Here is a 288,358-nt window from a genome sequence, read left to right as displayed (position 1 = left end):
ATTTGACCAAGATTATACAAGGCCCTACAGAACCTTTTTCAGATTTTGTAGCAAGGATGGTGGACGCCGCTGGAAAGATTTTTGGGGATCCTGATAGAGCCATGCCCCTTGTTAAGCAATTGGTCTTTGAGCAATGCACCAAGGAATGTAAAGCAGCAATCGCTCCTTATAAGAACAAAGGCATAGAAGCATGGATGAAGGTGTGTAGAGAGATTGGAGGACCTTTAACTAATGCAGGTCTTGCAGCTGCTGTCCTTCAGATTGCAAAAGGGGGCGGTCCTGCCGCCGGAACGTGCTTCCATTGTGGTCAACCCGGTCGTGTCAGACGTGAATGTCCCAAAAAAGACAATTTTACTGGACCTCCTCACGGTGGCCCTTCCAATGGCTTTCGTCTACCGGGGTTGTGTCCAAGATGCAAAAAGGGGAAGCATTGGGCAAAAGAGTGTAGATCAGTGAGGGACATTCATGGACAACCTATTTCAGCTGGGCCAAAAAACGGCCGATGGGGCCCTCGACCCCAGGGCCCACAAATATATGGGGCAGTGGAGAATGTTACACCCGAACCCGAGACATGGCCATCTCTACGCCATCCCATGAAACGCGGAGAGCCACTACAGGTGCCGCGGGATTGGACCTCTGTTCCACCTCCAGACTTGTATTAACACCTAAGATGGGAGTCCAATTGGTGGAAACTGAGTTCAAAGGGCCTTTACCACCTGGCACTGTAGGTTTGCTAATTGGACGTGCATCCTCTATTTTACAAGGTCTTCGTGTTTTCCCCGGAGTCATAAGTCCTGATACTGTAGGGATAGTAAAGGTTATGGTGGAAGCTCCAGGGGGCATTGTGTCCATCTCCCCAGGAGATCGGATTGCTCAATTACTAATTTTGCCTAGTTTGCATAATCACTTCCCTGCTGACTCAAGGTCATGGACAGGGAATGAGATTGGTGCCACCGGAGGGAATTGTGCTTGTTTGTCACTAGATATGAGCAATCGCCCTACTTTGGAATTAAGCATAGAAGGTAAATCTATTGTGGGATTACTTGATACAGGAGCAGACCGTAGCATTATAGCGCTTAGGGACTGGCCTAAGGGATGGCCAGTGCAGACTTCTGATCAATCTCTGAGAGGACTTGGATATGCCCAAGCTCCTCAGATTAGCTGTAGACATCTATTCTGGAAGGACGTAGAAGGACATAATGGTACCTTTCAGCCTTATGTGCTTGATTTACCTATCTCTCTATGGGGTCGTGATCTGATGAAAGACATGGGGTTCACTCTTAGTAATGATTATTCCCCGGTGTCTCAACAAATTATGCAAAGTATGGGGTATAGGCCAGGTTTGGGACTAGGAAAACATTTACAGGGACGTAAGCATCCTGTACAAGGTCATGAAAAGCTTGACAGATTTGGTCTGGGTTTTTCCTAGGGGCCGCTGGGGCTCAAATACCCATAGCATGGCTCACCGAGGAGCCTGTTTGGGTGCCTCGGTAGCCTCTTCCCTCGGTTGGATTGGCAGCAGCCCATGCTCTAGTTAAAGAACAACTTGACTTGGGTCACATCCAACCTTCTACTTCTCCATGGAATACTCCCATATTTGTCATTAAGAAAAAATCAGGGAAGTGGCGCCTACTGCATGATCTACGAGCAGTTAATGCTCAAATGCAACTTATGGGGCCCATTCAAAGAGGGCTGCCTCTGCTCTCCTCTGTTCCTCAAGGCTGGCACATTATTGTTATTGACATTAAAGACTGTTTCTTTTCTATTCCTTTGCATCCTAAAGACTCGCAGCGTTTTGCCTTTACCCTTCCATCGTGTAACCACGAGGAACCAGATCAAAGGTTTGAGTGGGTAGTGTTGCCGCAGGGAATGGCTAATAGTCCCACGTTATGTCAGATGTATGTGGGGAAGACACTCGCACCTCTCAGACAAAAGTATTCCTCCATCAAGATCATTCATTATATGGATGATGTATTATTGGCTGCTAAATTAGAGCAGACAATTCATGAGGCCTATAAAGACCTAGTGAAGTTGTTAGCTCAATATGGACTGCATATTGCACCTGAAAAGGTTCAAACAGGGGATTCTATTAAGTATTTGGGAGCAACAATTGGGTATGGCAAATTACGACCACAAAAAATCACCATACGAACTCAGGATCTCCAAACTCTAAATGATTATCAAAAACTGCTGGGAGATATTAATTGGATACGAGGATATTTACATATTTCTAATGTTATGCTACAGCCTTTGTATGCTACTCTTAGGGGTGATCCAGATCTTACTTCCCCTCGTAGCCTCACTAAAGAGGCTAGAGCGGCCCTTATGACAGTAGAAGAAGCTATACAACATGCTACTTTATGCAGGCTCCAAAGTGATAAACCTTTCCAATTATGTGTGCTTGCCACTATGCGGCAGCCTACTGTTGAGCGTGCTCATCGCACCTTAAAGGAAACTTTACAAAAACAAAAGGGGGGAATAGGAGCTGAATATACTCCTAAAGAACGCCTGTCCTTAGCTCTCTTTACCATTAATTTTTTGAATTTGGATATTCACGGTCGCTCTGCGGCCGATAGACATGTGTCCCCTCAGCCCTCTGTGAGTGGCTATGTTAAGTGGAAAGATGTTCTTACGGGCCAATGGAACGGCCCCGACCCCGTGCTGACATGGGCACGAGGATCTGTATGTGTTTTTCCCCAGGATCGCACGGAACCATTGTGGGTCCCTGAACGCCTGACAAGAAGAGTCTTGACGCCAGCTACTCAGCAACAAGAAATACCACAGCAATCCCGTGATGAGGATCTTCATTCTGCTGAGCGCTCTGGCTCTGGTGCTGGTGCCGATGACATGGACGACACCAATGCAGTGGTGGGCAGCGGCACGGGCTTGGCCAATGCCGATGCCGGTTCATGATTTAATGATTCCAGGAATGCCTCCCGTATCATTGGCGAATATTTGGCCGGAAATTGGTCCAGATAAAGCTATGATCATACAAGCTCTTGCAGCTTTAGAAAATGGCATCTCACCTCAAGTCTGGCTTGCGCAGATTAAACAGTAAATCTTTGACATGGTCGTTGCACCCCAAGTTTTATGAACATTGCACTGGGATCGACATGTCTTTCTTTGTTATTCTCTTAGTGTTGGAAAGCCCTTGCACTCTGCCGGCTTTACTGCCATTGCACGCAGATGGGTTTCCACACTAGTGCTTTTCTATCGCCTTAAGACCCGTGCCTTTCTTTTAGGGTGTTGCCAACTTGTTTGTCGTCGTATTTCTATACAGCCACAGTTCAGCCTCAGCCATCCCCCTTCGTCCACCATCATCACGATACAGGATGCGAGGCAAGGCACTGCACTTGAGTGATCCTTGAAGTGGACCTCAAGGAGAGCATGTCCTATTGCATGCGGGTTAGACGCGTCCACGCCCCGTCCCACGAAAAAAGGCGTCGGCTGATATGGCCTCAGATCTGGGGAAGGGCCCTCCTTGGGGCTGAGCCATACTATGCAGCCACTTCTGCACAGTGGGATAGGACCTCTACTCTCGCCTGTATTGTTTTTGGAAAACAAAAGGGGGAACTGTGGTGAGCCGTTTCTGCGGACTGTGGTCGCCATTACAAGATGGCGCTGGCTCCGCTGTGGTCTGTAACAAACAACTCCTTATTTGGGAGAGTTGGCGCATGGTTTTTTAACACCCTATGAGAAAGCTCCACGTGGCAGCTTCGCATTGGGGCTTGAGATGCTTTATTAAGGCTGGGAGAGGCATCCGAGAGGAAGAAGAAGAAATATCAAGGACCTGAATAAACGGCTGAAAGAAGATTCCTGTTGTTGCGTCTTCCTTGCGGGCAAGGGGGTCGCGACAGTAACCCAAGATGGAAGTGGTATGTTTTTTTCCCAACCTTTCACCCTCAGTCTGTGCATGTCTTTTCCTGTGAGATGAGTATCTTGAAGGCAGCATACTGTTGGGTCTTTTGTTAAAAATTCAATCTACCAGTCTGTGTCTTTCAATTGATGAATTTAGTCCATTAACATTCAAGCTTATTATTGAGACATGATTTGTGTTCCCGATCATTTTTGTTTATTTTTGGTATTTAACTTGACTTGGTTTCTCCTTTGATTGGTTTTTCCTTTTGTGTAATAAATCCCTTTGCTGATTGTCATTGTTGTTTTCATTTCCTCTTCATGGAATATTTTGCTTAAGATGTTTTCTAGTGCAGGCTTTCTAGTTGTAAGTTGTTTTAACTTTTATTTATCATGGAAGGTTTTTATTTTGTCATCAAATCTAAAGCTTAATTTTTCTTCATATAAGATTCTTGGATGGCATCTATTTTCTTTCAGAGCTTGGTATATGTTATTCCAGGATCTTCTAGCTTTTAGGGTCTGGGTTGAAAAATCTGCAGAGATCCCGATTAGTTTTCCCCATATGTATTCAGATTCCTTTCTATTGTGGCTTTTAGAATTCTCTACTTATAATGTGACTTGGTGTGAATCTGTTGTGATTTTGTACATTTGGTGTCCTATAAGCCTGTTGTATTTGATTCTCTAATTTATTCTTAATTTTTGGAAAATTTTCTGAGATTATTTCATTGAATAGAATGTTCATTCCTTTGGTTTGTAACTCTATGCCTTCCTCTACCCCAATACTTCTTAAATTTGGTCTTTTCATGTTATCTCATAATTCTTGAATGTTCTGCTCATGATTTCTTACCATGTTCACAGTGTGGCCAACTGTGTTGTCAAGATTATATATTTTTTCTTTGTTGTCTGAACTTCTGTCTTCCAAGTGATTTAATCTGTTGGTGATGCTTTCTATTGAGTTTTTTTTTTTTTAGTTTTATTTGCTTTCTGTTGATTTTAGATTTTGCTGTTATATTCCATCTCTGGCCAATTTTCAGTTACTTTTTGGAACTTGCACAAAGTATATCCAGTTTCCTGAGACTATTAGTTGAAAAGACTACTCTGCCACAATGAATTGTTTTGGAACTCTTGTTCAAAACCACTGGATAACCCATTCATCTGTTTGTTGAAGGGCACTGAGGTGGGTTTCATAGTTCAGCTATTGTGAATTGAGCTGCTATAAACATTGATGTGCATGAGTCACTATAGTACGCTGATTTTAAATCCTTTGGGTATATGCTGAGGAGTGGGATGATTGGGTCAAATGGTGGTTCCATTCCAAGTTTTCTAAGGAATCTCCATGCTGTTTTCCATATGGTTGCACCAATCTGCAGTCCCACCAGCAATGTATGAGTATACCTTTTCCCTGACATTCTCACCAACATTTATTGTTGTTTGTATTATTGATAATTGCCATTTGAATGGAGTAATATGGAATCTCATTATAGTTTTAGTTTGCATTTCTCTAATTACTAGAGATGTTGAACATTTTTTATATGTTTATTGACCATTTATATTTCTTTTTTTTATTGGTTGTTCAAAACATTACAAAGCTCTTGACATATCATATTTCATACATTAGATTCAAGTGGGTTATGAACTCCCATTTTTACCCCAAACACAGATTGCGGAATCACATCGGTTACACATCCACATTTTTACATAATGCCATATTAGTGACTGTTGTATTCTGCTACCTTTCCTATCCTCAACTATCCCCCCTCCCCTCCCCTCCCATCTTCTCTCTCTACCCCATCTACTGTAATTCATTTTTCTCCTTGTTTATTTTCCCATTCCCCTCACAACCTCTTATATGTAATTTTGTATAACAATGAGGGTCTCCTTCCATTTCCATGCAATATCCCTTTTCTCTCCCTTTCCCTCCCACCTCATGTCTCTGTTTAATGTTTTTTTTTCTTGTACTTTACTTTTTATTTTTTTAAATTTTTTTATTGGTTGTTCACAACATTACAAATCTCTTGACATATCATATTTCATACATTAGAATCAAGTGGGTTATGAACTCCCATTTTTACCCCAAATACAGATTGCAGAATCACATCTGTTTAATGTTAATCTTTTCTCCTGCTTTTCCTCCCTGCTCTGTTCTTAGTTGTTCTCATTATATAAAAGAAGACATTTAGCATTTGTTTTTTAGGGATTGGCTAGCTTCACTTAGCATAATCTGCTCTAGCGCCATCCATTTCCCTGCAAATTCCATGATTTTGCCATTTTTTAGTGCTGCGTAATACTCCATGGTGTATAAATGCCACATTTTTTTATCCATTCATCTATTGAAGGGCATCTGGGTTGGTTCCACAGTCTAGTTATTGTGAATTGTGCTGCTATGAACATCGATGTGGCAGTATCCCTGTAGTACGCTCTTTTAAGGTCTTCAGGGAATAGTCCGAGAAGGGCAATAGCAGGGTCAAATGGTGGTTCCATTCCCAGCTTTCCCAGGAATCTCCAAACTGCTTTCCAAATTGGTAGCACCAATTTGCAGTCCCACCAGCAATGTACAAGAGTACCCTTTTCCCAACATCCTCACCAGCACTTGTTGTTGTTTGACTTCAGAATGGCTGCCAATCTTTCTGGAGTGAGATGGTATTTTAGGGTGGTTTTGATTTGCATTTCTCTGACTGCTAGAGATGGTGAGCATTTTTTCATGTACTTGTTGATTGATTGTATGTCCTCCTCTGAGAAGTGTCTGTTCAGGTCCTTGGCCCATTTGTTGATTGGGTTATTTGTTAACTTGTTGTCTAATTTTTTGAGTTCTTTGTATACTCTGGATATTAGGGCTCTATCTGAAGTGTGAGGAGTAAAAATTTGTTCCCAGGATGTAGGCTCCCTATTTACCTCTCTTATTGTTTCTCTTGCTGAGAAAAAACTTTTTAGTTTAAGTAAGTCCCATTTGTTAATTCTTGTTATTAACTCTTATGCTATGGGTGTCCTATTAAGGAATTTGGAGCCTGACCCCACAATATGTACATCAGAGACAACTTTTTCTTCTATCAGACACAGAGTCTCTGATTTGATATCAAGCTCCTTGATCCATTTTGAGTTAACTTTTGTGCATGGCGAGAGGAGGGGATTCAGTTTCATTTTGTTGCATATGGCTTTCCAGTTTTCCCAACACCATTTGTTGAAGATGCTATCCTTCCTCCATTGCATGCTTTTAGCCCCTTTATCAAATATAAGATAGTTGTAACTTTGTGGATTAGTCTCTGTGTCCTCTATTCTGTACCATTGGTCCACCCACCTGTTTTAGTACCAGTACCATGCTGTTTTTGTCACTATTGCTCTGTAATATAGTTTGAAATCTGGTATCGCTATACCGCCTGATTCACACTTCCTGCTTAGAATTGCTTTTGCTATTCTGGGTCTTTTATTTTTCCATATGAATTTCATGATTGCTTTATCTATTTCTACAAGAAATGCCATTGGGATTTTGATTGGCATTGCATTAAACCTATAGAGAACTTTTGGTAATGTCGCCATTTTGATAATGTTAGTTCTGCCTATCCATGAACAGGGTATATTTTTCCATCTTTTAAGATCTTCTTCTACTTCTCTCTTTAGGGTTCTGTAGTTTTCATTGTATAAATCTTTCACCTCTTTTGTTAGGTTGATTCCCAAGTATTTTTTTTTTTTTGAGGATATTGTGAATGGAGTGTTTTTCCTCATTTCCGTTTCAGAAGTTTTGTCGCTGATATACAGAAATGCCTTTGATTTATGTGTGTTGATTTTATATCCTGCCACTTTGCTGAATTCATTTATTAGTTCTAGTAGTTTCTTTGTAGATCCTTTTGGGTCTGCTAGGTATAGAATCATGTCATCTGCAAATAGTGATAATTTAAGTTCTTCTTTTCCAATTTTTATGCCTTTAATTTCTTTCGTCTGTCTAATTGCTCTGGCCAGTGTTTCGAGAACTATATTGAATAGAAGTGGTGATAGAGGGCATCCCTGTCTTGTTCCGGATTTTAGAGGGAATGCCTTTAACTTTTGTCCATTCAGAATGATGCTAGCCTGAGGCTTAGCATAGATAGCTTTTACAATGTCAAGGTAAGTTCCTGTTATCCCTAGTTTTTCTAATGTTTTGAACATAAAGGGATGCTGTACTTTGTCGAATGCTTTCTCTGCATCTATCGAGATGATCATATGGTTCTTATCTTTAAGTCTATTGATGTGGTGAATAACATTTATTGATTTCCGTATATTGAACCATCCTTGCATCCCAGGGATGAATCCTACTTGATCATGATGCACAATTTTTTTGATGTGTTTTTGTATTCGATTCACCAGAATTTTATTGAGGATTTTTGCATCTAGGTTCATTAGAGATATTGGTCTGTAGTTTCTTTCTTTGAGGTGTCTTTGTCTGGTTTCGGAATCAGGGTGATGTTGGCCTCATAGAATGAATTTGGAAGAGCTCCCTCTTTTTCTATTTCCTGAAATAACTTGAAAAGTATTGGTATTAATTCTTCTTTAAAGGTTTTGTAAAACTCCGCTGTATACCCATCCGGTCCTGGGCTTTTCTTGGTTGGTAGTCTTTTGATGGCTTCTTCAATTTCATCCATTGATATTGGTCTGTTCAAATTGTGTGTATCCTCCTGACTCAGTCTGGGCAAATCATATGACTTAAGAAATTTAACGATGTCTTCACTATCTTCTATTTTATTGGAATATAGGTTTTCAAAGTAATTTCTAATTGTCTTCTGTATTTCTGTAGCATCTGTTGTGATATTGCCTTTTTCATCCCGTATGTTAGTAATTTGAGTTCTCTCTCTTCTTCTCTTCGTTAGCATGGCTAAGGGTCTGTCGATCTTATTTATTTTTTCGAAGAACCAACTTTTAGTTTTGTTAATTTTTTCAATAGTTTCTTTTGTTTCAATTTCATTGATTTCCGCTCTGATTTTAATTATTTCTTGCCTTCTGCTACATTTGCTGTTGTTTTGCTCTTCCTTTTCTAGGGCTTTGAGATGAAGTGTGAGCTCATTTATTTGTTGGTTTTTTCTTTTTTTTTTTTTTTGAGGAATGACCACCAGGTGATGAATTTCCCTCTTAAAACTGGTTTCATTGTGTCCCATAGATTCTGATATGTTGTGTCTGTATTTTCATTTATCTCTAAGAATTTTTTGATTTCCTCCTTTATGTCTTCTGTAACCCATTGATCATTCAGTAACATATTGTTCATTTTCCATGTGATGTAGGATTTTTCCTTCCTTCTTTTATCATTGATTTCCAGTTTCATTCCATTATGATCAGATAAAATACAAGGTATTATCTCCACCCCTTTATATTTACTGAGGGTTGCCCTATGGCATAATATATGGTCTATTTTTGAGAAGGATCCATGTGCTGCTGAGAAAAAAAGTATATCCACTTGATGATGATTGATATATTCTATATATGTCAGTTAAGTCTAGGTTATTGATTGTGATATTGAGTTCTATAATTTCTTTATTCAACTTTTGTTTGGAGGATCTGTCCAATGGTGAGAGAGGTGTGTTGAAGTCACCCATAATTATTGTGTTGTGGTCTATTTGATTCTTGAACTTGAGGAGAATTTGTTTTATGAACGTCGCAGCACCATTATTTGGTGCATAAATATTGATAATTGTTATGTCTTGTTGGTGAATGGTTCCTTTTAACAGTATATAATGTCCTTCCTTATCCTTTTTGATTAACTTAGTCTTGAAGTCGATTTTATTCAATATGAGGATGGCCACCCCTGTTTGCTTAGGAGGACTGTGTGCATGGTGTATTTTTTCCCAACCTTTCACCTTCAGCCTATGTATGTCTTTTCCAATCAGATGTGTCTCCTGGAGGCAGCATATTGTTGGATTTGTTTTTTTTTTAATCCATGTTACCAGCCTATGTCGCTTTATTGGAGAGTTTAAGCCATTAATGTTTAGAGTTACTATTGATATATGGTTTGTACTTCCAGCCATGTTTGATTATTTATCTTTTTTTAAAATTTAGTTTGTTTCTCCGTGATTAGCTTTCCCCCCGCCCTCTGTCTTTACTGAGGCACTTCCCACTGATGGTTTTGTTTATTGTATTTCATTTCTTCCTCGTGTAGTGTTTTGCTCAAGATGCTTTGCAATGCTGGTTTTCTGGCTGCAAATTCTTTTAACTTTTATCATGAAAGATTTTTATTTTGTTGTTGTACCTGAAGCTTAATTTTGCTGGATACAGAATTCTAGGTTGGCATCCATTTTCTGTGTTTGAAATACGTTGTTCCAGGATCTTCTCGCTTTCAGTGTCTGTGATGAAAAATCCATTGTTAGCCTTATTGGTTTACCCCTGAATGTAATCTGCCTCCTTTGTCTTGTAACTTTTAATATTTTCTCTTTGTTCTGTATATTGGCTATCTTCATAACAATGTGTCTTGGCATTGGTCTACTGTGATTTTGTATGCTCGGTGTCCTGTATGCATCTACAATTTGTATATCCGTTTCCTTTTTTATTTCTGGAAAGTTTTCTGTAATTATTTCATTCAGCAGGTAACTCATTCCCTTGGTTTGAATCTCTATACCTTCCTCTATCCCAATGACTCTTAAATTTGTTTTTTTTATGTTATCCCATATCTCTTGGGTGTTTTTCTCGTGATTTTTTACCAGCCTTTCTGAGTTGGCTAGACTCTTTTCAAGATGATATATTTTGTCTTCATTATCTGACGTTCTGGCTTCTACTTGCTCCACTCTGTTAGTGATACTCTCATTTGAGTTTTTAATTTGGTTTATAGTTTCCTTCATTTCTAGAATTATTGTTTGATTTTTTAATAATCTCTATCTCCTGATAAAGATGCTTAACTTCTTCTTTTATCTGTTTATGTAATTCATTTTGAATGTGTTCTTTCACTGTTTGAATTTGCAGTCTCATATCCTCTTTAAGGTTCCATTCCATCTGTCTAAGGTGTTCCTTGAGTTCTTTATTTGACCATTTTTCTGATGACTCTAGGTCCTCCTGAATATTTAGGCTGTCCTGCATTGTTTGTACTCCTTTTCTTCCGTGCTTTTTCATGCTGCTGATGTTACTTCTTGTTCTGTTTGACTGCTGAGTTACTGTTTACTCCTATAAATTTATTTGATGCTTGGGAGGAAAGGTATTAGAAGGGAAGGGAAGAAGTCACTAAAGAGAATGAGAGTAAGCAGGTAGAATTCAAGGAAAGGGGAATAAGAAAATTGAAAAGAAATGAAAAGACAAAAGAAAAAATAGAAAATTAAAAAAGAAAAAATTTTAAAAAATAATTAAAAAATTAAAATTAAAATTAAAAAAATAAAAAAATTTAAAAAACAACAACAAAACAAATGAAAATGAAAAAAAAATTTAAAAATTAATAAATGCAGTCTTAGAGTTTGATTAACTTCTCTTCCAGTAGGTGGAGCTGTGCCCACCAGGCCAAGTTTCTCCTGTCAATACTTGGGAACCAATCACTGTGCAGCAGCTCCTCCTCCCAGACTGGGCGGGTCTCCAATCCTGAGTGCCTAGGGCCTTCTCTTGTGTCTAGTCACTTCCCCACTTTTCCTCAAGCCAGGCCCCGCTCACAGGTGCCGCTCACCACAATACTGGCTACACGCCAGGTCTGCTGATCCCGGGAGCCCTGTTTTCATGAACGACTGGGCACACTCTCCCTGTTTGCCATTCCCTTAGACCCTAAGTTTGTAGAGCTTGGGGCTGAGAACCCTCAGCGAATTTTGCTTGCCCTCCGGTAGCCACGCCCCCAGTAGCTGGTGCAAGAGACCTCACTTGTCAGCACTGGTGGGAGCGGCAGCCAGGAGTTCCGTGCCGCGGGTCCCGCGCCACTCCTGATTCCCTCGGTCTGGCTATTGCACTTACGGGAGAGCTGGGAGGGGCCCTTAAGGTTTCCCCGCTGTGTGGAGAGGGAAGGCTAGGGGGTTACACACCTGTCGCCACTGGTTTCAATGAAGTTATCTCCTCCGCCACATTCTGGTGACGTCAGTTCTCTGCCATGGTTGTATCCCATGCAAATGGCGACAGTTTGTTTCCCTTTGCCTGGTGACCAATGCAACGGGTGGGTCCTGACTGGCTCTCCCAAGCCCCGTTTCAATCCTGTGGCCACTGCCTATGAAGGCTCGGTTGGCATTAACCTCGGCAGGTTCAGAAGGGCCGACCAGTTGTTTCAGCGGGATCGTTAGTGCTGAGTCACAGCAGTTTGTCTGCAAGAAGCAAGCGAATGGGAGCTTGAATTCAGCCGATCCGGGCTCGGTGTGTGCTCTGAGAGGCCCAGACTGTTCGCCCCAGATCCACGTCAGCTCAGCATTGCCTAGTGATCCTGAGCAAATAGTATTTAGACGGTTTATGACTCCCTATGCCTGTGCAGCTGAAGAGGTCAGAGACTTGATCTCTCCGCGCCCACTGCCATGTTGGAGATTTTTCTATCGAGTTTTTAATTTGGTTTATTGTTTCTTTCATTTCAAGGATTTCTTTTTTTTTCAGAACCTCTAACTCCTTATTAAAGTATTCATTTGCTTCCTGTATTTGCTTATTAGCTCTTTATTAAAATGATCTTTTGCTGCCTATATTTGCTCTCTCATATCATTCTTTATTTCTCAGAACATTTTAATTACGTACATCTTGAACTCCTTCTCTGTAATTTCTTCTGCTGTGATGCTATGGACTCTATAATAAAGTAGCATCTTCGTTTGCTTGGGGTGCTTTCTTCTCTAGTTTTCTTCATGTTGTTCATGTTCTCTTTCCTTCTAGCACTGTGGATCTGAGGTGTTACAGTTTTTACCCTATAGGCTTATAGTGTCCCTGCAGGGTTCCAATACCTCTCTTTTAAGGGGGAGATCAATATTAACAGATCTCAATATGGACAATATACGGCCTTAAACCAATAGTTCCTATTAAGACATTGATGATTTTGTCACAATATACAGAAATGGTGAGGTCAATTATTATCTACAATATAATCAGCAGGTTTGCAAAAGGGTCTACAGTTTCTGATGGTGGACAAAGAGAACCAGGGGTGGGATGTAGGATGAGATGTTAAGGAGGTAGAAGGTGACCATATAGAGTTATTATATCTTAGGAAGTGTGAAAGAGGGATCTAAAGAAGTTGGCTAGTAGCAGGAGAGAAGAGAAAGTGATTTTGGGGAGACAAGTAAATGGGAATAAAATAAAGAGAGTAAAACAAACCAACAAACATAAAAATTAAGAAAAACAAAAAATGTAAAAATAGAAGATAAAAGAATATACAACACAACTGTAATATACTATCCAGACATCCCAGTCCTCAGTAGCCTAATCCAGGAAAAGTACTTGGTTTCACAAATGTTGGGGGTGTGAGGGCAAGAGAAGAGAGACATAGAGAAAAGAGGGGGAAAAATCTCTAAGGAAGATACTTGGATTGTTTCTGTTGGAGATCAGTATCTTTTCTGCTTTTCTTCTCATCCAATGGGTGGGGTTGTCTATTGTTGTCTGGTATCTCCACCCTCAGGACGGTGAAGGTTATTAGGGTGGGAGGGTTGGTCTTGGGGTAGAGCTCCTGGAAGCGGGATCTAGCACTTACTGGTCCCCGATGGGAGACTGCACCCCAAGGATCTCCTTTGGGACCTGCTCCTGTGACGCTCCTTATATAGCCTCTAGACCTCACAATTCCTGGGCTCTAATTTAGTCTCTAAACTGTATCTCACTCACCCCCTCCCTTTCTACCTCCCAATCAGGAATCTCTCTCTCCAGAAGTCTTATGGGTCGTGCTCTGGGGGCTGTGCGTCTGTTGCAGAGAGCTGTTTTGTATTGGGCAGTTCAGGAAAAGGCTCTGCAAGCTGTGGACTGGCCGAGTAGCCACAAGCACTGTGCTAGGTTAGAGGCTGCAGGGGAGAGGGGGGAGTTGGGGACTATAAGTACCTTGATATTGCTTCTAGGCCCCAGCTGGTGTCCCAAGCTGGGAGTTGCTCCAACTAAAGATGGAGACAAAGGTGTCCCAAAATGGAGGCGGCTGCTTTCAGAGAGCGGGGGTCGGGTTGGGCCGGGTGGTGGTATCAGGCTGTGTGTTCAGAGCTGCAGCTCTGTGGTGTGCAATGTTGTGGCTGGTGGCTGTCTCCAGACCCTGTCTTGTGTCCCAGGTGCAGGCTACTGTATGTAGAGGACTATGGCAGCAGTTGCAGTGTCCCAAGATGGAGATGATCAGGGGAGCCCCACGTTGGCAGATTAGGGTCCACATGGGAGTGGCAGCTGAAGGTCCTGCGTAGGCCAGCAGCTGAGAGTTCTGCACTGACGCTGAGGCCGTGATTCCTGCGCAGGAGCAGCTGTCGGGGCCCTCTAGTACTCGCAGAGAGACAGTATTCCTGCTGCTTGAATCCCAGGTCATGGTGTGACATGGAATGCAGCCTCCCCCTAGCCCACCATCTTGGATCCATAATCCCTAAATTTTTATCCTTTCGTTAAGTTTGTCCTTGTGACTAAGCTCTGGCCAACATATAAACAGAAGTGGCAGACACTTTCTGGAAAATACCCCTATATGGAGGAGGTGTGTCCGTTTCCCACCCATCCTCCTTCCTGTTGGCTGGAATGGGGACCTGCTCAGCAGCCACCATGAAGCATAAAATGACACAGGCAGGGAAGCCATGAGGCACCAGCACACCCAGCTGATACGAGAGAACTGAAGCGACCCATTTAGCTCTTTAGTTTTGGATCTTGCATCCTCACAGGCAAGTGTGATTCTGAAGACTTGGTTCCCATCCTTCTGGCATCCTGACCTAGGCATCTTTGTGGCTCAGACACCTGCATGTGCTGCATACCTGTATTCAACTTAGTACTACTTCCACCCTCTTGAAGAAGAGAATTCAAGAACCACGTTTCCCAGAGTCCCCTCAGATGGTTCTGGATCTGAGTTTGCTCATGTCAAGCATTCATGTGAGATTTGGCAGGTAGAAGAGGAGAGGCCCTTATTCTCCGGAGACAGTAATAGGCAATAGCATTGACAGCCTCTGGCTGCTGTGCCAAAAAGCAGAAGTTAGCAGACTATAGATCAACTGGCCCACTACTTGGGTTTGCAAATAAAGGGTTTTTTGGTAATATTTTGATTGGTTCTTTATAGTTATACATAACATTAGGATTCATTTTGACAAAATTATAAAAGCATGGAATATAATTTGCTGTAATTCAATCCCCAGTACTCCTCCCTTTCTTCAGCTCCTGCCTTCACCCATTCCCTTCCCTCTACTCTACTGATCTTTCTGCCATTTACTTATAGCTTTTTAAATTAGTGTCTTGTGGATGTACATGATGGCGTTCACTGTGGTATATTCATATATGTACATAGGAAAATTAGGTCAGGTTCATTCCACAGTTTCTCCTTTATCCCATCCCTCCTCCCTCCCCTTCAATCCCCTTCATCTACTCCACTGATATTTCTTCTATTTTTTTACATCCTCTCTCCTTATTTTTGATTGATTGACTTCTGCATATCAGAGAAAACATTCAATCTTTGACTTTGTGGGAATGGCTTATTTCACTTAGCATGACAGTCTCCAGTTCTATTCACTTATCAGCAAATGTCATAATGTCATTCCAGTTTATGGCTGAGTAATATTCTATTGTGTATATAGACTGCATTTTTTTAATCTATCCATCTGTCAAAGGGTTGGTTTCATAGCTTGGTTATTGTGACTTGTGTTGCTATAAAAATTGCTATGCCTTCATCCCTGTAGTATGCTGCTTTTAAATATTTTGGATATATACTGAGGCATGGAATACCTGGATCATGGTGGTTACCTTACTAGTGTTCTGAGGAATCTCCATACTGCCTTCCATAGTGGTTGCACCAATTTGCAATCCCACCAGCAATGTATGAGTATACCTTTTCCCCCACATCCTCACCAACATTTATTTTTTGTGTGTGTTTTTGATAATTGCTATTCTAATTGGAGTGAGATGAAATCTCAATGTTGTTTTAATTTGCATTTCCCTGATTGCTAGAGATGTTGAAAAAATCACACCAAAATCAATAGATGACAGAAAATAATTAAAATCAGAGCCAAAATCAATGAAATTAAGAATAAAAAATACAAAAGATTAATAAAAAAAAGAGTTGGTTTTTGTAAAGGATAAGTAAAGTTTATAAACCCTTAATCAAATTAACCCAAAGAAAGAGAGAAAAGAACTCAAATTAACAAAGTTTGGATTAAAAAAGGAAATATCACTACAGACACTTCTGAAATCTAAAGGATCATCAGAAACTATTTTGAAAATCATTCTAAAAAGTCAAAAAATCTTGATGATATTGACAACTTCTTAAAGACATAGGACCTACCCAAATTGAACCATAGAATATAGAAAGGATATAGAAAACTTAAACAGATCAATATCAAGTAATAAAACTGAAGCACCCTTCAAAAGTCTTCCAACAAAGAAAAGTCCAGCACCAGATGGATTCTCAGCCAAGTTCTACTAGTCCTTTAAAGAAGAACTAACATCAATCCTCCTCAAATTATTCCATAAAATAGAAAAGGAGGGAGCCCTTCCAAACTCATTCTATGAAGCTAGCATCATCCTGATATCAAAACCAGAAAAAGACACATCAAGGAAAGAAAACCTCAGACCAATATCCTTGATGAACACAGATGCAAAAATTCTTAATAAAATAGTGGCAAAGCACATTCAAAAACAGATTAAAACAGTAGTGCACCCTGATCAAGTCCTTTCATCCCAGGGATGCAGGTTGGTTCAACACATGGAAAAAATAAATGGAATTCATCACATAAATAGATTTAAGGACAAGAATCACATGATTATCTCAATAAATATAGAAAAAGCATTTGACAAAGTACAGCATCCATTCATGCTTAAACAGTAGAAAAACTAGGAATACAAGAAACTTACCTCAACATGATGAAGGCTAGCTATGACAAACCCAAGACCAACATTATGCTGAATGGAGAAAAACTGAAAGCATTTTCTCTAAAAACAGGAATACGATAAGGATGCCCACTTTCACCACTCCCTTTTAACATGGTCTGAAACTCTAGCCAGAGCAATCAGGCAAGAGTAGGAAATTAGAGGGTTATGAATAGGAAATGCAAATAAAGTTTTATTGGAACACCATCATGTTCACATATTGCCTATGGAAGCTTTTATGCTACAAAAAAAAAAAAAGCATGTAAAACTGGGGCCAAGAAAGTTGGGCTTGCTGAAGAGATTGCAACCCTAAAGAGATGCTTAGTACTTTGTACAGGCACAGTAGGAAAGGTAGCTTGAGAGCATCTCAGTAATTTGTAGACTGTACTCATGGCAGGCTCAAGAATATAAAAGTGAAAATTCCTTTGAGAAACATCTTGGAGGACTCCCTGCTTGCACAGGGGTGCCTAGAAAGTTGCTTCACCTTGCTCAGCCATGAAGTCACCCAGAAGCTGCCACAGCCTTTGTTTCCAAAGGCCCAGATCTTGCATGAGCTGGCAGCAGACCTTGGCATCCTCCACATGGTGCTGGTTCTGTGGGAATGCAGAATGCGGGAGTAGAAGGGTCATGGAGGCTTCCACTGAGATTTGAAAGGACGGCCTGGGAGGCTAGCAAAGGGTAACAGGGTTGGAATCTCTGTGGGCAGCCACTGAGAGGGTGATGTGTGAAGCTGTGAAGGTGAAGCCAAAGCTGGAATGGAGACCACAGGAATTAAGAGATGTCAGGAACATAGACTGTCTGCCACAAAGAGCTGCTGCTGCAGACAAAGCCAGGCTAAAAGAGAGCCTATGTATGCTGCAGCCCACGTGGCCAAAGGGGCCAGGCTGCCCAAGCACTGTGGAGAGACCATCTTGCCACCATGTGCCCTTGATGCTCTATACAGAGTTACAGAACGTATTTGCCTGGCTGGATTTTGGGTATTGTTTTGGTCCCATCCCCTCTTTCTTTCTTTTTTTTTAAGGTGTTTTTTTTTCTTAAGTTGTTGATGGACCTTTATTTCATTTATTTACTTATATGTGGTGCTGAGAATCGAACCCAGGGCCTCATGCATGCTAGGGAAGTGCTCTACCACTGAGCCACAATCCAGCCCCCAGCCCCCTTTCTATATCCCTGTTCATTCCCAAGGGATGCTTGCTCTATGCCCCTGCATATTGGATATATGTAACTTGCTTTTGATCTTTACAGGGGCTCAACAGCCAAGAGTTTTCTTTGAGTCTCAGGTGAGACTTTGGGCTTGGACTTTTGAGCAATATGAAACTGTTAAGACTATGGGACTCTTGGAGATGAACTGAATGCATTTTACCTTCTCAGATGAACATGAGCTTTGGAGAGCTAGGGTGGAATGTTATGATTTGGGTAGGAAATGTTCCTCAGAAGCTCCTGTTTTGATGCAGGAATGTTCAGAGGTGATGTGATTGGGTTGTGATAGTTGTAACTTAGTCAGTTCATCCTAGTTTGAATAGACTGGGTGGTAACTGTAGGCAGATGGGACATGGTTGGAAAACATGGGTCACTAAGGACACTAGCTCTGAAAGGTTCGTCTTCCTATGCCCCTTCTTCTTCTCCTCTCCCTGTTTCCTGGTTGTCATGAATGGAGCAGAAATCCTCTGCCAGGCCCTTCCACCATGATGTACTGCCTCCCCTTGGATCCAGAGCCCTGGACATGGCTGACCATGGACTAAACCTCTGGAACCATGAGCCAAAATGAACCTTTCCTCCTCTAAGTCATTGTTGTCAGGTATTTGTTCACAGTGACAAAAAGTTGACTAACGCACTGATAAACCCATTGTTAAATTCAAAATATAGGGCTGGGGATGTGGCTCAAGCGGTAGCGCGCTCGCCTGGCATGCGTGCGGCCCGGGTTCGATCCTCAGCACCACATACTAACAAAGATGTTGTGTCTACCGAGAACTAAAAAATAAATATTAAAAATTCTCTCTCTCTCTCTCTCTCCTCTCTCACTCTCTCTTTAAAAAAAATATATAATAAGCCAAGTATGCATTTGATACCCCTGACATTACAGTTTAACCTATCCTAACTTAAACATGCTCAAAACATGTTAGTCTGCCCTTGGGAAAGGTCCTCTAACACCAAACCTATCAAAATATCGACTATCTCAGGAACCTTACTGTATTCCCCAAAGTGCTAGGAACAAAGTACATTGTAGAGTAACTGTTGTCCACCCTGGGGGATCTTCTGGCTGATGGGAGCTGTAGCTTGATGCCACTGCCCAGTATTGCAGGAGAAGATTACATTGAGTGCCCAGAGGAAGACCCAAACTCAAAATTTAAAGTTTCTACTGAATGTGCATTACTTTTGCGGCATTATAAAGTAAAATAAATCGTAAGTCAAATCATAATAAGTTGGGAATCATCTGTAATATATTTTCATAAAAATAACTGTGTTTTCCAAAACAAATTAGCAAAAAGAATGGCATTATTCTACATTTGTTGAAACCTCTTTGATGTTGGGCTTAATAAAAGATAGCGCATCCTCCTATCTACTTTTGAAGTCAATCTATTGTGATGTGTTGTTTTGGTTGAAGTATATTCAGAAAATCTGCTTTCACGCAGATAAGTAACTGGAGAAGGAGTTGTTTTGTTTGGTTTCACAGTATTGGGAGTTGAACCAAGAGCCTTGTTCATACTAATAATTTATTCTGCTCCTGAAACAAACCCCGCCACCCCCCACCAGCCTTGGAAGAAGTATTTTAGTAGCTTTTAAAGATGATTGTGGATATTCTTTTATGTGCACCAAAGCTCAACAAGCAGTAGTTTCTTAAAGGTTAGTTGCAATGTGGAATCTGAAACCATAGCAATGAACTTTTCAAACCCTATTACATTAAAATCTGTTTGTCAACCTTGCACTTTAAGTGGATCTTTGCCTATTCTTGATTTTGAAACATCATGCATTGATCATTTGGAAAATATTGGTTCACTGAGTTAAGTAGACCTTCCAAATGTTGACACATCTCATTACATAATCTAAAAAAATAACATTCCTGACCATCACAATGTATCGGGAAGCTGTCAATCTTAAGGAGGCAAAATACAAGTTTTCCCAAATTATAATTTGTACTATTTTATAATTGGCAACAATTGTTGCTGGTTGTTTTCCTTGAAGTGGTAGGCTCGCTTCATTTATTTTCATAAAGTCTGCCAAATACCCAACCCTGAAAACCGTACTTTGTCTTTCAAGTAAAAATGGAGTTCTATGAAAAAAGCATCTGGTTTAGTTCAGAATTCAAAAAATTAGTAAGAAGTTGTCCTTTCCCCCGAATGAGTAATCAACAGACCCTTGTATGCAGGACACCTGCTGGATACCTTTCTGCCATTTTTCACAATAGATAAGAATATTAGAAAGGCATTTATGCAAGGGTCAATATTTTTTAAAAATTCTTACTGCTTCATCCAGGACATTTTTTGTTGTTGTTGTACTGGGACTGAACCCAGGGGCTTAACCACTGAGCTAGATCCCCAGCTCTTTTTTATATATTATTTAGAGACAGGGTCCTGCTGAGTTGCTTAGGGCCTTCCTAAGTGGCTGAGGCTGGCTTTGAACTCAAGATCCTTCTGCCTCAGCCTCCTGAGCTGCTGGAATTACAGGTGTGCTCAACCATGCCCGGCCTCATTCAGGACATTCTTAAGTAAAAATGATGAACTACATGTGTGTGGTGCTGAAAAACACGATCAAAAGCTACTAGGACGTCTAGAGTCATGGCCCCCTCTCGTGCTCGGTCACCAGCAGTTGTTCCCACCTTTGTTTTTGCACTATGGGTGTAAATTTCAACATGGAAGAAAGGGAAGTTGCATCTTAGGATTATTATCAAAATAGCTCTGATTTTTTGTACCCCCTGAAAGCTCTTAGGAACCTTCAGTGTTCTTTGGACCATGCTGTGAAAAAACACTAATCTACCTAAACACTTTATAAGTAAGCATCATTATGTGATTTCAGGGCCCTCATTTTCATTTGAATTAAGAGTCCTGTTTTCACCAAGTATACTATTTTATTTTTAAGGGCCAGTGAGACTAGCACAGAAGGAGACATCACATAGAAACGATGAGTTCATACCAAGCAACATCACCTACTAAACGAACAAAGGTTTTTGTAGTAGCCTGGATAACGGAGAAGGTGATGGGATTTAGGTTATCCTGCAACACAAGATGATCATATCCTGAGCCCAAAGGAATCCACCTCATTGCAGTCATTGGTGATCTAATTTCAGCAAAATAACATCATCTAGAGTGAATTAACCCCCCACCATTAAAACAAGACCTTCTGAGCACTTGCTCTAGGCTTCCTGAATCAGGTTTCTTAGTCCAGCTGGAGGAGAAGCATCATTCCTGATCCTGAATGAGCTTCTGGTGCTAGTCCCTTTAATCCTATCAGGTGGTTCTTTCCTGGCTTGTGTAGCTTCCTCACATGCAGGTGCAGGTCAGTGCTCTGCTGAATACAGGAAGAGACCCTCTCTGTGTCTTTGGAGCTCTTTCTCTGCATGGCTCTCTCTTCTCCAGCATTGTGCCCTGTGAGCTGCCTAGATCCCTTCTCCTAGATCAGTTCCTTCTCAATTCGAGGAGTCTGCTGGGAGCTGTCTGGATCCCTTCTCCTGAACTGTGGGCTGGAATCTCTCACAAGGCAGCAGGCTGGAACAGTCCTGGGACTCCTCACATTTGTCTGTGATGTCTTAGCAATCACTGTCATTTGTTTCTTGATGTCTGATTGTCTTCAAAACATATGAGCCTCCACCACTTAATCTCTAAGCTCATCTGTTTTGTGGTACCTTTCCAAAGGCAGCCAACACCAAGCAAATCACACTAGCACATTTCTGTCTCCCAATTTCTTTCCCTAGAGTCTCTTCCAGGGAATCACAAGTGACAGCTTCCCAAATGTTTCTCCATTTCACTTATGGCCATCTTCTCAGCCTCTGCTATCAATTTCCTCACTGCCACCCTAAGAGGACTCCACATCTTTTAATTTTCTGGTTTATTTGTTTCAACAGAAAGTACAGATTTCCATGTCAGTCAGGATGGGTGACGTCCAGCTGTGAAAACAACAATCCCCACGCCAACAAGAATTACTGTCTGGCCCACATTACCTGTCCACCGTGGACTAGAGGGAAGGGGACTCCCTCAGTCCTCAGACCACCTGAAGCTCCATCTCAACACCTGCTTTCATAGTTGCAGGCAGGAGGGGACACAGCCAACTGTGTAACTGGCTCATAAAGCTTCTTCTCAGAAGGGTCATTTGTTACCTCTGCTCACATTTTATAAATCCAGAGCAAGTCATATGGCTTCACTTAACTCCCAAAGAGCATTGGTGTGCAGTGCTGCCACACGCCAAGACGGAGGGAAGTGAAGTATTGTTGACCAACCCTAATGTCTACCCAAATGTCATCTCTACTTCCTTGCTGATAATCAGCAATCAATATGGGACTTGTTGAGTGTGGCTAGGCACATATTTAACAAGAGAAACCTTGTCCCGAACTTCTCCAGGGGTGTCAGATTTTATGGTAGAACAAAGGAAATTTTAACTGCCAAAGCAATGTGAATCCAAAAAGCATCAGTTTGGTCTGGTGGAGATGACTGGAAGGCTTCCAGCAGGGGAAGGTGCCCTGTGGCCAGAAGTGCCCACAAAGCACAGTCAGCCACACACACTCCAATGCCAGCTCCCAATTGCTGGCTCTGTGACCTTGAACAAGTCATGTCCCCTCTCTGGTCTGCAGCTTTCTCCCTTGAAAAGATGAATGATGTGAATGGAATTTTCCAGAATAGTGCTTGGCTGTTCCCTTCCCCCTGGCTGGGAAGTGTCTCTGCTCTGGACCAATGCCTGGGGCTGATTCACAGTCACTATCAGCGCCATTCTCAGCCTGGGCCAGATCAACAACTTGTTTATCTTTGTGTCTGAGCCCATTCCTGACATTGCAGAGACACAGATTAAGAGCTTGAGGGGCCAGTGGACCCCTAGCCCATCTTTCTACCCTTTCCTGCCCTTCCTCCCTTCACCCCAGGGGCTTGTGGGAATGACTAAAATTGTGACTCTAAGGCCAGGGAGGCCAACTTCCCAGGGGCAGAATCCAGGATTCCCATGGAGACCCTCCTGCTCCCTTCCAAGGGGCCTCCCTTGTAGTGACTCTTGAATCAATCGCCTCCCTCTGAGCTCAAGGCTTCCCCTCCCCCCTAGAGGCGACTGCAGACATCTCCCATCCATTCTTCCCGTCCCAGTGCCTCCCTCCACTCCTCCCCTTTCCTGCTCGTGACTGCCAAGCTAAGCTTCTCAGGGGGGCTGTGCCCTTCCCAGTCCCCACCAGTAGCCCTCCATGGCTGCCAAGGTGTCAGGATGAGGTCTCACCACGACTCTAGATCCTTGTCTCCCCACCCTCCTTTTAACTGGAATACCCTCCCCTCCCTTTCTCTGATCAGGTCCCACCTTCAGACCAGCCCTGACCTGAAGGATTCCCATAAAGACTCCCCTGCTCCCTTCCAAAGGGCCTCCCTTGCAGTGACTCTCAAATCTTGGAGAAGCTCTGAGGCCAGAGAAGCCTCGTGTAGTGGTTGAGAATAGAGGTGCTGACATCCCATGGCAGAATCCATACCCTGGCTCTGCCTTTCCTGAGCAAGTGGTTTAATCCCTTGGTGACTCATTTTCCCCACCCATGAAAGGGGGATGCTGATGATGTCCTCCTCAGAAGGTGACTGAGAGGAGTAACTGAGAAACAAGATATAACATTATATATTGTGTGTGTGAAAAGTGAGTCATCATTTAAGCCATCGACTGGCCCATCTACCATGCTCCATGGAGCAGGCATTTTTTTGCCAGGCCCTGGGCTAGCTGCTGGGACACAGGATGCCTAGAACTCCATCCATGTCCTCAAGGAGACCTCCTTCAGCCATGGAAACAGGGAAGCCAAAGTTTGGATGGTATGTGACATGATCATAAAGAACTGAGTCCATGAAGTGGGAACAGAGAACTGGGAGGGGTCCTGCTGCCTGGGGAGAACCCCAGAGCTGGGTCACCCAGGCCGAGTTCCCCAGGTGGACAAGAGGGAGGACATCACATGCCAACTCCTTCCCAAACCCTGTGAGGACAGGGAGAGCATCTTAGACTTCTCTGTGCTCCCTCTAGTGCCTGGCACGGGGCCCTGCACACTGCAGGAGTTAGTGATATTCATCACAGTTGATAATGTGCGGAGACGTTGATCAACCTCTGGTTTTATGACTTTTCTGTGCCTCATTTTCTGCATCTATAAGATGGTGGCAATAATGGCTTCTTCTCATGGTGCTATGACAAGTTCAGGAGTCATTATGCTGGCACAATCGAGTGCTTAGCAAATATATGCATGAATCCTCACGTATATGTCCCTTCCTCAGTTGTCACTCACCAGCTCAGTAAAGGAAACTTAGGGACTTGGAATCTGTCCAAGCCCTGATGGAATCAATTCTCACTGCCCCCCTTGGGCTCCTGGGTCTGTGTATCTTTCCTGCTGAGAACAAGGACCATGTAGAGGTTCGCGATTTAATAAATACATGCATCCTGAAGGAGGCTGCCCGTTCTTCAGTGTCTCTCCAAGCTGCTACCTTCTCTGCCCTTCAGGAGGACATTCCCCAGCCCAGCATCCCCTTCGTGCAGAAATGCAAGGTGTGACCAATGGGCCCTCAATCATAGACCGCTCCTACACCTCCTTTGTGGTGTTGAGGTCCCCTGGTCACATGCCATGTTGGTTGGAAATCCATGTGTGTGAAGCAAACATTCTCTCAGCTCCTAGACAGTGGTGCAGGTTGGGGCTCTTTAGGAAAGAAAGGTTAAACCCACACCCAGAATAGGTGTCAAGCCCTGTGAGCACAAACCATAGGATCTTCCAGGATAAGAGGGTCCTGATGCAGTCACCTGACCACCAGGTAGACAATTGGTCTTCTCCAGGGAGTGTGCCAAATCAGTGGTTTGGTGTTGGTCTCTACTGCTGACTAGTGGACATTGATTGGCAGCAGAAGCTAGATGAGCCTTGGTGAGTGAAAGTCCATGTTGTTGGGGTTCCAGGTTTTGGCCACCATGGCCACTCCATGAATGGGCCTATCATGCTAATTCTGGGGTGGCTAATGACAGGGACAGCTAATGTTGACTGGCTGAATCATTTTGTCCACTTGGTCATTTTGTGCCTCTTCCATGGTTTCCTGGTGGGGTTAACATTTCATATAAAAATCTTCATGCTACGTGCCCACTCCCATATGCCTATCCATATGCCACTGCCACATACTTCCTTATCTGTGACCGTCCAAGCCCTGACCAGATGGCCTGGCCATTGGCTTCTTCCCAACACTCTATATATACTCTCACTCCAGGCTGCTTTTCCTACTTCACAGAGGGGACCAGGTTCACTGAACACAGCTCCATCCATGGAAAAGCTTCTCCTCTTCCATTCATTGTCTTTCGGGGTCACCTTGAAGGTAACCCTAGGGCACCCATTATCTCTTTTCATACATTATCTCTTTTCACACATTAAACCAACCCATCCTTAACTGGAGACTATCATTCTAAGTGAAATAAGCCAATCCCCCAAAGCCAAAGCCGAATGTTCTCTCTGATATGCTAACACATGGGGCAGGGGAGGGAAGAATAGAAGTTCCTTGGGTGAGACAAAGGGGAGTGAAGGGGAGGGAGGGGGATGGGGATGGGAAAGACACTGGAATGAATCGGACATAACTTTCCTTTGTTCATACATGAATACTTCGACCAGTGAGCTCCACATCATGTACAACCACAAGAGTGGGGAGTTATACTCCATGTATTATGATATGTCAAAATACATTCTACTGTCATGTACCACTAAAAAGACCAAATTAAAAATTAAAAAAAAATACCAATACATCCTTGCTCAAGCTTTTTTCTCCCTTTTTAGCTAGTCATACAAACACACATACACACACACACACACACGATCATAGAAGTCACCTGGGGGAAAGGCTTTGGCCCAATGCTGGAAGGTGACAAAGGTATCTGGACCACCCACTCCTGCAGCTTGTTCATGCCTGGGGTCCTGCTCAAGCGTGGTGTGAATGTACCTTTCCACCTGACAACCGACCGCTCCAGGTCTGACTTTATGGTTTGGGGGTGGAAGAGACTCTGGACCCTAATGAGCAGTCCCAGATAAATGGTCACTTGATGTCCAATAATCAAGTGTACCACCTTGACCAGGACTCAGTAACAGGCCAGTCAGGAGCTGTTTCACTAAAGGATAAGTATGCTCTGCTGTGCTTGACCTTCCTCCAGAATGCCAGAGGTCTGCACACTGGTTCTCTAACAGGAGCCTGCCAAACTCCCCCTGCTTCACCTTTACCACCCCTGACACCTCCACACATAGGACCTGCTGGGTCATATGGCCCAAGAGGAAGGGCTCATCCTACCACACCTGGACCTGCTGCAGGGCCTCTCTTCTCTGGACCTCCCCCCATATGGGCTGGAGCAATATTCCTTGATGTGAAATGTATTGCCTTGGGGATCAGAAGTATATCAGGATGCAAGACATGTCTTTTATTTTGGAGAGATCATCTCTGCACACGTCCTGACCACCAAACCCCTCCAACTTTACTGAAGTGGCAGGCCCCTGAGCTTTGTAGGGTTTGTCCCCACCCTTGGGAGTGCAAGTGTCTCACCAATCTCTCCAGGACTCACGACAGAGAGCAGGACAGTCCCTACCATCCTGAAGCAGAATCCTAAGTGAAGAGTTGAACCTTTCTCATTGGAATGTGAACTGTTTCTGATCCTTCTGGGTGGAATGGAGAAGACCTATTCATCTATTAGTGGCTGCAGTTGTGAGCTGGAGGTCTTATTATTCTCTGACCATAACAGCACATTGGCTTCAGAGACTCCATCAGCTCTGGATCTGGATCTGCAAGGCTGGGTCCCACAGCCCCATGGGAAGCCTGCGCAGCAGGGCTTGCTGGAGAGAAGACTGGGGGTTATGGCAGCCTCCCCTCCTTGGAAGTCCCTGCCTCTGGGCCTTCATGGTTTTTTGCCCCTAGCTTTTCAACATGGATGTTTAGTTCATTTTATTTTCACTGCTTATTCTTACTGATGTGGAAAGACGTTTGGTAGTATATGTATTAGGACTCAGGTTTGTTTGACTTCAAAATTTGTGGTTGCTCCAACCCTAGTTGACAGAGTTGGTCAATTCAATTTGCATTTGAGTTGAGCGTTGTCTGACAGCTCCCGTGTAGCCGTGGCTGAGTTCCAATTTTAAAGCTCTTGAAATAGAGAAAAGGTTTTCTCATTGACTTTCCCCACCATCCTGGAAGTTCTGAGGCCATGACTGGATGCTCCCAGCCAGACTTAGCACAACCCTCCCCTTGGGGCCCTGTGGAGCAGAGGTGGTAACACTAGGGGATCTGAGCAATGGCCAAGGAGCACTGCAAGAGTCAGAGGCTTCTTCTTCCCTAGGTCACTGCAGAAAGAAAAATGCAATTGTCCAATTCAATGAGGGCAAAGAGCTTGGTAAGAGAGGCATGCCTGAGAGGCCCTGGGTGTCCCCTGCGGGGGGGGGCTGATGGATTCCTCCAGAGCTCAGGCCAAGTGTCCTCAGGCCCCCAGCCCCCAGCCCTGAGGGTGTGGTTGGAAGAAAGTGGCAGAGAGCCTGCCAAGTCCAGAAAGGCTGTCAAACCCAATACCACCCAGGGACTTGGCATTTCCTCTATAAAGGTCTCATTTCCTGAATGCCAGTTCCCTTGAACCCCCAAATGCCGCCCGGCTCTGCTTCCCTCTTTTACTAACTCATGTCATTCATGTTTTGAACAAAATACCAACAGTGGATTGCACTTGCCACCCCTAGTTCCTTGAGTAGGAAAGAGTCAGTGCTCTTTTTTTGAACATAAAACTGCTCCCTTGTTAATTGTCTATTATATTCCAGTCCTCTTCCCCCCCTCCCCGCCCCCTCATATGCTGCCAGGAGGTTGACCAGGCAAGGAATTGCAGTGTCTATTTTGCAAATGAAGAAATGTATCTCAGAGACATTGAGGGATTTGCTCCAAGATTTCCCAGGAGTTGGTTTAAGATTCTAGCATCCACTGTGATATGTTGTTTCCTCGCCTCTCCAAAGCCATGCGCTGACTTGAAGTGTGCATGGAATGAGTTTATGTAAATTGATTCCTGACTTAGCTACCCCAAGGTTTCTAGGGATCTGCGGGGGAGTCCTGTCCTAGTGGGAACCACCAGCCACCTCTGGCCCGGGTCATCTGGCTGCGCTGGGTTGTTTTTCCCCCACTGGGTTTTGGTAGCTGTGGGGCCTGAGCTGTCTGGATGGCCCCAGGGCCTGCTGCTGGCCTGTCTTCATGCCCAGGGCCTGTCATTGTCTCCTCCTAACTTTCGCTGTCAGATGAGGAGAAAGCTCTGGGCTGGGCCTTGGGTCTCTCCAATGTAGTCCCAGCTTCTCCAAAAGGCTGCTTGTGTGTGGCCATGGACAAGCCACTCGGCCTCTCACAGTCTCAGCAAGCCCCTCACTTCCTGCTTCCTGGGTAGCAAAAACTACACCTGACTGGGCGCAGTGGTGACACCTGAAATCCCAGCAGCTTAAGAGGTTGAGGCAGGAGGAACACAAGATCAAAGCCAGCCTCAGCAAAAAGGTGAGGTGCTAAGCTACTCAGTGAGACCCTGTCTCTAAATAAAATACAAAATAGGGCTGGGGATGTGGCTCAGTGGTCAAGTGCCCCTGAGTTCAGTCCCTGGTACCCCAGAAACAAAACAAAAAAACTACACTTAGTGGGTTTTCCAGACCTGGGTAAAGGCAGAGGAGACTAAAGGTAGAGAAGAGAGATGCTGGGTCCCGGGTGTGCTTTGAGCTCCAGGTTCTCCATGAAGAAAGCTGCTTGTCTGGACAGAGTGGAGCTGCCTGTATTCTAAGGCGAAAATGCAGAGCAGCTCAGAGGAGCCTCCGAAAGTAAGGAGGAACCCACGTGTGAGGCTGCTGCTAGTTGATTTAGGGTCTTTCTCAGTTTTGTCTCTAGCTTGCCATGGAGTCTCGGTGAGTCACTCATCTTGGGCCTCTGAACCCCTGTCTGAGAGCCAGGGGCGAGTGAGTGATAGGAGAGGCTCTGGAGTCAGAAAGACAGCACTGAATTTCAGCCCCACCCTTGGCCAATCAAGCAAGTTACATGACCTCTCCGAAGCTCAGTTTCATAATCTATAAAATCGTTACACCATAACTTTTTACAAAAAATTAACAAAACGACCCAGGTGCCAACTAAGGCTCCACAGGTACACATTAACAAGGTTCTGAGGTCGTTACCACCTCAGAAAGTCCTCTGAGAAGAGCTAAGCGTACCACCCAGAATGGCCAGCAGATGGGGGTGTCTCAGAACAAATCTCTCAGCCACTCGGGGAAGTTTTTCTCCAAGAGCCAGTGGGTCCCTTCAGAGTCCCAGCACATCTGGGATGAAAGGGGCTCTAGAGAGTCCCCACTCTCATTTTTCAGAGGAGAGTCCTAAGGATTGAAAAGAGTGTACCGCAGCCGTGAGAACCAGGGCTCAAACCCAGAGGGGGACCCTCAACTCTCGCCATGTTCCCAGCTCCTTCCCACCTAAGGGCTGCCTGCCCTCCAGATGGGCGTGGGCTCTTTGGCGAGCTGGGCCTGCTCCAAGAGGTGGGAAACCAGCTTCCCCTGGCACACCCCGGCATGCTCAGTGTGTCTGGGTGGAGGGGCAGTGTCCTGATTCTCTGGGGAAAGGAGGCCCAGGCTGCCCACCCCTGGGTGATCTGAGGGAAGGTCCTCACTTAGCCTTCCCAACACTTACTTTCTGAGGAAAGTGGAGAGGGGTTCAGTGGGGAGAACCTAAGGTGTGACCCAAAAGAGAGGCAGCTCCTAGACCACGGGAACTGCTTCTGTGCATGTGTGTCCCCCTCCAAGCCTGACTAGCCCAGGCCCCAACTCTCAGGGACAGAAAATTAAGAAATGATCTCCCAAGGGTTCTCCCTACAGGCTCCAGGCCCGGCCTTGACCTTCACTCATCTGCAGCTTATTTTAAATGTTCATGATGGCAGATTAATATTGATGATGGTGGCCTCTTAAAACCTTGGTGATAACATCTAAAATATAGATTGGGGGCCCTTCATGAAGGTGAGAACTTCTTCCCCCACAACACAGATCAAGACCCAGATGCCACATGGTGGGTGATTGCAGGACAATGTCATGGTGGGGAACCTGGGGCTGTCTCTGCCCTTGAAGTTCTGGAACCACAGAACATCAGGCCCAGGAAGGGCCTTCTCATCAGCCTGCTCAGGCTCTCCTCTCACAGATGCAGATACTGAGGACCAGGGAGGGGAAGTCACTTGATGAAATCGCTCAGTGAGAAACAGGTCCAGGCCAAGGAACCAGGTCTTCTGACTGCCAGGCTGCTGCCCTCCCTGTACCAATGGAAAAGGGAAAATACCCAGGAAAGATTTACACCAAAACATCTCTTTGATCCTCTCTGCTCACTGAGCCACCTCTACCCTCCTTTGTTCTAATGCTTAACCTATGACCCCTGACCATGACAATCACACAAGACTCCTTTCATCTGTTGCCCTTGGCATTTGGACTCAGAGGACATCTGGTTTTATCTAAATGTTGGCACAATCTACAAAGGGCACAGAGCGCCCAAGGGGCAGAAATGGCCATAGGAGGGATTGGGTGGGGCAGGGCCCATTGCTGGGCAACCAGCTCCCTCTGTTGCCTCAGTGACAGCCCCATCAGAGGTGGCCATGGGCAGCTCTGCATGTGCCTGTGAAGTCTCCTGTCTCTTTAGCACCAGCTGACTGGAGCCACCTCCTCCACTGCAGACCGCCTCCTGCACACATGTGAGGCCCCCCAGATGTGACCACTAAGGCCCTTTCCTGCCTCGCTTCCTTATTCTCCATCACAGAGTTGCACGCTTCAGCTGCCCAGTGGCCAGCCTCTCGGGTCACAACAGCCTTGAGCCTGCCTCCAGACCTCCACTCAAGCAATTCCCTCCACCCAGTGGATTGCTGGCATCACTGGTTCCTTGGGACAAAGAGAAAGGAAGAGGGGGTGCACCAAGGATGCTTGGCGGTTGCAGAAGCTGCCCCCCCAGAGCGAGGCTTTCTGCTGCCTGCCTTTTGGGTGACTGAAGAAGCCTGAGAGATAGACATCCATTCACTCAACAAGCATTCAGCTGGCACTGCTTATGCCCACTCTGCCATGCCCCAGGGACACAAGGCACAGGGCTCAGTCTCTGCTGCTGGGACTAGCAGGGGAGTCGACAAGTAAACAGACAGGTATACACAGGTGGGTGTGTCCAATGAAGAAGAGAGCTCAGATAGCCGGGAAGCACCAAGAGGCATCCACCTCATCCATACCTGGGGGAGGGAGCCGTCTGCATTAGTAATACCCCCAAGAGGCCAGGTCCTAGTCCCCAGAACCATGAGTTGCACATTAAGTGACAGAAGGAACACTGCAGACATGATTAAGGATCTTGAGAAGGGGAGCGTATCCTGGCTTATCTGGGTGGTCTTCAATGTAATCACAAGATTTTGGAAGAGGGAAGAATGAGGTCAGAGAGGTGGGAGTAGTAGGGAAGGGTCACAAAGCAAGACACACAGATGGCCGACACCTTGGTTTTTGCCCCACAAGATTCATTTTGGACTTCAGAACTGTGAGAGAACAAAGTTGTGCACATCACCATATTTGTGGTAATCTGTTAGAGGAGACACAGGAAAGGAATAGGAATTGGAAGACCTCGGGGAGGAGCTGATCTCTGGCAGTTTTAGAGAATAAGGAGTGACTCCAGCAAAGGACAGAGGAGTCCTCTTGGGCCAAGGCCAGAAGCAGGACTACTCCTGGCACTTTTGTTCCCAGACGTTGTACAGTGAAGATATTTTTTCCAGGAAAGGGGAAGGTCACATTGTCAGGTGAGGAAGGAGAGAGCCAGATCACACAGGGCCCTACCAGCCAGGGTGAGGAGTTTGAGTGTGTCCCTGGGAGCAGTGGGGGAGGGGAGTTCAAGGTCATAAGCAAAAGGTGGCTGAACCACATTGGAGTCTTAGAAAGGTCAACTTGGGAAGGAAGAAGGGATTGCAGAAGCCAAACATGGATGAGAGTGACAGGCACAGCAGTGACAGGCTGCTGAAGAGGCAGGGGCGAGCTCAGCAGGAGGAGTGGGCTGCACAGGTACTACAGGAAAGTGGGCAGGCCCAGGAGAGTCCAGTGATACGCGTTAGGTGGTGCCATTGGCCATTTTTAGGGAGCTGGAACGGGAGACTGGAGGAGGCCCAGGGACTATCTCAGAGGCAACTGAGAAGGGCCACCCTGGAGTTCCTGCCTCAGGACTTAGTGCAGGTGGGAGAAGCACTCAGCCAGATGCCAGCTGAGTTCTGCCAGAGGACTTTACCCTCAAGAGGCCGGAAGGAATTTGCCTGAAAGAGGGAATCCCGCCCAGAGAACCTGTGCAACCAGCCTCAACCCACCCCCCAGTCCTCCCCAGCCGCTCACCAGCCCAGGCGCCTTCCCCTCACAGACCTAGAGAGAGGAAGCCGCCAGGAATGTGCCCCTTCTGAGAGCCCACGATTGCCCTTGCTAAGGCTGGGGCATTTGCCTAAGTCCTGGGGAAACCCCTTCAACTTCTTTTATTCCAAATTTCCTTTTGAAACACGGGCAGAATCCACCCTGGACTTGGGGCTGGGAAAGCTGTTGACCTGTTGACTTTCCACATCTCGAGTGTTGCCCGCTGCAGGGTGTGTGTGGGGGGGAGGATCTGGGGGTAACTGTGGAACCTGGTCTTGGTCGGGGTCTATGAAGCCTCCATTAGCAAATGACAAGGAAACGGATGGGGAAAGGGTGTTCAGCGTTATGAGAAATCAGAGAAATGACAGTTACCTATAAAACATCCTCACAGTCAATGATGGTGCGTGTTTGGGAAGATATTGTGGTGTGTGATGGTCAAATGTGTCCAGAGTGTACTCTGCAGCCAAAAAAGTGCTCAGTCCTGTTACTGGTAATATCTGTTTTAGAGACATGTCCTAAGGAGATAAGCCGAGATGTGAAATAAAGAATTTATGCACAAAAATATATATTGTGGTAGTGTTTGTTATTGAAAAAAAAATGGAGACAACCTGACTGTCCCCAAACTGGGCAATAGCTGTGGAATTTAGGGCCCCTTAAAAGAAGGAGTATTGGGACGGGGCTGTGGCTCAGTGGTAGAGCGCTTGCCTAGCATGCATGAGACACTGGATTCGATCCCTGGCACCAAATAAAAATAAACAAATAAAATAAAGGTATTGTGTCCATCTATAACTAAAAAAATATTTAAGAGAAGAAGAAGGAGTATTATAAGGGCTTTAAAAATGTCTACCAAAACAATTTTTTTAAAGGTGGCAAAACTCCCATCATATAAAATATCATGCAAAATTGTCTACACGGTATAAACTCAACTCTGCCAAGAAAATTGCAAAGAAATTTAAAGGCAATATGTCACAATGAATCCTCAATTGACTATAAACTTGATGTTTCAGGATTTTTTTTTTGTCTGATTTTGGTTTTGTTTTCGTTTTTGCCTCTCTACTATGTTTCACATTTTGTACCATAAGCAGATAGAGCAGGAAAAGAGTTTAACCAAACAAAAAGTCTTTTGTAATCAGGAGTTGCTCCATTCATAAGCCCCGGGGTTTTAAAAAACAGTTGAGAATCTGGTCTCACCCCCAACCCCTGAGGCCCAAAGTAGGGAAGGAGGGGAGTGACAGTGAGCACTGTAGAGGGGGTGACCCAGGTGAGGTCACCTAGGGCTCCTGGCCCTGATGGGAGGTTAGTTCTGGGAGGGAGAGAGCAGTACCCTCCTCATCTCATTCTCCTCACCCCTGAGGCAGGACCCACCCCTCTGGCCAACCCACACTTCACTGCACCCTGGCTCTGACTTCTCTACTCCATGGAAGAGTTGCTGTTCTCGCTCTGTAAGTGAGGACTCTGAGGCTCAGAGAGACTGGTAAGCAGATAGGTAAGTGACTCCAAGTCCCATAACTAAGAAGCCAGGGTTCATCTCCAGATAGTCCGACTCTAGGCTGCAGAAGAGGCCACCAAGGTCGGATAAGATCACCCTCAGCAGTCAGTAAAAGGCGGGGCTGGGACTTGAAGCCAGGCCTGTGACTCCGTAACACATGACAACCCAAGGGTGCAGCTCACCAAAAGGAGTGGGTTGCACAGCGGGAGTCCTTTGCAAGGTGGGAAGGGTACCTGGGAAGGTCAGTGCCTCTATCCCTGCCATTCCTCTTTCTTCGGGTCTCTGAAGACCCTGAGAGGGTCTGGAGGCCCTGAAACACTGTGTGGAGAGCAGCAGAGTGAGTGTGCTGACCCAGAGTAAGGAGCTGGAGGCTGTGTAATGGGGTGCACTTTTCCCCTAGGGGTGGCCCCTGCTAGTCGCTGCACCTGCAGGCAGTCCCCACTCGGCTCCTGCCCCTTGGCTTCTCATCCACAGCATAGACAGGTCACTCTGGGTTAGCCATCCAGTTCCCAAGCCTCAGCCCACTCTCTGTGACCCAGGGTCCTGTGGCCATCCCTGTGCCCTCCCCAGGTGGTCAGAACAGTATGAGAGAGCTTTGCAAAAGGAAGTTGCTTAGAGAATAGACCAGCAACTCAGCCTGCAGGTATTGCCACACAGCCTCACCTTGACCTCATTTTATTACACCTATGCAGGGTGAACTCTGGACCCTCAGTTTCTTCTCCTGTGCTGTGGGGGACAGGGCAGGTGCTGTAATCAAATCTCCTGCCCAGGAGGCTAGAAAAAGTGAGTGTAGATGGAGGCAGCCCCACAGGTCTGCTCTCCACAGAGCTGGAGAAGCTTCCAATCCAGATCTCTTAAAAATGAGCAGAGGAACCCAGAGAATAAGCCAGTGTCCAGAAGCACTTTTTTTTTGAGGTGCTGGGTATATGAACCCAGGGCCTTGTGCATCCGAGGCAAGCACTCTACCAACTGAGCTATATCCCCAGCCCCTGAACCACTTTTGGCAGGCAGGAACACTCTAAGAAGAATCAGTTTCACCTGTCGGCTTCTCATCTGCTCTCCAAGGAATTGAGATAATGCACCTTTTGCTACCAGATCCTCGTCAATTTTATTCAGCAAATATTTACTGAGCATGTGCTTCTTGCCAGACACGGTTCCCTGTGCTTTGTTTGGTCTAGAGCATTTGCATAAAAATAAATAATAAACAAACGATTTCCACCACCGCCCCCCCCCCCCGTCCCCCCACAGGAAGAGCAGCGGCTTCTGGAGGAGTTTAGGGCTCTCTTGGCCCTTCAAGATTTAAAAACCTGGAGTCCGCTCACGTCTGAGTGGTTCGGAGCACTTAAGCCGATTCCCAGCCCCACTCCTAGTCCTCCGAAGCCAGATCCCAGCGGGGATGAGAGAGGAGGGGAGGGCAGAGTGATAGTGCCAGCCAGGGCCCACGGGAAGAGCCGAAGAGACAGGTGGGGAGCAGAAAAGACAACCCTGATGATCGTAGGATGGCGCAAGGCCTTTTCTGTGTCATCCTTGCCCTCTCTGTTTCCCAGTTCGTGCTATGATCTCTGCGTGACCAGAGGGAGCAGTCGGCTAAGACCCGTCCACGTTCTTCACCAACCTCATGTTATATGCATATATAAATGTACCACAAGGAATGTATCTTTATGTATGTGTAGAAATAGAAATCAAAAAATATATAAAAGAGTGAAAGGAAGGTCAGCAGAGCAGAGGAAGAAGAACATATGTAGGAGTAGAGGGAAAGTATCAGGGGGACAGAGGTTGAAATCAAATTCCATGCATTTATAATTTTGTTGAAATGAACCCAACTACTTTGTGTAACTGTAATGCTCTAAAAAGAAAGATGTAATTACAAGGATGTTTACCAAAACATAACAAAAGAAAATTGGATATAATTTAAATATGCATCATTGAGATATTTTAATAAGTAATGGTATATTCATACTACAAAATACTATGCTGCAATTAAAATTAAATAGATATATTTATATTTGTATGATAAAAAAAAAACTGAAGGCTGAAGATGCTGAAGGCTGTCCCGGAACTGGGCTCCCGGCCGCCGATATGCAAGTCCTTTCCTGAAGACTGCAGCCAGCCCCGTGCGGCCGCGATGCCTCAAGCTCTGTCCTCCATAAACAGCCTATCACCCTCTCTCTGGTTGGGGCGATCAGGGGCCCCAGCCAGCTTTCTAGGACCTGGAGAGCGGGGTGCTGCCATAAGCAGCCCTTGTCATAGGTTCACAGAAGGGAAGCCTGCTGACAACCTGGGGCACCCCGGGAACTCGGTTCCTGGCCCCCACTGGTTCCTGGCCCCCACCGTGTTGTGGGATCTGACTTTTCCATAGCACTTTGGAGCACTCCTCCTCACCAGCCCCCAGGGTTGGGGTCTAAAAAGGGAATGTGGGACGGACCACACTTACCCCCAAGGGGAAGGTACAGGAGCTCTGGTGGTTTTTAGGAAGATCATGTCTCCCTTATCCCCAAGCACAACTCCTCCCCTCAGTGTTTATCAGGTCCCGTGAAAGGGAGTTTGAAGGGGGATTTTCCAGAATCAGTCAGACATTAGAAGGCCCAGGGAGATAAGGTGGGGGTGGAGAAGGCCTGGGCTGGGAGGAGTGGGGAAGCTCCTGCATATGCCACACTGGGCTGTCCCCCTCCTCCCAGGGCCTCTTAGGCACCATGATGCCCATCTGCCATTTTGGAGTGCTTGGACAGTGCCTGCAGCTCTGCTCTCTCAGGTCCAGATGGTCACCCCATGCCTACCTCCCCACTCTCCCCTCTGCCCTCACCCACAACTTCACTCAGAGAAAAGGCCTGGACGAAATCCCAATGGTTTCCTGCCCCCAGCCTCTTTTCTTTCCAGCTAACTGGCACCCAATGGGACAGGTACCCATGGTTGGCATGGAGACCTGGCCTGCCAAACCTCCTCAGCCTTCTTGGGCGGGAAGTGGGGGGTAGGGGGACAGACAGATATCAAGATACAGAGAGCAGGAGAACATGCAAAGAAACCCACGTACATGGGCACAAATGCACACATGGAAAGCACAGGAGAGGGTGAGCAGAGTGTACCAGGCTTGCTGTGACCATGATTTATTATTGTGTACAGGACTGAGAGAATGTAAACAAGTATGCAAGTGTGTGCAGGGCCACACGTCTGAATAGAGCATGTTTCATTGGGTCTGAGTATATACTTGTCTATACTGCTAGTTTGGTGTATAGTAGTGCATGGAAAAGTGTATTTAGTAAAGATGTGCCTGGGAGGGTGCCTAGGAGGGTGTGCACATACATACAAATGTGAATGGGGTGTGTGAGCACCCTGTTCCCCCACAGGCTTTAGCCCCTCCCTACCCCAAAGGCAGTACCACTGGGTACTGGAGCCCAGAGACCCAGGACAAAGTCTAGATGATTTTGCCTCCTGCTGCTTCTTCCCATGCCTTCATGTCTGGTAGCAGGACAGTCTGGAAAAACCAGCTGGCTGGGCTGGGGATGTGGCTCAAGCGGTAGCGCGCTCGCCTGGCATGCGTGCGGCCCGGGTTCGATCCTCAGCACCACATACCAACAAAGATGTTGTGTCCGCCGAGAACTAAGAAAAAATAAATAAATGTTAAAATTCTCTCTCTCTGTGTCCCCCTCTCTCTATCTCTCTCTTTTAAAGAAAAAAAAAAAAAAACAGCTGGCTGATTCCCAGGACTGCCTAAGGTGCTAAGCCCTGGGTAGACCCAGGGTGGGAGTGGGGAGTCTTGGGAAACCCAAGAAAGAGCGGAGTACTTGGTTCAAAAGCCTGGCTGAGCCCCCTCTGCTTCCTGGTAAGACTGAGCTGCCCTTCCCCATTCCTCTTCTCCTGAGCCTACAGTTCCTTGTGCAAAGATTATATTTCCCTCTGAACCAGGAGGCCCTCCAGAGTAGGTCCCCCTTAAATCAGAAATTCTGAGAGTATAGGGCCTTTGTCTACCTCTTTATTGGAATAGGATTTCCAGATAAAATATAGAAGCCCAGTTAAAATTGAATTTGATATTTTAAAAAATTAGTATAAAAGATTCCTAAATATTATATAGAAAATGGTAATACTAAAAAAAAATTGCTCATTGTTCTCTGAAATGCAAATACAACAGGGGACCTAATGTTTTTATCTGATAAATCTGGTAACTCTATAGTGGAAGCCCCTCAAGACAAAAATAGGTTAAAAGTGAACTAATGAATAATGATATTCTATGCAAATAGTAACAATAATAGAGCTAAGATGGCTCTACCAATATGAGAAACAGACTTTATTACAAGAGATAAGAACATAATACATTCATAAGAGGTCCAATTCTTCCAGTAAATAGATCATTTATAAACATATATGTACCTAACAACAGAATCCCAAAATATATAAAGCAAATACTGACAGAGTTGAAAGAATAAGACAGTTCTATAATAATAGTTGGAGATTTCAATGCTCCCACTTTCAATAATGCATGAAACAACTAGATGGAAAAATCAGTGAGGAAATAGAGGACTTGAACATTATAAACCTAGTAGACCTGTAAACTCATGTTCAAATTTAATCCCCATTATGCAATATTGATTAAGAGGGTAGAAATTTAATTTGACTGTAGGATTTGAGTTGGGACCTTTGGAAGATAATTAAGGTTGAATGAGGCCATAAGGTTGTGGGTATAGTCCAATGGCTATGGTTTTATAGGAAGAGACCTGAGCTGGCACTCAGTCCTTCTTACCACGTGGTAATGACTTGTGTTACCTCAGGACTCTGCAGAAGAATCTCAGAAGATGCAGCCACCTCATTCTGAACTTCCCAGCCTTCAGAACTATGAGCCTGATAAACTCCTTTTCCTTTTAAATTACTCAGTCTGTGGTATTTAGGTATAGCAATAAGAAGTGGACTAAGATAAGACCTCATAGACAGAACATTCTGAAAGGGTCCGGCGAAACGTCGGAGGAAGAGACCACAAGAGACCAGCTTCATGCAACATGCATAAGGGGATTTTTATTGAAGAGGATCCTAATTCAGCGCACTGAGGCTCTAGGCTCACTCAGGAAGGGAAAACAGCCCAGAGCCCAGAGCAGAGGTCAAGCAGAGCTTAAGTACACTTTTTGGAGAGGGCGGGGGGCTTTGCATACATCAGAACAAATCATCATGAGGTGCGGGAAAATTGAACAACAACTCTGAAACATGATTAGTACATTCATTGGCAGGAACAGACTGGGCAGGGGTGATTGGTCACTCCTAAGCGGGGTACACATTCAAACTGATTGGTTTTAGGGCCTAAATAACTACGTGACAAACTACACAGAGTCCCAGGTCATTATACAACCAGGGAGTCAGTGGAAATTTTTACTGGGCAGTTCGGGTATTGTCCTAACAGCTACAGGGATTATAGGTTTTGGGGGTAGCAGAGGAATTTTAACTATACCTGGTCTTTACTTTTTAACCCAGGCCTTGCAGTTTAGAAACTTTACAATGCCCAGTCTTTTACACTTTAACTCAGGCTTTACAGTTTAGAAACAGCTTAGAAATTTTACCCTTACAATTCCACCCTACTACTGCACATTCTCCTCAATGGAACATTCTCCAAGATAGGCCACATGTTGGGCCACAAAACAAGTCTCAATGGATTTCAAAAACTTAAATCATTCAAAGTATCTTCTCTGACTATGGTGGAATAAAACCAGGAACCAATAGCAGGAAGAAAACAGGAAAATTCACAAATATGTGGAAATTAAACAAACCCTCCTAACCATTGTGTCAAGAAATCACCAGGGAAATTGAAAAAATTATAAAATACTTTGAATCAATAAAAACAAAACCACAACATACTAATACTTCTAAGACTCAGTGAAAACAGTGCTTACAGGGGAATTTATAGCTGTAAATGACAATATTAAATAGAAAGAAAGTTCTCACCTCACAGGAGGAGAATAAAAAGAGCAAACTAAATGTAAGGCAACTCAAGGGAGGGAAATAATAAAGATTAAAGTAGAGATAAACAAAGTAGAGAATATAAAAACAATAAAGCTAATGAACCCAAAAGTTGGTTCTTTGAAAAGATTGACATACCTTAGCTGATAACTCATAGTTACTGGGTTTGCTCCAATATCAAATATTGAAAACAATGCTTATTAAATAATAATTAATGAAAAGTGTTAATTTGCAGTATCCCTATTTTTCAATGATAAATATACGATTATTTAGCATATCGATCAGGCAATGTTCATAAGAGCCACCTACAGTTTCCTTTTCTCTTGATGTCTTTGGATTTGGTGTTGGGATAAAGCTGGCTTTGCAGTATGTATTAGGAAGTTCTCTCCTCTTTCTTGGAAGGATTGGTATTGATTCCTCTTTAATTAGTGGAGTTCACCAGGGAAACCATCTTATCCTGCGCTTTTCTTTGGGGGGATGATATTATTAGTAATAGTAGTAGTGTAAGGGTCTGGCGAACGTCGGAGGAAGAGACCACCAAGAGACCAACTCATGCAACCGCAGAAGGGGGTTTATTGAGAATCCAGCATGCTGGGGCTCCGCGCTCACTCAAGAAGGGAGAGCAGCCCAGAGCCCCGAGCAGGGGTTGAGCAGTGCTTAAGTACACTTTTTTAGGGAGGGCAGGGACTTTGTATACATCAGAGCAAATCATCATGAGGCGTGGGAAAATCAAACAACAATTCCCAAACATGATTAGTCCATTCATTGGCGGGAACAGGTCGGGCGGGAGTGATAGATCAGTCCTAAGAAGGGGGGTACATTCAAACTGATTGGTTTGGGCCTGAATGCCTATGTGCCAAACTGCACAGGGTCCAGGTTATTTAACAACTAAATGGTCAGTACCGGGCATTGTCTTAACTGCCTCAGGAATTTCAGGTTCTGTGTGCAGTTCAGAAACTTTACAATACCTAGTCCTTTACATTTTAACTCAGGCTTTGCAGCTTAGAAACTTTACCCTTTCAGCAGTAGTAGTAGCAGTAGTAGTAGTAGCAGTAGTAGTAGTAGTAGTAGTAGTAGTAGTATTTATTGAATCCCTTGACTTCTGATGGGTCTTTTGGATTTTCTATTTCTTCCTGAGTCAGTTTTGGTAGCTCATGTCTTTCTAGGAATCTGTCCATTTCTGTTAGCTTATCTAGTTTTTCCATATATACTTGTTCACATTCTCTTTTAATCTTTATTTCTGTAAGGTTGGCAATAATGTCCCCAATTTCATTTCCAATTTCAGTAATTTGACTCTAATCTCTTTTTATTGGTCAACATAGCCCAACACTCTTAGACTCAGCTGTTGTATACCATTTTTAGCGAGTAATTTCATAGCAGTGAAATCTTTCAAGTTTTCTTCTGGCATAGTTTTTTTTGTCTCAGTAGATTCAAAATTATCAGTGATGACAGTTGTTGTAAGGGATGAAGAAAGAAGGCGTGAGGTGCTGGGGTGCCTTCTAAAGCAGCAGGTCAGGGCACATCATTTTCATCTCTCAGCCACTTTCTCTGATTCTTTGAAGAAGAAAAATGTCAGAAGCATTTTCCAAGTAGAGTAAATTTTTTTTTCTTGTTAAAAAAAAGGAATTGGTAAATTTTGACTAAGGAAACAGTTGAAAAACAATATCACCAATCCTGCAGAAACAAAGATAGAGACGGTATTGGAATTTCTGAAATTTACTGAGAAAGGAAACCCCCAGAATCTCTGTCAAACTGCCCTTAAGGTTCAGATTTTCCTATTTGTTTGTGTATCTGTTGCTTCATAGGGAAGGAACTTTACAATGTTGAAGCATTCTTTAATCAGCTGTGAGAAAAGAGAGATGGACAGACAGGACTTTACTACCTGTTGAACGTGAATTTGAGATCTGTTTTGATATTGTCATTCGGAGATTTGCAGAAGTTGTACTATTATTTACTGCTGTGACTGACTAACACGTAGAGAAATTTCCCCTTTCAAAAGCACATTAATTAAAAGTATTAATTCTCTACTATTTTCTATTTTGTAATCTTTACATTTCAATTTCGTATTGACATGTATATAGAATTCAACAAAACATTTTTTTTTCTGTCTGCATTTCTTTTCCAGCCATTTGTACTATTTCTTTCACTGCAAGATTTTAAAGTGAGTTTGTAGCGCAGAGGAAAAAATAGTCCCTGATCCTGTTGTCAGATGTACCAGAAAGGCCACTGACTCCCAAGGGTATTTGTCTACGGTCCCCACACCTGTCTTTCTCCCTTCTGGAGCCTTCCAGCCAAGCATAAGCCAAGCATAAGGTATAACCTCCATGGGGCATCCCAGTCTTTGATGATGGCTCCCCTGCCCGGGGCTTGGCTGCCCCTCTCCTCTATGGGTCCCAGGCAGCAGGAAGGCCACTGGGGCAAAGAAGGGAGGGAGTCTTGTGGTGTTAATTAGGGCTGAGGAATTCCCGCAGCCCCTTCTGCACCTCTGAAGGAAGGCAGCTCAGAACCAAGCTGGCTCTGCACTTGGCAGGCTGAAGCCAAGCAGTTCCCTTCTCCACAACTGAGTCCTATGCCTGAATGAGGAGAAGTGGCAGGAGACAGAGGGTGTCATGATAACTAAGAAGTCCACACTTTGTCCAGGCTGGGACCCTTCCTTAGTACATTGGTGCATCTTACTCATTGACCTTCATAACACGGTAGGTTCTATTAGCACCCATTTCACAGCTGAGATGGAGCCACTGTGTCTCGAGTCCTCATTACAAGTCCTCTGTACAAGGCCATGGGCAGATTTTTTCCCTGTGGGATGGCTGCTATCATGGTCCACATTTGACAGAGAAGGAAATAGGGGTCCAGAGAGGCTAAATAATTCAACCAAGGTCACACAGCCAGGGCTTAGACAGCAGATGTAGATTCAGGTTGGCTGATTCTAAAGTGCATCTCCTCCCTCTAGCTTTCCTTCTTCCTGGTGATGCTGGGCATTGAACCGACAGCTTCACCTGATAAGCAAGCACTCTACCACTGAGCTACATCCCTGCTCCAAGTCTTCCTGTTCACCATGCAAAACATCCTCTCTGAAAGCACCCCCTACCACTCACAACTTAAAATCCATCCTCTGTCCTGTGGGCACCAAGGAGGAGGGCCTGCAGGGGTGCTGCCACCACCTTTTCTGCAGTCCCAACACCAGCGAACTCCTGGGAGCACAGATGCTTTGCTCCCCTGGCCTGGGCCTCCCCCATCTGTGGTGTTCCGGTCCCACAGGCCTCCTGTGCTATGGAGGGGCAGTGGGGCTCCCTGCTCCTGACTTTCCTTCCCTGGCCTGGAATGGGAGACAAAATCGGCATCCTGGGTGGGGCAGGAGCCTGTACTGCCAGGCAGCCTTACATGAACTTGGCATGAGATGGAGACCCAAGTGCAGCCTTTCTCAGCTAGCAACTTGGTAGGGTCCACAGGGAAATGTCACGACAGCAGCACGTGTAGTGTGAGGTCACATAGGGGCTCAGATGTGAGGAGGCTGCACAGGGGCTCAGATGTGCTGATCCACGCATTCCCTCTTGGGTCTGAAGTACTCCCTTGCTTGAGTTCTGTGTCAGTTTTCTCATCTGTAAAATGCCACGATATCCCCCATCTGGGGGAATTAATGCAAGAACTAAAAGAAACAGAGCATGCCACATGCTTTAGAATCACCTGGCTCATAGTCAGTCTGTAGAAATGTTGGCCGTGGTTATCATTTGTTATTATGAAATTGAAGCCAGAATTAGGCAGTCAGTATAGATAGGTAAATCGAGTCAGGTCTGATCAAGGAGGCCAGACTGTCCCCTGAGGGATTGAAATGTTACTTCCTTCAGAGCCCTTCCTCCACCCTTATCTAGAACCTGCCCCTGCTCCAGCCTGTTGCCAGGGTAACCTGTCCCAGGAATTGCCCCTCCTACAGGGAGCATAAGGTTGTTAATGAATGTGTCTTGGGCTGCTCCGTCCTCCCTTCCCCCCTTCAGCCCACCTGTTTCCCACCTTTTGGCCAGCCACCAGCATTCCAGGGCCTGGCCACAGTAGGCAGGAAGGAGAGAGATAAGGGGAAGAGGGCAGGAGAGCAAAGGAAGCCTGGGACATAAACAGGGCAGAACACCTCACTTCTTGGGATACCAGGATACCAGCCATGGTCCCCTTCTCCATCCCGGGAGAAGTCTATGTTACCCCTTTAAAAATAAGCCCTGCTTTATGTCTTGCCTTGGCGTGCTTCTCTAATGTCATACTTCAACATGTGGGGAGCAGGACTCGTCACCAAAACTGGCCGTACCAAAACCAGTCCCCAGGGTTTGGGCGAGGGGGGCACCCCCTGGGGTGCCTTCTATGGTCAGCCTGGGAGGCATGGGGGTGAGGTGGAAGGTTAAGAACAGGCCACTGAGTCTTCTAGAACCTTGTTGGACACTGACCAGCTGTTGTGACCCAAGTTACTTCTCCTCCTCTCCTTTCCCTCCATCCTCCCCTGCTTCAGTTCTCATCTGCAAAGTCAGAGTCTTTTCAAGGATGAAGTGAGATACTGCGCAGAGAGTGCTTAACACAGAACTTAGACGTTAACGGTGCCTGTCATTATCACAGTCACTTTTACCACCACTTACCCTCTGAGAGCTTGCTGTGGGAATGGGGAACGAGTGCTTTCATCTTACTTTGTAGCTAAGGACACTGGGATTGGAAAAAGTCAAAGGGATCAGCCTGGGCTCCCACTGCAGACTCTGGCACAGCTTGGATGGAAAACGAAGAGCCCCAGGCGCTTTCGTGGATAAACTGACTTGCCATCCACAAACCATTCCTTTAACCCAGCTTAAGACCTGGGTGCTTTGGTCCCCATTTTTTCAAAAGACTTCGTTTTTAGAGAAGTTTTAAGTTCACGGTAAAACTGAACAGAAAGCACAGTAATTGCCCATTTGCTCCCAGCACAGGTATCCCCTCCCGACTATGGACCTCCAGCACCAGAGTGGTACACTGTTGCTATCCACCAACCACAGACACATCACTACCGCCAGCATACATCCTTCACTTTAGGGCTCTCTCTCGGCATCGTACATTCTGTGTGTTCTGACACGTGTAGGATAACACGACCTCTCATAGCTTGTGGAATAGTTTCACTATCCTGAAAGTCCTCTGGGCTCCTGCTCTTCATCCTGCCCCCTCCCCAGCCCCTGGTGATCACTGATCTTTTCACTGTCTCCAGTTTTACTTTTTCCAGAATGCCATACAGTTGGAATGGTATGGTCTGGAACCTTTTCAGATTGGCTGCTTTCACTTAGTAATGTGCATTTCATGTCCTGTCATGTCTTTTCATGGCTTGATAGCTCATTTCTCTCCAGCACTGAGTGGCAGTCCATTGTCTAGTGCAGTTTATTTATCCACTCCCAGAAGGACATCTTACTTGCTTCCAAGTCGTAGCAATTCTGAATAAAGCTGTTATAAACATCCGTGTGCAGATTTTTGTGTGGACATACGATTTCGACTCATTTGGGTAAATCCCAAGGAGTGCAACTGCTGGATCATATGGTAAAATATGCTTCGTTTTATAAGAAACCGCCAAACTGTCTTCCCGAGTGACTGTACCACTTTGCGTTCCTGCCAGCAATGGATGAGAGTTCCTGGTGCTTCACATCCTCGCTGGCATTTGATTTTTGTCAGTGTCTTAGAGTTTTGCCCCATTGCGCGGATGAGGAGACTGAGATGCAGAGAGGAAGAGGCCTTGCCCAAGGGGTCACACATACCTGCTTCCCACACATATGGCCCTTTCTGTGTCCCCACTGCTGTGTGTTCTTTGGCTGAGGAGTCGTTTTGCAGGGGGTCTGTGACCTTCCTAGCAGGCTTTGCAGAAGGTCTTCCTCAGAGAGAGGAGACTACTCATCCAGGCCAGAGGCCTTCCAGAGGTAAGTCTGGATCACGGTGCCAATTTACAGGCTTGGTTGTTCCTCTGGCCCTCTGCGGTGGTCATGGGAAGGGCTGAGCTTGGATCTGGACATGGCTTGTATTCTAGCTCTGCCACTTACTGCTGTGTGGCTGCACACCAGTCCCTGGGCCCCTCCACACCTCAGTCAGCACAGCTCCACAGTTGCTGGGAGGGTTGAGGATGCTTAGGCAATGAGCCTGCACATAGGCACAGCTGTCTACAGCTCTATACTCACCAGAGACACTGACCTGTGGTTTTCTTTCTTGTGATGTCTTCATTTGGGTTTGTTATAAGAGTAATTTTGGCCTTGTAGAATGAGTTTGGGGCTTGCTGTATCCCCCAAAGTCTGTATGTTGGAACCTTAATTTCCCGGTGTGGTCTGTGGCCTGTTGGGGGATGTTTGAGTCACATTAACCCCTTGTGGATGGGTCAATGCTGCCACTCCCACTGGACTGGATAAGTCACCACAAGAGGGAGTTGTCATACAGGTGAGTTTGTCTTACTCTGCTTCTCTGGCTTCCTCTCTAGCCATAGGATCCCCCCGACTCCCTGTGGTGCTGGGGATTGAATCCAGGGCCTTGTGCATGCAAGGCAAGCACCTCACCAACTGAGCTATGTCCTCAGCCCCTATTATCCCTTCTGCTTTCTGACATGAGTTGAAGCAATACGAAGCTCTCCCTGAAGGCACATGCTGGTGCCATGCTCTTGGACCTTCCATCCTCCAGAACTGTGAGCTAAATAAAACTCTCTTCTTTATAAAGTACCCAGTCAGGTATTCTGTTACAGTATCAGAAAATAGCCCAAGACAGGGCCGTGGCGGCTCTTGTTCATGGAGCTGTAAGACATCGAGGGCAACTCCTGTGAGGTGAGGTGTGAGCTGGCGGGTGAACATTAAGATGAGCTGAGGGGCTAAGATGTTGGCAAGAAGCCAGGCACTGCAGGTGGGCTGGTCAGAGGGCCAGCCTTGGAACCCCAAATAGGAAAAGTGGAAAACTATACTCTTAAGCTTCCTTTTGTTCTTCCTGGGGTTCATTGAAGCCTTGGAAACTGGGTCAGTCTCCAGTCGGAAGACTCCTACAGTGCAGCACAAAGAACTCAGGCTGGAGCCAGGCAGACTCAGAATGGAATCCAGTCCCTGTCACTGTCTCCTGGTATGACCTTGGGCTTCAACTCTCTAAGCCTCAATTTCCTCATCTGTGAAATGGAAATAAAACCTCTTCTAGGACTGGCATGCACTGGTGTGTAGATGATTAGGACAATGGACCTAAAGCTCCCAGTACAGAGTGGCCAGGACCTGGCCACCTTTTTAAGTCTTGCTCTTGGTTCTCCATTTCTAAGGATGGCAGAAAACCGTCAGTATTTTGTCCTCTTGGAATTTGGGCAAGTTCAAACTTTTCCTCTAATGGTTTGTTAAAAAATTAACAATAGATGGATTAAAAGGCAAAAAGATACACAAATGTATTACCAGGCACCTGTGCACGGGAGCTATGCCAAATATGAAACTCAAAGGCTGGCGGAGGGTTGAGGCTTAAGTATCTCCCCCACCCCCGGGGTGAGGGAAGTGGGAGGCTACTGGCATTTTTAAAGGAGGAAGAAATCATTTGTAGGGGAAATAAGTGAGCCCAGAGAACAGAAAATGGCCTGGGACAAAATTTCTCTGGGCTCTAATTTTCAGTCTCCTGTGGTGTGAGTTTAATCTTCCCTGATTAATGACATTTCAGTAAGAAAAATGAAGCAATTATGTTCCTCTTTGGCAGATCCAGTCCTAAGATAGGTAAGGAAACTCAGAGAAAGCCCCTTCCTATCCTTTGGGAGAGAAAGGAGGATCAGGAAACTGGGGTGGTGGTAGAGGTAAGGTCAGAGTGACCTTGAAGTTGCTGCTTTAGTTCAAAGCACTCCGCTGTCAAGTGCCATACTCTGGTGTATTGTTTTTGCTCTTTAAAGCATCATCCAGGAACATTTAAACAGTTTCTTTATAAAATCCTAATGAATTGTCCTGCAGCATCCTAGACCCTTCCTTTGCCACCCTGCCCTAGCCACAGGGGCCTGCTGGTGAGTACCAATGCAACTAGGGTTGACTACAACACAGTGTAGACCAGACCTGGCTGCCCTTTTTGATTTGTCCTTGGCAAAGTTACTTTTGCATCACCTCCCTTTGCCAGCATTCTAAATTCTAAAGGAAAGCTGCAGCTCAGTAATTGAGATGTTAACTGCTAAATCATCTTTCTTGAGACTTACAAGACCCAGAACATCTGGCAGCCTTCGGATAATATCAGAATATGAAACATCCCTCCTTCCTCTTTAGTTCTGTGCACCAACTAACACAGAGATTGGAGTTGCTATGAGCAACTTACTTGCAGAAAAGTTTTGCAGAAAAGTGATACAACTATCTAAAGAATTATAGGAATTAGCTCCTGGAGGCCAAGGTCAAATGCAATGTTCAAACCAAGGCTTAAAAAAAAAAAAAAAGAGGAGAAACACACCCTGGAAGACAGAGACCCCATCCAGGGGCCCTTTCTACCTAGTGCCTCTGCACCTCGATTCCCTCGTTAGAAAAGCTCTTTCACATCTCAGTTCCCTAAGATTGTATTTTTTAGGGGAATGATAACTCCGCATCTTCTCAGTGTACTAGCCCTTGAATAACTCTGGTTTCCTTTCCATCAACTCTTGCCTCTGAAGTTTTATTGGCTTTCAAGTAGTGAACAGACAGAGTTGGGTCTGGTCACAGTAGTAAGGTGTAGTGAGCAAAAAATGGCTCCCCCTCCTTTCTCAGGGTCTTTGGCTGGGCTATGAATTAAATTGACCTAAGACAGATTAACAGGAGCAAAACCATATGTAATTATGTTTGTATGCAGGGGAATCCCACATAAGACTCAAAGATGGATTGGATAATTGGCACTTACATAGCCTCCTGGGCTACAGAAAGGAATAGGGGCTCTGGGATTCTGGGGGTGTTGGAGACGAGACAGGTGATACAGGGAGAGGCAGGAAATGCTTGGTGGATATAGGTTGTCTTATTGTGCAGATAGTCTTTCAGGTGATGAAAGCTGTTTGGAGCAGTTTCCTCTTCCTCATATACTTTACTAATGTAGACTTCCTTCTTGGATGTAAATTTCTTTTACAAAATGACAGTTTTTCAGAGCTGCTCCTGTGTCTGCAGTTTCTCAGAATAGCCAGCTCAAAATACGTCAAGGAAGTATATTTTGGGGTGGCATATTCTGGTCTCCTACAGTCATATTTTGGGGCAGAGTATCCTGAGCCCCAACAAGGGAACTGCAGATTCATATTGTTTCATTAAAAATAGGTTCCTGAGACCCATGGCACATGAATAACAGCATTGCTAGGCATGGTGGTGCATAGCTGTGAGCCCAGCAATTTGGGAGGCTGAGGTAGGAGGATTGGAAGTTCAAGGTCAGCCTCAGCAGTTACTGAAACCCTGTCTCAAAATAAAAAAGGGAAGAAATACAGCTCAGGTAGAGCATCCCTGTGTTCAATCCCCAGTACTGCAAATATAAATAATAATAATAATAATAATAATAATAATAATAATAATAATAATAATCTCATTATCTTTTTCTCATAGTGGAAGATAAGAAATTAACCTGGGATGGCATATTTGACAATGAAGAACACCAAGATATAGTTTCTTGAATTGAACAGGAAAAGATGGCTCTTGGACCCTGCAAAGAATCTTCACATGCACTGACTACCCAATAAACAAAAATGCTAGTACCTCTTCTCTCCCCTTATTATACACTTTCATCTATAAATCACCATACCTTATTATGGACCAAGGATTTTACATTACGTTCTAGAATCCAATTGTTCATATAAAAGTGGGTCCCACACTAAAGGCCCTACACACTTAGCTAAGGGTAGGAGTAGTAACAGGGGAGGTAAGCTTTGTCCTTGTGAGCCAGAGTATGGAATCTCCTGGAGCAGGAAGAGACCTTGGCAACTGACTGATCCAAAGCCTGCCCTTGGCAAATGAGGATGGAAATTTAGCAATGAGAATGCCTTGAGGTCTTCAGTGCTGAGATGGTGGGGAGGGCTGGGAGCTCAATGGAGGGAGAGACAGTGTGGCTGGGGTGGTATAAGGGGGTCCTACCTAATAAAACTGCTCTTGCTGAACTCTGGAAGATAGCAAACCTGTGGGAACTGGCACAGAGGCACAGAAGTGAGCAGAATCTGGGGGCCATTGCTGGAGACTGGTCTGGTGGAGCAGGCGCCTGGGAAGGGGCTGCTGGGCTGTAAGTGGGTCTCCAAGCTCTCCCTCCCAGCCTCTCCAAATGGAGAGGCATCTCTCCTATGAGGCCATCAGGACCCTTGCCATTCCCATCACTGGGGGCATCTTCAGGTCCAGCCTCAGAGGGACAAGTGAGGTACCTGAAGCCCCCAAATCTGCATGCATGAACCATCAAAGCTCCCATCCCTCACCTTGCCTCTGTGCCCAAATGTGCTTGTGACCCCCATATCTTTAATGGAAAATCTGACAAACCTCCGGTTCAGATGTTGAAGTCCAGGTTAAAATTCAACTCTGCTACCTGGGAGATGGATGGTGAGAACAACTGCTTCCCATCTGTTTTGCATGTTTAGCTCCCAGGGTGCTCACCACACCGAATGATGCAAATTCATGGTTTTCAGACTGAACAGCTGTCAGGATCCTCTGGAGGGCCCCACCTGGGGGGAGCGGAGTTCCTGCTTCAATAGACCTGGTGTGGAGCCCGGGAATTTGCATTTCTGGTTTTTTGTTGTTGTTTGTTTGTTTTTGTTTTTCATTTTTTTTTTACTGGGGATTGAACCCAGGGTTACTTAACCACTGAGCCACATCCCCAGCCATTTTTTATAGTTTATTGAGAGACAGCATCTCTCTGAGTTGCTTAGGGCCTTGCTACTGAGGCTGTCTTTGAACTTGAGATCCTTCTGCCTCAGCCTCCTGAGCCACTGGGATCACTGGTGTGCACCATCACACCTGGTGGGAATTTGCATTTTTAATGAGCTTCTGGATGAAGGTGATGCTGGCTTGGAGAACTGTCTCAATGTTGCCCAAAGGACCTTGAGGCTGGAAATCTAACCAATGGACTAATGGACAGCGCTTCTCTGGCCCTCTGCTGGTGGTTGGTGGCGTGGCAGGCTTTTCTCTGCTGGTGGAGGCAATGTTACATGGAATGACCCCAGCTGCTGGGTGGGAGACCCCAAATCTATTTCCTTAGCAAGTTGGTTAATGAGAAGTGCGGCACACCTCTTCAGACACTGGGACGGCTGTAAAAAGCTGTCCCTCTATAAAAAGAAAATGACATCTCTTTACAATAGTAGACAACAATGCAGGCCAGGACTTCTCTATGACATCCCCTTTCTGCCAAGCAGAAATTTCTCATAAGAAGAAGGGACTGGGGCTCTGACACCCGCACCAGACAGAGATGCATATGTGCCTGGGAGACTAGGTCTGCATCTTCAGGCAGCCTTTGCAGGGCACCTTCTCTCCCTGCTGCAGAGGAGAGTTAAGCCTTTAGGCTGCATGAGGTGTTGAGTGTTTACTTTCCTTCATGTGATGCCCCCATTCAAGATAGTCAGTTTTTACATCACTGTCTTCTGTTGATTTGTCTGTTGCCTGTTTATTTCAAAGGCTCAATTGTTGAACCTGTGGAAGGGAAGGGGAAGCTCCCTGTTCCCTCAGTTCTAAGCCGATGGCTTCTGTGACTCTACACGCAGTGACAGGGATTGCTAGGCCACAGGGATTTCGAGTCCCAGGCTCATAGGTGCTAGAACTCAGTTCTCCCAATTCCCTCCCCTTGCTCTTGAGGAGCCCTAATCCACAGCACAGGGAAGTTTGGGGTTTGCAGGTAGCGGAGCACAGGGGACATAAGATGTGATGGAAACGGAATCCTGGACCCAGACAGGCGGGCTGCCTTCAGAGTCAGGGAGACCTGAGCAGGTGCCTGGGTGGCAGCCACACAGGGAAGGTGCCATAAGACCTGGGCCCTGGCCCACTTTGGCACATGTAGCTGGGAGCAGTGTTCTCTCGGAGCCTTTGTTTCCTCCTCTGAGAAACCAGCTCATTCAGCTCTGATTAGAAGATTATGAGTCTGAACAGAGAACAGAAAATTGAATGATGGGGGCACATGGCTGGAGAGTGTGGTCCCAGCAGCGTGGAAGGACTGCATATGCTACTTTCACTCTGCTGGATCTAGTGACAACTCTCTAGGGCGTGCAGCTGCCGGCTCCACTGTGCAGAAGAGGAGTGAAGTCTCAGGAAGTTCAGGCACAAGGAGGCTCAATGAGTGCCCCATCACCCACGTGACAGTGGAGAGGAATGACTGAGCCTAGGTGCATGGCTCCAGAGCAGGCTGCTAACCACGTAAGAGTGGAGGAGGCTCTGGGAGCAGCCAGCCCCTGGGCTGCATGAGTGACGGCTGAGAGGAGCCCTCCAGGGCCCCCATCTGCTCCCTATAGCTCCATGTGCCTGTTTGCCATCAGGACCCAGGGACAGCTTGGGAGAGCAGACCTCTGGGAGGAACTGGCTCAGAGCTTCCCTCCATGAGCCCAGTACTGTGATTCCTCCCTCCCTAGTCCATTTTCAACATTGTGGGTGCATATACATCCGGGCACGCATGCACACACACGCACATGCACACACACACACGAGCACACAAACGAGCACACATATGCACATGCACACACACACACATGCACATACACACGTACACACACTGTTCAACAAGCTCACAGAATGGTCAAGGAGAAGACCTTGCTCAAGTGAGGGTGTCCCACAGTCAATGCTGCAGCCCCAGAGGCCCCACATGTGCCTGCTACCAGGGCCCATCACTCATCATCCCTCAGATATGGGGTGAAGGAAAGATGATACCCCAGGGAGGGCCCCCGCTTGTCTCAGTGCTCCCCATGCCAAAGTCAGCATTGTGCATGTGGTATAGAGACAATGGAGAAAGACAAAGACAGACCACAGACAAGACAAAGAGGAGAGACAGACACAGCCACAGAGACAGGGAGATGGAGGAAGAAACACACGGAGAGGGCAGGAGTGCAAATAAGCTGGTATGTTGGAGGGGGAAGAGAGGAACCCTGATACCCTGACGTGAAGGTGGAGAGAGGACAGCCCGGTACCCAGCCTGACAGCAGTGGCTGTGGGTGGGAGGGGTACAGCAGGAAAGCTCGGCAGGGTGGGGGGGTCAGTGAGCCACAGTGAGGAAGACACAGACATGGAGATCTGAAGTCAGAAAGGCGACAGCCCCAGAGAAACAGGGGTGGGTGGGAGCAGAGACGTGTGCTGGGGGAGAGAGGCCGGAAGACAGGGAAGGACAGGGACCAGAAGCTGACAGGGCAGGCACCCGCGTGTGCCTCATTCCCAAGAGGAAGAGCCATTCACCCTCAAGCAGCACCTTCCCCAGGAGGATGTCAAGCACACAACAGGAAATACAGCCCTGCACAGGTGCAGAGGGAAGGAGGCCCGGGGAGCTGCGGTGAGGAGCGCAGAGGCCGGGCAACCAAACCCCTGGCCCTGTCCAGGAAGGCGCCGGAGGAGATGACGTGGAGGGAAGAATGAAGGGCTGGCGAGGCATGGGGGAGAAGGGCAAGGGGAGACGGGGAACCTAGACACAAGGGGTGGCGCCTCTTCGTGTGGACAGTGGGGAGCCCTAGGCGGGTTTCCTGTGGGCAGATCTGTGTGTTCTAAGCAGGAGCGCAGGAGTGGCCGGGAGGGGAGTGAGAGGTCAGCACAAGGTAGGAGGCAGGAGGCCCAAGCAAGAGAAAAGCCTGCGTGGTAACAGTGGAGATGGACAGGAGGGGAAGGATTCGAGGACTCCAGGGACTGAGACCTGCGGGGCTTGGAAGACCCTGAGGGTGGCCAGCATGTGCACCTGCATCTTGAGCGGCATGCACCAGGCAGCCAGCCAGGGCTAGAGAAGCACCGCCCCCTATGGTTCTATGGCTTTTGGAATCTCCCTCGGTCCCTGCAGCAAAGCAGTGCCCACCCATAATCTGGGATGGGTGCTCACATCTGTGGGTCTTTCCTAAGGGATTGTGAGCTTCTTGCAGACAAGGACCAAGCCCTCCTCACTCTGTACAGTGGCACCTAGTAGGAGGCCTGGGCAAATGAATACACAAGGCAGGGCAGAGGCTCTTGTGGAGAAGCCCTGGTGCCTGGCTGTGCAGAGCTGGGACCTGGACCAGAGGGTCATTCATTAAGGAAGATACTAAAGGTATCCCATGGCAGCCTTGTTGGATCGGTTGGGCAGTTATCCAGGATTTCCTCTGTGTCAATCTAGTAGCCGGGGGAGGGGGCACATATGGTCACAGCCCATAAAAAGAGAAAAGAACAAATACGTTTCATCAGGGTATATAATATAGTGTCAATCAGACGACTGTGGAGGTAGCATCAGGAGAGCTACATAAAGAAGGTAACGTTTGTGTTGGGCTTTGAAGGATGAATAGGAGTTTGCAGAGCTAACAAGGGGTAAAAGACTGGAGGCTGAGGAAAAAGCATGGTAAAGCATTGAGGCATGACAGCATCTAGAAGAGATCAAAGCTGGCATTGCAGGGGCTTATTTACTCCACAATATGTAACAAATGCCCTCAGCCTAGTCTACTTCTGATTCCTCCTGCAGCCCAGTGGATGATCTGAGACCTGACAGCTGACAGCATCGACCTCAAGTAAGAGCTGGGAACTCCTCCCTTCCTTCCCCAGGGCAGTCTCTGAAGCTGAGGGGCCAGCACTGCCCACCTTACAGCACAGCCCTGCAGTATGAGGGAGTGCTCTCAAGGACAGCTCTCAAACAAAGGGCGAGAGGAGCACAGAGGAACACGCTGCTCTCCATGACCCACTCCTGCCAGGCTATTCTGCACCTGTCCTGGAGGTCTCGGAGGGAACTGAGCCCTCTACCCTGGGGCCCCCCGACAAGTGACCATGAGAACACAGCTTCATGCTGGCTTTCCCTTTTTTCCAATCTCACGGCCCACCCCACCCCACCCCTTTTCAACTCCTTGGATCACCTTCCAGTTAAATCCCCTGTATCCATCTCCTTTCTCAGACTCTGTTTTGGGTGACCCAGCTGTGATGGGCTGTATGCTGGACGCCCATGGAAGGAAGCGCCATGGAAATGGCACACATTTGTGTTTCCACTTTGGGCTGAACCCTTGACCTGACACGAGGGGACCAGAGTTCTTTGGGAAGGCCCTTCCTCATCCAGACCTCCATGCTCACTGGGGAAATGTGACAGAAGGGGCAAACCGGCAGCACATAAGAGATCAGAAACATTTCTTCTCGGAGCGTGTCACGTGGAATGGGGGCAGCAGATTGATGTTCCTAATTACATTTGGCTCAAGCTGATATTAAGTATCTGTCTCATTCCCAGAGCCCACAGCAACAGCGGATGGTGGGGATGGTGCCAAGAGGCATTCTGGGTAGCCAAGGATGACAAACTGGAATTTGAAATATCCATGAGATAAAAGTGGACAAGCCACAGCCGTGGGTGCAGAGTGACTGGTGTTCTTGAGTTGCCCTTTAATGGTTTCCAATGGGGTCCTGGGGTTGAAGTGTCCTGTCCTGAGGCCGATCTATCCAAGATTATCCCAATCTAGACACGGAACCTGACCACTTCCAAATGCCGCACAGCTGACGGATGGGAAATGCTTTTGTGGACCTAATTTACATTTCTTCTGCTGGTTGAAGGTTAATTTTGTTCTTGGTGGCATTCAATATTTGCTCAGTACTTAATGCATGCCCAGGGGTACACTATAAGAGAAGGCGGGCCCTTGTGTCCAGAGGCTAGGGGCTCTCTTTGGATACTGACAGGAAGCTCCTGGAAACTAGACCAGACCCTCAGAACTAAATGGAGCAGCACAGAGGTGTGGGGGCTAGAGTTGTCAGGTGAGGTGGCAAGGAGGTGGGACTATCTGAGGTGAGGGCATCTGGTTGGTGCAGAGAATAAAGAGGGCATTCCAGGCAGGGGGTAACTGTGGTCAAAGGCATGAGATTCAACATGGAAATAGCCCAGGAAGGGTCTGGCCCAGAGAAGATGTCTAAGGCCTATGGCCACAGCTGCTACAGAGATTTAATAAGTCCCTGAGACTTGGCTGAGGACTAGCAGTTGCCCACCTACCTCCCCAGACACCTGGGAAGCTCAAATAAGGCAGTGGGTGTACAAGGGCCCTAGCATTCAGAGGCTCAAAGCACAACCCTGGGATGGATTTAGGAAGAGTTTGATTCAAGTCCTGGGTCTGTCTCTGTATGAGGGTGACCAAGTCTCTCCCCTCTGCAAATCTGTTTACTGGTCAGCCAAAAGGGGATGGCCACTCTCTCCTCACTTTTTTGCATTTGGAGCTACCCAAGCAAATGTAAAAGAAATCAGCGGATCTACAAAGCTCTTTGCAGATGACATCACTCTATTATCTTCTATTACCATTGCTCTAGTATGGACTTGGTCTCGGTGAAGGCAGGCCCCTCCCAGCACCCTCCTCACTGCACGTGCTCACATAATGTGGCCATCGAGGTCCCTGTGAACTGCTGGGTAGAATAGCGAGGGGCAGCCCTTTGGCTTGCCAGGGGGAGGGGAGATAGAGGCAAGGCTGACGTCCCCTGCCTCACGCAGCCCACTCCTTCCCTCCTCACTGCCAGCGGGCTCACTATCTGCCCAAACTGATTCTGCCCAGGTACTCAGGAGGGAGACTTCTTCCTCAAGACTTGGCAAGGTCACCCTCCGGTTGGTGACTGCCCGTCAAATCCCTGCAGCAGCTCCAGGGTACTGGTGGCTGGGTCAGGATTCCCTCTCTACAGACTCACCTGTGGGTGCCCCAAGCAGCGCGGCCCTCCAGAGTACTGCAGACTCCCCTGGGCAGGGCCCGTCCAGTCCCTAAAATTCAGCTTTTATTACCAGGGTTCCTTAGGGAACTTGCGACGAAGTTGAGAGAGGGCGCCAGGAGAGACGGCTTGGGCTGGCACGGTCATGTGCGCCTTTACGAGTCACTTCCCACTCTGGTCCTTTGTAAAATTGACCACGATGGCCTTGGATCGAGCTAACTGCTGCAGGAATTAGATTCAAAGATTTGCTTACACGGTCCGTCTGGCGACTGTGTGCGACAGTGGGCGCGGGGGTCTGCACGCTGCAGGGTGCTGGCAGGGTCGGGGCGGGCGGCCGCCACGCCCCTCACCCGCCGCGCCTAGCTCCCGGCCCCGGGGCAGACTTTTCGGACCTGCAGGGGGCGAGCCCGACTGTCTTCGCGGCCCGCGCGCGGCGCCTTGGCCGTCCAGCTTGTGACTTCACCAGCGTCCCCGAGCCAACCGGGCACCCGAGAGCCGGGTCGCCGCCCACTCCCCTAGCTGGCAGGTGCCAGGAGCCGCCCTCGCCAGCCGCGCTGTGTCGCGGGCCCTAAGGGGTTAAGCCGCGGGCCTGGGCGCCTGCCCCGAGATCCACAGTGCCCGGCGGCGGGCGACCGAGCCGGGAAGCGCGGGGCCGGCGGCAGCGGGCTGCGCTTCCTCCGCCTCTCCCTCCGCCTCCTCCTTTGTAGCGAGTTCCCGGCCCCTCTTCCTCCCCGCCCCCAACCCGGGCCCTCTCCCTCGCCGCCTTTCTTCCTGCCTCGCCTTCCTGCGGCGAAGGAGGCTCATCTATTATAAATGCACAGTCGGGGCTGACATCAGCGACGAGCGGCAGCTGAGCGCGGACGAGCGGTCCCTGCACGCTGCCAGCCCGGAGCTCGGGCCCCAGCTCGGCGGACCGCCGGCGGGGTGCGGGGAGCGCGCTGAGAGCTGCCTGGCAGCGCGGGACCCTTCCCGCCGCCGCCCCCGCACGCCGCGCCCGCGCCCGCACTGCCGCCGACTTTCTGCATGACTGTCACAAAGGTAAGTGCAGATCGCTTGCCGCGCCCGGGACCCGCAGGCGCTGCAGCCCCCAAGCAAGGGCTGCGCTGGGCGCGGGTGTGGGCGTGGGGAGTGGGCGGCGGGGCCGGGAAGGTGCGGCGCGCGCCTCACTTGCTCCCCCAGTAGTCGCTGGAGTCGCTCAGCCCGAGGACTGCGGAGGTAGGGGGAGGATGCCGCTTTGGCAGCCCTTGTGATTTGGACAACATCCCTCAGCTCCCGGCCCAGCCCCGAGACTGCATTTTTAACCCTTGTTTAGGATGCTGCATTTTTAACCCCTGGAGAGCCTTGTGGAGCTGCCGGCTCCCTGATGTCCCTCAGTAGAGCCCGCCGGCAGGAGCGTCGCTGGCAGAGACTGGGGTGAAAAGTGGTGTAGGAATGGTCTTGCCACCCTGAGTGGCCCGTGGAGAGGAAGCCCCACCCCACCTGCCGGCCTCTGCCCCCATCCCAGGAGGCCTGCCCCACTGCAAGGCCATCCTCTGACCAAGGCGCTGCCCTGTCCCCCCAGTAACTGCCAGTGGCGGGGAAGCTCAGGCTGTGGGCAGCTGGACGATACAGGGAGGGAGTGTGTCAGGGAAGGGGAAAGTGGATACCCTGGCAGCCCCCATGTTTGAAGAGGATTCTCAGGACTTGCATGGGACCTAGGTTTATTGGAGAACTTTGGGGGCTTCCTGGTGTAGGGAGGATAAAGCAGTTGGGGCAGTGAAAAGTGCCCAGGGTTAAGCCATCAGGGGAGACCCCAGCTCAGCTCTACCCCAGATCCTTTGGGTGACCTTGGGGGGGGGGGTTCTACTTTGGGCCTCAGTTTCCTCTTGTGTAATGTGAGAATCATGAGTCCTGGGGGTGTGACAGGCAGTTGGAGACAGAGAGATCAGGGTGTGAACCCACACTTTCCAAAAGGTTCTGTCAGGGTACAGAGCTCACAGTTTGGCTTTGGTCTTGGTCTTGGCCTTGGGTTTAGTGATCCATGCACCAAGGCCAGACTCCATCTTTTTCGGCTGTTTAGCTGGCCTTCGCCACTGGGGAGTCCAAGAGTAAAGCCAGGCAGGCAGTCTGCTTGTGACCGGAGCAGTGGGGCCAGATTGCAGGCCAGGGGTACAGGCAATGGGGAGGGGCAGTTCTGCTCCTTCTTATAAGCTAGAGGCTACCCAGGCTCTCATGAAATCTATCATGGGACAGTATGCTTGCTCAGGGTGCTTGGGCTCAACTCCAGACTTTGCCATTGTCCCTGGTTCTGAGACTTGGGAGCATTGTAGGAAGATACACTTGAAGGCCAAGGGGCTACTTCAGCTCCGGCTGCTTCTGGTGGCACTGTTGTAACCCACAGGGGATAGGATGCTTAGTTTTTTGAAATGATACAAATGTTGTTCAGCTGGACTAGATTATTGTCATCAAGATTATTAATGCCAAAGATGCTAGAGGGCGAGGGCAGAAGAGTAAAGAATGGGCCTGGATAGAGAAATAACAGATGTGAGCATTGTAATAACAATACAGAGGGTTGGTTTGGCACTTCTTGTGTCTCTTTATGTACTTGAATTCACACAGCCTTCCTTCCCAGAAGGCTTGCAACAGAGGCGTGCTCAGCTCCCTTTAGCTGAGGAAGAAGGTGAAGCTCAGAGAGGTGAAGTGACTTGCCTAAGTCACCCAGCAAGTAGGGTTTGCTCTCAGGTCTGTCTCAATCTATAGCCAGTGATCTTCCCATTGCTCTGCACTGTTGAGCACCCGGGGATTGGGGGACTTTCACAGTGGAGGGGCACTGCTTGGAGGCCTGAACCCTAGGCAGGAATGGGACAGGAGTCCATGAAGGTGGCTCGGTTGCCTGATAAGCCACTGGCAGACCGGGCTTCTTTGCCTCCAGGGATTATTCACTAACCACCCTGTGCCCAGCCCCCAGCAAGCCTTCCCAGTCTCTCACCTCTGCTCCAACCAGTGTGGCCTGAGATTAAGCCTGCTCAGAGGATTAATGAAAATCCCCACCACCGATTAACCCTGTCTTCTCCCCCAGTGCCGAGCCTTCACAGACCAGCAGTGCTCCTGTGGGGCACGGAGAGGGGGAGAGGGCAGGAGCCACACAGGTGAGGACCTGGGGACCTCCTGCTGCCTGCCAGCCCTGCTGGAAGGACTACTCCCCCTTGGGTTAGGAGAGTTCACCAGCCCCTCAAGCTAGAAGGCCTGGCCTCTAGTCCTGAATCTGCCACCTACAGGCTGTGCAATCGTGGATCAGTCACTTCTGCCCTTGGCCATCTGTAGATGCAGGAACGGGTTCTGGTGACCTCTAGGCCCCTGGGCTGAGCTTTGGAATGGCTTCAGCTCTGGTGAAGTCATCTCCCATGGAAATCAGGGTTTGTTGTTGTCTGGGGTGATCTGATCCCCTGGCAGGTATGGAGGAGAACCCTAAAAGGAGTGTGGAGGTGGTAGGTAGGCGGTGCAGGGTCCCCCTGCCCCTTTGTGTCAGACCGCAGTGCAGATTGCAGCAGCGAAGAGCTCTGAGAGGCCTGGAAAGCAGAGAAGACGAAAACAGGAGAAGTGGCTAGATCTTCAGCAGCACCTCTCTCTTCTAAGCACACTTAGTGCCCTTCCTTGTGAAAGACACGGAAAACCTGGAGGGACGCTGTCCTGGAGGGATTTCTGCCTTGACTAGCGTTAGGAATGCAGCCATGCTGGTCTCTGGACTGTGGCCTTCTACCCTGATGACATTTTCCTGGTCATGATGTTTGAAACTCTTTTTTTGGTCTGGATTTTAGTCAGCTTCCTTCATTTCCTTATGGAAGGAGAAGAAGAATGGAAGCAAAAAGAAGGAAGAGCAGAGGGAAGAAGCAGATGTAGTTTCCCAGGCCACAAACCTCCACCACAGGAGGTCAAGGGTACACCCCCTCCCTGTTTTGGTCCATGGTGCTTCCGGGGGGTGGGGGGGAGGGGGGGGCAAGTCAGGGATGAGGAATGAAGGATGCTTCCGGTGACTAGCAGCTCCTGGTGATTTTGCTCGTGCCTGCATTTTTTACAATTTTTTTATCTCTTCCATCTCAGTCACATGCCAATTGAGCCATGCTTCCCAACTTTGAAATATGTTTCTAAACTACTGTCCACTGGAATAGCAGAGACCGGCGTGCACTAGGATTTTTGTGTGTAAAGTGCAGGTTACCAGGCTGTAGGACCAACCTGCGAGCTGGGATGCAGGACTTTGTACCCTTGTTTGCTGCTCAGAGTTCCTTTGGAGTGGTTTCCTGGCTGTTGACTGTGATGTAACCAGGGGTGGGGCTTCTAGGTAAGGAAGGTGGCTTACAGCAAACAGGTGCCCCTCTTCTCAGGTTGTGCCATGATAGGTTAGATGCTAGCGAGCTAAGTGCTAGTCCAGGAGCAAAGTGTCCTGAAGGAACAGGAGAAGGCATGTGGGCATGGAGAAGACCTCAGATGCCAGCCTCCTCCTCCCCACCAAGCAGTCGATTCCAGCTGCCCCCAGCCCCGCTGTCCTGCAGGCTCAGCATGCTGTTGGGATCCTGGCTCCTGCTGAAAGTGAATGGGTCAAGGATGGTGTTGTCCTGTCCAGCCTGAGTTTAGCAAAGACCACATGGCCCCAGGGCACCTGTAGAATCACTCACAGGGGAATAGAATGTTGGAGAAGTCAAACTGTCCAGCCCTTTCCCCGGGAAATGAGGGAACTGAGATCCTGGGAGTGGACGTCACTCATTGCGTATAGTCACCCAGCAGGTTTGAGGCTGAAGGGGCCAGAACTGGATCCTGGACCCCCAGTTGGTGCTCTGTCTGCCTGACTGCCCCATGAAGGGGACCCGAGCAGGAAGCCTGAGCAGGCACAGGTGTTTGAGGTCTATTCCAGTTACCCCTGGGTGTCCCCTCTGCCGGGCTGCTGATCGGGACTTCTTCCCTGGAGAAGCATCAGGGAGTAGGCAAGGGGACAGAGGTGCCCTTGCTACACCCAGCATCAGGAGGGTGAAGGGGGATCGCAAGGCCCCTGCCTCCAATTCCCTGACCCACATTCTACTCTACGTGGAGATGCCTGGACTCCCAGTTCCACTTCCCAGTCTTCGTTCCTGTCTGGCTCTTAACTGGGAAAAGGGGAAGAGCTAGCGGGTCGCAGAGCCTTGGATCAATGGCACAGAGGTACCAGCTCCCAGACTCAGCTCCCAGACTGGGGCTGGGAGGGTCTCTGCCACCCCTGCTCATGGCTCCCCATGCCTCCTCCTTCTTCTCAGTTCTTCTCTCAAGGATCTGGGATTCTGGTGCTGGAAATGCGTGGCTGGCAGTGATTCCTTGGTTCAGCCAGCCCTCTTGGAACACCTGCGTGGGGCCAGGTCCTGTGTTGGGCATTAGGGACAAGAACTCAAGCCACAGATTCTGCCATCTGGGGCCTTAAAGGAGAAGGAGATGATGGGGAGGTGCCAGAGCCCTGAGCCAGGAGTCTCAAGGTCTAGGGATTCCAAGCCAGCCATGGCCTGCCTCGCCCAGGTGCTGTCCTGCTGGGTCAATGCAGGCTCCTTCTGCCTTCCTGTCTGTCCCTCTCCACCATGAGACCCACTGTCCTGAAAAGCTGTCACTTTGTTCCTGATGGTGCCCAGAGGTCCTGTGTCTCCCTTGCCCTGAGACATTGTCCCCGGGCACCTATGACAGCTCTCAGAGGCATCTGGGAGGATTGTGCAGACTTGAACTTGGCTGGTTGGGACCACGCTGGCGGGACCAATGGTTGGCAGCCTTAGTCCTGGCGGCTCCATGTGGAGTGAGTTTTTCCACTGCTGGGGGCTGGCTAGCTGGAGCAGACGCCGCCCCAGCCAGCACCGGGCAGTGTCTCAGCTCCTGGCCTAGGAGCAGTGCAGAGTTGGGTTTGGATATGCCTGGCCACAGGACTTGTCTGGTGTCCAGGAGAGGAGAGAATATGCAGATCCCTGTGTGCCCAGCCTGCCTCCTTCCCTCTGTGAGCAGCTCCTTGAGTTCCCTGTCCCTGCCCCTGGACCCCATGGCTCAGGCCCAGGCCCCTGAGCAGCCTGCAGCTTGGGAAGCTTGGAGCAGCTGTCAGAGGCAGGCCCTGCCAGGGAAGGACAGATGCAAATCCAGTGGCTTCCACATGAAAAGAGGCTGTTCAGAATGAGCCTTTCCTTTGTGGGCCTGGAGTGTGGGACCAGCTGCTAAGGAGGCAGGAGGGGGCAGAGGAGTGGGGAGCGGGGGAGTGGCTGCCACCCGGCCCTACCTCCCCCTCCCCCTTCCCCTCCCCCTCTCCCTCGCCCCTGCAGAGGCCCCTGGAAGGACTTTGTAATTGCTTTCTGGCTGGCACCCCCTTCCAATTAATTAAGGAAGCCCTGGGAGGCTCTCAGGTTTGCCCAGGCCCTCCATTTACAGAGTACCCACCCGGGTGCACCAAATCTTTCAGTGCGAGGGGGACCGTCCCCTCTCTGCTGATGAATAAACAGAGCCTCCACTGGGGGAGAGATGACTGCACCCTAGTTGCAGAGCTGACGTGGGTCAAAGGTGGGATGTACCCCGGATCTTCTGACCTGGAGCCAGAACTGTTTCAATCCCCTCATCCAGGTCCCCCTCCCAGGAAGACGGATTCTCAGGCCCACAGTAGTGACAGTTAGGTGCACTCTGCTTCTCCCACCCCGAGGTGTCCGGGTGTCTGCATCTCTGCCAGCGAGCCTGTGCTGGTCATAGGTTGGTGGCCTATAGGGGTGACAACCGTGGATGTCTTGCTCAGACTTGCCTGTCCCCTTGCTGGAGCGGGGAACCACAGAAGCGACCAGAGGAATGGTACTGGGCAGGGTGGGGAGTGTCCTGCATAGGGGGTGTGACGTTGAGCTGTCAGGCAGGGCAGCCAGCCCCCACCCTGCCCCCACAAACAAGGTGTCACAGAGGCAGGCCACCTTCCCCATTTCCGTAAAGCCGGCTTTGTGGAGAGAATGCAGGTCTTGGACCCAGGCCTGTGGTCCTTACCAGAAGCAGCCTGGTCTCTCCAGTGATCCCCTGATGATGAAAGGGTGCCATGGCTAAGATTGCAGGCTTTGGAGTCAGACAGATGGCGCGTTATCATTTACTTGCTCTGTGTTCCTGGGCAAGTTGCCTAACCTCTCTGAACATCTATTTCCCCATCTATTAGTTGGAGATTGGTAATGGGAGCACTTAAAAGGATTATCATTAAGACTACGGAGCTGATCCACAGGAGGCATTCACCAGAGGCCTGCAGGCAGGGCTAGCTGTTAATAGAGCGGGAAGGCAGGTCTAATGGGTGTCAGGGGGCTACAAATGAATAGTTCAGAGAGGCCTGGGTCCAGACCAGCCTCCAATGATGGAGGGGGACGGGGAGGGGCCGACGTAGTCAGGGGCACTCAGAGTGGCTTTTAAGCTGAGTCATGAAGGAGGAGGAGGAGGTGGCAGGTGAAAGAAGGGGCACCAAGGAGGGTAACAGGTAGGCCATGGGGTGCACAGATGTCTGGAGTCAAAAATCAACTTACCGCAATGACCTCCTGCATGCCAGGCAGTGAAGGGTGTGTGTCACATGTGTGAGCTCACGTGACCCTCAGGCAGCATCACGGCTTCGGTTACCATTATTATCTCCACTTTACCAATGAGGAAACAGGCACAGAGAGGCCAAGTAACCTGCACAAGCTCACCCAGTAAGGCAGAATGGAGGCTGGCCCACAAGTGGGCCTCCTCTCTCCAGCACCCTTTCCATCCCCGCCCCTGATGCTCGGTGGCTGAAGCCTGGGCTGCTTCTTCAAAACCAGGCAAGGGGGCTGTGGATGTGCCAGACACCATTGCCCGGCTCTCTGCCTCTCCCAGCCTCCTGGACTGAACAGGGAGGCCCCGGGGCCTTCCTGGCTCTTGGGCAGCAGGGAGAGGTTGTTAATTTTTCCAAAAGGAAAACTGCTCTGGCAGGAAAATTTCCACCTTATATTTTTAGTGGCTTCAGTCACGACCATTTTTTTTCTTTGAATCTTTCTTCTTAGCTCAACTAGGCCTTGGCCTTTACAGTGAAACTATAGGAATAGTCGTGTGTTTGTGTGCCTGTGTGTGATATTAAAAGGCCACTGGTCTGCAGTTTACCTTCCGCCCTAGAGAGCTCAGAGGAGGCGGCTGTTTTAGGCAGGATTCACGCCAGGGGCTTGAATGGCCAGAGTCAGTGCTAACTCCAGAGGTCCCTGGGGTCCAGGCCTGCGCATCTGTCCATAGCACTTCACACTGTGGAAATGTGAGAACGGCTCCAATCTTCATTTAGATGAGCTCGTTAAATACAAATGTCTCACTGGGCAGTTCCCAGACCTTTACCAGGCGCTGGGGGCCTGGCAGACGATATTGATCACCCTGGAGGGCTCGTCGGGATGTAGCCCAGTGCTTTCCTAGCACATGTGGGGCCCCCGTACCCCAGCATCAATCCCAGTACCAAAGAAAAGAAAAGTAATAGTAACAAAAGTAGAAGCAGCTAATGATTTCAGGGCACTCAGGTTATGTCATGCATATAAAAAGTGTTTTATGGGCTGGGGACATAACTCAAGTGGTAGAGAGCTTGCGTAGATAATGTGGGGTCTTGGATTCAACCTCCAATACTTAAAAACAGTGTTTCCTATTATTAATTTATTGAATCTTCATGAGAACCCGTGAGGTCGATGCTATTATCAGTCCCCTTTCCACAGTGGCAGAAACAGGCCAGGAAAAGGGAGGGAGGTGACTAACTTACCAGTCACGCAGCTGGTCAGAGGCTAGACCTGCCTCCCAGGCTCTGTGTCTTGCTGCTCCGTCATGGTCAGGGCAGGGGACTTAGAGGCAGAAGTCGGAGGTCCTACCCTTGTCTTCACTCTTTCCTGTGTGACCTTGAGTTAGTTACTGAACATCTCTGAGTCCGTTTTCTTGTAGGGCTCAATCTTACTAGGCGCTATAGTGTGTCAGTAATATGGAAAATAAGGCACTTATAGATGTCGTGGAAGGGGAGAGTTTATTGTCATGTCCAATTTGTGCCTTGCTCTTCCCCTTCCCCCTGCCCGTGCTTCCTGGCCTTCAGATTTAGGCGGTTCCCTCCTGTAGCTAGCCCACTTCTCCCCTGCTGTAGTCCTGACTTTAATTGAATTGATTCATATTCTGTGGGTGGAAAAGTTCGTCTCTTCCAACAGCCTCTTCTGCGTTTACTCTGTCAAGCCAGCTCGCTACAGATGAGAGTTGCTGTTCTTCTCTTCCTGTTCTGTCTCTTTTGGCTGTTTTAATATGTTTGAGACAGATAATCTGACTCTAAAAATTTGGTGTCCTGCTTTTATTTGAAAAGTAGCCCAATAAAGCAGTGAAACGTGGATGGGTCCCAGCTCACCGTGGAGGGCGGGAAGATGGGTCCCAGGGCACGTGCTGAGGTCTGCAGCCCAGTGGTCACTTGACCTTGACCTTTGTTGCAGGTCTATCTCGAGGCCCCAGGGCTCAGACATGCTTTTCTTCTGGGTTTAGGGAAAGGAATATCCTCTAGTAGCCTAAGGCATGAGCAGCACTTACACACCTTGCATTTGATTTTTTAACTAATAGCTTTATGTTCCGGAAGCTCATGGAATTTCCAGAACAGAAAGGAAGGTGATAGTAGATGAAAACAAAGGGATTTAATTCCTGCATTTTTTTTTCCAAGCTCAGGAAGAAAATGCCATCTTGCCACCCGGCTGACCTCCTGGTGAAAGATCAGTTTGCAGGAATGTACGGGGAAATTTGGGATTCTGAAAATTCTGGAATTGTGGGGAAGGGGATTTCTGCCTACCTGAGGGACCATCCCATAACTTTTCATTATCACAAATCTCTCTTCGGAAGGCCCTGGGGTAGTGGTCATGTCCAGGCGCAAACTCACATTGCTGTGGCTTGAGGCTGGTCAGGGTCTGACTCGTTCTGCTCAGCGGGCCCTTCCACGATCTGGTCCGTGTGAGTTTTTCAGTCCTGGGAGCTCCTGGAAGGCCCAGTGTCCAGTGTCCCCAGCCAGCAGGTAGCAGCCTCGCTTGTTATGTTGTTGGCTGATTAATTCCTGAGTGTGATCCATGGCCCCCGAGCTGTGAGCTTGCTGAGGTCAGGGCTTGTGTCTGATTCCTTCTCGGTGCCTCTCATAGTGCCCACCACGGGGCCTGTTAGAGACCTCGAGGACCAGACATACAAGATTCACCAGGATTTGGGGCAAACCTAACATCCTGGCCAGATGCTTGAGCTAAATCCTTAATTTAATCGATCCATGGACTGCTTGAGCCAGAGGATCTCTAAAGATGTATCGTGGACTCCAGCATCCTGCAGAGGAGACCATGGAAGCCCAGAAACTTTGCTAGGGAGGGACAGTGAGCTGTGGTTCAGTGGGGACCAGGGCTCCCCTCTCCCATGTGAACGGTGGGCTTGGGTTGAGTGGTTTGAGCTCAGTGGGTTTTTTTAGGCCTGATGTTGGCAGGCCCAGGACTGATTGGAAAGTGGAGAGTGGAGGAAAGTTCCAGAAAGGAGACTTGGAAAACTTAACCTAGATAGGAGAAGGCTCTGAGTGATCAACTGTGCCCTGCCTGAAGTCTGGTGCTGGCAGAGGCAGAGAGAGGAGGAGTAACTCCTGAGTTCTTCCCATTCAGTCACCAGGCTGTGATTACTGACTGAGGTCTGGCAGCCACCAGTCTATGTGCCAGGATGCCACCGTGGCCTCTGCAGTGACCCGTGCCCCAGCCCTCCCTCCTGGATGCCAGCCTACTGGCACACGGGACTGCCTCTTTTGTTTCTGAAACCCTGTGAAGGACGGCTGGGTTGGGAGCCTGGGTTGCTGAGAGCTTTCCCGGGCCGGCCCTCACCGTGTGCTTCAGAAGCCACTTGGCCAAGTCTTCCCTGGAACTCTGGCCTGGAGGGAGGAAGAGAGCTGTGGTGGGAAAGAGGGGCAGTCAGGAGCCATAAACGAAGCCGCCCCTGGAGGGGCCTCGAAGAACCGGGACGGAGAAGGAGCGGGGAGCTGCAGGCTGTGCACACCCCACTTTACAAAAAGCAGGAGGCTCAGCACCATGGTTATCTCACATGATGGCCCCCCAACTCTGCTGTCGTACCCACTTTTCAGGTGGGAAAGCTGAGCCGCAAGGAGGATGGGATGGGAAGAGGGGAGACCTGACCCTGGTTTGTCTGGCTGGACAGCTGCCTGGACATGCAGAAGCTGAGTGATCCACGGGCCAGGGGTGGTGGTGGCAGATGGTCTGTGTGGTTGCTTTTTTTCTAGAATGTCCTCCCAGTCTGCCAGTCTGGAGCCCACTGGAGAATTCAGTTCCCGTGTGCCTTTTGCATGTTGTTACCATATAACCCCCTGGAGGGGGTAATGCCTGAGGAGGCTGTCACTGGCTGGGTTGGGCCTGCGTGAGCGAGGGCCCCGAGCGGCAGTGTGGCTGGTGGGCCGTTCTAGGTGAGAGCAGAGCTGGGAGCTGCTGGGCTGGAGGGAGTGGGGAGGTGGGGGACACAGGGCCAGAGAGCCGGGCAGGGGCCTGGGAACCTGAGGATCCAAGCCAGGGCACTTGAGCCGCATCCTGTGGTCGTGCTGGGGGGCCTGAGAGGAGTTCTAAGCAAATATCATGGTCCTCTCTGCACTTGGGAAGCACACCCTGGCTCACATTGCCCTCGAGGCCGGGAGGTGATGGACACTCACAGGGCTGCGTGTAGTGAGGTGGGGGAGGGTCTCCAGGCCCCCTTCCATGTCCATGTTTACAAAAAGCATCTCCCTGTGTCCAGGCACTGAATGCTGCACAAGCCCCTCTCCCAGAAGGAGACGGCCCTGGCCAGACCCATTCCCTGGTACCAGCCGTTCCCAGCTGCCTGGGTTGCTGGGATGGTGGATCCAGGGGGTGAGCTGGGGTGGCGGGGAGGGGTGGTGGGCAGAGTGCCAGGAGGCTCCTTCTAGGGATGCTCCTTAGAGCCCGTAACAAGAGCTCTCGAGTGTGATTCCAGAAACTCCTAAATCCAGCCTTCACATTCCCTGTCTCTGTGATCTCAGGTTGGCCCCTTTCCCCTCTGGATGGAATCCGGTCTCCCCAACTGTCTTAGGGTAACATCACCTGGTCAGAGGCTGGGTGCAGAGCTGATCTGACACCCTGTGGTGGCCCAGCCTCTTCCCCCACCGCGTCCCACACCTGCAGCCCGTGGCTCTGAGCAGTGACCTCCGACCCTGGTGTATCCAGATTGCTGAGGCCCGTGAAGAGTTCCTGAAGCTTGCAGGTGGTAGGCTCAGGCTCCAGTCCTGCGCCAGCCTGTCCTGTGACTGAAGGGGGCTTTGTGGCCTCTCTCAGGCTCCCTGTGCGCTCCGGTGCCTTTGGCCTAAGTACCGGCCGCAGACACCCAGGAGGATCTTCTCAGGCTGCGTCTCTGTGCTGCCTCTGCCTCCTTCAGTGGAGGAGACCTTCTTGATGAAATTCTATCCCGTTCTGTTCTGTGGGGCGGGGTGTAGGACAAAGCAACTCGGGAGTGGCTTCATTAACGGTCATGTGTGTAGAAACTTATCAGGCTGACTGTGTAGGGTGAGGCACTGTCAGCACATAGTATGTGTTTTTACACCTTGATTAAAAACATAAATGGGACAGAGCGCCTTCCCAGCTTTCATGTATCCATTCCCTCTATAAATATTTGTTTGTGCTCCAGGCTGCTCAGGTGTATGCAGGACAAGGTGATATAGGTTTGGATACCGTCATGGGAACTCAGAAGTATAGAACCTTCAGTGGCTCCCCATTGCCCATGGTAATTTGCTGCATGCAGATACCCAGTGAGGTTTAAATGCCTGTCTCCAGGGCGGGATCATGTGCAGGAGACCTGCGTGGAGCTTGGTTCTACTATCACTGTTTTGAAGTTCCTTGTGGTTTTTGAAAAAGGGCTCCTGAAAATTATATAGGTGGTCCCTCTTGTCTCCTTTGGTCCATACAATAGAGGGAGAATCTCTGGAGGTGGGGCCAACACATCTGTATTCCTTTCTTTCTCAGTACTGGGGATTGAACTCAGGGGTGCTTTACCACTGAGCTACACCCCCAGCCCTTTTCATTTATTTTTGAGACAGGGTCTCATTAAGTTGCTGAGGCTGAGGCTGGCCTTGAACTTGTGGTCGTCCTGAGGAGCATCTGTATTTCTCAAAGCTCCCTTCTTGGAACAGCCAGGTCCAGAGGTGGCCCTAATCCTTGAACAGCTGCTGAAACAGAACCTAGAGCCTGGCTCTCTAGACATTGGAGCGATAAGGCCTGGTGCTTAGGTGGCAAGGGGCAGAGAGCCAGGAGGGACCTCAGGGAGAAGGAGGATCCTGCACCACGGGGCAGTGAAAGAAGTCTTCCTGGAGGAGGTGGTGCAAGAGCCATTCTGAGAAGGACGAGAGAGGAGAAGGGAAGAAGAGCCTTTTGAAAAGGGAGGGACTCGTGTGGAGGGAGGAACCTCAGTAGAGAGCCATGTGGCTGAGAAGGTGGGGTGGGGCTAGATTGGGAAGCACAGGAAATGACCGTCTGCGAATTGGAATCCTGACAGCCAAGGGGAGTTGTTTGAATGTTCTGGATCCAAGAACATGTACAGATACATGTACATGTAACTGTTTGAACAAATAAACAAGAGGGTAGTTTGGGGCGTCTCGGAGGTCTGCTCTCCATGTTGCTGTGGTTTGCAGCGAGACCTGTCCTGGAGGCTCTGCGCCTCTCCCGGTAGGCAGTGCCTGTCTGTGCAGGAGCCCAGTGTCCCCAGAGTGTGGTCTTGGGCAGCAGCGACTGAAGTGTCCCCAGGAATAGCAGACCTGGAGCAGACCATTTCCTCCCACTTCTAGGAACTCAGGCCGTGGGCGGGTTGGTAGGTGGGGGTGCTTCTGGCAGGAACCGAGCACGGCTCTCCAGGTCCCCCAGGGCAGCACGCCATCCCTGCTGTCGTGTTCCTGCACGGTCTGGTGGACACTGCTGTGGGGCCGGGTGGAGGTGTCTTGGGATAGAGGAGCCCCATTTCTGAATCACCAGCAACAGATCAAAAGCAAATCTGTTTGTTTGTGTCTCCTGAAATATTCATGCAGGAAGATGAGAAAGTCGCTCTGTTTATTGAACTCATCCTCCAGGGAAGACGCCAGAGGGAACAGGCCACTTCCCGTGCCTCAGAGCCAGTGGGGGGGGGGGGATTTCTCTGGGTTTGAAGTGTACTTTGCAGGAGGAAGGGGGTGGGATTTCTGGAGAGGTCAGAATGTCCTTTCACCCTCCTGCTCCAGTCCTGGGAAAACTTGATGCTTTCCTGAAATCTCAGCCTGGCTTCTATCCTGAGCTCTGCCTCTGACATGCTGTGTGACCTTGGGCACGTTGCTTAGCCTCTCAGGGTCTTTATTGCTAACTCTGAAAGTACAAAGTCATCAACCCAGTTCTGTCTGCCCCTTCATAGTATTAGGAGAGCCAGGTGAGCTAAGTGCCCCTGATGGCACTTGGGTCCAGACCAAGGGAGTCCGTCCTCCACCCAGGCCCTACCCTGCCTCAGGGGTTGGGCAGAGGGGCCCCTTCCCTCCTTCCTCCTTTAGCTAAGCCTTGGTGTCCCATGTCCCTGAGAATGCTGGCAGGATTTCCTCCCAGGAAGGGAACATGGTGTCCGGTTTCGTCCCCTGGGAGTCTCAGCCATGCAGTGCTTCCTCCTGACGGTGGGACGGCCTTGTCTTCAGATGTGAAGCTGTGGCTCCGCTCCCTGAGCCCTGGCCAGGCTGCAGATCACCTGCTGTCCCCACATAAGGCACTGGGATCCCACCCAGCCACCAGGGCTTCTCCCAGGGCCAGAGTTCTGTTCTCAGCTCCACGACGGGCCTGCTGTTCCGTTTCCCAGGGTGGGACTTGCACGTGGTCAGGTTAATAACAGTTGGTTTCATTAGAACAATCGGAACCTCCATGCACACTACCACCCATTAAGCACCTGCTCGTGCCAGGCACGGCTCTGAGTCAGGGATCCCAAGAGGCGGCGACTTCCCTAGCCTTTGAGGGGGTTATTCTGCCTGGGAGCTGGTGACTGGGTGGGGGGACTGCCTGTGCTCCATGGGGAACATGGGGAGGTCGACAGGCTCCTGGGAGGGGCTGAGGTTGTTGGACTTTGGATGGTACGATGGCCTTGGGGACAGGCTGGGGCTGAGGGAGCGGTTTGTGTGCAGGTGAGGGCCACAGTGCTTCTGGGGGGAACCTGAACCAGGAGGTTGGAGCGGTCAGGGCCCAGGCTGCAGAGGAGCTGGGTGGGCCGTGGTTGTGGTGGGTGCTGCTCGGGACAGTGGGTCACATCAGCAAAGAGCTGTGGGTGGGAGAGATGGGACCAAGGTGTTAGAGTCTGCACCCTGTGGTGATGATTCTAGGTGATGGGACAAAACAGAGCAAGTCCCTCCCCCAGCAGGCCCGGGAGGGTGGGGAGACAGCACTGAGCACAAATACGGTGACATCAGGTGGGGGCAGATGCCATTATGAAAAATGCATCTGGTGGGGGGCAGAGGGCAGGCGGATGGGCAGTTGTGATCGGGGGTGAGGGGACATGCGGCTGGCGTGGACCGAGGGGAGGAGTGGAGCCACGTGGAATCTGGGAAGAGCTTTTTGGCTGAGGGAGCAGCACTGAGAGCCTGGGAGGAGCCTGCCTGCCAGGAGGCCCTCATTAGGGGCCGTGTGCCGAGAGGGTCCGAAAGGAGGCTGAAGAGGAAGCTGGGTCCTGCCTCCCAGGAGGCTGGCACATACCAGCTGCTCACTGCTGTTTGTTGAGTGACTGAATGACTGCTCCAGGAGCTGTGGGAAGGAGTGCTAGGAGGAGGATGACTGGAGTCCTGGAGCCCAGCAGCCATGTTGAGCTGATGAGGGTCTGGGCCAGGCTGTGTGCAGGGGGAGAAGATACAGGAGTGAGAGGACAGGGATACCACAAAACAGCTAGGATTTCCCTGGAGCTCTTGGGAGAAGAACTGGGTCCATCAATCTTTGGGACTGGTTGGCTGGGCATTACCACAGAGGGACACCTCTCCTCTCCCATTGGTCATCAGAGCCAACCCAGCCACCTGGCCTGGGCCCAAGGAGCAAATCCAGATCCTCACAGGCTGCCTGCCCTCTTGAGGATGCTCCAAACTGGGCCGTGTCTCGATGCAGGGCCAGCGGGGTTCGGGGAAGTCCTCGGGGGCCGCCTTCCCCTGCCAGCCTCACCTCATTAGTATTTTGAGCAGAAGCATATTTATTTTTTTCCTGCAGGGAATTGGTGCCCTGCTCGTTTCAAATTGAGTAAAACCAAAGAGCAATTAAGAGGCACAGACTTCTCGGTCAAGGAGAAATGACACAGAGCCGTGGCTGTGCCTCCTGCCTGGCCGCTGGGCACGGCTTTTCCAGTCTGGCCTGGTTCTGGGGAGTGGAGGGGGAGACGCTAAGGGGTTTCAACCCACCAGTAACAAAGCACCGATGCTAAGGCTACACTCACCAGCGCTTCCCACGCCCAGGGACCATGCCCAGAGCCCCACGCACACCTGCTGCCACCCTTCCTGTGGCCCCAGAAGCACGAGGAGTTCGTATTCATTTTGAGAACGAGGAAACCGAGGTTCAGAGAGGCTAGGTAACAGGCCCCAGGTCACACAACTAGTGGACCAAGAGTGCACCGCGTCTGTCACGTCCCTGATTTTCTCCAGAGCCTGTGCCCTTAAGTACCTGACAATTTGCTTCTAGAAAGCGTTGCTTTTAGCCAATCACATCCCATTTTTGTTTCCCTCCCCTCAGAAAGAAAGAGAGGGAGCGGGAGAGGAAAGGCCTGACAAACAAACTCTGTTGCTATGGAACTCAGAGGTGTCGCCAGAGTCGCTGTGGTGAACCAGGACGGAGGGAGGGCACCGGCAAAGGTCCAGGCTGTGGCTGCCTCCCTGCTGTCCGCCCGGGCCTGCACCGTTGGACCCCTGGCCCTTGGCAGGCCTGCAGGCAGTTCCAGGGTCCTGTGATGGCCCGAGCTGGCCAGGTGGAAGCAGGGAGGGCTGGAGAGGAGATGGGGGTGTGACGCTTTGGAAATTGGGGAGTCCTGGAGGTGAGCCTGGGGGAGGAGGCCAGGTGACCCAGGTGACCCTGCGCTGCTCCAGGCCCCTCCCCCAACCCCTCACCTTCCTTGCTCCACAGGTTTGGGCTGCCTCAGAAAATCAGATCCCACAGAGGAGAGAACTAACTGGGTGCCTGCTGGTCTGCAGGCAGCTCTGGGAGGGAAGGAGTGGCCCCTGGGCCAGTGGAGTGTCATGGCTCCCAGAGACAGAGCAGGCCTGTCCTGGCCCAAGCATTGTTGATTCCATGGTGTTAACAACATTAAGCCCTCCTGGAACTGCCGAGTGTGTGTATGTGGGGGGCAGTGGCCAAGTCACCCCCTCGGCTCCCCTACCTTGCGCGGTGGTGAGTGAGCTTTGCTCATAGCGGCCTCCTGGAAAGCAGCTAATTCAAGGACAGCAGTCTGATTTTCTCTGCACAGTAGGTCTGCTTTCTGAAAAGGCCAGCCTCAGAGCCACCATGGGAACCTTAGTGGCCCAGGGAGGACAGTCCCTGAGCAAGGACCACTTGTCTCCAGGCCCCATTCTGTCCTGGAACCCACAGGCTGTCAGCAAGGCCCTGGGTGGCGGTCCTCTCTCCCCATTCTTTAACGCAAGAGCCAACTTCCTGCTCCTCCGCCCCTTCCCATCTCCCTGCTGTGCTCTTTTCTGGGTACCACAGGCTGAGCTTGTCTGTGTGGAGAGGTGGGGGTAGTGGCCATGCAGGAGCCTTGCTAAAGAAAGAGTCCTTCTGATCAGCACCTCGGAAGTCTGGGAGGGGGATTCTCTGGAGGGAGCTGGTGGGATGGGCTTGTGGCCCTGCCCTGGGAACAGGTCCCAGCTGGGCCAGGCTGCATGGGGAGCTGGGAGCAGTGGGGAGCTGCTGGCCAGTACTCCTGGAGCTGGTTACCCTGTTCTTTGGCTTCCTACTGCCCCAGGCCACTCAGCGGGACACTGGAGGCCTCCCCTCTCTAGCCACACCAGACACTGGTCTGCTTGCTGCCTCCACACTCAGCCTGTGCTTTTCGGTGCCCTTTGACTTGATCCGTACTTTCAAGACCAAGTCAAAACACCACCCCATCCAGGGTCCTTCTCTGGTCTCTTCCTCCCTGAACTCTGTCCTTCTGGTGTCACTGCTGGGATGACATCATTATGTCCACACATGCCTTGTCTCCCCTGCCAGAGGGTGAGCCTGTGCCCTGGGGGGAGATAAAGGGGTGCCCTAAAACCAGGCCTCTGGGGAAGGAGTGGAGAAAGCAAGGGCCCAAGGACGTGCCAGCGTGGGATGCCCCAGATCCCAGTGCTGCCCCTCAGTGCCTGGCCCTGCGGATGTTCCGTCAGGATGTTGCATGACGAGTTTGCCTGGGTAGAGGAGGTGTGTTCTGTGTGTGCAGCAGAGTTTCGATCATGTGACGTGCATTTGTTGGTACATTCATCAGAGGGTGCAGAGGAGCCTCCCCACCCTGTGGCGGAAGGGCCTGGGACAGCCATGGCAAGCTTGGGCTTCCATCTCCCCGCCCCCACCCTCCTCCAGCTGCACAGAGGCCGGGCTGCCTGGAAGCATTCTAAAGGAGGACAAATGCTCCCCAGGGCTCCCAGACCTCCTGCCCTGGAGAGACTCACCCTGGTGACCCTGTGACAGCCATGTGCCCTCCCAGGCTCTGCCCTCCCCTGGGAGACTGCCATATGCTTTCCGGATGTCCGGGTTTCATTATGCTCTGACTCAAAAATTCATCTTGTCTAATTGTGCTGGAGACCTGAGTGAATTCAGGCACTGCTAGCCAGGCTCCCTGGGCTCTGATCGCCATGGCAACCCAGGAAGCCTCCTAATGAACTGCCTCCTTGGAGACTCTCTAGGGGGGTCCTGCCGCCTGTCTTCATAAGGACTGCTTTTGTGGTCCCTGCTATTGAGCAAGGTCCTCTCCAGAGGGGGACTTCGACTGAAGAGAAGAGGGCATGCAGGCAGCCCCAGCATGTGGCCCCAGCATGAGGAGGGGAGGATGTTCACAGAGGATCCACAGCCTCTTCACTCGCCATGGGTTTCCTCAATAAACAAAACAAACAGCCCTTTAGCCATCACACACACACACACACACTCAGACTCACACACACACACTCACACACAAACGCACTCACACACACACACAAACACACTCAGACTCACACACACACAAACACACTCAGACTCACACACACACAAACATACACACACTCATACACACACTCACACACACACAAACACACACACACAAACACACTCAGACTCACACACACTCACACACAAACGCACTCACACACACACACTCAGACTCACACACACACACACTCACACACAAACGCACTCACACACACACACAAACACACTCAGACTCACACACACAAACATACACACACTCATACACACACTCACACACACACAAACACACACACAAACACACTCAGACTCACACACACTCAGACTCACACACACTCAGACTCACACACACACACACACACACTCACAAACGCACTCACACACACACAAACACACTCAGACTCACACACACACAAACATACACACACTCATACACACACTCACACACACTCATACACACACACACAAACACACTCAGACTCACACACACACACTCACACACAAACACACTCACACACACACACACTCAGACTCACACACACACACACTCACACACAAACGCACTCACACACACACAAACACACTCAGACTCACACACACAAACATACACACACTCATACACACACTCACACACACACAAACACACTCAGACTCACACACACTCAGACTCACACACACTCAGACTCACACACACACACACACACTCACACACAAACGCACTCACACACACACAAACACACTCAGACTCACACACACACAAACATACACACACTCATACACACACACACAAACACACACACACAAACACACTCAGACTCACACACACACACTCACACACAAACGCACTCACACACACACACACTCAGACTCACACACACACTCACACACACACAAACACACACACACACTCAGACTCACACACAAACATACACACACTCATACACACACTCATACACACACTCACACACACACAAACACACACACACAAACACACTCAGACTCACACAACTCAGACTCTCACACACACACAAACACACACTCACACACACACACACCAAATTCTAGGAGCTGAAGCTCTGCGTGTTTGGCCACTCTTCCTAAATTGCACAAGTTGCAGACCTCCTTGGAGGCTGGCTTCAGTGCCCCTTTCTCCAGGAAGCCTTCCTGGAATGCCTGTCTCTCTGCCAGCCCCTCCTGGGACCATGCTTGGCTGGTTCATGCCCCAAGGAGATTTTTCAGCACAGTCTGTCCAGGTGTGGACTCCGCTGGTACACACTGTGCTTCCTTCCCACCAGGTCACAGGCTCCCCCGCACAGGTAAGCCCCACACCCCCCGCGTCCTTTCTGGAGAGCCAGACTCGCTCCCCAGGTGCTCAGTCTGCAGGAGAAAGGGGTCTTTGCCAGCAGCCCCTCTCAGACCTCAGCCTCACCCCTGGGTCCAGGCCTGGATGCCTCCTTGTTGATGTGGCTCCTGAGGCCCCCAGGGACCCTGCTGCCTCCCACAACATGGTGATGGCAGGAGGTGGCTGCTGGAAGATAAAGGGGTGCCCTAAAACCAGGCCTCTGGGGAAGGAGTGGAGAAGACAAGGACCCAGGGACATGCCGGCAGTCAGTGGGGATGGCCCTGGTCCAGCCTCCCCTCCTGCTTCTGGGCCCCAGCCCTGCCCTTCAGGCCCCTGCCCTTCAGGCCTGCGGAGCTGCAGGAAGACCCTGCACAGTGGGAGCAGGTGGGCACGAGAGGCACACACCCAGCCATTCCCCAAGGCTGCCACTCCGCCTTCTTGGCTGTCCTGCCGATTTGGCTTCTAGAAATGGCCTGGAGAGAGAAAGGGTAGGGAGGAGGCTGTCTGTCTGACTTTTAATTAAAAGGGACAGGACACCTCCTGACGGGCATTCCTGTGGTGTGTGTGTCTCCACTGAGGGGCACCGGACAGTGAGCTGGTGTGTGGGCGAGGGTGGCCAACAGGCCAGGGCGGAGGCTGGGCTGTCTATCCAGAGACCGAGGCTCCTCCACACCCTTTGGTGTAGCCAGCATTTCCTGAGTGCCAGCTGAGCAAGCGCAGAGCCAGGCCCTGGGGGTGCAGGGGTAGATGAGATGTGGCCTTGGCCCCAGGGCTGCTGGGCAGGTGGGGTGATGTGGGGCGGGAGTCTGTGAGGTGGAGGGGCCTGTGGGTCATGCAGTCAGCCTCCCTGGATGGCCCGTGCCTCGGCTTTGGGTAGACACTGGGGATCACACAGTGAGTGCGGCAGCGGTCTCCACCGGTGAGGAGATCACAGTGAAGGACCGCGTGGGGTGGGTCAGGCAGGTCTGACTAGGACGCCAGCTCCGCACTGTGCAAGGAATGCTGGGGGAACAGGCACGCGGTGTGGACGGTGCAGGAGGAGCAGCTGCAGCTGTCTAGAGGAACCGGAAGGCTTGTCTGAGGTGGTGGCATTGACAGAGACCTGAAGGAGGACAGGTGACCAACGTAGAGGAACAGCAGATTGTGCAAAGGCCCCGGGAAGAGAACCAGGGGCTCTGGGGAATGGAAGGAGCTGAATGCAGCCAGCCTACTTGTGCGGTGACAGGGCTCAGGCCAGGGAGGGCCACCGTACTCTAACTCTCAGGGACCATGGACTTATCCTGCAGGAAACTGCTTGCTGGCTGTATGCAAGGGAGGGCCTCCAAATTTATGTTTTAAGACCGCTCTGCCTTGGGAGGCTGCGGCTCTCAACATCGGAGGATCACAAGTTTCAGGCCAGCTTGGACAACTTTGTGAGACCCTGGCTCAAAATAAAAAAACAAGAAGGGCTGGGGATGCAACTGAGTGGTAGAGTGCCTTCCACCTTCAGTCTCCATTACCGCAATAAATAAATTCATAACAAACATAATGAAAGAACACTCTGATCTGTGTTTTTTAGTGATAAATATAAGAACATTCTAAGTGTTCTTTGTAGTCACTCTTGTTGCTATAGAAGGGAACAGATGAGGGGCAGGAAGGATTTAGGATTGGGATATTTAGATCTGCCCAGATTGTAGATTGGCCTTGGACACACACACACACACACACACACACACACACACACATACACACACACTTTACTGAGATGCTCTGATTCACCTCAATAATGGAACATTTCTGCCACAAAGAGGGATGGTAAAAAAGGGTCTCTCTGTGTCCGTGAGCTCCTCCCTTATCATGTCCAGGCTAAACAGGTTCCAGTTGTAACTTCTGTGGTTCCCAGGACTCCACTGGGCCTCGCTGGTGGGATCCCGGTGGCTCTGCCTGCTCTGGGGTCTCCCTCCTGTTAGTGCCCCTCTGAGGTGGAGTGGTGGATACGAGGTATGACAGCCAGTATCATATTCTCTCCTGCAGGGTAGGAGGCTCCCTGGGACAAGCAGCGCCCACACTGTCCCCTTCTGTTGGAATGGCAGTGTTTGATGGAAGCACGCCGGTTTCCTGGGCAAAGAGGGACTGCTTGTACGAGTCTTGAAAGCACACATTGCTTTCACTTCTTGGCACCTGTGTCATTTTATTTTCTGGGAGATGTGCATCCCCTTGCCAAGAAACAGCCGCCACCTTAGATTAGCACCATCCATTTCCCCTGAGCAGGAAGGTGTCAGAGAGCCCTCTGCCCCAGCACAGGGTTGTCAGGGTCTGTTGGGATGTTGAGGGACGGGGTTAGGGAGGACAGAGGGGAGGGAGAAGTGGGCAGGCTGGCTGGGTCAGGATGCTCATGATCTGCTGTAGCTGTGCATTGTTGACGTCAAGGACCCATACAGTGGCTCCCTTCTAGAAGTTGCTTACTGAGCTAGTTGCTGGATAGCCCAGTGGCCACAAAGTGAACGGATGAATTGAATGAATGAACAGATGAGCAAAAGTTAGCCTGTAACCTCCAAATAATCATAAGCATGCTTTTCCATGACACTAATCTGAGGCATGGCAGCAGAAGAGCCTTCATGGTGGCAAGCTGCAGTAATAGTGCCAGGTCATCGACAGAGGTCAGGGAGTCCGTGGGTTTTTGTTTTTGGTTATTTGTTGAATAGTTCTGGGGATTGAACGCAGGGCCCCATGCATGTGCGCTCCACCACTGAGCCACATCCCCAGCCCTTTTCATTTTATTTTGAGACAGGGTCTCACTGAGTTGCTTAGGGCCTTGCCGAGTTTCCAGGGTTGGCCTCGAGCTTGCAATCGTCCTGTCTCAGCCTCCTGAGTCACTAGGATTACAGGTGAACAGCACTGCACCCCTGTGTTTTTCAGGACAGAGTTAGGTTGACATGTGCTATGGACTTAAGTGTGTCTTCCAGGTTCATATGTGGAAGCCCTAACCTTCAACATGTTTGGAGATCATGCATTTAATGAGGTAATTAGGGTTAAACAAGGTCATAAAAATGGAGCCCTAACCCAAGGGGAAGAGAAGAAAAAGATGTGTGCACAGAGAAGAGGCCATGTGAGGACATAGTGAGAAGGTGGCTGTCATCACGCCAGGAAGAGAGGCCTCACCAGGCACCACCCATGCTGGACCATGACCTTAGACTCTGGCCTCCAGAACTGTGAGAAAATGAAGATCTGTTGTTCAAGCCATCCAGTGAAGGACATTCTGTTACCGCAGCTGGATCAGACTGAGGCAGGGGGACTCTGGTCTGAGTTGGGAGTTCCAGATGACAGAATAGGGGGCTGCAGATGTGCTGCGTCACAGAACACAGAAGGGCAGCTGGTTTCCCCAAGGCTAATCCTCAAGCTCCTGCACCCGAGAGCCCAGGATGTGGGGACAGACTGTGGGTCCAGATCCTAGCTCTTCCCATCCTCTAGCTCTGAGGTCCTGGACATACCTTGAGCCCTCGGTTTCCTCATCTGTCAATGGGGAGAATAATGAAACTCACCCCACAGAAGTGTTGTGCGCACTATATGTGCTTAAATACACAAAGCCCTGAGCACAGAGATGACCCTCCTCCTCCTTTTGATATTTACATGTCAACTTTGTCACTTTTGGGGACCCCTTTCTCTCAACATAGGTCATCACAGGTTTCCAGCATGCTCAGGATGTTCCGGGACATCATTTCATTACCAGCCTTTAAGGTCAGGAAATAGATTTGAGTTTTCGTGCCCCCCACTTCCAAACCATCTGACCCACCATGAGCAGTCAGGCTTGTGTCTAAGTCTGCATTATGGCTATTCTTAGTGTGGTTAATGAGGGGCGAAGACACATCTGCACCGAAGCGGTCCCTAGACCTTGCCAGTCCTCAGCAGGGTTTCACACCAGCAGTTTAAAAGTTATTCTTTAAAAAAAAAAAAAAAAACTGATCTGATGTCAGCAGTGTGGCCAGAGTATGTGCCTGTCCTCCCCAGGGACTACTTGGCAAGGCAGGGGTCCTCTCTGTGCACTGTGATTGAAAACAACCACTTCACCTCTGTTAGGTGAATTCAGCCCGAATGCCTCAGCCTAGCTTCCAACATCAGAAATCTCACCTTTTGAAAACTTATAGAAAGATGAAGCCTGATTATGCAGGCTTTGGTATCATCTACTTTTCTATTGTCTTTCTATATTGTGCATTGATCACGTTGATAACTAGGAGAAAACTAAGCAGACTTTTAAGAAGTTTCTAAAAAAAGAGAACAAAACTACCAACTCTCAGCCTCCCTCCACCCTCCAGGGTCCTGGGGCGGCACAATCCAAGTTTGTATAAGCTATTATCAAAGACACATAAAGTCAAGTAGTGTCATTCTTTTGGAGAGCCGTTTGGCAACATGTGTCTGTCACAAGCCATAAAAATGTCTATATCCTGTGACCTGGTGATCCCACTTCTGGGAATCTGTCCAAAGGAAGTGATCCAAAGGCAGAAAAGATGCTGTACATCAAGATGCTCAGCACATACAACGAACAATTGGAAGCAAAATAAGGACCTAACAAAAACGAGACGGGCTAAATAAACTAGGCAGCAGTTATTCAGTGGAACATTCTGCAGCTATTAAAAATCATAATGCCAAAATGATATGGTGAGGTGGAAAAATGTTCATGCTGAGCACAAAAGGCCTTATACAAAGGTTTATGTGCACCATGTTTATAACTGTGTGGAAATTTCTTGGGAAGTTCAGAGGGATGACAGGATCTAGAGGTGGCTGAGAGTGAAAGTCCAACATCCTGGGAGTGAAGGCAGGAGAGAGAAACAGATTGGCACATCAGGTCAAAGGTGTTTGTGTGAATCCACCTGGATGGGTGTGGAGCTCAGGAAAGGCCCAGGCCTGGGTGGGGAATTCTGGAGCCCTCAGCTTGTAGATGGTGTTTGAATCCCTGAGTGTGGATGGGAGTCCAGGCAACAGGACCAGAACCCCTGGGGTGTGGTTGGGCATCAGCATGTACTCGAGTGTCCCCAGGTAATTCCAGCACCGTGAAGGGGAGTACTGGGTTAGAGTGAAGGGGAACAGCTGGGTTTGAGGGAAAGAGCCGTCCAGGTGACCAAGAAGGCGTGGCCATGGGAAGGTTAGAGAAGAGGGAATGGTCATCTCAGGTCCAGCGGGCAAGCATGAGAAGGTGTCGGCCTCTGGATTTAGCAGCATGGATGGGTCAGGCCCTTCCGGCACAGGGACTGGATGAATCTAGAGCTGCACTGATGGCCCCGTGGTGCCCGGAGTAGGGCTTAACGCATAGGCAGCAGGCTGCGTCTGTTATAGGGGACTGAACGGATCCTTGTTGGTAGTTTCTCTCCTTAAAGGAAACATTTTCCATACCCCACATTCTGGCACAGAGTCTAACAGGATTTTTGAGCTGTTTCTGGTGAAGGAGGCCATGTAGAAAATGCAGTTTGGGCACAGAAACCCTGAATTGATGAGGGTGTTTTGATAGCTCATGGATACAGCGGGCAGAATGTTCGGACCTGGAACAGACACAGAAAAGTTTGTAACGTGATGGTTCTCGGGCCAGCCTCCGATGGCTGCAGATAGAGGGTAAGCTTCTTGGGCACAGAGAGGTGGTCAGCTCCTGGAGCTGTGCACGGGGCAGGCACTTTGGAGGTGCTCAATGTGTCCTCCATTGACTGGGTACCAGGCAGTGCCTTGGTGTCCCATGCGCCAGCCACCAGGATCAGGAGCCTTTCCCAGTCATCTGAGATCTCTCTGGCTTTGTCCCTGGGGAGTCAGGACAGATCCTTGCCTTCTAAAGGGCCTCATGTATTCTGTACACCAGGCAAAGAGGGAATAATAGATTAAATGTGATCCACAGTGTTGGGGGTCAGCGAGGAAGGCTGAGGTGGCTAGGGCTGACATCTCAGGGGCTGGAATCATCTGGAAGTCTTTTCATACTGATGCCTGGACTGGACTGGGAGGACTCTAAGCTGGACGTGGCTGGGATTGCAACCGGAACCTCCACACAGGACATCTTGGGGGTGTGGGTTTCCTCGAGGCACAGCAGTCCCTGAGAAGCTCCGTCATGGTCCGTGTGAGGTCTCAGGGCTCCAGAGCAAACGAGTCACCAACCAAGGTGGACGGTGGGGGGCTTCTGACGACCTAGCCTCCCAAGTCAGGTAACGGCCGCTTCTCCACCGGGATCCCAGAGGGGAGACAGGGAAGTCACCTCAGAGTCCTTCTCAGAAAGGGCTGCCTGGCCTCTCACTTCCTGCTCCTCTCTCAGGTCAGACCAGGCCTCTGGGAACAGATGCCATCTGGAGTTCCTGCCCCTGGCTCTCCCCAGACCCCAGGCTCTTTATCATCTTTCAGTCAAATCAGCTGCCCTCAGGCATAGCACCTCCTGAATAGAGGCCTGGGAGTGCACTCCAGGGCTCAACCGCAGCTGCCAGCCACAGCTTTGCCAAGGCCTCTGCAGACTATGAAATGATACCTGTGTGAGAGGACTGATCACACTTTTCCTGCAACCCACCTCTGGGCCAGGTTTCCTTCCTGTGGACCCAGGCGATTCAAACCAGAACTGGTGGCTGACTAGGGCTCCTGCAGGCCTGAATCTTCTTTTGTGAAGGGTTGGGCTGCACACAGCCAGACCTGTGCAGTGGTGTTCGCCGTCTCCAGGCTTCCTGGGAGGAGCGCCAGTTTGCAGGTCCTCCCTCCCAGACACTCCATTCCTCTGGAGGACTGTGTTCGGCCTCTCCTGGGCCAGGCCAGTCAGCACGGGCTGACCTACAGCTGGCTGGGAGCCCCGCTCTCTCCCCTGGGAGCCCCCAGCCACTTCCTGGAATTGCTCAGTGGGTGTGTGCACACGTGTGTGAGTGCGTGAGTGTTAGGGAGAGGTTTTTGTTTTTCAAGGACTTGGCTCTATGCGGTGAAGGGATTTGTTGGAGAACGATGTGAGGCCCGGGGGTCAGGGAGCTTGCTCCCTTCTCCTCCCCTCTTCCCCTCTCCCAGGAAGGGACTCCCCCAACCAGAATTCCTGAATCCTGCCTGGCTGGAGCCTCCTGGCTTTGCTCTCAGGCTCTCCTGGATGCCCTTTCTCAGGCTACTCACAGCTGGCTTGGGAAGAGTTAGGGGACTCCAGGAGGGGGATATGACATTCTTCAGCATTTCCCTCCCTGTGTCCCTGATTTAGCCCTCCATCCGTCCATTCCACAGATGGGACAGGGAGGTCCACAGCATCCTGGGACCTTGTGAGGGTCTGAGGCTGCAGAAGCCCCATGGAGCACATTTGCAAGGTCAAGAGAATTGGCCCTCATCCTCCGTTACTCCCTGTTACTCCCTCTCTGAGCCTTTTCTGGAAGAGGAAAAGAGGGTGGTGAAGTGACCACATGGGGCTGCTGGGAACTGCCCTTCTCCTGGTGGGGTCCCTATTTTAGAAGAGGTCCATAGCTGTGTAAGCTTGGGGACAGTGTGCGGTCATGAGGGTCTGGGTCAGACTTGGGCCAATGGCGAGGTAAAGGAAGGAAATCTCTGAGCTGGGGGCAGGGCCTCGGCCGCCCCCCACATTAGCTTCTTCCCTGGAGTCGGGGAGCAGTGGCTTTCCCTTTCCTCTTTGCAGTGGATCTCCCAGCGCCTCCGGGGACTTCAGGCCCAGGCCCACTGAACTCCCTTCCGCTCCCTATTATTCTGTTCCCAGAATGTCCCGCGACTTAACCAGAGGCACAAAGCTACAGGAGGAAAGCTGCTGCCCTGGCTGCCTGGGCCTGCCGGGGTCAGTCAGTAGGCTGGGCTGGAGGGCTGCTCTCCACGGCGCAGCGTGTCGGGCCTCTGGACCCCGTCACTGGTTATGATGGCAGACGGGGCCGGAAGGGATGGGAGAGTGTGAGCCACTTAGTACCCTAGCCTGACCTAGAATCTGCCTGAATCATCCAGATTGGCTGCGAGCCTGTCCCCAGGGGACCCTGCAACTGTGCAAACAGACCCCCTAACCCCCCCCCACCTCCGTTTTCTGGGTGAAACCTGGCCCAAGACTCAGGCACAGGGAGAGGACAAGGCAATGATGCCATTTGTTTTTTGGGAGGGAGCACCTCTTGGGGGCGGCCATTGAGGGGTGCAGAGATCTGTGGGAAATAGGCCCTGCCCCAGGGGTCCTGCAGTCCTCAGGCCCCCGTGCCAGCAGCCCTCACTCTAAGCTGATGGGTGCAGCCTAGAGGAGGAGGCAGGACTTCCTGGGACGCAGGGGACCACATCCCCAGTGCCTGGTTTACGAAGCAAGTGGCTGAGCCACCTCCTGTCCTGAAGTTCGGCATTTTCCTTCGGGGGGGGGGGGGGCTGGTCCCTTCACTGACTCCTTCATTTGTCAGCTAAGACCCCTGGCTGCCATATTTAGAGAGTGGAAACATAATCCGACTATGGTGTTTAGAGGTGTGGCCATTGAAAGGTGATTCAGAGTAGATAAGGTCATCAAGGTGGAGTCCCCATGATTGATATTGGTGACTTTAAAAGAAAAGGGAGAGAGACCAGGACCCACAGGTGTATGCACTTCCTGTCTCCTGCTGTGTAATGCCTGCACTACTTTGGAACTGCCAGTAAGAAGAAGCCATCTCCAGATGCAGGGCCTCAACCTCGAGTCTCCAGAACTGTGAGCTTAAATAAATCTCTTTTCTTCATAGTTACCCAGCTTCAGGTATTTTGTTACAGCAATACAGAAAAAACAGGCCAATAGGACTAAATCCTATGTCCATCTTCTATACCTAAGGGGCTGTTTCTCCCACAGTCTCATCTCCTAAGGAATTGATGTGTTTATTTCACTTATTAAAATAGTTTATCACCTCACAGAATAAAATTCTCTGATGAATTTCAGCTTCTATGAGGCAGGTTTGGGAGGCTAACACAGCATCAGGCAAGCCTATAATGAATAGACTATCAGAGTGGACATTGCCCTGAGACACCACACCGTCCCTTGACTTCAGCTCATAGAGTCGTCAGTGGACACCCAGAGATGTCAGGTAGTACCTTCCGTGTCATAGCCTGGAGGCAGCCAAGGAAAGAATCCAAGGGGGAAGAGAAAAGAAGCTCTCTGCACAAAGCTTTATTTGTGTTAATAAGAAATCGGGAAACAGGCCACATGTTGACCAACTAGGCTGAGTCTACCTCGGTTCATCATCAGGAGGAAAGTGCCCCACCCCTCAGGGTGACTGGTGGGCGTGGCTCTCAATGAGAACATGCCCCTCAGGGATGATGGGAAAGAATCCACGTCCTGAGTAATGTGCTTCCTGTGATTTCACCTGTTCCACTGTTTCCATTTTTATATTTACTTCTCAAATAGCAGTGTCTTTTTCAGGTTATAAAAATGAAATATGTTCATTCTAGAAAACTTGGAAAATCAGAAAAATGCAAAGATAAAATTAAAAAGTTGCCCTGTGGGCTCTTCTCCCCAAATGCCACCCTCTGCATTGGACACTTTCCTTTCTACTTGTTTTTGTTGTTGTTTTCCCATGAGGAGGTGTGAATACTCTCTATCTTTTGCATTTACTATTACAACCTTGTATCAGGAACATTTCCCCATGGTGGTATTTATACCACGTTTCATTGGTTATAATATTTCACATTTTGTGATCTCTGAAATTGGATTGTATCTTCCATCAGTAGCATGTCATAAATTATTACGTTTTTTTTCTTTCCCAGGGGAGCATAAAATAATGGTCAGTTCTATAGTTGAATTAGATTGGATTAATTATGGTGTGTGCTTCAAAAGCATTTTTTTAAGGTCTGTATAAGACGTTATCATATGAGCACAGACAAATTTTATTTTATGGGCCTCTTATTATTGAACATTTAATGGTTTCAACTCCCCCCCCCCCCGCTTTTTTTTTTTTTTTTTGGTACTGGGGATTAAACCTGGAAAATTTAACCACTGGGTTTTTTGAGGCTGGGTCTTGCTAAGTTGCTTGAACTTGGTGATTCCCCCTACCTCAGCCTCCAAAGCCGCTGGAGTAACAGGGGTATGCCACCACGCCTGCCTCAACTTTCTGTTCATAAGAAACATCCCTATATGTGAAATGTGTCCACACTTCTCATTGTTTATTGGGGGAGAGTCCCAGGAATAGATAGAATGAGATATATAGGTATAACGAGACAAAATGCATCTTAAGGGTCTGGATGCAGATGTATGTATATGTTGACAAGATCAAAAGTAACTTAATGGTTATTAACATCTAGACAAACATTCTTTGACAGTGTATTGCCCAAGAAAAATGAGAACCAAAAAGAGAACAATTTTACACTGTGTAAGAAGAACAGAAACATTTGTAGTGCTAAGCAGGGTCAGGATGGCAGAGGCGGAGTTTTCCCATGGGAGAAGTGTTTCTTACATGACGTGGCATCTCAGGGCAAAATGGAGTCTGTTTGATCATTGCCCATATAGCCTGGCCCATGGCAATGTGAATACAGAGGGGTGAAGATGGGCATTACATTCGTCAACTCATTGTTTTATGTATTGACTTTGAAATGATGATCAAAAGGACAGTCAGTAGTAGTAGATAGAACGCCATTTATTTATAAGGGTATGTGGAGGGGGACTGTGTTAGTTAGCTTTTTGTCACTGTGACAAAATACCTAAGGAAAAAAACTTAAGGGAGGAAAGATGTATTCTTTTAAATTTTAATCTGTTCTAATTAGTTATACATGACAGTAGAGTGCATTTTGTCACATTATGCTCTCAAATGGGGAAATATTTATTTTGGCTCCTGGTTCCAGAGGTTTCAATCCATGCTCAGCCAGCTCCATTGCTTTTAGGCCTCCAGGGAGGCAGAGACATGGCGGAAGGGCATGGCAGAGGAGAGCTGCTCACCTCTTAGCAATAAGGAAACAGACATACAGAGAGTATGTGTGTGTGTGAGGAAAGGGCTGGGGACATGGCCCTAGTGATGTGCTTCCTCCATTTCAGCCCTATCTCCTGAAACTTCCACCACCTCCCTTTAGTCCGTTCAATTATGAACCTATCAGTAGATAAATCCATTGATGAGGTCAGAGTCCTCATCATCTAATCACTTCCCTAAAGCTACGCCTCCAAATATTGCTGTACTTAGGACTAGGACTTCAACACATGAGGCTGTGGAGGACATTCCTGATCTAAACTCTAACAGAGGTCTAGATTGAGAAACGCCCAGTGCCGAGGGGAGCCTTGGAATGCTGGAATGGGTGATGTGCTCTGAGGTCTGGGTTGGAGCAGGAGGCCGGGAACTGTTGAGGCTGAGAGGAGTTGTTTGGTGAGATTTGCAAACTCTCTAGTTCCTGGGAGCTGGGCTCTTGCAGCAGTTGGACTGCAAAGTCTAGAAAGAGCACTGAACTGGGCAGGGCAGGCCATCTGGGTTTAAGCCTTGGCCTGACACTTTCCCTATAACTGACCTTGAATGTATGGCTTCACATCCTCACACCTGTTTCCTCCTCCATAAATGAGAGTGGGATTAAATGGCATTTAGGTTTCCTCCAGCTCTGCAGGTCTGCAGCTTTGGAGTTCCCAGCATCTGGGGAGAGACGTGATGTACCTGGTTTATTACTGACCCCAGCTCCCCTCCCTTTTGCGGCTCATTGTTCTTTGGTGCTTGGAACAACTTCCTCAAATCTCTTATCCAGGTCCAGAATGTCAGAGCCATTAATTCCCTGGATGGCACAGGTAATCGGTATGGGACTTCCCCCACTAACTTCGGGGCCCCGAAGAGATACCTGCTGCAAGAAGAGTCAGGTGATGGAAGCAGATTTTAGTCTTAGCTTGTGTGCTTTTTATCTTAACTGGCTCCTCACAAAATCAGGGGCCAGATGCATTCCTCATCTCTACCCCCATGCCACGGTTGTGAAAGCATGAGAAAAAGGAATTAGAAACGGTGCTTTGGTGAGGATATGATTTTGGTTGTTCTAATAAAGACCCAAAATGGCACAAACAAAATGAGGACTAATTTTCTCTCACATCACAATCTAGATGCAAGTGTCTGGGATGTGACACTCCTTTTCAAAGTTGTTAGGGGCCCAGGTCCCTTATTTCTTATTGCTGTGTATCTAAGATGGCATCTAAGCCTTCCTGTGAGAAGGGAAGAAGGGAAAGAGGAGAGGGCTCCCCTTCAACAATGACCAGGAGTTGCCTCAAGTTATTACTGCTTATCTGATTGGCCAGAACCTTATCACATGACCACAAGCTAGGTTGCGAAGGCTCTTGGGAAACGTAGTCTTCCTTTCAGCTAAAGACCTAAGGCTCTTTCTGTGAGAAAGAATAGAACAAAAGTGAGGGAAATGAGCAATCTCGTCAAGAATGAAATCTTCATACTCAGCACTTCAGGGCTCCAAATAGCTGTGTGATGATAGCAACAGCTTATTAAAATGGCTTACCAGATTGAGGTTTGTCAGAATAGATGCCGCCAGAGTCCTTCCCCTTCTCAACCCCTCAAGCCTTTCCTTTTTTTCTATGCAGCAAATCTTGAAGAACCAATCTGCAGCCCGTTTGTAGGTGGCAAGGTTCTCTCTGAAGGCTGAGAACAGATTTGGAATCACAAGCTCTGTTTTGGCTTCTTAAAAGCCAGTGATTCTCTGAGCATGGTGGTACATACCTGTGATCCAGTGACTGGGGAGGTTGAGGTAGGAGGATGCAAGTTCAAGGCCAGCCTGGTAAAGTTAGTGTCTTGTCTCTAGGTAAGAAAATCAATAAGTAGGGCAAGGGATATAGCTCAGTGGTGGATTGCCTGTGGATTTAATCCCCAGTATCACAAGAAAAACAAACAAACAAAGCCAATGATGCACACTGCCGTAAATTTTATATATATATATATATATATATATATATATATATATATATTTAAAGAGAGAGAGAGGAGAGAGAGAGAGAATTTTTAATATTTATTTTTTAGTTCTCGGCGGACACAACATCTTTGTTGGTATGTGGTGCTGAGGATCGAACCCGGGCCGCACGCATGCGAGGCGAGTGCGCTACCGCTTGAGCCACATCCCCAGCCCAGTAAATTTATATTTTAATATCCATCCAAAAGCTACTTATAAATGTCCTCCTGAATTAAACAGGGGTTACCAAACCATGACACTCAAAATGAGCAGATCTCTAGAGAGCTCATTGGGGCTTTGAAGTCAGTATTCCACTAAGACATCCAGTGCTTTTCCAGGCGCTGGCAAAACTCCTACTGTCTCTATATAGATGGTTGGAACTCCTAAAATTCTCAGAGTGAACACTCTGCCCTCCATGACATCCCTGCTTTTTAATTATAAATTACTGTGAGTTTCTTTTCGTTGCCACAGATTTAATGTGTCGTGGGTTGTTAAGTTAACCACCAGTGTGTAGAACCTATTTGCACAGTTGAAACCTGTGATTTTTCAATAACCACTGTGTGCTGAAGGTGTCATCTGGCTACCACCTGTATAGGAATCTCTCAAATGCTTGTTAAAATGAAGATTCCTGGCTCTCAACCTCCTGAATCAGAATCTTTGGGAGTGGGCCCCAGAATAAGTGTCTCTGTGCCAGTGAGAACCTCTGAACACATATTTTAATGTGTTTGCAGAGTGGTTGAAAACAAATCTCCCAGGCCCTTATTGCGAAAGCAGATGTACACATAATCCCCAATCCTGCTTATGTAGGGGCGGGTTGCATGTCGTTTGTTCTGCTCAAATTTCTTGCCAGAGAACTGGTGCTATATTAACATGTAAGATTGTGCATAGCTTCTTTTAGGAAGAACATAATAGGTGATTCATGGTACTGCTGCCTTACTCTTTATCCCCACTTGGTTTTTGCACTGATTCGTGGGTGGGGGTGGGCGAGGAGCCTGTGGACCAGGTAAGATCAGAAACTACTTAGACACCAAGGAGCGCACCAGCCTCCCTGGGCAGTAACACCTGCTGGAAAAATTCTCAAAGAGGGAACATGAGGGCTAAGGCAAGGAGGGGTCCTGGATGGCTCTCCTCAGGATGGAGAGCAGAAAGCATCGAAGCCCTTGAGGTCCAGGATGTGGCTGGAAGCTGTGCTGTGAAATAGGAGGGGTTCAGAACTCCCCAGGGCCCTCTGGAGACTGGTCTCTTTTCCATCCCTGCACTGTGTGCTGGGGGAGGGGCCCTTTGTCCAGTCCTCTCAGCTGTGACTGGAGCGCATTGTGTCCTGACTGTGCCCCTCACAGCCTCTTAGTGACGGGTCTGTTGTCCAAGATGGGCCTGAGGCTAGCCCGGGCCTGCGCCCATGTATTATGCAGCAGCAGCCCAGACAAAGCTGCTGTGTGTGGGAGTTGGGGGAGTGGGGGCCCATCCCCCCCACAGTCCTGTTTACCAGGCACTGGGAGGGAGGGAGTGGGATGGGGTTCTGTGCACAGGAACGGGCTTTCTGATGGGGTCCCTGAGAGGAGAGACAGGGCATGGTGGGCACTGCTGCAGACCTTCCTGGTGATGAAGGGCAGCTGGGTTCAAGCTCAGGGAAGCCTGGAAACAGTCCCTTCACCTCCCAGGGCTCCAAGGCGGGTGCAGGACACACTGGTCATTAACAGGGACTCTGTGGCTCCTGATTCCAAGGAGCCAGTAACTCCCTGCGGCACTCGCAATATATCCTGGGAGCCTCAACTGGGGACAAGACTCATGCTGACGTCCCTAATCAGAGTGGCCAGAGAATCAGTCAATCCCTCCCTACCAGGAGCCCCTTGAGGGGTGCAGCAGGATCTTGATCCTCTGAACCCCTAGCCCTGGGGCCTGGTGCAGGGCATCCACATAGTGCATGTTTGTGGAAGGTGAAAGGGTTTCCAAACCTTTGCCCTGTGCCAGAGGCTTAGCTGGTGGCTCCGACTCAAATGAGAAGCAACTGTGCTATGATCTGGGTGTGTGCCCCCCCCCCCTCGCAAATTCTTATGTTGAAATCACCACCCCCAAGGAAATGGTATTAGGAGGTGGGACTTTCAGGATCGAATGATGAGGGTGGAGCCTTTTAATGGCATTAGCTCCCTTATAAGAGGCCGGAGGAGACCCTTGTTCCTTCCATCATGTGAGGATGAGGATGGAGTTACAAGTTCCACATGTGCAGCAGAAAGTGGGCCCCGCTAGACACTGGGCTTCCAGCTGACACACTGTGAGGAGCGAATTTCTGTGGTTAATAAGCCACCCGGTGTATGGGTCTATGCTAAACACCTGTGTGGAGGAGGGCAAGAAGGAATATGGTAGCCCTCCTGCTAGATGTGTTCCACTTGACAGAAGATGTGAACTACTCCAGAGGAGGAGGGTGCAGGAGGCTGCGGGTGACAGAGCCCCGTGGGTGACAGAGCCCCGCGAGGCCAGCTGCTGGATGGGTTACATGTAGGACTCATTCCTTCCTGCCATTGGCCCTGTCCACCTGAGGCCTCTCCTCCATTTCCGGGTGGGGAAGAGCCCCACTCAGATGTAGTTTCCCGGGGACTGACCCTACAGCCCGAGTGTTCGTGGGCAACGGTATAAGATGGACATAATTGGCTTGCCACTGGAGACACGGCCCGTCAGAATTACCTCAGGCTCCTATTCAAAACAATACCTCTGCCTGTTCTCCACCATCCCAGATTCTTGTATGCGCTTATTGTGGGAAGGAGGGTCAGGCAGGGTGTCTATAACTAGAAAAGAATTCTAGCCACTCATCCTAATTTCTTCTCAGAGAGCTAATTATCTTATTTATAGATTTCAAACTTTTCTTTGACTCCCACAGAAGGGGAAGATCTTGCTCAAGGTCACTTGGTCCCCCAGGGTCTCTTGCTGCCTGTCCTGCTGGCCTCTCTGCAGCACCACACTCCCTTCAAGCAGGAGCTCTGTGGGAGCCAGATTCAGCCCGCTTGCTGGTCCCGACAAGGGCAGCGGGCCAGTCTTCCAGGCCGTGGTCCACTGTGGTCCACTGGTTCTGACAGACCAGTGTGCTGTCAGCACCTGAGTGTCAGCATGTGCAGGGACTCCCAGGCTGCCGTTATCTGTGACATATCCCACAGGAGAGGCCTGTCCTTACTCAGGGGCCAGGGAGCTGGGTCTGGACTCTGAGCACTCATGGTTCCATGGCGGGGACAGGTGGACACTCTGGGAGGAGGCATGCGGGGGCAGTTCCGCAGCGTGTCTAACCACTTGGGGCCTGGAACTGACTCACAGCCAGACTAACCCCCACTGCACAGATCTGAGAAGCCTGTCAGAATCGAGGTTTTGAAAGGGAGGATGTGGGATGTGGGGAAGGCAGGTCTGAGGGTCTGAGGGTGCGTGAGTGTGTGTGTGTGTGTGTGTGTGTGTGTGTGTGGGCGCACACATGTGCATGCACTCATTGTCAGCTAACTCAGTAATCCCAGGTGACTGGTTCATCACAAGTGGACAAAAGAGTTAAAGAGGGAGGTAAGATCTAATTGATGAAGGATTTGGGGAGTTGGACTTAATTCTTTCCGTGTGGAGAATGTTGAAGGTTTTAGAGCAGAAGAGGGTGTGGTTAGAGGTGTTTTGTTTTTATTGGGAAGAAATTTATGAGATGAAAAAAAAGGGATTTTCAGGAAAAGAGGGAGGGATGGCAGGACTCACGTGTACAAATGCTTACTAGGTATTTGACTTCCTTTTTTTTTTGTACCAGGGATTGAATCCAGGGTCATTTAACCACTGAGCCACATCTCCAGCCCTTTTTGTTTTATTTTAAGACAGAGTCTTACTAACTTGCTTAGGGCCTCACTAAACTGCTGAGGCTGGCCTTGAATTTGTGATCCTCCTGCCACAGGCTCCCAAGCTGCTAGGATTACAGGTGTGTGCCACCATGCCTGGCTCCCCAGCCCTTTTTACTTTTATTCTGAGGCAGGGTCTTGCTAAATTGCTGAGTCTGGCCTCCAACTTGAGATCCTCCTGCTTCAGCCTCCTGAGTAGCTGGGATTACAGGCTTGTACCACTGTGCCCAGCTGGTATTTAACTTTTCCTGGTCTCATTATCCTCCCCAGAGCCATGTGAGTGCAGAGAAGTAAACCTGGTTACCAGATGAGGCACTGGGAGACTAGGTTGGGGGAGGGGAAAAATGGCCCAGGAATTTTTGGGGACTGATCTGCGGCCATCAGTTCATCTACCTTCATGCCCACTATGCATTCCAGGGACACTGGCTCTCTCCAACTCCAGGGAGCAGGATGGGTGATGTCTGGCACTGGGGCAGCTGAGAGTGGTGGCCGGGGACAGCATGCCAACACTGCAGCCCCTTGTGTGTGCAGACCCTGGGGCCGGCACTGGCCTTGCCTAAAGTCTCTCGAGGGCCCTGCACACTGCTGGATGTGAGGATGAGGATGGAGTTACAAGTTCCACGTGTGCAGCAGTGTTGTTCACCCTCCTGTTTAGCATGTCGTTCACCCTCCCTTTCCTCTGTCCTCTTTATCTAGGGACCCAGGCACTTGGTTCTAGTCCCAGTTTGCTCCCAACCTGCCCCAGCTCTTGAGCAACTCACTGGCTCATGCTGGGCCTCCAGGATCCCACCTCCAAAGAGAAGAGTAGTGCACGTGTGTGTGAGAGTGTGTGCGCGCACATACACGTGGGTGTGAGTGTCGGGCTCATTCTCAGCATCCAGTGTGCAGAGTAGAACTAGAAGAGCCCCAGGCCTCTCCTTACTGTGTTCTCTCCCTGTGGGGTGGACACAGAGTCACGGTCACTCCCATCTTACAGGCAATGAAAGTGGAGTCTCAGGAGTGGATCTGGGATAAGTAAGGACTGAGCTTTATTCTTCCATTCACTTCTAGAAACTTTGAACATTTTGAAATCCACACTGGGTGCCTGCCATCCCACTGGGTGGGCCCTATGCCTGAAGGGGGCCCTTGGAAGTCGAGCCTGGACACAGGGGTTGACAGTTGCATCTTGGGTATCTGGACTGCCCTCATAGATATGCTGGTCTCGATTACTAGATTTTAGTTCACTTTGCAAAGATTTACAGGTGTGCCAGGCTCTGTTAGGTGCTGGGGACAGACGTGAGTGAGACTTGGTCGTTGTCCTTCAGGAATCCCCAGTTAATGCTATGGCTTTCAGGCATCTTGGACCACAGCCTTAGTAAGAAAGTCATTTCTTATGGTCTATCATGAGCAAATGCGTACACACACACACCACACACAATACACACACAATATGTGTTTATATATAAAACCAAATCAAAAGTCTCCCTGCCCATGTCAGTATATTCCAAGCTTTCTGCTCGGCTATTGCTTCTTTTAATGCTGGTAACAACCACCCTTTTTGGTTTCAGAACCTCCTGGTAGGCGGTGACCCTCTGGCATGAGCAACGCTGGCCGAGTGTTGCATCGATGGCACATCATGTGTTGCATGTTAGTTGTGGGTGGGAAAAAAGAGAGCAAGGAGCAGGTAATTTTAACTAGGAAAATCAGAGAAGGTGGCCAGCTCAGGTGGCACTTGAGCCAGACCCTGATAGTGATAGGAAGCCGCAGTAGAAGCAAAGTCTGGGGGAAGAGCAGTGGGAGGGGCTCCTGGGGTGCCTTTGGGGTGCCTGGCTGGCATCTGAGCAGCGCTTCCTGGGGGGCCACGCCCTGCCCGCAGCCATCCCTGGGGACGCGCCTCTTCAGGTCCCCATGTACAAATCAGGACGTGGAGACTCTGAGAAGCTGTGTAACTTGCCCGGAATCACAAGTGGCTGAGCCAGGATTTGAATTCAGGCAGCTACGCTGTGATCTAAATAAGAAGTTCCTGGGATGTGGCCCTAAAGGATTCAAGGGCAAGTATGTATACAGGCCTGAAATTTTAAATTTCATTCTGTAGGTGAGAGGACAACATCATGCATTTTGGAGGAAGAGAAGCAGCACCATCAAAGCTTGCTTTGGGGGCTGATCACCATGGCATTGCCATAGGAGATGGGCTCAAAGAAGGCAGGCCACCTGTTGGAGACAGGAGCAGCATCTTGCTGGCCAGGCCCACAGGCCAGAGATCTTATTTATCACAGGGATCATATATCACATGCTGTTGAGAATGAAAGGAGGGCGAATCATATTTCCTTTTTCACTTTGACTGCTAGGAAGCTCAGAGCCCCAATCTTGTTGCTATTCTGGGGAGCAGTAGAGAAAGTAGGCCTTTGATGTACTTGTTTTGCTTTGCCTGAGTTCTCCTACCTCCACCTTCCTTTAGTCTGAATTGCATCACTTAGTTTTTCACCCTGCTGTAACGTACATTTTAGTATCATGCCTTAGAGCAGGCTACAAATACAATACAAATAAACACCTGGAAACAACTGGAAAGCATTTTCCCCCAGGAAAGATCAGAAGGCCTTGGAGGGTGGGATGGTCTCACCACCTCTGGGGGCTTCTGTTCCAGGGATGGGTGTCAGGTGAGTGTATCATGTAGATGTGGTCCTTGTCCCAAAGTGTCTGGTGAAGCACAGGACGGTCTCATGGGGCCTGGGTGAACCTGGTCTGGTGTAATTATATATTTTTTAAACATGTCTTAGAGGAAAAGGCAGCTAGCACGTGACAGTGTCTTATCTAAACTTGCTTAGAATGCAGCTCATAGAAACATTTACATTTTAGCAAGAGTCAATTTAAAGAAAAATTTAAGGGTTGGGGTGTTGCTCACGGGTAGAGCATTTGCCTTGTAACAACAAAGCCCTAGGTTCAATCCCCAGCACTGCAAAAACAAAAGAAAAAAATTAAATTAATATGATTTGTATGATTTCTAGAGATGGCAAGAACATATTGACAGTGGTACAAAATAATGCAGTTTGAAAGACACTAACTACGTTGACCCCTCATCTGGCACAAGCCAAACTGAGGCCCAAGAGGGACAGAACGCTTTCCCGTGAGTCTTGTGGGTTATCTGAAGCACAGTGGTGGAAGAGGGCCTTCCCCTTCCAACCTGGTTTGAAAGCCTAAGCACCGGGGTCACCTGGCCTGGATCTGACTTTGGAATCACTTTGGTATCTCTAAAATGTCTCCTCTCTTTTACTCCGTCTTTCCCTTTTTGCCCGAGCCTCGTCAGGCAGACACGACTGGGTGATTACTGGTCCCTTTTGAAGATGACCAAACTGAGGGGCAGAGAGGGGTGGGGCTGCTGTCACTCAGCCAGCCCGGGCACAGCCATAGAATGTTCCAGGCCCTCTCACTGTGCATGTCAGGCAGGCTTGGGTGGGGAGCCGGTCTCTGTGATGAAACCCCCCGGAAAATGGCAGTAAGCAGTGTGCTGCAGGGAATGCAGGAGCCAGTTGGCCGAGCTCCACTGGGGAGCCGTAGCAAACCATCCTTGGCCAGTGACCTGTCTCTCCACGTCCAGGAAGTTAGGACTAAGTTAAGACAGACAAATGCAGCCCCTTCCTGTTTAATGCCTCGTGCCTTGGTTTGGTGTGGACAGATGAGGCCATCAGTGAACATCAGTGAACATCAGACTCTTGACTCTGTGACCACCATGCACCCCGCTGGGCCCTGTGCAGGGACCCTGGGGCTATCAGCAGTCGAGTTGCAGGGTTCATTGAGCACCTGGGTATCTGGGAGCTGCCAGGCCCCTGTGGGATGGAGGCTCAGGTGAATCAGACCTGGCCTCCAGCCCCAGAGCACTCAGTCCTGCAGGGGAGGCAGACCCATAAACAGTGACCAGAGAACGAGGTGGATGCCGTAGGTGCTGGGATGGAGGGCTGGACCAGAGAGACCAGGGAGCACTGAGTTCTTTCTTGGGGTTCAGAGGCTCCGCAGCGCAGGGACATTGGAGCTGTGCTTGCTCTGTTGGACGGATTCACTGGAGGAGGAGAGGAGCCAGACTTCCTGACAGGGGCATGCGCCCGAAGCCCCACATTTGCAAGACTCCAAGACACCACCTGTGCCCCCCACCCGGGTGCCTCTGGCTTCGTGGTTCTGCCTTTCCAGATGGGCCAGCCACTTGGTGGGCTCTCCAGTGAGGATGGGGTGATGGCTGGGCTAGAGCCAGCTGGGCCGTTTTGGTTTGGTTGTTGGTTTGTGCCAGGGAAACAGTGTGACTCCAGAGGACAGGCTCTGGAGGCAGAGCCACCTGTGTTCCAGGCCCTGCTCTGCTCCTTGCCTAGCATGTAACCTCAGGAAATCTCTCCACCTCCTGAGCCATGACATGCCATCTTTAAAATGAGGATAATGACCCCTTCCTCTGAGGAGTCCCCATAAAGTGGGCAGGACCACGGTAGACATGGTCGTACCCGGGGTCTGGTTTGTAGTGAGCACTCAGGTCCTCAGGGATGAGGATGGCGATGTGAGAGGCCGCCTATGGGAAGTGGATGTGAATGTGTCTTGAGACTGTCCCAGGTGGAGTCTGTGACCGCAGCCTGAGGATGTGAGGGCTGATTTTACATTGGCTTGAGTGTGGGCCGCCTGGGCCAGAAGAACTTGAGGGTTGCTGGTGGCTCCGGGATTTGGGGTGGGGTGATGCAGCCTGTCTTCACCCCAAGGTGGAAAGGACTCTAGAGTATCATCCTGAACCTGCTCTGTGCACCCCATCTCTGACACCTGCCCTGAGGGTCCTTCCAATGTCTTTAATTGCTTTCAGCGATGGGGAACTCATCACTTCCCCACACAGCCCATCCACCAGTGGATGTCACAGCTCACCCTGCACAGTGCTTCAGAGTCCCCCGATGCAGCCACACCCACCCTCCCTTCATTCCCGGGTATTTGCTGAGCACCTTTCTTGGCAATACTGTTCTGAATCCTGGGGGTGTGGAAGGAAGAAGGCAGACACAAGCCTGTCCTCAGGGAGTCTCCAGTCTTACTAACCTTATCGTGACTCACAGTTCCCCCTGTGAGGTGGCAGGACAGGGCTTAGAACTGCTTCCATTTAGCAGAAACAGGTTGTGGGTGATGATGGTGATGGCTTTTATTTTAGATGCTTAAGATATGTCAGGTGCTTTAGATGTCTCAGGAAATCCAATCTTCACACCAAGAGTGGAGGCTCAGAGAAGTGACACTGCTTAGGGCCACACAGCAAGGAAGTAGCAATACAGACCCCATCTGGATTGCCTTTTGAGTCAAGGCACGGAGACTTGCCAGAACGGCAGAGTAGGGGCCAGACTGAATCTGCCGGATCTGTCCCTTGCACCACCATCAGAAGCTCGTGTGGGGAACTTGGCCGTGTCCACACAGGCAGAAGCCAGACTCGAGTAACCTCCAGTCCACCCACCCCAACCACAGCTGTGCTTACTCCACCACCTCACCCCACCCCACCCCATCCCAAAGGGACAGAGTGGGTGTGGCCAGCCTCTCCCAGCTCCAGGTGCACTGAGGCACTGCAGGAGGACCAGGAGTCATCTCAGGGCAGCGGGGTGGACTCCTGGCTGGGGAAGCCAAGGAAGTCCAGAAATCCTGCCAGACACCTTCCCCCTATCACCAAGGACCCTGGTGCTCCCAGGATAGGGTAGTGGCAGGCAGGCAGGCTGGATGGGGAGTGCTTATACTGGACCCCTATCCTGGGTGGCCTTCACTTGTGCCACCTCCAAACATGCAGTTAGAAGGGTGTGTTTGAGCACTTGGTCCCTCCATCCTTCACACCAGGGAGCAGGGAACACGAACAGGTGCCTGGACCACTGTATTGAGAGGGAGCACTGTGTCCCCCTGCCCTCTGCACAACCCTCCTCAGCTCCGCCACTGAGAGCAAAGAGACAGGGTGATGAGAGAGTCAGAGTCAGAGGACTGGGGTGCCAACTTGAGTAGGTGACCTGACCTCTTCAACTCCAGTTCCTCCCCGCCATGAATGAGGATAAAATGAGGCCGACTGCCCAGCTTGAATGAAATAACTCGTGTCCAGGTGACCTGTATGCTTCAAGCACCCTGCCAATGTCAGGTACTGGGATCAACAGCGAACACAGCACAGCTACTAGCAAAAATGATAATGACGTGCAGAACATGGAAGGCTGACTTCGAGAGGTGCTGTTGCAATGTGTCCCCAGCCTGGAGCTGGTATCCGGAACTGCCATTGTCCCTAGGACCTAAAACCAATATGTGATATACTAGTTATGTGTTCAAATTACCTGAGGGACTATTTGAACATCAGACCCCAGTTTCCTGGGGTTTACTCCCAGAGATTCTAGTTCAGTGGGTATGGGATACAGCCAAGAGACTCAAACTTATTTATTTATGTTTTTACAGTATTAGGATTGAAATCAGGGGCCCTTAACACTGAGCTATATTCTCAGACATTTGTATTTTGAGACAGGCTCTCGCTAAGCTTCCCAGGCTGACCTCAAACTTGCAATCCTACCGCCTTAGCCTCCTGAGTCACTGGGATTACAGACATGTGCCACTATTTTTGACCCCAATGTTAGTGGTTGAAGGCCACCCCCTCCCAGAGTCCAAATTAGACAAGTGGCAGTGTGACCAGGGACCTTTCCTCTGCGCTGTGCTCATCTATTACTAGGCTCTTTGCTGGGAGTGTCCAGAATATTCTATCAATGGTGAAGGGACTCCCACCCTGAGTCTGCCAGGTGGGATTAGGAATCTATAAACCTGAAGTTTGTCTACAGTGGCTTTTTTTTTTTTTTTTTTTTTACTGGTGATTGAACTCAGGGCACTCAACCACTGAGCCACATCCCCAGCCCTATTTTGTATTTTATTTAGAGACAGGATCTCACTGAGTTGCTTAGGGCCTTGCTGAGTTGCTGAGGCTGGCTTTGAACTTGTGATCCTCCTGCCTCAGCCTCCCATGCCACTGAGATTACATGCATACACCATCGCGCCCAGCTGTCCACAGTGTTTATAATGCAGCTTTCTCTATCAAGAGCCAGGATACAGGATAAGGGTGGTCGTTGTTTTTTGTTGTTGTTGTTTGTTTTTCTTTTGCGGTACTGGAGATGAAACCCAGGGCCTTGCACAGCCCAGGTAATTCTCTTTTAAAGTTAGGTTTATTGAGGTATAATTCACATGCAGTAAAAGTCACCCTTTTTAGTGTCCAGTTGTATGTGTTTCACAAATGTGTACAACTGTGTAACCACCATCTCCATCAGGATAGAAAACATCTCCATCACCCCAGAAATGCCCAATGGGCTGACTGGGTGGTAACTGTAGGCAGGTGGGGTGTGGCTGGAGGGGGTGGTCTCTGGGGGTGTGTCCCGGAAGGATGCATCTTCCTTTCAGCCCCTTCTCTCTCTCTTCTCCCCCCACCTTCTCCTCCCTCCCTCCCTTCCTCCTTCCTGGCTGCCAGGAGGGGAGCAGCACTTCTCCACCAGGCCCCTCCTCCTACCCCAGGCCTTGCCACTAATCTGTGATCTGTCTTCAGAGTGCTGACTTTCCCAGAATATCACATAAACGGGGCCGTTTATAGTGCAGCCTTTGGGTCTGCCTGCTTCACTCAGCTTCATGTATTTGACACCGTCCAAGGTGTGGGGGGATCAGAACTTTGGTCCTTGTGTTATTGAGCAGGATTTTATCACATGGACGTGCCTCAGCTCATTTTCCTGGGGTAATGTAACGCCCCCAGCTTTCATCCACAAATGCTATCTAGCGAGAAATGCAGTTTGTTTGATTTATTTACATGTAGATCTCTCTGCACTGGCTGCTTCAAAAGTCAAAAGACTCATTCTTCAACAATTGAAAAAAAAAAAAACCATTATATGCCACTACCGGGACACCCAGCTCCAGGGATTACAGGGATGGGACAAGAGTCCTAATGAAGGAGGTGATTTGGGCAGAACAGAAGGGGCAGCAGTGGGTGGGTGAGCCCACAGGGGCTGGAGTTTCTGGTTCTGATTTTTCAAGGGGAAAGAAATCTGGGTCTGTATGTTGGTGCCCTGATTTCCTTAAAGTGGGCAACTCCATCCGAACATTTTTCAGTCACTCAAAACCTACAACTGCTGGCAAGATTGGATCCTGGGACATCTGTCTCATGACTTCAGGTGTATGTGGTACTAAGTTCTATATCTGCAGACAGGCAGCTGTCTTGCCCAGGGAATCACACTCTGATGAGAGAAACCAACGCGTCACATGGGATGAGGGCTCCGTGAGCTACGCAAAGATGTTCTGAGCAGACAGAGCTGTGTCTGCAGCTACTGGGAAAGGCTCGCAGATGAGGGGGCTTTGCGTGGGTGTGTTAGTTTCTTGTCACTGTGATCAAAATACCCCACAGGGACAACTCAGAAGAGGCAAGTTTATTTGGGGGCTCATGGTTTCACAGGTCTCAGTCCATAGACTGCAGAATCCATTGCTCTGGGCCTAAGATGAGGCAGAACATCCTGGTGGAGCGGCCTGGTGGGGAAGTGCTGCTCCCCTCCTGGCAGCCCAAAAGGAGGAAGGGAGGGAGGGAGGGAAAGAGAGGGGCTGAAAGGAAGATGCATCCTTCCAGAGACCCACCCCCTCCAGCCACACCCCACCTGCCTACAGTTACCACCCAGTCAGCCCATTCAAAGTAGGATGGACTGATTAGGCCACAGCTCTCAGGATCTGATCATTTTACCACTGAATATCCCAACCATGACATTGGGCCTTGCTGAGTAAGGAGGACTTTGCAACACCCCGAGGGACATCCAGAAGGTTCAGCATGGACAGGGGATGTGGATGAGGAGAGTCCAGCCTCTGCAAATGGGAGACCTGTGGGCGTGCTGGGCACTTTGGTACACATGTTGATTTGCGACAAATTTCTTTCATGGCCTTGCCCCTGAGGGAATCGGGGCTTGTTCTGCCCTTATGCTCTTCCAAAGGCCTAAGTGTCCACTGTCCTGGAAGTCCCACTGCACCCTTTGGTGACTCAGTTTTGACCTTGCCTCAAGCGGCTCATTCCTGTGTCTGGGAGCCCTGGGCTCTCTGCCCCTCCCCACCAGACACTTGGCAGACGTGAAGGTCACAGGGGCCCTGCAAGTCATCTCCTCAGTGAGTGCCAGGAAACCAAAGGCCACTGCACTGTGTGTGAGCAGCAGGACAGCAGCAGTGGTGGGGAGGGGAGTTACTCAGCCAAGCCTGGGGTGGACACTTTTGGGGGATGTTCAGGGGCCTAGGGAGGGGAGAGACTGACAGGGCTGCTCCAGAGCCACGCGGTCTGCCAAGGCCTGCTCTGGATCCCTGGCAGGGACCCTGCAGCCTGTGTGCGGTGGGCTGGGTCAGCGCTCCCTGCTTGCTCCTGTGCGCCCTCTGGGGAAGTGATGTGGACAGGAGAGAGGAGCAGGGGCCTGGAGGAGAAGCTGCAGAACTGCCAGCCTCCGAGGGAGGGGAGGAGGCAGTAAGAGGAGTCAGTAAGAGGAGTCAGGGAATCGCTGCTTTCAGCTCAGAGGCTCGGGGTTCTTCAGTGGGGAGCTCTCAGGAATGCCCATGGCCAGGCCTATCATCAGGACTCCATTTCCTGGGGGGGGGGGCTGGCAGGTGTCAGTACTTATGCAAAAAAAAAAAAAAAAAAATCCCCCCAACCCCCGTGGATTTTAAGTGCTGTGGAGAGGAGTAGGAGATCTGGTTGGAGGTTGTGGGGGCCCAGCTCCCCAACTGCACCTCACTGCCAGTCTCACAAGGCAAGTCAGGAGTTGGAAAAGCAGACCACAGGTCTGTCATTGAGTCACTCAGCAATTGCTGAGGAGACTGCAGTGAGCAGCTCTGAGCACAGGCCCTGGAGGCCATTCCTGGGAGACTCCCAGGCCCACCACCACTAAGAGCTAACCATGGACTTAGCAGGAGACTCGCCGTCTATCTGCCTTCTTCCTGCATCTGCAAAGGAACACTGTAATGTTGGCTTCTTAGGGATAATAAGCACTAGAAGAGTTAATTCCTATAACCTGCTTCCAGTACTTCCTGGCACATCGAATGCAAAATACATGTGATTTGTGCATTACTTATAAAATTTCTTCCTTCCTTCCTTCCTTCCTATTGTACTGGGAATGGAATCCAAGACCTCATGGTGCTAGAGAAGTGTTCTACCACTGAGCTACATCCTCAGCCCCTCTTGTGTATTATTTGCTTTATTTTTGTGTGTTCACTATTCTCTTTACCCTGTGGGCATTTCGTGGGGGAGTTGGGGGTAATCTTCCAGGTAAGGTCTTAATGCAGGGCTGGTAATGCACCAGGCAGGCACCTTAACCTAAGTGCCCAGAGTGAGGTGGTGGCCTTCAAGTGCAGGTGGGTCCCGAGAAGAAAGAATATGTTGGTGGGGGTGTTCTGCAAGGGTGTGTGCCGGGGTAGACATGGGTGGGATTCCAGGACAGAGAAGGAGGCTGACATCTCTTTGTGTTGTCTTGGGGCTGGGTTCCTAGAGGTCCCTTCTGCCTGGGACAGTGAGGAGAGTCTGACAACAAGCCCCAGAGTCATGGTTGGTGAGAGGCACTGCCCCAAGTCTGGTGTGTATCTGCAGGATAAGGAAATGGGATGATGGCAACAAGAAGTGGCATTTGCATTGGGCCTTGGGATTGTGTTAGGTGGCTCAGTTATCATTTTTGGAGTTGAATCTTGCAGGGGCAGCCTCTCCTCCCTCCAGCTGCTTCCCCACCATGGACCCCTGGGCGCAGGGCCAGCCCCCTCCCTGCCCCACGTCTTGCATTCCCCCATCTCTTGCCTTTCCCCTATTATAGCCAACTTGGCTTGCTGAACTTCTGGGGCACCAGTTTCTTAAGGCTCTGTGCTGAGGGATTTACTTACTCTCCCTCAGTACCCAGATCACCCACCCCTTCCTGCCTGCAAGCTGGAAGCCCAGCAGGAAGCTTCTACAGAGGGCAGAGACCCCCTCCCACCACCATCAAACCCAGTGACATCAGTGCTGGAGGGAGAGAGCAAAGGGAAGAAAGGCCAGCTTAGCTTTGCTGAGTGCTTTGCATGTATTAGTCATGACAATGACAAACATTCAACCGTCAGGGGACATTAACATAAGGACTGTATATTGAGTGCCTTCTAGGAGCCAAGCACATTGCACCCTGTGATCTCATCTCTCACAATAGCCGTGGAGAGGCTGCATCGCCCACTGTTAAGCACACCCCCCCTGGAGCTGCTAGGCCTGGGTTAGGATCCTTCCTCTTCAACTTCCCTGGGTGATCTCAGGCAAGTTACTTAACACCTTGTTAAATACAGGTTTCGAAATCCACCCTATAGGAAAAACAGTGTCTCACAACTTGCTTACAGGTCAGCTTCTCAACCCAGGGTGTTGAGGGTCACAGGTACAGGGTGAGAATGATGGGGGACAGGAAAGGGCTAATAAAGGGGAGGAATGTCATGTCTTTCCTGGGGGTAGGTGGAGATCTCTCAGGAACTTGGATGCCACCCTCTTTCACTCCTTTTGTGGTCGGGCATTTCTGATCATGGCAGCTGCTCGTGTGTCTTTAACCTTAAAGCATGGGATGGAGAGGGAGGGAGGGAGACTAAGCAGGTCTAGGTCAAGTTAGCTCCATATGATAGTTTTGGACAAAACATTTTTCAAATGATCAACTTATCTATGCACAGTGCCGAGGGGAATCTGACCCAGAGGTTAAGGCAGCAAAGGAGACAGACATAATGTGGAGACAGAGATGCCAAGCCTTTCATCCCAACCCCAACACCATAGCACACCCGCAGTGAAGAGTTAGTATCTTCAGCCAAAGTGACCTCGGGTCCCTGAAGAGTTACCTAGGCAACAGTTATCATCATAACCCATATGCAAGAGGTGTGATCTACAGCAAAGCTAGTGGGAGACTGAGATCGCATCGCCTGGCTGTGTGACAGGCTGTGTGACCTCCAAAGTCGGTGATTTGCAAGTCAGTGAAGAGCAAGTGTTTATTTTTTTCCCCTGGTAGCAATCTGTGCCTCAGTTTCTTTCCCTATAATAAGGAAATGGCACCTACTTCACCAGGTTGCTTTGAAGATGTAGTCAGTCAACATTGGCAAAGTGCTTAGCCTAGTACCTGATATGTAGCAAGTACAATACTAAGTATCAAATACATTGAAACTTGCAACATATTGCAGTATTCATCTTATCCATGTAAAGCAGAACAGGGCACAGGAGGCCAGGAACCACAGAACAGGAATAAGGCACCAAAAGGAGTTTTATTGTAATGCCAGATTCATGGGACCCCAATAGACCTCCAGGAGCTGAATTCGATGCAATCACACAAGAGTCTTTATTGCAAGCTCGAGCCTGGACTCACAACTGTTCCCGATGCAGTGGTCCCAGGGAGTGAGTCCCGGTCCTTTATCCAGTGAGAATTTATAGGTTTTTGGGGGATACTCTATGCATCACAACATCACACAGCAAATCATTCCATACCATAGGAAAGTCAAACAACAACTCTTAACATTGATCAGCACATTCAATGGCAGGAACAAGTTGGGTAAGGGTGATTGTTAGTACAAGAGGGGGATTCGTTTGAACTGATTGGTTTAGGCCACGAGGCGTGTACGTGCTGAACTACATGCTTTCCCAACACGTTATCAACCACCATAAATGACTGGGGGGTCATCTGGCATCCCAAGTATTTTCTGTGTCTCATGCTGATTGGAGGTTGCTAGGGGGGTTGCTAGCAACCACCTAGCCTAACTGAGTCTGGAACACCTAGCGCTGCAGATCTCTCCTGTTATTTACAGACAAACATCTCAGCAGGGTGGCTGTCTACTTAGGAGTGCTCTGTGGGTTTTTCCAAGGACAAGTGTCTCACCCCCTTCCTTAGGACAGACCTTGAGGTAGAAGCTGCTGTTATTTATTTATTTTCAAAAATGGAGTCACATCAGTTTCTCATTATTGGGAAGGAGGGGCAGTTTCTCATTATTGGGAAGGAAGCTCACCAGTCCAAGAAAGGGTGAGGGCTGGGGAAGTCGCCTTGGGCTTGCTCCAGGGGAGAACAATGCCTATATAGGTCACTAGAGGCAGGAGGGCCTGGGCCAACTAGATTGTGACTGCCGTTATCAGGTTGGTCCAGCAAAGTTTAGGGGCCAAATTTAAGGGCTGGGTCTCTTCAGCCAAGTGAAAAGTCTCCACCCATGGCCACCCTAGGATGGGGAGGGGGCAGGGGGAGGGAAAGGGAAGGGAAAGCTGTAGGCCCGACCATCAACAAGGAGACAGAAATCACAGAGTGAAGGACATAACAACTGGATTAAGCCACGTGATGTTACGTGATGTTATGATTCTTTTACGCGCATTTCTCCCTCAATCCCCATGTCACTGCAATGAGGGAACACCATTGTTGTCCTCATTGGACAGACAGCTGTGGCCCAAGAAGTGAAGCAACCTGCTCGGGACAGTAGCTGACTAGTGGTCGAGAGAGGCCGCTAACCAGGGTCCATCCATCCTCCTCCAGAGTTTGCACACTTCCTCCTGCCCACCCCATGCCACCCAGTCCCTTGGTCTCTCCGTGCATCCCCAGCCTTACCTGAGAGTTGCTGGGTCCAGGAGACACTGCTCCGAGAGAAGAGGCCCGAGGATAGGGAGGCTGGAAAAGGGCAGAATGAGAATGGGAGAGGGAGGGGCCGCCATGCTTTGGGGACGGTGGGGAATGAATTGTGAGTGGACAGCAGAGATGTTCTGACTGGATCCAGTGTTAACAGCAAAGAGCCCAGAGGTGAGAGCAGCAAGGAAATGCTGGGGAAGCCTCAGGGGACCACTGAAAGGGTCTTAGAATTTCCCTTGTGATGTCTGCTTAGATAGCTGCTCCCAAGCTGGGCTGCTCCACTTTGGAAGCTCTGGAGTAGTCAATGCCTGAGAAAAGCACCTCGGTCAGAAACACAGGAGAGTAAATGGAAAGACTCCACGTAAGTCTGCTAAGTACGCTTGTGCAAGTTGTGTGCTGCACCAGGGCCACCGGACAGGGGAGCAGGTAAGGGCTGAAATCCATGTTCCACTCACTGAGCTGTAGGCATGGCCTGGAGCTGCCAGAGCAAGTGGCTCCTTTTTCTGTTCTCACACAAGTGCCCTAAAGACTGGGGTGGTCCTGACTCCATGGAAGGGTGAGAGGAGAGACTTTATTTGCAGAGGTGAGTCTGCAGAGGCAGGCGACGCCAAGGGTTTGGCACTTGGACAACCACCTATTTGGTTTCCATAGTGACCAGGAGGTCCTGAAGCAAAGAGCACAGCCTGGGACCAGGCCAGGGATGAAATGCTGTGCGTGGAAAGGCTGAGCAGGACAACTCTCTGCGCTTCTTAGTGGGCTTACAAAATGGACAGGGGACCAGAGGAAGGGTCAACCCCACAGAGGCTCAGACCAGGAGGATGCAGAGGAGGCTGAGGAAGAAGCTAATTGAGAACCCTGACCCCGTGACCAAGGTCCCCACTCTGTGGAGCCAGGAGATTGGGCTCCTGAACCTCTGCATGTGGCACGTGTCCTCCTGCAGACCTGAGCAGACCTCGTGAGGGCAAAGCACCCGGGAGCAAGAGCATGTCTCAAACCAGGAATGCAAAGAAGACAGGCGCCACCCTGCCAGAGGCACCGCTGCCCTTAAGAGTTGCCCGATGGCCCTGCTCCGTTCCCGGGCGTTGCCATTGTGATGAAAGGGAAGGAGGTGGTGGGATTTGCTCAGTGCCCACCAGGCGCTGTGCCACATACACAACCACATTTCCACCTCCGCCCTCTTGCTCATGAGTTCTGTGATAATGACAGCTTTCAGTAGAATAAAGGGAAAAGGGGAAAATCTTTTAAGGTTCAGCAATGTTGCTGCACTGGGAGGTGCAGGGAGGGTGGCTGGGCACCCACGAGCTGGGCACATCTGGTTGTTGCTTTCCCCTCCCTGGTCATCCTTATCCCCTGAGCTGTGCGACTTTCCCAGCTGCATGGGCCACTGCAGCAGCCCAGCCTGAGGACTCCTCTGAGGGATAAGAGAAAACCTGGAAGGGAAACAGAGGCCCTTGGTTTTCTTCACCCCTGCAGGGTGGGTCTGCTAGGCCTGGGGCTGGGCTGTGTGGTCCTAGGGCCTCCACATTCTCTCTAGTTTCTTGGCTGTGATAGCAGAGAGACCTCATGGGTACCCATCACAGGCTATGTCCAAGGACTTAGCCATCTGCCATCCTCCTCCCTTTCTTCTTTATTTCTATCAGTTAGGATACTTTTGGATGCAAGTAACAACAATAAAGAAGCCAAACAAGAATGACTCAAGCTCTGGGGATATTTATGGTTTATTGAACCATAACCGTTTGGAGGAAAGGGGTCCTGGGTTTGGTGTGGTGGTTTAACAGTGTCCTCAAAGACCCGTGATTTTTCCATCCTTTTGGTCTGCCCTCTCATCATGTTGGCTTTTTGATTTGGGGCTTGTTACCTCCCGGCTTCAAGAAGGCTGCCACAGCCCCAGACTTTCTGTCCTCACATACAAGCAAAGACAGAAAGCTGTGCATTAGATAATGTGCCAAGAAAGAATTTTTCTCGTGTTCATCTCTTTTCTTTAATAAGGAAAAAAAATCTTTCCCAGAAGCACCCTCACCCCAGCAGATTTCCTCTTATGTCTCACTGGCCAACCCTGGGTCATGGAACCTCTTCTAAGAGTGAGGGATGTTGGCACAGTGAGTACCCCTCCCGTGGCAGACATGGGCAGGCAGAAGTGGGGATGGCTGCTCTGGGGCCAGTCAAAAGCACCTGGCACACCTCCCTTCTCCAGGAGTTTGTCCCACTGCTCCCAAAGAACACCCAGATGACAGAGTTCTGAAGCTGTGCGTGACTTCCCACCTCCTCAAAAGTCAGTCACTTGGTTCTGGACTGTCTGCCTGTGCAGGGCACCCTCAGGGACACCAAGAGGATGGAAATGCCCTGAGCAGTGGGCTCTGTTATACCCCATCTTTATGGATGAGAACCCAGCTCTGAAAGGTTTGTACGGTGTGTACCTAGTTAGTAAGTGGTTTTGGCTTTAGATCCCCTGCTCTTTGCTATTCTCGAAACTGACAGATGGATCCAGCTTACAGACTGCTAGAGAAGCTAAGCCCTGCTCATGTGAAGAGTACCAATCAGACCAGGCAGTGTACACCACGTGCCGGCTGCAGCCCGCCGACAGGCAATACTGCAGGGGCTCAGGGAGGGTAGGTCTCAGGCACAGGATGGTCAGAGACCCCAGGGGACCCATTCATTAACCTCTATTAACACCAGCAACCACATAGGAGAAAGTGCTCCCACACCTGGGCAAGGAGAGCCCACCCTTGCCAGGAATGAGACACTTCATGGGCCAGTAGAGACAGGCTACTGGAATGGCTTGGGGTGGCTGCCAGGGAAGGCCCCCCATGTCCCTCAGCATCACTGGGGTGGGCTCTCAGATATTGCTAGAAGCATACTTTCTGTTGATCTTTAGTAATGGATGGCCAGAGAATGACAGGCAGCCAGGTCTCCTGAGTCCCAGAAGCCTGAAATATTGTTTCAGAGATAGAAAGTGCCCCACCCCCTGGTTATCTTGTCTGCTCAAACCAGGCTTCTGTCGTGATGATGATACCCTCACCCTGCCCCCTGCACCTGTGCTCCCAGGCTGCGCGACTCCAGGGGTGCTTCTCACCTGGGCTGTCTCTGCAGTGCACTGCCTTCACGGCCTTACCTGGCAGCCCTCACAACTTGAATGTGCAGAGAAGGTACAGACCTGATGGCTCTCATTCCAGAGCCCCAGCTGGCAGGTCTGATTCCATAAATATGGCATCAAAGCTCGGTCTCGGGCTGGGGATGTGGCTCAAGCGGTAGCACGCTCGCCTGGCATGCGTGCCGCCCGGGTTCGATCCTCAGCACCACATACCAACAAAGATGTTGTGTCTGCCGAAAAAAACTAAAACCAAATAAATAAATATCTTTAAAAAAAAAAAAAGCTCGGTCTCTTTGGGGTGATTTGACTTCTGCTAGAATGACTCCCAAAGCCTCATCTTTCAGAGCTCCTTCTCTGGAATCTGGGGTATAGATGACCTGGCTGATGTGGCCTCTGGTGTTGCAGGGGAAAGGGACCCTGGCTCTGCACTGATTCTTAATGCTCTGGCTGACATGCACAGAGGTGTGTCTGGTGGGTCCTATCCCAGAGCATTCTCTGGGCATGTGCAACTAACAAACTCATGGTCCGTGTTTTTCTTGGCCCTGCTGGTGGATTCCATACCTAGTTGGGCCATGGCCAGTCTTGCAAGTTATGAATCCAAGTCTCACTCGCCATCTTGCCCCAGTACCAGACTGGCTCCCCAACAGCCTCTGATGCAGTCGCCTGTCACTCAGGAGGCAACTGCATCGCTCAGACCTTCCAGGCCCTTCCTCAGGGCAGGAGCTGAAGCCGGCTCTGGGGTGTGCTCCACGCCTCCATCTGGCCACGCCCCCATCTAGACACACTCCTCTGGCCACGCCCCTCCCTGGCCACGCCCCTTGGCATCCTCACTGGGTAGAGCCATCTTTTTTTTGGCCCGCTGTTCAGAGCAGTGCCCTCTCTCCTTCCAGAATCCCAATCAGGAAGTTAGAGAGAGACTCCTTTATTCTCAGACCACCTTCAACCTTCACAGCCTCCCTTCCCTGTAGATTTTGGCTCAAACTACAGAGAATCCAGGCACATCTCTGGAGGGACCCTCACTTCCCTGTCTCTGCTTCTCAGTCCTTCAGGCTGTACCGGGTGGCCTTCCCTGGCCCTGGTGCCTGACCAGGACTCCTGCAGGATGGTGTTGTCCAGGTGGGAGTCCTTATCTGTTCACAAGGGAGTTAACCTAATTGAGAAAAGCCTTTTCTTAACATGCCTGGCTCCTAAGATTGTTGTGTTGCTATAAAAGATGTCAGAACCTGAATTGTTTTGAATCCGACTTTAGTAGTCCTAATCTTTTCTGGGTAAATGGATGCTATTTAGAGAGAGAAGGTCGAAGTTAGTAAATGCAAAAGAGCAAAGCACAGTAAAACAAGTCAGGTCCTTTATGACCTTCCCTGACCCCCTCCTCCTGCCCCTTCCCATAGGGTGGCTCCAGCCTCTTCCGCCAACTTGCTCGGTCTCTCACAAGTGGACCTTCCTCCTGGGGAGAAGGGGCTAGTTTGCTGTCACCTTGGAGTGCAGGGCCAGGTCACTCCTCCTGAGCAGGGCTCTGGCTGGAGGAGCACGGCAGGACCCCATGCAGCCACCTAGAATGGAGTTGTGTCCCTTGTGAGTTTTGGGAGCAAAGGATGTGCAGGGGACTTGATGGCTGAAGATCCAGGAAGAGCCCCTTTCTTTGCTGGGACCTACAGGGACTCGTAGATCCTTTTTGTAAGGCAGACAGTGCCCAATGGAGAGCGTCATGAGACAGTTGTGAGAGGGGTGTTCAAACAAAAACCCTTTTATTTCCTCAGTAACGTGAAGTTTAATCAAAAAGTTCCTGCTCTAGTTTCTAGGCCCTCAGCTGGTGAGGCCCCTTGAATTGCCTCCAAAGTCCAGGAGGAAATTGTTCCTCCTATGAGAGCCCCTGGAGGACAGAAGGGGATGACGATACAAAGAGTTTATCTCCAAATAAGCTCTGTGCTTGTGGCCTGGCATCGGCTGCTCTGCGGGGAAGTCGATGCGCTGCCCTCTTTTATACCCAAAGTGACAGTCACATAAAGAATTTCCACTTTTCCTTTCTTATTTCGGGGCACTGAGCGATAAGCTTCCTCATTTCTTCAACAAAGACAAAACGACTCAGCCAGCAACCCAGCCTTCTCTCCCTTGCCTATCCCCTCATCTCCCTGTCCCCATGATAATTTAGATCTCTTATCTCTTGGGAAGGGCAAGGGGAGGCCCAAACTATATTACCACAGGGACAGCGTAGCAGCCAAGGGAAGCCAAGATCTTTGAGAGACAGCAGCTAGAAGGTCCCTTGGCTACAAGGAGCAACAAGTAGAAGGACCTCTCTGCAGAATCTGAGGGCCAGAGGGAGTCAGCAACCTTCCCAGAGGGAGGCCCAGGGACTCTACCCCGGCATCTCAGATGTCCCCTTCCCCAGTATGCACACTTGACATAGCAGCGTCCACCCTGGCTAGGTTTGCATGATGGTGAACGCATAACCCTGCTGTGCCCTGGCTTTCGATGACATCCCTCAGGGGAATGACCTGGGCATTGGGGGCTCTCAGAGTGTGGGATCCCAAATCATGCTGAGAATCAGGAGGGCATTTCACAGCTGGCAACCCTTTGGAGGTGGCGGCAGCAGCTGGGACCTGGCCTTTCCCCAGCTCAGCCTTTGACTCTGACACAGCCTTTTTAAAAAACTTGCTTAACCTCATTACCAAGAGACTTGGGGGCCAGGGAAGAGGGTGTGAGAAATAGGGACTAGAGTAGAAAGAGAATTGGACTGAGAACAAGAGACTGGGTTGAATCACAGCCCTTATTGAGCACCTACTGGGTGCAGTCATGTGCATGGCAATGTAAGGCAGTGTTGTGGACCAGCACTTGTACTCACTGGCTCTGGGTCAGGGTGGGTTTCCAGGCTGATGGAATTACCTAGAACACACTTAGAGATACAAATAAATTTATGTACAGATTTTTATGGGGTAGTGACCGCTCAGGAAGCTCTTTCACACAAATGATTAATTATTTCACTGGATCCTCAAACTATCCTAAGAATAAAGCATGACTCATATCTATTTTACAGGTAGAGAAACTGAGTCTCAGAGAAGTTAGGGGCATCTTCAAGGCTGCAGGGCTAAAGGTTCAGAGGCACAGGGTTCCTTGCCCCGCAGCTCAGGGACCAGAGTCTGGTTCTGGGGCCAGTGGCTTCTGTTGCAGAGCACAGTGTTTGGGATGCAAATTCTCAGGCCCCACCCCAGATGCCTGCATCCGCAAGCTGCAGGTGGGGCCCAGCTACATGTGTTCTAACACGACTGCTGGAGGAGGCTGGTGTACATGAGCTGGAGAAGCGCTGGATTGGAGCAGGGTATACACTTCACCTGGGATCTTAATAGAGGGACCAGGTCAGGGCAGGGCCTGGGATTCTGCATTTCTAAGCAGCTCTGGGGAATGTGGATGCTTAGTCCATAGACAATGGGTAGAATAGCAAAGATCTCAAACCAGGACCTGTCTGGGGGCTTGGTTACAATGCACACTCCCTGCCCACTCCCAAACACTGCGCCTGCAGGCTGGAGGTGGGGCCTAGAAACCTGCATTCCACAAACATCTCAGGTGATTCTGAAGCAGGCGACTCAATCTGAGGATTCCTTATCCAGGTTGTTCAAGCTTGCAGACCTCATTTTCAAAGGTTTTCCCTTTTGGCCCTAAACCACTCATCTGATTTCCTGCCAGACGGAGGGTGAAGGGGTGTGAGTGGGAGGCCATCTCTGAGCCAGCGGGGCCCTCAGTTCCTCAAAATAGGTCAGGAGCCTGGCACACACCAGGCTCCATGACTGCAAATAGAAACCATCTGTGGGCCCTGTGCTTTGAACACCACTGCCCCTCCCCCAGCAAGAAGAACACAGGGCTCAGAACCCCAGTGAAGGGGACGGGGTTCCCTGGGCGGGCCTACCCTGCTACTGTCTGCCCTGACACCTCCACTGGGCCCCCTGAAGAGGCAAGGGGGCAGCACCAGCTCCTACCGTCCCAGGAAAGGAGGCCTGCAGCATGGACTGGTTGCCAGGTGGTCTTGCTGTGTGACCCTGGGGAAGTCACTTCCCCACTCAGGGCCTCAGTCTGTCCTATGAGAGGCTGGATTTTCAAGGCAGGGGGGTCCTTTTCTGTTCTGGCAAGTTCTGGCTCCTTGAGAGCCGTTTAGTGTCAGGACCACATAGGGAAGTGGGGCTGGGGGAAGGCGGACATTGCCCCCGCCAGCTCTCTGCCCAGGTTGGAGGTCCTGGGATGCAGTCATGTGGGTATGGGGTGGACAAGACTTGTGATGGGGAGCACCTAGGGTGTTGGAAGGCTTTGAGGGGAGGAGGCTGGTCACTGTCCCTTTTCCCTGCCCTCCTGTCCCTTCACTCTCTTGTGTATCGAGTAAACATTTATCAGCACAGTTTGGAGCCCAAAGTGAAGCCCTGGGAAGATAGGAAGAAACACAGGCCCTGCCCTCCGAGGAACCCAGTGTGGTTGGGGAGCAGACGAAGAAAATGGAAACTCCAGCGTCAGATCCAAGCTGAACTTTGAAATCCCACTCCTCCACTGGTGACCTGGGACAAACCCAGTTCCAGGATGGAACGAGTGTGGAGTGCTTCACTCACAGAAAGCACCGAATGTACCTTGGCTGCTGGAGGTAGCCGGATGAGCCAGGAGCCCAGCGCAGAGCCCAAGGCCTGGGTTCCCCACGTGGGCCTCCTTGGGGGAGGTGGGCAGCTCTCCTCCTGAGCCTGAGGCGAGGAGGCCCGAAGCCTTCTCCTCCCATGTACAGCCCAGGGCAGCAGAGCAGCAAGGGCCGCAGGATTCAGGGCGGAAGCCTGGTCTAGGAATAGATTTTGTCTGGCTGGCCTTGTGGTGGGTGACGGGCACCCAGCGTCTTTGGTGGACGGATCTGTCTCCTCCCATCTGCAGACTGCTGAGAAGGTGCCTCCCAGCATATGCATCCCCCCTGGACTTGGGCCCCTTCTTGATAGCCTGAGGGCAGCAGAATGGGGCTGGGCAGAGGGGAGGCACCCGATCCATGGCTGAGAAGAAGGAGGAAATGAGAAGAGTCTCTCTGGGCTGGTAGCTGAGCTGGCCTGGTCAGGAATTGCATGTTTGTTGGGGTGGAGAGGAGTCTTCTGGGGTGACTCCATAACACAGCCTTCCTTTGTCCCTGTTCGTCCCATCCAGGAGCTGCCAGGTGTGGAGGTATGGTTTGGTTCTTTTTTCCTAGGAGGTGACTCTGGGGGGCCCAGGCAGAGCATGATGGAAATGCTCTGGGATCTGTCCACTGTGATACCGCTACACACCTGTGGCCATCGAGCACTTGAAATGTGCATCTAACCAAGGAATTCATTTTTAATTTGATTGAAATGGAATTCACCTGAATTGAAATGGTCACCTGTCGCTAGTGGGTGCTGTAGGGGACAGTGCAGCTTAGCCTGCTCTCAGCACATGGGCTGGGGGGGGCAGGCGTTCTCCAACGTTGGTGTCCACCGATTTGTGCCTTCCTGGCATGCTCCTCAGGTGATGTGGGTGCATGGGCATCTTTGAGAGTGACTGGGCCAGGGGTCTGGCAGATGCCATGCTGAGGGAGGTAGCAAACCCCACCCCATTGGTGCAGCCTCTCATTGTCTGTCTGTCTGCAAGGCCTCTCCCTCTTTTTCTTATTACCATTACTGTGTAGATCAACTACACATTCAGGGACATCACGTGATTCCTTGAAATGCTCATGGTGGGAGCATATACACCGTGGATATTGACAGAATAAAACACCCCCTGGGCTACCCACTCACCTCAACATTGGAAGCTATACATTTACCAGTACGTCATTGCCCCAAAGCCACTGGCCTGTACATTCTTTGAGTGTTTACTGTGCACCAGGCTCTATTTTAGGCATTGTGGAGCCAGCCGTGAACAAGAAACAGAAATCCCTGGTGGCCTGTGCTTACTCAGGGTGGTGGGGAGGCAACTGAGACCTGAAGGAAGAGAGTTAAGAACGTGGTGTATCATGGGGGGACTGGGGATATCGCTCAGTTGATAGAGAGCTTGCCTCGCATGCACAAGGCCCTGGGTTCAATCCCCAGCACCACACACACACACACACACACACACACACACAGAGACACATACTGTGGAGTGCTGCCTCAGAGAGGTCTGGGGACTCTACCAGGGGGATGTGGAGTCTGGATTCAGATAAGGGTCACCTGGCGGCACAGCCTACCCTCTGGGCCACTGCAGTGTCCAGCTGGAGGTGGGCTGGGGTCTTTGACTCCACCCTGTGCCCTGCAGCCTGCTGCCATTGGCTGTGCTGTAGGGGGCAGAGAATCCAGGCAGCCGCTTCCAGTGCGCCCTGAACCCCCAAGGCCAAGTGCCATACACTGATCTCAGAGCACTCCAGGAAGATGTGTGGTCCGGCTTCTCTGCTGGGAATTTCTTGAACAGCCATAGGGTCTCCTCAAAAATCCTGGAAGTCGGGGCTGGGGATGTGGCTCAAGCGGTAGCGCGCTCGCCTGGCATGCGTGCAGCCCAGGTTCGATCCTCAGCACCACATACCAACAAAGATGTTGTGTCCGCCGAGAACTAAAAAATAAATATTAAAAATTCTCTCTCTCTCTCCTCACTCTCTCTTTAAAAAAAAAAAAATCCTGGAAGTTGGTGAGAAGCAAAAAAACACAATAGGATCTCACTTCTTCATTTCACAGAGAAGGAAGTTGAAGCTTAGCGTCCCCTTGGGGATGAGTTCAGCCTGGCATGCATCTTAGGACCCTGGGTTTCCTCCACGTTTCCCTGTGTCCCTCCTATGTGTCCAATCTTCCTGGACTCGGGAAAGCAGAGCAGACTCAGATAGAGGAGGACCAGGTGAGCAGCTCTCACCCATGGCCCCAGAATGCCGTGGGTGACAGAGATAGAGCCATGGGTGACGGAGATGGAATCGTGGGTGACAGAGATGGAGTCGTGGGTGACAGAGATGGAGCCATGCATGACAGCGCCTTCCGTTTACCCCTCCATCCCTGGGCTCAGTGCTCCACCTCCTACTGTTTCCAGGACCCTGGTGCCTTGATTCCCACGTTTCACAGATGATGACCCTGAGCTGGAGAAGGAAGGTACTTGTCCCAGGTGACACAGTAGTGACCACACCACAGAAAAATGCCACTCTGACAGCACAGGGAGATGAACAAGAATCGCCGTCCATCTGGATGGGCTGCCCGTGGGAACAAGTGCCTGGCAGCCACCCTGGCAGATCAAGCGGCCCATGGGGCTTCCTCCCGGCCCTTTGCTATGGATGGAGCCCTGAGCTTGCCCCACCTGAGCCAAAGACAGGGAAAAAACAAAGCCACCAGGCAGGTTTTTGTGTTCCAGTTAAAGAACTAAATTTCGTCATCCTCATCAAGAAAATGCACCCGCTGGCCATAATAAATCATTTTTGAGAGCCAAGGACAGGATACAATTTGCTTCCATGTGGGGTGTACATAGTGATTATCTCAGAGGAAGGGGGCCAGCTTCCATTTCTTGAGAGGCTTTAAGGGCCACTCATCTGCGAAATGAGAGCGTCTTCCTTCCGGGCCTTCCCCTCTCAGAGGGAGACCAGTATGGTCCTGGGCCCAGGGGAGGCTGCCAGGGAGCAGGCCCAGCAACTATGAACATCTGGAGGCCAGAGCCTTTCTCTGCCTCTTCCTAGCACAACCTCCTCCTGGCAAAGACTCACCTCACCAGGTAAACACCCGGTTTCCTGAGGTAAGAGCCCCTCCCTTACAGGAGAAGGGAAGAGGGTAGAACTAGTGTTTGGAAAGCACCCATCCTGTGCCAGACACCTTGCCAGGACCTTGCATTTGGTTTTTTCACTGTATCCAGTGAGCAGGGTGACCTTATTTTCATTTTATTGATTAGGAGACAGATACTCAGAGAGGTTGAGTAATTAGTCTAAAGTCACAGAGCTAACAAATGGCAGAGACAAGGTAGAAACCATTCTACTTTTTTTCTGACTCTACAAACCCTGACTACTATGATTTCTTTATACATTTGTGTAGTACTTTACATTTATGGAGCAAGTAGAGAGGGGAAGAGACTGGGTGGAGAGGCCGAAGAAGGACAAGATGTGGGTGATACTGGGAAGAAGGAGACTAGGAGAAGCTCTTGGCTGACATGCTGGCTCTGCCACTTTGCCCACCTGTGATTTGGGGCAAACCTCTCTGAGCTCTAATTCATCAATTGTATACTATAGATTGTAAACGGGATGGCGGTATCTGCCCAGCTCTGCCCACTGGACAGCTGGAGGGCTGAGCAAGGTGGTCTCAGAGAGAACTAGGGTGTAGGTGGGTCATGGCCAAACTTTGGGGTGGTTCTGTGGATTCCTGGTCCCTTGCTGATATGATGCTACCAGCAGCACAGGACTCATTAGTCCCCAGCCCAAGAGCAACACTGGGTTTAGAGGCCCTGACGTCCTGGTAACCAGGAGCCCGGAGAAGCCAGGGCTTCATGTCTGAAGCAAGAACCCAGAGGAGCAGGTCCTGGCAGGAGGGCAGTGGCCAGACCCCCATCCTGCCTGCGGATAGCAGAACTCAGAACCTCAGCAAGCTGAAGGCCCAGCTCTGGCTGCAGTCCCAGAAGGGGAGCCTCCTGGGCCTGACCTTGGCTCTTGCCTTCCCACTAAGCTGAGAGATCTTCCCCTCCTCCCAGCATCACAGAGTCCCCTCCCCAGGGAGCCCTGGGCCAGGCCTGGGGTGGGCTGGGATTTGCAGGGGCCAAAAGTTGGATGAGCTGGGAACTGACAGCTAGTAACTAGAGAGAGGAAGCCTACAGACAGACCTAAGACATTAATCATCTCTGTGGGACGCCCTGGAGGAGGTGGCAACTGCCTTGGGAGAGCCATTGTCACTCAAGGTCACAGCAGCCCAATTGAGGGAGGGTTATTAAAGAAGGACCAGGATGACCCGGAAGCTCCTGTCTGCTATGACACCAAGGCTTTAGTAAAGTGGAGGAGCCCTGCTGTCTCAGGAGAGGCCAACTAGTCCCAGCCACTGTTCCACATTGCCCTTGACCAGAAGTCATCCCCTTAAATCTCGAATGTCCCCTCCCAGGGATCAGAAGAGAGTGATGGCTTGCCCTCACTGGAACTAGCCGGGACCCCGGGATCTGGCTTTGGGCGTCAGAGGCAAAGGGCCCATTCTCAGATCCCTTCTTCACTGCCCCATGATTTCCCGTTGAGGCCCGGCAGCTGCTTCAGCTGCAGCCCTGCGTGGCCACCGCCTCCCCAGCACAGGGAGGAGGCTCCTCTGCCTGCTGCCTGCACACCCAGGCCTCTGATCTCAGAGTGAGCTCAGCCCCTTAGGAATGGGGGCGGGTGTGAGTGTGTGAGTGTGTGTGTGTGTGTGCGCGCGCACACACAAAGTGCAGACCTCCGCAGTGCGCGCTGGGCCTAAGCCGACTGCCAGGCCTTCAGCCTCTGGCCTGCGCCCTCCAGAATAAACCTTTGGCACTGGCCAGCTGGCCCCTCGCTGGCCCCAGCCAGGTACCTGCTCACACCTCCCCTGTGGCCTGTCCTCTCCTCCCCTCCGTCCCCCATCCCTTCCCTCCTCTCTTTTCTTACCCACTATGGAGTCTGGAGACAGAGGGGACACAAGTTTACAGGGGATAAAGGAACAACTTTGAGGATGCCATGAGGCAGCATGTGACAAATTGCTGGGACATTTTTACGCAATGCTGACCTGGCTGTCCTGAAACAGTCAATGACACTTAAAAAACCAGGGGATGTGAGTGTTCTAGATTAAAGAGGCAAAGGCAAGTTCACAACCAAATGCAGCCCATGCCCTTTTCTTGTTGTTGTTTGGTTCCAGGGATGGAACCCGGCACTTCACCACTGAGCCACTTCCCCAGCCCTTTTTAAAAATTTTATTTATTTGTTCTAATCAGTTATGACAGCAGATTGTTCTTCGATTCATTGTACACAAATGGAGCACAATTTTTTACTTCTGTGGTTGTACACGATGTAGCATCACACCATATGTGCAGTCATACATGCACCTAGGGTAATGATGTCCATCTCATTCCACCATCTTTCCTGCCCCCATGCCCCCGCTCCCTTCCCCTCCCTTCTCTTTGCCTAATCCAGAGTTCCTCCACTCATCCCATGCCTGCCCCCCATTATGGATTAGCATCCACTTATCAGAGAAAACATTCAGCCTTTGTTTTGGGGGGATTGGCTTACTTCGCTTAGCATGACATTCTCCAACTCTATCCATTTACCTGCAAATGTCATGATTTCATGCTCTTGTATTGCTGAGTAATGTTCCATTGTGTTCCATATATACCACAGTTTCTTTATCCATTCATCTACTGAAGGGCATCTAGGTTGGCTTCACAGTTTGGCTATTGTGAATTGAGCTGCTATGAACATTGATGTGGCTGCATCACTGTCAGAATGGCAGTTATCAAAATACAAAAAAAACAATAAGTGCTAGCGAGGATGTGGGGAAAGGCACACTCATACATTGCTGGTGGGACTGCAAATTGGTGCAGCCAATCTGGAAAGTAGTATGGAGATTCATTAAAAATCTTGGAATGGAACCACCATTTGACCCAGTGGTCCTATTACTTAGTCTATACTCCTTTTGTTTTTCATTTTGAGACAGGGTCTTGCCAAGTTGCTTAGGTCCTCCTTTAGTTGCTGAGGCTGGCCTTGAACATGCCTCAGCCTCCAGAGCCGCTGGGATTACAGGCATGTGCCACCATGCCTGGTTCCGTGGACTTTTGTTGAATCCTGATTCACAAAATAAAATAGCTGCAAAAGACATTTTGAGGGAAATTTGAATATGGACTGTATATTAGATGGCATGGAGGGATTTTCAGTTCCTTTGATGTGACAGTGGTGCTGGGATTGAGGAGGATATTGCCCTCCTTTGTGGGAAATGTGTGCAGCAGTAATAAGGAGGCAGGAGTCATGATTTTTGCAAATTCCTTTCCAGTAATTCCACAAAAGAAGAAAGAAAGGGACTTGGGGGGAGCGAGGGGGAGAGAAGCAGCTGGTGCTCAGGAGGCAAAGGGTCTCTTTGCTGGAAGTTGGCGGGATAGCCCGGGCTCTGCAGGCTCCAGTCCAGGGCTCTGCCGTAAACACTTGGCCTGGGCGCATGTGCACTACACCTGCAGGCCCAATGAGGTGGCCCGTGGGTCAGCAAGGGCCCTCCCAAAACCAGATGAGATGGCTCTCAGTCTACCAGCCACTGGCAAGAGGCCAGCCAGGAAGTGCTGTGAACCAGCCCTGGAAAGACCCCCCACACCAACATCCTGGGAAGCAGGCTGTCCTCCATCCAGAACCTCCCAGGCCCACTCTGGGGGACATGCTCATTGGAAGAATTGCCTGCTGAGTGCAGTCCCCAAGCTGGGGACTAAGGTCTCCCATGACACAGGGTCCAGTTCAGAAGCACCAGCTGGGCATGGGGGCAACCATCAGAACTGGCCAAGGGATCATCAAGAAGCATCCGAGGTGCCCACTAGGAGCCTCTGCCACAGCTGAACTGGGGTGGTGGGAGGGAGGGAAAAGGGCAGGAAGTGGGAGACACAGACAGAGCAGGGGTTGCAGAGGAAGAGGAGGAGGAGGAGGAGTGATGTCAGACACAATAACTGACACAGGGACAGGGCAGCTGAGGGCTCCCCCAGGGCATCAGGGTAAATGTGGGTATTGTCAGGGGAGCTCAGGAGATCCCATCAGGTCAGTGTGCCCTGTCCTGGGCACATGGTGGCAGCTTGGCATCGACTCCTCCCAAGCCCTCAGAAGTGGTGCAGATATTAGCCTCCTTTATATAGGAGCAGATGGAGGTGGCACAGAGAGGTTAAGTAGCCTCCCCATGTCACACAGCTAGTCTGTAGCAGAGATGGAAGTTGAACTCAGCTCGGGGTGGCTCCCAGTCCTTTGTTTGTGACAATTTCCTCACAGCCCTCAGGAGACCCTGTGGGAGGAAGGAGCACAGAGCTGGGCCACTCTGCCTCTAATGAGGCCACTTGTCCCCTCCCCAGGGCCCACTGTGGCTATGCTGGACTAAAGGAGAACTTGTCAAAGTCCCCAACTGCCCCACCTGGACTCTTTGGGTTCTAGTGGAAGCTGAGGTGTTGTCCCTCACTAGGGTGGGCTCCCTCCAGGGAGGGACCAGCTGTCCAGAAAGAGCACAAACCAGAGTTCAGTTCTGCTCAGAAGAGCTTGGTGTCACCTCCTGACGTCACAGAGCAGGGAGGGAGAACTTGGGGCCAGGAGCCCAGAAGAGGCCCTGACTGTCTTGGGCTCTGAGGAGGCCTCTGGGGGCCAGAGTCAGATCCGAGTCAGGTCCTGAAGGCCGAGGTTGGGCTGGGCAGACGGGGAGGAAAAGGTTTTGCAGGCCAGAAGCCTCCAGCAAGGGGCTGGGGGTTGGTAGGAGCAAGCTCAACACCTCTCTTCCATGGGAACTGTGGAATCTAGAATGTTCTACCTGGAAGAGACAGAGTGAGTCCCAGCTTTTTCCCCTCCCATTGAACTTTTACCAGATCCACAAACCACCCATCCTATATTTTTCATACTTTATTTTTTTTAATCGATTCTTAAAAAGTAACCTCATAGGGCTGGGGTTGTGGCTCAGTGGTCGAGCACTTGCCTCATATGTGGGAGGCACTGGGCTCGATTCTCAGCACCACAAATAAATAAGTGAATAAAATAAAGGTCCGTCAATGACTTAGAAAAAAAATCAAAGAAAAAAATAAAAAATCTCACTAACAATAGTATCTGTGACACCATGGAATTGGCATGTATGTTATGTTTTATTTTAATGCAAAAGAAAATAAACACACAACTATTAAAATTAGAAACTTCATCTCTGTGCCATGTGAAGGGACCTTGAGTGACCACCTGGGATTCCACTTTGGGGATGGATGATGTCACCCAGGAACTGGACACCAGAGAGGGGAAGGGTTTGCCAGAGAGGGGAAGGCCTCAGGGCAGCAGTGGCCCACAAGGAGCCCGTCCTGGGCTCTCCAGCATGACTGTTCAGATGGCCACGTTCATATGGCCAGCAGAGAGAGCAGGAGGTGGGAGAGGGTCCAGCGCAGCCAAGGCTGGAGGTGGGGAGCCATGGACAGTGGGCCCGCTGGGATGGAGGCACCCTGGGGAAGCAGAGAGGGGCAGGGAGGAGGGGGCCGAGAGCTGGGGAAGCAGCTTGCCCACGGTGAGGAGTCCTCCCTGGGACTGCCCTTGGATTCTGAGCTTCCCCTTCCTTCCGGAGGCCCTGGTGGCCCAGCTCCTGGCTTTGCTTAAACCAAGTGCAAAAGGCAAATTCCCAGAGTTGGCTTCCTGGTCCTGTGGGGGTGTTCCCTTTTGTTTTTCCTCCCCTGGGGAATTTCATTGTGTGTGTCTGTCTTGCTGGGGAAGAGTGGGGGAGGGCAAGGAAACCGGATCCAAGTGCTGATGTCAGGGCTCCATCCACAAAATATTGGATTCCGCAGGCCTGCACTGGGATCAAGGAGTTTGTGTTTGTAGTAGGTGGCGTGGGAGGCTCAGAGATCTCCTCCACCCCGAGTGAGTTTGATACAGGTGATTCTTGGGCCTCACATTAAGAATCTTGCTCCAAAAGGTAGTCTGGCATAGGAAAAAAACCTATGCTTAGGCCTCTACTCTGCTCTGTGGCCTTGGACAGTCACTTAACCTCTCTGTGCCTGATGATGATGATAATGGTAATGATGGCAATAATGATGACATGTGGGACTAAGAGGTTTCTGAGGATGCCCTTGTGGATTAGAAACTTTAGAAAGAATCTAGAAGCTCTAACAAGAGGAGGGGTCAGGGGGTTGTGCATAAATGAACACCCCCCTGACCCCTGGACATCAGCATTGTTTGAATCTCTGTGATCACCCAGCCCCCCTGCCTGTCTTCCCATACTGAATTTGGACCCTAGGTGGCAGTCCACGTGTGGTTGGTTTGCTCCCTCACTTGGCATGGTCCTTGGTAATGAAAGAACCCTACCATCTTTCTGGAAGGTGGGATGGGCATGGGCACCTAAAACAGGAAGTGTGTGAATGCCCATGCCAGTCTCTGCTCCCGCAGGACTTTGGTAGGCACAGGGCTGGCACATCGTGGGCCCAGAATTGGTGGAGGCTGTACCCTGCCCCCCCAACTCCCTGAGTGCAGGCACCAGGACTTGCTCACCTCCTACACCCCTGACTCCCGGTGCCCAGCCCAGACCCTTCACAGAGCAGGGACCTGCCTGACCCTCCTCTCTCCTGGCCCCTCACAGATGTCCTGGCGTCCGCAGTACCGCAGCTCCAAGTTCCGGAACGTCTACGGGAAGGTGGCCAACCGGGAGCACTGCTTCGATGGGATCCCCATCACCAAGAATGTGCACGACAACCACTTCTGTGCCGTCAATGCCCGCTTCCTGGCCATCGTCACCGAGAGCGCGGGAGGTGGCTCCTTCCTTGTCATCCCCCTGGAGCAGGTAGGTGGCCCTGGGGTCTTCATGAGACACAACAGAACAATGGCAGGCCGGGGAGCCAGGAGACCTGAGATTTCTTTCCAGAACTTTCCCAGAGGTGTGCACTTGGATAAGCCACTGCCCTTGGTGTCCACGGGGTTCCCTTCCCGAGGGACTGGAACACTTCTCCAAGACCAGCCCGGCTCTCAGATCAGCTACCTGGGCATCCTTTTGGTTTGGAGCTGGAGCAGATGAAGACCCAGCCACAGGTGTATGGGCATCTGCAAAAATATCCCACTCTTTAAAAACTCATGGCCCTCCACCGAGAGCCTGGCCATGGCGTACCTCCCCCTCATCTCTGCCGCCAGCTTAAGGTCCTCTGCCTTCCGTGGATGTTGATGTGGATACAGCAGGTTAAGTCTGCAAAGCCTAGATCAAAAAATTTTTAAGTTGCAGCCATTTGGGCGGAGGCCCTGGGGGCCTGTGGGAGGTCACGAGCCTCAGGGAAAGTGCTCGTTGTCAGTCCTGCTTGTTTATGGCTGAGCGCCCCTTCCTGGCCTGACTCATCCCACTCCCACCAAACCGCTCCCCTGTGGAAGGAAGGAAGCCCTGCTTCTGCTGGCTGGTGCCGGGGATGGATTTTTTTAGTCTCTCCTACCCACAGCGGGGTATCAAAGTTCTAGAAAAGTCTCAGATCCTCTTTCCCAGTGAGGAGGCAGCTTCGAGGACCCCAAGGACAGGGCCTGATACACAGAGATGTCCCTGGAGCACTGAGTGCGCTTGGAGGCGGGAGCCTGGGTTCTGCCGCTTGCTGGCCGCAGGCTTGGGTATTTCTCAACCTCTGCCCTTGTTTCCCTGTGATGGTCCAGCAGGGATCCTAAGTCCTCCCCTGTCTGCATCTGCCTTGGCCTCAAGTGGGACCAGACAGGAAAGCTGCTCCTGAGCCACATTCAAGGCTAAAGATGTTTTGTTACTTTCTTGAAAAACTTGTCAGCTCTGCTGGTGAGCTTCTGAGATGTAGTCTGTCCCCCTTCCCGGGACAGATGGCCTCGGCTCTCGGTCTGCCTTGGGATAGCACAGCTCCAGGAACCTGGCTGGGTCTGTTTGTGTGTGTGTGTGTGTGTGTGTGTGTGTGTGTGTATACAGGGGATTGAACCCAGGGGTGCTAAACCACTGAGCCACATCCCCAGCCCTTTTGATATTTTATTTAGAGACAGGGTCTTGCTAAGTTGCTCAGGGCCTTGCTGAGGCTGGCTTTGTGCTTGTGATCCTCCTGCCTCAGCCTCCCAAGCTGCTGGGATTACAGGCATGCGCCACCGCAACTGGCTCCCGGCTGGTTTTTATTGGGGCACAAGCCCATTGCAGACATTCTGCCACTCTCCACTTTATTATGGCTGGCAAGGGTCAAGTCAACCCCCATAACACAAATGAATTCCAGGTGGATTAAAGATCTAAACATTAGGAAAGAAGGAAGGAAAGGAGGGAGGAAGAAAGGGAAGGAGGGAGGGAGGAAGGAGACTGTTAGTATGTTAAAGAAAAATGGGGAATATTTTTTAAATCATGCAAAGTAAAAGGCTTCTGAAGCAAGACAAGATCTCCCGAATCATTAAAGAAATGATTAATAGATTAGAATAAACTTTGTAAATAATAGTTTCTGAACTACAATATTCCTAAGCAAAATTAAAAGGAAAGCCCCTGCAAAAAGATGTCCAAATATCATGTCTCAATAAAAAATAAGTAATTAGGGAAGTCCTACTCCTTATAAAAAGCAGAGGTCACAGAAAACTGTGACCTCTCTCAAAGTGTTTTACTATGAATTAAAAAATAAAAAGCCATAGTGCTCTTAAATATTTAGAGTGTTTTTAAAATCAAGGCAGCTGTATTTTTTATATAAACATCCTCTCAGTTTAGTACACAGTTTTTAACACCCAATAAAAGATAACATTGAATTCACATTGTAGAAATACCCAACAACATCTGCTTATCTTGTATTTTGCATTAAACCTGAGGACATTTTTTGCATGTATTAGGAATTGGATGAGACATTCAATAATACAGCTATGACTAAAGGTCAAAAATGCTCACTTATAGCCAGGTGTGGTGGCACATGCCTGTAATCCTAGCAGCTCCAGAGGCTGGGACAGGAGGATTGTGAGTTCAAAGTCAGCCTCTGCAAATTAGGGAGGCCTTAAGTAACTCAGAGAGACCCTGTCTCTAAATAAAATGTTAAAAAGGGCTGGGGATGGGGCTCAGTTTTTAAGTGCCCCTGGGTTCAATCCCCAGTATCAAGGGAAAAAAAAGCAAACAAAAGAATATTCACTTATTTTATTAAAAACCACCAGTGTCCTCCTATATAAATTAGAATGTTTTTGATAAAAACCTATTGATTACAGAAAAAGAAAAGCTACACACTTGGATACAATCTGTGCAGTGTGTAACAGACCAAAGATTTATGTCCAGAGTATATAAAGAGCTCCAGAAAAATCAATTAAGAAAAAATTCAAAAGTGAGCATGAGAGATTCATAAGCAATTCACAGAAGACAAAATATATCTTTTAGCTGCTAATTGCAAAAGGTTGAAGAATCAGGATCCTCAGTGTTGCCAAAGGTGTGAGAGAGCCGGTGCTCCAGGGGTGCTCCAGTATGCTCTTGGGGAGATACCGATGAGGCAACCAGCGGTGTCCATTGTATTTAAAGGTTCATGTCCACTGGCCCAGCAATGCCACAGGAGTTTGTCCTGCAGAGCTATTCTCAAGTGTATTTAAAAAAGAAAAATGTTTGCAGCATTTTGTAGTATTTGATTTTTTAAAAGCAAACCTCAATTTCAAATTTTTTCCAATAGAAATAAAATTTCTGTCAGATTGATTAATTTCTCAACTCTTCTCCCTAATTTCTGTAATGGTAACAAAACATTTTATATTGTTGGTAACCCTGGTCTAGAATACAATCAGACATTGTAAGCACTTTGCAGAAAACAGAAAAGACAGCATAGTATTCTTTACAAGGATAAGTTGCCCAATTTAGAAATATATAATACATATGTACCTATGCATGAATTTTTGTATGCACATTTTCCTTTATTTGTTCACGTTCTGTGATGCAGTTTGTGTAACTTGATCAATCATGATAATGACGGTTCCTACTACCAGTTGATTCCTTTTGTTTTCTCTCATTTCAAGAAGTTTTCACTTTATGTAAGTATTCTATAATTTGTGCAACATTTTATAATAGAGAAAAATTGCAAGTCCATCAATAAAGAAGCAGGTAAACAAATTTCTCTTTGTGTGGATGCCATGCAGTCATCAAAACTGATCTTGTGACCAAGAAGAGAGGCATGCTTATAATCCCAGCAACTCATGAGGCTGAAACAGGAAGATTGCTAGTTCAAGGCCAGCCTCAGCAACTTAGAGAGGCCCTAAGCAACTTAGCGAGACCCTGTCTCAAAATAAAAAATTAAAAGGGCTGGGGATGTGGCTCAGTGGTAACATGTCCTTGGGTTCAATCCCTAGTACCAAAATAAAACAACAAAAAAAAACACCCTGATTCTGTGAATCAGTCCTTCTCAAATAGTCTCAGGATCACTTTTCAAGTCTTAAAAATTATTAAGGGGTGTGAAGAGTTTTTTTAAATATAACTATCAATTTTTAGCATATTCAGAATAAAAATGAAAGAATCATAAAATATGTATTTATTAATTCACTCAAAATAACGATAACAGTCAGATGAGGTGGTGCACACTTATAATCCCAGTGACTTGGGAGGCTGAGGCAGGGGGATCATGAGTTCAAACTCAGCCTCAGGAACTTCGTGAGGCCCTAAGCAACTCAGCAAGACCCTGTCTCTAAAAAAAAAAAAAAAAAAAAGGTGGGGGATATGGCTCAGTAGTAAAGTACTCCCAGGCTCAAAGTCTGGTACTTTAAAAAAAAAAAAAAAAGATTACCTATTTTATATTGTCCTGGAGGATATACTTTCATGAAAAATAACTATACTTTCCCAAACCAAAATAAATAAATAAATAAAAATAAAAAAGAAATTAACAAGAAAACTAGCACAATTTTATGCTTTTGCAATCTCTTTAATGAGTGTCTGGCTTGATACAGATGCCAGATTCTGCATCTGCTTCTGCATCCAGCTGTTGCCCTGCGGCCCATCAGGCAGCCTCTGGAAAACCCACTTGGGAAAGAATGAATGGAAAGGCCACCAAGGTCCTTGTGTCATTATGAGAATGTTTCAACTCAATGGATTCCCTGAAAAGGTCTTGAAGATCTGTCAAGGTCCCCAGACCCATTTGAGAACTGCTGACACAGAGACATATTCAATGAGAAACGATGATATAATGTCAAGCAAAAAATAAAATAAAATAAGAAGGGGGGGCGCAATATATGATCAATCACATTAAAAAATATCTGTCTGGAAAAAGATATTTCAAATGTTAAAGGTGGTTGGTTCTCTCCACCCTGGGAAGCACAGTGCTCTCTTTCTTCTTTTTGTTTTAGCATGTGTTCTAATTTTTGTTAACAGGGAATACTTAATATCATGGGCTTGAGGAAAAAGTTATGAATGTGACTCGTGTACCTGGTTGGAGGAGGGGCTGGAGTTTCAGAGGCCCCCAACATCCTCACCTGGGCACTAGGCCACCCCTGGCTCTGCCAGCTGCCCACTCCTGCTCCAAGGGATGTCTTCCTCTACCTGGAACATGAGCACCCCCCCCCACCCCCGTGCTCCGACAGGGATGGATGTGTGTGCAGCAATGTTTTCTCTAAGCACACGTGACGACCTGCTCACTGTAGAAAGTTCACACAGAGCTGAATGCCCAGGGTGAGGGCATGATGGGGGTCCTGACCAAGGATCAGGGGGCTTTATTTAGTTTGAAGCAGGACCTGAGGTCTGGGAACTATATGGAGCAGGGTGGCACCCCCAATAAAAGGGCTGCTCAGGAATCAGGGCAGCCCTGGCCCCAAGGCCTGGGCCACACCTGCAGTCCCCTTTGGTTAGGGCTGGGCTTCAGGCATGAAGGGGATATGACTCAGTGGGACTCCTGAGGCACAGGACTGCCTGGCTGGTGCTGGGGGAGCCAGAGAAGGCAGGGCTACGAACGGTCACAACAATGGCAAATGCAGACCCCTGGTGTATCGGGCAGAGCTGCTTCCTGTCAGCCAACTTTAGGAAAGAGAAGGCCAATTATTTTAACTTCAGTTTTCTTTCTCCCAGTTTGGTAGAAATATCTCCTCAAACAGTTTGTATATTACTCAATACATAAACACAGAAAAGACTGGCCATTTCTTGGTGACTCCTGGTCGTGGCTTTGCATGTTCCTTATGAGCTGTGGACACAGTGGTACATGCCTGTCCCTGTACTGAATGGCTCCAGGTCATTGTCCTGAGCCAACCGCAGGCCATGGGTTGTCTGCATTAGCAGTTCTGACCACCTCCTCCCCCACTATCAGGGGTCTCTTCCATCCCTTTCTTGCTTCTCTGAGAGGTTTGAGCCAAAAGAGGGTAGAACTTGCCCAGGACTTCCAAATCTCTGCCCAGAAGCCAAGCCTTGTGAGGGAGGCTCAGAATCTTCCAGAAAGCCTTTCTGCTTTTGTTGAGACTCCCTTACAGCCAGCTCACTTGAGGTTTCAATATGTCTCATCAACAATCTTCCTCCAGGGTAGGAAGCCCTGTCCACAACCAGCACAAACAGCTCTAACAATGCTGGGCCTGTGAACGCCAAGGGCAGCAGACTCTCTTCATTGATGCTCTCAGCAGATGGGTAGAGCTGTCTGTCCTCATCTCACACTTGGAGAAACTGAGGCTGCAGAGTCAGGCAGGAGCCACACCTGGGCCAGCTTACTGGTCATTGCAGGAGCTGCACCCAAAGCCCACTTTCTTGTTTTCCAGTCTGTGACTTTTTCCACTGCCTAGACACTGGTGGACAGGGCAGTCCTGGTGGCCGGCAGGTCCCCAAGGAGCAGATCTGTTCAGATCCTGAAGGAGTGGATGTGTCTTCCTCGGGGCTCTTGTTCAGGCCGCTGTTGTGAAGGCCAGAGCCCGTTTTTTCCATAGTTAACATGCAGCTACGCGCTCTCGCCTCTGGAGTGGAATGTTAAACTCCAGGGGGGTGCAGTCGGCACCCTGATTGCCTGCCACAGCTGGAGGGGCCTTATGAATTCCAGCAGCCTGATTATGCACAGGGGCCTCCCCAGGTGCACCCACTTTCCTGCTGCACCCCATCAGCACTGCCTGCCACCTCCAGAGCGAGGCTGCAAGACCAGGGCTGGAGTCACTGCTACTGGTACCCCGACGGGCACCTGGCAAGAAAGAGGAGTCATGGCGTGGATGTCAGGAGTCTGGCTTCTCCGGTAACCCAGCCTAGGCTGTAGGCTTGAGTCACCTGGGAGCTTTCAAGGGTCTAACATGCCTGCTCTTTTGGACTCTCACTAAGCCCCACAGCAAAAGTAGTTATTCTCCCCATTTTACAGATGAGGAAACAGAGGCTCAGAGAAGTCACTTGACTGCACTACATACAAGTGGCAGAGCCAGAGTTTAAGATCAGGGCTCTCTCAGCCACATGCCCGCCCACCTCACAGAGAGTTAAGGAGCAACATTTCCACTGTTGTGCCTTAAACAGGGATACCTTGGTGACCTCCTCCCATGTGCCAGCATGTGGACGTGTCTCCTGGCAGCCAGGAGAACAGGTGTTTCCTAAACTCCAACAGGTGTGGCAGGTTGTAGGGACACTTCCTCTCTGAAGAACTGAGGCAGAAGTCCTCGTCAGCAGAACAGGCAGGGGAGAGGTTCTGCACCGAGAGACCCACGAGAACCTCATTCCTTCAGTTAGGGGACAAGGGCCTGGCCCCCAGTGCCATTGGGCTGGTCTCTGAGGGACCCGTAATCTTCCTGTTGTGGGCTGGGCTGGTGAGTGTTCCCTGCAGGGTTAGTCCTGTGTCTTGCTCCAGGAACCAGCTCCGTGCGAGCTTTTGAACACATGCGTCCTCCACGCACCCTGCCAGCAATGACAACTGATAGGCCACTCCTGCCTTCCCTGGAAGCTGGGGTCCCACTTACTTTATGCTCAGATGTAGCCATCTAGGACACAGGTAGCTGGTACCTCTGCTTTAAAGCAGCGGCCCAGTCCTGGGGTTGGGATGCTGGGTTCGGCCTCCAGGTGGGGGTCATCCCTGCCGCTCCCCGCCTTCCCCCATCTTGCCTAGTCTCAGCCTGGAGACAGAACATTTCCCCCTGGTCTCTGGGATGAGGAGACACATCCTCCTCCTTCACCCAACCAGTGGCCTCCTTTTGCCTTCTCTGTCATCTCTGATGTCTCTGAGGCGGGAAACCTAACCAGGCCTGGGTGGTCGCTGCAGTTCTGGGGTTGGTGGAGCCTCACTGGGGCAAGGTGGGAAGCTGAACTCGTCAAGGCAGTCTTAGGAGAGCAGAGCGTGGGTCAGGAGAGCAGCTCAGGACAGTGACTAGGAACGCAGCCTCCAGGAACAGACAGACCTCCAGTGAATCTCTGCACTGCCACTCAGGTGCTGTGTGACTTTGCATGAGTCACTTTACCCTCCTGTGTCCCAGTTTTCCCTTCTGCGAGATGACGAGGTTGGACCACATGATTTCTAAGGCTCATTTTAGCTCTCACATTCTGTTCCCTTCTAATGCCATTTTATTCAAATGTGTCCTCACGAGTGTGCGGGTAGGCACTGTGTAGGACACAAGAATGGCTCCTTCTCCTCCTCCCTCAAGGCCCATCTCAAATGCTGCCAGCTCCGTGACGCCTTCCCATCCCAGGGCCCATCTGGAGGTAGCTTGTGTCTGCCACAGTTAAAGCCCTTCCTACATGCTCCCTTATTTTCTCGGTGGTTAGTCCATCCTTCCACCCATCCACCCACCCACTCACCCACCCATCCATACAACATAAGGTTTATTAAGCACCTACTATTTCACTCAGCGCTCCTGGACCAAGGATGCAACAGGAAACAAGACCAAGTCCTTGTCCACATGGAGTTTACATTCCAGTGAGCCCTACCTCCTTGCTTTTTTGTTTATTTGTTTGTTTGGTACCAGGGATTGAACTCAGGGCACTCCACCACTGAGCCACATCCCTAGCCCTATTTTGTATTTTACTTAGAGACAGGGTCTCACTGAGTTGCTTGGCGCCTCACTTTTGCTGAGGCTGGCCTTGAACTCATGATCCTCCTACCTCAGCCTCCTGAGCCACTAGGATTACAGGCGTGCATTACCATGCTTGGCAAGCTGTCTCTCTTGGACTGAGAGCCCAGGAGTGGGGTAACTGGCAAAAGGCAGGTGTGTGGGGGGGTGCTCAGCAGGGGAGCATCAGGCAGACTTGAGCCAATTCCCAGAGTCCCAGTCCCATCTCCCGTGGTTGGGGTCTTCTTTTTGCTGGTCCTGGCAGCCTCTCTTTCCTGGGCTTGGGGGAATGTGTGTCCTGTGGGGGCTGCACCCTCCCCTGAAAGCCCTTCTAGCAGTCTCGCCTTTCTTACTCCAGAAATTGGTGACTAGTTAGCTTCATGGCTTGCGGGATTTTTGAGGCCTAATATTAACAGAAGAGTGGGGAAGAAGGTGCCCAGCCCAGTGCAGGGGACTTCGGTAAAGTCAGGCTTCCTTGCTGGTCCGAAGACTTTGCTTCCATTCCAACCTCTAATCCCTGCCCTGCACTCAGCAAGGAGCTTCTCAAGCCTCATCTCCTCATAGAAAATCCCTGAATCTTGTCGTTGCCCGTCGGCCATGAGGTCCCCCTCTGCTCAGGGTTCAGAGAGCCTTTTCCAAATCCATTTTTCAGCTCCTTCCTCAATTGCTCTTTGTTCTGCCTTCCACGGGTGCAATTTGCATCTCAAAGCTGGTGACAGCCTGAATGTACAGTAAGTGACTTTGGGAAGGGAAGAATTGTGCTCAGAGAAAGAGGAAAGTCCCAACTTTATTCCATTTGTCTGAGGCCTGAGATTGACAGCCTCGCTTTGTGTCTTTCCCATTTTTGGAAGAATGGCTGCTTATTTTTGAGAAGAGCGAAGGCAAGTCTTCAGCAGAAATGCCATGTCGCTCCCTTAATGTATTTCAAGCTTATGGGATGGGCTGTTGTCCGGATTTAGGGTCCCGGAAGCCGGGGATGCCTGGTTGGTGGGCATCGTGGGAGGTAGGAGAATCCATCCCTCTGCCTGGGTCTGGCCTCAGCTGAGCTGTCCCTTGCCTCCATTACCCTCCTTCCTCACAGAACCAGAGGCTGGGGACAGTGACACCTGCTTCAGGACTCTGAATTCAGGTCCTAACTTCAGCCAGCAGCACCGTTCGGGACTCCGAAGCAGCCTGCCAGTCACTATATGCCCCCCATTTTCCTTCCAAGGTCCGCAGCCCCACAGAGTTGCGGACTAATAGTGTATCCCTCAGTGGCACCGTTCCAGGCTCACAACCACTCTGTGCCTCAGTGTCCCTCTTATGAAACACTGACGGGACTCATGTCTCGGGGTGCTGTGATGATTCAATGGGGTGCTGTTTAGAACACTGAGCTCACAGCCTGGCACAGATCATGTGCTCTGTACTGGGAGCTGTGGTGACACCCGGGATGTGGTGTGTCGCCTTTTGCCCACTCTCTCCCCCATTTCCCCCCATCCCAGGATGGGCCTGTGGGCTTTGGAACCTGCATTTGGTAAGGACCAGACTTGTCTCTGGCCTGCATGCAGCTGTCTGTGTCCTTGGCCATGAGCCTCACCCTGCCTAGAGGGAGGGCCTGCAAAGTAAAGCCATTTTTGCCTAAAAGGAACAGAGAGGGTGGCCCAGGGCCTCCGGGGAGCAGTGACTAATCGGGCCGCTCCATGCTGAGCTGCTCCGTGCTGAGTGCCTGGAGGAGGGAGAGTGTAGGGAGGAGGCTGGGCTCTTCCGAGGCCCCCTGAAGTGGGCCTGCCTGCTTCCTGAGGTTGGGCTTCTGCCAGGTAAAATGAAATAAGGCATGAGAAAGCTTCACTGCAGCCGCTGGCATACAGCAAGTGCTCAATAGATGAGAGTTGTGCTGTTTCCATGATTATTACTCTAGTAAGCTCCAGGTTGGGAGGAAAGGGATGCTGGGAATCGGGGACAGGGGCTTTCTGGGGTCTGGCTGGCTCAGATGTTAGCACGAGGCCATTGATGGGCGTGGGTCTACGATTCTATGCTCTGAGCCCTTTTGAAGCCAGCACCCCAGCACCCACATCCTCTAAGCACCTTACTGTGCCGTGACAGATCCTGGCCCCAGGAAGCGGAGAAGTGTCCTGTCCCAGGTTGTACCCGCGGCCTCTTCCCAGGGTCCTTGCACTCAGCCACTTGACAGTGGCTCGTCCCTCCCAATGTGTACATGGCGAAGGTTATGGTGACCCAAAGGAGTGTGTTGCTAGGGGATTTCAGTGGGCAGCGAGACCTGCCACATAGGGCAGCCGCCTTCAAGCCGCTCAAGAGGGACCAGGTGGAGGGAGACCCACTGCCTCACCAGGTTGAGCCCAGCTCTGGAAGCTCCACTGCACAGGGCTGTGATGCCACCCCTTCAGGGAACAGAAGGGACAGAGGGTGCGTGAGTCTGTGGGGATGAGGACTGGAGTGACCCGGCTTGAGGCAGACCATCCCCGGGGGGCCAACAGGGCTTGGAGGCCTTAACCGAGACTCCTGCCCTGAACTTCTCATCACAGCTTCCAGAACAACACCCGCTGTTGGCATTGCCTGGCAGGCTCCAGGCCTGGCGTGGTCTAAGGGCAGTTTCCACCTCTGGAGTGCCTCGCCACTCCCTGTCCCTCCCAGGGCTCTTATAGGTCATCATGATGGGGCGTGCTGGTCGTGGCATTCCCGGCCTCTTAGAACAAGAGCCAGCTCTGCCGCATCCGGCTCACAGAGCGCTCTGCTTCTCATCCGTCTTCCCCACTTTTCCTTCCACTCAGCTGCGACCTTGATTTTAGTTGCTAAGCAACTTGTGCCTATGTCTCCAAGTGGGTCATCAGGTGAACATGGGAGGGGAAAGAGAGGGAGTGGCAAAGCTTTGAACTGTGTGATTTATAGATGGAGGTGCGGCGGCCCAGAGAGGGCAAGGGACTTGGTCAAGGCTGCATAGCTCATCAGTCCACATTTGTCAGAGTGGTGAACTCTCCAGGATTCCAAACCCTCCACCCCCCACTCTTACCAAGAGAAGCACCCAGGAAGCAGCAACACCTTAGGGACAATCCACGAGAGGCAGCCATCCAGCCAGGCAGGGAGGCAGTGTGTCTGGTGATTAGGCGGGCAGGATCTGGCATCGGATGTCTTGGGTTCAAATCCCAGCTCCACCACTTACTAACCGTGTGCTGTGGGTCCATTGCCTAAACTGGCTTGTACCTCGCAGTTTCCTTGGTGACAAAGTGGGAGAAAAGCTATTGCAGAGTCCAAGACTGTTCTGAGGGTCGGATGAGGAGGTACATGGCCTGGAAGGTGCTGGAGCCTGGGGACCCTCCTGCTCCCGTGACCCAGGTGCAGCCCCGCAGGGCGCCACCCCCACCCCAGCACACCATCCCTCTGGTGGGATCCAGCCTCAGTTTAACTAGGCCACAGGTGTGGTACGAAAGATTTCACACTTTCGTTTCTAATACTGGAGACTTGTTCACGTCAAACAGGCTCCTTAACTTTTTGGGGTAGGGAGACCCCCCTTTGAAGTCTAGAAAAGCCCAGGGAACCCTTCATAGGATAAAGTTTTTAGGTACATAAATGAAATGCAAAGAAACTGATTCTGTGGAACTCTAGCTGTCAATAAGCGTGGCAGGATGGGGTAAGGGAGTGGAAAGGTTTTATATCTCTGCACTAAATAACAGGATCCAGTGGGGGCCTAATAACGACTCTAATCTCCAAATAGTGATGAGCATGAACAGCATTCTGAAGTAACAGATGTGATCTGAGAACATCTGTGATGTTCGAGGATGAGAACATGACAGGTTCGGCTGATCCTAAGGGGATTCGCTGACTGCACTGATGAAGGAACACAGGGTGAAATCTCAGGTAGATGAGAGGGAAAACAGAGACCCAACCTTTCTCCCATCCAGGTTCACAGACCTCCTGGAAATGGTCTGTGGACCATCAGGTTAAAGACCCCAAGAACAAAACCAGGGGGAAAATCATTGTTCAAAATCCCAATGAGCTGAGCTGCCCAGGCTGAGGCTGGTGGGGAGGGGCGAGGCAACCTGCCTGCACCCCTTGCCCCTGGGTGCACCCCACCCACATCCCCAGTCTCCCTGGAAGTCAGGAGGCCTGGCTTCTACTGGCTCTTTGTAACCTCAGGCAAATCTGCTGGCCCTTTGGGCCTCAGTTTCCCCATCTATAAAATGAGATATTGGTCCCTTTGTCATTCGAGATCTTGCCAGCCCATACTCTGGGAGTCTGTGTTCCTGCCTCCCTGGAGACAAAGGCCCAGGAGTCTGGGTCTGCAGCACCCTGGACCAGGGAGAGGGAACAGCTGGGGCCAGGCTGGCAGGCTCCCAATTGTTCAAGGGAGCTAGAAGAGGACGAGGCGCAGGGTGCTTTCCAAAGCGACAGCTGGGGGATCCTGGCTGGGGGCCTGGGCCTCGCCTGCCATCTGTGCCTCCTTCCTGCCGACAACTTGGTGGGGGTTGCTGGTGGGAGTGGCCATGGGACTGGGGCCAGCAGGAACCTGGATGGAATGGGGAAGGGCTGGCCAGAGAGCCAGGGAAGAGCTGCGTGCTCACTCCTGGGTGCTTAGCTCCCTCCACCCTCGCTTTCCCACCCTGATCTTAAAGAGCTCGGCAGAGGAAAGGTGCACAGCCCTAGGTCCAGTTAGGCACTTCACGGCTGTGCTACCTTGAACCTCTCCACAGTTCCCTCTCCTCTTCTGTCTAACAGACATCATTCCTAAGGCCCACTCCTTGGACCAGATCAAGGTTTAAATGACACGGAGGAGATAAACTCCCTCAGTGTGCTGACAGCAGTGGGTGTTTCCTGTGAGCTGTAAATGCCCCTGCTGGTTGGGGTGCAGTGGAGAGTCCTGTGCACCCCGGTTTGTGAGCAGTCCAGCCGCCTTGCCCTCCGGCCTTTGCTCCCACTCTTCCCTTCCTCTTGCTGCCCTTACCCACCAGTGCCCCCACACAGACACTCCTGCCCACCTAGAGTTACTCACCTATTTACAAACAAGTGCTTGTTCCAGATAGGCAAAGCCTTCAGGCACTTGAACTTCAAAAGTTATGTTCACCAAGGACGCAAGTGAGAAGCCCGCCTGTCACATCCAGCTTCCAGTTGCTCCCTTCCTCCACTAGGAGGCAACCAGAGCTCTCAGTATCCTCACCAAAGTTCACACACACACACACACACGTGGAGTGCACACAGACGGTCCCCAATTTAGGGTGGTTCAAGTTGCATCTTTTCAACTTCAGAAGGATGAGAAAGTGGTGCACATTCAGGAGAAACTGAATTTTCAAATTTTGATCTTGACTCTTCCCAGGCTACCACTTTGTTCTCATACTTCTTTGTGATGCTGGCTGCAGGGCCGCACTCCAGGCAGCCCCACGATCACCAGCATCCACTCTGGGGGGTGCTGTGCTGCTGGGCTCTGACGGTCAGGAGGTTGCGTCCACAATTTCAACTTAAAATGAGTTTCTCGAGACATAACCCCGCCCAGGGGATGCTGAGGACCATGTGTATATTATACAGAGACAGCCTCCCACCTGCATCATTCTCTCTGCATCTTGCCTTTTTAATGTAATTACATATCTTCAACATCATCAGTACGGAGTTTCCTCACAGTATTGCCGGGTCTGTATGGTGCCGTCATTCACTGAGCCACGTATTATCTGTAGATGGGCATTTAGATTGTCTCCCAACTTTCACTATTATAAAAGATGTGTCAGAGAATGGTTGGTGACTGGCCTTTGTGGCAGGGGCATCTGCAGGCTGGACTTCTACAGCTTGAAATGATAGTTCCAGGGGAATGTGCTTCCTACCAGGAAACATGCTCAGAGCAGGATTTCTTTCTGACTTGTCATAGGTAAAGATTGCTAGCAAGACACAGAGAGCCATGACCATAAAAACAATTGATAAATTGATCATCTTTGAAAACTTTTGCACACCCAAAGATCCAATGAGGAAGAAGGCAAGCCACAGATAGGGGGCAGTGTTTGCATAGCCTATATCTGAAAAGGACTGTAATCCCTAACAGGACTGCATTTAAAGATGGGGAGTGAGGGGGCAGGATGTGCTTCGCATGCAAGCAGATGTCCGGGTAGCCAGTGAGCCCGTGGAAGGGTGCTGCTTCCTCAGAGGAGTTTCGACTAGCATTTTCATTAGCACGTCTAAGATCTATTTGCATTTCTTGTGTGTGCGCATTGTTCATGTCCTTCGCACAGCATTATTTACCAGGAAAATGCAAATTAAAACCACGAGTCATACCCACCCGAATGGCTAAGATTTAAGACTGACAGTATTGAGCATTGTTGAGGATGAGGAACAACTAGAAAGCCCACACCCAGCTGGTGGGAATGTACAATGTTATAACCATTTTAGAAAACTGGGTGTGTCTAATAAAGTTAAACAAATATGTACCCCATGGGATCAAGCAACTCCACTTGTAGATTTACACCCAATAAAAATGCTTACACACACACACACACACACACACACACACTCAAGACTACAGGAGAATGGTTGCCAGGAGCTTTATTTACAATAGATCCAAACCAGAAATAATCCAAACATGTATCAACAGAATATACAAATTGTGGTAGATTTATAAAATGGACTAGTATGCATCAATAGAACAGAATAACTACCAATACACACAGCAGCCTGATGAATCTTTAAGTCCTGTTGAGCAACAGATGCCAGAGACCAAGCAGTATTCACTGTATCAATCCACTCATTTGTAGTTCAAGAGCTGGCAAAATTGATCTACAGTGATGGAGGTCAGCATAGTGGGTGTGTGAGCATAAGGAAACCTCATTTAGGATAACAGAAATGGTCTGTGTCCTGATCATGGTGGTGTTGTGCACACATGTAAAAATTCAATGAGGCTAACAACTAAGATCTCTGAATTCTAGTGAATACAAATAGACCTTGGTTCAAATTTCCAGAATATAAATTTCTTTTTATCTTTCTTTCTTTCTTTCTTTCTTTTTTGTTTCTTGAGACACTGTCACTAAATTGCTGAAGTTGACCTTGAACTTGTCGTCCTCCTGCTTCATCCTCCTGAATCGCTGGGATTACAGGCATGCATCACTGCACAAGGCATGCTTCTGAGATGTTGATAGATATTAATGCAATTGTTTCCCAGTGCAGTGGCACATGCCTTTAGTTCCAGTGACTCAGGAAGTTGAGGTAGGATCACAAGTTCAAGGCCAATAGTGAGGTTCTAAGCAACTTAGTGAGACTCTCTCTCAAATTGTCTCAAAATAAAAAATAAAAAGGGAAGGGGATGTGGTCCAGTGGGTAAGTACTCCCGGGTTCAATCTCCGGTACCAACAAAAACAAAAATAAGTATAACAAGTTACATTCTCACCAGCAAAATAGAAGTATGCCTGTTTCCTTACTCCCTTGAAAATTGAATGTTATACTTTCTCCCCCACTGCGGTACTGTAGATTGAACCTGGTTCCTAGCGTGTGCTCAGCAAGTGTTCTACATCCCCAGCTACATCCCCAGCCCCATGCTTTTATTTTTGTCATACTGATAGATTGGAAAACTTTCTCAGAATAGTTTATATTTTTAAATGAGGTCAAAAGTATGTTTATATGCTTAAAATCTATTTGCCTCTCCTATTTATGTGAACTGTCTGTCCATTCCTTTGCTCATTGTTCTATAAGGCCTGTGGTGTTTTCCTTGATTTAAGAAGTCCTTTATATATTAGTGAAATTCGCTCTTTGTGTAGAGTCTGCATTATAGATATACCTTTCAAATGGTGACTTTTGCAATGCAGATTTCTTCCTTTAAATTTCAAGGATTGGGGAGTAGCCCAGTGGTAAATCTCCTGCCAACCATGTGAGAGACCCTGGGTTCAGTCCTTAACACCAAAAAGCAAAAAATAAAATAAATTTCAAGTAGTTTAGTTTGTTAGTCTTTTCTTTTATGGCTCTATCTTGGGTCATCGTTAGAAAGATCTTTTTTTGAGGTTATAAAGCAAATTTTCCACCAGGCCTTTCAGTATTTTTATAATACCATTTTTTTATGTTTCAATCTTTGAGTTTTGTGTGTGTGGTGGGGTAGTGGGGATTTAAACCAGAGGTGTTCTACCACTGAGTTACACCCTCAGCCCTTCTTTGAATAAATTTTTACTTTGAAACAAGGTCTCACTAAATTGCCCATGCTGGCCTCAAGCTTGTGTTCCTCTTGCCTCCCCCTCTTGAGTTGCTGAGATTACAGGAATGCACCACCATGCCTTGTTTTCTTGATATTTTTGTTGAGATTAAGTTAAATCTATAGATTAAAGAGAATGGAGATTGTATGATGTCGAGTCTATCTATGAACATAGTTTACTTTTTCTAGTCTTTTCCTTTTGTAAAATTATTTTTTTTCACTTAGCTCTTATACACTTCTTGTTACACACATTTACCATTTTTGTTGCATTGTACATATACAGTAGTTGGTGACTGTATACTTGAAAGCCACAGATTTCTATATGTTAATAATAATCACCATGTTCCTAAATTTACCAATTGTTTGTAGTCGTTTTTCTGTGTTTCTTTCGCATTTTCTAGGGATAGTGACATTTGCAAATAGTGATACTTGTACCTTTTCATTTATATATTTTAGACCTCCAATTTTGTTGTTGGTGCTGTTGTTATATTGTTTTTGTTTTTAGCAGTGCTGGCGATCAACTCCAGGGCCTTGTGCATGTTAGGTAGGAGATTTATCATTAAGCCACATACCCAATACTTTTTCTTTTCTAATTGCATTGGCTAGTACCTCCAGAAAAGTGTTCAATGATAGTGTGTCTTGTTCCTAACTTTGATAGCAATGCATCAAGTATTAACTTATTAAATACTTTAAGCTGAGAAAGATAGATCCCCCCAACATTTTATTATTAAACTTTTTAAACATACTTCAAATGTTAAATGATTTTGCACTGAACGCCACCTAGATTCTACTAGGAACAGCCCACTCCTCTGGCAATGTTGGAAGTCCCATTGTTGGAGGTAAAGAAGGATCTTCAAACAGAAAATTCCTTGGAGACATTCTGTATACAATGCTATGCAGCAATGATTTATGGCTAAATCATTAGGTGATGCTCAAATGTACAACTGAGAATGAGGCTCTGGGAAATGTCATGCCTTGCCCAAAGGACCCCATGGTATCAGAAGTAAAGAGGAGCCCAGGTTTAGGACGTGAGGAAGGTGGGGGTGATGCTCAGAGGAGAAGAGGCAAAGGACAGCAGCCCCATCCCACAGTGTTTCCAGCTCCCGTGGGGTCCAGGGAGGGGCTCTTCCTTAACAAATACTAGGGATTGCCCTTCTCCTTTTCTTTCTCTGTCTCCTCCTCCTGCCCTGCTGATTCCTCCTGGCAGAGCCACCAAAGATAAAAAATGACAGGAGAAGGTGCTTCCTTCCAGCTGGGGGCAGTGGAAAGTGGTGCAGCCTGGGGTTTAGGATATTGGTGTTGGAGGATGGATATGGAAGGCACCAAGGGAGCTCTGTGCCTCTCTCCACTCTGCAGGGGGCTTCAGTGGTGTCAGTTTTATCTGTACTATGAGTCACCATATTGAGTTGGGGGGGGGAAGGTAGAAAAGAAAGCCCGCAGGTTCGTAGGCAGACTTGGGTTAGAAGTCGGCACTGCCTGAAGCCAAGCAGCACCTTGGTGAATTACAGGCTCTCCAATGCCCCTCAGGGCAGCCAGAGGTGCACTGTCTCAGCTGAAGCACAAGCACTGCCCCTGTTGGAGGAGAGCCTCAGTTTTCCTCTCCCCAGCCTGGCCCCTCCTGGGTCTCCCGTCACTCTCATTGGGGTCCCAAGAAAGCCCCCAAGGCTTCTGCTCCCTTCCAAATGCACTCCAGCTGGATCCACTTGCCTCTCCAGGGCTTCTGCTCAGACCTGAGCTATCCTGGGCTTTCTCCCCTCCCTGCCCTCTGGCCTGTTCCCTCTGTTTCTTCCTCTGCTCTGCCACCAGGTTCTGCTCCCACAGCACCCCTCCGTGTTTGGAGAGTGGTTCAGTTCTCTTTCCACACACGATAAGCATGCCCATCCATCTTTCCCTTCTCAACACTCAGGTTTCACCAGGACACTGGACAGGAGAACTGGAGGCTCGGGGTGCGGATGAGTCTTGGTCAAGCCCCAGGTCTGCATGATGAGAGAGCTTTGGATTTAAGACCTGGGTCAGGGCAAGGCCTGCAGACCCTGCTAGGCCCCCGCAGCCAGGCAGCCTGATTGGGTGTCTGTGACCAGCACCCTGCAGACTGGGGAGTCTAGCAGCCAGGTTTGCACTGGGCTTCCTCCAAACCCAGGCCCTCCTTAGCCTGATGGCCCCATCTGTGATATGGGTGGGTGGAGGGGGCAGCACTGAAGACTGGGGTGACTGAAGGAATGAGGAAGAGGCTTGTTCTTTATTTGTGGGGAAGGAGTCACCGGAAAGGGAGAGACTTGAGCCCAGTTTCCTCCACGTCTGTAAATGGAATATGGTGGTGAAGGTCACAGGCTGGGGGGCTTGGAATCCAGATGCCCCCACTTTCCAGCTAAGTGAGGACCCGTAGCCTGGTCTTCTTCCTTGTCCTAACGGGCAGAGTCCTTGTGAGGACGGCCATCTCTCACCCCTAGCACATACCTCGGGCCAGTGGGGAGAGTGCGGAGACCAGGGAAGCTTCTGGATCAGGCAGACAGCATAGATGGACTATCCTGACAGGGCCCCTGTTCTGGGGGACTGTGTGGGCCCATCAGGAGACCTTTCTGACAGTAATAAATGCTGTGGAAATCAACTTGTAATGAGAGAGTCGTGGGGGGCAGATGAGGGAAGACCTCAGAAGGGGCCTCTCTGAGAACCTGAGTGGGAAGGAGCCAGCCATGGACGGACGTGTGAAGAGTCTCAGGAAGAGAGGTCACGTGTGCCAGGGCCCAGGGCCTGAAGAAGGCCCAAGAAGGTGGAGCTGCAAGGGGAGCAGAGAGCAGGGTTGGGGCCACATCACTCAGAGATCTAGAGACCACACTGAGGTGTGGATTTTCTTCTAGGCTAAGAAAATCTGAGCAGATTTTCTCCTAAGTCTTACTTGAGCTAAACAAATATGCATAATAACATCCCTCAGAAAGCCCAAGGCAGCCGTCCTTCAACCTGAGACCTGAGCTCATCCCCTGTGCTGTAGAACAGTCTAGCTCAGGCCTTTATCCTAAGATGCCTTTGTCTATCTGCAGATGGCCAGGTTCCCTAGTGGGACCCACACAGGCCCTCTCTCTGTCCAGGGCAAATGCGGAAGTGGGCAACGAGAGTGGTAGATTTTCAGGAATGTGGGGGTGCAGGCGAAGACTGGGGGAGCCAACTCGAGGAATCCATTCCTGCAACTGACCCTGAATTTGGGGCCCATTTTCTTCAAGAGAAATGGGTGAAGCGTCTCTGAATTAGCTGTGATGTATGTCCCTGAGCTTCAGAAATAAATCTGCATTGACTGTAGAGATTATTCTAGAGGTGGGTTTTGTTCTCAACAAAGTAATCCCTGAGTTTCCTGCTATTAAAACAATGTTTATAGATAACCAACTAGATAGAGGACCAAGAAGAAGGAAAAGAAGGGATATTTACAGTCGTTAGTTTTTGTAGATGGATCAAGAGGGGAAGGGAGCCAGGCATGGCGAGGCACATTGTAATCCCAGGAACTTGGGAAGCTGAGGCAGGAGGATTGCGAGTTTAAAGCCAGCCTCAGCAACTTAGTGAGGTCCTAAGCAACTCCATGAGACCCTGTCTCTAAATAAAATGCAAAATAGGCCTGGGGATGTGGCTCAGTGGTCAAGTGCCCCTGAGTTCAATCCCTAGCATTAAAAAAAAAAAAGAGTGGAAAGGGACAATAAATGTGATGAAGAATTAACCTACAGAGTTAATATCTCTAATTACAAAAAGTACCTATAAATTGTTGGAAGATAAACCCTTGTGTTATGCAGCTGTTCATCACTGTGACAAAATAGCAACTTAAAGGTGGAAGGGTTTATCCTGGCTCCGGGTTTCAGAGGTCTCAGTCCCTGGCTATTTGGAGGAGAGCTGCTCAGCTCTTGGCGGCTGGGAAGCAGGGGAGGAAGTGGCTGGGGACGAGATACTGTCCCCAAAGCACACCTCCAAGGGCCTACAACCAGATCCACGACCTGCAGTGTCTGCCACCTGGCATCATGCCATCAAGTTGTCAACCCACCTGTGAGGTCCAAGCCCTGGGATCCAGTCACTTCCCAAAGCCCCACCTCTGAACACTACTGCCCTGGGGACCAAGCCCTCAACACGTGTGCCTCTGGGGGACCCTCCAGATCCAGACCATAATGTTACCCCACTAGAAAGAACTCGAGTATTTCATATAATCAGAAAATTCACAAGCAAATGAATGCATATGTACAACTAGCAAATGAACCCAGAATCAGCCTTACTAGGTATTCAAGGCTTGCATAGGAAAACAAAGAGATGTTATTTTTCATCTAAAAATAAACAAAACATGATAATATCCTGTGCTGCCAGGAGTGTGGGGAAAGGATCATTCTCTTGATGTGCTGATGGGAGTACAAATCAGTACAACTTTTATGAAGGACATTTTAAAATTCAGAACAAAAGCCTGTTTTTAAAGTGGGCCTGTTAATCCCAGCCTTTTCACTTATAAGAATCTATCTTTTAAAGAATGCACAAGTATATGCAAAGATTCAGCTGTGACATTTACTGCAGCCTTTTAGAGCACTGGAAACTGTAAACCACTTATGGATCCAAAAGTAGAGATTATCAGTACAGCTCCACTGTGGAATACAATATAGGCATAAAAATGGTTCTGTTGAAAGGAAAGTCAAACAATGGTTCTCTCTAGCTAGGCATAAAATGGAGTTGGTTTTCACCAGGACAGAATAGTACTTATCCCTCATCTGTATTTCCCAATTTTCCTTTTTTGTTTTTTTCCCATTTTCTTGGTTCTTTTTTAAAAAGTGTGGAGGGACCCTCTGAAATATCAAGGATTATGCTCGCAGTTTGGGACCCAGGATAACTGGTACAACCCACCCACTCCTTGTGGGCTGTGGACCCACAAGGGGGGATGGCCTTGCTTGCTCCCAGCCTCAGTTTCCCATCTCAGAATCTTAGATGATGGCACCTGCTCCCCCTCTCTCACAAGGAACGGAAAGTCCGCTCGTTCTCTACTATTGCATAACAAGTGTCCCCAATGCAGCTGGGCAGTTCTGGCTGAGGGTCTCTCCCGAGGTTGCACTTACAGCCATGCTGGGGCTGCGATCATCTGAAACCTAAACTGGGGGGGACATGGGCTTCCCCACTGCCCTGTGGCTGTTGGCAGGAGACTTCAGCTGACACCCAGCTCCTCACCATTGGGCCTCCTCTCAGGCCACATGTCCTCACTTCTGGCAGCAGAGACCAGGCTCACTCATAGCCCACACCATGCCTTATTGGTAACAGCCCAGCCCTGGCACCCAGTGGGCAGGATGGCTCAGGGGTGTCCATAGCAGGAGGAGGATCCCAGGGTCAAAATGCCAGCAGGGAAAGGCAGGCAGCGTGGGGAGGGGCTGTGTGTCCACCTACAACATTCTGATTGCACCTGACTCTTGGAAACCCTGGAGAGTGTGGTGAGGACCACCAGGATAGTGAACAGGGACAAAAGGACCCTATTCCACTCGTTCAGTAAGTACGGGTTGGGGAAGACTTGGACCAAATTAATAGTGATTATCCTCAGGGATGGTAGTACAATTTAATAATTTAGAGTTGTGTATTTTGTGTGTGTGTGTGTGTGTGTGTGTGTTTCAAATTATCTTCTTTGAGCATGTATATTCCCCCTCACTCCATACCCGGGTTTGAATCCAAGGGTGCTTAACCACTGAGCCACATCCCCAGCTGGCCCTTTGTATTTCTTTTTATTTAGAGACAGGATCTCACTGAGTTGATTAGGGTCTTGCTAAGTTGCTAAGTTGCTAAGGCTGGCTTTGAACTTGGGATCTTCCTGCCTCAGCTTCCTGAGCCGCTGGGATTATAGGCATGTGCCATCATACCTGGCGGAGGATGTCTAATTTTTTGAAGTTAAAGGAAAAGTATCTAAGGACAGTGAATTTATCTGACTCTCAAAAGAACTCACAGTGATGCACTGGCCCAGCCTTGGAAGTGAGAAAAAACCATGCTGGTGCCGTGAGAATCAGGGAGAATCCTGGTCTAGGCTGGAGAGGCCTGAGAAGAGGTGGAGGGGTAACCAATTAAGTCAAGGCAACAAACCAGGCCCTCCAAGTCATGAGGCAGGGACCTACCACCCCAGGAACCTGTCCTTACCACATGGCCAGGGGCTGAAGGTGAGGTAGCTAGGGCCAGGTGTGTGTGCTTGGCAGTTGGGGTGGATGGAGGACCCTGCAACCAGGACAGCCCACACCCCTAGGAAAGGCAGTGGCTTGGAGGGGGGTAAACAGCGCCCGGGAGCCCCTGTGGATGCAGAAACCCAAGCTGGGGAGTGGAGTGGGGCTGCAGCATCTCCTCGATTCCCTCCATGGCTTCTGTGAAAGGGAGCTGTATGGAAAGCCCTGGTTGGTGGAGCCTCAGACTTTATCAGGATTCATGGCATCCTCTTAGAGATAAGAAATAAAACCTCTTATAGGAAAAATAAGAATGACAGCCTCTGTCACACACCACTGCGGGTGTTGGAAGAGGGACTGCAGCTGGAAGAGGGACTGCAGCTTCTGAGAGCTGGCAATAGAAACCTGACTGACTTTTTCCTGTGGCCCCAGAAGCAGGAGAGAGGGGGCGATAAGAAAGAGGGAGTGACGAGACAGCAGGACAGGGCCGTGGCCCAAGTCAGCGGGAAGCGGATTTCCGTCTCAACATACAGAAGAATTTTCTGAGTGAGTTGGGCACAGTTGTGAGCTTCATTTAACTGGGAGCGTTCAAGCAGTGGCTGCTGTGAGGGCCACAGGAACCCCAGCCTCTGGAGGGCTGGTCTGCAAAACTCCCTCCTGCTCCAGAATTCAGGATGTGGCTGAGAGCAGTGCGGCCACTGCCCTCTGCTGGTGGCATGGCGGTAGCACAGCTTCCCTGAAAGATGGCAAACCTTGGGGTCTGTGGTCTGAGAGCTTCCCACTGGTGGACTGGGGAAAGGCTGTGGGGTGTCCCCTGCACAGATGTGGCCAGGACCTTAGTGTGGCCCTGGCATAGCCATTTCCCACTTATTCACTAGGTGACCTTGAGGAAGCACTTGCCCTGCTGGGGCCTTGTGCTGATGGTGGGGTACTGAAGGGTGAGATCCTCTTGGATGGAACACAGCATCAGGAAAGTTTCCATCATTTAGAACGAGTGGACAGTAACCAATAACATCTCCCACTAGGCTCTCCTCAGCAGCATTTGTGTGTTAAAAGCAGCAAAATGGAACACCAAAGGAATGAATCTCTAATGGTGGGATTTCAGGTGACAGTCAATTATAGACTCAGGGATCCTTTCATAAGGCAGCAAGACATCGAGGTCAGGGAAGAAGGAGGAAAAATCTTCCCTCTCCCTTTTTGTAGCCAGCCAGAGCACAGGCTGGAAGTACAGTATTGTTCTCAGCTCCGTGAGCCACACTTTAATTGGGAAATAGAGCAGAAGGTAATCTGAAGAAGACAGCCATGATGGCGGAAATACTTCTAGTCTAGCATGCATTGGGGTGTTTGGGTCCCCTCTCAGCGAGCCTCTGGCTCTGCTGTCAATCATTGGTGAGGATTTCCCTTTCTCAGTCAGGTCAGCCTCCTGGGGCCCACAGACCGCCCTTCCTCCAGCTCACCTCCCCAGAGAAAGGAAGGGCCAGTGCACCATCTCCACACAGAGCAGGGGCCTCCAGGGGCCTGGAGAGAGCTGGAGACTTGGGCAGGTGGCAGGTGGTGTCATAGGTTTTGCTGTTAGTTCTGGCATTTCCCTGCTGTGTGAATTTGAGCAAGCCCATTAGCCCTTCTGAGCCTCGTGTCTCTAATCCCTGAAATTAGGGAAATTACACCTCCCCCAGAAGAATGGGAAGACTTGAATAAGATGATTATAAACATGCTTGTGAGCCATAAAACCAAGGTCATTGGTAGAATAATGTGCCTGCCCTGGCCCTGTGAGACACCTCAGCTTTGAATTCTGCCTCTCTTCCCAGTGACCGTAGACAAGTCATCTGTAAAATAGAGATAACAAGTTGGCAGATATTTAAAATGTTCAGAAAATCCAAATGCATACTGGATGTTCTGTAAATGTTAGCTGTTACTGCATCTCCAGGAAGAGAGAACTTATCCATTCATCTGATTTTCACTGAGCACCTACTATGTGTCAGGCACTAAGGACCCAGCAGTGAACAAAACCCAATAATCTCAGCCTTTGTCAGGCCTACAATGCTGTGAGAGGCAGATAATAAAGAAAGTAGATCGCAGGGCACAATAGAAGGCAAAGAATGCTAGGAAGAGAAATTAATTATGGAAGAGGATGAGGGCAGTTAGAACTTTAAACAGGGTGGAGGGGATCTGATTGGTTCTCTTTGCTTTAGATGTTCACCCTGGTCCAATCCGCTCTGAGGCTATGAGAGAGGGAGGGGTGGGGCGGCTCAAGATCTGACAAGCTTGAATTGGATGCACATCCTGATCTGGTTAGCATGGGTGGGGGAGTGGTGTGAGTGTATGTGTGTGTGCGTGTGAGTGTGTGTGTGCGTGTATGAGTGTGTGTGTGTGAGGGTGTGTGTGTGCGCACATGCGTGTTGGGGTGGCCTCTGCTTGTGGTGCCAACAGCTGCTAGCCTGGGCATCTGGCAGGGCCTAGTTTGGGGGCCATTTGTGAACTGAAACTCCAGGGAACTGTGAATTCAAGCAGGACCTCTTCCTCTTCCTCCTCTCCTCTTCTTCCTCCTCTATCAGGCTCACCGTGGCCTTGGATTTCCTAGGCCCAACTAGCTGAAGGTCATTTCCCTCAGCTGTTAGGACTGGGGGGCTGGGGGTATAGGGTCTCCTTTGTTAGCAAGGATAACCATATGGAGAAGCCCACCCGGGGCTGGACTCCTCCTCAGTGCCCCTGTTCCTGTGACATGGGGCTGGTGTTCCTAGCAAGCCTCAGAGGCCAACTTGAGTCCAGGTCCCTGAGACATCCAGTGGGTGCTCAGGCCCTCCCTGCCACCTCTGCTGCCGCAGTGCACGGGCACTACCTAAGGATGTGCTGAACACGCTTCTCCCCCGGGCCCTGAGTCAGAGGCTTAGAGGAGACAGGGATCTGTTTTGAACAGAGCCTCCAGGACGGCAGCCCCGCAGACTCCCTCCGACTCCCAGGCCATCTGCTGGCACCCCACCTCTGCTCTCACACAGCCGGGCTTCAGGGTCCTCACTCCCAACAGAACCCCTCAATCTGTACCTCGAGGCTGTGCTGCCGCCCCTCCCCACAGAGCCCAGCGAGGAGAACACAGGTCAGAAGATGACAAACCACAGAGGTCACCGGGCACAAAGCCCCACTGTACAGATGGCACCAGTGAGGCTCAGAGGGGGCGCTGGCTCAAGGCCAGGCAACAGTGGATGGGGCTGAGGAGCCAAGTCCCCACGGCCTCAGGAAACGTCTCCTCAGGCCAGGGAGGCCCTCTGGGGGAGATGCCAGGCTCCACCCCAGGGCTGTCTGGCTTTGCTTGCTGAGGCAGTGCTAACTTGAAATTGATCTTCAAAGTCTCCCTGGGCAGAAAGGAGATAGCAGTGCTTGCTGTGGGCACCGGTGGCCATGTTGGGGGATTGACTACCCTGGGCCAGCCTCTGCCCCTCTGCTGATGAGGAGCTCTGCTGGGCCTGAGGGGCCCCTCTCCCGCAGTCCAGCCCCGTTTTCTGTGAATCCTGCAGCCAGGTCCCCTCCAGTGGCATATCCAGAGAGGATTCAGATCCCCTTGGCCCCACAGGCCCCAGGTTGTCTGCAGCTGTGGGAGAAGAGCGACTGGGTGGGGCTGAGCATTTCCTGTTCTTACCAAACAGTCAGGCCTCTGAAAATCCTGCCTCGGGGCCAGTGCAGTCCAGCCTCAGCCCAGGAGGCAGCCCTGCCTTCTCCGCCCACTGTGAGTGCTCCCTTTACACGGCCTCCCCACCCCTCTGGGAAGACCTTGGGCCAGGTGCTGCCCAGGGAGCCATTGGCGGGACTTTCTAGGGCCCCGCAGTGCGGAGGGGGTGCTCTGGAGGATGAAGAATCCCTCAATTTCTGCACCAGTGGGAGCCCCCGGGAGATAGCTGCAGGGCCTTTGGACAATAATGAAGAAAGACAGCAGCTGGCTGTCCTTGGGACTGGCAGGTGGGGCAGCCAGGGCCCAACTCAGAGGAGCTGCCCACACCATGTCCCCGAGGGCCTCCCAGACACACAGGCACTGTGTGCCCAGCTCCCAGCCTTCGTGACTGCAGGCAGGCCACACGTTCCATTTATCGTTTGACAATTAGAGTAGAAAATGTAGCCACAGGTCACTGGAAAGATAATGGATCTGGCTAGAGGCCAGGTGGCAGCCCTACCAGGGGCTGGGTTCACCTCCCTGCCCCCTCCTGCCGCCCAGCTCTGCTTGACAACAGGACAGTGCCTGTGCTGGCCGCGTGCTGGGCTGGGAGGAGAGTGAAGGCCTCCTGAAAACGGCCCTGCCCCTCGCTCATGCATTCATCCCAGAAGTACTGACCCAGTCGGTCATGAGCCTGGCCCTGCACTCAGGGTTGGGCATTCGGCAGTGGCCAAGCAGACACAGTGTCGCAGAGCTGATGTTTAAGGGAAGCGTCCCACCTTACTGGTCAGGGACTGGTGGGAGGGCGGGTCCCTGTCTGTGCTGAATGAGCATGGATGAGCACCTGGGTATGGCTCAGTCAGAAGCAGGGCGTCTGGTGCTGGAACCCTGCTGGTGCCGATCTGGTACTTTCTGGGTCCATGTTCCAGTGGCTGAGCTAAGTCTGAAATCCTAAGTTGGGTTGGATACATGCCCCCGCCTTGGAGTGTCACTGCCAGTGAGAGAGACAGCAGGCACTGCGCAGAGCGGGCTGAGAGCTGGGACGGGTGCAGACGCAGTGCAGGGGCAGCTAACCTGCATTTCCGGGATGATGACACAGTAATGGCTAATGCCCGTTGAGTGCGTATTCCGTGCCAGGCCCTGTGCCCAGTGACCTTATATTTGTTGGCACATGAGGAAACTGAAGCCCGTAGAGGAGGGAGCTGGCACAGTTACTCATCAGCATGAGCAAAGCCAGAGCTAGACTGGGAGTTTTAGAAGCACATGGCGTTCCTTCTCCTACCCCCCTACCCTGAAGCGCAAGTCAGACTCAGCAGCTGCTGAGGGCCATTACCAAGTAGGAAATTTCCTTGCCAGCGTACCCCATGTTAATTTCGCTGTTGACATTGCATGTTAGGTGACCCTGCCCAAGGACGAGGGTGGATCCAGGATTAGGGTGTATCCTGCAGTTTGAGGAAGTATCCCAATCCTTGGGTTTAGGGCGTTCCCAGTTTAAGACCTTGGATTTTAGGGAAGTTCGATGTTGAGGATTATTGCTGCTGGAATTAGGGCGTTCCGGCTGCCTAAGCTCCTGTTGAACTCTCGTGAGATTCAGAGAGCATTTTGGGAAATAAGCCTCGTGGAGTAGGTGAATTGGGTGGCAGCAGAACTGGGATTGCCCCAGAACGTGTGTGGAGGCCGGTGTGAGTTCGGGAATAAAGAATTGCTGTTTGAATCTACAAAGCTGTGTGGTGGCTCGTGATTCTGTGCCCAGCCAAGACTGCGGCAAGCAGCTTCAGCAGAGAGATGGGTGGGAGGCCGGCCCAGTCGTGGGCTGTTCACCTGCAGCGTGAAGGAGATTGTCAAGGCCTTCACCTCCATGGTGGACAGCCCCTTCTCTGGCCTCTTAGATGTCCCCGAATGTTGTGATCACAGCTCCCATGGCTTCTGCAGGAGCAGCAATGGCCCAGGGCTGAGTCTCCATGGTGTGGGCCCAGGGCCTCTGCAAGTCCACACACCCCGTGGATGGGCGTGTTCCTGGTGATGTCCCAAAGAGGCAAGACGGAGTGGTGGTCCAGCCCGAAGGGTACACATGGTGCCCTGGGACCCTCTCCCACAGTCGCCCAAACAACACCTGTGCATCTGGCAGATGTGGGAATCATCTGATCCTGAAGATAGACTGACATTGTGTCTGGGACCAGAGGGCAAAAGAAGCATGTCTTAGCCCTCTCAGCTTTCATCTGTGTCCCCTACTCTGCTGGAAGCCTTCCATGACTATCTCATTTAAGATGAAAGTGCTGATAAATCTCTCGGGGAAAGCAACCAACACCAGTGAAATAAAGCAAACAAGACAAGACCGTGCTGAATGAAGAATCAGAGCGGCAGCACAGTTAGGCCCTGAGAATCACAGAAGGCTGCTCACCAGGTGAATGGTACCCTCCACGTTGTACAGTGCACAGTTTATACAACTGTATAGAGGATCCTAATTAGGTTCACAGTTTGTGATGTGGTTAATGCAACAAAATTCTACTGAGATATTACCATGTGTCAAGCACAATTCCAGATGCGGAGGGTTACAGCAGAGGACAAGACAAAGTACTATCCATTGTATATTGCTTATATTCCAGTTGGGAAGAGACATGAGTCCTGGCTTTGCTACGGTGTTAATTAATCTCACTAAGCTTCAGCCTTCCCATCCATAAAATGGGCACAACAATGTGTGCTTCGGGATTATTGTGAAGAATGACTAAAGCACCACTTGGTTTCAAGTCTGACACATGGAAGGCCCCTCAATAAGACACAGCAAGCTACAGGGAGAAAGGCTGGTCAATGTTGAGGGAGAAGAGGGATCAGGAGACATGGAGGAGCCAGAGGTGGCCCAGCATAAGCAGGAGCTGCAGTGACCTTGAAGGACAGCTAAGTTTGCAGAAGCCTGCAGGAGCAGGATGGGTGGCATGGTGGTAGTGGTAGGGTGAGATCATTTTGGTCCAGTGAGGACCCTAATTTGGGGACCGTATTTTTCCAAACTGAGAGTTTTGAGGCCCAGGATCTGGCAAAGGTCTGTGTTTCTTCCACATTTGAGAAGCAGTCCGAGCAAAGGTGTGGTCTTCAAAATCTTGGGACTTGTGGAAATTTCAATATTTTATTAGGCCCTGAAACATAACATTGAAAACTGTCTCTTTAAATGTGACCCCTATAGGGTGGCGCAAACTGAATGGCAAGGTTAGGGGGCTGTGGGGGTGGAAATGAGGTGTGTGGTCCCTCAAGGGCCAAGCGAATCAGCTGGGTCGGCTGAGGCAGAGAAGAGGGAGCTCCCTCAGGAGTCCTGACGGCTAATGACAGAGCCCTGAGCCCCCTCTGTAGGAAAGGATTTGGTGCATTCACAGATTTAAGGGGCCAAGGCCCCGGGGAGTGGTGGGGAACCAGCCTGAGTCAGCACCGGCACTGGGCTGCCCAGGGTTGGGAGAGTCTGATTGGCCAAACCCAGTCATGTGCCCAACTCAGGCCGCAAAGGACTCTGGGTAGGAGGAGCCCCACTGCGGCTCCTGTGTGGAAGGCCCCGTGTCCCGCCAGTCCTGGATACTGTGAAGAGTCCTCCAAATTCAGAAGGAGGCTTGGAAGCGCAACCTGTTAGAAAAAAATCCTACAAGTGGTTACCCCTACCATGGAAGATTCTGGAGAAGCTGCAGAATGGAAATAGTAATTATAGAAGGTCAGCCTCACACTGGGGTTTAAGGGGAGACTGGCTCCATGGAGACCAATTAGAAAGCAGCTGGAGCCCCTCCCCAGGCTGTGGGCCTGGAGGAAGGGGCAGATGTAAGGGCATTTGTGGGGATTATGTTCTCAGAGGCCTCTAGGGATCCTCTCTGAATACAGAGAGGTACGGGCATCTCAGAGGCTTAGCAAGGGGCTCAGATGTTAACAGCTGTCAGAGCCCTAGGGATCACATGGCGCCAGGCTGACAGTCAGACTTCATCTCTTTTGCCCACTCTGATGGACTGGCCGGGCGTCCCCGGGTTGCAAGACTCAGGCAGAGCTCAGTGAGCGATTATCAATGCCTGCTAGAGACACAGAAGCCCCCAGGGGCAACCAGTATACCAGGTGTGTGTTACCTCTTTCCCTCAATGCTGGCTCCACTTTCAAACTGAGACCCGGAGAGGCAGACTTGTCCAGGGAGGTACAGCCAGTGAGCATCTCTTTCCACTGAACATGGATTGCTACTGCTCTGCAAATCCCAGGTGGGCCAGCAAAGATAATCCTAAATGAGTTTCCTCCCGTCCTGCAGGAGATGTGTGTAGAGTTGGGGTGTCTCAGGAAGGGCTTCAGACAGAGGAACCCTCTTCTCCTCCTTCCCTGGGCCAGAGGAGTAATGGGAGAAGAGATTTTTATACTTTTGGCAACCTGGAACGGTCTGAGGGATCCTGTCTTGGGATGGCCCCTGTACAGCAGACGGCCAGGCTTCTGGGCGGGAAACAGAGACTTGGGGGCTGGCTCCTGACCTTGACAAGGTTTCACCTGCACAGGTTCCTCCTTGTCCACATACATCCCTCCAGGCGGTTCCCACATGGGGAGGCTTGCCCTGGGCTGCACTGAGGAGCCTGAGGAGGAAGGCAGCTTGGGTCCAAGAAATGAGAAGACCCTAAAGACCCTAAGTTCACTCCCTATCGGTCCAGACCACAAGTTCCCAGCATGCCCTGCCTGCTTGGAGTCCGCTTGTGATGACAGACTGCAGATGATGCCAGCACTTTTTTCGTGTGATTTTTCTGCCTGAGCCAGAAATGTCCTTTCCTGTTTGAGGTAAAACAAACAACTCGAGGGCTTTCACCCCCACAATTGGCATAGAGCCTGTCAGTTCTTTGCAGTCACTTCTTAAACACTTTTACAGAGTTCTGTGCACCCTCCTGCTCCACCGTGGGCCTCTGGGACGTAATGGCAGGGCTGGGACATCAGGAGTCTTGCTTTCCTCTGTGGTCCCCCTGCATTATTACACCAAAGGCCTGGAGTGCAGTTCAGTGTCTCAAGACATGGCCTCACACCCCTTTTTGTAGAACTTGTTTCATCTCCCAGGGATGCAGAGTGGCTTTAAGGCCCCAGGCAGGACCTGATCACCATGCCACAACCTGTGTTATCACATGACCTTGGACAAGGTAGCTGCTGGCTCTCAGTCTCTGGGTTTCTTATCTGTAAAATAGGGAAGAGGTATTTAACCTCACCGCCCCACCTGTCCTGTTGGAGCATGGCTGATCAGGGCCTCCATCTGGGCAGGTCAGTGGAAGAAGAGATGGAGCAATGGAAACATTGTCCTCAAGCCCTGCCAGGGGTGGTGGAGAGAGGATGGGTTCTGGAGCTGAGGTCTTGGAGAGCTTCCCAGCCTTGTGATTCCAAACAAAACCTCAACTTCTCTGAGCCTGTTTCCACCTGTATAAATGGGACCAAAGAAGATGTCTGCAAAAGCTGCCTGGGGTTTATTGGAGAACCGTACTACTGATCTGTGGCTCCTGAAGAAAGAGCGCAGGAGAGATTTGGCTAAATGGGTGGGTGAGGGAGCCATCATCCATAGCACGGGACACAAAGGCTTTGCCCGGGGAAGCCTTGCCCAGCACGCCTCCCTCCCTCAAGGACATGTTCCCTGGGCTGACTCCTGCCCTCCCTGCCGTCTCTAGGCTCACCACGCATCGCAGTCCTTGCTGGGCAGCAACTACCCGGCACACTTCTGGGTCCAGTGCGTTCTCCTGTGTTAAACCCCCCATGGCTCCCATTGCCCATGGGGTCAAGTCCCGATTCCTACACTTGGCCTGCAGCTTCCTCAGCAGTCTGCTCTGGGCCTTCCGCTGTGGTCTTGTCCATCTCTACCTATTCAAGACCTGGGCCTTCGTAGGTGTGGGTACTTCAGCACCCCAGGCACCCGCTATGCCTCCCCTGTTCCCTGTCTGTAGGCCTCCTCCTCCTCTGCAAAGGCCCTCCTGGCCTCCCTGTCCCCACGCCTGCCCCTCTGTCCTCGAACAGCCCTCAGCATTGCCTCCATCAGAACCCAGCCCCACCCCCCGGGCTGGCTTGTCTCACTCTTCATCTTTCTTGCTCAGTTGGCTGTGAGCAGCCAGGAGGGACTGTAGCTCTCCCTACACACCCATCAAGAACCCTCCTGTGGATTTGTCAGGTTCAGACAGTTTGGAGACTTCTTATCATCTCTGTTTTAGCAGGACCAGTAATTAGGACATTGCAGAGGCAAGCGTGAACTCTGACATCTGCAGGGTGGCCAGAGTCCCCCGTCCCAGAGACCTAGATAGCCTCTTCCGACACATGCGAACTCCCTCGCAATCGCTCAGCATCTTCCATTTCTAGGCTCAGAAGCCTCTTCTCCCTTTTGGTGTCTGTGAACAGACACTGTCCAGGACCAAGGACTAAGGTGGCCCCTGCACCTCTCCTCCTGGAAGTGGAAGAGGGCATTTCTCCAGGAACCACAGCAGGGCACACCTGGGGTGGGCAGCCAGCACTGGATGACAGACACCTTAGTGGTGACTCAAGTGGTTCGAGATGCTTCCCATGGTGACACCCAGAACTCCCTCAGGTTTTCACTGCTGGTGCTGCAACCAGGGACCAGTTTCCTCATTTGTAAATCTCTTCCTAGGTAATACTAAGAAAAGTTACATATTTGGAGTGTCGAGGGCTGTATTAATCTAAATTGGGGTACAGCTTCCTTTGGGCCCAGTGCCTGACATATGGGAGGCCTGACCTGTGCTGAGAGCTTTGGAGAGATGGATGGTAGTACCCGTTGTATGACTGTCTTTCAATGTGAACTTCCAGCTGTGGAGAGAACTGAGAAGTCTGCAGGCAGCCTGAAGGGATGGTCTGAGGTGCAGGGGCAGCACTCAGGGGGGATGTGATGACAGACGGGTGGCCCATCCTTAGACATCTCCCACTGGGGCCTGGGGTCCCACCATTTGACCCCCCATCTCCTGGGTCCAGCATTCTCCTCTGCCCTGAGTTCTGCTTCAAACACCATCACTTCATATGACTTTTACCTTCCTGTTTGCTTTATCTGAGGTTTCTAAAATAAGACCGTATTAAATGTTATGCGTGATAATGTGTGATTATGCTTGTTAGCTGCTCACCTTCCCCCATCGGGTAAGACTGATTTGCTGCTGGTCCTGTCCCCACATGTAGATTTCCCTGAGCTGGGGACCTAGCCCTTGGAAGAATATGGAATCTCTAGGAGAGTGCTTTTTAAACACTGCTAGCCGCTGGAATCACGTGGGGAATCTTTAAAACCTGCTGGTGTCTAACTCCTGCCTCTCAAAATGGTGATCTAATTGATATGGGATGCAATCTGGGTACTGGGGTTTTCAAACTTCCCACTAAATTCTGGAAAGGTTTGAGAAACCTAAGGTTAGAGCAGAGAGACCAGGAGAAAGAGGAGAGAGGGAGGGAGGGTCTCCAAGAAGAATTTAAGGAACTTTACAACTGAGTTGCCACCAGCCCCTGTGGAGAACACACTGGAAATGTTGAGGTTCTACTTCTGATTTCTGACTCTTCCCCTGAGTTACCTGCTGTCTCCCTTGATCCTGAAACAGGCACCAGCATAGCAGGGAGACTTAGAGGTCAAGTTGAGGTGGCAGCTGTTCAATTCTCACCGGCATCACCTCCTACAAGGCTCTTCCCAGAGCTCAGTTTTCTCATCCAAAAAATGGGTTGATACAGGAGGGCTATAAAGACTTAATAAAACTTTAAAGGGTTGTTAACAAAGAGTAAATGAAATGATATCTATGAATTGCTCAGCGCAGGCTTGGTACCTGGTAAGCACTCAGGTCTTTGATCATTGACAGTGAATTCGAGGCAGACCCTGCATTCTGTCCTGGTTTTATACTCAAAGCAAGGTGCTCTGTGTTTGTTCAGGCGCCCTGCTCCATAGAGTAGAAAGGGCAGCCACAGAGAATCAGGAAGGTCACCTAGCTGGTGAGTGCCAGAACCACACATGGAAACACTACCTCCTGCCCAGTGTTTTCTGCCATGCTAAGCTGATTCTGCAGGTAAGAAAACATTTTGCTTCTGTGTACAAAATTCAACTCTGCAGCCATGGGAGGTTCCAGGAAGCTGAAGCTGCAGTGCGGGTTGTTTTGGAAGCGTCTCATCGTTGGTCAGTTCACTGAGTTCAGATAAAGCCTGGGCAGGGGCCCAGAGCCCATGCTGCTCCCCGGGCAGTCTGCCGGGCGAGCTGCTCCCAGGGCATCAGGGCATCACTGCACCGCCAGCCTTCCTGGGGGAGGCCAGGCCCGCAGTGCCGTGCACATCCATAGACACTCTGAATCCCACTTGCAATTAATTATTTAATTGTATTCAGTTTCAAGGAGTTTTTTCCCTCCAGACCATGCAGGGGGCAACAAGGGAGTAGAGAAGCCTGTACAAACCAGTACACCTATGCTCCATCAAAACTCGTAGGACAGGGACCCTGGGAAACAGCCGTCTGCATCTCATTTCTTTAAGACCTGTTTGCCTGAAACCAATCAAGGTGATTGGGTTTCTTTTTTAAAATAAAAATGTTAAATATTGATGCTGGGGCTGTGTCTCAATGGTAGAGAGCTTGCCTATCATTTCAAGGCCTGAATTTCATCTCCAGCATCAATGGGGAAATAAAAGGGCAAATATTCATTATAAAAGAATTGGAAGCCACTAATAATTTTCAACTAGCCAAGGTTACCACTATTAACATTTTGATGTATTTTCTTGCAGATGGTGTATTTTTAATAATATGTATCTCATATATAGGAATCATATATATATATATAATATATATGCATATGCACATATACATGTGTGTGTGTGTGTATATATGATTTGTTTCTGTTTTACTAAATGTTAGATGTTGGGTCTTTAGCAATTCCCATGCCACTAAACGTGCTTTGAACATGGTTTTAGGTGACCTCTTAGTATTCTGCTATATTGGCATGCTGCAATTCCTTCGGGTGGTGCCTTTAGTTAGGCATTTATTGCATTGTTCCCTGTTACATAGCAGTGAGAGTCTTAGTGCGCTTCTCTGTTGATTGCCCTGGGGTGCCGCAGTCTTGGCTGGGCACAGAATCACGAGCCACTCAAGCAGGAACAAAACTTTATTTCGAAAAAACCGCCGCGGGCAAGCCAAACCCGGTCCTCCCACGCGGGCGTCCACCGGAACCGCGCGTCTCCCGGAACCCGGGGTCCCCCGGACCTCCCCCGGAATTTCCTCCTACTATCCTTCCCCAACCAATGGGAACTCTCCAAGAGTCTGGTAACATGAGTCCGTAACATGAGTCCGGTAGCAGGCCAAGGTGAACAGCGGGAGTCCAATTTCCATATGAATGTAAATCTTAACATAATCATCTCAGTGGCTAGCTGGCGTCACTTTACAACCAAAGGTGCCATACATCGTATATTTGCTTGTGGCTCCTAGCACTGGGGTAAATTCCCCAAGCAGTGATGACCTTGTGAAAGTTTTGGAGAGAGCTTGTCAAGCAGACCTCTGGAAAAGTGGCGGCAGCTACCAGCCAACATTTGACGTGGAAGGAGGACTGGCCTTGTGTTTCCAGCCCTCCAGGCTCACTTCAGCAGTGTGAAGGGCTCCCTGAGATCCCCAGGCCAAAGAACTGGCCTCCCCACCCCGCCCACATAGCTAAGTCTTTGCCCAGCCCTGCAGAGCCAGAGTAGCCAAGGCTGGAGATCAGAGGGCAGGTTAGGCCCTGACCCTGGCGGACCTGCCCCTGGGGTGGTTCATGAGCTGACCATCTGGACAGCCCTTCTAATGTTCTGTCACAGTGGAAAACAAGACTGCACTCAGAAGCTCCTGAGCCTCTTTCTCTGCTGTAAAATGGGATTGTCATGAGGATGACATTTGATCATATAAATCAAAATAAATTTGACTGTGTATTGAAGATATCGATTCGTGTAGTAGTGAGTGTGAGGAGGCAGGGTTGGACAGCGAGCAAGAGCCAGACTGGGGATGGCCTTTCTTCACAGCCCCTGTACAGAGTAGGAATCATACAACAGAGAGATTTGTGGAGTCCAGGGAGAGCATTGTCCACGTTTTTTTTAATAATTAAGAATGAGCTTCCTTTGGAACATCTGGCCCAGGTGTTTTACTTGATTGCTTTTTAAGTTTTACGTCAATCAAAGTTTCAAACATGCAGCGTTCAGGACATCTGCTGGCATTCCAAGGCCTGCGGTTCTGCAGGTGAGGTGCTAGAGTTGGCTTGTACTGGCTTGTGAGAGCCTACTGTTAAATTTTTAGGAATTTTGAGAGCCAGTTGTTAAACACCTCTTTTATTAAAAATTCAATTGCATTAACTTAAATAGAGTAAAAACAGAGGTACTAAATATTAAAAATTCATCACTTCCTAATTGTTTTGATACAGTCTGTGTCCTTGCAGTTATTTATGTCAATGATGTCTGTAGAGTGGAAATATTACATAATGGTGTGCTTGCTGCTAAGAGTCTCTTCTAATTCTGTATTTCCTGACGTCAGTTCTTTAGCCTGAGATTAGTGAGGGTGGGAATATTTACGCTAATGAAAATGGCGACCCCTACAAATTCAGGTCTTTCCCCTGGAGACGGAGTTGTTAAACATCTCTGTCACCCCTGCCTGGAGCCTCATCTTCTGTTCACTGTGCTGAACCCACAATCCCTATTTCTTAAAGATAGTGGCTTTCATTTGCCTTAACTATTCCTTTTTTATTACTCCCCTATTTCTTTCTTTTTCTTGGTACCGGGGATTGAATTCAGGGGCACTTAACCACTGAGCCACATCTCCAGGCTTTTTTATATTTTATTTAGAAATGAGAGACAGGGTCTTGCTGAGTTGCTTAGGGCCTTCCTAAATTACTGAGGCTGGGTTTGAACTCCTGATCCTCCTGCCTCAGCCTCCAGAGCCGCTAGGATTATAGGCATGCGCCACCACGCCCAGCTCCCCTATTTCTTGATTAGGTGCCTTTACCTTTACCCCTGTGTGTAGATTTTTTTTTTTAACTTAAGCATTGCTTATTGACTTCCTATTATGGGAAATGAGACCTGGTCTTCTCCTGCTCGGCCACCCTCCACCGTACACAGGCTCACCCTCCTGCTGCTGTGTTCCCAGCACAGTAGAGCACAATTCTTGTTTAAATAAATATTCAGAATTTACATTATTTCAACTATGTAAATATTGTACACGAATCATTATGCTCTATGATTACATTAGCTTTTGTAGACAACATTTTCCCCCTGAAGTTAATAATTACATTTTTAAATTTGCTTCGTTTCTTTATGAAAAAACAAAAAACAAAAAACGGTTTTCTAACTTTTCTTTTCTTTTCAGCAGTAGAACTCATCTTCCAAACAAAATGTATTACCTGCCGTAATAAACAGGAAATTCAGAGCCACCAGGTGGAAAGGGGGTCCTTCCCTTCAGGCTGCCAGTTATAGCCAAGCAGACAGTGCTGCAGAACTCTTAGGGATGCTGCTCCCCTGAGCAAGAATGTGGTTCCCGTGTGAGAGTCCCCTGCACCGCCTCATTAGGGAATGCGTCCACTGTGTAAAGGAGCACGGTGCCAGGCTCATGCTCTGCTTTAGGAAGTCTTGCTCTCCCCCGCAGAGTGGGGCTCTGGCCTCTCTGCTCCGGCTTCTGCATTGGTTCCAGTGACGTTGCTGAGTCTGCCCCTCCAGTGCATCACCCGCAGGCTGCTGGCTTGACGCTCCTGTTAGCTGATGGCCACCTATCGACTGAGTCGGTGCCCCTCAGATTTGCCTGGGCTGGGCTGGGTGCCAAAAGCTTATTGCAGACAGTTTAGCTCGGAGAGCACTCAAAGGCATAAGGAATGGCTCTGCGAAAGTAAGTAAGCTCTGGAAGGAGATGATGCAATATCTGTCTGGTTGTGGCAAGTCAGAGCTGGAGGAGGGGAGCTGGCCAATATGAGCAGTGGAGTTTGAAAAGCTCATTTTGGGAAATCACACCTGTGTGGGAGTCCCAACTTTGCTTTCAGTTGGTGGATCTTGGAAAAGTTACTGAACCTCTCTGGGCCTTAACTTTCCTTGTGCCTAATTCACAGGTTTGTTGTGAGAGTTAAAGAAAATGCACTACTCTAATAAATCCCAGCGTCACATGTGGCTCGGTCTCTGCTTCAAGTCATGGTCTGCCAGGTGTGGTAGCACATGCCTATAATACCAGCAGCTTGGAAGGCTGAGGCAGGAAGATTGGGAGTTCAAAGCCAGCCTCAACAATTTAGCTAGGCCCTAAGCAACTCAGCAAGACCCTATCTCTAATCTCTACATAAAATATAAAAAAGGGCTGGAGATGTGGCTCAGTGGTTAAGTGCCCCTGGGTTCAATCCCCAGTACAAAAAAAAAAAAAAAAAAATAGTCATAGTCTAACAGCCCAACAGTATTTGGAAAAATATTCCAATCCTAGCTGCATGCATCCCTTATGGAATATAGAAAAGGATCTCATCATAATGGAGGGTAAAACTCCCCAACATCTTTCTTCCATTCTTGAATTTTCCCCAAACATACAGTATAATAATGTCCTCCTGGCCCAATTCAGGAGGTTTCTCCTCTCTCGCATACCACTCCAGACATGGTTTATCTTGTTTTGTTTTGTTCCTTTGCATTGGAATTGAATTAAAGTGCCTAGGGGCACTTTACCCCTGAGCCACATCCCCAGCCCTTTTTAGTTTTCATTTTGAGACAGGGTCTTGCTAAGTTGTTGAGGCTGGCCTGGAACTTGAGATCCTCCTGCCTCAGCCTCCCGAGTTACTGGGATTACAGGTCTGGGCCTCCATGCTCTGCTCCAGCCTGCTTTGATCTACAGATCCTGCCACTGCTATGTCCCAGAAGATCATATCTACACCTGATGACACAGAAAGAGGGTGGTACCGTAGGGCCCTCACTCTGAAACCACTCTTGCCTGAGCACCTAGGAGTAGCCAGTCTATTGTCTTCCTCTTAGTTTTTCAGACAAGAAGACTACAGGAGGGTGAGGCCCTGACCCCCGACCCCTATTAGCAGTGGGGCAGTGAGAGGAGAAACTTTGTCTGTTCCCCTCTGAATCCTCCCAAGACAGTCCTGCTGGGAAGACCTAGGGAATGGAGGCGGCCTCTGCCTCTTTCTCTGCCACCTTGGCAGTCTTTCTTGGGAGACCAGATCTTCCCACCCCTTGTTCCATCCTTCTGGGGACTCCTCCTGCCCCCCAGGATGTCATTCAGTCACCTACTGGGCACCTACTGTGTGTGAGGCCTATAGAGAGCTGCAGATCCAGAGACAAAGACAGACAGACTGCAAACCAGACGCCCCTGTGTTATGTTGCAGGGAGGCACTGAGAGAGCATGGCAGGGAGCTTGTTACCCACTGAGGAGTCAGGGGGACTTCCTGGAGGAGGTGTCATCTCACCTGCACAAGAAAGACCACTACCATGTACTGAACATTTGCTATGGTGATTAGCACTGCACCAAGCTCTTTGCTAAGCACATTAGTTTATTTCATCTGCGTGGCAATGCAAAGAAGTAGGTGGTTGCCAGCCCTCATTTTAGAAATGAAGTTCTAAATGGAGAGAAACTCATTGGCTTTCCCAAGGATGCACATTTAAAGTATCAGAATTGAGATTCAACACAGGCCTGTTTACTCCAAAGACTGTGCCTTCAGCCACAGGGCACTGTGCACAGGTGCTCAGGGTGCATACTGCACAGGGGTCCCATTGACAGTGAAGACAGTGTATGGGTGAACCCCGAGATTGGGCCTCTCTGCTGGGTCCCGGAGCAGCAGGAAGGAGCCTCCTCCTGATCCCAAGCTGAGCATGTCAGCTTCCCTGGGGTGCCGCGGGAACAGTAGGTGTCCGGGTGTGTGAGTGTGTGAGAAGGAGCCAGGGCTGCTGGACTTGGTGGTCCCAGGGGGTCGTGATCTGATCTTCAGGTGATTTCACTTGAGGAAGGGTGACTTGCACAGGGGTGTCCTATCCTGTTCTGTAGCCTCCACCACCATTGAGAGCATCTGTCAGGGAGGACACAGCCTCAGGGTGATGCCCAGCAAGGACCAAAGAGACAGAACGTGGGTGGTGGGTCCTCAAAGACCTTCCAGTCTCATCAAACCCATGACGAAAGTTGCCCTGAAAAGAGCAGCAGGGGAATCCCACAAGGGAGTGTCCCAAACCACCTGGAGATGGGGCCTTTGGGATTCCAAAGAAAGAGGCAATAAGTGCCAGGCGACCTTCTTCATGCCTGGGAATGTCAAAAGCCCTAGTACAGGTTCAAGCTGCTGGGAGAACCTGCGGCTGTCAAAGAGCTTTGATTTGGGGTCAGGAAGGAAGTAGGGAGCCCTGGAGGGCTCCCTCATTTGAGAAACCCAGAAAAAAAGGCTTTCCTCTCAGGGCCACCCTGGAGCCACCCAACTAACCCCTTTCCTCCGTCTTTCTCCTCTGCAGACAGGAAGGATTGAGCCCAACTACCCCAAGGTGTGCGGCCACCAGGGCAACGTGCTGGACATCAAGTGGAACCCGTTCATCGACAACATCATCGCCTCCTGCTCTGAGGACACTTCGGTGAGCGGGAGGGTGCTCCCCAGCAGGGTGCTCCCCAGGAGGGCCCCTGAAGCCCCTCCTTGCTCTCCTGCCTTCTCAGGAGCCATGTGTGGGGAGGAAGTCAAAAAGGCTGAGGGAGTGAGTCCAGGGCACTTGGGACTGATCTCGTGGCTTTAGTGTGATCGAGTTTGGAGGTGTTGATTTTGTAGGTGAGAATTAGAACAAAAAAAAAAAAAATTAGGTGTGGGCTTAAGCCCTGGGCTGTGCGCTAGGAAGCCGGGGATGGAAATGCTGAGTGTCCAGGAGAAGAGCTCTGGTCTCTGGGCCTGGCATGGCATGTGCCCTGGTTAGTGCTCTGGGAGCCCTGGTGTCTAGGCAAGGACACTGGGTGGGGACTATTGTGACTTATCCTAGGACCCACCCTGGTGAGACCCACTCCATGTGTCCCCCCACTCATGGGAAGGGAGAAGAAATAAGAGAAAGAAATTAGGAAGAGAGCAGGATAGAGCCCAGGGGAGGGTGGGTCAGAGGTGGAGATGGGAGGAAAGGGAGGAGGAAATCATTGGGGAGGCAAGGAACCAGAGAGAGTGACAGTCACAACTGCCTGTGTCTACCCTTGGCTCAGACTCTGTTGCCTCTCACAGATAGGGTAGAGTCAGAGAGGCTAGTGTGGCCTCCAGGTTCCTGGAAGGGGGTTCTACTGTCCCCACACTGCCCCTGAGCAGCATCCACAAGAGGCAAGCAGGAGGGGATTCCATAGCCCCAGTGGAGCGGGGGCTCCCAATGAAGGAGCAGCCTCCCAGCCAGGCCACAAGCATCTACCTGGTGCTCATTGGCAGGATGGGGACAGACCACATCCCCAGGATACTGGAACTGGAAGGAACTTTGGAGCTTTTGTCTTTCTATCTTTATAGGTTGGACTGTGAGCTCCTGAAGGTAGAGACCAGCCTAGGGCCCGGGACCTAATAAATGCTTATTGTGTATTAGATGGATGGGTGGATGGATGCATGGATGGATTGATGCATGGACGGATGGATGGGTGGATGGATGGATGCATGGATGGATGGATGGTTGGATGGATGGATGCATGGATGCATGGATGACTTCACTGATGGATAAAGAGATGATTGAATGGGTAGATGATGGATAGATAAATGAATGCATAAAAGGAAGGATAATGGGTAATGGAGAGATGAATGAATGGAAAGATAAAAGAATAAATGAATGGATATGGTTTAAATAATTAATCATCCAAATAAAGAGAGAGAGTTTCATGCCAGTCATGGTGGCACATGCCTATAATCTCAGCAGTTTGGGAGGCTGAGGCAGTTCAAAGTTCAAAGCGAGTTCAAAGCCAGCCTCAGCAAAAGCAAGGCTCTAAGCAACTCAGTGAGACCTGTCTGTAAATAAAATACAAAATATGGCTGGGGATGGGGCTCAGTGGTAGAGCACCCTGCTATCCCCCCCTTCAATCCCCAGAACCAGAGGGAAAAAAAGAGGGAGGGAGGGAGGGAGGGAGGGAGAGAGAGAGAGAGAGAGAGAGAGAGAGAGAGAGAGAGAGAGAGAGAGATTGATTGATTGATTCACAGTAAAGAGTCTCCATCTGTCCATAAAGTTGTGGTCAGCTGACATAGCTGGACATGGGCGAATGGTGGGAAGGGGGCTGGGTGAGTGGGCTTGACCAGCTCCTGACTGTCAAAGCCTAAGTCAGCTGGAGAAGATCCCTGAAAGCAGCAGCAGTAAGGGCAGGGTCTCTGTGGATGGACAGAAGAAGGAGGTTTTAAGATTGTCAGGTTTTATTACTGTCTTTAGCAGCCTCAGAACCATGGTGGTTATGGGACATCAACCAGAGGCCAGACCAAAGAAAGACAGAGCTACCAAGGGCAGGCATGAGGTGACAGAGCCCAAGAAAGGTGATGAAGCCAGGGGGACACTGGTTGCTTCCTGGCTAGGAAGGAGGCAGAAGAGCTGGTTGGGGCTGGAGATCTCAGTGGTCAGTGCCAGAAAGAGCAAGGCTCAGCTGGAGAGGGCAGGCAAAGGCACTGCCCCCCCTTCTTCCCTGGATACAGGAAGCTGCAGTGCCTGGAAGGAGTGCAGTGACTGCACTGGGGTATGGAGTGACTGTCACCAGCCAGCAGGGAGCAGACTTTCCTAAACCTCTGGGCTCCCCACCCACTGCTGGCTGAGCACTTGACAAATGAGACAGGCTCTGCCACCCTCAAACTGAGGGTCTGAGGGCAGATGGAGCACCCAGCTAGGGAGTGGAGGAGCCTGTCTTCCCCTGGGCCGCCGCCTCCAGCTGTGTTCTTTCTGCTCCAGGAGTTCCTTTGCCACAGCATCCAGCAGAGCATGCTTGCTGGGGGCTCAGTGAGTCTCCCCAAGGGATCCAGCTGCCTAAGAGAAGAGCAGTAACCACCTTGGTGCAGGAGAGGGCCACATTCAGCCTCAGCTCTTAGAATTGCTGGTCCCCTGGCTCTTCCCAAGTTACCTCTCCCCCTCCTCCTTCTTTTTGGTACTGGAAATTGAAACCAAAGGCACTTAACCCACTTAACCATTGAGACACATCCCTAGCCCTTTTTATATTTTATTTTGAGATAGGGCCTCACTGAATTGCTAAGGCTGGCTTTGAACTTATGATCCTCCTGCCTCAGCCTCCTAGTCTCTGGGATTACAGTCATGCATCCCCTTGCCCACAGGTTACCACTTCTTTTGCCTGAATCAGGACAACATGGACCTGCCTGGTTCTAGCTCAGCACCTACCTCCCATGCAAAGATCCCAGCTAATGAACAGAATACCCAGGGTGTGTGTTCAAACATGCATGCGGCTCCGCCCTGGCCATAGGAGCCACAACACCTCTTCAGTTTTGCACACACCTATAGATCACACTGTGCCTGACACCCTCCTGGTTACTGGGGTCCAAAGAGAGCTTAACTGTGGAATCTGATGGACCTGGGCTTAGATCTCAGTTTTACCACTTACCAGCTGGGTGGCCTAGGGCATGTGATTTAACCTCTCTGGGCCTTGGTTTTGCTCATCTCTGAAACTGTAATCATAATAGCCACCCTCACCTTGAGCACGTGGGAAAAGGGTGCAAGGGTGTCTGCACCCAGCACTCTGCCTAGCACCTCATAAATTTCTGCTAATCTCAGGTTGCTTCAGAGACACTGGGGAGCCCTCTGCTGCCATTCACCACGCTCGCCGAAATGCAATACAAAAGGAGGGCACTGTGTCCCTGGGGCCAAACACACTGGCAAGGGAGAGGATTAATCTTGACCAAGGTGCAGGGAGGAAAGTAGATTTAGAAAGGTAAACCTGGGAGAAGCAGGACTTTCACAAGCAGGAAACAGGTTAAAGGTGTCCCAGGGAGAGATTTGGCACAGGAGAAGGCCTGGAGGGAATGCATATGGTGGCTTGGAAAACAAGAGTCACCTGGTGTGGCTGGAGCCCTGGGGCGGCACACAGTGAAGAGAGTGGTCAGACAGCAGGATGGAAGGGGACACAGGGACTGGAGGGAAGGTGTGGACACGGCGATCAGCTGAACTTGGAAGGGACGCCTGTGCTTCTCAAGCCATCTGAGCCCAAACCAGGGCCCAGGGGCCAGGGGAGGGGGTTAGGAGGAGGGCGGGGTCTTGGCGGCTCTGTGGAGGAGCCCCTGCAGACTGGGATTTGGATCTGTGGACCGGTGGGGAGCGGCCAGGCAGGGAGGGGCTCGTGGGGGCTGCTGATGCCCAGACGAGGAGATGAGGTCCTCTGACCCAGAGGAGCTGAGCTTTCACTCTGGCTGCCAGGCCAGCTGCTCCCAGAGCCAGGCTCAGAGCCCCCCTTACCCCTCAGGTGTCTGCTCCCGAGCCTCAGGCAAGGGTCTAGTCATGGTAGCCCTGAGGCTGGAGCCCAGCGGCTCCTGAAGAAGGACAGGGGTCTTTGTCACGCAGGTCCCCGACCTGCCCTCCTACCACGTCACCAACAGCCCTGGTTTTACAGGGGAGGAAACTGAGGCTCGGAGCCACGGCAGACTGAGAGCTCAGCTCCAGCACACACCCAGGATTTAAGCACAGCCGCGCCTCTGTGCAGGGCCGCGCTGGCCACTGAGGACTCTTGCAGGGGAGGCCTCCCTGCCCCAGGCCTGGGCGCAGTGGGAGAGCCAAGCTGTGCTCCTGGCTGGGATCCTGCGATGGGTCCCTGAGACACCTCCTGTGATCCATTCTAGCCAGGATGGTCAACTCACTGTGCACCAAACACAACATCCAGAGCCAGGGTCGGGAGGCCAGTCAGCAAGGCACTGGGCCCCGAACCAGGGCTGGGGAGGCTCCGGCCCAACAGGGCCAGAAAAGCCCTTGCAGCAGCCACAGCCTCCCCCGGGAGAGCCAGGAGCTGCTCCCAGCCCTCAACTCCTCTTGCTCCTCAACACTGAGCATTCAGAGGACAATGAAGCCCCCCTGCTCCCTAGCTCCTCTCCCAGCCCTGAGAAATCGCCTATGGCATGGGTCCCCATGTCCACCAGGGCAGGAGGAGGGCCTTGCAATCTAACCTCCATCCCTGCAGGATGCGTGGCACAGAGCTGAGCCCCTTCCCAGGGGCCCTCGTCCTGAGGGAAGGATGGGAGCCATAACTCTCCCTGGCATCTGGCAGAATCCAGTTCTTTCTGCCGCTGCGTGATGTCACCTATTGTTGAAGGGCTGTGCTTTTTATAGCTTCTGCTGCAGCTAGGGAGGGCGGCTGGCAGGCGGCAGGGAAAGGCGCTATCGCTTTCCAAGCCTCGTGCTCCCTCTTCTCTGGGGGGCCAGCAGCAGGAGGGGAGAGAGAGAGGGAGAGAAAAGGTTTCTGACATCTCAAGGAGAAGCGGGGAGTAGGGAGAGGGAAGGTCTTCCTGGTGGGCCCAGCTCAGCATCTTTCTTTTGCTTGTCTTCAAGCTCCTCCCCAGTGGAGACCGCCCCTCCCCAGGAGATCAATGGGATGGGGCAGCATGTCAGTCCTGCAGGAAGCCACCCATCCTGCCTCCTGCCACACCAGAGTGACAGAGAGAGAAGGGCGAGGGAGACTCAGAGATGAGAGGGGAACTCTGATAGCCTCAGAGAAAACATCAGTGTGGCCCTGGTTAAGCAGGTTCAGGAGTCCATAGGTTCAAACCCTGGCTCTGCCACTTCCCAGGTCTATGACCTTGGACTAGTTTTTTTGTTTTTTTTTTTTAACCCCTCTGGGCACCGGCTGCCCTACTATAAAGTGGGCTCATAGTGGGCTCACAGGGAAAACTAAATAAATGTGAATGTGATTCTTGGCTACTAAGAGTCTCATCAATAATAACTGTGACTCTCTTCTCCTCAAATAGGGACATAAGAGTTTAAATAACTCACCCCAGTCATGGGTGGCCAGAAGGCTGGGTGGGAGTCAGAGATCTGGGCTCCCAGGCCAGCGCTCTGCCCCACACAACTCAGTCTTTATTCATGGAGCTTCCTTTGCTAGTTTCCCAAAAAGATCAACCGAATACTGAGTCTTGCAATTCAGGAGAGAAGCCCCCACCAAGTTTCCCTCCCAACTCAGGATTAAAGGGGTGATCCATCTACCCAGCCCACCATCGCCTGCTCCCCCAGGTTGGGGGTGATCTACTGCTGGACTTAGTGATCATAGGTAGTGTTATGCTCGAATTTGGGACCCCCAAAAGACCACCAGAGACCAAGGTCGATGTAAGCAGCAAAGAGGTGTTTATTGCGAGCTAGCTCGGTCCTCCGCATGCACACACAGCAACTGGTGACACTGAGAGGCCCCGAGCCCAGGGTTTGCAGCAGTTTTATACACTCTTTGGGGAAGGCAGGGACTTCACATACACCATAGCATCTCTTAGCAAATCATCACACACCAAGGGAAAATCATAAAACAACTCTAAAACATGATTAGCACAGTCACTGGCGGGAACAAGTTGGGTAAGGGTGATTGGTTAGGACAAGAGGGGGATTTATTTAAACTGATTGGTTTAAGCTAAGAGGGGAGTACGTGCTGAACTACATGGTTCCGCAACACGTTATCAACCACCATAAACTACTGGGAGGGTCATCTGGCATCCCAAATATTTTCCCTGACTCATGCTGATTAGTGGTTGCTAGGGGGTTGCTATGGGTCCCCACCTAGCCTGACTGAGTCAGGGACACCTGGCAGAGCAGATCTCTCCTGGTATTTGTAGATAAACAGCTCAGCAGGGTGGGTAAGTGCCTAGGAGTGCTCTGTGGGTCTTTCCAAGGACAAAGGTCACGCCCCTTTCCTCGGACAGGCTTTGCTCAGAGGTAGAGGCTGGTTTTTCAGTAGCCTTCTGGACTCCTGGATTCTTCCATTTTTTCACTCATTCTGTAAGTCTATCTTGGAAGTGCCAGGACACACATGAATTTTATTTTATTTTATTTTTGGTACTGGGGATTTAACCCAGGAGCACTTTACCACAGTGCCACATCCCTTTTTTGTTGTTTGTTTTGAGACCAGGTCTTACCAAGTTGCTGAGGCTGACCTTGAACTTGTGATCCTCCTGCCTCAGCCTCCTGAGTCCCTGGGATCACAGGCATGTGCCACTGCACGCGGCTCAGATAGCATGAATCAAAAGAACCTACCCCTGTAGGGTGGAGCTGACCATCCCAAGTTCAGGAAGGGTGATTTTGAGATACAGTCATGTGCTGCGTACACAACAACATTTCCATTGATGAAGGATCCCATTTGCAGCCTTGGTCCCATAAAATTACAATTGGACTGGAAAATGCTGATTGGCCAGCAATGCTGTCATAATGTCAAAGCATTCCTCACGTGTCTGTGGTGTAAACAAACCTGCTGCACTGCCAGTCATGTGGAAAGTACAGCACCTGTGATTAGCACCGGACATGATACTTGATATGACAGCAGACAAGTGTAGTACTGGTTTACATATTTACTCAATTGCACATTTTATTCCTTCTACTAATGAAATTAAAAGTTCCCTGTAAAACAGCCCGGGGCAGATCATTCAGCAGGGATTCCTAAAGAGGCATTGTCACCATAGGAGGTGACAGCTCCTTGGTGTCACTTCCCCTGGAGACCCTTGGTGGGGGGGGGGGGTGGAGATCTGGAGGTGGAAGTCAGTGATTGTGATGATCCTGCCCCTGTGTGGACTGAGGCTGGTGCATGTGTCCTGTCTTACCTTTCAACACAAAAAGTTTAGAAATTAAAAAAAAAAAGATAGAGAACTTTAAAAATAGAAAAGCTTATAATTGATATGAAGCTCGCTTAAGCCTGTCTTCTAGTTTATTATTGAAAAGAGGAAATTATCTTTTTTTTTTCTGTTTTTGGTCCTGGGGATTGAACCCAAGGGTGCTAAACCACCGACCCACACCCCCAGATGGTTTTTAATATTTTACTTAGAGACAGGGTCTCACTGGATTGCTCAGGGCCTCTCTAAATTGCTGAGGCTAACTGTGAACTTGCAATCCTCCTGCCTCCGCCTCCAGAGCCCCTGGGATCACAGGTGTGCGTCACTGTGCTAGGCTAGGAAATTATCTTTCAGTGAACTGAGTGCAGCCCAAGTGTGCAGCGTTGGCAATGTCCACGGGAGAGCAAAGCCAAGGCCTTGACTCTCACACTGGCTCGCTGACTCCCCCACCCCACCCCTACCCCAGCAACTCCAACTACATGCTCCTGCCATAGTGAGGGCCCTGTGCAGGCGCACTGGTTTTTAATCTTTTACACCATATTTTTACCTTGCCTTTTCTATATTTAGGTATGTTCACATACACAGATACTTGTGCTCTGATCGCCCACGGCATTCGGTACAGGAGCATGCTGCACAGGCTGGCAGCAGCTTCCCCCCAGGGCCCACAGTGTGAAGTAGTGCCCCTCATCCAAGGGTGTGTAAGGGCACTCTGCGATGTTTGCATGATGAGGAAATCGCCTAACAATGCAGGTCTCACGAGTGGGACGTGATTGAATTGGGGCTGGGCAGCTGCTCCATTTCCTGGGATAGATAAGCAGAAGGACAGATCCGTCCCTCTTGAGGTGGTTGGATCTGATCCAGGGCAGCAGGGACTTGTAGCAACCCCCTCCCAGGACTCTGGCAGCAGATGTTCAAGCATGCTTCTTTCTCCAGGTCCCAGTTAGTGTCTCCTGCCTCCTGGGGTTTGATGTGATTTGTTTCACGTGGTTGGGAAACAGTGAGCTGGTCAGAAGACGGAAGCATCAAAGTAGACTTTGAGTTTCTACCCCTGGTTTGCGTGAGCGACAATGAACTCAATCTCTAGTACTAAGCAGAACAGTGGACAAGAACTGAGTAGGTCAAAATTCCAGGGCCCTCCTGGCTCTGAGCAAGATCCTCCAGCTGCTCTCTTCTCCCTGTGGGATGTGGGACTGCTGCTATGCTCTTGACCCCAGGCAAGGTTAAACCCAAGTAGTGGTTAGTTGCAAAACCTGGGATCAATGTCTGCATACTATAGTACAGCTTAACTGGATGCTTACAGAGGGTTGTTCACTTTCTTGTTCCTCCCAACACTACAGAGGAGTTTTGTTGTTGTCATTATTGTTTTTCCAAAAAAGTTGATAATAAGAAGTTTAAATTTAAATCTTACTCCACGTACTTTGGCCCACTGTGAACTCCAGCTTTTCTTCTGAGCTCCTATGCTACATTTACAATATAAGTGTAAATAGTGTATAGTAAATACAGTATAGTAAATAGTATCTGTTTGCTGCAGTTGTGTAACAAGCAGGTCCTTTAAATGGAGCATGGTTTCCCTTAGGAACCGTGTCTTTTGGAGGCCCTCACTAGGTCCTGGCCCTAAGTCATCCCCCCCAAAGTGTCAGAAAACAGAGATACAACCAAATACCTCCAATCTGAAATTATGAAAGTTTTTTGTTTTTTGTTTGTTGTTTTTGTGGTGCTGAAGATTGAATCTAGGATCTCACATATGCTAAATAAGCACTCCACCACTGAACAATGCCCTTGGCCTAACTTTTTTTTTAATATTTTTAGTTGTAGGTGGACACAATACCTTTATTTATTTATTTATTTTTATGTGGTGCTAAGGATCGAACCCAGTGCCTTACATGTGCCAGGAAAGTGCTCTACCACTGAGCCCCAGCCCTAGCCCCTGGCCTAACATTTTAAAGATGCAATTTATAGCCAGGCCTGGTGGAGCACTCCTGTAATCCCAGCTACTTGGGTAGTTGAGACAGGAGGATGGAAAGTTCGAGGCCAACCTGGGCAACTTAGCAAGACTTTTCCCAAAATAAAATTGAAAGGGCAGGAGATGTAGCTCAGTGATAGAGTATCTGCATATCTTGGGCAAGATAGGGTTCAATCCCCACTACTGAAAGAAAGGACAGAAAAAAGGAAGGAAGGAAGGAAGGAAAGAAAGAAACTTCATACCAAATGTACTGACCATACAGGGGGCAAAAAAAAATGCACATGAAAAATAAAAATCACATCTAAGTTTGACCCATATGAAAAGTTGTATATAATCCTTAATTAATATTAAGTAAGCATCCTTAGGAATTATCAAGTCCTTGGTAATCTGGTAGTGCATATATTTTGTCTTTATTAGGTCTCCATGGCAACTTTGTTGTTTGGGTATAATTATCCTTCAGATGAAAAGACTGACACTCAGGCTAAGGGACTTGGCCAAAGTCTCCTGCCAGTAAGGTCAGAGCCTGGTCTGGAACAGCGCAGGAGAGCACAGAGCTCTTACTTTGTTGACCAGCAGCTCTGCCCCCACCCCCACTCCCCACGTGTGGGTGTTTGGTCTCTAGGCCACCCTGTCAGCTGCCTTTACTGCGTCTGCACACGTCTACTGTCTCCTCAAAAGACCTGGGCTCCCTGAGACTCTGGACTACCCCCTGGGGGCACAGGGCGGGGCTGGAATATTCTCTTGGATGGACCAGAACAGTTAAACCAGCTCTGACCCAGGCGCTCACCAAGGGGCAGCCCCAGGCACCGCTGGCCTGCAGCAGCGATTGGTTGTTTTGCCACTTCTCCTCCCCACCCCTTCCTCCCTGAAATCCTGTTTGGCAGACTATTGACTTTCCTGTCCAATCCAAGTGACCTCCCAGAGCAACCTCTGGGCAGATTCACAGTGCTCCTCCCACATCCGACCGGTTCTTAGTTTCTAGAGAATCCCTTAAATACTAAAGGCAAGGCTAGGAGGTCCTTTCTCAGTGACTCAGGCCCACTGGGAACTCCAGCGCTGCCTGTGAGCTTTAAGAGCATCTGGCACCAACTGTTTGCGGTCTCTGTAGTTCAAGCAGAACAGCCTCCTTCCCACAAACGCATTCAGTGGTGTCAAAAGCAGAAAAGTTTGGGGGATGAACTAATAACGTCTCAATGGGTGGATGAGGAAACCAGGGCCTAGGAAGGGAAGTGGCTGGTATCAAATGGTGAAAAGGCAAAGTACCTCTTCCTGTTATATTTATTCATCCTGGTCCCTCAACTCCTGTCTGGGATCCTATATCTAACAACTGTCAGAGAAAACAACTCTGTTGGCTTCTACTTGTAGCCCTTTGATCCATGAGACTTGGATCCAGGCAGGGCCTGCCACCTGAGCACCACCTGCCCTGCTGCAGCCCCTCCTCCATCCCCAGGCTCCCAAGCAGAGCTGTCACCCCAACAAATCAGCTCTTGTGACCCAGAAGTGCAGTGTAGATAACCCATGCATGGACCTGCACTCAGGTCTCTACTTCCTAATCCAAGAGCCAGAGCAACAGAGGTAACTGGCTCATCCTGTCACTCTCCTAGTGTGTGGCATTGGCACCCGGTGGAAGGAGCATCACACCCGTCCTGATGTCCCTGCCTTGGGCCAGCATGCAGGGACAACCCAGGCTCACCTCAGTTGGCTGCTCATGAGTGAGGTTGTCCTGAGCAAATCTGAGTCCAAAAGCTTTTGAGACCTTCCAACCCAAGCCCAGACAAGTGTGGCCAATAACACCAGGAAGGATGCCTGGTATTTCTAAGAGTCAAGGAAACAAAAAGCCAAACAACAACCAGATGGTATTTTTGACCTTTCAGATGGGTAAAAATCAGTTTTTGTTTTTTGGGTTTTTTGGTTTTTTTGGTCTGCAGTACTGGGTGCTAGGCAATCTACCACTGACCCCAAACATTACTAGCCTTCAAAATCAGCAACTTGGGAGGGTGAGAGGATCAGAAGTTCAAGGTCAGCCTCATTAACTTAGCAAAATCCTGTCTCAAAAAAATCAAAAATAAAGGTCTGAGGTGTAGCTGAGTGGTAGCATGCCCTGCATGGAGTTTAATTCCAGTGCCACACCGGCAAAGAAAGTATTATTTAGAGGAATAGGTGAAGAAGTGTCCTCAGACTCTGAGGGTAGAAGTAAGGATGACTTTGGGGAACAATTTTACAATAACTATTTTTAAAAGATGATGCATACCTAGGCATTTGTCCTTCAAAAATATTCACACCATGCACACACTTGTGTGTTCATCATCATACAATGAATTGCAATCGTGAAAAAGTAATGCTCAGAACCCAGGTGTCAGTTAATAGAGACTGAGCAAATTCACCTTGGGACAGTCATATAACAGATGTCTCTCTGGCCATTTAAAAAGATAAGGTAAACTGGGCACAGTGGTGCACACCTGTAATCCCAGCAACTCAGGAGGCTGAGCCAGGCAGATCCCAAGTTCAAAGCCAGCCTCAGCAACTTAGCAAGGCCCTGTCTCAAAACTGAAAAACTAAAATTAAAAACAGGCTGGGGACATGGCTGAGTGGCTATAGTTACATGAAAAAATCAAGCTGAAGAACATGTGATACAGTTTCTTTTTGGTAAAAAGGAAAGAAGTAAGTGTGTGTGTGTGTGTGTGTGTGTGTGTGTGTGTGTGTTGTACACGTGTCTAATACAAGCATAGTCTTCCTGTTTCAAGAGTCACTTTCCTGTGTTACATCTTGGGGACAAAGAAACATGCGTACCAGTTGACAGCCAGGTGGTTGTACCTAGCAGCTCGTCCCCAGCCCTCTTCCCGCCGTACCCAGACCTGCCCTCATGCCTGCATACCCTTGCACAGCAACTGTCAAGGAAGACTGTGAGGCAGGTCCCTCTTCAAGTTTACTTCCCTCCCCAACAGAAATGTCGGGCTTTACTGGAGGGTTGGAGCCACCAAAAGGGATGACAGTGGGGAAATGGGGACAAAAGAACATTTGCAACTGTCCCCTAATTATCAACTTTTTCTGAAGTGTGCATTTGAAGATGATTTTCTGAAACTGAGAAGGATGCATATGGGGTGACCCCCAGTCCTTGCTTGAACCTGACTTTCTTATTTGAAAACCTCCCAGTCGTCTGGTGCATGAGTCCTGGGGGACACAAGTATCGGGAAACCTCACTTCTGAGGACTCAGGAGGAAGTGCCTTTTTGCATAGGAGACTTAAAGGAATTCCCTGGAGGTGCCCATTCCTGGTCTTACTCCTCAGGCCCAGAGTCGGCCTTTGGCTGTCCTTATCATGCTCTTTGTGATTATCCACAGCCTTCACGATTATAACCAATGGCTACTAGGACATACTGACAGAGCATATTAAATTGTCAGTTACCTAGAGTGTTTCTACATTTTCTGTTTAGATGATGTTGCAATGAACATCTTCATGTGCACATTGAATTTTTAGAGTGAAGTTATGGAGTCAAAGAGTCTACTATAAATGTCTTTATGGTTCCTCCTAAAGTTTGCCAAATTGCGTCCAAAAGAGCTCCTCTGATTTATAATACTGCCAACCCCAATGCAAGTTCCAGCATAATCTTGCCAACACTGACTCCCCCTCCCCCGCCCAGTTGGCTATTTTAGTGGATTTCAAATGGTATCTCAAAGCCAGTTTTCCTGTTTTCTCCTTACTAGCAAGGGTGGAGTTCAGGTTTTCAAAAGAGTTGCTCTAAAGATATCCAAATTGTAATCCCACCTGCTCTTTCCTTTCCACCTGGTTAGATTCTAATACACAAAATTAATGATGATAATAACAAGAACTGTTACTCCACAGGTCTGTTCAGAGCACCTTCACAAACAGTTGCAACCTTGTCTCATGTTATACCACCAGTACACAAGGCAGAGCCAGGGGCACCCACCCTCCCCACTCCCGCTATATAGATGACACAGTGGGAATTTAGTTTGAGTGACAGAAGCCCACCAGGGTAATGTCAGGAGTCCCAGGGTGCAGGGGGTTATTTGCAGAGAAGGAGATCAACTCGTCTCTCTGTGGCAACGTGGTCTCTCTTCTCCACTGTTCTCTGCATGTCCCAACCTCCTCTTAGCAGATCATCTTTTTCTGCCTCTTCTCAGCATCCACAAGACTGAAAATAGCAACTCCATTCTAGGCTCTGCCCATGTTTTAGGCTCAGTGACTCCAAGCCAAGTCACTCCCCTGAGTCCATCACCTCTCAGGACAGACTGGGACCTCCCAGCCTCCCAGATGCATTTCCCCTCAAGTGTCCCTACTGGGTTGGGCACAGAGTGGGGGTCCAGGCCATGAGGAACCATCAGGAGCTGGGGCTGAGGAGAGAAGGAGGAAGGCAGATTCTCATGGAAGGCTGTGAGGTGGAGGTGAAGATAGGCTTTCTACTCCAGCGCTTGCTAAACGCTGCATGCACATGGTCCTGAACCTGGCTGACCCCAGCAACATCTGCATGCCAGGAATCATCTTCTTAGGTCTGCAGAGACTTCTTAGAGTAAAACTCCCAAAGGCAAAGGGGAGCTGATCTCCTCTCTGACCACTCTTGGCACCTTCCCAGAGGCCTCTGATCAGGCTTCACCTATTGCCCAGAACCAGGAGGTGCCTCACTTGGCCAGCCTTGGAAAGCTGGGTATCCCAGGAAAAGAACCTCATATTCAACTCCTCTCCCTGTCCGCCCAGCCAAAGCCCTTGGTTCCCCTCTGCAGGTGCGGATCTGGGAGATCCCTGAGGGTGGGCTGAAGCGGAACATGACGGAGGCGCTCCTGGAGCTCCACGGACACAGCCGGCGCGTGGGGCTGGTCGAGTGGCACCCTACCACCAACAACATCCTGTTCAGCGCGGGCTACGACTACAAGGTGCACAGCAGGGCGGGGCAGTGGGGCAGAGCCAATCAGTGGGAAGGGGTAGGGAGAGAGAAGGGGATGTTTGGGGATCTATAGGAAGGCCTTTTCCTAAGCATGTTCACTACTGTGGTCTCATTCATTCATTCACTCACTCATTCATTTACTATACACGACTGAGCATCTCACGTGCACCCCATTGTTCCTGGGGTCCACAGGGGCTAGAGGCATCTTTCCTGCCTTCTCTGGTGGTTGATGAACTGGAGGGAAGAAAATAGAGCCCCATCCCCTGACTCTAAGCATGCCCTCCACAGAGGGGTGCCAGCCACCTGGGACCAGGCAAGGGATATTAGTGCATCTGTATAACCAGCTTTTCTGAATAGAACTCAATGTCACCAGGCTGCAGCCCAGCACACGGCAGCCTCTGCACGAGGTGTTTCTCCCAGGGCAACCAGGGGTAGATCGAGGACAACCGCCCACACTAGAGCAGCGGCTGACCCCCCTGCTGTGTTTCTGCCTTCTCAGGTCCTCATCTGGAACCTGGACGTGGGAGAGCCGGTGAAGATGATCGACTGCCACACTGATGTGATCCTCTGCATGTCCTTCAACACCGACGGCAGCCTGCTCACCACCACCTGCAAGGACAAGAAGCTGCGCGTGATCGAGCCCCGCTCTGGCCGCGTTCTGCAGGTGGAACCCCACATTTTTTTGAGGTGGAGGGAGAAGGTGTTGGGCCTGGGGCTCAGCTTTCTACCAGGCCTGGAGGAAGAGGTTGTGCCGGGGCCCTTCTCTCACTCTGGTGGTCACCTGTTCCAGCCCATCTGCTCTGGCAGCTTCTCCGCTTGTAGGAGCCCTGCCTTGTTCTGGGTGGGAAGGGACCCAGTACCTTTTCCTGTTCCCACTTCACCTGCCTCCTCCAGATGGGATTCTTCTGGCCTGCTGGGATGACATCTTTAGCACATGAATCCCCAGGTGTCAACCAACTCCCATCATGGGCATAGAAGGAGGAGACTTTGGACTCACTGCCCAGCCACCTGCCTGGGATGAGCTGGGGAAATGGCTCAGGGAACCATCCCCACAGAAGGCTCTAGGTGGGGAGGTTGGTGGTGACCTTAGCTCTACTTTTGGTCTTTGAATGTCCTGAGTCTTAAGTGTGAGGAAGGGGGTAGGTTCCATTCAGGAGTAACAAATGAACATTTCTTGAGCACCTACTGTATGCCATTCACTGGGCTGCATAGCATGGAAAATATGGAAGCCATTGAAGGTTTGCCTACCATATAAGAGAGATCAGTGCTTGACCTGGGTGTGTTAATCTTGGAAGAATCCAATATTGCAACACCAGAAAGTCATCTTCTACTGGGAGGACTACAGATAAAACAATCCTATTGTTAGTATCATCAGTATGCACCAACATTTGCTATGGGCTTGCTGAGTGACAGACACTTGCCAGGCCTCTGCATTGTTACTGCTGTTAGTCCTCAGGACAGTCCTCCCAGGTGGGTACCGTTGCTCTTCCCGTTTTACACATGACAACACTGATCCTTAGGGAGGTTGAGAAACAAATTTCACGGTCCGTGGGGCGGGGCTAGAATTCAAGCCCAGCATCCACACTGAACACAAAGGGTGCTAGAGCACAGAGGACCGGCCTGCAACTCGCAGATGAGGATCCAAGCCCAGGGAGGCCAAAGGTTCTCCCAGGGTATGCTTTTTTTTCTTTTTTTTTGGCAGAACTGGGACTAAAGCCCAGATCAAGTGCAGCCAGCCTGGACCTTTGGGCTGCCCCCTGCTCCTTTCCAACCTGGTGCTGACTCACCTGGCGAAGGACTGTGGCGAGTCAGGAGGAACTCAGTGTGGTAGGAGCAGGAGCGCGCTCAGTTATGAAGGAGCCTCCTGTTGAAACCAGGTTACTGTACATTGAAGCAGCAGTGTCCTGTGTCCTCCTGAGCCTCAGTTTCCTTGTCCTCAAAATGAGGATAATGAGTCCTTCTAACAAGTCAGGTTTAAGAGATGCCCTGGTGGGAGCACCTGACACCTGTGTCCCCCCTCCCACCTGGGGGAGGAGGCTTGGTGGAAGTTCACCCCTCCCTGCCCTGTTCCTGCCCGCAGAGGCCTGGCTTTCTGGTTCCCGGGGCTGCCTTGCTCCACAGCACCTGTGTTCATTTCCTGTCGCTGCTACAAAAACTCACCACAGATGAGGTGGCTTAAAACAACAGAACTGTGTTCTTTCGCAGCTCTGGAGGCCAGATGCCCCAGATCGAGATGTCAGCGGGGCCAAACGCGCTCCAGAGGCTGTGGGGGAGGATCCATTCTGACCTCTTCCAGCTTCTGCGCCTGCTGGCTGCCTTGACTGTGGCTGCAGCACTCTGGTATCCGTTGCCGTGGTCACCTGGCCTCCCCTCTCGTCTGTATACTCATCTTTCTCTTACAAGGACACTTGTGATGTCATTTAGGGCCCACCTATATAATCCGGGGTACCCCTCATCTCAGGATCCTTAACCTAATTACGTCTGCAAGGACCCTTTTTGCAGCTGGGCATGGTGGTGCGCACCTGTAATCCCAGCGGCTTGGAAGGCTGAGACAGGAAGATCGTGAGTTCAAAGCCAGCCTCAGCAATTTAGCGAGGCCCTAAGCAACTCAGGAAGACCCTGTCTCTAAATAAAATATTAAAAAAAAGGGCTGGGGATGTGGCTCAGCGGTTAAGTGCCCCTGAGTTCAATCCCCTGTATTTTTTTAAAAAAAGGATCCTTTCTCCAAGTAAGCCAACATCCATAGTATCCTGGGATTAGGATGATATCTCCTGTGGGAGCAATTCAGCCACTACAGTACCTGAAAATTGGGGTCCCTGGCTCACTCGCTGCCTGTCCCACCAGGAGGCCAACTGCAAAAACCACCGAGTGAACCGGGTGGTGTTCCTAGGAAACATGAAGCGGCTCCTCACGACAGGGGTCTCCAGGTGGAACACAAGACAGATCGCCCTCTGGGACCAGGTCGGTACAGGGAGGCCAGGTGGTGGGCAGGAAGGGAGCAGGTCACCTAGGCCTGAGCACCTGGGGTCTCTGTTTCCCAGATGGGGCAAGAATAGAGGTTTATGACTTGGGTTCCTGGGGTCTCCACTCCATGTGGAAGGGGGGACGAGATATAAGAGAAGGGAAGGGCTGGATGAGGCTCATGTGGTCCTAGGGGATGGACCCATAGATGGTCCCTGGACAGGGCCAAGGCTGTGGCCCATCCTCTGGTGGAGAATGGATCAGGCAGTGCCACCTGGCTGGAGCCTGGATGTGCTGCTGATCAGCCCAGACACAGGCTCACATTCCACGTGCACCCCCAGTATGTGCTGGGATTCCATCCTGCAGTGGGACATGGGTGCACTGGGCCAAGGCCCGCAGAACCTCCAGGGAGCCAGGTCAGCATTTTCACACTGGGAGTGGGAGCAGAGCATGTCTCCCCTGCCCAGCGCTGCCTCCATCGGTGTGCACGTGTGCCCACGTCCAACTGTGGCCTCTAGCCAGGCCTCGCCAGTCTCCTAGCTGGGTCTGCTGGGTCATGGGGACTTGTGTGTCCAGTCCTTTTGCACATCCTCTCCTCACCTACCGCCTGGCCCAGAGCAGTGGCACAGGCCCGTAAGCAGGCCCTGGAGGTGGGCAGAGTTAACTCTGTGCCACTTGAGACAAGACCTATTGTCTCGGTTACAAAAGATGATGGGAGGGAGAGGAGGGGAGTGGGAATAGGAAAGACAGTAGAATGAATTGGACATTAGTATCTTATGCGTATATATGATCACATGACCAATGTGATTCTACATCATGTACAACCAGAAGAATAAGTCGTACTCCATGTATTTATAATGTATCAAAATACTCTCTACTGTCATGTATAACTAAAAAGAACAAAATTTTTAAAATAAAATAAAATAAAGTCTCAGGCTAAGAAAAGCTGCTAAGGCTCAGCAGGACAGAGCGGGCTGGGCCAGAGGGCGGGAAGGCCAGAGAATGAGATCTAGCTGGGTTTGGGCTAAAGGAAGCATTTGACTTCCATCAGAGGCCACTTCCTCAGAAAGTCAGGTGCCTGTCCCCACACAACCAGCTCTGACAACATCACCAGCGAGTCAGAGACTTTGGAGCTGGCACTGGGCCCAGAGGGCTTTGGGACAATGCCTGCCCACCACTGCAAGATGCTTGACTTATTTTTCCTGAGTTGGGGTTGAGCTCCAGAGAGATCTGGAGGCTTGCCTAGGGGCACACAGCAAGTAGTGGGTGTGCAGAGGGGACACTGAGAACAAGTCCTTACCTCCTGCTGGGCTTTCCTACTGCCCTGGCTGCTTTTTTTTTTTTTTTTTACAAATAAGACTGCTAACAGAGTCTCTAAGTTCTGGATACCATTTCTTGTCTTTTTTAAAAAATATTTATTTATTTATTTTTAGTTTTCGGTGGACACAACATCTTTGTATGTGGTGCTGAGGATCGAGCCCAGGCCGCACGCATGACAGGCGAGCGCGCTACCGCTTGAGTCACCTCCCCAGCCCCTGCCCTGGCTGCTTTTTATGACAGGAATGCATCCTTGTCCCCCACTCACAGGACAAGATTTTTAACATCTGAGGGGGACCTGGCAGGAAAGGGTTGTGACTCTGAGGGCTTTGCTGAGATTCAAGGAGTGATGTACCGTCTTGCCTGGACATAGGCTGACCTGTCCCTGCCTCCCCACAGGAGGACCTGTCCATGCCACTGATTGAGGAAGAAATTGATGGGCTCTCTGGCCTCCTGTTCCCCTTCTATGATGCCGACACTCACATGCTCTACCTGGCTGGAAAGGTAGTGGGGGGGGCAACCTGTGGGAGACTCCTGCCCCCATAGGACCTTTACCCTCCTAAGAAGAGTCACCCTCACCTCTCTGACTTCCCATGAGTCATCCCAGATCCTGGGTCTCACCCTGTCCCACCTACAACTGCCCTTAAGTCCACACTCGCTTCTACCCAATTGGCAGTGAGTGAGAATTCCCTGGAAGGTGAGGGGTGCAGGTTGTATGTGGGAGTCAAGCTCAGAGCCCGGAGTGCAGAGACGGTGGGATTCGAAACACCAACAGGCCCCTGGTCAATAGTCTTACTTGTCAAAAAATGCTGCCCCCATCCCACCTCCGGCCTCCACCTCTAGTCAGTCCCCATGGTAGGACCGCCCCATGGAGAGCACAGGTCTCTCTGATCTTAGATGAGCTCTGATACACATCGAGGGCAGCTCTCTTCAGCAGACACTGGGACCAGGGCCTGCTCAGCCCCCTCTCTGCCATACCATGCTCACCACCCTCTCTCCTGCCCCCAGGGGGACGGAAACATCCGGTACTATGAGATCAGCACAGAGAAGCCCTACCTGAGTTACCTCATGGAGTTCCGCTCACCAGCCCCTCAGAAAGGCCTAGGTAAGGGGGCCCAGAGGCTGCCTGGACATTTGCCTCGTGGATCACCCTCTTCCTTAAAAAGGAAAAACCAGACTCAGAAGGCCACTGTCTCGGAGAAGTCAGAGTGGAACCTGCAAGTGCTGGCAATTGGGAGGGTCAGCTGGTCCTTCCTCAGCCAGCCGGTCACTGGCCCATCGAACAGCTCAGTCGTTCCATGGCATTGCGTCCACTGGCATCCGTGCTGAGCAGCAGCCTTCAGGCTGCTATGTCTTCATTCCCGACTGCAGATGAGGAGATGGAGCCCTAAGTGGGTCTGACATGCGTGGAAGGTAGTTCAGTAACTAAGGTCCAAGGCAGGGACTAGACGCAAGCCCCTTCCTGAGGTGCTGGGAAGCCAGAACCCCAACCCCAGCAGCCGGTCTGTCCCTTCCTGAGGTGCTGGGAAGCCAGAACCCCAACCCCAGCAGCCGGTCTGTCCCTGCCTGATAGGGCAGGAAGTCATTCCAGGTGTGTCCCCTCACTGGGCCCCAAGTTGCCCAGGGTCTCAGAGAGCCCAGACTTGGCAGTGTGTGAGTCAAGCAAGCTGATCTCGGACACCACATTCTCCTACCACGGAAGTCTGAAGGTGACATCCCTGTTAACTAACACCAGTGCTTATGACCCAGCAATTCAGGGTCTGAGGTCTGAATTCATCCAGGGGAACAAATCTCTTCAGAGTCCCGGATCCTGCCTCTATAGGTGTCTCTCGTCTTGGGGCCTGAGTCTGGCTTTTTCCCTCAGAGGATCTTATATCATGGACAGGGCTTGAGGACCAGCTTCAGGAACATCAGGGCTGAAAAGGGCCCAAGAGCCCAATTCAATGACAAACAAAAGAATGGAGGCCCAGAGATATCTGAAGTCGTAATGACCATTCCACCTGCCCCACCTTTCCCCAGCTCTCTGTCATCCCCACCTCCTTCAGGGACACCCCTTCACCAAGTAGCACAGAAAGTAGCCTGGACTTTGGAGTCAGGCCTGACTGTACATTCTGGCTCACCTGATGCTTAACCCTGGTAGGAAGGAATAGAGTAGTCCTAGGAGGAGAAACAGTTAATGCAAAGGCCCTGTGGCCAGAAGGAGCCTGTCATGTTCTAGGATCAGAAGGAGGATCCATATGGTTAAACCCAGCATAGACTATGATATAGCAGGGATGGAAAGGAGATGGGGGAAAGCACTAACTAGGAGAAGGAGTTTAGAATTTATTGGAACTCATTGGAGGACTTTCTTTTTCTTGGGTGAGGGGTGGGGCAACACTTTGTGGTTTGAATATTAGTGTAAGATTGCTCTAGCTTCTATGGGGGAGCAGAACATGGGAAGGGCCCCTAGGAGGCATGGAGACCAGTTAGCAAGCAGTTGTAGATTGTAGACAAGAGAGGCTGATAATTAGGTGGATAGTATGCAAATGGGGAGGAGGGGGAGATTCCTGGAGATGTTTGGGCGTAAGGTTGGAAGCACCGGCTAAGGCATGGGATGTGCTGGCTGGGGAGGAGCTAAGAGTAACTGCCTCCTTGTCCTCATCCTCCTCACCTTGGCCACCACTGAGCATTGACCATGAGCCAGGTATTTTTCTCAGGCTGAAAGACATTATGTAACTCATGCCTGGCAGGTCCTGGAGCTGTGAAGTGGCAGAAACGTTCAAACTTAGGGTTGCTAGCTCCAAATCCCAAGGGGGTACCCAGTGCTCTAACCCCTCCACCTCCTGGAATTGCACCATCTGGAAAAGGAGTTTCTGTTCCAGGGGCGGGGAGGTAGACCTAGAGCCTACCTCCCGCTTACATCACAGGGAAAGACAGGAATGCCATCCACCCACGCTCCTCCTGGTGCCTGGCTGGCAGTGGGCATCTTTGCACTTGATCCCTACCCCACCTCTCATGGAGCTGCTTCTGTCCGAGGAAAGAGAGCTCAGAGAGGCAGATAGAGGGGCAGAATCAAACCTGGCTTGAGCTGTGCTAACACCACACTGTTCCCTCCTAGTAGGTATTCAGGAAACTTGGTTGTTAGGGACATTGTGAAACACAGATGTCACCTGCAAGCATCACTTATTCTGAAAGACATACAACAGAAAAACATCTGAGGCTGTGTTTAACCTCTAGGGGAGGGGGGTGGCTTAGGGAGGCTTAGGGAAGACAGTTCATTTCAGAAGGTGATGGGCTCTGGGACCCTGTTATCTTGGATAAACCCTGCCCCTCTGCCCTTCAGGGGCCTCATAAATAAAGGAGTCAACTAGATTCAAATATTTCTGCAGTCTCTTCGGGTTCTACAAGGCCCAGGTTCTAAAGTGTGCACATGATGAGACATGTCTGGTCCAAGGGACTTATTTGAAAAGTGACCAGCAAGAGTCATATTCTGCTGGGTGCAGTGGCACACGCCTGTGATCCCAGCTATTCTGGAGGCTGAGGCAGGAGGATCACAAGTTCAAGGCCAGCTTGGGCAACTAGCAAAACCCTATCTCAAAATAAAAAGGGCTGGAGACGTAACTCAATAGTAGACCTGGAGACCCTGGATCCCCAGTACAAAGAGAGAGAAAAAAGAGAAAAAGATTGATTCCATCAGAGCCTGATTCAAGCCTGAGGCAATAACCCAGCTGCACTCTGCATGGGTTGTTGTCTCCAAACCTCTTCCTGGCCCCTGGCTGAGAACACTAGGCAGGGGTAAATGCACCGAGGGGGGTGGATATCCGGGCCCCCATGGACTGGTGTGCACCTCTCCACAGGGGTTATGCCCAAACACGGGCTGGATGTGTCGGCCTGTGAGGTGTTCCGCTTCTACAAGCTGGTGACTCTTAAGGGCCTGATTGAGCCCATCTCCATGATCGTGCCCCGCAGGGTGAGTGGGACTGGGATGGGCACCAGAGGGCCCCTGTGTTGAATCCTAGCTTGCTCACCGCTGCCCATAAGCCTGGAGGAGCCCAGATTAAGGAGGTACAGTGGGTTGGGATCTTCAGACTCCGGGTACAGAGTAGAGAGAGACATGCTCAGGTGGGGACAGTTGGGCCTGCTGAGTACAAGGGCAGGTCCAGGCAGCTGGTATGGCAAGAGCCAAGACCTGGAGCAGGAAAGCAGTCAGCATGGCGGGAGGTCTGGGAGGAGAAGTCTGCTGCACGGCAGAGGCTTCCTCAGCAGCCCCCAGCTGTCCACTCCCCTGCGCTTCCTCCACTACAGTCGGATTCCTACCAGGAAGACATTTACCCCATGACGCCGGGCACGGAGCCAGCTCTGACCCCGGATGAATGGCTGGGAGGCATCAACCGAGGTACCGCTGTGGGTCGGCTTCTCAGAGGAGCCCACGAGGCTGCAACTCCAATTTCAGTCTGGCCCCTGGCACACCCTCCACCTGCTCGCCCTCACACCTGCCTGCTGTCAAGCATGTCAGTGAGATGCACGTCACTTGACAGCAACCAGTTGGTGAGACGCCTCCCCTGGTTCCTTAGATCCCGTGCTGATGTCCCTGAAGGAAGGCTATAAGAAGTCCTCAAAAGTGGTATTTAAGGCTCCCATCAGAGAAAAGAAGAGCGTTGTGGTCAACGGAATAGATTTATTAGAAAATGTCCCACCCAGGACAGAGAACGAGGTAAGGAATATAAGTTATTACCTCCACGGGCCCTGGAAGAGCAAGACCTTTACATTTCAATCATGGGCTTCAGGCCCCCATGTGCCAGCTCCATTTGGAAGCATTTTTCTTCCTGTGACAAACACTATAAGTAGCCTGTGTGGCTTCCATTGCCTCTGACCCCAATAAATAGAGGCTGGGATGGTGGGGAGATAATTGCCCCTGTCCCACCTCAAATTCACTAATGCACGGAGAGGTGTGCATCTTCTCCTGAATCCATTTCAGGATGCTGCTGTCATGTGGTGTCACAGGGAAGAAGCAAGCCTGGCCTGGTGCATCGCAGCCCTGCCTCCCTCTGGGCACAGAGGCAGTGATGGGCTTAGATACTTCCTGGCCCGTGGAAAGGGCTGGCTAGTTTTGAAAGTGCTCTTTGTGTCATTTGGAATGGGAGAAAGCTCCTTTAGGGACAGCTAGAGCTCAGCTTTGTCCATACCCTCTGAAGGCACCCCCCACCCCCAACCCAGGGGTCAGTACAGCTTAGCTCAGCCACCAGTCAGAGGGTCTGCCATGTGCCAGGCACTGGGCCTGGTGCAGCTGAAGTAGTTGCATGGAACCATCTGCATTTGAATCCTGGCCCTGCTATTTCCTGGGTGACTAAGCAAGTTTCTTGATCTAAGTCTATTTTTTCATGGAAAAATAGGGGTATGCGATGCCATGAGCATTAAAGAAGATAATCTGTACTGCTCTTTTTTTTTTAATTTTTTTTTTTTTAAAGAGAGAGTGAGAGAGAGAGGGGGACAGAGAGAGAGAGAATTTTTAAATATTTATTTATTTTTTCTTAGTTCTCGGCGGACACAACATCTTTGTTTGTATGTGGTGCTGAGGATCGAACCCGGGCCACACGCATGCCAGATGAGCGCGCTACCGCTTGAGCTGTACTGCTCTTTCCAGTTTGTACTAAGTGCTCAAGGAAAGAGGCCAACTGTAATAGCTATCTATCGCTGTGTAACAAATTTCCCCAGAACTTAAGTGACTTACAAATGTTTATCATCTCACAGTTTTCTATGGGTGCTGTGGCTTTCGTGAGGCTGTGGTTACACTGTCCGCTGGGGCTGTGGTCACTTCTAAAGGCTGGACTGAGGAAGGATCTACTTCCACATTCACTCACTTCAACTGGATTGAAGGCCTCAGTTCCTCATGGGATGTTGGCCAGAGGCTTCCTCAGGTCCTTTCCATATGGACTTTGCCATAGGGAAGCTCACACACATGGCAGCTGGCTTTCCTCAGAGCGTGGGTACAAGAGAGAGTCACCAGGATGGAAGCTACAGACTTTTAATCTATTCTTAGAATAGCTGTGGTGCCTGCCTGTAATCCCAGTGGCTCAGGAGGCTGAGGCAGGAGGATCACAAGTTCAAAGCCAGCCTCAGCAAAAGCAAGGCCCTAAGCAACTGAGTGAGACCCTGTCTCTAAATAGAATACAACATAGGGCTGGGGATGTGGCTCAGTGGTTGAATGCCCCTGAGTTCAATCCCTGATGCAAAAAAAAAAAAAAAAAAAAAAAAAGAAAAGAAAAGAAAGAAAGAAAGAAATGACATTACATCAATTCTTCCATATTCTGTTTGTTTGAACCAACCTATTAGATCTAGCCCACTCTTGAAGTGGGGAGGATGACATGGCCATTTTAGAGGAGGCCCACTAACTTACATTATTGCTATAATTAATAAAAATCAGAATATCTTTGACCTCTGGGATCTCACAGTCTTAAAAGGGGAGATGGACAGGATCCCTGATAATATGTTTGCTGTGAAGTATGTTTGTGTGCCATTGTAGAGGGATTTTCAGTTTTCTAGGGTTGGATGAAATCTTATGATAAATGGGATTTGCTTCAAAATAATTCCTGAGGGGTGTGGTGGAAGGGAAGTAGGGAGCAGAGATGAAGCAAGAATGATTACGTGTTATTTGCTGAAGCTGGGTGATCCATACTTGGGGGTTTGTGGTGCTGTTCTTCCTATTTTAACCTTTAAGAAAAGGTTTTTGGAAAGGTGCCCTACTTTCAAAGGTAGTGATACACAGGTGGCTGCAGTTTGCCCAGGTGGGCAATGGCAAGGGCCTGAACTCAGGTCTGGCCCTGGGTCTGGAGCAGGCAGGGTAGAGTAGTGTCGAATCAAGGAACATTTAGCTATAGACCTACCTGTGTGATCAGAACTGAGAACACGGAGGAAAACTTCAAAGGGTATCTGAGCAGACCAAACTGATGCCATGATCTCTTTGTTCCAAAGCTGTGCATCTTCCTTGGGAGGAAGTTGCACGGAGCCTGCAGACTCTGGTTCCCCTCACAGTTCTAATTGTCACAGAGGATTGGAAGCAACCAAAGAGAAAGTGGGACTGCAAAAGATAGACACATTGATCTAAGTGTAAAGACCAACTGATAGCTTGACACAGCAGAGGAGACGTAGGTCGTACAACTCAGTAACACTGAATCATACACCTGAAATGGGTGAATTTATGGTATGAGAATTATACTTCAATAAAGCTGTTTTTGACAAAAGTGGACCTGATATCTACAAGGAAGTTTTTTGTTTTGTTTTCTTTTTGGTGCAGGGATGGAACTCAGGGGCACTTAACCACTGAGCCACATCCCCAGCCCTTCTTTATATTTTATTTTGAGACAGGGTCTTGTTAAGTTGCTGAGGCTGGCTTTGAACTCACAATCCTCCTGCCTCAGCCTCCAGAGCTGCTGGGATTACAGGTGTGCGCCACCACGCCCGGCTGCAAAGAAGTTTTTTTTTTTTTTTTTAATATTTTTTAGTTGTAGTTGGACACAATACCTTTATTTCACTTATTTATTTTTATGTGGTGCTGAGGATCGAACCCAGGTCTCGCACATGCAAGGCAATTGCTCTACTACTGAGCCACAACCCTAGCCCTGCAAAGAAGTTTTGAGAATGTGGAAGATGCAACATTGTGCAGAATCATTTACTATAAAGCAAAATAGCATATTGTCCCTCAGAGAAGATATAGTCAGGATCAGTAGTTTGTTGGTTAATAAAATTTTAAAAAGAAAAGAAAAAAAGTAGGTTAGGGAGGGAATCAAAAATAATGCAGACATTGCTTAAATAATTGATTTTCATTTTTCTTCTTTGTATTGGCTCATTATAATTATTAACAGTGAGATTTGTTATATTCATACATGCACACAATAAAATAGTATAATTTGATCAATTTTGATTTTCATTTAAAACATACAAATATACAAATATTCAACATATTTTGGTGTTTTATCTGATGAGTTCTCCCCTGGCTGGAATCTGCCATGTCTTTCTCACATAAATCACATCCTACCTCCAATTTCCTGTTTTTGTTTCATTTGGGTGGAACAAAAATTTAAAGTCATTCTGAAAGCAAAGCCCTTGTTTTCACTAATCTGTTTTTGAGACAGGTGAATTAGGGTATAAATTTCCTCATTTGTAGTGTGTAGCCCTATGAGGTTTGACAAACACACACTGTTGTGCCACCACTACACAGCAAGAGATAGCCTATCACCCAATCTCTATGGTTATATCACCCATGCCTAACTCAGCTACAATTTTTTTTTTTTAAGTACTGGGGATTGAACCCAGGTGCAGTTTACCACTGAGGTACATCCTCATCCACCACCAGCCCTTTTTATTTTGGAATAGTCTCACTAAATCACCCAGGTTAGCCTCAAACTTGCTATCCTCCTGCCTTAGTTTCCCAAGTTGCTGGGATTACAGGTATGAATCACCATACCCAGCAAACTATATTTTTTAAACATTTTTTAAACTGGTAGTTGGACACAATACCTTTATTTTATTTATTTGTTTTTATGTGGTGCTGCAGGTCGAACCCAGTGCCTCTCACATGCTAAGTGAGCGCTCCACTGCTGAGCCATGACCCCTGCCCTTAACTGTACTTTTTTAGCATCACCTTTAGCAAGAATTTATAAAGCACTTAGCTAAGTTCTTTTAAAAAATTTTTTATACTCATTTCATCAGTGTATATCATATTTAATTAAAGTATGCCATTACAATAGTAAATATAACTCACATCAGAATTACATAAACACAAGTGACCATGGATGACCTTCAGCTCTAGTGTGCAGGGTCCAGGAGGAGCCTGCTGCTTTCTAGGGCTCAGTGTTTTGTGGGCATCTGTCAGTATGTTTTATAGAGGAAATGAAGAAAGTGGTCAGTCAATCCAGGGAGGCAATTGAGTGAAGGTCTGCCAACATACCTGATGCTGGGCCCCTGTGCCCACCCAGTGAAGGAATCACCTCTCAGTGAAAACTTTGGTACCTTGTCATAGTCCCATATTTTAAAAGCAAAATTCCAAGGCTGGGGTGTAGCTCAGTGGTAGTGAGCTTCCCTAGCATGCATGAGGAGCTGGTTCCATCTCTAGCACCACAATCAAACCAAAAACTAGTTTCCGTTCTGAATCCTGAGCCTCCTTAAGAAGAGAAGGATGAAAAAGATCTTAGAAAGGTTTCCATCCAGGATGATAAAGAAAAGCATTAGGTTCACATTTGGACTGCTGGGCTGGACCCAGACCTTCATCGGTGAGCGCCTGCCTTTCTCTTAGGTCACAAGGAAGCTAGGAGCCATGGCTGAGCTTGGAGGGTGAAAGGTGGATGGGGATGGATCCGGGCTGCCCAGGACTGAGAGCAGTGGAAGCCTGGGAGGCAGGGGATCTGGAGACCCACTTGCCAAATCCCTTCTCACCTGCTCTCCCGGGCCCTCCGTGGCCCTGTTTCTTCTTCTTCCACCCCAGCTCCTCCGAATGTTCTTCCGGCAACAGGATGAGATTCGACGATTGAAAGAGGAGCTGGCCCAGAAGGACATCCGCATTCGGCAGCTACAGCTGGAACTGAAAAACTTACGCAACAGCCCCAAAAACTGTTAGCTCCTCAGCTGGGCTGATTCCTAAGCCGATCTCTCCATTGTTTCTACTCATCCCTTAACTTCCCTTTATCCAGTGACCCCAGAGACAGAGCCAGGGCTGGAGTTGGGGGGCCAGCCTGAAGACCCCCATCTACTGCCTCAAGAACTGGAAGCTGACCCTTGACCTCCTGACCTCACGCTAACACTAGCCCCAGCTTCTCCTGGAGACCCCCTTCCCCCACTGACAGCCCCTTTTCCTGCCACCCAGGAGCCAAGCTTCTCCTCTGGATCAGGACCACAGACTCCTTGAGAGGTGTCTTCCTCAGATGAGAGAGCAGAGGGGGAAGCAGAATCCCTGATTGACTTAGAACTTGAACTTTTCCCCTGCCAAGGGGCTGTCAGGACATGTCAGCACTCAATAGAGGCCTGCCCAGGATCACGGCTGGAAGCACAGAGTGAGGGCTGGGTTGCAGGCTCCTCCTGCAGTCCCAGCAGCCCTGGCTCACCTGACATGGGCAGCCTTGGCAGGCTCCCCTCTGTCTCCTCCCCTCCCCCTGCCCCTTGTCTTCAGGGAATGAAGAGGATGCTCTCCAAGGCCATAATGACCCCTTGCCTGCCCCGTGAGTCTCTTCAAAGCTCTTGCACACCCTTTTCCCAGTTAATTTGTGAGCCAGCCAGGGTAGGGATTAGTGTCCCCATTCGTCAAAGAAAGCACTGACGGTTGCAATGGGGACAAGACCTACTAAATCACCCAGCAGGTCAACAGTGTACCCAGGACCAGGACCCTTGGTGTCCAGGCCCCAAGGCCAGGGCCCTTCCCACTGCATCGAATGCCAATCCCATTGTAGCCTTCTCCAGAAGGAGAACCGGAAGCCACTTCTACGGTCTGTCCCACACCAGTAGTGCCAATGTGCCACACTGCCCGGTGGAGACCCCCCCCATGCTGGGGGCCCCAGACCCCCCTTGATCTCACCCTGCCCTCAGGGGACTCCATCTGAGATGAGGCCTCTTTCCTGGAGGAAACCAAGGCTGAGAAGGGTGGAGCTCATCCTGGGGCAGGCGGAGCAGGGGTCCGATGGCTTCTGGGGATGTTCTGCTTGTGTCTCTCCCCACCGCTCTCTCAGCCACTCTCAGCCTTACGCACGTAGAACGACCACAGCCGACCACAGCCGCTCACATCAGTGCCGCACTTTCAAGTCGCCACCATCCTTTCACACATAGGATCCCGCCATCCTCACAGGCTCCATTGTGCAGACGTGGGAACCGGGCGGTGGCCCGAGGGCACACCACTCTGGGATGCCACATTTCACTTGGTCTTCTGCACATTTTCTTTTTTCCTTCTCCTCCTTGTCTCCTCTCATGGTCCACCACCCACAGAGCCCCAAAGCACTGTTCTCAGAAAAGTCACAGCTTGGGGGTGAGATCTGGGGATCAAGACATGGGTGTCCACTCTTTTCCCACTGGCTAGGATCTGCTAGATCCAGGACACTCCACCTGCTTTTCCTCAGCCTCCCTGCAGAACATCCTGTCCACTGGCCCTCCAGGGGGCTGGGAGGGGTGAGCCCCCAGCCCTGGGCCTCTCCTTGACACCCCCCACCCTCCCAGAGCTGAAGCAGGGTCTCCTGGTCCTTCCTCACCGCCAGGCAGCATCAGCTCATCTCACCTCACACTTCTGGAGCTTTTTTTTCTCTCCCATCGACCTTTGTGGTCTTCTGTGATTATTTATGCTGCCTCCCAAGGATAGAGTTGAAATAAAATGTTTCAATGTATCAAAGCTGGGTGTGGCCATCTCATTTAACCCTGAGTGGTTCCTGCTCTTGGTCAGGTGGTACCTCGATGGTCAACTCCCCAGGCACAGCTCCTTTGCCCTTCTGGAATAAGAGCCCAGCTCTGTGTCAACAGATGTGCTTTTGCATCTTCATTCCTCACAGGTTTGGGGGGCCACACAAGCCCTGGCCGTGGGGACTGTCTTATACATTGGAAAAGGTTCAGCAGTCAGCCCCACCTCCACCCATCGATGCCATAGAAACCCCCACCCAGTTGTGACAATTTAAATGTTCCCAGAAACTGCCAATGCCCCCAGGGGAGTCAAAATCGCCCCCAGTTGAGAACTATCATCCTAGAGTTACTCAATAGTTCCATAGTTATTCTGCTCTGTCTTGGGCTCTGGGGAGACCAGTGTCTTACACTGGAACAGCACTTCACAGTTTACAAAGCAAATTCCATACACTCGACACACGTTATTCTCACAACAGAGGAACAGGATATGTTCTATCATTCCCATTTTCAAGGACAGTCAGGCTGAGCAGTGACATGTTCAAGGTCATTCAGCCATTGTAGGGGGTGAGAGGCCTGGGGACATGGATCTCCTGGGTCCAGGACCAAAGGAGACATGCCCTGTCCCCAGCCAGGCCTAGAGCTGGATACAGCTGTTCTGGAGGCCCCCCCTCTGGGTGCCATCATATCATGAGACTGGTGACACTCTGTCACCAAGCCAGGGTTGTCTGGCAGAAGACAGGTGCAAAGCCACCACAGGAAACTCAAAAGAGCCAGAAGAAAGCAGTTGTCAGTCTTAGAGAAGAGGGTCAAGGAGGAGATGATAGAGGGCTGCAGAGGAGTCCTGGGCAGGACACCAAGCAGAAGTCCAGGCCCAGTCCTGGTCCTGACTAGCTGTGTGATGTTAAGTCACTTTTTCTTTCTGTGCAACATTTATTTTTCATCTACAGAATAAGGGATGTGGACAATTACTAGGGTCCCTTCCTGGTCTACATCTGGTTTCCATTATACCAGCAGTTGAGAGGATGGGACAAATCCCCAAATCCACCCATTGCCCGGATCAAGTGGTACAAACAACTGTATCAGGAAAAGGGAAGCAGACCGGGAGCTTCTCACGGGCTTAGGTGCCAGAAAGCACTTCTGCTGAACATAAATGTGAACAAAGATACTCCTAGAGGTTCTGCTTGAGATTGACTGACAAAATCTGGATTTGAAAGCAATTTTGGGTCCAGTGGAAGTCTAACCCTCATAAGCTCCTTCTCCTTAGATGTTGGGGAGGATGGAGATGGTCCTTTGACAGGCTTCCCCCAATCTGGGCCCAGGGGAACAAGTGAATGAATGGACAGGTAATCTGTCTTTTTGACCTGTCCCACCTTTCCCCCAAATCTGAGCCCAATTGGGTAACTCATTTATTTATTTAATTTTATTACTGGGGATTTATCCCAGGGACACTTTACCATTGAGCTACATTGCAGCCCTTCTTATTTGAGACAGGATCTCCATCAGTTGCTGAGGCTGGCTTGGAAATTACAATCCTTCTGCCTCAGCCTCCTGAGTCGCTGGGATTGAAGGCATGCACCACAGCACCTAGATAATCATTACTTATTAGACTGTCCAAGGTCAGAGTTGAACTTGTTCTCCCTCTCCCCTCAGTAGTTCATTTTCCCAACTACATTTTCTGCATTTATTGAAAAACTCGTTGGTTTCCCATCGGTTGGCTCTATGCCCTTAAACTCTTCATATGGTAGGATATATTCCTTGCCTGGTCTGTTACACTAATCCCTCTGCCAATGATGGCCTTGCCTACCATATATCTTTATTTATTTATTTATTTTTTAAAGAGAGGAAAGGGGGGGAGAGAGAGAGAGAGAGAGAGAGAGAGAGAGAGAGAGAGAGAGAATTTATTTTTTTATTTATTTATTTTAGTTCTCGGCGGACACAACATCTTTGTTGGTATGTGGTGCTGAGGATCGAACCCAGGCCGCACGCACGCCAGGCGAGCGCGCTACCGCTTGAGCCACATCCCCAGCCCTACCATATATCTTTAAAGATGCAAGCAAGCAAGCCCTTTGTGGCTTTTTGAACCATCCCTGTAGCCATGCTCCCCCCGAGGTGTTTGTTCCTTCTTTTCCCTAGGTAAAGATATTGTAGGCTCAACTCCAGACCCATCCCATCTATGGAGAGGCCCCTATCACCCCTGCTATTAGCAAGGGTGCCCTCCTGGGCATGCCTAGAATTCCTTATCCAGCCCCCCATACCCCGTTGGATTTCCAACTTAGTTCAACACATACCAGGCAGCTGAACCTACTCAGTACTGGGTGCTGGGCCTGCCCCTGAGCGGCTCTGGCCGGTGGTCTGTCTGTGGGCACCATCACATCTCCAGGCAGGATGCAGAGCCCCTAGAGCTAGGATGAGCTTTGCTCTTGGCTGGGCTCAGCTTGGAATGGGCAGTTGTTTTGGAGTTTGCTGACTCCCTGCTTGTCTTCCAGCCAGTTTCCTGAGATCCCAAGATGGGTTTGGGCATTTTTAGACTCTCCTGCTACTGGGCAAGTATCCCAGACTGTCAGTGGACCGTGTAGAACGTGGCTGCTCCTTCACTGTGGGAAATGACTTCATACTGAAAACACCCCCCAAGCTCCACCCTGTCCTCCAGCTCGAAATCGGTGGTGACCGTGACGGGGCTGCCTGGAGCAGAGGCAGACTCTTACTCACCTTGGCCACAGGAAGCACTAGCTGATCCCTCGGAGGCCCGGCAGACCTGCAGCGAGGGGCAGGAAGAGGGCCTGTCTGGGATGCTGGCAGAACCTCCTTGTTCCCTCACGTTCGTGTGTTTCCTATTTGGGATCAACCTGCTGCCTGTCTTTCCTTGGAATTTCAATTCGTTAACAAGCACAAATGGGTCAGCCTTACTCAGAGACAGAAGGTGAGCAGTTACAGGGTAGAGCCTGAGATTCTAGGAAGCTACTGTCCTGGAGCACCCTGTCCCCTCCCCACACCTGGCTTGTGACCCTGCCTGGAATTGCCCGTCCTTAGCATGTAGTCCCTTTGGATTAAGCACTGCCCTTGCCAGAGCCACCTTCATAGATAAACCCCCTGGGGTGGGTAGGCTGCTGGTGTGCACCAAGTTAACAGACTGGGCCTCAGGAGGGAGGATGGAGGAAGGGATACTAAGGACAGGGATCTTGGATTTCAAGGTCACAGTAATTACAGCAAGATTTAAAGATCAGGAAGAATTTGCTAGAAACTTGAATCCAGCCAGCAGGTGGCAGATTATGGCCTTTCTATCCAGCTTATTTGTTCTGAGCTGAGTCCCTTCTGCCACCTCCCACCCACCCCAGAATTAATGACCCAACCACAGGCACCAGGCCTCATGACAAAGCAGACACCCAGAGCAGCCAGGATCCAAAACACCCCAGGCATAAGAGGAGGGAAGCTCTCAAGGAGGCACCAAGCCTTCTGCTGGCCTGGAGGTCACTTGTCCTCAGGGAGCAGTGGAGAGAGCCAGAGGAGGGAGCTTGCGTCTCCTTCCCTTGGAGGCTGCAGACACGGCAGGATGTGTGACTGAGGCTTCCTCTGACTTCCCGTCTCAGACCAGACCAATGCTGACCTGTTCCATGACCTTGACCAGTTTCCCACAGGGACAATGACAGGGAGGGGCCTTTTCTGCCTGGAGAGTCTGAAATTCGATGAGGTTGGGGACTGAGGAGGAGGCGAGGGAAGAGAAAGCTGTGAAGCAAAGGGGAAGAAAGGGACAGGGGTCCCAGCCAGACCTCTGCAGCTGGTGGTCAGAGCCCAGGGCAGCCCAGCCCTGGGGCTCACCAGCTGCAGCCCACACAGTCTTCAGGAAGCCACTGATGAGAGAACCAGGAGCAATCTGCCCAGCTCTCTGCTTCCCAGGCACTGGTATAGCTCAGGGCACAGAGGACAAGGGCAGGGCCAGCCCAGGGGAGCCCAGGGGAGCCCTGAATCCTTGCCCATGGGAAGTGGACTCTGTTAAGGAGCCCTGGAGGGCTTGAAGCAGGAATGGACACCTCCCTCTGGCTGATTGGACTGCAGGGGATTGGAGGGCAAGAGTCACACAGGGAAACTAGGTCTGGTTGTGGGGTAGTGACCCAGGTAGGAGATGGCAAGTGCCTGGGAGTGGTCAGGGCAGACTTATTGAGTGAAGGACTGGACCTTGACAGGGGAGGGAGGAAAAGAGCAGGGAAAAGGGAGTGGGCAGGGACACATCAGAAGAACCCCCAGGAGTGCTCCACAGAGTTAGGGTCAGCACTTTATACTTCTCTTCTAAATCACCACTAACTGGGGACTTGGAACCATGTTGGCTGCACCTTATTTAGCAAATGCCCTTTGGGCTACCTGAACGAGGAAGGGCTGTCTTAGAAAATTTGTGTCCTTTTATCACTGAAATGATATTGCCTACCCGCCCCATGGGGCCTTTTTTTTTTTTTTTAATGTACTGGAAATGCAAACCAGGGCCTTGCACATGCTAGGCAAGCGTTATATTACAAAGCTACATTTCCAGCCCTTTTTATGTTTTATTTTGAGACAGGATCTTGTTAATTTGTTCAGGCTGTCCTTAAACTCGAGATCCTCCTGCCTCAGCCTCCCAAGCTGCTGGGATTACAGGTGTGCACCACCCCACCTGGCATATTCTGTAATTTTAATGAGAGTCTAAACCCATGTAAAGCCTTAGGACCTGCCATGACTGCTTTCCTTGGGGCAGAATCCTGGGCTTATTCTGTCTAATTCACCAGGCGCAGATGCTGGGGCTTCCTTCCCACATCACCACTGCCCTCTGGACCAGAAGAGCTATAGAACACGTGGGTAGTGGATGGAGAGAGCAAACTCAGGGCTGGCCAGGCGTCACTTCTGTAGGACCTCGGCAGAGAGGGCCCTGCCAGAAGCTCCTGCTCCCCCAGTGAGTCGACAGTTCGTGTGAATATGGACACAGGCCAAGGTGGCCACAGATGCTCAATGGGAGCTGCCTCAGCCTCTCCTGGGTCTTCTTGATGCTGACTCTGCCTTCCTGACCTGTCCAGGTTTGGTCCCACCCACTGACCTGATCCAGCTCCACCTGGTGTCCCCATCGCTAATCTTGTCTTTGGGGAAGATGCTGGCTCCTCACCCACCCTATTCTAACCCATAGCTTGAGACCTAACCCCTGCGGCCTACTTTCTCGGGCCTCAGGCTCTTCTCTTCAAATCAAATGCATTGGTTTTCGAGACTATTATCTCTGCCTTGAAGTTTTATTTGTTATTTATTTAATCTTTTTGTGGTTCTGGGGATCCAACTCAAGGTGTTGCACATGCTAAGTCAGTGCTCCACCATGAAGCTACACTCCTAACCCACTGTGGAGTTTTGAAAATCTGCCTCAAAACTCATAAGTTGAGCATTGACTATTTGCTTACTTATGCATTCCAGCTATCAGAATCCTCATCCTCCCTGCGACAATGAATACCACTGACTGTGCTGGAAAGGAGGTACATCAGGAACTATTGGATGAACAACTGTTATGATTTCCCAAGTCCATCTTCTCCACCTCCCCCCACCATACACATATATAACTGGATCATTAAAATAGCCAGAGAGATTAGGAGCATATGGAATGGAAGAATTTTAATTAATGATGACATGAGACTAGAGAACAGCATTATTTTGTTAATTTTCAATTAACATCCGCTGGACAATGACGCTACTGTAGATGCCAATGATATAAAACCGACTGAGATACTCCTATCACTGGCCTCGGGAGCTCGGGTGAGTGAGGGAAGCGTGGGTCAGGAAATCCAGTTCAGTGTGGTGAGTACTGTCTCAGAGCAACCCAAACTGCACAGGGCAGATGAAGGCCCTCTGAGGTCCTGAAGTGGATCCAGTTTCCCCTCTCAGAGGGAGAAAGGCCTTGAGGGAACAACAGCAGGTCCAAAGTCAAGGAGAAGGGCAACAGCTGGTATGATGTGGGGGGAGCACAGAGGGCCTTGGCTGCCGAAGCCAAGAGAGGCTAGGAAGGGGCCAGTAGGTGTGCAGAGCCTTGTATCTGGCTGACTGCTGGGAATGTGGGGCTTGAAAGCATCAGAATGAGACATTTTTATTACATGTATATTTCTGTGTTTAGGAAGAGAATGTGGCTCAGCATGGTGGCACACACCTGTAATCCCAGAAGCTCAGGAGGCTGAGGCAGGAGGATCACGAGTTTAAAGCGAGCCACAGCAATTTAGGCCCTAAGCAACTTAGCGAGACCCTGTGTCTAAATTAAAAATTAAAAATGGGCTGGGGATGAGGGTCAGTGGTTAAGCGTCCCTGGGTTCAATCACTGGTCCCAAAGGAAAAAGGAGAGAGAGAGAGAGAGAGAGAGAGAGAGAATATGGTGGGGTGGGGAGGCAAGGTAAAATGTTTCTGACTATGGGCTGCAGTCAACAACATCTGAAAGCCACTGGTCTAGAACATACTAATGGTGCAAAGCAGAGAGTAATTGTCAAGGAGATTCCCAGGAGAGAGAACTCAGTCAGTGTGTGCTCTCACGGATGGCTTCCCAGAGGAAGGTGGGGAATGGGAACTGAGCCTCTGAGAGGACAGGATGTGGGTGAGGGGAGGGGAGAGGGAATGACTCGGGAGAGAGGGATTTAGGAGGTGGCTTCCAAGGCCGCCCTGCTGGATCTTCCCTAACAGCTTCAAGATGGTTATCTTGGGGAGATAACATTTCAGTCTCCACACAGAAAAGCATCTGCTGACAGCTTATCTTTTCCTCCAGCACTTATGTAAAACCTACCTAACAAATAACCCATGTGTCTTTTGACCTTCCATACTGGGACACCAAATTCATGCTCAAAACACATTACCCATTTTTGTAAAAATTCCCCAAACAGAGATTATTGAATGACCTGGGATCTGGGTTCAAGTGCTAGCTCAGAACTTCTTTGATCCAGTTCCTTAACCCTGCTTTTGTTCATCATAAAATAGAACCACCTAGGTTCCCCCCCCCCCCCCCGCAAACTTGTGAGCATCAGGTGCAGAGGTGCAGATAGACCCTGGGTAAAAACTCCCTCATCAGGAGAATTGTTGACTTTTCCGTTGGCCAGAAGGCCCATATATTGTCGTGTAATGCCAGATTCGTGGGACTCCAATAGACCTCCAGCCTGGACTCACAACTGTTCCCGATGCAGCGGTCCCAGGGAGTGAGTCCTGGTCCTTTGTTCAGTGAGATTTTATAGGTTTTGGGGGGATACTCTATGCATCACAACATCACACAGCCAATCATTCCATACTGTGGGAAAGTCAAACAATAACTCTTAACATTGATCAGCACATTCACTGGTGGGAACAAGTTGGGTAGGGGTGATTGGTCAGTACAAGAGGGGGATTCCTTTGAACTGATTGGTTTAGGCCACGAGGGGAGTACGTGTGGTTTCCCAACATGTTACCAACCACCATAAACTACTGGAGGGTCATCTGGCATCCCAGGTATTTCCCTGTCACATGCTGCTTGGTGGTTGCTAGGGGGTTGCTATGGGTCCTCACCTAGCCTGATTGAGTCAGGGACACCTGGCTCCTGAGGATCTTTCTTGTTATTTACAAACAACTCAGCAGGGCGGCTATCTGTCTAGGAGTGCTCTGTGGGTTTTTCCAAGGACAAGGGTCATGCCCCCTCCCTCTGGACAGGCCTTGAGGTAGAAGCTGTTTTCAAAAATGGAGTCACATCAGTTTCTCAGTCAGATTTCCCAAAGAATAAGCACAATTTGGCCATTTTGTCATTGTTGTAGCAGACAAGAGAAGCTATTATTTTATCTGGTAGCACAAGAGTTCTTTTTAGGGAAGGAAGTGTCTTTGTTTAGGCAAATACCTTGATAGGCCCCCTGAGGGTAGAAGGTGAGGCCCAAAGGGTATGGATTAGGAGGAAAAAAACAAAGATTGCTAAAAATCTCTAAGAAATGATCAGGAATTTGGAGAGGAGAAGAACAAAGAAGAAACCAGAATACTAAGCAATAAGGCCAGAAGCTAACGCCTATTAGGTGGAAATTGGGGAAGCTCTAAAGAACAGATTTTGTTTTAAAATTTTGTAAGGTTTTGTTTCAGGGCTGGGGTTGTGGCTCAGAGGTAGAGCATTTGTCTAGCATATGCGAGGCCCTGGGTTCGATACTCAGCACCACATAAAAATAAATAAATAAAATAAAGGCACTGTGTCCAACTACAACTAAAAAAATAAATATTAAGAAAAAAGATTTTGGGGGCTGGGATTGTGGCGGTAGAGCGGTAGAGCGCTCGCTTATCACAGGCGGGACCCGGGTTCGATCCTTAGCACCACATAAAAAATAAAGGCATTGTGTTGTGTCCATCTACTCAAAAAAATAAATAAATAAATATTTTTTTAAAAATATTTTGTTTTCAATTATCTGGACCATGATTCTGCAATCAAACCTTTTTTCCCAGTATAATCTATTCCTAAAATTCTAATAATTGTTTTTTGTACAGGCCGCCTTGGAGTAGGTGAACTATAAGGAGTATCAAAGAGAGGGGGCTGTCTTCAACATTTGAGGCAATTTTGAGATAGGAATAAAGGTGTGGCCACAAGACAACCAAGAAGGAAATTTAGAGTCAGAGTTGACCTGGAGAAACCCAACTCCAGGGAATTCCCAGAATTCTTGGGGGAAAGCATGAGGTTCCCCTAGCTTTAAGATGGAGTTCAAACCAATCACCTGTAGAGTCACAGTGTAGGATCACCCCAGGAGACAACCAAAAGTGCTGACTGTCCTCTTCTTATCTATCATCAGGGTAAACATTTTCTCCAAGTTTTTCTCTGTGAAATCAGTACTCTTTGGCTATTAGTGATTGAACTTCAGTCATAAATTAAGAACCAACCATATAAAGCCAATTGCAATGGAACACACCTGTGACTTGGGAGCCTGAGGCAGAAGGACCACAAATTCAAAATAAAAATAAAAAAGAGCTGGGATATAGTTCAGTTGGGGAGTACCCCTGGGTTCCATTCCCTGTACTGGAAAGAAAAAAAAAATCAACCACATAAGAAAAAGGACATCAGCTTTTCTATTTTTATGTTTCCTTCCCCCTCTTTCTGACTGTCTCCTGGCCAACAGCCAGTATAAGCAGTGCTTACCTGACAGGTGACTCCTTAATGGTAATCTATTGCATCTGCCTGCTATTTTAAAGTTTCTTCAGCATCTCATCTCGTTGGATACTGGATCTTCCAATAACCCTGCAAAGCAGGAAAGGCGTGCATTTCTCATGTTAGGGATGAGGAAATGGAGGCCCAAGTAATCAAAAAACCAAATATGGATAGTTGTGAGAGACAATGTCTGATGTTAAGGTACACGGGAGGGATAAAATACAAATGCATGAAAAGACAGTATTATTGAAGAAGTAGAATATAAAACTAGGGACTGAGGATGTCGCTTAGTGGTAGAGCATATGCTTAGATTGCACGGGGCACTAGGTTCAACTCCCAGCACCAAAAACAACAACCACCTTGTATGTTTCCAGGGCATTGGCTGAAGGGCAGCCTGGGAAAAACCTGCAGCTCTCAACCCACTCTGGCCCTGAGCAAGCCCACCCTTTCTAGTTCCATGGGCTGTGTTGTCCAAGTACCCCAGCCATTTTAGTCACCTTTTTCACCACTGTGATCAGAAGACCTGACAAGAACAATATAGTAGAGGAAAGCTTTATTTTGGCTCCCAGTTTCCGCCCATAGATGGCCGACTCCATTGCTCTGGCCTGAGGTGAGGCAGCACATCATGGCTGAAGAGGAGAGCAGCCAGACCACAGGTCCAGGAAGCAGAGAGAGCCCTGCTCACCAGGCTCAAAATATAAACCCCAAAGACATGGCCCCAGAGCCCACCTCCTCCAGGCATACTCTATAGTCACCACCCAGTTAATCCCTATCGGTGGATTAATGCACTGATTAGGTTATAACTTTCATGGTCTATAATCATTTCACCTCTGAATGTTCTTGCTTGTCTCACACATGAGATTTGGGGGGACACCTCATAGCTAAACCATAACATCAAAAATAGCAGAAGCACCCACAGCCTTCCTCACACCTAGAGGTACCAAGTTCTGAAGAGTACCTCCTGCCAGACTCACCCACATGAAGGCATTTACCTCTCACAAGGAGGTAATATCTCTTCCCTTGTCAATTTTTGAAAAATGAATATTTTTAAAATTAAATTCTTGGGAATTTTAACTCTTCCCTTTAATCCCCTGGGTCAGACAGCAAGACCCTCAAATTTCCTCAGCAACTGGACTTTTTAGGTACCTGTCGGGTCAGGGCTATAAGATCCTTGCTTAGCATCTGGACAGCCATCTTAAGTGACAGCAGTCATTTTCCGGGAAAAGCTTCGCTCTCCCACCCAAGGGCATTTCTGAGAAAGGCTCACCGCTCCCTCATCCCAACCCAACTCCTAATGCCAGCATTAGGACCCACCAGGCTCTGATTCCTGAGCCTGCCCCATAAAAGTCCCAGAACTCAAGCCGGCTTTGCCTCTTTCTTATAAAGAGATGGTCTTTATTTATCAGCTCTGACAAATAAACTCTGTGTATCTACCTCTGCTTTGTCTCCGTCTTTCATTTCTCGCTTACCCGTCTCTTGTTCCTTGCTTTCCCTTCATTTTGGTGCGGAAACCCCGGGATCGGGTTCCCTGGTGTGCCCGTTCTCTTCTTCAAGGGTCACTGAGTATCCCTGGGCCCCGATCCAGATTCCATCATGAGACCAGACCCTCCATTATGCATTATGCATTATGCCCTCTCCGCACCCACCACTGGACATTCCAGGTAAGACCCCTGTCTCTGGTAGATCTAAAGGACCTATGGGTCCCAGGAAGTGACCATTGATTGTCCGGCACTCCCAGGGTTACCGAGTGGTCAGGAGCACCCCCAGCCACAGCTTTCAGAGCTATAGCTGACCCCTACTGTTGACTGGGTCCATTGGTGATCTTTTATTTGGGTCCTGGGTTTTGAGAAAAAACAAAACACCGAGGGTGATTGGGAGTTGCTCCTGGTGAGACTACCTCTCAGCCTTGGGTTAATCTCTACAGGCTTCTGCCCCTTATACATAGTCCTGGCCAGGTGCCCAAGTGCCTCTACAGGCTCCTGCACCAACGCTTACACAGTGGTGGTGACGACCCCCTGAGCGTAACCGTCCTCTCAACTAGGTGATACTAGACTCACCTCTAAACTCATCTACTACGTCTCACTGAGGGTGGCTCTTCATCCATTCCCTAACCACAGTCCTCTAGGCTGCCTCCTGGCTAACCTAGGGTCTCTCTCTCTCTCTCTCTCACCCTAGACCTAACCCCCCAAAAAAACTTATCAGTAGTGCAATCAGATCTGGCCTCAATATCCTTTGAATGACTCTAAATGGCCGCTTAACAGCACTCTAGATCCCAATATTATAAGGGATCTTTTCAACTATTGTAAATGGGAAAATGCAAAGAGATATCATACATTCAGGCCTTCTCCTCTACATTATAAGCCCTCTCTCTGCAACTCTTGCTCTTCCACACAAGTCCTCTTAGCTCTCATCTCCCCTATACCTGCTTCCTGAGGGACAGAAGATCCTACCCAGGACTCCTCCTCCTTCAACCCAGAGGATGAGCCCCCACCATATCACAATTCCCTCTCTGATGAAGCCTCTGCAGCCACAGTCCCCTCAGAGCCCCTCCACCCTTCTCTCCTCCTGCCACATGCTCACAGGCAGCCTCTGCCCAACCCACATCTCTGTGTCCTCTACATGAGGTGGCTGGGGTAGATGGTGTAATCCGGGTTCATGTGCCTTTCTATTTGTCAGATCTTTCACAGATAGAAAAGAGGCTTGGGTCCTATACTTCAAGCCCCACCACATATATCAAAGAGTTTCAATATCTGACTCAATCATATGCTTTGACCTTCCATGATGTCCATATGATCTTGTCTAACACCCTCCTGCCTGAGGAATGCAGGCAAGTTTGGGAGCAAGCTAGAAATTATGCTGATGAGGTACATCAGACCTCCCCTGCCCATCTGATTGGCACTGAAGCAGTCCCTGATCGGGACCCCAATTGGGATTATAATTCTCCTGGAGGAGTAACTAGTAGTAGCCAATTCATTACTTGCCTCATGGCAGGGCTTAGAAAGGCAGCCCATAAGGCTATCAATTATGAAAGTCTCCAGGAAATCTTCCAAGGTAAGAATGAAAACCCTTCAGCATTTTTAGATCATCTGACCAAGGCTTTATTACAATATACTAATCTTGACCCTGAGACTCCAGATGGGAGACAACTACTAATGACCTACTTTTTCTCCTAGAGTTTCCCTGATATTAAGGCCAAACTAAGGCACCTTGAGAGGGGGCCCCTAACTCCCCAAGCTGAGGTTCTGGGAATGGCCTTTAAGGTGTATAACAGGAGAGACGAGAAGGCTCTGAAGCATAAATATCAGATGCTCGCTGAAGCTGTCCATCTGTCTGTCCTTAGCATCTGTTCCTGGTTCCATTGGTCCATGGAAGGGTCTCTTGGGACCTCCTGGACCATGTTTTAAATGTGGTCAGAAGGGTCACTGGGCTCATACATGTCCTAAGCCTCGCAAGCCTCTGGGCCCTTGTCCTAAATGCCATCAGAAGGGACACTGGGCCGTTGACTGTCCCCAAGCCCATAGCTCATAGAGGCCCCTGGCCATCTGGCCTCCAGTTCCCCTTTCCAACTCTTAGGCCTGGCTGCAGAGGACTGATGAGGTCCCCATCACCCGACCACTACTATCCCCAGGATAACTCTGCGTATTTCAGGTAGGCCTGTCTCCTTCCTCCTGGACTCTGGGGCTACATATTCAGTCCTCAAGGAGTTCTGGGGGCCTACTACTCCTTCTGTGACCTCTATTGTTGGGGTACAGGGTCAACCTTACTAACCCCTGCAGACACCTAGCCTTGTTTGTGCTTTTGGCTCTCTAATTTTTACCCACTCCTTTTTGGTCATTCCACAGTGCCCTGTTCCCCTTATGGGAAGGGACCTCCTCACAAAGTTGGGGGCTATGCTTCCTTTCTCCCCTCATATACGCTTCCACCCAGACTCACCTGCCACTCCCCTGATCCTCACCCTTACCTTAGGACCATACCCTATCCCATCTGCCAGTGCCTTCCCACTACCCCCTTCCAAGGTGGACCCTACTGTCTGGGATGTTTCAAGTCCTTCTACCGTCACACACCACGAGCCCATTCACATCCACCTAAAGACTCCCTCCATTTTCTGGCCCAATTACAATACCCACTTTCCTGACAAAAACTCTTAGGCTTACAGCCTATCATTCAAGACCTCTTGCAAAAGGGATTCCTTAGACCACTCATTCCCCTTATAACACCCCCATCTTGGTAAAAAAGCCCAATGGTTCCTACTGGTCCAAGACCTCCATTTCATCAACTCTGCGGTCCCAATCCAACCCGTGGTCACTAATGCTTATACCCTTCTGTCCACCACTCCTTCCGGGACCTCTTACTTCTCAGTGCTAGACCTCGAGAGATGCCTTCTTCTCTATTCCCCTCCATTCTGACTCTCAAGACATTTTCACCTTTACATGGACAGACCCTGAGTCTTATAACTCCACTCAGCTGATGGGGAGAATTCTCCCCCAAGGGTTCCGAGACAGCCCTCATATCTTCAGACAGGCATTGGCTAATGACCTAGCATCCACACATCTCACTCGGTCTATGGTGCTACAGTATGTTGATGACCTCCTTCTTAGCAGTCCCTCCTTTGAGGTCAGTCATCAGGACACTTGTAAACTTCTTCACTTCCTTTCTCTTCATGGCTATAGGGTTTCTCCATCCAAGGTACAGCTTTCCTTGGCGATGGTAACACACCTAGGCCTCCTCCTGACCCCTACACACAAAGGCATCACAGTTGAAAGAAAGGGCCTATCGCTGATATACCAACGCCCTCTACTAAGGAAGAAATTCTCTCCTGCCTAAGTATGGCAGGATTCCTCAGAGCTTGGATTCCTAACTACTCTATATTGGCTAAGCCTCTATATGGTGTGGCCCGGGGCCCACTCTCTGAACCCCTATTGCACTCTGTTACAAGGCCCTTCACCAGGCTCCAACAGGCCCACCTCCAGGGCCCTGCTCTCCATCTCCCTGATCTCACACGCCCATTTCACCTTTGTGTGGCTAAAAACTAGGGATTTACTCTAGGAGTCCTCAGACACATGCTGTGGCCAACCTTTGCCCCTGTGGCTTATCTATTGAAGGGTCTTGACCCTACCGTTCAGGGATGGGCCCCTGGCCTACTAACGTTGGCTGCAGTCTCACTACTCATTAGCTGAGTCAAACAAACTCACCTTTGGGGTCCCACTCACCATCCTGGCTCCCCATACCCTAAAGAAACTCCTCATCTACAAGGGCTTACAATACTTACCCTTCATCACCTTTTATCTCTCCAGGTTTCCCTGGTGGAAGATCCCAGTCTTACCTTCCACACGTGATCACCTACTCTCTCCTCCCTGCTACTCTCCTCCCTGCTCCTCAGGACTCTTCCACCTCTTCTCCTCTTACCCATTCAGGCATTGAAACTCTGGAGGAGCTTCTTCCATCCCTCCCACATATAGGAAGGCCCCTTGCTCCAGGTGACATACACAGAGTTCACAGATGGCTCCTCCTTCCTTCAGGAGGGAGTTCATGGGGCAGGGTATGCTCTAGTCTCTCTAACCTCGGTTGCAGCTCCCCTCCCTAGTAGTACATCCAATCAGCAGGCTGAACTTGTTGCCCTCATCAGAGCCTTCACTTTGGCAAAGGGGACCTACACTGACTCTAAATACGCTTTCCACATACTTCTCTCCCACTCTGCTATTTGGAAGGAGCGCGGATTCCTTACCACCAAGGCAACCTCAATTACTAATGCCCCCTTTATCTCCGATCTCCTTCAGGCCTCAAAGCTTCCCACTGCCATTGGAATCTCACATTGTAAATCCCATCAGACAGACACCTCCTTTGTGACACCCGGCAACAACAAGGCAGACTCTGAGGCAAGGGCCGCCGCCCTCTAACAGGCTACTCCGCCTGTGGTCCTCTGCCTTGCTAGTCCTCCGAGGGGACTCTTCCCCACCTGACACCCAACAGATGCTTACCTTCCTTCACAACCTCTTTGACCCTAACACCACGTCTTTAAAATAATTTCTCACTTCCTACCTTAAACTCACTCTAGAGGACCTACAATTTTTTTCTACCCTCTCTGCCTCCTGTGAAATCTGCCAAAAAACCAATCCCACCTTCAATCTCCTTCCACCTGCCTTCCCTTTACACCAGGAAAGAGAACATCTCCCTTGCTCTGATTGGCAGCTGGATTTCATATGCCCCTGGTCAAGCAGTACAAATTTCTCTTGGTACTTGTTGACACCATCTTGAGATGGGTTGAAGCTTTTCCTACCATCAATACATGTGCCTCTACAGTGGCCAACATCCTCGTTGAACCCATTCTTTCCTGATTCGGCCTCTCCTCCTTGCTCCAGTCTGATAATGGTCCTGGATTTACTTCCCATGTTTCACGGTCTGTAGCTAAGGCACTCAACATCTCCTGGTGTTTTCATATCCCCTACCATCCCCAGTCCTCTGGCACGGTGGAATGTACCAACTGGACCTTGAAGAACAGTCTCACTAAACTATCCCTTGAATTACATTTAGATTGGACTAAACTGCTTTCCTTAGCTCTTCTTAGGTTACGTGCCCTCCCAAAGAAGCCACTCAACATCTCCCCTTTTGAGCTTCTGTATGGACTAAGGTCCACCCATCTCCCTGCTCAGCTCACCACCCTCTGATTCTCCACTACCCCTTGCTCCTCATCTTTTCTGGCCCTTCTTGCATACATTAGGAACCTTCTTTGGCAATACAGTAATGCTGTTCTGGCGCCTCTTCCCCTTCTCCCACTCTGTCTCCTGGTGTCCTGGTAATTTTTAACCCCCCCCCAACAGGCCTCCCTTTTCCTCTCTCCACAAAATGGACTGGACCCTATTGGGTCATTCTTACCACTCCCTCGGTGGCCCGCCTTGAGGGGATCACATTAACTCCCATTTAAAATGTTTTTCTCTGGAGTGTCGGTCTGTTCACTAGGAAATTACTATTATTACTTAAAAAAAAAAAAGAAAAAAATGTTTTTCTCTGTCCTTTTATACTGTGACACCCACAGGCCCTCTCAAGCTGCGTTTCTCCCAGGCCGGATTCAAATGCTGCCCCTTCCCAGCAGGAAGCAGTTACAGAAGATCAACCTACGTCCCTGTTCCCTAAGGGGCCCAATAAAAACAAAAAAGGGGGGAATATAAGGTCCTTGCTTAGCATCTGGACGGCTATCTTAAGTGACAGCCCCCATTTTAAGGAAAATATTTCACTTTCCCACCCAAGGGCGTTTCTGAGAAAGGCTCACCACTCCCTCATCCCAATCCAACCTCTAACCACCTGCCTTAGGACCCACCTGGCTCTGGTTCCTGAGCCTGCCCCATAAAGTCCCAGAACTCAAGCCTGTTTTGCCTCTGTCTCCTAGAGAGGGATGGCCTTTATTTGTCAGCTCTGACAAATAAACTCTGGTGTGTATCTCTGCCTGGTCTCTGTCTTTCATTTCTCGCTTACCTGTCCTTCGTTCCTCAGTTTCCCTTCAAGGGCTAAGCCAGTACCCGAACTCCTCAAGGAGATTTTGAATCAGCTGGCAGATATGTCAGGTCAAGTAATGGCTCCCCAAAGCTGTCTGTGCACTATCCCTGAAACCTATGGATAAATATATATGTATGTGTGCTTTTTTCCCCCCAGTACTGGGGATCAAACCAGCTAAGTAACCCCCTTCTCCAGCTTTGCACATGCTATTCAAGAGCTATTCCCCTGAACTACCTTATTTACATTTTATTTGAGAGAGAGTCTTTCTAGGTTACCAAGGCTGTCCTAGAACTTGCAATCCTATTGCCTCAGCCTCCCTACCTGGATTACAGCCACCACATCTGGCTCTTACAGATATATTCTGATACACTGTAAAATGGTCTTTGCAGACATGGTTACAGTTTTGTCCTGAACTTTCCAAGTGGGAGGACACCTAAAATATATGAGCCCTTAAAAGTAGGGAACAGTCTTCTAGGGACAGGAGAAGGGGAACATGGAAAGCATGAGACAGAACAAGGGCAGCCTCTAGGAGGAAAGACTGGCCCCTGACAGGCACCAGTGAGAACGCAGGAACCTCAGTCCTGCAACCCCAAGGAACTGAATGCTACCAACAACCCAAATGAACTTGGAAGTGGATTCTTTCCTAAAGCCTTCAGAGGAGAGCCTATCCCTGCTGACATGGTGATTTCAGCTTTCTGAGGGTGTGGTAGGGACTTTCTCAGAACAAAGGAAAGATAACCTGGCACCATCAGTATAAACTGAACATTCCACCACTTTGTTGTAACACTGTTGCACTCTAGACTATAGAAATAGAATGCCCAATCCGGATGTATATTACCCTATATGGGAGACAAAGAGCTAGCAAGTGAGGAGCAACTAACAAAAGGAATATAAAGCAACACCTCCTGCATTTGGGGCTAGCCTTAGGATACAAATCCACTGGGCCAGCGCTGGAACTAATATATGCTGCTTCCTGCTGAATGCCCTGGTGCCTTGTCTCTCTATGCAAGAGTCCCACGAGACCTGTCAGCAGAGGATCCAGGCTTACCTGGCCTGACTTACAGAACTGAAAGATTAAAAAGTGATTGTTGGGGCTGGGGTTGTGGCTCAGTGGTAGAGCTATTGCCTAGTATCTGTTAGGCACTGGGATCGATTCTCAGCACCACATATAAATAAATAAAATAAAGATCCATTGACAACTAAACAATATTTTTTTTTTAAAAAAAGAGTGTTGCTTTAAGACAGTAACTTGTTATTACAGCAACTGAAAACTAATATGGGGAGATAAGGCCCATGTATTGGGGTCCGTAAATACAGACCTTAGCCCTCAGCTGCCACAGTTGTAATTCTTGAATATCTGAGCCGGACTGGAGAATTGGGGTGGGGCAAGGAGAAGGCCAGAGACAGGAAGACTGAAGGAGGTGGAATCATTCCTCATGGAGGTCAGAAGAGCTACTCCCAAGAGAGAGACCCACCCTGGGACAAGGACTCAGCCCTGAGGGTGGGGAACAGAAGGAACCACCCATCACACGTGCAGGGCACACAGAACATAATGGGGGCACAGGCTGGAAGGCCTTCCCCCAGAAACTTCTGGTCAGCAGCCCTCGCCCTATAGAAGGACAGGGGAGGGAAGAGAGACCTACTGAGTAAGGGCCAGATGGGCTCTTTGGGAAGTACATGGGAGACCTGCTTTCTCCCCCAATTCTCTGAACTGGCTGGAGGTATCTGAGAGACTCCAAGACGCTTTTAGTTCAGTGGGAGAGGCTGAGTCACAGAAACAGTGCTTTATTCGTATTATTGGTAATGTACTGATGCCCTACCCCCCAAGCTGGTGTGTCCTGGAGAAGCAGAGTGCTCAAAGTCTGTAGCCCCAGGGCAATGGGTCAGAAAGGAGGAACATAGTGGACTAGGAAGGGAAACAGAAGGGATGGTTTTGAGTCAGATGCAGCTGGGTACGATCCCTTGCTCTGACTGTTTGCATGAGTTATTTTACCTTTCTGCAGTTCAGTTTCCAAAACTAAACAATAGATAGTTTATACAAAGGGTTCCGAAGACACAGTGGGCAGGTTATTGACCAACATGCCACATGAACAGAACTATAGCCCATGCTATACTCCAAGTCAAAAACCCTCATCTCCCCTGCTCAAACACCTTAGCTAGTGAGGGTCTCCTAGCCCATCATCCAGGAAGCAGCCCTGAGGCCCTCTATTGCTAGAGTCAGTGTCAATGGTTAGGAGGAAACTGCCAAGACAATGGTGAAGTTTCCTCTGAAGAAGTGCTGCCATTTCAACCTCCTGTGGACCCAGAGTGCAATCCTATGTCAAAAAACACAGATGTTGATAATGCTGAGCCCTGGTGAAGAGTCAGAGGTGAAGTTTTAGGGATGCCACAACCAATTTGCTTTGCTTATTTTTTTTTAATGAGAGATATATGATAAAAAGAAACTTTTGGTCTAAAAAAGTCTAGAAGAGCCCTTTGATAAGTATGAAATTAAAAGAAAATTGGAAGTGATAAAAAGGTGCTGACAAATACAGGGTTACTCACTTTTGGGGAAATCAAGACCGAGAGGGCATTAACAGTTGGGCAAGGCTTTATAGCAGCGGGGAGCAGAACTGAGAAGTGAAACAGACAGACTCAGGCCTGCCACGGATGCCAGCTCAGTGGGGCTGGAATCTATTGGCTTTACTCTCAAGCCTTCACAAGGAGCCTGAGAAGTGTGGCCTTTGCTCACCAGATATTACACTTCAGTTTTTCCTAATGAGCATGTATTTTCCCACACATACAATATTCAAGATAGAAGAGTTGGTTAAGAAACAAAAACCTTAGCAAGAATCATCTTCTGGGAGAAAAAACATAAAACTATTTGTATTTGTCCTTCCAGGGTGACCAGGTTTGCTTGCAGACAATTATGAAAGGTTGAGATTTCCCAAGCTCAGGGTTCATCATCTGTGACACACATCCCACTGTGTGCATAGCATCTACCTACTACTGTGTCAAGTTACAAGGTTGTTTGTTGGTCCTGAGTCTTCTGCTAATCTCCATGAAATCTTAGCAGGCTAAGATTGTATGTTTACAAGTAGGGTGTTTTCTCAGAATCTTCATGGTTCTTGCATGAAATTTTATACCATTATTTGGAGCTAGACTGTGATAATTTAAAAATGTATATGATTAACTTAGGAGCAACCATTGAAAACTAAAACAGAAATATAGCTAACAAGATAAATGTAGAGAAAAAGTGAAATCATTAAAATATTGAATGGAGCCAGGAATGGTAGCACATGCCTGTATAGCTACTTCAGTAGCTGAGGCAGGAGAATCCCAAGTTCAAGGACATCCTCAACAACTTAGCAAAACCCTGTATCAAAATAAAAAAAATAAGGCCAGGCACAGTGGCTTAATCTATAATCCTTGCAGCTCAGAAAGCTGCGGCAGGAGATTGCAAGTTCAAAGCCAGATTCAGCAACTTAGCGAGGCTCTAAGAAACTCAGCAAGAACCTGTTTCCAAATAAAATATTTAAAAAGGGCTGGGATGTGACTCAGTGATTAAGCACCCCTGGGTTAAATCCTCAGTACAAAAGATAAATAAAAATTAAATAAATAAAAAATACAAAGCACTGGGATTGTAGCTTAGAGGTAAAATACCCCAGGGTCCAATTTCCAGTACCAAAAAATAATTAACTAAATGACTTTAACGAATTAAAGGTCTGGGAGTGTAACTCAGTAATAGAGTGCTTGCTTAGCATGCACAGGCTCTGGAATTGATCTCCAGCAACAATAGCAACACACACACACACACTATATATATATAATGACTGAAAAAGTAGAAACAAAGAAAACAGAATAAAGAACAGATATAACAAATAGAAAACAAATAGCAAAATGGTATGCTTAAATACAACTATATTTATTATTACATTAAATATAAATGGCCTGAACTCTCCAATTAAAAAGCAGAGGTGTCAGGCTACATAAAAAGACCATGAGAACAAACTAAATATAAATACACTGATTGGTTAAAAAAATCAAAGGATAGAAAAAAGATATGCCAAGCAAACATTAATCATAAAAAGCTGAAATGGGTGTATCACTATTATACAAAGTAAGCTTCAGGGAGATTATAAGCAAATGAGAAAAGAACCATGTCATCAAAAAGAAATAACTAAATGTACATGTGCTGGGTGACAGAGCTTCAGATGACAGGGAAAAAACCTAAGTAACTGAAAGACAAAATAGAGAATGTACACTTACAGTTATAGATTTCAACCTTCCTCTCTTGCTGGGATCAAGAATTTGCTCCATCACACCCAGTTCCTATCCCATTTATTGATAGAACAATTATATATAAAACTAGTAAGTATATAAAAACTTGGAACTACTTTTAAATAACGTCACCTAATATGTAGATATAAAACATACCCAATATTAGCAGAATGCATGTCCTTTTCAGGTGCCCATGAATATTCACAAGTACAGACCTTATACTAACATAAATAATCTCCATAAATTTATAAGGATTAAAATTATGTTATCTGAGTATAGCAAAAATAAATAAAAACAAAAACTATCTGGATAATCCTCTAAGAGAAATTAAACAGCACATGTCTATTTAACTCAAGTTAATGAAGGAATTACAATGAAAAATAGAAAATATTGGGCTGGGGATAGGGGGCTCAGTTGATAGAGTGCTTGCCTCACATGCACAAAGCCCTGGGTTCAATCCAATCCCCAGCAACACACACACACACACACACACACACACATCAGAGAGAGAGAGAGAGAGAAAGAGAGAGAGAGAGAGAAAGAGAGAGAAAAGAAAAGAAAGAAAGAAAATAAATAAAGAAAATATTACTGAATAAAAATAAAAATGCAACAAACAAGTTTATAATACACATCTACAATTGAGTGTAGAAGGAAACTTATAGGCTTGAAACACTTACATTAAATAAGAAATGTCTAAAGACAATATTCTAAGCCTGTATCTTTTTCCAGAAGCTAGGAGGAAAACAATAAAACCAGCAATTTATGCCCAAAGTCAGAAGGAAGAAAATCAGAGCAAAATCAATGAAATAGAAAATGGACCAATGGACCAATAGAGAATATCAATTAAACTGTTGCAAAACTGATCTTAGAAAAATGAATAAAAAACAAAATGAAATTGAATCCCTATCTCTTACCATGCATAGAAGTTAATTCAAAATGGATCAAGGATCTAGGAATCAAACCAGAGACTGCGTCTAATAGAAGAAAAAGTAGGCCCTAATCTCCATCACGTGGGGTTAGGCCCCAAGTTCTTTAACAAAACTCCTATAGCATATGAGTTAAAACCAAGAATCAACAAATGGGACAAATTCAAACTAGAAAGTTTTTTCTCAGCAAGAGAAATAATATGTGAGGTGAATAGGGAGCCTACATCCTGGGATCAAATTTTTACCCCTCACATATCAGATAGAGCTCTAATCTCAAGGATATGCGAAGAACTCAAAAAGTTAAACAACAACAACCAAAAAACAAATAACCCAATCAATAAATGGGCCAAGGACCTGAACAGACACTTCTCAGAAGAGGATATACAATCAATCAACAAATACACGAAAAAATGCTCATCATCTCTAGCAATTGGAGAAATGCAAATTAAAACTACTCTAAGATACCATCTCACTCCAGTAAGAATGGCAGCCATTATGAAGTCAAACAATAAGTGCTGGCGAGGATGCGGGGGGGGGGGGGGGGGGTGGAAGTGGGACTGCAAATTGGTGCAGTCAATTTGGAAAGCAATATGGAGATTCCTTGGAAAACTGGGAATGGAACCACCATTTGACCCAACTATTCCTCTTCGCAGACTATACTCAAAAGACCTAAAAACAGCATGCTACAGGGACACAGCCACATCAGCACAACCACACAGCAGCACAATTCACAATACTAGACTTCGGAGCCAACCTAGATGCCCTTCAATGGAGGAATGAATAAAAAAAAATGTGGCATTTATACACAATGGAATATTACTCAGCACTGAAAAATAACAAGATCATGGCATTTGCAGGAAATGGATGGCATTAGAGCAGATTATGCTGTGAAGTTAGCCAATCCCAAAAAAAACAAATGCCGAATGTCTTCTCTGATAAAAGGGAGGTTACTCAAAATGGGGTAGGGAGGAAGAGCATGAGAAGAAAGTTACCTCTAGATAGGGAAGAAAGTTGAGAGGGAAAGGGAGGGAGAATGGGAATTGCATGGAAGAGGGAAGGAGATCCCCTTCATTATACAGAATACAGGTATGAAGATGTGAGGGGAAAAAAAAGAAGAAGTGGGTCACATTAGATTGGGTAAAGAGAAGAGATGGGAGGGGAGGGCAGGGGAAGGGGGGAATGGAAGGACAGCAGAATAAAATAGACATCATTATTGCTGTGGGTATACACGTGACTGCATGACCAATGTAATTCTGCAACCTGTACACTCAGAAAAACAAGAAATTATATCCCATCTGATTCAAATACATGCTTTGTCAAGATCATTGTACTGTCGTGTGTAACTAATTAAAACAAACAAACAAAAATAAGAAAGATGAATAAAAATGACAAAAGCTAAACTGATCAAGAAAGAGAGTCAAATTAACAACAAAAGGGAAATTAAGAGGACATTACCAGAGATATGGCAGCTGTTAGAAGGATATGGGACTATTACAGACCACTGATGCCCATATGTTGTAAAACTTAGATGAAATGGACAAATTCCTTAAAAGACACAGAGTACAAGTCTTACTTTAAAAAACACTGCAAATCTGAATAGTCCAGCAATTACTCAAAACATTGAATCCATACTTTAAAAGTCTTTCCTCAAAGGACAGTCCAGAATCTTTGGTTTAACTGGTATATTTTAAAGAACATTTAAGAAGGGAAACAAAGCAAAACAAAACGAAAACCCCTCAATTCTACAAAAATTTTATTAAAAATGATCTTAAACTATGAAGGGAGCATTTTTCAACAAAAGTTTTGAGTCTAGCTTTGCCCCAATATCTAAATTGAACAAAGTCATTACAAGAAAAAAATTACATACCAATACACTTCATGAACATAGATGCAAAAAAAATAGCCTTAAGATTGTAGCAAATTCAATGCAGTAATATAAAAAGGAAATACATCATGACCAAGTGGGCTTTATTCCAAGAATTCAAGGTTAATTTGACAAAATAAAGGATACAATCCTATGGCCACTTTAGTAGATGTTAAAATAGTAAATGGCAGAATTCAATATTCATTCACAATTAAAACTCTTATCAAACTGAAAATAAAAACTCTCTCTGGTAAAGGGTATCTTTAAAAAAATCTACAGCTATCATTATATTTCATGGTGAAAGACAATGTTTTCTCCCTAAGATTGGGAGCAAGGTAAGACATCCATTCTTACAACTTCTGTTTAGAATTGTATGGATAACACTAGTCTAGGCAAGATATCAAGGAATAAAGGCATGCAGATTGAAAAAGAAGCAAATCTGCCTTTATGTGCCGATATTATCCTAGTACACATAAAAAGAAAATCAAGAAGAATGTGTTAGAAAACTCCTCAAACTATTAAGTCTAGCAAAATTACAGAGTGCAAGGTGAACATACAGATATCAATTATATATATTTTTTTTATTAAAGAGTGAGAGAGAGGGAGAGAGTGGGAGAGAGAGAGAGAATTCTAATATTTATTTTTTTTTTAGTTTTCAGCGGACACAACATCCTTGTTGGTATGTGGTGCTGAGGATCGAACCCGGGCCGTACGCATGCTAGGCGAGCGCGCTACCGCTTGAGCCACATCCCCAGCCCCTCAATTATATTTTTTGGAATGCAAAAAATAGAAAAAGAAGTTAAGAATCACTACAATTACTAGGGATATATTTTAATAAAAACTGTACAAGACCTATGTACTGAAAACTACAAAACATTGTTGAGAGAAACTACAGAGGACATAAAAAAAGGAGAGATATACTATGTCTGTGGATTAGAAAGCTACATATTTATGCCTATTTTCTGCATTTTTACAGATTTAACCTAATCTGGATCAACATTCCAAAAGCACCTTAACTCACAAGATTCGTTTTGCATATTATTTATAAATATAATTTTTTTGGAAAATATACCTACACATGCAAAGAACTTATAGTAAATAAAACAGTATCAAGAAAGAACTAAGTACCTGGACATACACTGCTTCATTTACAGTCAACGCAACAGTCTGTGTTGACATAAATGACATTATTGAGATCAGTGGAACTCAACATAGGATCCAGAGACAGAGTATACCAGCAAGTGGGGTTTTTTTTAAAGAGAGAGAGAGAGAGAGAGAGAGAGAGAGAGAGAGAGAGAGAGAATTTTTAATATTTATTTTTTAGTTCTCGGCGGACACAACATCTTTGTTGGTATGTGGTGCTCAGGATCGAACCCGGGCCACATGCATGCCAGGCGAGCGCGCTACCGCTTGAGCCACATCCCCAGCCCCAGCAAGTGGGTTTTGACAAAGGTGCCAAAGTAATACATTTAATGGCAAGAAGGACAGTCTTCTCAACAGATGCTGTTGGGACTAATGGACATCCATGTGAAAGAAATGCACTGCTGTGCCCACCCTCAGTTCCAGTGCAGTGGTACAGAGGTTCTTACCTGGGAAAGGAAAGACCCTAAGAAGAGAGAACTAAGCCGCTCTCCTGAAGAGGACTGACTTCATTTGGAATGGGGTTTGGAGAAGTTCATGCCTAAGGATATTGTGGGAAAAAATTTAGATTTTGGTAGTAAGAAATCGAGGAGGTGGGCAGTTTGCTGGGGATATAGCTCTGTGGTAGAGAGCCTGCCAGCATACACGAGACCCAGGGATTCCCCACTACTGCCCTACCACCACCACAAAAGAGGGGGCTAAAGTACAAGTAGAAATTTAACAGAGAATCAAGGTGAGAGAGAGCCAAGAACCCTCACAGGTAGTATTACATATGGAAAATGACAAACCCCCAAAGAGTGAGGCCTGGGAAAGGGAGTAAATAAGAAACCCATACAATGATTGACCCTTTCCCAATTCATTGATCCTTCCCCAATACATTCTTCCCAGTGACAAGACAGGCCCAAGGGAGGAGACATCCATCAAGTCTGGAATGACAGTCTCTGGGAAGAAGCCAAAGCATTGATACTTCCCTAAGGAAATTCTTTCCCAGATACCAACCACTGGCCCCAGGCCCTTCATCTGGACCAGTAAGATAAATCTCAGATACTGTCCACTGACCCAGACCCCCTCCCATTTCGTCCAGTAAAACAAACCCCAAATCCTGAGTACCCAGACTGACACATTCATTAATTTGTAAAGCAGACCCCAAATTCTTGAGTGCTTAAGCTGACACGCTCACTAATTAAGTCACCTCTCCAGTATAACCTAGCTTAGCCCATTCCCCTACTTTTGTCCAGTGGCTCACTTTCCACCAGGAAAGTGGGCCCATCAGAGGCATGACTCTAAATAAAACTCCATTCCTGCATAAAAATCATGCTGAGCTGATCCATGTAGTTGCGTCTGGCCGGGTCCTTTGGGGCTAACAGGTAGCAGTAAGCCTTAAAGCCTGATAAAACACGCTGCCACGGCAAAGGGACTCCTCAACTGGGTCAGACAATAGAGCAATTTATGACCTAGGACACTGTGAAAAACAACAGAACAAGTGAGGCTCAGAGGCATACCTGTAAGTCTCAGCTACTGGGTAGGCTGAGGCAGGAGGATCTTACCTTTGAGGCCAGTCTGGACAACTTAGGGAAACCCTGTCTCAAGATTAAAATAAAATAAAGGACTGGGGATGTAGCTCAGTGGTAGTGCTATCATGTTTGAGGCCCTAGGTTCAATTACTGGTACAGGAAAGAAGCAAAAAGCAGAACAACTAGTTGTGTTAAATCCAGTTAGATTTGGCCTGAGAAAGCCTCCATATTTGAATATCCTAGTCCTTGTGTAACAAACTGCAACCCAACTCAGTACATAAACAAACTGAAAACCTAATTCAGGAGCCCCTTTGCTTCATAACAAATAGTGGAGTCTCAGCCAGTCATAGCAGCCAAGCTTCAGTCACTTACAGGTGACCAACCATTCAAACCAATTTCAAATAAGGCAAGTGCCAAGCTTTAATCCACAGAGCTGTCTCTAGACTTCACTTCCACCTTCCGCATGTCACTTCCCTTTTTCTGTCCATAAATGTTGTCCAGCCATGTGACAGCCCCGAGGTTCTGCCTTGGTTCTCGGGGCTACCCAATTTCACAAATCATTCTTAATTAAGCCCTGTGAAATTTACTTTGTCTAAAGGTTTTCTTTTAACAGTGGAGACCGTCAGCTTAGTAGGCTACTAAATGGCACACTTATGTTAGAAATACTGAGTTGCCCCCCAAAATCAGACACGAGCTCCAAAGTGGGTGTGCAAGGCAAACTTCTCCTGCCCGAAGGGCAAGCTGTGGCACCTGGCTAGGGAGCGCACCTGAGCCGGTGGTCAGCCTCCTTATATCCCTAAGGCAGCACTGTCCTTCACCCTGATTGGAGGAGCTCGGGGTTTCAATCTACACAATTGGCTAATTGGGGCGGGCAAAGGGAAGGGCTATAATTAATATGGCTACAATTGCATCCAATAAAAGCTATATTCTGACTTTCTATTTCTCACATTTCCTTTTCTTGTGTAGTTAGCCCCTTCTAAATTACTGTGATTTACTTACTTATCATATCATTTATTGTTTGTCTCCTGTTAGGATGTAAACTTTGCAAAGGGATCCTTGTTTCATTAACTATGTACCTGACCAAAAAAAGTGATCTTTCAATATATATAACAGTGAATGAAAGAAATACTTAGTGAATATGAAAAGGCTGTATAAATCAATAAGAAATACCACCTCATTAGAAAAGTAAAATGCTACAAGAAGTAAATATAATACAGAAAGAAAGTTATTAAATACATGAAAGGATGCTAGGTATTGTTAGCAACAGGGAAATGCAAATTAAGATCTCAGTGAGATAGAAGATATCATTTTACACTTTCAAGATTGGTAAAATTAAAGACATCTCACAATATGCGCTGTGGCAAGGAATGTGGTTGAATGGGACCTCTCCTCCACCAAAGGTAAGAATGTCAACTGGTGCAATCATTTACTAAACGAATAGTCATTTTGATGTAAAGAGTGATATTTCCAAACCCTAGACTGTAGTGTGACTCAGAACTTTGATGTGATTCAGAATCACCTGGGAAACTTGGTCCAAAAAAATCCCAACATGCCAGGGGGTCGTAGCACAGACCTGTAATCCCAGTGGCTCGGGAGGCTGAAGCAGGAGGATCGAAAGTTCAAGGCAAGCCTTAGCAATTTAGGAAAACCCTAAGAAATTTAATGAGACCCTGTCTCAAAGTAAACATTAAAAAGGGCTGGGGATGTGGCTCAGTGGTTAAGTGCCCCGAGTTCAATCCCTGGTCCCCCAAACAAAATCAAACAATAAAAAAAAAAACACCATTCCAACAAAACAAAACCAGGCTGAAGCCCTTCATCATTAATTTGGGTTTCCTATTGGTTTTACAGATGATTCTGATACACAGGTAATTTTCAGAACCATTCTGGACCCATTCCTCATTGTCCGATCTACCCAAACCCTGCACATATGTGTACCATGAAGCATGTACAAGAGTGTCTTTTCTCTCTCTTTTGCAGTACTGGGAATTGAAGCCAGGGATGCACTACCATGGAGCTACATCCCCCGCCATTTATTTATTTATTTATAGATAAGGTCTCACTAAGTTGCCCAGGCTGGCCTCTGACTTGTGATCCTCTTGTCTCAGACTTCTAAATCGCTGGGATTACAGGTTATGCAGATATTCACAGTGAGGCTGAGACCTGCCAGGAAAGAGCTCAAAGAAGGAGACAAATCCTGTCACTTTAGCTGTTGGGCCTGGATATGGTTTATATAAACTTGGGGACTCCTACCATGACCAGAGACTGCAAATTCCTCTGTTTCTGGGCAAAAAGGGACCTTATCAGTTCAGGAATCCTCCACTGGGAGGAAAGCTCTCCAAAAGACCCACAAGACACCAGGGAGGAATAATGAACAGGAAGGGGGAGTCATAGGACAGTAAAACAAGGTCTGCAAGACACAACAGATATCGCACCTGAAGATAAACAGCACAGAGGGAGTCACACCAAGAATCCTTCTCCTAGAAAAGATTTCCAAACTGTCCATATTCATTAGAACAGGAGAAAGGAAGGAAGGAAGGAAAGGAGGGAGGGAGGGAGGGAGGAAGGAAGGGGGGAAGGGAGGGAGGGAGGAAGGGAGGAAGGGAGGGAGGGAGGAAGAAAAAGCTAATCTGGGATGAATACCTCAAAAAGTATAAAAATAGTCTTGGAAAACTAGAATAGTTATATGGGAAGTTTATCCAGAGCCTGAAACTAGCAAGTATAATAACTTCATCCTTAGAGGGTCAGGTATACTGAAATAGATGCTTCTAGCTTCCTGCTTCAGCAGCATGGAAGACCTCTATGAGACGATGACATTTAGAACCTCTCCTCCCAGTTTACCTGGTAAAGCACCAATGCCTTAATAATGCTGTGTATATGATCTCAAATGACTGCCTCCAAAGATCCAACTGTCGTTCTCAGTGATTCTCCTGGAGAACCCTCACACACCAAATGCCAGCACCTTGATCTTGGACTACCAGCCTCTACAACTATAAATGACCCAGGCAGTCATGCTGGCACGAACCTGTAATCCCAGTGCCTTAGCGGGCAGAGGCCAAAGGATTGCAAGTTGGAGTCCTGCCTGGGCAACTTAGCAAGACCTGTCCAGAAAAAAAAAAAATTAATTAAGGGCGAGGGATGGAATTCAGGTGCACTCTACCACTGAACTATACCACCAGTCCTTTTATTTTTTATTTTGAGACACGGCCTGGCTAAGTTGTCATGGCTGGCCTTGAATTTGTGATCCTCCTGCCTCAACCTCCCAAGCAGATGGGATTACAGGTGTGCACCACTGCACCTGGCAATTATGCTCCTTTCTTGAGATCAGGTCTCTTCCTGAGAAGCAGTGGAGGGTGTGACCCACTGGTGCCAAGTGGGTATGGCAGGGTTTGTTCACTGTGGGCCTCTTCATTGGAGAGTGCTTCCCTCTTTAGGCAGCTGAGATCATCATTGAGTCTTTTCACCAGTATGCTCAGGACTACCCCACCAACTCAACCTAGCCTGGACCTTTAAAAAATAAATAAAGATGCTTTCTTTACGATCACTCCTAGAAAGGTCCTGGTGTAAAATAACTTTCATCCCTAGGTGCTATTGTTTGAATGATGGTTTGCCCTGGAGAACTGATGTTGAAACTGAATTCCCAGTATTAAGATGTGGTTAACAGTTATTAAGATGTGGTCTTTGGAAGGTGATTAAGTCATGAGGAATTCCCCCCCCCCTCCAGTGAATGGGATCCTTACCCTCAGGAAGAGCTCAAGGTTGAAGGGCATGCTCTCTTGCTCTTCTGCCTTCCACCATATGTGAACACAGCAACAAGCACCATAATGGAAGCAGAGAGCAGCCCTCACAAGGCACCAAATGCCAGCACCTTGTTTTTGGACTACCCAGCCTCTAGAACCACAAGAGCTCGCTTTATAAATGACCCAGGCAGTCATGCTGGCATGAACCTGTAATCCCAGTGCCTTAGCCGGCAGAGGCCAAAGGATTGCAAGTTGGAGTCCTGCCTGAGCAACTTAGCAAGACCTGTCTGAAAAACAAATATTTTTAATTTACAAAAAAAAAAAAAAAAAAAAAAAAAGGAGGGTAGTAGTAGTGGCTGGGGATGTAGCTCAGTAGTAGAGCATCCCTGGGTTCAATCCCTAGGATGGAAAAACAACAAAACAACACCCAGTCTATAATATTTCATTACAGCAGCATTCGTGAATTAAGACAGTAAGTATCTAGAGGGAAATTTAAGTCAGAAGAGAAGAATCTAGGAAGTGAAAAGAACTTAGAAATGGTAGAATCACCCAAAAGTGCCAAAGAAAACTCAACTATGCTTTCATAACTTAAAAAAGGTTTATTTTTGATAGGTGCCTTTTGTAGGTTATAAAGCTCAATAAATTTCCAAATAATATAATAGTATAGGTTAGGGCTATTTATCTCGGAATGTGGGGGGTTGTTTGTTTTTTGATTTTGTCCCATTTCTTTTTCAATTCACAGTATTCAACTATTTCTTGGTGTTTCTGATGAAATTTGGTACAAGGGCTAAGTGAAAATTATGGAGTCAGGAATTAAATGCCCACATGACTGCTGTCTCTTAATGATCTCAGGTTTATTATTATATTATCTATGTAAAGACACAAATAATTTGGAAGTATACAAAGTCCTCCTTCTCTAACCTTCTCTCTTAATCAGATGTAATTGTGGTAAATAGCCTTTGTTGTTTCATTTTCCTTTAACTTATTGTTATTTATTTATATATGCATGTATCCATCCATCTGTCCATCCATCCATCCATCTCTGTGTTTGATAGATCACATACACACATGTAGTGAAATGTACTCTTGCTATCCAAGATGCCCTGTACTCTCCTTTTTGTATTTATTTATTTATGGTACTAGGGATCAAACATATGGCCTTGTATATGCTAGGCAAGTGTGCTACCACTGAGCCACACTCCCATTTCTCCTTTTTAATTAATTGATTTTTTTGGGGGGGAGGGGGGCTCCTACCAGGGATTGAACCCTTGGGTACTTAACTACTGAGCCACATCCCCAGATTTTATTATTTTTTATTTTGAGACATGATCTCCCTAAGTTGCTTAAGGCCTCACTAAGTTGCTGAGGCTGGCTTTGAACTTGTGATCCTCCTGCCTCAGCCTTCCTAGTAGCATGCACCACCACACCTGGCCCTTTTTGATTTTTTCAAACAAGGCACTACATTATGGACATATGTTGATGTTGGTATATAAAGATTTACTTCATTCTTTATCATGGTTGCATTGCTTTCTGCAGCATGAATTTATAATAATATTAGCTAACTCACTTTGTGACATTTAGCCATCTTTCTCTCTCTGTCTCTGTCTCTGTCTGTCTCTCTCTCTCTCTCTTTTTTTACTATTTCAAAATAGTATATTTGTATACTTACAAGTACAAACTCGTGCCAGGTTGGCTGGGTCCAAGCCTATCTCTGCAGCTTATTAATTTTATCCTTTCTGTATTTTAATTCTCCATCTCTATAAAATTGAGCTAGTAGCCCTTACCTCATAGAGCATGGGAATTAGATTGGTTAATATCCATAAGCTCTGAACACCATGACTGCCACATTGTATGCTATGAGGATTATATTTGTGTTTGCAGCTTGTGCTAGTATTTTTGTAAGACAGCTTTCTAGAAGTAGAACTGAAAAGACAGTGCCAAAATATCTTTCAAAAGTCTATCCATGCTGGGTGCTGTGATGCATGCCTGTAGACCCAGTGACTTAGGAGGCTGAGACAGGAGGATCCCAAGTTTGGGGCCAGCCTCAACATCTTAGTGAGACCCTCAGCAATTTAACAAGACCTTGTCTCAAAATAAAAAATAAAAAGGGCTTGTGATGTAGCTCAGTGGTAAAGCAACCTGGATTCAATTGCCAGTACCTCCTCCCCACAAAATGTCTGACCAATTTACAGGGCCACAGCAGTGTATGAAAATATTGTCTCCACCATATTCCTGGTGGAATTCCCAGTGGAGCTCTCCTCTTTCATTAGGCTGATTCTTTTCAAACTTTTTTGACGCATGCTTTCCTTGGCTTGAAGAAGTCTGGAAATTTAAAACGTGATCTTAAAAATAGCTACAAAAGTTCCAAATACATATACTCTTCGACCCAGCAATGTCTGTTCTGGGAATTGATCCTGTAGATATCATAGCCAACTTGCAAAATGACATGTCTCTAGGGTTATTCATTGTGGTATCATTTGTAACTGTGACAGGGTGGAAACTAATAGGGGGCTGGTTAAATAATTTATGGCTCATCCACACAATGGATTACGATATAACCATTTAAAACAGAAAGAAAAAGCTCTCTTTGTACCAATATGGAACAATATCCAAGATATATTTTTAAGCAAAAACAAGAATGGAATGGCCAACACTTAAATCCCACGTTTCATCAATTCCAAGATGTGCATTTTTTCATTTTGTATCATATTTGAAATGAGGATGGATTACAGTCAAAGGCATGTCATAATTTAATTGCAATGGCTTTTCTTTCTTAGTACATAAAATAATGATGCATTTTACAACTATGCCATCTTGGATTTGCTGAAATACAATAGTGCTGACCAAGTGCAAGGCACTTTCTGAAATGACATATACACATCCATACACAAACACACATATATATTATATATAGTGGGTGTATATAGACTATATCTCTCTAAAGATAGTTTCAATCACACAACACCCCTATGAGGGTTGGTACTGCTCTCCGTTCTACAGATAAGGACACGAGACTTGACGTTAGGCAGTCTTGGTCCAGAGCCATGCCTTAGTCTCAGCACACCCCACCTTCCTACAATAAAAGCGCCCGCTATAGAGGGCTCTCTGTGTACCAGGCCCTGTCTTAAATGCACCATATATTGCTTAACCCTCATATATGAGACAGAGGCTGTTACTATCCTCATGCTACAAAAAAGAAAACTGAGAGATTATGAAATCTGCATAAAGACAACTAAAGGGTCACAGAATTGGGGTGTGAGCGTTGCCAGTTTGGCTTCAGAGTCCACATTCTTTTTTTTTTTTTAAAGAGAGAGAGTTTTAATATTTATTTTTTCAGTTTTCAGCCGACACAACATCTTTGTTTGTATGTGGTGCTGAGGATCGAACCCGGGCCACACGCATGCCAGGCGAGCGCGCTACCGCTTGAGCCACATCCCCAGCCCAAGAGAGTCCACATTCTTAATGCTCTTTTTGCCACCTTTTGTGTTAAAAAAAATGGGGGGAGTTTATAATAAAATATTCATATTGTAAAATGGAATCTTTTGTGTGTGTATGTTTTTTGTTTTTTTTTTTGTACTGGAAATTGAACCCAATGTGCTTAATCACTGAGCCACATTCCCAACCTTTTTTCCATATTTTATTTAGAAATAGAGCCTCACTAAGTTGCTGAGGCAAGCTTTGAACTCACAATCCTCCTGCCTCAGTCTCCCAAGCAGCTGGGAGACTGAGATTACAGGCATGTGTCATTGCACCCGGGGTGCATTTACTTTTTAAGCCCTTTGTCTCCCTAGAGACTTGGTTTAGTAAGTCCGTTGACTCTTCCTCATAATTCAGAGACATCTGACTCTAGATTCCCCCCAGATTCCACCTTATTGGGTTGGAGTTTGGGCTACCTGTATTTATATTTTTACTTATTTGTTCTTCCACAAGAAGGCACATAAGTCATGGCGTCAACCATCAAGTGAATTTAAGAAAGGCAAATCTCTTTCAGTTTTCCAGAGAAGATCATACATTTTTGCTTTTCATTTTCGTTTAGTTTGTGCAACCAACTTTCTAATGAGGATTTTCCCAGGGTGCTGCTCCAGGACAAGGGGGAAATACCTGGATTCTTGTCTTTCTGGAGATTTTCAAGGCCCAGATGGTCAGCTGTGGGAATCCAGCCATCTGAGATCAGAGCTTACTGGACCCACTAGGCTCACAACTACTGCAAACATTCTAGGGCCATCAAAAAAGACCCCCACTGCTGGACATGAAATCCCAGTAGCTTAGGAGGCTGAGACAGGAGGATCGCAAATTCAAAACCAGCCTCAGAAACTTAGCAAGGCCCTAAACAATTTAGCAAGACCCTGTCTCAAAACAAAAAATACAATAAAAAGGGCTAAGGATGTGGCTCAGTAGTTAAGAGCCCCTGGGTTCAATCTCTGATAACAAAAAAATAAAAATAAAAATTAAAAAAGAGAAAGCCACAGAGAGACTGTGGTTAATGCTACCCTTTGAGAGTTTCTGATAAGTTGTAAAATGAAGAAATGCCAAATAGGGCCACAAAACTTGTGGTATATTTTAAATGTCTACATTTTTTTAAACTGGTCATTTAAATAAAAACAAAACAAAACAAAATGCATTCTAGTTGTGCTAATCAGGAGATAATTACAGAATTTATAACAACACGAATTCACGGCACACTATCAGTGATGAAACGATATAATAAGGGGCTACATTGTTAAAGTGGCTTCATAAACATCTTCGTTCAGTTTTTTTTTTGGTGGATCTCTGGGTGAATGGCTATCTCATTTGGAAATAGGATTAAAATTCCACAAGATTTTCTGAGAGCATGAGATCTGGTGGTACCCAGCAAACACCAGAGGCTGGAGAGGCTGTTCTTGTGAATGCAGGTCAGGGGAAGACCCTGGCAGAGCTCTGCTCCTTGGCATAAGAATGCAGGCTCTGGTACAAGCCAGCTTGAATCAGGCATGGCAAAGAGCTAGGTTTTATTTCTCTATTTTTACTTATTTGTTTTTCCACAAGAAGGCACATAAGGTAAATTCAGCAATGTTTCTTATTCTGCACATTCTAGATTATTTTTATTATGAAACTGAATTTATTATACCTTAAAAACTTTTAAACTAGTTTCTCATCATCCATCTTCCAGTTTAAAGAAGATCTTTAGAAAATATTGTTCCCCTGCAAATATCAATCAAAAGAAAGTAGGAGTGGCTATACTAATATCGAATAAAGTAGACGTCAGCGAAGATTTTTACCAGGGACAGTGAGGACATTACCTAATGACAATGGGCCTATCCAACAAGAAGACAGCACATAAATCTGTGTGCAACTAGCAACAAAACTGCAAAATAGTGAAGAAAAAAATTAATAGAACTGAAAGAAGAAACCGACAAATCCATAATTATAGTTAAAGTCATCAGTATTCCTCTTACAACAGATAGCACTAAACAGAAAATCAGCAATGACAGAGAAGAATTCAACACTGCCACTAACCAATAGGATCTGTCTGATACTTTTAGAACACTCATTCAACAACAAAGGAAAATAGGTGAGGCATGGTAGAGCAGACCTGTAATCATAGCAGCTTAGGAGGCTGAGGCAGGAGGATCTCAAGTTCAAAGCCAGCCTCAGTGATTTAGTGAGGCCTTAAGAAAATCAGGGAGACCCTATCTCTAAGTAAAATATTAAAAAGGGCTGGGAGGTGGCTCAGTGCTTAAGTGCCCCTGGGTTTAATCCCTGTTACTAAAAAAAGAACATTTACTCTTTTTTGAGCACTCAGCATATACCAAGATCAGCTATATCTTAGGCCATAAAACAAGCCTCAACAAACTTAAAAATTTAAGTCAGGGCTGGGGATGTAGCTCAGTTGTGAACTATTTGCCTAGCATGCATGAGGTCCTGGGTTCAATCCCCAACACCAAAAAAAAAAAAAAAAAAAAAAAATTGAATTGTATAGTTTTTTTAAAACTCAATTAAATCAAATTAGATATCAAAAAACAGTAATATTTTCAAAACAATTGGAAACTCAACAGCATACTGGTAAGTGATCCTTGGATCAAAGAGGGCATCTCAAAAAAATTAAATTGAATTAAAATGAGAATAAAGATATCAAAATTTGTGATTACAGTGAAAGCAGGACTGAGTGAGAAATTTTAGCCTTGGTTGCATACATTAGAAAAGAAGGAAAGCCCCAAATTAGCAATCTAAGTTTTCACTTTAAGTAACTAGAAAATGAGCAAAATAAATTCAAAGGAAAAAGAAAAGAAATAATAAATACAGTAGAAATAAGTAAAATTTTTAAAAAAGTAGAAATAAATCAATGAAACATTTTCAATCAGAAAATGGATACAAGAAGATATTTCATAAAAAAGAAAATAAATAAATAGAAATTGTGTTAACTGATTTAGAGATTCAACACGGTAAGGATGTCACTTATCTCTAAATTTATGTATAAGTTTAGTGCAATTTCTTTCAAAATCTCAGGAAGATTTTTTGTTATAGGCAAGATTTTTCTAAAATTTATATGGAAAGGCAAAAAAAAAAAAAAAACAACACCCAAGAATAGTTAGAACAATTTTGAAAAATAATAATAAAATACAAGCAATCAGTCTACACAATTTCAAGACTTATTTTTACCTATAGTAATCAAGACTGTGTTCCTGGTGCAGGAACAGACATGTAGGTCAACAGAACAGAACAGAGAACCCAGAAATAGATCTACCTATACATGCACAGTTGATTTTTGATAAGGGTGCAAAATCCATTCTGTGGAGGAGAAACAGCCTTTTCAAAACATGATACTGGGGAAACTGGGAATCTGTGGATTTAAAAAGAGTCTAAAGGAAACCTCACACTTCAGGCAAAAATTAACTTGAAATGAATCATGAGAATAATGAAATGTTAAACTATTGAACTTTTAGGAGAAAAAAAAAAAGGAGCAATTGTCTGGACATAGCGCTTAACAAAGAGTTCTTAGACCTGAAACCCAGAAGATCATCCATAAAAGGAAAAACTGATGAATAGGAATTCATCAAAATCAAAATCTTTTGCTCTGGAAAAGACCATGCTATGAGGATGAAAAGACAAACCAGAGACTGGAAGAAAATAATTTGCCAACTGTGCATTCAACAAAGAACTAATATCTAACATACATAAAGAACTCTAAAAACTCAACAGTTTAAAAAATTCAATCAGAAAATGGATACCAGAAGATATTTCACTTCAAATATCTATGGAGAGGTATTTCACTAAAGAGAATATACTGATGGCAAGCAAGCACACAAAAAGAGCTTCTAAAATAAAAAATAGTGGGCTGTGGTTATATCTCAGTGGTAGATCACTTGTCTAGCACATGTGAGGCACTGGGTTCAATCAACACTGCATAAAAACCAATAAATAAAATAAAGGTATTGTGCTCATCTATAAATAAATAAATAAATAAATGTATGTAACACTAGTATTTTTGAAAACTAGCTGTAGCAAACACTTAAACATGGGATTAATATCCTTATTTCACAAAAAAACTTCAACAAATCAACACAAAAAATTGTTCAGCTCTCTCCCCACAAGTGATAGGAACTGATAAGGAAAAGAATATAAAACAGATAATTCAGAGACAAAGCACAGAGGTTCAGTCATAGAGTATGTGCTTAGCATGCACGAGGCTGTGGGTTCAACCACTAGCAACACACACACACACACACACACACACAAACACACACAATTTTTAAAAGAATTTAGAAAAATAAATGTTTAATACCATTCAAAGGAATATGATTTAAAACTATAATATGATACAATCTTCACCCTATAGAATTGGCAAAAAATTAAAACATGAATAAAAAAATATCCAAAGATGGCCAAGTTGCAAGAAAACAAACATTATCCGGCTCTATATGGGACATATAAATTGGTATAATCTTTCTGGAAAATAATATGCTAGTATTAAATGTTAAAAATAGTTCCTAACCTCTGACCCAGTAACTGAATTCAAGGAATTCATCCTACAGAAAAATCAAAATGTGATCAAATACGTAGGAACAGTAAGTTCACCCTGGCTTTGTTTTCGATAGAAAAACTTGGAGACAAGCCAACATCTAACAATAGGGAGTGATTAAACCATTTATATATAGTAAGTACATACAATGGAGCATACTACTCTCTAAAAAATCATGCTTTTTGAAGAGAATTTAAAGACAGGGAAATGTTCAAGATACTTTAAGTAAAAAAAAAAAAAGAAAGAAAGAAATATACTAATATATTGTTAGGGTCATGAGATTACAAACTAAAAACATTTTGTTTTTTTTTCTCTGTATATTCCAAAATTTCTATGGTGAGCTTTGCTTTTTCTTTTTACTTTGGTAACATAGCATTATGTTACAATATTTCAGTTGAATGTAAAATCACAAAGTTAACATTTTAAAGGATTTAAAAAATTGGTCACAGTCTTAATTTTGTAATATCTGTTTCTCATGTTATCTTCACACTGTTATTTCATCATGAAAGTTTTCATACACACAGAAAATCTGAAAAATCTATTTACCACCTAGATTTTATAATTAACATTTTGCTATATTTACTTTATCACATATACATTAATCCATGGTTTTTATGCATTTCTAAATAAATTCTAGAAATCAGTGCGCTTCATTTCTAAATGCTTCTGCATACATATCATTAGCAATAGTTCAACATTTATTTCTGGTTCTGTATTTCTTTTTACCTTACACTCACCGTACAAATCTTCAGGGATGAATTTTGATGAATGTATGCATGTGTGCATCCACACCCCCATTTAGATACAGAATAATTCTCTCACCTTGGGTGGGTCCCTCACGCCCCTTTCCAACCCATCCTCATATCCATGCTCCTGCAGGCAAACCAGTGTTTGACTTCCACTGCTGCAGATCAGTTTTGCTTGTTATTAAATTTCACAAGAACGGAACCGTACGGTATGGTGTGGTTTTGCTCAGCATCATTTCTTCTTTCTTTTGGAGAGCTGCTGCGTTCTTGCGTTTGTCAGTAATTCATCTATTTTCATTGGGAGGCGGTATTCAATTGGCCATCTGAAGACTATTTACAGGAGAACTTCCATAAACATGCTCAGGTAAGTCTTTTTGTGAGCATATTGCATTTTTGTTGGATAAATCTCTAGGCTAGATCAGAGGTAGGCAAATAATTATAAAATAAAAAGAAATTTGGGGGACTTTTTTCCTAGCAGTTGTGCCATTTCACATACCCACCGACTCTCAGGGCGAGTTCCAGTTGCTCCAAATCCTCACCCACTTTCAGTTTGTCAGTCTGTGTAATTCCACCAGTCTGCTGGGAGTGATGGTAACATTGCGTGCGTTTCTCTGATGATTAATGACAGCAGGTGATTATTCACATGCTTTTAGGCCCTTTGTATCTTCTTTTATGAAGTGATCTGCAAATATTTTGCTCATTTTTTTTTTAAAGAGAGAGTGTGTGAGAGAGAGAGAGAGAATTTTTTTTTTTAATATTTATTTTCTAGTTTTTGGTGGACACAACATCTTTGTTTGTATGTGGTGCTGAGGATCGAACCCGGGCCGCACGCATGCCAGGCGAGCGCGCTACCGCTTGAGCCACATCCCTAGCCCAAATTTTGCTCATTTTTAAATTGGATTTTTTTAATGTTCTTAAATTACAGAGCATATTATCTTTTCATGGACAGCAAGCTTCATACTGTTATCAGTTGCGTGTATATACATTTTTTTCTGCTCTTTTCCATAAATATTGTTTCATGTGACCACACCCCACTCCTACCCCCGCCTTTTTTCTTCTTAGAAAGCTGAAAACCCTGTTCGTTTTATTTACTTATTTATTGCAATGTTTGGGGATCAAACCAGGGCCTCACCCAGGCTAGGCCAGCGCTCCACCACTGAGCTACACCCCCAGCCCCACCCTGCTTTGTTGTTGTTGTTGTTAAAGAGACAGGATCCTGCTATGTCTCTCGCACACTGGTCTGGAACCTCTGGGCTCAAGCAATCCTGTTTATACAGCCAGGCTGCTGTGGGGGTGCTTCCTGATCTTCTCCCTGCCATCTGAATGCTAGCCATGAAGCTTGGAGCCCTGGTCAAAGATGCGCCTGTTGAAGGGACAACTGACATATGTATTTGATAAATGGGTGCACACATGAGTGCCCAGTTAATGAACTTCTTGCCAGAACTGGTCTTGGAAGGGGGTGATCCTGAGCAAAGGGTGAAGGCCAACCCTGTACGTGGCTGGAACCGAGACTTGTGGGTTGTGGGGTCCCAGGGAACTGGACCACCAAGCTCAAAAAATCCAGAGGGGACAAGCAGAACACAAGACAAGCGGCACCCCATGGACACCCACAGCATAGGGTGGGGAGGGCAGGGCATTCAGAAGGCTGTAAGGATGGACCAGGAATTCTAAGCTGGCTCAGGAGTCAGGACTGAGCATGAAAAAGTGAGAAAAGGTCATTGTCCTGGACAAGTGCCAAGGTTGTAGGCTTGTTGGGGTGGGAGGATGGAGGGAGTGAGCTGAAAGAAGAGAAGGGCGCAGACAGCGCGGGGAGATGCCCAGGTGGACAAGTCTTGGTGAGAATGTGAAGGATATGGCCCGGGAACAGGGCTATTTACCTCTGTCACCTCCTTGACCTTCAGAAAGCAGGCATAGCTCATTGGAAAGCAGGTGCAGGAGCTCCTCTCTTGTCCCTGCCCAAGGCCCACACTGCTGTGTGATAACCCCATTAGGTCCTGTTGAGGACCCCACTATCCCCGCAGTCCGAGGAGGACCATAGGAGAAGCCGTCCCCTGCCTCCACGTACCCCAGAGCCTGGGACTGGAGAATTGCTCTTGTTCCCCATTATCACTCCCATTTCTCCCCCTTCCTCCTTCAGAGATGTGACTGCTGCTCTGTCTCGTCACTAGTGAGGACTTTAGAGATTGGTTCATTATCTTTTTTTCCTCCCTATCATTAGTCTTGTTATCATTCCTGGTAATTTCAGCCATCTCAAGGATGAACCATCTAATACCTTGGCCTCTCCAAACTGCAAATTCCTCATCACCAATGATGACTCTAGCCCATGAGACACCTGCTCCCAGGGCCATATCCTTAACCTTCTCACCAAGACTTGTCCACGTGCACATCTCCCCCCTCGGACTGCTTCCCCTCTTCTTTCAGCTCTCTCCCTCCATCCTCCCACCCCAACAAGCCTGCCACCTTAGCACTTGTCCAGGACATTGACCTTTTCCTACCTTCTCACGCTCAGTCCTGACTCCTGAGCCAGCTTAGAATTCCTGGTCCATCCTTACAGCCTTCTGAACGCCTGTCCTCCCCACCCCATGCTTGGTCCATTAGAGTCTTCTGCATGGGTCCACCCACCTGTCTGCCTGTACATCTGCACTCAAGCAGCTGAGCCACGCTGACCCCTTTTCCTTTAAAATCATGCTCATCGGGCTCAACTAATGGACATTCGGGCCTCCCAGACTTCCCCAGAGTTGTCTCCCCACCCTCCAGGGTAACTGCCCAGGCCCGCTGTCTCCCTTCAAACCCCTGTTGCCATCTGCCTTCTCGGCCTCCACCTCCCACATGCCTTCAAAGGCCAACAGGATCTCTCCCATCTCCTCTCCAACAAATCTGCCTATTTACCTGTAACTATAGTCCACTTACCTGTATCTACAGCCTGCCTACCTGTATCTAGAGCTCACCTACCTGTGTCTACAGCCCACCTACCTGTGTCTACAGCCTGCCGATGTCTACACCTTCTTCTTTCCTGTTACAAAGGATGAGGTGTCCTGTCTCTACCTTGCCTCTGCTCCAAGACTCCCCATCTCCCTGCATCATAGAGGACCCCTTCTCCAGGGTCAGTCCCAACAGCACCCACAAGCACCTCCTCACCTGACAGAGAGTAGAGAGGGGCCTTGCCTGAGCCACACAGACCTCTTGGCTCCAGCCCAGGATGGCACCACCCACTGTGCTGCTCCTTCTGACTTTCAAGCATCAGAAAAGATGGTCCTGACCCTTGCAAACATCTTAGTGTCCCTCTCTCCAAAAGCAGAGATCCTCTCCTCTTGTTCATAAGGTTCAAAACATTTTTGTTGCAAGACATCTGTTCCCAAGGACTATGGAGAGACTGGTTCTGTCACAGGCGTGGAAGTCGGAGAACTGCAGAGATGAGTGGGAGGACCGTGCTGGGCCTGAGAGCTGGAATCTTGAGAGAAGGTGTGAAATTAGTCAAGCCAAGATTTGGGTGAGATGAATCTGGCTGCAGTTAGCTGTGGGCTGCACGGGCCCTGAAAATTGAGGACACATCTCCATCCTTCAGACCAAGAAGCAGCAGGTTCTAATACCAGATCCTGCCGTACCTGGCTGTGTGTCCTTGAGCAATAATGTACATAATGTATATAATGTCTCTGAACCTCCATTCCTTCACTTGGAGAGTAGGGATACTTACTACCTCAAAGAGAATTCTGCTGCAAGAATGAACAAGATCGGTGTCAAGCTCTGGACATCAAAAGCACTTGATCCAGGCCAATTTTAGTCCCCTTCTTTCTTGGCCCAGCTGGGTTACCCAGGCAATCGTGGCTGTCCATAAGCCAGGCTACCAGTCTACAGACTGAGACTGCAGAAAAGCATTTCATTGATTCCCCTTCAGAGTGCTCCTACCCCAGCAGAGCTCCTACGCTGACCCTTGCTACCTCCACTGTGGGCCTGCGCAGGACGATGCTAAACTTCATGTTCAAAATCAAGGCAACCAGAGGCCTCAGGGCAGTGAGAGGACCACAACAACAAACTGGCAAGGCTGTCAGAAGGCATTCAGTCTGCGCGCTCTTTCTCCAGGACATAAAGGGGACCCGTGGGCGATTACCCAGCTAGGCAGCTTCAGAGCTAGGACAAAAATCCAGGTCTCCCAACTCCAGAGGCCTGGCCACCGTGCGCTACGCCTTCAGAAGCCGTCAGCAGGGTTTAGGAAATTCCCAGAGAGCAATGCATTTCTTTTTATAACCAAAAAGTGAGTCTGTATCATGACTGTGGTGGTTGATACAAAGAGTGAACTTACTGTACCTAAGTTTTGAAAGGGAGGGGGAAATTGTCTTCATGATTATTCCCCCACCTTTTTTTTTCCTTGTGGGGCTGGGGATTGAACCCAGGGCCTCCAACATGAGCTGCACTGAGCTGCACTCCCAGTTCCTTGTTTGTCTTATGTTTGTCACTGTGTGGCCTGGGCTGGCCTCAGTCTCCCAGAGCCATGGTGTGCAGCTTAGATTGTTTTAATAACCAAATAGCAGTTAGAACTTGGCTTTCTTCTTGTCACAGAGGATATTTGTGTTGCTTGGATTTCTTCACCCTAAAATCACCATCGCTTTTTTATTTTTTTTAAAGTCAAAGTTTTCTCTCTTCCCTTTCCTTTTGCTCTTTCCCATCATCTCAGAAATGGTGAGACACACAGCTGTTTTCCCTTCCTACATGAAGTCTGAAGGTCATGTAGACCTAGATTCAATCCCAGCTCTGTCATCTGCCATCTGTGTGTGCTCAGGCAGGTCACTTAACCTCTCTGAGCCTCACTTTCTTCAGCTTCAAGTGAGTATGGCTTTAATGCTTTTCTCTTTAGACTGTGGTAGGTGTTGAGTTTAATGCATCATCTCCCAAACTTCCATCATAATGAGAATCCTTTGGGCATTGTTAAAAACACAGATTCTGGGCAACAATCCAGAGCTACTGAGTCAGAATTCCCAGAGGGTGAGGTCTGGCCAGCTGACAAACCCCAGGGATTCTTATCAGGGAAACTTGGGGAATACTGTTTTTACTAAGCATTTATTGTCAAAGAATGGCACTAAGCAGCTAATATTTATTAAGCACTCATATGTGTTCAATCTTTGAAATGGGGACAATAAGGACCACCAAGTGGAGTTATAAAGAACAACGAGCAAAACACTTGTGCCCAGCAAACAGGAAGTTCTAAGTTAGATGTCAGTGTTCGCACTTCTTGCACTAGTCAGACTCTGAGACTGAGACTCACAGGAGGTTGGGCTGGCTCTACTTCCTGGCTCCGGCTTTAGGCTCAGGCAGGCTTTGTCCAGGAGGAGTGTCTCCACAATTCCAGTCTCCGTGCTCCCAGCCCAGGATCCCAACTGGAGATTCTCATTTCCCAAATCCCAGGGATTGAGTCTCACTTGGCCAGTCTGGATCTGGGCTTTTGCTTGCACAGATCACTGTGGGCAGGACATAGAGCCTGCTAATTGGCCAGATTTGAGCCACATGCTGACTCTGGGAGCTGGAGAGACAGATGGGAGTCAGCCCATCTGAACTTCAGGAGTGAAGAATGGTTTATACCCACATGAGTCCTTCCAGTGGCTCCAGTGTTGCAACACTAACTGAAACTGATGCTTGGCAGGCCACCTGCGGATGTCCCCTGCATGAGCCCCCAAGTCACCATTAGTAGTAGACAGATGCCCCTTCAGGTTTGACTTTCCCTAATCTTGTCTCGGCTCGTAATTTTGTGGCTGGTCTTGAGGGCCTGTCAGGTGGTTTGGCCTCAGACCTGTCCCCATCTGTGCAACCATCCCCAGCCTTCTCAAGTCTGCAGCTCCCTGGACCCAATCTGCTACAGGGGATGTCCAAAGACTGGCTTAGGGACATAATGGTGGCTGTTACTCAAAGCTGCTTGTTAGGGACTATCTGTAGGAATCCTTCCAATCATGAACAAGTAGTTTTTAAACCAGGATAAAAACAGCCTTTGTGGGGCTGGGGTAGAGGCTCAGCAGTAGAGTGCTGTGAACTACACCTAAAAAATAAATGAGACCAATGGAACTGCTCCACCCTTCTTCCCTCATCTGCCTGGTTCTTTTAACAGGGTGTCAGGGAGATGGAGGTTTGAGGCCTGTCACTTACTAGCTGGGCTAGTTGTCTCATCTCCTGGAGCATCAGATTTCATCAGTGCACTCCAGGTTTGGAGGAGGAAATGGATATAAAGAATACGGCCTAGATTAGGAGCTCATCATCGCCACCAATCAGCACGTGGTTCTCTCCATGCCTGGGCCTGCACCCGTAAATGCACAGCCCTTTCCATGGTGATCAATGTCAGCATCAGGAAGCCAGTCACTGGGAATATGAGGAAAATGCAATTTGTCCCAAAGGTACCTAGAACCCATCATTGGCTGTCCACATCCAGCTAGGCTTCATTCTAGCACTGCAAGGTGGACCTTCTGCTCCTTACCATGACTGGCCTCCCCTCAACTGGCAGTACAGCAGCAGGAATGATATTAAGCCCAGGAAGGGAGTCCTGGGTTCCAGGTTTTGCTCTGCCCCTCCCTTGCAGAATGACCTTGGGCATATCACTTGCCCTCTTTAGCATTTGTAAGTACAGGGTATGAGAAGTTTCTTCCCTGATCCATGATAGTCAAGGGTGAAACTGAACACAGCTGCCTCAATCAAGTGGTTGCCCATCACGGGCCAGGAGACTGGAGGTACTTCACCGTAAGAGAAAGAGCTAGACTGACACCCCTGACCATTCCTGATGGTGCTCTTCTGGCTGCATGACCTTGGTGAGTCACTCAGCCATCTGGGTAACAAGGGTAATGCACCTACACAAGGTGCTGTGATGACTCAGTATTGAGATTTCTGAGAAGGGGTGTTTAAAGCACTGGGCCAGGCACATAGCAAGATCTCAGTAAAGGGCAGCTCTTCCACCCAGGTGGAGCCTCCTCCTCCATTCATGACTGAAATCCATAAAATGAAAATAGTATAATAGACCTGGGTTTCACCTCTTCCAAGTTACCAAGCTGCCTCCTAGTCTGTACAATGGGCATTATCTTCCTCAGTGGTTGATAATAGATGGCATGATTGATATATTCATAATTTCATTAGTGAGAAATATTCAGCCCCTTGACTGAAATCAAATTAGCTGAGGCATGAATATTCTACCTTCCAAAACTAGAAAGAGGTTTCCTTCCTTAGGCTCATTAGTTTCATCCATTCATCATCTACCTTACATTTTATAGTATTTACTTTGTATCTATCAGTGAATTGATCCTTAAAGATTCCATGGAGGGAGTCAGGGCCAAAGTCCTGAGAGTGGCCTAATGCTTTCCCCAATTTCTCCCCACTCCCAGGCTCCTTCACAAGCTCTGAGGCTCAAAGCATGGCTGCCTGGTTCATACCCATTGCCCCATTACTGAGCCTGGCACCTGCCTGGAGACTGGGTAGGTCATAGGCTCTCTTGGATGCACTGTGAATTGCTGGATTCACAATGATTTCAAGACATTGTAAGGAACTAGAGCTTGCAGTGGGGATCAAGGACGTACGGCTGAGAACAAATGTGTGGATATGGCTACAATCACTCTGGAAAACAATGGACTGCATACACAAGCATTATAATGTGAGTCAACTTTTGGGTCAATCAATCTTATAAAACTTTGTGCTAAGAACTCCACAAACAGTGTAAGTACAACTTTGTGCTAAGAACTCCACAAACAGTGTAATAAGTACTTATGTATATGAAAATGTGCACTGTAATGATAAAATCTAACCACGTGGTCACAAACAAATCAATACATTTGATGGACTACTACGTAGCCATTTAAGATATATGCTTTTAAGAACAATTTAGAAATATAGAGAAATGATAACATTAAGTAAAAAAAAGGGACAAAATAAAACACCATATGTAAATCTCTGAGTTTGTGAAATAATTTGTTTTATACATTCCTGAGTTTTCAAGCATACATTCTTTTTACAGCATGAAAAAGAAAACAAAAAAGATATTTAACACAAGGCTCTAAGGTTGGTTTGACTTTCTGGTGACTTTTTTGGTACTTTAACTTTTTTGTATTTTTTTAAAATATAGCTTCTAATGAGTCTTGCTTTATGACCAAACATATTCGAACTCAGCTATTTCATCAGGTGACAACAGTGATGCTTCCACCGTCAGTGAGCAGTTTACCTAAAACGCAATTTATAAAGATCAATGGCCTGTTGAACTCAAAGAAGCCATCCCCAAAAATTGTATAAAAAGATTTATTGAAATTTATCAATGACAAACAGACATAAAACTCAAAGTTTGGCTCTTCTGAGGGGCAGGAGAAAAACTGGTGCAGATGTTCTTTTATACAGATGAAACATGGGTTAGGAAATAACACGTCACTTCTAAAGCAATCCAGAAGAGGGACACGAAAGCAAACCTGTACATTCACTAGGAATTTGCAGTCATTTCAGACTTCCACTAGGTAAGAAAATACAATTTTGCATTAGTTTTTCCGTGCTCGGGTGTATGAAAAAAACCCAGCCGACATGCAGCCACGTCTCCAGCGCTCAGGTCTGTAAAAATGTTCTAAGCACGGAAGTACACGTGGAAGAATTATCCTGTCATTTTCATAAAACAAAGCGTTCTAATATTTTACAGAACAAGATAGGACAGTTTTTTTTTTCCTTTTAAAGAGGCTGAAGTTTGAGGGTTTGTTTCTTCTAATTATAATCACCAAACCCATTTCACTTATAATTCATAAGCCTGCTGTTCTCCGCTCGAGGGCTCACAGCTCAAGAGTACCACCGAGTCCTCTTTGAAAATCGAAGCCCACCACCATCTGTGAAGGGGAAAAAGGGATGAGAGATGGGGAATGTCCCCAAACCAGTGCCAAAATACGCCTTTAGGTTGCTATTTACAAACCAGGGCGCTGGATGCCTCTAGCAGGCCCAAGAAACACAGAAATCACATGAGCCAAAGCAAGAGTTAGCGGGTGTAGCTGGTATTCAGCCCCTCCCAGGATCTGAGTGCCCAGACTGAGGCCAGCATGGCTTTCAAACCAACTCTAGGGACTTGGGACATACCAGGAAATGTAAGAGACTTCCAAACCATCCTCTTTGAGAGTAAGGAACAAACGCTCACTTGGTGTGTACTCAGCTATTGCATTTACAGGGACAAAACCAGACACAAAGAAAAAGGAGGGGGAAAAAATAAAGAGTGGCAGTAAAAATAGTATTTTATTCCACCCCCTCCCGCCCTCCCTCCCCCAGCAACCCCCAGTACACTTTTCCCCTCTCATTCCCACAGCAACGTTACAATCAGAAAAAAATAAGTTTCAGGGGACAGGATTTGGAGGAGGGGAGGGGATACGGGTAAAAACAGTCAAATCACAATAGGAATTTTTCAAAATAGGTTATTCCACTTAGTCATCATCTTCTCCCTCATCTTCAGGTTCTCGTTTTCGCTTCTGACCCCTTTCTTCTTCTGGAAGAGTAAGGGAAAGACATTTGGATTAGCTATCCAACCCGCCTCTTTAACTCAACACACCCCTAGCAAGCAGCCATATCTAGAAACCTTGCCACCTTGGAAACCAAGGCAGGGAGGCACCTGGGGCCTCAGATAGGCATCTTCTGCCCACTGCAGGCTCCTCAGAGCCCAAGCAAGCCAATGTAAACTACACATGCCAGGCTGCTATCAGCTGAGATAAAGAGGTACTGTACCGCCAAGTTCTTCCTCATCTTCCTCATCGTCGACTTCCCCGTCGTTATAACCTTCTTCATCCTCCTGGGAGAAAAAGCAATGTTAGAAATGACCTGGTCTACGGATGTTACCCAACCCCTCGGAGTCCCATGCCAAGGCCTGCCAGCTCAGGATGAACATCAAGTGGAGGTGCTGAATCTATTTTGGATCAAGGATTGTACTTGAGAATCTGCAGAAAGCTTTGAACTCCTTCCCCAGAAATTGCTCACATCAGATACGACACTGTCAAGACAACTGGAGGGGGCTGGACTCCACCCTGCAAAGAACTCCTGATGAGAAGTCCCCAGAAGTCAGGCTGCTTTCCAGCTCGCAAGCTCTTAGGAGAACAGGCTCCCTAAGCAGACTCCTGACGTGTAAAGTAGGCCACCCTTTCTTTCATCTGTCCTCAATCCAGTTTTGGCTTCAAGGGAAGACCCTGGTCAGCAAAGCCAGATTGTGTGGGCAAGTGAAACTGCACCCTACCCCAGTTCTTTCACTATCTTGCAAGCTTGGACCACCTGATGGGGAGGGGCAGGGAAGATAACTCAAGGCCCCCTGAGGACATCATTCCCAACTTGCTTGAGACTGAGCCAGGAGTGTGATTTCCCTTTTCCACACAGGGGCCCTTGCTCTGTGCTGTCCCTGAAGATGTTATATGCTCCCCGACTCCCTGCATGCTGGACTGCTTCTAAAGCAGCCCACTGTCTAGAAGAACTGGGTGACAGACTTCTTTCTGTCAAGGGAAATATCCTTTGATAATGTCACCAAATAGTTCCCCTCGGTTTGTTTGGTAGGACTGTTTTTGTGTGTGTATTATTGGAAGCTGGAAATGTACAGATGGTCAATGAGATTACAAAAACCAAAACAAAATCCAAATGCTGCACCTCTTGTGACAGGAAGGGCAAGATGAACTCTCCATTAGCCAACACTACTTACTGCCCTGTCCTAAGGACACTTGCTTTCCTAAGTCTTTACTTTTAAAGAGCTCACTCAATAGAAGTGATCCTAGCTTAGACCTAGGGAGAAGAGGCTTTGAACTTGCAATCCTCCTGCCTCAGTCTTCCAAACCACTGGGATTACAGATGTGCGCCATTGCACCCGGCTTCTCACCAGCTTTTCTGGCCTTCCCCCACCTGTTCCAGGCCTAGGCCAAGCAGTAGCTGGGAGACCCTGCCTGAACAAAGTATATACGTATACGGCAGGTGGATGTCTGCATCCAAGTGAAGGAGACGGGAAGTGAGGATGATGGTAAGGGAGGGGGCAGGGGCAGGCACCTTGCCCACACTGTTATCTTGCTAGCAGCAAGAGTTGGTTTGGAATTCTAAACAAGTCATAGAAAATGCTTCTGCTATGGAGAGCTGGAACACCAAAACACAAATAGAGCCAAGAACTTGAAGGAGGGTGTGAATGCCTACACTAACTGGTCAGACACTCACCCATTGTCAGACACTGTCCTCAAGCATTTTGCTTACACTTTATTTTATATTCTAAATAACCCAGTGAGAGATACATCATGATCTGTAATTTACAGACTAGTACACAATAGAGCTGGGATATATCCCCTCAGACTGCTCTCTCCCTTGTCACCTTCATAGACCTTATTTTTGGAAAAACTGGGAATCAGTAGATCCACTAGGCTAATGGCCCACTCTTGATGCACTACTTTCTCAGTGTGCAGATGACCCCTGTTCCTCTGATTTGAGACCCAGGAGTACCTTATCCTACCTGTTAGCAGTTCCAAGCTGCCTAATTTTACCTGGTACACTTTTAAGTGCTCAGTATCGTAATTAACATATGAATGCAAAAGAGCAGCAAATGGGGCCAGGACTCTATACCTCCAAAAGAACTAATTTTCATACAGAAAAGAGGTCCAGGCTTCCCCCAATAGGTGAGTCCCTGGCTCCAGAATCTTCTTCCCCACTCCTAATGTGACTTCCCTAGAACTACTTGCAAGTCTTATCCCCCAAAGACAGTCCAGTGAAAGGCACTCCTTCCCCTGCCCGTGGGAGAGCAGCTCCCCACGAGGGCCCCTGGCTGCCCAGGTTGGTCATGGTGTTTGGCAGGACGGGCTCAGAGGCAGCACCAGGGAACCCAGGACATGGCGCCCTTGCAGTCCCGCCTCCTTACCTCCTCCTCTCCACTCACATCCTCCTCTTCCCCTTCCTCCTCTTCATATTCGTCTTCCTCATCTTCCACTATCTGAGCATCTTCATCATACTCCTCCTCTGTTCAGTTGGGATGGGAAACAAAGACAAAAGGGGTGGTGAGCTGCCACCTCCCTCGTGAGCAAGGTCTAGTGTGGGTCCCACAGCCCTCCCACCCTTTGGAGCCCAAAGCCCAAGTACTCTCACTCACACGAGTGCTGATATGATTAAAGACATCTCAAAGGGATCCACAAGGTTAGCCCTCCCCTCAAGTTTTATGAGAGCAAAAGACCTCTTGTGGATGCGAGGCCAGATTGCCAGATTCAAGCACAAGTCAGAGGAAGCAAGGAGGTCGATTCATTTATAAAGAGCTCCCAGGAGCTGTGTGGTGGCATATGCCTATAATTCCAGTGACTCAGGAGGGTGAGGCAGGAGGATCGCAAGTCAAAGCTAGCCTCAGCAACTTAGTGGGTCTCAAAATAAAGGACTAGGGATGTGGGTCAGAAATCTAAAGTAGAGACAAAATGACTTGTTCAAGGTCACACATGGAATCAGAGGTGGGCAGCCAAGCAGAGGTCTGGAAGCCTGGTTTTAAGACTGGACCATCCTGCTGCACCCTCAGATCTCCTCTGTGTACCAAAACACCACATGCACCTCAGGAAGGAGGATGGTTATTATCCACCAAGACAAATAGGGAATCTAAATACCTTATAAAATAATTCTAATATAGCAAGGAAAAATCAATCTTGTGTCAGAATTAATGGAGTGGAGACACCACACTGTACCCACAGCAGGGAAGTCAAAAGGAGGCACTCCTTTTCCCAGTCTTTCCTTCCTGAAGGTTCTGCACTGCTTGCAGCCTCCTACACACCCCAGAGCTGGCCAGCAGTGTGTGGGCTATAGCCACCAGGGGGCCCCACAGTCTCTCTGGCTGGTGACCTGGTCTCCACTTCCCGGAGAAAGAGGGTCTTCAGACTACACCCCTCCTTCACCTATCCTCTTGCCCCCTACCTGGAAGTGTCTACATCTGGGTTCAAATTATATAGAGAGAGACAACAGAATCACATTCCTTGTGAGGTTTCAGAAAAGGGACAAAAATTGAAGTGAAGATTCAATTTTAAAGGAATTACACAATCTCAAGATGTTCCTCTGGGGTCTGTATCCTGTTCTTTTAGGGGAAATAACCAATGAGACCTATTAGGGTCTGGGGGAGAGGGGGAAGGCAGGCCCTCTGGAAATAGACAGCCCATCCCCAGCAGCAGGTGGGGTTCCCAGCAGCTAGCCCACCCTGCCTCAAGCCAAGGAGGAAGCTCCTGGCCTCAGGCCTGTGCCACCCATCCTCCGCCTCATCACCACTCACCATCCTCATCCTCCTCGTCATCGTCCAGACCCTCCACATAGCCCTCAGCATCGGAGTCGGAGGCCTCCTTGTCGTCCTGGTCATAGCCATCAAGATACGTGAGCTGTGGGAGGAGCTTGAACACGTTTTCTCGGTAGTCATTCAGGTTGGTTACCTCACAATTGAAAAGGTCTAAGCTCTTGAGGTTCTCTAAGTTCTTCTGCAAGTGGTTAAAAAAAGTTAAGAGTGAGAGCAATTTATGGGAGGTGGCATAAGTCAGGGGTGGTCACCCCAGAAAAGTTCTCATCTGGAAAATGGGTTGGACTTGAGGACCTTTAAAGCCTTATTTAATGTTAACGCTTTTATTCTGCAATTCCAGCTGTTGCCTTAACAGAGACGGTCTTGAAATTAACCTGGGTCCTTCTTGGTACATGAACCAACAGCTTTGCCGAGTACCCCTGTGACCACAGAGACTGAGGAACTAAAAGGAAATATGAACTAACTTCTGCATCTACATGATTGTCATGGCAGTTAACATAGCACTTCACATAGAAGAAGTCAATTCTTCCTGCAACCGCTTAGGTTGAAATTATTAGTGAGTTTTACAGGAAATGAGAGGCACAGACCTGTGATCTTGCACTTGCCCAAAAGGACAGGAGAAAAACTGATGAAGGGTCCAGATTCTGTCCACAGTACTTAGCAGGACGTGCTTGTCAAAGCTTTGTACTAGTTTGGTCCTAAGCTCATATGAACCCTGTTGGATGGCTGAGAAAGCTAAGGGGCCAGAGCTTGCATGTGAGAGCCGCATCTTCACCTCCAGACTAACTCAAGCAGTTTGACCCAAGGTGAGCCCCTGTTGGGATGGGGGCCGGCCTAACTGGGGGGGAAAGCGACTGCCTCTCAGGGTCAATATTGATTCTCTAATACTTGGAACACCTGGCACCTGTGACCTGGGTCATTCTTAGCAGAGATGCCAAAGGCATCTTGACTGTGCTATGTGATGAGCCACCACCTCCCAACCAAAAGCAGTTTCCCGCACCAGGGAAGTGTAGCACTCAATCACACTACTAATGGAGGGGAGCCTGCTGAAACACGGGTGTGGCCACTGGGAGGAGCATGTGTGTCCAGTACATGGTGACTGAATGGCAACATTTACGAGGATTTCAGGCCCCAAACACACTCCAAGAAAAAATATTCCACACTTCCAAACTCAAAAGAACTTAGAAGACTTTTCCTTTCATAGTAAAATTACAAAATCAAGACCTCCAGGCAGACCAAACTAGTTTTGCTTTCTCCCAGGAGACGAGTGGGAGACCAGAACAGAACTGTGCTGCAGGAAGTACATTTTATTGGCCGACCCCAAGACATAGGTAAGGTCTGAGCATGGGAAAGAAATGCCAGCTTCTTATTCTGCCACCCTGGTCCATCAACTGGGTTCACTCCTTCTTGCTCAAAGAAGGGCAATATGCATAGAGCCTGAAGTACAGTCCAGGTTTCCAAAGTGAGTGGAAACTGAGGGAAAAGCTTGAGACCAGAAATCGAGGCCAGGGTCCACATCCTACCTTCACACTGACTGCCCATTCTGGCTGTGTAACCTCAGTCAGCTGTTTCAACTCTGGGCCTCAGTTCATGTATGGACTAACCAGCTCCTATTCTACCTAACAGCATATAATGAGAGTCCAAGAAATTATGATACATGAAAAAAGTTCTTATACAAATACAAAGGCAGTATTCTCTGATACCAATTCCTCCCCCTCTTTCAACCCAGCAGAGAGGGGAGCATTCAAATGACTTACCAGTGGCTCTATTGTGCTGAGGTCTTTAATTTTGTTGCCACTTAAATTTAGATGCGTAAGGTTCGGACACCTTTCTGCCAATACTTCCAGGCCCCCTGAGATTCTGTTATCGCTTAGTTCGAGCTAAACAGGCAGACAAAAAAGCAGAAAGGGCTTTTAAAATAAAGGTTCTCGGCTCAGGGCCTCCTGGTTCTCCCAGAACAGTGAGGAAGGGAAAAAGGGAAAGCAGTCTCAGGGGATCTGCAGGCAGGTTGGTGCAGGCACCTGGCGTCACCTTCAATTATGCTGCCTGCACACAAAGTAATCACCCCCCTCCTGCCCACCCAGCTCCCTGTACACAGGCTCCCGTGCTGTTTACCTTCTTGAGTTTGTTTAACTTTGGTAAGTTGGCGACTGAGGTGAGGCCTACGTTGATTGTACTTAGGAATTCCAGTTCTTCAAATTTGTCTGTGAGGCCTTCAATTTTGCCTTCATTCGACCGACAGTTGTCCAGGACAAGTTCTTTCACCTGGAAAGGGAAGGACCACGTGAATGGAAGGGGGTAGGGGGATAAGTGGGGAAGAGTGTTAGGGAAGCCTCCTTAGAGGAGGAGAAGGAGACGCTCCCTGGAAGCAGTCCATCATTACACAAAAATGTCACTTCCTGATCACTGTGCTGCCCAGAGGACAGATCTCCTCCCTGCCCCCACCTTTCTGCCTCAGCAGTACAGAGGCCACCTCCCACCTTTACCTCTCCGTATTTCTGCGACCCTCTGTTCATGGTTTCCAAGAGGCACACATGCTCGTTCACTCTCTCCGGCTGTCACAGAACTTGCTTATCTGGCCCCTGGCGCTTACTGCTACCCCATGGTAGGGGGCAGACCAGGGACTCCTAAGTCCCCATCCCTAGACCAGTGCTGTCCAATAAAAGTTCCATGAGGCTGCAAACATTCTGTACTGCTCACCACGTGTGAGCCCTGAGCATTTGCAACTAGCCCTGGCTCTGTGCTCTCCAGGGTCCTGCACACAGATGGGGAAGGAGGGAACGGAATGCCTCCCACCGAGGATCCATCTATAATGAAAGGCTGAGGCTGGCAAAATCCCCAAGGATGTCTCTGGAAGCATCTATGAGACCCTGCTTTCCACCCACCCTTTACCCAAATATTGGTACTAAATTCTTTATTTCTAATGAGGTAGAAATAACTGATCAAAATTCACCTCAGGAGTGGTTAAAAGGTAGACCTGGCTGAAGGTGACCTGGTCAGATAACAAGATGACCAGTAGACATGGTCAGACAACAAGGTGAGGAAGAGCAAGCAGATGTCAGGTCTGAAATGACCAGGGAGCCAGCAGGGACACCAGGGTGCCTCTAAGAGGTGCCTCTTGAGTTACTCCTGCCCAGTGAATGCCACTTGCTTGGGGAACCTGGCCTTTCAGGGTCGGAAGGAATCTCCTGGCTGCACCTGGTACTTGAGAGGGTCCCTTCAGACCCAGACATAACATCCCAACCTGCTGGCTCCCTAAAGCCTACCAGGACATGAGATGTCCACTGGGATGCCACCTCCCTCTCTGGGACTCCCACTTAATGGCCCTGAATTTTCACCACTGGGCCACATGGCATAGGCTTGTCTCTTCTCCACAGCACTCCTGCACTTGTTGCAGGATCACTGCTGCCCCTCAGAGCCTTTGCCTCTCCTGGATAAGCAGAATGGACCCTGTCCAGGGATTCCCCATCTCCTCGGCTGGCCAACTTGCTTCAGTCTTCCAGGTAACCCTTTTATTCAGCCATCTGTGGGCCAGGTGGAAGTTTGCAGGAAAGCAGGAACATAGCCCACATTAAGCCAGGGAGCAGAGCAGGGGACAATGGGAGACAGCTGGATGCCAGAGCCCAGCAGGGTTCTGCTGTCCTCCTGGTGGAGGACAACTGCCCTGCCCATGACAGCAGCAATTTGCGGGTTCCTATAGAAGGGAAAGCCTGGAAGCAGCAGCTCTCTTCCAGAGCTAATGAGCTCTCAGCCTAGGTGTTAGTCATAAAGGCCCACCTGCCCACTGGTGTGGAGTGGGCAAGTTCAGTCCCCAGTAGAGGCCGGATGTCCAGGTCAAGCTACTTTCTCCAGGTCAGTGGCAAGAGTGCCCGGGCAGAAAATCAGGGTGGGGCCAGGAAGCCAGGCCTTATAGGGGACAAGTAAATGGAGAAAGAATAACCCCCACCTCCTCTACAGGAGTCAGGAGGCCCCTGTCGGCTGGTTTCCTTAGAAGGCCTGGGAATTCCTGAAGCTCCACTAAGGAAAGACAAATGTGAGAAGAGACTCTGGTCTACCCTGGAGACTGCAGGCGTGGTTTTCCTGGCCTAGTCAATGGCCTTTCCTCTCACTGCCATTAGCCAAGAAGTAAAGGGCCTCAGTACTGGGGGGGGGGGGGGGCACGCGGGGGCAGTGCGGAGACCAGGGCACACGCCACCTAGAGATTCCACAGATACCTGGGTTTCAAAGTGTTGACCAGGCCAGTCTCCAGCTCCCAGTACCATACCCAAACTGCAGCCACTTCTCTCAGGGACACAATACAAGCCCTGACACCTAATGTTTTTTATTAACATCACTCTTCCTTGAACCCTCACTAGGCATCCTCCTCTATTTGTAGCCACAGTAGCACTGCCTGTCCTGAAAACCCAGGACACAATCATGGAGAGTGGCCCCTGGAAGGGTACACACTCTCCAGACCCCACCTCCATTCTGCAGGCTCTCCTGGCTCTGTAACTGCTTCCTCTCAGCCCCCCCTCTTCTAACTGCTCCAACAGCTGCGTGGGAGGCACTTCCAGAGCTCCCCACCCTGGCTACACTTCCTTGGTCACCAAAGCATAGAACCTAACCCAGCCCTGACTCAGAGGGCTGCAAGAGGGAGCACAGATCCAGAGGGCCCTAGGATCCCACTATTTGTCTCTCTCCCAAATCACAGAGGAGGCTGCTCCCTGGGAACTTCTGAAGGGACAGGTGGGGACTCAGAATCCCCACTGTTCCTGTGTCTCCCTCCTGGCAGGGGTGGGAAGTAAAGGTGTTCACACTGTTTAGGGTGAGACCAAAGAGGGAGGGGTCAGGGCCTAGATCTTGTAGTTGCTGATATCACCAAAAAGCCCAAACTGTGTTATATCACACGGGTGGCAGGGGTGGGGTGGGGTAACAAGTGAGCTGCCTATGAAGTATCTCAAATGGACCAAAGAGAACAAAACAACTCCAGCCTGGCTGCTGGCCTGTGGAAGTCACATTGGTCACCCTCCTACCTGTCTCCACAGGCCAGTGTTGTAGTACCCTAGGGCAGACTGAAGTATTTCCAGGCCTCGGGCCCCTCCCTGAACTGCTCCAATTCCAATCAGCTTCCTCTGGAACTTGGCGGCCTTGGCCCTAACCCTTCCATGCTAGAACATCCCTTTTGCACCCCTGGTGTGTTTTGCTTTAAAAAGGAGAGGGGAGGGGAAAAAAAGCCCATTTTCCTGCCAAGTCCTGGGTGTGAGCAAAGTGCAAAGTTAAAATTAAACTGAAAATTTGTACTTTGGGTTTAGACTCTCCCAGTTCCACCGGTGATTTAAAAATATCCAAATGTGGTTACTCTTTGTAGCCCAACAACTGGAACTACTCTGCTGGTATGGGAATTTTCAACCCCACAAGATCCGCCACTTCACTGCTCAAGTGGTGATACCCAGAAAGAGCCTCACATTCACATTCTGCCCTCAAGAGATGTCCATGAAGGGGCACTGAAGATTCCCAGAGGTCAGACAGACTATCCTGGTTCTCGCATTTCTTGAAAAACTGTCCCCAAAGCACTGGCCTCCGTCATTCCCCACCAGTGGGAGCTGAAACTTCCATGATAAACACAAACATTATTACTCTAAAGGAACAACTTGTTTGTTTCAAAACTCTGAAGTCCTTTTGACCTTTCCTCTCCACTTCCAACATTGCAGCAATGGTCACTGTCACCTCAAGTTACTTCAACACTGCTTTTGCCTCCAACTGAGGTCTCTGTGACCTCGGAGACAGCTATAGTTAGGAGGCTGGAGGCCAAGGACTCCATGGGCTGACTGACCCTATCTCTGTCCCCAAAACCTTAAGCTTTTGCCTGTTAGAAAGGGGATGACATCTGTTAAATTATAAAACACAAACTCTAACCTAAAATATACCTTGTTTTTCAATGCCTCAGAAACATTCACGTTCCTAAACATGACCTACAAGCCCCCTCCCCTTCCTCCAATCCCCACACTCCCCACCTCTCACCCTGCACTACAAATCTAGTTCAAGTCCCCTCCCCAGGAAGCCTTCCTTGTATCCAGCTCTGGGCGTCCTGGGGCTCTGAGGGCAGCTGCTACATGAATCATTTAATCGTGTATTAAGCATCTGATCCTCCTAGAGGTCAGGGACTGTCCTTCTCCGTAATCAGCCTAGCAGGGAGCGGACACCAGAGCAACTGCCTCACAAATGTCCTCTTTATTGTGCCAGGCACAATACTAGGTACCAGGAAAACCAAGAGAGGCAAACTGCCATGGGACCTGCAGCGTACCCAGCGGAATAAGCATTGGATAAGCCCTACCTCTGATAAACAGCAGCAGCTTTGGGGTGTGTACTTTGTGCCCCTGAAAGGCAGGGCAGCTGTGTTTGCTCCCAACTTGACCCAGTGCTCTGTATATGGGCCTCTAGGCCTCTCCACACAGGGTGTTCCTGCAACATTGTTGGTTGAGGGGACACAGAGACGATGGTGAGCCAAGGTCAGGGTCCTTGCCAGCAAGGTTTGGTGACTGGCAAGGAAGACAGTCAGCCAGTAAACAACTCCAGCCCAGGGTGCCAGGTAGCAGGACTGAGGCTGAGACAGAGTGCATACTCCAAATGTCTCCACTAGAGAAGACAGAAAGCCAGAGGCGGCCAAGAGGCACCCAGAAAACCCAAGAGAGTGGATGTATTACCTCACAGCCAGGACAGGCTCCATAAATCAGAGGCCCAGTGCAAAATGAAAATGTGGGTCCCTTGTTTAGAAAATCATGAAGAATTCTAAGGTAGTAACAGCAGTTCTTGCAGCACAGGTCACATAGCTGTGAAGCTGGCCCTGATTAAAATGGACAGCTTGGGCCTAAAAACAGAGCTCTCTAAAGAGCAGAACCAGAGAAAAGGAAGCTCAGAGTAAGAACTGTTCGGTATGCTTCCAGTACTTCCTGAGGCAACAGGGAGATGTGGGGAGAAGGCAGGCAGGCTCTAGAGTCAGGCAGACCTGGCTCAAGCCCAGATTTTCTACTTACTAGCCCATCTCACCTCCCCGAGCTTCCAATTTTCCTCTAATGACTACAATGCCCATCACCTTGGACTGGATTAAATGAAATGATGTACTTAGAACATTCCAGCTTGAAAAAAGCTACTTGCCTTCCCCTTTATCCACTGCCTTCTCTACTGTATGTAGTCAAGGCATGGCAGTGAGAATAAGGGCAGGCTATAGATGCATATCACCCACCTGCCTGCAGAAATTCCTCTGGAAAACACGGGGCCTCCTAACCTGTTGGGGAACCAAGGCAGCATCCTCAGAAACATACTCCTCTTGATTTTTACACCTACATATAGTTTTGTTTGGTTTCAACCTTGTCAGTCCCTGAGCAATTTAGTTTCCAGGTTCCAGTCTTTGCACAGCAGAGAAGACTCAAATCAAATTGACCCTGTGTTTTTGGTGCTCATGGTTTTAAATAGGTCAGCTTCTAAATGGGCCATCCCCTGTTGCAGATCCCATTTCTAGCTAGAAGGCCAAATTATTTAACACAGCTATAACAGATGTGATTTTGTTGTTTTAACCATAAAATCTATAGTTTTGTTTCAGAGCAAGAATGGCAAAACCTGAAGAAAATAAGTCAGGCCTGTTGGGGTGGGGGTATTAAGGCTCTTTGAGAAAAGTTAGACATTTTGAAAGCTACAAGGGCCTTAGGGATCATCTAGGCCAGTGGCTTTCTAACCACCCCCCACAGCAAGAAATACACTATGTACTCAGTGCACACATTTTGGGAATATAGACATATATACCTGAAACAAACTTACAATTACTTTTTTCTATTAAAAGAACTTTGGGGACTGGGGTTGTGGCTCAATGGTAGAGCATGAGGCACTGGGTTCAATCCTCAGCACCACATAAATGTAAAATAAAGATATTGTGTCCACCTAAAACAAAACAAAACAAAAAAGGAACTTGGGGTGGGGGAGGTTTGGGAATGTGGCTCAGTGGTATAGCACTTGCCTGGCACGCATGAAGCCTTGGACTTGATTCCCAGCATTGCAAAACAAGACAAAAACACGACCCGGTTTGCAAAACATTGGTTCCGCTCAGATCACTTTTTCCCAGAAGCAGCAGTGAGGTCCAGAGTTGCACCCAGTGCCCCAGACCCCACAGCCGGGTGATTTTTTTCCTTTCTTTGCTTTTCTTTCTTTTTTCACTACAACACACATGACCACCCTGGATTAGAAATTGCAGTCCCTAGTGGAAAGCCGTGGATTTGACGGATCACCCAGGAAGCTTCCCAGCTTCTGCTAACAGGAGGAGGCTATTCTGCAGCCTCCATGGTAGCCAAGCTTTAGATCTCCACACTTCTCAAAGATCTTTCAAAATCTTAACTAGGGGCAGGGCCCCACGCTACTTTAAAAACAAACAAAAATCTCTCCAAGAAAAAAGCATCCGTGTCCCTGATTTTTTTGTTGTTGTTCCTACAATAGAGCTAGGAAGGCAGCGAGGAGCACATGGCGCAGAAAGTGGTGACGCCATCCTGATTATTTTCGGGAGCCCAGGAACGCGAGCCCAGGGCGCCGCAGCGGTAATTAAGCTGTCGGCCAGGCCGGCTCATAGGCTGAGCCACGGCGGGGGGGAGGGCCCACATTAACATAAACCCTGTGACTCGCTCGCGCACAGTCACCACCGCCGGGAACTGGAACCCGCTCCTCTCTCCTCCCCAGGGCGTGGGGAGGACTTGGCTTCGGCTTTGCCTGAGCAGAGGGAGCTGGTTCCACTGCAAAAGCTCCGTCCAGTTAAAGACAGGCTGGGGCAGTATTGATCCCGGTAGTTGTAGGACCTCACTTTATGCCTCTCTAGTTAAGGAACCGTTGCTGGGCCTCACCCCCTACGTTACTTTTGTTGCTTTCCTCCCCTTAAACCTCATTTCAGCCAATCTAGATGATGCTACTTCACTGACCTGATGGGTACCACCTCCTGTGGGAAGCCTTCCCCAACTGCCCAGCCTCTGCATTTCCTGCCTAATTTAAGAGCCTGTACAGGAAAACCTTTCTAGAGTTACAGGAAAAGGGCCCAGAGGGCAGTTTGGGGGCTTTGAAGAAGAGGAGGGGGCCTGGGTTCTGAATTTGCTGGGGGAGGGACAGGGCTCAGGAACAGACAAGTGGCCTCTCCTCCCTTTCTATCTTGGGGGGGGGGTGGTGCCAGAATACCAGATGAGGCAAGAATCCACCCAACTAGTCTGAGCAGGGATGTGTGTGTAAGTGAATAGGCAAGCAAGCAGAGAAGGAAAAGGGGACAAGCAGCACTCAGGTACACTGCAAAGGATGCTTCTCAAGCAGTCTGATGACCTGCCTCTAGTCTCCTCTCTGTGCCACTAGTTTGCTGTGTGCCCTGTGTGAAGTCACCACACTCTCTGGGCTTCTGTCTGGTCTCTAGCCCATATACTGGACAATGGAGCTTGAGTAGAGATGAGGCCACTTCTAGTTCCAAAATTCTGTGGGTCCAAATACTTTGAATCTATGAGTGTCCACTTCACATCAAACTCAGTCCCCAAAGGAGGTGATTTCAAGGGCCAACGAACCCAGAGCTGGTATCCTGGGTGATTAAAAAAAAAAAAAGGATTCCCATGCCCCCCCATCCATTAATGCCCCCTCATAAAAACCTGGCACCCCCTCCCAAGGCTGTCAGTCTCTTCTCAGCTCTCTGTTAGCACAGTCAACAGGAATAACACTCCTTCCACCCTCCCAGGCAAATTGCCGTTGCCCACCAAGTGCCCTGATAAATGCTACAAGGCCATTCTTTCTTCCTTCTCTCTAAACACAGCCTTGCTAAGGTTTCAGGTCTCAAGAGTCCCCGCAGGTCCCCTGCCCAGAGGAGCTGGCTCTCGGTAATGGCTTACTGAGCTGTCACACGGAACAAGCCAGTCAGGCTGGAGGAAGGGTCAAGGTGCAGGTGGGTAGGGGCCCTGCAGAACCATCCAGCTTCTAGAAAACCAACACTTTTTTCCCCTTTCTGAGGCGAAGCAGCCCACTAAAACAACTCTTAAGTAAGTCAACTGCTCCAGTGACTGATCAGGTTGACACTAGCTCCAGAAACCAGATGAGGACATTTAAGCTGGGCTGTGGACTATAGAAACTAACTGCTGAGGAAATCCCACTACAGACCTTGGGGCCCAGGGCCTAGGGTCTCTGCCTTGTTTAGATCGTGACTGCAAAACAGAAGTGAACTCATTTCCCCAGTTGTAGTACTCAGCTGGCAATTCCGTTGTTGTTCAGCTCAGCCCACAGTGGCTATGAAGGCACCAAGCCATTCAGACTCAGAGGCAGGACACTTCTCACAGCTTTGCTGTGGGCATTTGCCCCATTTCTATTTGGCTTTTTTTGGGGGGGGGTGGTGGGGGGGCAGTGCTAGAGGTAGAACCCTGGGGCTCATACATGCCACTCTACCACTGAGCCACACCCCCCCCAGGCCCTCCAGTTGGCTCCCCCCTGCCCCCCCTCCACCCCTACTGGGAATTGAACACTTTTACCACTGAGTCACATTCTCAGCACTTTTCATTTTTTACTTTGAGACAGGGTCTCTTAAAATACAGAGGCTGGCCTTCAACTTGCAATTCTCCTGTCTCAGCCTCTGGAATTGCTGGGATTACAGGCATGTGACCATGCCAAGCCCCAACTGGCTTTTAAAAAATGCTTCGAAATGGGCTCATTGCCACTCCTGTCATCCCAGATACTTGGGAGACTGAGGCAAGAGGATCACAAATTCAAAGCCAGCCTCAGCAACTTAGTGAGACTGTCTCAAAATTAAATAAATAAATAAGGGCTGGGGATATGGCTCAGTGATTAAGGGCTCCTGGGTTCGATCCCTGATACCAAATAAATAAATAAATAAATAATTTTTTTTTTCAAATAACTAAAGAACCCCAATCAGTGCTACCTCTAGGGACTGCTGTGCTTGATCCAGCCCTGAGCAATTGATGAAGTTGGGTGAAAACAAGCAGTGGTTCACCCAAGGTTAGAGTGGCCACTGAAGTCAAACTCCTAGCCTAAGGCCCACATCCCAAAGTTGTAGCCTCTCCTGATGAACTAACTCCTCTAAGAAAGAGTCAACACAGGAGGCAAATACAAAGGGCTGCCAGGGAAGGACCCTAGGCTTGAGTGCAGCCCTCCATCCAGCCTCAGCCCCCTGGGGGTTAAGAGTACAAAGAGGCAGGGAAGCCCAAATGACCTCAGAATCAAAACCTCCTTGAACTTGGCTCTTCCTTCCTAGCCACCTCTACCCCAAATGACACTAACCTCAGCAATGACAGAAGCAGAGCAAATCTCTTGACATTGAAGCCCTAGTGTCCAATCATGAATGGGAAACCGCTGATTTGGGCAGAAATGGGAACCAATCTTGTAGAACCTAAGACTGGGGCTGAAAGTTCTTTCCTCCAAGACGACAAAACAAAGTAGCCCAGGGTTACAAATAAGAAGCAATTTAATCTTAGTTTTTTTCTCCCTCAGACAAATGTAAAATGCACAACTTGCCTAAGTTTGTAAAGTCAGGGCTTATGGTAAAATATTGGTGATAGAAGTGCAAAAAATTCTGGAAGTAAATATTAGTTCCATATTTCTATTAACTAGAAGGGGAATAAGTTAAGCAATAGACTGAGGGAGAGCAAGAAAGCAATGTGGAGGTGGCGGAGAGGGAGAGACTGACACTAAGACAGGCAGGGGAAAAAAAAAGGAAGAAAAGGAAACAGTTACAGGTTTTGTCTAAGTTCTAGAGTTCCACCTGTTCACCTGGGTTTCGGTGATACAACTAGATTTATTCTCTCTTTTTAATAGAATACAGATTGAGTTAATTGTTCACAGGTCTACCACTGCTTTAATCTCAAAGTGCTAAAAAACAAAACAGGAGGAGGAAAAAAAAAAAACCTTACAATTTTTGACTCTTGAATTTTAAGAGTCTGGGAAGGGCTAGATGACTGTAGAAATGGCCCTAAATTGTCCTCATTAACAGCTCCTGAGGAGGCCTCTGCCATGGCAGCCAGGAAGGTCATCCTAGACTGTGTTGACAGAAACAAGTGGGATGGACAGGTTCCTTGGTTCAAGGTCCCAAAACACTCTGCACTGATGAGCCCAAACTTTAAATTCTGAAACTTGAAGAAGGTAACCAGGGTGGAAAGGCAATTTCAATTAAAGAACAATTGAAGGAACTAGTGATGTTTAGGTCAGAGGGTGGGGGAGACCATGACAGTTATCTTTCCCCAACTATTTGAAGGAGTGTCATGTGCAAACAGAGGTATATTTAAGTTTTCTGCATTACTCCAACAGTTCCATTAATCAATGTGCAAGATTTATAAAGGGGTAGGTTTCTGCCTAATGTAAAACCTAAGAGGGTCTTTTGATCACAGTGGCTGTCTCATGAAGAATGGGCTGTTCTGAAAACTGGTGAACTCCCTGGTCCTGTAAACATGAACCAGAGGCTGCTAAATGACTGTCTGCAAAGCATTATGCATAAACAGTGCTGAACAATTATCACATGAAATGATATTATATAATGAAGCTCTGCAAAGAGACAGTCCTGGGTCTTTTCCCTTTTTAAAAAAAAAATATATATTTCTCCTAGTTGCGGATGGACACAATAGCTTTATTTTATTAAATTTTTTTTTTTAAAGTGGTGCTTCACTCGTGCTAGGCAAGAGCTCCACCATTGAGCTACAACCCCAGCCCCTCTTTTCACCTCTTAAACTGCTAGGATTTGATTCTCTCCTCTTAAAGCAACCTTACTTGCTTGGCCCAAAGGCTCAATTTACCCATTCAACAAGCTGTGTGGAGTAGCCATTATACGCCAGGCACTGAGCTAGGCATTAGAGATACAAAACAAACTAGGCTTCTGCCCTCATAGGTTTATATTCTAGTGGGAGCACCAGATAATAAGTTAATGTAAATAATATTAATATTATAATATTAATGCTACAAAGAAAGAAAATGGGAGAAAAGCAAATGTGACAAGAGATAACAGAGAAAAGGGTGACCAGGAAAGGCCTATTCAAGGCAAGGTTTCTGCAGAGACTTGAACCCAAATGAATATCTGGGAAGGGGAAAGGAAGAGCCACCACACAGACTCTGAGCAGGAAGCGCACTTGTCCCTATTTGGGAAGAGCTAGGAAGCCAGGTAGCTGTAACAAAACTTGAGGACGGAAGGAAAGGAGGCAGTAGCAAGAGACTGAGGTATGGAAAAGGGTGCTGTCTGCAACATACTCTTACACACCCACAGCACATTCCACAAGCACGTGGTAGAGCAGGGGATCCATAGACAACAGAAGACAGAATTGTTTGGACCATCACAAAGGAGATTACCCAAGATTTCCTTTGCCTTGCCCTAAAGTGGGGTGGGGGGTGGGGGGGATGAAAGAACTGTTTCTATCCCATGCTTCTAGGTAGAAATGGGCCTAAGCTATACACTTGGGAAAATCCTTATGGAAGAATGTTTTAATTTTGTGTAGGCACCTGTGAAGAAATTAGAAAACATGGTTTGGTTCCAGGCTTTACCACTTAGGAACCAGGTGTCTTTGGCCAAGACTTCACTGAAACCAGTTTCTTCATCTATAAATTGGGAAGAACCCACACCAACCCCACATCTCCATGGGACCAGATGGGTATGAAACCACCTGGTAAGCTTGCTGTCCTGGAGGTTACCGTAATAAATTTTATGAGTGTATTTCTTACTCAGGACTTTGCAACCCAGAAAGCAGAGACCAGGTATTATACAACACCAATTCCCCCATATTGCCTTGCACTTAGCTTTCAGTGAATGTTTGCTGAACTGAAAAGCATTAAAAATAACCTGGGACAATGTTCCGCCATTTTCCCTTCCTGTTACACACAGCCACACTGCTCCAGAAGTCCCTCTTCACTGTATCCTTCACTTTCAGAGAAGAATCAACTGAGCCATATCATGGCAGTATGTTCAGGGGACAAACCCCCAGAAATGGGAATGGGGACAAGGTCTGACACCTCTGGGTCAGTTCCTTGCTCAAACATCCCAAGAGTGCCAGACCAGATCAATAGAAGGGACCACAGATCTGCCTAGGACATGGCCAGGAGTATTCTGGGAAAGCCCATGAGAGCCAGGGAAATACACAGGGTACACAACATTCCTTTCCAGATTAAGATGACTTGATCTGGTACAAAGTCCAGAAAATTAAGTAGAATAGCTAATTCAAAGTCACTTTTGTGTTTTGTTGTTTCCCTTTTTTTTTTTAAAACTGAGGTTTTTAAATCAGAAAGTATAAGCAGATATGGAGTTAATGGTTGAGCCCAGTAAGGGCAGTGACTATAATCTTATATTAACACATGTCTGCAAGTGATCTGTTTGGGGGGCTGAGGGAGGAGGATCATAAGTTCTAAGCCAGACTAGGCAATTTAGCAATACTCTGACTTAAAATAAAAAGGGCTGGGGATGTAGCTCAGTGGTGAAGTGTACCTGAACCCATTCTCCAGTACTGAAGTCAGGAGGGGATGAGGAGGAAGATAAAGAGGAAGAGGTAGAAAGAGAGGAAGGAGAAGAGGAAGCAGCATCAGCAGAGATGATGATGACTACATACAGTTATTCCTCTCTGCTATCCTGGTTAACTACTTACTGAGCCAAAGTTTGTTCATACATGACATGCACAAGCAATACAGAATCTTTTTTCTCTTTTTACCCAACCAACATATCATACTGATCTTTACTTGTCTTTTGTTTTTTCATGAAGTTCATGTAATAGGACACATAAAAACCTCCCATGTTTCTTACTTGCAACTACTGGTTGTGTTCCATTGTGTGGATGTGCCATCATTCTTCTCATCCAGTCCCTTATGATGGGTATTTGGGTTATTTCTATTTTTTATTATAATAAATAATTTGCAATGTAAGTAAACTGGAGCATGTCATTTTGCACTCACCCAGATTACTGAAAGAAGTGCTGAAATCAGATCGCACTTCTGATTATAGGGTGAAGTCCTAATGGGCTTACCACTGCCCACCTGTGTGGATAAATAAGTCAACCTCCCTTCATTCATTAAATGCTACTCAGAACTTACTAAATACCAGGTATGACTCCAGGTTCTGGGGATACAATGATGAAGGTGTCCTTGTCTTCTGCCCCCAGAGTGTCTGTCCCATCTGGGAGGGATAATCAAAGGGACCTTTATAATACACAAAGGCAGTCTGCTGGGCCTTGAAAGCTATTTAACCTCTGGGCCTGTCTCCCTGTCTCAAAACCTAGGGGGGTTTTCTAATGGATCAAAAAAGTAATGATTGCCAAGTACTAGCATGCAGGTACCAGGCAAAACTCATTTTAGGTGCTCAATAAGAGGTTCCATTCCACAATAAAACATTTTTTTTTTATTAAAAACCAGAAATTTTGGCTCGACATGCTTCACTTTCCTAGGAAAACAAAGGTAGCAGATTTGGATGTAGATGAGAAAGAAATAGAAGTCAAGAATCTAGAGTATTTGCATATATCACCCAGTAGCTGGGAGGAGATTTGGTGATCAGAGCTAAGGTTCCAGATTCCATGCGTTACCCGAGGCTGGAAACCTGGTTTTTGCACTCCAGCACAGTTCCTCAGTACATGACTCTGGGGTACTCAACCTTTCTGAGCCTCAGCTCTCTCTCTCATTTGCTCGATGGGAACAATCTCACTCATCCTGCATCATTTCTATATAAATTAAATAAGAATATGTTACCTGGCACAAAGGAACGGAACAGTCAAAAACAAACAAAGCACATACTTGGAAGCAGTGCCCTCGTGAACTTCAACCAGAGCCCCCTTTTCACAGTCTTAAGGTGGGCTGCTACTAGATGTGAACCCATCAGCCAACCATGGCTCATCCAGCTCCTTGGAAGAGGTGGGTCAACAGTCATACGTGTGATCTCTACCTAACGATGAGCAGCTTGTTTCGCCCCCTAAAATAAGCCCTGGGCCTGAGTTCTGCCTCACAAACTCTAGGATCAGAGGCATTGGTAAGTTCTTACCCAGCCCACCCAAAGCACCTGGACCCTCCAAACCAGGGCTGGAGGACAGAAAAGGTCCAAGTGAATCAAAAAACGCAGTGGGTGCAAGTGGCACATGTCTATAATCCCAACAGCTCGGGAGGCTGAGGCAGTAGGATCACGAGTTCAAAGCCAGCCTCAGCAAAATCAGATGCTAAGCAACTCAGTGAGACCCTGTCTCAAATCTACTATTGTTAATAAATGCAATTTAGAAGTCCAAATTGTTTAAAGCATGAGTCCCAAGAGGATAATAAAAGACATTCTGGGATGACGAGGCAGAGGTCAGTGCCTAAGGTTGATGAGCAGAGTTCTGGCCAACTGTTACAACTTCTCCCTGTTTTGCATCCTATTAATGGTCTCATGAGTTCACATCTTAATCTTGCTGGACCTCAGCTTGCTCAATGGGAAGACGGTACTTCTAGATAGGTATTTTAAGGTTCTGGCTAACAGCAATGCAAGCCCACCTTAGGTTACCAATACTGCTCAAATCTCAGGCCCCCGAAGCTTTCCTGGATAGTCATATTCTGTAATCTTCATAGTACTTACCGCACCACCACCTTGTTTGGTGATTTATTGGATGCTTCCTCCAGAGAAGGGAGGGCCCAAGTGGGCAGCACAGGTGATGTGCTTATCTAGTTCACTGCTATATCTAGAACAGAACCCACTACACAGCAAGCATTCAATCAATGTTTGTAAACAATGAATGAAAAGAGTTAGCCAAGGCTGGGGGTCAGCCAGAAAGGTAGGATTTTAATTCTTACCTGAATTTACCATCTAGATAACTCTGGTCAAGCTATGCAGCCCTCTGCAGTATTTTCTATTTGAAAAAACCATCCCTATTCATAACCCACTTGAATCTAATGTATGAAATATGATATGTCAAGAGCTTTGTAATGTTGTGAACAACCAATAAAAAAAAATCTAAAAGACAAACAAACAAACAAAAAAGAAAACATCCCTATAACCCTAGTTATATCAGTCACTCCCTGTTCCTCATCAGGACATCCGGGTCCATAATAAGCCTCCCGTGCTAACATGACACTAAATCCAATTCAAGTCTGCTTTCTGGTATGGTGGGCACCTCTCAGACCAAGAGCCACACTTCACTGGAGCCTATGGCTACTGATCAAACTTAGAGGCACATCCTCATTTCCACATGTGACTGTGTCCTGACAATGATCACACTTGCCACTAGAATTGGCAGAAGGTTCCTGAGTACCCACACAGGCCAAACACTTGCAATGAATTAAGTACCCTGTGGCTTTAAGAGGACAATCAGCATTCCATTTCAGCTGCTGCTATCCCTACCCACAACAGGAGACCCAGAGGGCTCTCCTCTAGAGGAAACCTCTCTAGATTCACAGACTAGTTCTCAACCAAGACACATAAAGTCACGTTTGCAGAGCTGCAAACTAGACGGGGGCTCAGAGGAGCAGAACCGCTCATTATGGCTTCAGGCCAACCTTTGCAGACAGGCTTCATCAGGCCTACCAGAGACAGCTAGGAGGCGTCAGAGTACATACAGCCCACTCTTCTAGAGTACACCCAAACTCCACAGTGGGGAAACATGCAAAAGTGGAAGGAATGCCTAAGAGGCCATCCTGGCCAGTTCCTTTCCGTCCACATAGAACAGGCCCCTGAGCCAGAATAAACAGGCCCTTCCCACAGGTAAGCAGGTGGGAAGCCTGAGAAACAACTCTGTAGTCACCAGAGCACTTCTTTGTCCCCAGCTGTGGAAGAGTAACCCAGGGCTCCACATACCCTCAATGTGCCCTCTGGCTAGAATACAAAGAGACATTGATTGACCAGGTCAAGAGAAAGGAACCACAAACACACACCCAAATGAGGTGCTACTGGAATTAGCTAAGGAGATTGCTGCTGCATGACCTGGACACCACCTGATAGGTTGGCTGAGTCCCTTTCTCCTGGTGGGTCCAGGAGGGCTTCATGGAAAAGGAACCTCTTAGAGCCCTTTGAAAGACTGGAAGTCGCAGACCCAGAGTTTGGCAGCCAGACCAGGAGTGGAGAGGCAGGAGGGCCGATGACATAGGACAAGAGCACAGAAAGGCAAGTCAGGCAGAGGACGTGCCACCTCGAGGGAAGCCCTGGGGAAGAGGACACCAGCAGCTTGCCTAATGTTCCTCCAGCCCCACTTCAACAAAAAGCTGAGGGCTCTGTCCTCTGCCCAGGCTTCCCACTTGCTTTAAAAGCCACAACTCCTTACAACAACTCCTGGAGAAAAAAGCATTACTGTTATTTACAATTTTATGAAGGTAACAACCAAGGCTCAGATCTGCCAGTAACCTCAAACTGAGCAGTCCTAGGGCACTACCCACTACACCTGATGGCCTTCCTGCTCCATAAAAGGCCCACTGCCTCTCAAACCCTTCAGACTGAGGACGGGCCAAGTCCAATTGATTACACTTCCAGCCACAACTTGAGGAAATAGGGGTACATGAGAGATTATAAGTGCAGTTGAGTAGACGTGTGAGGGGGGAGATTCTGTGTGCCCTGTGTGGCATGGGGGGGCAGGCCAAGGAGTGGACTCCTGCATCCTAGCAGGTTAAACCTTGGACCTTTCTCTATTTGCTTGCTCCACTTCCTCTTCTTTTACTTCGATTTAGTATAATTCTTCCTACCTGCTGTGAAGTTCTGCACCCTCCCTCCATGTGGAGGTTTCCAACTGTGCTTTAGAGTCCTCTTTTGAGCTTTCTAAAAATACACACACTGGGGTACCACCTGGAAACAGATTCAGTAGTTGGGGCAGAGCCTGGGAATCTCTTCAAATGCTTCCCTGGTGGCTCTAATGTAGAGCTGGGGTTGAAATCTGCTTTACTAACCACACACCCTTCCTTCCTCCTGTTTATCACTCCAACTCCTACATGGGAACCAGATAATATCAAGCCTGTGCAATCTATTCCTGTCATGTCCTTCTCTCACTTGTACTGAACTCAAACAATTAAATTTGCTACATAGATACTTTAGTAGAGTAGTCCATTTAAGTAGAATCCCTGCCTCATTCTGGATGCTGGTGCCCAGGCTGTGCACAGGCTATGGCTGATAAACAGGTCAGTGGAAGTGGTTCCCTCACTCTCTTATTCTTCCCCTCACAATCATACTGCTTTGCCTGCCAGGAAAGCCAATCATAAATGGTAAGGTGAGAGCTAGTTACATAAGGTGGGGATGAGTCCCTCCCCTAGAGGCAAGAGCCCTCTAAATTTACTATCATAGGTCCTTGCCTCCACCCTCCTGCTATCCCTCCTACACAAACTCTCATCCCCTCCAACCCTTCTCATAATGTCTGCAGAAGGTAACAGAATCCAGAAATCCAGACCTGAGCACAGCAGGGCTGGCAGGTCTCTCCCCTCCTGAGCTTCACTATGCCCCTCTCCCAACTCTCCTAGCCCAGCAGATCCTGCTGCGTCCTACTTATGCCCAGACTCAAGTAGAAAAAAGCTACCCATGTACTCTATCAGCTCTGAGCTGGGAAGGGATTTGGGCATATTGGATGAGGCATTTCTTAGGAAAGCAGGTTTCAATTTTCCATGAGAATGATGTCCCAGGCTGGGAGGGGAAGGGTGTAAGGCCAGTGGGAAGTCTGCGGAGCGGACGGATATCTTTGAAATAGCTGCAGCAGCAGGGAGAAAAGGAGCTGCAGCTGAATCTCAAGTGGCAACTACCCTGGATACAGTACTGGGGCTGCTCCAGTTGTCTGGATGCTCCAGCTATCCCCAGATCTAAGAACAACAGCACACCAACCATTAAACTGCTCCCAGGGAAATATAACTTCCTGCAAATTTGAATCTCCAGCTTACAACCTCTTTTCCCAGGGGAACAAATGTTACCTTTTAATATAATGTGCCTGTTGATAATGTAAAAAATTTTAAATGAACGCCAACTAAGGTTTCTAGCAGAACAGACTGTAACAATAACAGCCAGCATTTCCTGAGTGCTTACAGTGTACCAGACTGTTGATCAGTATTATAACACCCTCATCTTATAGAGACAAAAAGGGAAGGTGCTACGAGGTGAAGGGACTTGCCCAAACATCCCAGGTAGAAGTGGGGGAGACAGGATGTACACCTAGGCAATATCCCCTCTACAATCCTGACTTGGTGCTACAAAGTGTTGGGGGCCCTCAAGAAACCTCCATAGTGAAGGGCACACTTAAGAATGGGGGACAAGAGGGGATGAACATACAGGAGGGGGTGGGGGGATATGGTTGGCTGAGGGCCACTAGCACAACCAAGAATATTGGAAGGCATCTGTCTGTTGTAGGAAGCTACAATGATTCCTTATTCTGTGACTATTTGGGGTGGGAAAGAGCTAGAAGTAAGGAGAAGAGGGGACCAAGAGCCCCTCTTGGTTTAAAGTAAGGGAGATTTCACAAGACTGCTATAAAAAAGCACTCTCTTCCCCAAACTAAATCAACAATATCTAAGAATACCTTAATATCCATCTTTTAAATATCTTTCAACAGTAACAGGGTATGAAATCAATTTATGCACCCAAACCAGCACATTTTCTTTTTAATGCTGTATATGCATGTTAGTGCTAAACATATGTTATTATTAGGATCAAGATTTGGATGCTACTGATCTAATTCAACATCCCCACTTTAGATGTGGAGAAAACAAGAGGTTGAAGAACTTGTCCAACTTAGTTAATAGCAAAGCTGAAAACAGCACTCAAGTCTTTAATAGTTCTCTGGTAATTTCCTCACCAAACCGGAATCTCCAAAAGTAAATACCTCTGGGAAACACAGCCTGGACTTTAATCCACATCAGAGTAATAGTAGAGTAAGCTGATCTTTTAGATCTGCTCCCTGGAGCAAGTTTTGGTAAAGGAAATGATAGGAAAAAGCAGGGGGCAGTCATGAAGCTAAAATAAAATCAATTTAGGGAAAAACACATGGATTGCAGGGCACGGTACAAAGCAGGTATTAGAGTCAGGAAAAAAGACATTTTTACCTTATTTAGGACTTTGAATTACCAATACCATCAGGACAACTGCTTCTATACAAGAAGGCTACTATCATGTCTTGGAAGGTGGCTCAGGGCCATGGGTGCTTTGCTCATCTAGTTTCAACCAATTTTATTAAATTCAATAACAGACGCCTTCACAAATCTCCATCCCTGCCAGACTCTTTAATGAAAACATCATTGTTGGGCATTTAGTATTTGCCAAATAGTTACATTCCAATGTAACATAAGATTCTGAGTCAGCTCCACATTTCTCTACCTGCCTGTGAAAGGGAGGCAGTATTGCTGTGTGCTAGGTACTGGTGGAACATAGGTCCCAAAGACCAGAATGCTAGTTAGTCCTGCAGGGGTCAGCAGGCCACAATGGAGATGTAGTAGCAAAAGTCTCTAATAGTGCCCCTTCTGCACACCAAAGTGAGGAGCTGCCTCTTAAACGAAGTCAGGCCAAAGTTGTACCAAGTTCATTCAACCAAGGCCCAATCTCCACTGAGCAATAGCTCTCGGTTCTTTTCTGAAATGACTACACCAAGACAGAGAGGACAGAATAGCAAGCAGACATCTCATGAGTGTTGTGCGCAATTTCCAGAAAAAAAATCAACAGCCCCAAGACTAGAAGAAAATTACCTTGAGAGGCTGGTGGTGCAGCAGCAGCACAGAGAGGAAACTGGGTCTGTGTTTTGCCATCTTTAAAGTACAGGATGCCCTTACTGGAATGAGGATTTGTTCCCTTGAATTTACTTCCTCCTCCCCTCAGCCTGGCCATCTTCTATCCATTCCTTCTCAGTACCTCAGGCACAAGAGGCTGGTGGGAAAAATAAGGGCTCTGAAACCCAAGCTAGGATCCCAAGATGACTTGTGGTTTTCAGCAATCTCTGTCCTGAGCCTGATGCCAGCCACTGGGCCTCAAACCTCGAATCTTTGCAGTGCAAAGTTCCTTCCACCTGTCTCTGGGAATCTTGACAAAGAGTGGTACTTGGACAACTTCTCATCCTACGGGGGTCTTGGATCAAGAACTAAGCTCAAACTAACTCAGGGCACATACAAAAGGTCTTGGAAAGATCCACATATTATGACTTTCCATATGTTTAAAGAAACAAGCACCAGATCCCTGGGGTCACCCCCTGAATCTATTAAGCCAGATTTCTGCAAAGGGCTAGATAACAAACTTAATCAGGAAGCAAAATTAAAAAGACTATACACAGGCACTTTTATAACAAGCGTGAAAACAAATTTCCACAATTCCTTTATTGATAAAATTCAAAATATATTAGATACAATTTTTTTTTGTGGGGGGGGGGGACACAGTTCTGCTAATGAGACAGGTACAATTGGGAGGGTAGATAACATTTTGCTTAACTGGGACTCAAAGTCAGTGCTCCTTATCATAAAACTGATTACAATGTTTACATGTACAAATTATTCTTGGCTCATGGCAGTTATTAAACCAGGCACCTCAGGTGTGGTTTGGTGACCCCATGGTAAACCTACATCCAGGGGTAGAGTTTGGGAAATCTGCATTTGCTCTCCAAATGATTCTGGTAATAGACAATGTTTGGGTCCCAAAGGACTACACAACCCTCAAAGTTGTTGTCCACCTAATCTCTGGTTTTATAGTGGAGAACCAAGCTCTGCTGTCTGCCACAATTTAACCTTTCCAAACCCTAGATGATTCATCCTGACAGCCAGATGATGCTGCACTGCTTGGCCTACCCTTAAGGAGTTGTTGGGAGGATTAAATGAGATGATCCATGAGGTGCTATTAGTATACTGTCCCAGATACTAAGGACATACCAATTCTGTTCATGCATTACATGCAAGATCCCATATAAGCCACTGCCTAAGAGTGGCTCCTACTTATCTTGTTACCTAAAATGTGTCCCCTGACACCTAAAATGCCAGATTCATTTGAGCCTAAGTAGATGTGATGTGCTAAACCAAATTCTGTATGGCTTCGCTTAAAATTTCAATGCACAGGGCCTATGGTTGAACACCCCCTCATACCCAGTATCTAGAACCAGGAGACTACATGGTCTTCATTTCAATACCTCAGTAACAAGAAACTCACTCTTCATAAGGTGGCACCATTCCAAAAGTGGAAAAGAAAAAGCTCTTCCCCATAGTGCCTTACCACCACCACCCCCCCACACACACACAAAAGTAAAAAAAACGGTGCTTCAAGGGAGGCTATAGAAGGTTGAGGCTGAGTACTGACTAGCTGACTTTGAATCCTGATTCTGACACTTATTAGTCACATGATAACTGCTCTCTACTTCAATTTCCTTAAGCATAACGTAAAGATAACAAAGTATGTATCTCATAGTGCTGTTGTGGGGATAGATTAATTGCTACCTCTAATCCACTTAGCAATGTGTCAGACCCAGCATGGGAGGTATATAAACATAAGCTATTATTATTGTTCTTATTCTAAACTAAGAAGAAACCCAAGTTATGCCTCACTGCACCCCAATATCTTTCTGAGAATAACATTATCATATACTGAGCACCTACTGAGGGCTAGATCAAACCAATTTTGCCACTTAGTGATTAAACAGGATTACAATTCCCATTTTACAAGAAATCAAGCTTCAGAAAGGTGGGTAACTGCTCCTCCAACCTCAATGTCAGGGGATTCAAACCCAGGTCTCTGCGGTTCCAAAGCCCAGCTTAATTTCATCATGGATCCTCAGAATCAAACTGCCATCATCAACAGCACCAGTAACAAAATTCAACTGATCACAACTATAAGGAGATCTCAATTTTCTGCCTACGAATCCCAGATTAGCCTGCATACACTGGAGTTAATATCGAGCTACTTAGACCCAATTAGGCAGTCAGTATACAGTCAGCTTGGAAAACATCATGCGATGTACTCCAAAGGTCAAAGCTGGCTTCCAGGGCAGCTCTTGCCAGACACTGCCATGAAAGTTAGTAAGTATCTAGGCAGACATCAGAGTCTACGTTGCTTTTTTAAAAGTCTCAGAGACAACAGCATTGGAAGATATAAACTGCCTGGGCTTTAACAGCCAGAGAAAGGCAGTTTACTTTTTGCAAAACAAACCTTACTCTTCTTTCGGTTTAGGGTCATGTTTGGTATGGTAGCTAACTTCATTATCCCGGCAAAAATGAGGGGAGGAAAAACAGCGAGGGGGCTCTGCCAGCCGGTAGGGTGCTGCGACACCCACCTGAAACATGCAGCTCGACCTACCTTCCCGGAGAGCCCAGCCCGGGAGGGCGTTTCCCCAGCGCATCCCCGACACCTCGTCCCTCCCGGGTAAGAGGCTGCTTGCTGTCCTTGGCTTCAGTCAGGGCCACTAGAGTCGCGCGCTCAAAACCCTCCCGCCCGCCAAAAGAAACCTCATGTTTAATTTCCCCTCACCCTATCACTTCCGCTGAAGGAGCAAACGCCAGGACGATCGGTTCGTCCTCGAGGCCACATTTAACTACGTCTAGAACGCCTGCCTGCAGGAGGAACAGCGAAATACCAGGGAAGAGGGCGGGGGACAGGGAGCCCGACTGGGTGTGTGTGGTGGGGGGGCTCGGGAGAGGATCGTCGCCCTGCGACGCTCCAGCAGACCTCAGGCCGTGGGCGGGGGGGGGGGGGCTGGAAACCCCCAGAGGTGAGCAGAGCACAAGGGGGGGGGATCCCTGGAGCCAGCTCCCCAAAGCCAGAGGTCGTCGGGGCAATGGCGCAAGACTCCGCTCTCCCCCCCACCCCCCAGCGACAACAGCCACGGTGACAAAATGGCAGCCCGGCGCCCGGCAGTCGTGCCACAGGCGTGCAGGGCCCTGGCGACTGCCCCCGCCCCCCAATAACGCCTCGGCGTCCTCGAGCTCGGCCCCGGGCGGGCCTGGCCGTTAAAATACTAATCACAAATAAAACACCTGGAGCTCGGAGCCAGCTCGGGAAGCCGCAGGCCGCCGGCGCACCCTCCCGGCCCGCGCGCCCACCGCCAGCCGCCGCTCCGCGCCGCATGGAGCCGGGAGCCCGAGCCCGCATTCCGAGCCCCGCGCCGCGCGCCGGCCGCGCCATGGGGGAGGGGCGGGGCGGCCGCGAGAGACCCGGGAAACATGGCTGCTCGTCCTAGTTCGGCGTCGCGGCGTGGCCACCAGCCCCCGGATCCGAGTTGGGAGAGGTGCCAAAGGTGGGTGTGTAGGGGCCCGGGTGGGAGCGCGGCGGGGAGGGGCGCAGGGGGCGCTCCCCGGGAGCTATTCGTCTTAAAAACGTTCATTTTTAAAAAACAGTTCCTCCTCCCCCACCCCTTTTGTCCCTCTTTCGCGAGCTTTCTCTCCTTCCCCCCCAAATGTGCAGAAAGTGCCCCCTCCCCCGCCACCCGCGCCCCACCCCGCCTCGAGGCAGGGGGCAGGCGTGTGGGCCGGGGACTCGGAGGCGAGGGGGCGAAGCGTGAGAAATCGCTCCCAGTTCGGCGCGGAGCGCTCCCCTCCCCCAGCACACACTCGGGGAAGTTTAAAGAGCCGGTTCGACCCGCTTTCGACGTCGCTCCCAGTTGGCCAGCAGCGCTGGTCGGGTTGGTCCGGCCACCGCGCCTCCACACCCACCGGCCACGACCCCGGCCCCCTACTTGGCGCCCTTCCCCCTCCGCACAGGGGGCTTCCGGAAAGTACGCGGGAAGACCGCGGCTCGAGCCCCCTCCCCCATCACCACACCCAGCCCCCAAAAGCTCGGGCCCGGGGTCCCAGCCGGGAAGAAGCGGGCCGCCGGCAAATTGTTCGCGGAAACTCCTGCCTTCTGTGGCGGCACCCCTTCCTCCCCGCCATAAGGCACTCGCACGTCTACAGTCCACAGCTGCGTTATGATGGGGGTGGGGGGACAAAAAGGATCTTGTTTTCAAAAGTCTCACTCAGGTTTGGGGGAGGAACTAGGGAAAAGAGGAAGCCAGGCCTGCCTTCGCCAAGGACTCGGTCTAACACGCTGAGGGGCGACAAGTCGGTGCTGCCCGGACTCCCAACTCCGCGCAACCCCGGGCACCGAGGCTGGACGCGGGGTCTTCCTGCCTGCGCGCCCCGGGTGCCCCCGAGGGCCCAGAGAGGAGTCAGCTAGCGTCTCCGCCCCAGGCCCACGGGTTTCCTCCGCTGAGCGACAACTCGCAGAAAACACTGGTGTTTTAAGGGGAAGAGGGAAACAAATAAAAACGAGTGTTCAAGTCACCCAGCCTCACCTTCCTCCTCGGAGGTGGGCTTTCGCCCGAGCTTTCTAGTTCCCACCCGTGCAAGTTTCCTCGGGCCGGACTCCCGCCGCGGCCCAATCAATAACGGCGACGGGAGGGCAAACTCCCATCCTGAAGCTGCGCGTCTGCCATGCCCGCATAAATGTGGACCCAGCCAATACCCACCCCGGGCACCGGCTCTGGGCAGCTCGCGTCCTGACAAAGTTTCTCGTGCCCATTTATTAACCAAGTGCCGAATGGCTGCCAGGGAGCCCACCCGGGAGAAGGACGGGCCAGGGGCTAGTGCTGAGGGGCACCAGGGCCCAAAGGCTGGCATCTTAGGAGGGAGCTGGGCGAGGGGGACCGGGACGTAGCCTTTGGGCAACTTGCACTAACGATCGCTCGGGGTGGGGAGGCGCGGGGATTATCTGTGCCTCTGCACGTTCGAAAATCCCTCCCCCTCCCTCCAATTTATCCTCCCTTCGTTAGGAAAGGAAGAAACATCAGCATCTGGCCCAAAGGTGGGGTGGAAAGAGTGAGGGAGAAAGAGGAGGAGAGGAAGGAAGGCAGAGAAAGGGAGGGAGGGAGAGAAAGGGCGCGTTCACGAACACTACAAAGTTACAAATATGGCTCCCCCGTCTCTCGCCTCATCACTGCAAAGAAATGAAGACGCACTTTAAACTCGAGCCATTCCCAACTCCACTGCAGCCCCCTCCCCACGCGCTTTCCCTGGGGGCCTCGGCCCACATTTATCAGAAACTAAACTGGACTCGCGAAACCCAAAACTTATTGTGTGCGCGAGCGAGGGAGAAAGGGAGGGGGCAGGCGCGGGAGGGGGCGGAAGGAGGGGATACATGTATAAAATATAACACCCCCCCTTTTTGTTGTTAAATCCAGGAGGCAGCCCCTCTCCTCCTCCTCCTTCCTCCTCCCTCGTTAATCTTTCCCCCAGACGAAGTCATGGGAGCAGGGAGCCCCAAGGGCTATTTCGCCCCATTCTCTCGGATCCAAACGCGTGCGCCGGCTGGTCCCCGATGGGTGCACACTCGCACGCACACACTCGAACCCACACTCGCACACGCGGGAGCACACGCACAGGTAGTCACACACCAAGGGCAGCGGCGGCGGCAGCCGGAACATGCTCGGATGGCATTGCAACCCCCAATCTTGCAATTCATTTGCAGTCGGACCCCCAAGCCTACACCTCCGGGTCGCCCTCCTCAAAAAAAAAAGTGCCTCCCCCCAATACGCGCGCGCGCGCGTACACACACACACACACACACACACACACACATACACATACACACACAAAGTAGGAGAATGGACCGACGGAGATATTTTTGGCAAATGCTCACATCAGAGGGCGTCCTGTTCCGCAGCTCTAAATGGATCCGTTTGTCCATGTCCATCTCTCGCGCTCTCTCTCTGCAGAGGATCCCGCGCCGGCGGAATTCAATTAATAAACCCCGAACCCACGGCCGCGCGTTTTAGGACTTTGAAGGCTCAACCAGCTCCGCTCGGTTCTCGAGCCCCCAGCACCCGCGGCGCACACTAACCTGATCACCATGGAGGCGGGATCTGCGGCTTCGCGGATAAGGGGCAGCAGCTTGAGCCAATCGCTGCTGAGAGTCTCCGAGCAACAGCCAATTGTGGCGGCATGGGGGGGGGAAGGGCCCAATGGGCGGGCTGCGCAGCCGGCCAGGGAGGCTCAGCCATTTGGTTGTGGTGCCGGAGACGGACCCCTTTAGGTTTCGGGGCGGCTGAGGAGCGCGGCGGCTGCTAGGTGGCTGAGCCAGCGGGGTGGGCGGAATGGCGGGGGAAGGGAAGGTGATTGCACCTCGAGGGCTCCGCTGCCGGGTCTCGCCTATCCGCCGCCACCTCAGTGTTTGGCCGGGGGCGGGGCCGCAGGTGCATTATACAAGGGGGAGGCGCGGCCGGAGGGGTCGGGTTAGGGTTCCCGCCCGGCTGAGGTCTTGGTGGGCTGCCCTGGGCCTGCCCGCGCTGTAGGCGGGAGCTGCGGAAGGAGGCGGGCGGAGTGAGGTCTGGGGGCAGCTGGCGGGCTGATGAAAGGCCCAGGAAAGAGGGGGAGGGGTCAAGGGTGCAGTGGGGGAGGGGATGTCGTCTTCAGGGTCCGGCGGGTCTAGCTGGGGGAGTGTGGCTGATCCCACTCCGCAGAGACCTACCCCACGGGTGCAGCTTACAGCCCGCGCACCCCTTCCCCCCCGACCCCCGTCCTTGTCCTGGTCGCCGCCATCGCCGCCTCTTGAATAAATAAGTAAATAAGAGTAAGATGCTTCCACCTTTGGATGACTTACCGCTCGGTCTTGACCCTCTCTCCGCCGAGGGCATTTAATTTCGTTGTCAGATGAGGCCAGCTTAAAAGGAGTGGTCACCAAAGTCACTCAGGATCTCGTTTAGGCAAAAATGAATGAAGACCACGGATTAAGAACTGTTGCTGAATGTATGGAATATTAAAAAGGAGAAAAGGAAGGTGCTAGTAACTCTTAGTTTTATGGGCTTCATAGGTCTAGTGAAAGGGAACGGCGCACAGTTTATTCTAATAGTCCACCTGAGTCATTTGGTTCCATCTGAGTTGCCAAGGAGACTCTAATTGGAGTATTTTCTCCAGGTTTTTCGGTTTACCATTTTTTTTGTGGGGGGGGGGGGTTTGCTTTGTTTTGTAAATCACCTTACGCTTTAGGAAACTAATTTAAAGTCCTAATTTCCTTTGGGTTGCCAGCTTCTTAATGGCCAACCCTAGGACCTGGTTTGTGTGCTAAATTGGCTGCCTGTGCTGTTAATAAATCACGGGGATTGTTATCAACAAGGACAGATAACATCTTTACCTTCTTACGCCATACAACTGTTATTTTAGTGTCTTTCTACAGGTCTACACTTTCCCTACACACCGAGGTACTTTTTTCTTTTTAGACACATTGTGTTTAATTTTCAGGATCATGGGTTCAAGGGAGAGATAAACGTGTATGTATGTATGCATGTTACAAATTTAAAATATGGTTACATAACACTGATACAGTGTCGATCTCAAACAAAAAGTTTAGGAGGAAATAAAGAGCTACAGAACATAAATAAAACAGAATCCTTACACTGGGGAAGAATCTGTAGTAATAATTGCAAGCTGATGAAACTGCAACTAAGCATTTTATTCAGTAAATTCAGGTAAAATAATGAATTTGAAAAATTGACAAATGTTTGAGTAGCTGGAAAATGAAAATAAAAATTAGAAGTCATTGTTTTATTTCATCTAAGTATAAATAGGATGATTTCTTGGATTAGCTGACATCTCATCCTCAGATATTGTTAATTTTGATGAAGGCTATTTGTGTAGTTGAAAATTTTTAATTGTATTCGCTTCTTTTAAAACAAGAGGGAATTACCTCTTTGCCACTGAGTCAGTTGTTATTTCTGGATATGGTGTTTAAGATGGTTTTAATGACAGAGCTCTTCATCAGAAGCACTTTAAGTCAATATGGTATGTGAGATCCCTACAAGAATCCTAAAAGTTTTTGCAGGATAAATGCTCATCTTCAACCTAAACTTTTAATCACAGTTGAGACCACACTGCTGGCAACATGATGTGAGACAGTGCCTTTCCAGAGGAGTAATCCCTTTAAAGCCAACCAATCAAGTGTAGAGATGTGCAGGCTTCCAGCATTGCTAAACAGAAGCAAAGAGCTCACATTGGTGTACCAGGAGTGAAGAGAATGACTTGGAAGCCCAAACCCTCATTAAGAACATTGTATGGAAACAAGGTTGTAAAAAATATCATAAACTCATCACCAAATCAAAATATTAAATCTAACTTGTTTTAGAAGCATTTTTATACATTTTGATAACAGCTTTTGTATTAGTGTTAGAAAATTTGAAAGAAGGCTTCCTTAAATGTCAATCATCACAGAAGCTGAACTGTCAAAAGTATTTTTTGCCTCAGGAGGCTGAGGCAGGAGGGTTGTGAGTTCAAAGTCGGCCTCAGCAAAAGCAAAGCACTAAGCAACTGAGACCCTGTGTCTAAATAAAATACAAAATAAGGATGGGGTTGTGGCTCAGTGGTGAAGTGCTTCTGATCAAGTTCCCACCTACCCACCCCCGCCACAAAATTATTTTTTGAGTACTGACCATTTTCCAACATATTTTGAAAAAAGAAATTTTCTTGTTTATTCCTACGAAAGTTTTAATATGATTTTTTGTCTATTTTTTATTATCAGAAGGAAATAGTAATATAGCTTAGCTAAAGTTAACTGATTGTCTTACAAGACTTGACTAAACAAAAAAAAAAGTGCTCTTAAATTTACAGTTTTTAAATTAAATTTTATTGCATACTATGGTAGTCAACAAATGTCCTGAGTGAGTCTGCATTTTAAAAAATATAGTAAGAAAAGAAGCCCTATATCAAGGAATCTTGGTAGAATTTTGATATGTAATAGGAACAGGTGGAGTTCCTCAATGAGTGACCCTATATAGATTATAGAAGGTTAGATTATAAAAGATATAGTCTCTAACTTCTGAAATGGCTTGATTTCCACTGAAGAGAATAAATGAGATACAATTCAGAATTTTTAATCCCTAGAGAAAAAGATGGCTTTCAAGTAAGGAAATGTTCCAAAATGTTTTCCATCAAGAATCATTCCAGACAAATGAGCAGCTCATTTTGTTCTCAAAGACACAAGCAATGTGTGTTCTTAGTCTCTTTTGATATGTGTTGAAAAGTACTCTTTTATAAATATGGACATTATTGCTACTGCCATTTTAGATGGTTTTCTCTTGTTTGGTCTCTAAAGATGGAGACCCTTTGGTTAGCAACTTTCTCATAAGTCAAGCTAATGTATTCACAGTTCAACTTTTTGTTCTTCAGCTGAAGCACATATACTGGAGCCTAGCCATAGTACTCTTTCACCTACACTATGGATCTGCTGCTTGGACCCCAAAGACAATGATATGGAAAGACTCCAGCTTAATTATACTCTCTTTTGTCTCCTATATAAAAAGCTTTTAGAAATGTAGATTATTCTTTTGAAATCCATGGTAACAAATGTGAATACTATGAATTTTGATTTGAAGAGCAAAGGAATGTTGAGACCCAGGATCTAAAAAGTTATTCCTAATTTTCTTTTCCTTAATAAAACATTGAACGTTTTTTTAAAAACATATTGATTGAATAGTTACCATATCAATAGATTGGTCTTAGAGAAAAGACAGTTAGATGAAGATGTCCATAATATGTGACTTTAAAAATTAAGCTAAACACAGAAATCTTAAAAGCAGCATAAAGGTGGTTTATTTTGAAAGAGAAAAGAAAACCTATCACCTGTACACTTGTTTTGAATTACTAAAAATTCTGTGAGTCAGCTCCTTAAATATATTTATTAAAAATAATTTGGAGGTAGCAATAAGAGGAAAATTTGTTTACTGTTTACCAGGAATAAAACCAGAGGTATAGGTCTTATTTTTAGTATTAAGATATAGCTGTATAAAAAAAAAAATGCCTTAACGATAAATAATGGAACGAGGAGCCATAGAATAAGAATGTGACTAAAGACAATTTAGATTGAAAAAAAAGCAATTAATTTAGAGTGTACTAATTTGTTTTAATTCATCTGGGGTTGTATTGCACCTCTATAAAGAAAGGGTACTAAATATATTAGGATAGAAGGGTAGAGATCAGACTTTATAAGAATTTCCAATGTATTTGCTATTTGCAAATGATATTCATAATCTTTAGCATACATGCAAAATTGTCCTCTCAGATTCTTTGCTTTGTAATGGCAGTTGTCATTTGTTCTTGCATATATTGATCTATTTTCAAACATATATTCTACAATTCTTCATGAATTAGAGATCAGTTTGTTGCATTCTGAGAAGTTAGTAAATTTTTATTGTATTTCTAGTCAAATGTTGAGTTCCTTTGGAAGAGTATGCACCACCTTAAACTTTCTCTGGAAATTCTGGATTCTAGCACTTTTAACATAAATATTTTTAATTTATTTGCATATGACCAAATGAGATAGCCTTGGTAGGTATTTGAGGACTCTTACCCAGCAGAGGAACATGTTTTACTCTGCTAGATTGGTGTTCTGGCCCAACAATTTACCTGAACTCATTCTACATAAATTCTTGTGTTTGAGAATTCTATGACTTTCACATATATTTACTTACTCAAAGGCAATTTTAATAAATGTGATAAAAAGGCTGGGATATAGCTCAGTGGAGGAACACTTGCCTCACATGCACAAAGCCCTGGGTTCAATCCTCAGTATCACAAAAAAAAGGAAAAGAGTCCAAAGGAAAAGAAAAAAGTGTGACAAATACTTTTCACTCAGCTGGCCAACTCACTATGTCTGAGCTGATGTGAGAAAGTACTGCTGAGGGTAAAGCCGAAGAGCAGGCAAGTTCAGGATGCAAGTGTGTGAACATGTGTGACAAGCACGTTGACCATAGATAGCATCATGTTACTTTTTATAATAGCTAAAGAAAGAAAGAATATATTCATATGCCCACGAAAAAGGCCAGAGAGGGTATGTACCCAAACAAAATGGTTTTTTTTAATTGTTTTTACAATGGTTTTATTATGGGTGATGAAGTTATAATATTTTTTTTGGGGGGGGGTTGCTTTTCTTAATTTTTGAAGTGTTCTGGTTGATAAATAATTTTTTTTCAAAAGAAAAACAGTTGTTTTTAATGGAAAAACCTAGGTGTAGCTGATGTCTGTGTTAGTCATAATTCTTGGATGAAAACAACAGAAATTTACCCGACTGATAAGCAGAAAGCAGTTTTTAAATAAGGCTACCACAGAACCAAAGAACAAGTTCCAAAAAATGAGCAGTAAATGGAATGCTGGGCACCCTGGAGCACAGCCAAGAGGACACTATAGGATACTCTGCAGAGACCCCCCCTTAGAAGTCACCTCTAAACAGTGGACAGCCCCCCACACCAACCCCACTGCTGCAAATGCATCCTACATTTTTGTGTCACTCCCTTAAGGTTTGAAGCCCTTAGCAAGAATATTTGCAGATGGCCCAGCTGTCAGAGAAAAAGATTATGTGCCCCCTTTAGTTTCCACAGTGGGATGTGTAACCCTGCCTCCTAGCTATTCTAGGATTCTGCCCAAAGAGTGTTCTGATGCTAGGAGACCAAAGCAAAAAATTCCACAAAAGTGAGCTAATTCAGTATCACTGTGAAAGTTTTCTAATGATCCCTATTACCCCCACCTCAGCTTCTCTCCTGATTGCTACTACTTACGGGAGAGACTACACCACTTACCTAGGAACAACCTAAAGCAGAGCTAATATATGGAATCCTAATGTTTTTTTGAAGGTATCCCTCTCCCAGTCCTATGTCAGAATAAACAATATATCAGTGTGAATGAAATACTTATCAAAGCAGAGCTGTTGATAACCATAAGACTTTGAGGAAAATATCCCCAGTAAAGATATTTGATCTTAAATTGAAAAGAATTTAGTCTTAAGGGGTAATCAAAAGATAGGAATAACCAACTTGTTATATTTCATGCATAAAATATAAATATCAAGTGATGTATTACTGAAAATGAGTTCCTATGTGCTACTCTAAGTACACAATTTAGGCTCAAATGCAGAACTCGGCTAAAGGGTATGAGATTTACAGTCAAAGTCTTTGGAAGTAGATGAGTAGTCCTAGGCTAAGTAAGGGTTAAAGGAAGGATGCAGTCACTTTAGGACCATTTTGAAGAAAAAAATACTGATAGTAAAAGAAATTCAGGACCACAAACACATAAAAGAGGAACATATTCCTAGAAACAAAGATGAAGGTCATCAAGGATGTGCTTATAGAAAACATATCTTACTGGAATAGTTTCCTCTCTCCCACCATTTCAGGTCAGTTAGCTGAGATTGCTTTTCAGCTAGAAAAAAAAAAAAATCATATCCTTGCAAGGACTCTAAACAATGTTATAGGAGTTCAACAGTTTTCTGTTTCTATTAAAGCATGGCATAACTGTTACTTGAATAGAAGTTCTTTTTAAGTGCCCATAACTACTTTCCAGAGGAGCAGTGCTAAAGATTCTATTCATTGATATATAAAATGTTCTTCATCACCAAGTGTCTTATGGAGTAGAATTTAACTGTTTTCTCAGATTATTTAATGCAAATTATGTCAGACTGCTAATTGTTCAACAAAATCCATTTCCTCTTTTTCCCAGTTGCCATTGTGTTCATGTGACTGAGTCCCAGAAAATAGAGTGTGAGTAAAAATGTGTTGCACTTCAAGGCCCCAAATCACCCATGCTTGCCAGTTGAGATGGATATGACAGAATGACCTTAGAAATCATGAGGTGGAAACTCTCTCAGCCTGTGTCCCTTAGGAGAGCCATCTCACCAGCTTATTAATGTGTCCATCAAGAGAGAAACTGTGACCAAGACAGAAACTTTCATGGTGCTGTGCCATTACACATTTGGTCTATTTGTTACTGTAGCTTCTGCTAACTAATACACTAATAAACTTATTTTTTTAATCTTTGTTTTCCTTCCATTTGCAATCTTATGGATAAATTATAAATTTGAATACTGTTGAATCTGCAATGTATTGCTTTGAATTACAGGCTTAAAGCATCACAAAACAAAATATAATCTAATGAAAATATTAAATAACACATACTTAATGAAGACAGTTCTAAGGGAGTCTATAGAAATGACATATAAATATATCTCTTTACCATAAAATTAGTGCTTGGCTCATAGAAGTATAAAATAAATGTCTGTTATCTTATTAATAAATGATTCCTCCTAATGAGTTCTAGACTAACAATTTAGTAGCTTGGTTGCTTGTTGGATATTTCTAAATAGCTGTCCTGCAGGGACATCCACATGATATTTCCAAAACTAATCTTCCTTACCAACCTCTGCCCACTCTGCCTCCACCAGACTATGATCCTCCCAATTTCCCTCTTTTTATCAGTGGCATCCTTGAAATTGTCCTTCATTGGCTCCCATAGCCAAATGGTTGTTCCTATTTTTTAAAACTTGTTCTTTTTAGACATACATGACAGTAGAGCATATTTTGACATAGTACACATACATGGTGCATAAATTATTCTAATTACGATCCCATTCTTGTGATTATTATACAGCATGTGGAGTTTCACTGGTATTCATATATGAACAGAGGAAAGTTATGTCCAATTCAATCTACTGTATTTCCTGTTCCCATCGTCCCCTTCCTTCCTTTCCCTTTGTCTAATCCAATGAACTTCTACTCTTCTTCTAATTTCCCTCCCAGTATCTTTCCTCCTTTCAGCCCCCTTTTTATCACTGCATCTAAGACTACTCACATTATTTCCAATCTCCCCCATGTCCAAATCCCTACCCCGTACTAGTAGTCCCTAGGTTTCTGGTTTTCTCACCTGTGGTATTTCAGAAAAGGGTTTGAGGACCAATATGGGATTGCCAACTTTAGATTTTGCCAGACAAAAACATTCTTTAAAAAAAAAAAATATCGATGACAGAATGGACACAGTGGCACATGCCTGTAAATCCCAGCTACTTAGGAGGTTGAAGGCAGGAGGATCACAAGTATCACTCATTTTTCTATAGACATTTTAAGGTTTTTATTTGTTTATTTTAACACTGTGTGTGTGCTGGGCAGGCCTCATGTGTGCTGGGCAGGCACTTGACAGCTGAGTCACACCCTAACCTTATATTTTTTTCTGTGGACTATTTAAACAATGGTAATAATGTGTAAGGTACTCAACTTCAGAATACAGGACAATCTTTTAGATTAAATAAACAATTTTACAAGAACTTATTACATTGTCCAAGATCAGGTGATTGGAAGCTTTCATGTGGCATTGACCCTCAGGTCTCGAAATTTTCTCTTACAGCCAGGTGAATACTCCTGAGCTCCAGTTACAGTGCTTTTCTGATCGACAATAGGTCTCCTCTGGCTTATTCTCCATCTGGCATTAAGTTCCCAAAAGGGAGACCCCACACAATAACTGCTGTGCTTTGAATGTGTCTCCCCAAAGTTCATGTGTTGGAAACAATCCCCAAATTAATGTGTTTATGGGGACCCATGGGAGGATGGGATCTTTGGGTTGTTATTAGGATTAGATGAAGTCAAAGGGTAGGGCCTCTTGATTGGATTAGTGGCTTTATAAAAGAGGGAGAGAGGCCCTAGCTACCATGCTAGCTCTTTCTTATCATGTAGTGTCCTCTGCCATCTTATGATGCAGTGAGAAGTCCCCACCAGACCCTGAGTAGTTGCCGGAATTATGTTTTGGACTTCCTGGCCTCCAGAACTATGCGCTAAATAAACTTTCATTCTTTGTAAATTACCAAGTCTTGGGTATTTTGTTACAGACACAAAAAACAGACTGACACTCTCTTCCCAATATTATTTCTAATTTCCAGGCAAACTGGGCCTCTATTATTCTATTTCCTTTTCTTTGACTATGTGATTCTTCTATCTTGTACACTCTATCCTTATGTTTCTTCCAATAGTCAAAATTCTACCTAAAATTTAAGACCAAATTTGATGCCACTGCCTTCTTGAAAACTTTGATTCATTCTACCCACACAAATAAAATCATCCCTCTCCTTGAACTTTCCTAACACTGTAGTGGAGCAAGTGGCTGCTTACTTTCACAATTATGTTTATTTACCCCTCCCACAAAATTAAATCCTTGAATATAAGAACAATGATTTTCATCACCCCTCCATTATTTGAACATTAAATATTCAATATATGTTTAATGATGTAATCAATGTTTTGGCCATAATAAGCCCAATTTTATAGGTACCTCACAGATTCTCAGCACTTCCCTCCACACACACATGAATGTACTTTAGAAACTTTTTAATAACTTTATCTTCAATGTCAAGTGAATAGCAATAAAGTATTAGGGAATCAGGGTTTGCTAAAAACTTCTTTGTTCCTTCTAACATGAGGGAAACAAAAGTAAATTCTGGTTCTAAGACTATAAAACAGCTTTTCTACCATGAAAATTTCAATTTAGGCTTCTACCCAGGAATTGTCTTATTTTATTTTAGTTTCCTACTTCATATTTTAATTGCTTTTACGGTAATTTGTAGGAGAAACAGGAATTATGGGACTCCTTAACTTTAATCTAATTTTATGTGTATGCCCATTTTCGTGAAGGTACCTAATTTTTATTCCTTTAGTTTTTCACATTCATCAAAAAACAAGAAGGAGCTGGGCACAGGGCACATTCCTGTATGGAAGGCTCAGGCAGGAGGATCACTAGTTCAAAAGCAGCCTGTACAACTGAGGTGGAAACTCTCTTGCCAGGTCCAGGGTTTCTGTAAACAGCATGGGTCAAAATAAAAAATAAAAAGATTTGGGATATAGCTCAGTGGTAAGCACCCCTGGGTTCAATTTCCAGTACCAAAAACAAAACAAAACAAAAAACAAACGCAAGGAGGAATGAGATGACAAGGCTTATCTATTTCATTCTTAATTAACATTTGAAGAAAATCTGAGCATTTGTACTTTCATGCTGTCTTTGACCTAGGGAATCTCCCCCCCCCCACCACCAAAATAGTCTATTAATCTGAAAATCAATTTGTGAATTTATTATTTTTTGATATGTGGAAGTTACTTTGTTTTCTTAATGCAGTATAGTAGATAGACATACAATCAATAATCAATATTATTCCCTAGAATGTGCAATATATACATTATTCACATTAAAAAATTAAGAATGGAAAACCTCATATGCAGGAACTATTTTAAAACATTCACCTAATTTTTTATTTTTTTGGTGGTGCTGGGGATTGAACCCAGGGTCTTGTGCATGCTGGGCAAGCACTCTACCAACTGAGCTATAGACCCAGCCCCATATATCTAAATGTTAATTTGTTTTTGACAATATATACTGCTAGTTTTATAAATCTGAGTGAATATAACACGATACACATTGGCATGAAGTACACATATGGGTCCATTCCAGAGGCTTAACACACTATATGAGTTACTTGCTCTTCACTTTGGTCATTGAGATTCCATGTGCTGAGGCATCAGAGTGGATCTGAAAGTTACTTTCAGAAGTACTTTTATCACAGTGACATTGTAAAAACTAATGTTTGTTTTTTTTTTTCCTATTTTCCTTTATAGTGAGGGGGCCTTTCCTCTTTAGAAGAAAGAAGACCTTCAAGTTTGTCTTTTGTTGGAATGGTTTGAGCGTAATATGCTTATTCTATGGCTAATCCTGTTACTAAATAAACTTCCATTCCTTGATTAATTGCTAATTTTGCCTCTCTCATTGCAACAGTTTCCTGAGGTAGAAACTCTCTTGCCAGGTCCAGAGTCTTTCTGTAGACAGCATCCGCCTCCTGGTTCTGTCCCTGGCCATCAAAGACTCCCGCAAAGAAGGTGAGCTCCTTGGCCAGGGACATTCTGATGGCATGTGATTATTACCGAGTTCCCCCTCCACCAGGAATAATTGCCAACTTTGTTTTAACAAGGCCCATTTTTGCAGAGGAAGCTGCTACTCCTGTATCACAGGCTTGAGCCAATTTAAGACCACCACCTTGTGCAAGTCCATCTATTGCTGCAGTGGTTGGCAATGGCAGATTGGCAAAGTCATTAATTTCTGCTCTTATTTTGGAGACAAAAGGACCAACTTCACTGGAATTCATTTTTGCCCTTTCCTTAAGGGAAGGGGCACCAACACAGAATATCTCTGGGACTTCACTCCTAATTATTATCATTCAAAACTTTCTTAATCAGATTTTAAAGCATCCCCAGCTTTTGATAACATTTTAATAAGATTTTTACTAAATGAGTTTTTGCTATAAGCTCTACTTATTCCAAGCACTTCGATTCTCATTTTCACTTCTGGTGAACATATTATAGGTGCTCCATAAGCATGTGTCAAAATTAAATGATGTGAACAATATGCTATTTCACTCTTCACAACCCTTTTAGTTTTTCCCAACTCTCTGTTGTCTTCCTCCTTGTGCCCCACCTGCAGCTCATCCTTAATCTCAGCCTCAAAGCTGTTTCCCCTCCCTCAGGAGGGATTCCCAGCAGCTGGTGCCCAGCCCAGGGCCCAGACCGCCCAGCCCAGCTGCCTGCTGCAGCCATGCACAAACCAGACAGCCTCTCCCCCAGGTGGTGCTGGGCATGACAAGCAGCCACCAGGCAGGTGTGACCAACCTGCAGGGTGCCCAAAGCCCACAGTGCTGCAGCCTGATATAAATACGGGGAAGACTCCAGCAAAGATTAGGCTGAGACAAGTTTCTGAAAGGCTGAGAACTGGTCAGAGATCACAGAGTTTGCCCAAGAATAGGGATACAGAGTTAGGCTTAGCCAAATGTAGAATTGCAAACCTTTAGGACTGCCTAGGAACTTAATGGAGACTCCAAAACGGTCAAATAGTAGGATTAAGGACCATGAACTCCTAGCATTACACAATATGAGGAGGGACAAATTTAAGTAGACATTACCAGAACAAGATTCAACACTCAGAGAAATATCATATGGAGCCCTTTCACTGTGTTATCCACCATATCTGGTAGACAAAAGCAAAACAAATAACAACAAAAACCCACTGGACATGCATATAATAAGGAAAAGAAAAAGAAAAAACTACCAGTAACCATGAGAAAAAACAATAAATGAAGCAGACCCAGAGATTATCAGATATTGGAGAAAGGACTTCAAGATAACTCTAATGATTATGGTTTTTAAATTAGAGGAAAATATAGACAAAATACATGAAAAGATAAAGCACTTCAGCAGATAATTTGAATATTCAAATATGAATCATATGGACATTCTATAGCTGCAAGTTGAAATATCTGAAATTAAGAACTATTGGATTCAAAGATAGTCATAGAAAATATTTAAACTGAACTCAAAAGGGGAAAATAATGGAAAGTCAAAAAACACAGTAAGAGATATGGGGCACAGGCAAAAGGTCTAACATATGTGTAATTGGTATTTTTGAAGGAGAAGAGAAAGAGAAAAGAGATAAGCAAAATCCCCAGAATAATAACTGAGAATTCTCTTAATTTAATGAATAATAAAGTCAAAGATTCAAAAAGCTCCACAAATCACAAGCAGGACAATAAAACCATATCTAAATGTATCATAAGCAAACATCTAAAAACCCGAGATATGAAGAAAATCTTAAAAATAGCCAGGAAAAAAGAATTTAATATCTCTTGGTGAACAACAATAAAGTTGATAGTTGATCTCTGAAAATTCTATGGACAGTGAAAGACAATGGGATAACTAACATCTTTAAATTGCCGAAAGGAAATTTTTAAAAAAGCTGACAAAAATCCCATCTACCTAGCATTCTGCACAAAAACAAAATAACAACAAAAAGCACCTCAAAATATTAAAATAAAAAAATATAAAAGTCCTCAGATAAACAAGAACTGTGAAGTTCATCCTTAGCAAACGAACATGGTAAGAAATCCTAAAGTGATTTATTCAGGGTGAAAGAAAATAATCCCATGTTATCGTACTGAGTAAATACAAAAAACTACTTTTTACTAGTCTTTTCTATCATATCATGACAGATGTTTATGGGGTTTGTAACAAAGGTAGGAAATAAAATATGTAAAAGTAATGAAATATGTTTGTGGAGCTAAGTGGATATTAGCTGTTATAAGATTCTTGTATTATTTGTGAAAGTGATATTTATTTATTGAATTTTAATATTTATTTTTTTTTAGTTTTCGGCGGACACAACATCTTTGTTGGTATGTGGTGCTGAGGATCGAACCTGGGCCGCACGCATGCCAGGCGAGCGCGCTACCACTTGAGCCACATCCCCAGCCCCTGAAAGTGATATTTATACATTTTGTAAATTCTATTATTAACTGAAAGGTCTGATAGTAAAAAGAAAATGAAAAAAAGGTAAATGGAATATTAAAACCCGTCATTAATTAAAAAAAAAAAAGAAGGCATGAAGGGAAGAAGGAAAAATAGTAAACAGCAATGTGATAGACTTAAATCCAACTTAATTATTTCATATTTTGGGTAAATGAAACCACTTATTAAAAAACATAGACTGTCAGATTTTTTTAAAAAATGATCCAATTATATACTGCTTATAAGATACAAAGATATGAGAGCAAAAATAAGTATAGTATGCAAACAACTAACCAAACAAAGCACATAGATTATATTAATATCAGAGAAGCTAGACTTTAAGGCAAGAAGTATTACTTAAAAAGGGAAATTTCATATTAACAACAAATTTTCATATTAATAATTCACCATAAAGGTATCTAAATTTATATGCAGCTAAGAACCTAGTTCCAAGTCCATAAATC

General features: G+C 48.2%; 2 protein-coding genes, 1 long non-coding RNA gene and 1 pseudogene across 5 annotated transcripts; 2 read left to right on the top strand and 2 right to left on the bottom strand.

Moving 5' to 3' along the window:
* The first annotated feature begins 56,874 nt into the window (after window positions 1-56,874).
* On the top strand, window positions 56,875-194,851 carry CORO2B (coronin 2B). 2 transcript variants are annotated; one of them, XM_081293117.1, is made up of 12 exons: window positions 56,878-57,502; window positions 124,488-124,688; window positions 165,123-165,239; window positions 179,084-179,233; window positions 179,744-179,908; window positions 182,089-182,205; window positions 183,922-184,026; window positions 184,531-184,627; window positions 187,359-187,471; window positions 187,807-187,897; window positions 188,076-188,215; window positions 192,983-194,850. In XM_081293117.1, exons 1-12 carry the CDS (start codon window positions 57,488-57,490, stop codon window positions 193,112-193,114), a joined length of 1,443 nt encoding a protein of 480 aa, XP_081149243.1. In that variant the 5' UTR covers window positions 56,878-57,487; the 3' UTR covers window positions 193,115-194,850. The 2 variants fall into 2 exon arrangements, with proteins under 2 accessions (XP_081149244.1, XP_081149243.1); XM_081293118.1 differs by lacking the exon at window positions 182,089-182,205 and having other exon boundaries at window positions 56,875-57,502; window positions 192,983-194,851.
* Window positions 194,852-241,906: 47,055 nt separating this feature from the next.
* Window positions 241,907-272,265, bottom strand: ANP32A (acidic nuclear phosphoprotein 32 family member A). Its single transcript, XM_081289049.1, is given in 8 exon segments — window positions 241,907-243,132; window positions 243,369-243,432; window positions 245,515-245,612; window positions 246,892-247,090; window positions 248,667-248,789; window positions 249,025-249,174; window positions 271,777-271,943; window positions 271,946-272,265. Coding segments are annotated over 8 exon segments (1,041 nt in total). The 5' UTR covers window positions 272,124-272,265; the 3' UTR covers window positions 241,907-243,070.
* Window positions 271,897-277,115, top strand: LOC308646305. The gene is made up of 2 exons (XR_014021358.1): window positions 271,897-272,036; window positions 276,631-277,115. It is a non-coding gene; the product is annotated as an uncharacterized lncRNA (long non-coding RNA).
* An 8,073-nt stretch (window positions 277,116-285,188) lies between these two features.
* On the bottom strand, window positions 285,189-285,828 carry LOC308646304 (methylglutaconyl-CoA hydratase, mitochondrial-like; annotated as a pseudogene). The gene has a single exon. The product of its transcript is annotated as a methylglutaconyl-CoA hydratase, mitochondrial-like (transcript).
* Window positions 285,829-288,358: the final 2,530 nt, after the last annotated feature.

Source organism: Spermophilus citellus, assembly GCF_964194105.1.
Source record: "Spermophilus citellus genome assembly, chromosome: 4".
NCBI classification, from domain to species: Eukaryota; Metazoa; Chordata; class Mammalia; order Rodentia; family Sciuridae; genus Spermophilus; species Spermophilus citellus.
The sequence above is the reverse complement of the archived record's forward strand: the minus strand, read 5'-3'. Positions and strand labels throughout refer to the sequence as shown.

Coding starts and splice junctions, on each gene's coding strand:
- CORO2B (XM_081293117.1), top strand. Junction 165,240..179,083: donor CCTGCTCTGAGGACACTTCG/GTGAGCGGGAGG, acceptor TCCCCTCTGCAG/GTGCGGATCTGGGAGATCCC. Junction 182,206..183,921: donor AGATCGCCCTCTGGGACCAG/GTCGGTACAGGG, acceptor GCCTCCCCACAG/GAGGACCTGTCCATGCCACT.